The sequence below is a fragment of the Pollachius pollachius genome, assembly GCF_949987615.1.
Source record: "Pollachius pollachius genome assembly, chromosome: 7".
In the NCBI taxonomy this organism is placed as follows: domain Eukaryota; kingdom Metazoa; phylum Chordata; class Actinopteri; order Gadiformes; family Gadidae; genus Pollachius; species Pollachius pollachius.
This window is the reverse complement of record NC_136940.1, coordinates 2,376,810-2,636,809: the sequence shown is the minus strand read 5'-3', so window position 1 is coordinate 2,636,809 and position 260,000 is coordinate 2,376,810. Positions and strand designations below refer to the sequence as shown.

The following is a 260,000-nucleotide window of genomic DNA, read 5'->3' as shown; positions in this document are numbered from 1 at the left end:
TCTACACTGGTATGGTCGGTTACACTTTTTGCCATGCACTCTAACTCTCTAATTCTAACTGTCCGGGTGTCCGTGTGGACAGGCATTTGCATTCATATTTAAATCCCCGACATAGCCCATCATGTGGAGAATGTGGCGATAAAGGGATATAGTGCACCGCTCATCACGCACTGGGACGGGGGTTCATGCAGGCCTCACCCGAGAAACGAATGTTAATGAGTTCGTTCCAACAATGTCGAAACTTCTGATGAGTTAGCCTATACACCCCATAGGCCTGTTTTATGACCCAGGGCGAGGCATTAACAATGCGTAAATGTGTATTGTAAAAGTAATCAAAAAGAAATCCCAAAGAACCCCTCGTTCACTTGTTTTTACTGTGTTCACGTTTATACCTTCGGGTTTCCCCCCCCCCCCAAACCCGCACCAGTGAACGATGTGGGAATCCAGCCGGGCGAGCAACAGTCCAGCTGGGGTTTCATTCGGCCTTTTGTTGCGCACAAAATAGGCCTTTGTGTCGGCCCTCCAGCGGCCGAGGAGCAAGGGCACTTATAGGCGAGGTCCCCAGAGACACGAACGCCGACAGATTAGTAACCAGGGAAACAAGCGGATCATTCTAGTAAGGGTATTTCATCCGAGGAGAGTAACCCCAGAATCCCATCACAGACGCTCGAGTGCTACAGAAAGACACACAGACACACAGACACACAGTCAGACCCATACTTGGCATTCAAGTGGAAGGAAACCTTGTTGTTTTTGCTGTTGGTCTTTTTTATCTCAACAGACTCACACACACACGGACACACAGGCACTCGAGTGCTATACACAGACAGACAGACAGACAGACAGACACTCTGTATTCAAGTGGAAGGATACCTTGTGTTTTTACTGTTGATCTTTTTCGTCTCAACAGACAGTGTTACAGACAGAAAGAAACGCACACACAGACACACAGGCACACAGGCACCCGAGTGCTCTCAAGACAGACAGACAGACAGACAGAAAGACACTCGGTATTCAAGTGGAAGGAAACCTTGTTATTTGCTGTTGATCTCTTTCATCTCAACTGAATTCCGTCCGTCTGGCTTGCGGTGAAAGTTGTGTTTCTTTCTCCCGAGTGGAGAGAAACAGTGGGGCGAGCTGCTGGCCCCCAGACCCTTTCTGTCAGCGCAGACAAAGTGCTTTTGGGGCCTTATAAAGACTCGGAGACCCGGTGTCAGCTGCACTCAACGGCAACATACCAGGCTAAATGCACAGAGCGCGCCCTGCACTTCCTCCAGATTGTGCTTGGCGAGACTTATTGATTCCCGGCCCGCTAATCAGTTTCTGCCCGATACTTCTCTCTGTGTCATGCTCCGAGCGGTCGATAAATCCTCTCGCTGCTCTGCCGTCGGCCGCTGGCTCTATGGGTCCCTGTGTCTTAATATACAGGGAGGGTATCAGGGGTCTATTTACAGGGTTTATTAGACACACACACACACACACACACACACACACACACAGGAGCACTCACGGAAACCCGCACAAACAGAAGCACACACGCACGCCCAGTGCCCTTCCCCACACACAATTAAAAAAATAGTTCGTAAAACTGCATGGAATCGCACACACACAAAAGCACACTAACACACAGAAGCACACACACACACACACAGAAGCAAACACACACAGAAGCAAACACACACAGAAGCACGCACACACAGAAGCTCACACACACACACACACACACACACACACACACAGGAGGACGCACAAAAAGAACATGCACACACAGAAGCACACATACACACATAGAAGCACACACAAACCAAAGCACACACACACAAACACAAACACACACACACACACACACACACAGAAGCATACACACACAGAAAAGCATGCACAAACAGAAGCACACACACACACACACGCACACAGAAGCACACACAGCTAAGGGAGAGGAGGACAGAGGTCCGGTGTAAAGATACCAATTGGAGACGGCCCCTGGAATGTGGACCGTGAACGCAAGAAGCCAATAATACGCTGGTGAGAAGGGTGGTGCTGGGGCCACTGGAGATTGGCCCACTTCCTGGTCGTCCATTTAGGGGCATTTTGGTTAGATTGATCGATGGGTTGATTGATTATTACAGTGTTCATTTAGTTGCTCGGTCGTGGCCGTGGATTCGTGGATCCTCTTTTTGACAGAGAATCATTTTCTTCGACTCTCGTCTCACATGAAAGACAGCGAGTGTGTTTAGAGAGAGAGAGAGAGAGAGAGAGAGAGAGAGGGGGAGTGAGAGAGAGAGAGAGAGGGGTAGAGAGGGGGAGAGAGAGAGAGAGGGGGAGAGAGGGGGAGAGAGAGAGAGAGAGGGGGAGAGAGGGGGAGAGAGAGAGAGAGAGGGGGAGTGAGAGAGGGGGAGAGAGAGAGAGAGAGGGGGAGAGAGGGGGAGAGAGGGGGAGAGAGAGAGAGAGAGGGGGAGTGAGAGAGAGAGAGAGAGGGGGAGAGAGGGGGAGAGAGAGAGAGAGAGGGGGAGAGAGGGGGAGAGAGGGAGCGTTACTCCGGGCTGTTCTGTGACACAGATCCCAACGCCATCGTCTCAGCCAGACGAAGAAAGTGAACCGGGAGCGTGAAGGAGTTCTTTTCTCCCTCCTCCTCCTCCGATCGGCCTGGCTGCCCCTGAACCACACACAGGGGGGCAATCACCAAACGCTCCGATCGGATCTCACTCCCTTATCTCCTCCTCCCGATCCGTCAGCCCGCGGCCCTCACATCAAACAGTCCGCCACCTCCTCTAACCCATGGCAGTCCGCGTCCCGTGCCGCCACCGCCCCCGCGTCGAATCGGGGAGATGGAGGGGGGTGGCTCGGGCGCGGGGCTGGTCCAGGGGTGTAGCGATAAGGGGGTGGCAGCCCCGCTGCAATCTCAGCTGCACAGCTGAGCGCGTTGCCGGGGGCGACGTCTGAGAAGGAGATAACTCCAGCGACGGTGAGGAGCGACAGGGAGGAACACGCACACGTGGCCGGAGCGTCCGCCATGAGGCACGGAGACTTCTAGGTTCCTCTGATGGGGTCCTTGAAGAGATGGAGACGGTACTGCAAGGGGGAGACATCTAGGTTCCTCTGAGACATGTAGGTTCCTCTGAGCCGTCTAGGTTCCTCTGAGACATGTAGGTTCCTCTGAGCCGTCTAGGTTCCTCTGAGACATGTAGGTTCCTCTGAGACATGTAGGTTCCTCTAAGCCGTCTAGGTTCCTCTGAGCCGTCTAGGTTCCTCTGAGCCATCTAGGTTCCTCTGAGACATGTAGGTTCCTCTGAGACATGTAGGTTCCTCTGAGCCGTCTAGGTTCCTCTGAGACATGTAGGTTCCTCTGAGACATGTAGGTTCCTCTGAGCCGTCTAGGTTCCTCTGAGACATGTAGGTTCCTCTGAGACATGTAGGTTCCTCTGAGCCGTCTAGGTTCCTCTGAGACATGTAGGTTCCTCTGAGCCGTCTAGGTTCCTCTGAGCCGTCTAGGTTCCTCTGAGACATGTAGGTTCCTCTGAGCCGTCTAGGTTCCTCTGAGCCGTCTAGGTTCCTCTGAGACATGTAGGTTCCTCTGAGCCGTCTAGGTTCCTCTGAGCCATCTAGGTTCCTCTGAGACATGTAGGTTCTTCTGAGCCGTCTAGGTTCCTCTGAGCCGTCTAGGTTCCTCTGAGCCATCTAGGTTCCTCTGAGACATGTAGGTTCCTCTGAGCCGTCTAGGTTCCTCTGAGCCATCTAGGTTCCTCTGAGACATGTAGGTTCCTCTGAGCCGTCTAGGTTCCTCTGAGCCGTCTAGGTTCCTCTGAGACATGTAGGTTCCTCTGAGCCGTCTAGGTTCCTCTGAGACATGTAGGTTCCTCTGAGACATGTAGGTTCCTCTGAGACATGTAGGTTCCTCTGAGACATGTAGGTTCCTCTGAGACATGTAGGTTCCTCTGAGCCGTCTAGGTTCCTCTGAGCCGTCTAGGTTCCTCTGAGCCATCTAGGTTCCTCTGAGACATGTAGGTTCTTCTGAGCCGTCTAGGTTCCTCTGAGCCGTCTAGGTTCCTCTGAGCCATCTAGGTTCCTCTGAGACATGTAGGTTCCTCTGAGACATGTAGGTTCCTCTGAGCCGTCTAGGTTCCTCTGAGACATGTAGGTTCCTCTGAGACATGTAGGGTTCTCTGAGCCGTCTAGGTTCCTCTGAGACATGTAGGTTCCTCTGAGACATGTAGGTTCCTCTGAGCCGTCTAGGTTCCTCTGAGACATGTAGGTTCCTCTGAGCCGTCTAGGTTCCTCTGAGCCATCTAGGTTCCTCTGAGACATGTAGGTTCCTCTGAGCCGTCTAGGTTCCTCTGAGCCATCTAGGTTCCTCTGAGACATGTAGGTTCCTCTGAGCCGTCTAGGTTCCTCTGAGCCGTTTAGGTTCCTCTGAGACATGTAGGTTCCTCTGAGACATGTAGGTTCCTCTGAGCCGTCTAGGTTCCTCTGAGACATGTAGGTTCCTCTGAGACATGTAGGTTCCTCTGAGCCGTCTAGGTTCCTCTGAGACATGTAGGTTCCTCTGAGACATGTAGGTTCCTCTGAGCCGTCTAGGTTCCTCTGAGACATGTAGGTTCCTCTGAGCCGTCTAGGTTCCTCTGAGCCATCTAGGTTCCTCTGAGACATGTAGGTTCCTCTGAGCCGTCTAGGTTCCTCTGAGCCATCTAGGTTCCTCTGAGACATGTAGGTTCCTCTGAGCCGTCTAGGTTCCTCTGAGACATGTAGATTCCTCTGAGTTCTGTCCTCACAGGAGGAGATGTGAGGACAGAACTCTGTCCTCCTGTGAGGACAGAACCCAGAGCAACCTCGAGGAACCGATCTTAGCTCTGTCCTTGCAGGACGTGATGGAGAGTGTCCTGCAAGGGGGGGGCGACAGGGGGCTCTGCTTGCTGTGAGGTTCCTTCCAGTCCCCTGTGTGGTGACAGGGCCAGTTTTTAAACACTAGGACCTGAGCCATATTTGGTCAGAAGTAGTTAATGTTTGTTTATATTTGAGGGGCTTGTCTACCTCCGGAATAGAGCCCCCCCCCCTCTCTCTCTCTCTCCCTCTCTCTCCCGCTCTTCAAACTGAAGGCATGTTATTAGAAAGAGATTACTTCATGTCACCTTCTCCCTGGCTGGAGATGGTTTGGATCATTTTCTACTCCACTGGAGAGGAAATGTTCTTGGCACAATATGCAATCTTTCTGCGACTCACAAAATAAACACTTTAATTTATATTCAAAGAAAAGACGGAGCAGCTCCAGAAGGTCTCGGGTGTGGCGGGGACAGGAAGCGGATCATACCGACGGCCGGGGTTGTTCACCTCCCGCCCTCTGCAGTGCTGGCGCGACGCCAAAAGGACTTAGTTGTTTCGCTCTTTTGATAGCAATAATTGTTTTCTATTGGCCTCGCTGTTAATTACGCCGGCCTGTTTAATCAGAAGCCTCATCATAACATCCTTAGTGTGTTTACAGTCAGGCCTCCTGTTTACACCAGCGTACAGTCCAGTCACCCCGGCCTCCCTCTTATCCCTCAGCAGCTACTGGTTCCTCTCTCAGCCAGACCCAATTACACTCTCCTCTCATGCTTTGTTGAAGTTTCCAGCCGGTTTCCTAAACACGGGCTCCGGGCCCTTTGTTGACCCAGGAGCAGACGTTTTTTATCTGTTGACATTTTGTGGTATTCTCCTCACCTCTGCTCTCGCCTCGTGGTTTACCCTGTTGGCATTCCAAAGTGGATGAAGATAGACTGATGTAGAGAGAGAGAGAGGGAGACACACACACACACACACACACACACACACACACACACACACACACACACACACACACACACACACACGCACACAGTGAGAGAGATCTGTTTTCAGTCCTGGTTGAGTGTTCTCTCAATGAAATGCTGACAATGCTGCTGATTTGGCAAGGGCCGAAAGAATGGGATAACCATTTTCTGAGTCACCTAAGAATCACTCTGCCTCACTCTGTGTGTCTGCATGCGTTTATCAACGTGTGCGTATGTGTGTGTGTGTGTGTGTGTGTGTGCGTGCATGTGTGTGTGGGTACAGTCAGGTGCGTGTGTGAGTGAGTGGGTCTTTGCGTCGGTGTATGCATGCGTGCACCCTGCGGTAAAACCACTCTGCCCATGTGCTGTGCTGTGCTGTAGCGGGGCTCGTGAGGGGCTTGTGAGGGGCTTGTGAGGGGCTTGTGAGGGGCTTGTGAGGGGCTTGTGTGGGGCTCGTGAGGGGCTTGTGTGGGGCTTGTGAGGGGCTTGTGAGGGGCTTGTGAGGGGCTTGTGAGGGGCTTGTGTGGGGCTTGTGTGGGGCTTGTGTGGGGCTTGTGAGGGGCTTGTGAGGGGCTCGTGAGGGGCTCGTGAGGGGCTTGTGAGGGGCTCGTGAGGGGCTTGTGAGGGGCTTGTGAGGGGCTTGTGAGGGGCTTGTGTGGGGCTCGTGAGGGGCTTGTGAGGGGCTTGTGAGGGGCTTGTGAGGGGCTTGTGAGGGGCTTGTGAGGGGCTTGTGTGGGGCTTGTGTGGGGCTTGTGTGGGGCTTGTGAGGGGCTTGTGAGGGGCTCGTGAGGGGCTTGTGAGGGGCTTGTGAGGGGCTCGTGAGGGGCTTGTGAGGGGCTTATGAGGGGCTTGTGAGGGGCTTGTGAGGGGCTTGTGAGGGGCTTGTGAGGGGCTTGTGCAGAACGCTGTGCTGTGCCATAGGAGTGTTATTGAATACGTGTTTCACATTCTTCCTCCATTCAGCATCAATCCCCAGTGGCTCTCACAGACCCCCCCCCTGACAGCCCCCCTCCTCATTTCCACCACATCCTGCTTTTCAAAATAAAATAAAATAACATATGGACCGCCACAGTTTTCTTATTATCATATGACGATAACATTCTTCCAGAATGCAGTAGAACAGTACTTCGTGAGCCAGTGTGTGTGTGTGTGTGTGTGTGTTTGTGTGTGTGTGTGTGTGTGTGGAGCACGGCTGTGCGACTTTTGGTATGGCTGTGTTACAGCGACGCACCGAAATGAATTACGACCTCCCCGACCCCCCTCACCTTCTCCATCACTCAAAACGTATCCCTCACCTTTAGAACTTCAATCTCGCATTCGTTACTCGACTCTATAACCTCTCCTTATCTATGGCTTCCTCTCTCTCTCTCTCTCTCTCCTCTCTCTCTCGCTTCCTCTCGCTCTCTCTAGCTCTCTCTCTCTCTCTCCTCTCTCCTCTCTCTCTCACTTCCTCTCTCTCTCTCTCTCCTCTCTCTCTCCTCTCTCCTCTCTCTCTCACTTCCTCTCTCTCTCTCTCTCTCTCCTCTCTCTCTCGCTTCCTCTCTCTCTCTCCCTCTCTCACTTCCTCTCTCTCTCTCTCTCTCTCCTCTCTCTCCTCCCTCTCTCTCCTCTCTCTCTCTCTCGCTTTCTCTCTCTCTCTCCCCTCTCTCCCCCTCTCTCTCTCTCTTTCTCCCCCTCTCTCTCCCCCCCTCTCTCTCCCCCTCCCTCTCTCTCTCTTTCTCCCCCTCTCTCTCCCCCTCCCTCTCTCCCCCCCCCTCTCCCCCTCTCTCTGCCCCCCCTCTCTCTCTTTCTCCCCCTCTCTCCCCCCCTTTCTCTCCCCCTCCCTCTCTCTCTCTTTCTCCCCGTCTCTCTCTGCCCCCCCTCTCTCTCCCCCTCCCTCTCTCTCCTCTCCCTCTCTCTCTGCCCCCCCTCCCTCTCTCTCTCTCTCCCTCCCCCTCTCTCTCCCCCCCCTCTCTCTCCCCCTCCCCCTCCCTCTCTCTCTCTCCTCCTCTCTCTCTCCCCCTCCCCCTCCCTATCTCTCTCCCCCTCTCTCTCCCCCTCTCTCTCTCTCTCCCTCTCTCTCTCCCCCCCTCTCTCTCTCTCTCTCTCTCTCTCCTCCCTCTCTCTGCCCCCCCTCTCTCTCTTTCTCCCCCTCTCTCTGCCCCCCCCTCTCTCTCTCTCCCTCTGTCTCTCCCCCCCTCTCTCTCTCCCCCTCCCCCTCCCTCTCTCTCTCTCCCCCTCTCTCTCCCCCCCTCTCTCTCTCTCACCCTCTCTCTCTCCCCTCCCTCTCTCTCCCCCTCCCCCTCCGTCTCTCTCTCTCCCCCTCTCTCTCCCCCCCCTCTCTCTCCCCCTCCCTCTCTCTCTGTCTCCCTCTCTCTCTGCCCCCCCTCTCCCTCTGTGTTCCTCTGGGCCGCGAACAAGGCAGTAAACAAACACTCAGCCACCATGTCCCGGTGTAAGCCGCGGCCGCTCCTACCTCCGTGTGAAGTGCCGCCCGGGCCTTATCCGTCCAACGCCTTATCCTCCCCTTCTCTCTGGTCCCAGACTGGCAGATCGCCACCGTGGCCCTTCTGCTGGGCGGGGCCGCCCTGATCCTGCTCTCCTTCGTGTTGGCCCTGGTCTCTCTCTGCCTCGGCTCCGACAGCCGCTGCTACAAGCCTGTGGCCATCATGCTGTTTGCGGCAGGTACCCAGAACACATGCACACACATGTACGGGCCGACGAGCACACGGACACGCGCAGAAACACGCACGCATGCGGACACAGACACGCGCACACTTACAAGGACACATGCGCGCACACAGACACACTCACTCACACATGCACACGTGTGGATTTGTCAACTCGTACTGAAAGACCCTTGCGCGTTGTGTGTTGATTCGCCTACTGGTACCGCTTTGCTGCAGGTACCGGAACATGCACATACAGGCACATGCACGAACACATACACACGCACTAACACATGCACGAGTATTTGTCTACTGGTACCTAAAGACACACATGCACATGTGCTGATGTGTCTGTCTGCTTAAAAACACAATACAGTGAGGAAGGTTGAAATCTCCCCCCCGACGTCTCCCTGCCTCTCTCCCCCTGACAGCCTGTCTCCCTGCCTCTCTCCCCCTGACAGCCTGTCTCCCTGCCTCTCTCTCCCCCACTGACTGCCTGTCTCCCTGCCTCTCTCCCCCTAACAGCCTGTCTCCCTGCCTCTCTCTCCCCCACTGACTGCCCGTCTCCCTGCCTCTCTCTCCCCCTGACAGCCTGTCTCCCTGCCTCTCTCCCCCTGACAGCCTGTCTCCCTGCCTCTCTCCCACTGACAGCCTGTCTCCCTGCCTCTCTCTCCCCCACTGACTGCCCGTCTCCCTGCCTCTCTCTCCCCCTGACAGCCTGTCTCCCTGCCTCTCTCTCCCCCACTGACTGCCTCTCTCCTTGCCTCTCTCTCCCCCACTGACTGCCTGTCTCCCTGCCTCTCTCCCCCTAACAGCCTGTCTCCCTGCCTCTCTCTCCCCCACTGACAGCCTGTCTCCCTGCCGCTCTCTCCCCCTAACAGCCTGTCTCCCTGCCTCTCTCCCCCTGACAGCCTGTCTCCCTGCCTCTCTCCCCCTGACAGCCTGTCTCCCTGCCTCTCTCTCCCCCTGACAGCCTGTCTCCCTGCCTCTCTCTCCCCCTGACAGCCTGTCTCCCTGCCTCTCTCCCCCTAACAGCCTGTCTCCCTGCCTCTCTCCCCCTGACAGCCTGTCTCCCTGCCTCTCTCCCCCTGACAGCCTGTCTCCCTGCCTCTCTCCCACTGACAGCCTGTCTCCCTGCCTCTCTCTCCCCCACTGACTGCCCGTCTCCCTGCCTCTCTCTCCCCCTGACAGCCTGTCTCCCTGCCTCTCTCTCCCCCACTGACTGCCTCTCTCCTTGCCTCTCTCTCCCCCACTGACTGCCTGTCTCCCTGCCTCTCTCCCCCTAACAGCCTGTCTCCCTGCCTCTCTCTCCCCCACTGACTGCCTCTCTCCTTGCCTCTCTCTCCCCGACTGACTGCCTGTCTCCCTGCCTCTCTCCCCCTAACAGCCTGTCTCCCTGCCTCTCTCTCCCCCACTGACAGCCTGTCTCCCTGCCTCTCTCTCCCCCTGACAGCCTGTCTCCCTGCCTCTCTCCCCCTGACAGCCTGTCTCCCTGCCTCTCTCCCCCTAACAGCCTGTCTCCCTGCCTCTCTCTCCCCCACTGACAGCCTGTCTCCCTGCCTCTCTCTCCCCCTGACAGCCTGTCTCCCTGCCTCTCTCCCCCTGACAGCCTGTCTCCCTGCCTCTCTCCCCCTGACAGCCTGTCTCCCTGCCTCTCTCCCCCTAACAGCCTGTCTCCCTGCCTCTCTCTCCCCCACTGACTGCATGTCTCCCTGCCTCTCTCCCCCTAACAGCCTGTCTCCCTGCCTCTCTCTCCCCCACTGACTGCCTCTCTCCTTGCCTCTCTCTCCCCGACTGACTGCCTGTCTCCCTGCCTCTCTCCCCCTAACAGCCTGTCTCCCTGCCTCTCTCCCCCTGACAGCCTGTCTCCCTGCCTCTCTCTCCCCCACTGACAGCCTGTCTCCCTGCCTCTCTCTCCCCCTGACAGCCTGTCTCCCTGCCTCTCTCCCCCTAACAGCCTGTCTCCCTGCCTCTCTCTCCCCCTGACAGCCTGTCTCCCTGCCTCTCTCCCCCTGACAGCCTGTCTCCCTGCCTCTCTCCCCCTGACAGCCTGTCTCCCTGCCTCTCTCCCCCTAACAGCCTGTCTCCCTGCCTCTCTCTCCCCCACTGACTGCCTGTCTCCCTGCCTCTCTCCCCCTAACAGCCTGTCTCCCTGCCTCTCTCTCCCCCACTGACTGCCTCTCTCCTTGCCTCTCTCTCCCCGACTGACTGCCTGTCTCCCTGCCTCTCTCCCCCTAACAGCCTGTCTCCCTGCCTCTCTCTCACCCACTGACAGCCTGTCTCCCTGCCTCTCTCTCCCCCTGACAGCCTGTCTCCCTGCCTCTCTCCCCCTGACAGCCTGTCTCCCTGCCTCTCTCCCCCTAACAGCCTGTCTCCCTGCCTCTCTCTCCCCCACTGACAGCCTGTCTCCCTGCCTCTCTCTCCCCCTGACAGCCTGTCTCCCTGCCTCTCTCCCCCTAACAGCCTGTCTCCCTGCCTCTCTCCCCCTGACAGCCTGTCTCCCTGCCTCTCTCCCCCTGACAGCCTGTCTCCCTGCCTCTCTCCCCCTAACAGCCTGTCTCCCTGCCTCTCTCTGCCCCTGACAGCCTGTCTCCCTGCCTCTCTCTCCCCCACTGACTGCCTGTCTCTCTCTCTCTCCCCCCCCCCATGCAGTGGTTCTCCAGGTGTGCAGCCTGGTGCTCTTCCCCATCAAGTTCATCGAGACGGGGAGCCTGCGGGTGTACCACGAGTTCAACTGGGGCTACGGCCTGGCCTGGGGCTCCACCATCTTCTCCTTCGGGGGCGGCGTCCTGTACTGCCTCAACCCCAAGAACTACGAGGACTACTACTAACGGAGCTCCCGGGAGACCTGACAGGAGGGGTCCTAGGGTCCCGGGGGGTCCCGCCCGCGACCCCCCGGGACTCCCCCCCCCCCACGTCGGCAGGCTCATGTCCTCTTTTGTACCCCAGGTCCGAGGTGTGACCGACAGAACGCGGTGCGGCGGCGGGTCTGAAGAGGACCAAGCGGAGCTCCCTTCCTCCCCCGCTGTCTCTAGTCTCACATCGTGTCAAACACGGCCGCATTCCAACAGTCTCACACCTAAACTAGAAGGTTGAAAACGTCCCACCCGACACGGCGTGGGCTCCAGGAACCCATCCCACTAACTGGATTCAGGCCCCCCCCTTTCTGGAAAGGAATTACCGCGTCACCGAGCGCGGTCGGTAAGCCAAAACCAATTTGAAGAGCGAGCGAGCAGAGTGGCGGCAGTTCCTATTTCGTGGGCAGACAGCGGCCCACAAAGACGGGGGCGGGGGGGAGCTGACCGGACGAGTGGAGATGTCCAGGGAGGAAGAGCTCCTATTCAATATGATATCCTGAGGATGGCGATGACTCCACCTAATGGATTCCTCCGTCGATCTCCCCAACAGGACCAGATGTCGAGCACACTCTCATGATAGTTGTATTTGTTTTGATTTTATTGCATTGTACCGGTTGAATGTTACAGCGCATGTTTCTAACCATGAAGAGTGATTGATATACACACAAAGAACGGATCACCACATCAACACGCTGATTCAGCCATCAGTGGTCGCTTATTTATTATAATAATGGCAAGAGCACACGTCCCAGAGTTCAGAGGATGGACACCAACACACTTTGAAAAATCAACGCCATCACCTCCGTCAGAACAAACATGTACATCAAATCCAGTGTGGGCGCCGACATGGCCGAAGACGTCTGGTGGCTAACGCTAACTGGGCTAGCTCTTAAGAGTGAAGCGGCTGTACGATATGTAAGGGTTCACAGTTAGTGCAGTGCAGGGTTTTCAAAGGGCTGTTTGTTCCAAATAGACTAGCAGAGAGGGAGGGTGGGGGGGGTGAATGACCGTGGTGCGAGAGATTCTGTGTGTATGTGTGCGCGCGCGTGTTCGTGTGTAGGAATTTGTGCAAGAGTGTGTTTGTGCAAGTGTGTGTGTGTGTGTGCAATTGAGTGTGGGTTTATGTGCGCAAGTGTGCGTGTGTGTGTGCGCATGTGTGTGTCCTCCCACACCCACCGCCCCATGTGACACCCTTTATCTCTGCTGTCTGTGGGAACACGGCGGACATGTTGAATATACTCCGGGCCTTCAGACCGGGTTGTTTACGCGCTGTAGGAGTTTACTCTCTGCCCAAGGTTGTGGGGCGTGTTGCAGTGCAGTGGAGCGGGATCCGGGCAGCGAGCGAGGCAACGGAAACACGACGTTGTGAAGAGTGCGTTCAAGTGGGTCAAACCCAGAACAAAACCAGTGGACACCAGTGATACTTACCAAGGTCTAGACATTTCCCAACCCCGCACGCACACACACAGACACACACAGATACACACTAAACTGGGTTGAGTGTGGATGAGTTTGTTGAGTTTGAACATAATTCTACTTTTTGTTCCTGATACTTGTTTTGGCAAAATAAACGTTAAAAGAACACAAAATAACAAACGCAAGTGTCCGTGCGTGATCTGGGTGGGGGGGCAACGTGTCATCCATCCTTCATTATATAAAAATATCCAGATACCAGCTGTGCATTTTCAAGTCCCATAGAATCAGCTCCTTTATTAAGTACAGCAACTTGAGGCATTTGCACAGGAAAAAATCCACATCGTTTGAACCACAGAATACAGTGTGGCTGAAATATGCATAAAAGTACCAGGAATATATATATATGTATATATATATATATACATATATATATTCATGATAGTCCCTCCTTAGTGTTCTTCATTGGATGAAAGAGAGCTCTTAAGACAGAGCCAGATACAGTGTACAGTCTACAAGTTAAGTCAGACCCAAGGAACCATTGCATCCATTGTCCCACGCGGCCAAGGAACTGGTGGGGGGGGGGGGGGGGAATGCATCCACCTGTAAGTGCGCGGAGCAGAGGAGTAAACAAACAGGGCTGCTCCTCGGAATGTTTGTTGGGTGACCCTTCACCCCGACCCCGCCCCCTCGACCTCTTAGCTCCTCCTCCCTGACCGCCTCCAGGCCCCGCCCACCTCCATATCGCCCCCTCCCACACTCCGCCTGGGGGAAGTGTCCTCGCCCTCCGAGTCACGGTGAGGGGGGGGTTCAAAGGGTGAGGGGGGCTGCTCTACAACGGGGGAGACGAGGGGGGGGGGGGGGGGGAATGTCCCCAGCAGGTAGCGAGGAGGGGGGGGGGGGGGGGGGGGGGGGGGGCCTTCTATATAGACCCTCAGTGGATTAAGACACAGAGAGGCTGCTTACAGCAGGTGGAGCTCATACTATTCACGGTTTCGGCGCAGCGGGGGGGGGGGGAATGGTGGGAAGTGGGGGGGGAGCAAGCAGGGCAGGGCAGAGCAACGATCGCCGAGCAGAGGAGCGAGGAGTCCGGAGCGCGGCGCTCAGTTGTAGCGCGGCATCTCACACTGCTCGCAGCGGTTGAGGGCCGGGTGGTTCAGGAAGGTGCAGCTCTCACAGTTCCACTGGGCGCCCTCGAAGTCCTCGTCCCTCTGGGGCCCCGGCGTCGGCTTGGGGGCCTTCTCTCCTGCTGGAGGGAGGAGGGGGGGGGGGGAGGAGGAAGAGGAGGAGGAGAAAAGACAGAAGCATTGGAGTGATTTTCCCTCTGCGGCTTCATGCAGCTTAGACAAACAGCCGCTCTAATGTCCCGCTCCTCGTCTTCATGAAGCGTGGTTTTCCCTCCCAGGGCGTGAGGTATGCATTCAGGCATCAAACGCTCAGGCCAGAACGCCGACCGACACTCGCGACCTGCGAATAGCTCTGGCGGTCGGCCGTTGTCCGTGCCAACGCCTTTTGTATAGGCTACAGGGTTTCCCCGGCGTGCGTCCAGCAGGGGCACAGCGCCCCCGCTGGTTCACTGGCACCACTGCACTCAGCGATGCAGGGGAAAAAATACCAATATTTACAATAACCTCGCTATTCTGAGGTAGCCAGTTGATGAATGGTCTCTATTCGGGAGAGCCATGTTTTTGGGTTGTCAATAAATGAGTACAGAGTAAGGTCTGTGTCGATCTGGTTAATGTTAGTGTACCCAATAATATACTACAATTTTATTTTTGTAGAATAAGAAATCAGGCTTGGGGCATCACCATGGTATGTCTCACACACACGTCCTAGGAGAGACGCTGGGCTAGATCACACGGCAGAACCAGCCACAGTTCTACAGCTCTACTCTCTACAGCTCAGCTCTCTACTCTCTACAGCTCTACTCTCTACCGCTCAGCTCTACTCTCTACAGCTCAGCTCTCTACCGCTCAGCTCTCTACGGCTCAGCTCTCTACTCTCTACAGCTCAGCTCTCTACCGCTCTACTCTACCGCTCAGCTCTCTACCGCTCAGTTCTTGGATCGTCTTCTACTTCTACACTGAATTCCCTGCTGAGCCGTTACAGCGTATCCAGCTCACCCGATTTTCTAACACCTCAGAGACATTAAATCAAGGTACATAGCAGACAAGATGGAGGCAAACCTTTCTTCCCCGGCTTGGGCGGCACCGCGGGGCCCGGCTGAATGCTGTCGTAGAAGTTTGTGATGACCTTCGGGTCAAACTTCCCTATTCAAGGAAACGGGGAGGAAAGCAGATCTGTGGTTCAGACAAGCCCCATGGGTAATGTTGTGCAACATGAGGCCTGTGTGTGTGTGTGTGTGTACCTAGAGTCCGAAGTTGATCCGTCTCCTTCAAGGTGCAGTCGATGTCAATCTTCAGCTTTCGGTTTACATTCAGCAGTCGCTTCATCTCGTCAGGCTGCGGGCACAACAAACACACAATCCACTTCGTCACGACACAATCCACTTCATCACGACACAACTAACACACAATCCACTTCATCACGACACATCCCTGTTCTGATATGTAACTTGAGGCTGATAAAAAAATATATATATATATATATGACATGCAGTAAGTATACCATTAGTAACACTTCATATTGTAAATCATTTTCACTTTAAGTAACATTAGACATCAACCGTTTATTTTTCCAACATGCAAATTAAGAACCGGAATAAATGAAGGACGTATTCATTGTGAATATGCACGTCTCTGTATTAAGCGCAGACAGGTAGCCCGGCACAGCGGCCGGAGGATGGAGGCTGACACTAATGTTTTCCTACACCGGCCCCCCGCTAGGCCAGACCCCTCCCACGCTGAGGAACCCAGCGCAGAGAGGGCTCCAGGAAAGAGTGATGAGGGTGTTTGTGTACTGCGTGCATGTCCGGCGTGTTCTTCAGTCTGGTGTGTGTGTGTGTGTGTGTGTGTGCGTGCGTGTGTTCTAGACGGTGTGTGTGCGTCAGTCTCGTGTGCGTGTCCCACCCCGGGGATGAGGTTGGAGGAGTTGACGCGTCTGAAGCGCCGCTGCAGCGCGTCGTACTCCATGTTGTTGACGTCGCTCTTCAGCTGGTCCAGCTTGCCTCGCTCCAGCAGAAGCTCCTTCAACAGCCGCTCCATACGTGCACGCTGGTGCAGCAGCAGGGCTGAACACACCAACACACACACACACACAGACCCACAAACACAAATTAACACATATGCACACAAATATAGACACACAAACGTATGAACAAACACACACACGTATGAACAAACACACACACGTGCAGACGTATGAACAAACACACACACGCGCACACATATGAACAAACACACACACACAAACACAAACGAACACACACACATACGTATGAACAAACACACACACGTGCAGACGTATGAAAAAATACACACACGCGCACACATATGAACAAACACACACACACAAATATAGACACACAAACACAAACGAACACACACACATACGTATGAACAAACACACACACGTGCAGACGTATGAACAAACACACACACGCGCACACATATGAACAAACACACACACACAAACACAAACGAACACACACACATACGTATGAACAAACACACACACGTGCAGACGTATGAACAAATACACACACGCGCACACATATGAACAAACACACAGAAAAACACACACGTTAAACCAATATCTCCCTAATGTAACAGCTAGCAGTAATGGTAGTTTTTACATGAATAAAAAACACTAAAGGAAACAGGAGGAAGGACTATTTTGTTCCTTCATAATTGCTAAAAAATATACACTTGATTAAAGACTACAAATAACCTTTTGAAATGTGTTACAAAGTGCTTTGCTTCCCCAATAAAGACAGACCCAGTATAAACAGACAGACTGTACCAACATACATTTGATGCAAACACAAAAAGATATTGTAAAGCTATTGCCCCTCTAAACAAACACACACCCCGTAGGAAAATCTGTTCTCTAATTGTAAGTGCCTACGCAATCCTGTAATTAGCACAACAAAATCAACATGGCTGCAATTACATTTCCAATCGGCCTTCCATCTGTCAACACGGGCCCACGCCCAGCCTGAACCTGAATGACTCACAGCAGGAAGTGGGATCTCTGCCTCCGCACAGCCATCCACCAACCAGGGGAAACAAAATGGCCACTCAAACATAAACACCCCTACGCCAGCTGACTTAAGACCAGCACTGTGGTGTCAGCGAATACACAGGAAGTAAGAGACCACTAGAGTTGTTCTGATACCGATACCAGTATCGGAAATTGCTCTGATAGTTCCTAAAACAGTTTCGGGTACCGACGAGCATGCAAGTCTATGCGCCGATGATTACGATTATAGATTAGGACTGCAAATGATCTAGTTCTGAAAAAACGCATCGTGGACAGTGAGTGAACCGACTGTACATTGCCGTCACCGCAAGAGAACCCTTCGATAAGAACTGGGGCCGTCAGTAGTAACAACGCTAGACGCCGCATCGGAATACGCCCGGTATCGGCCGACACTCAAGTTCAGGAGTCGGGAAGGAGGAGCGCCCTCTGAGCGACGCAAACCTCCGCGATAGTAAAGACAAAGCCTCCACCTTGCGTGTAGGCGTAGTCGTCGGAGCCTGAGCTGGAGCGGCGGGGCATGTGCTGCGACTGGCTGGCCACGTTGCCTGGCAGCGCCGAGATGGGCAGGATGGGCGCGGGGGCTCCGCTGTGCCCGCCCTGGTCCACCAGGTTCAGCAGAGACTCCGCCCCCACCACCGGCGGGGAGCCGGCCTGCGGCCGGTGGCCCCCCGGGGACACCTTGATCTTGAAGGTGTACCCGGCCTGGGCGGGCTGGGGCGAGGAGGCCGGCCGGGGCCTGGGGGGGCCCTGGTGCTGCAGGTACAGCCCCGGGTGGAAGGAGGCGGGGGGGGGCCCCCCCAGGCCGACGCCCCTGGACGGCGAGCCGGGCGAGGGGCTGGACGCCACGTACACCGAGCCCTGGCCGTGCACCGGGGAGTTGCTCCGGGGCCGCGGGCCCTCCAGGGTGATCTCGATCTGGTTCTTCAGCGAGCTCTTGGGGGGGGCGGGCCGGTAGATGGGGGGGGCCTGCTGCTGGTGGTGGTGGTAGGGCATGTTGGGCGAGCTGATGGGGAGGAACACGTACTGCTGGGGCGGGGGCTGGTGCTGGGGCGAGCTGTAGGGGGAGCCGTACGCGGGCGTGCCGTACGGCGACTGCTGGTGGCGGTAGCCCTGCGGCGGGCCGGACGAGGGCCAGGGCGCGGGCTGCGGGCTCTGGGAGGGCGAGGGCCGGATGTACAGCGTGCTGCTGCCGCTGCTGTTGGGGTAGTGTCCCGGAGGGATGTGCAGCGCCTGCGGCGCGCTGGGCAAGTTCTGCGACAGCGTGACCGTCAGCGGGTTGACGGTGTAGCGCTGGACGGGCGAGAAGGTGGGCGACATGCCCTGCACGCCGGGGGCCGGCGGGGGCGTGGGCGTGTTGGCCGGGCGGCCCGGGTCGCTCATCATGAAGGGGTTGTACGCCTGGGAGGGCGCCATGGAAGCCGGCGCCGAGAGGGGCTCGGGGAAGTTGGGCCGCTGGGGCTCGATGTGGCCGTCGCTGGAGCTGTGCACCAGCGAGCGACCCGCCCCCCCCCCCGTTGGCCTTGCCCCCCGTGTCGGGGTAGCCCAGGCTGATGTGCAGCATGTGGTTCCGGTTCATGCGCGCCTCCTCTGGGCTGTGGTGAAACTCGCCATAGAGGTATCTGTTACTCTCCTGAGCCAGCAGGTGGTAGCAGAGGTCCGGGTTGTTGTTGTTCTGAAGAAGACAGCGGCAGAGGACATGGGCTCCGTCAGTGTTGACCCAGCAGGACAGGGCGATACAGACATGGCAGAGTGTGCTAATGTTTACCGACGGTATTATCCGTCCAGCAAATGCCGAGCAGGTGCTTTGATTTGCCGCAGCACACGTACAACGCCACAGATGAACATTGCCCAGAACCCCAATCACGTTTATCCCTACAGCCTGGGTTTAGCCACAATGCTAGACTCTAGTTGACCTCATCACTCTCACACAAACACGGTTAATAGCATCTTAAACCACCGGCAGGCATTGACTCAACAGTATCCCTTCCACATTGTGTAAGGAAGGTGTACCTGCAGAAGGCACTGGGAGACGACTCCCTCGGGGATCTCTGGGAAGCGCTGCTTGAGGTCCTGCAGGACGTGGTAGTCGAGCTGAACGCCTCCCTGCGCCATCCTGGGCCCGCACGGAGAGTCAACGAGCCCACCACTGCGAATGCTCCGACAACCGTCCGCCTCTCAGCCCCTTCAGAGAGAAACACACACACACACACACACACACACACTTCAAAACGAGTCCCCAACGAGAATTAACGCACAATGGCTATTACCATCGGGCAGATTACAGCAGTCACCCACTTATCGGTGGCTCTATTTAGCTTTGGATAACAGGTGTGTTTATCACACCAACGTGTGTGTTAGCCTTCACACAGATCAACAATACAACCGAGAGGAGGCCGAAGGCAATCAGAGAGCAGACGCACGTCCTCCGCCTGGAGACGGAGGAGGATGACGCTTCCGGTCTGGTCCAAAGCGACAGATGTGGCCCCCTGCGGAGCGGTCGCTGTCACGTCTGTTGCTTTGCCCCAGACCTCCGCACCGTGCGCCGTGCTCTGCGCTGCGGCTCCAGCCGTGCCGCCGCACCGGGTAGCGTCCCCCTCACGCCGCCGCTATCAGGCTACCCGCAGCCGCGTCTCCCTCTTCCTGTCAGGCGCCGCTCCTGGTGGACCGAGAGGGGGAAGGACGGGACTCACCGCAGCCACGGTCCACCCTCTCTGCGGGGCATCCCGCTATAAACGAGGCCGATTAAACTTAAGGTGTACTTAATCCTGCCCCCTGATGCCCTGTTATCTCCGCTAATGCTAAGGAACGCTAACCCCACTGGCTGCTCAGCTGTCATAGCTCCGGAGTTGATGGATTAGCCGAGCTGGCTTTTAGCCTCAGATAGACCGCAGAGACCCTCCATCAACTCACCATAGGTACAGCCTCCGCCGGATGTCTTCCACCATGCCAGTTCGGAGGACCACTGCGCTTGTTTGTTTGGTTAGACGGCCTTAATGGTGCTATTCTTGATCAATAACAATGGTCGTTTCGCATTCCTGGAGCAGGCCCGTGAGCTGAGCTGCAGCGCGTCGGTAGTATCGCGAGAGTTGTCACGTTTGGGTTCCGCTCAAGGAAGTAGGAGCTGGACCCTGGACGCGGGCAGTGCTGCGCGTGCGTACACGTCGTGCGCCCACATCCATACATATTTAGCATTATTAAAACTAAAAGGGGACACAGAAGTGTCCCCTTCGACTGTTTAACATTTGTCTTTATGCACAAAAATAGAGGGGAAAATGCATAAAGACACAAAGACATCCATTGGATGTTAAGAAACCAGTACATACATGTACATCTATTACATTTAATTACAAAAACAAAAGGGAATATATTTTATATTAGTATAAAATTATATTCAATTATATTCAAAAGTTCATAATTCATATAAAACAAAAATGATAAAATCACGCAGCAAGACAGAAAAAATTAATATAAATGATCACTAGGGGGCGGTCAAATTAATTCAGCTCAAACAGACACAAATATTCTTTAAATTGAAATCTTTGTTCAAACAGGTAAATCTCAATACCCCCCAAAAAAATAAACCCAAGGCTATTTGAAGGTATACAACTAGCTCTTTTTAATAGCGTCCTGGCTACTGATGGCTGAAGATACTTGTAAACAGGAATTGTACCTGAAAGGGGGATGCGAGCGGATAATGCCCTTCACAACAGCTGCTGTGATTAGCAGTCTGGGAGGCTTTCAGGTGTGGCGCAGTGCCCCCTGCCGGGTAAGTGGGGTATAAAGAGTACAAGCAGAGTTCTTCACTGTTCTTTATTTGTTCTACATTACTCATGAAGGGCAACAACAACAATTATTTATATAGTGAGAAAGAAAGGGGGCAAGGGACTAACTATAGGGAGAGAGAGAGAGACAGAGAGAGAGAGAGAGAGAGAGAGAGAGAGAGAGAGAGAGAGAGAGAGAGAGAGAGAGAGAGGGGGGTGGGGGGGAGAGACTGTAGTGTGTGAGAGAGAGAGAGAGTGAGAGTGAGAGAGAGAGAGAGAGAGAGAGAGAGAGAGAGAGAGAGAGAGAGGGGGGTGGGGGGGGGAGAGACTGTAGTGTGTGAGAGAGAGAGAGTGAGAGGGAGGGGTTGTGAGGAGGGGAGGGGGTAAAGAGAGGCAGATAAAGGGAAATATATTTGAGGTATTGTAGTAGTGTAGCTTGGCACAACAAAGGCTGCCCCCCCCCCCCCCCCCATAGACACTGCAGTGTCAGGGGCCGCGGGGCAGCAGCTGGGTCCTTGGGGGGGCGGGGGTGGCACGGTCTGAGTCAGGCTGGATGTCCCCCCAGCCCTGATTGGTCTCCACAGCTGTGGGGGCTATTTAAGGCAGTCCTGTTGTTGTTCCTCCTGGGTGTGTGTGGGATCCCGAACACAGGAACCATGGGGGCACCCCCCCCCCCCCCCCCCCCACACACACACACACACACACACACACACACACACACACACACACACACAGATTAATCTGGGGAAGTGAGAAAAGTCATGCAAAGTTGGTGTTCTCTTGATCACACTAATGCATGTCATGCGTGAGTCCTTCTCTGGCACTTCCTCGTCTCCAGTTTGTTTGGTATGTAACTGTGCAATGGTAGGGACTTTAAGGGTGACGGTATGCCAACAGGTGTGAGTGTGCTTAGCCATTACAAGCTACTTGAAAATCAGCCTTTCCCTGTATTTTAGTGACATCACAAGTGGGCGTGTCCAACTCGATGTACGCTGGATAGATCAAACTACCAGCCTACCCAGTTGACTGTAGCAAATGTTGCTTACCCTATCCATCATACATCTAGGTGTATTTGCATACTGCTTGTAATGGCTAATCACACTCACACCTGGTGGCATAATATCACCTCTTTAATTGTGCCCTTCTTAGATGTTAAGTGACCCCCCCCCCCCAGGATTTATAACAGTACATCACCAAGCAGTGTCTGAAACCAGGTTCACATTACAGTTCTGTATGTATTGGAACGAGGCCCAGCCCTGTTGGGGTGGGTTCCAATGTCTGCCCTGCTTCCTACAGCTTCACCGTCACCCTAAGATGTCTGGTTCTTCACAGGGTTAACCGTCGTTGATAGCGCGTCTTACATGATGTCAAAGCGGATGTTAAGGCACACTTATAAATATGGTTTTATGACGTTACATTTAATAATTTAGCAGATGCCTTTATGATCCAAAGCCCTGGTTCGGAGGTTTAAAAAAAAAAAAGTAAGAGTGAAGCTCCGGTGTTGATGAGGTGGAACACGGTTCTGTCTCTCCAGGATAAGGACAGCAGCTGTGCTGGGAGCGATCACAGCAGACAAACGCTTCTGATCGGGGTGTCTATTTGCATGCGTCACTTAAAGCCACAACTTCCTAATTTAAAGAAGCGGTCATGAGGAATGTTTGGATGAAGACTTGCATGGTTATTTTGTTTATGGATCTATGAATGTAGAACCATTATCCTATAGAGTAATTAGGGCTTTTGTTTTCAATGACATACCAGCCATGTTGGTTGAGATGTTCATCAGGTTGCTCTAGATATGAGATATGAATGCTTTTGATAACATTTTGCACTTTTAAGCTATTTATAGTAATGTGGATTAAACAAAGAGCAAATTATTTCACTTTCCATTGGCAAATGAAATGGTTGCCATGGCTAAGTCCCATTCCAAAACAGTAGACCCCATCTCTCCAGAGACGTGTGCAGGCCTACGTGATGTAAAATCACGTAGGCATTTGATTCACACATTTGTTGTAAACACCTGAACAATGTCTACACAGAGTGGCTTCAGAATCATCTCAATGACCAGCTTCACGTGCGGCTGAGAGCTGTGGCTTTGGAAAAAAAAAAGAGTCGAAAAAGACTGGAAGCTGCAGCAGACGTGTGATGGGGAAACGTCCAGAAACGGCAACAGCTGAACCTGCGCCTGGCGCGCGCGGAATGCGGCACTTTAATAGGACCCCTGCTCGAGGACGTAACCTCACCCACTCCGCCCCGCACCGCCGCACCAGAGGGGACACGCTGCCCGAACCGTCGAGGACCCTGGATTATTTTATTTTGTGCGTTTCAGTGTCGAACGGGATTTAATGAGAATAAGGAGATCACCTTCCTACTAAAGAGGTAGGTTTATTTGAGTCACAGGTATGTCAGTCACACTTTATGGAAAACAATCGCAGCCTCTGAGAAAATGAAGTCTACTGCTATTATCCGGGATTATTATACTTTTTTTTTATCCCCATACATGTAATTTCTATGTCAATCTCCCTCATTTGGTTCCATAAAGAGCAAAATCCGGGCCAAATCTTCATCATTGGATTTATATGATTCAAGAGTTAAATGTGTGTTTGCCAGATCGAGATTTTGATTTTGTTATTCTGATTTCCATATCATAGTTTTTGCCATTTTAAGATCTGATTTTGTCCCAAAGCAGATACACCATAACTTTCTAAAGGATTATAACCTTATTCATAGGTCTATACCCTAGAATGAGCTACATGGTGATATATATATATACTGGGCTGGTTTGAATTGAGGTCTGTCGCAGTTCAACACTATGAGTAAACCAGTGCTCCCATTGTACCCACTGGCGTCGGGCCTTTCTCATGCCCATTCTACCCAGCCTGACATTGAACGCAGTCGTCCGCGGCATTGTAAGACTCTGACAATTAGTTCATTGAAAGTCTCCTGCCTGGGCCTGAGTCCCATAATGAACAGAGTGATGAACAGTCCACTGTTTATTGCTGGGTGAACAGGCCGCCCCAGAAGCCTAATCTAGGGGTCTGGGTACTGGCTCTCTGGGCGATACGGGGGTGCCGGCTACAGCCCAGGCCCCCGGCGTATCACCTATCAGAAATAGCCGTGATCACATGTCCGGCCCACAGAAGTGGGCTATATTTAGAGGGCAACAGACCCCCTCGGCCATGCCTTGAAACAGCAAATGAAGCCCTGCTTTTCAGCCTCTAATGCCGTTGAGGGGTTAGGATTTGACCAGACGTCATTGGTAGACGTGTAAGAGAGTTCTAGCAAAGTGCACAAAGTAGTGTGTGCCTCTAATACAAAAGAAGATTGATGTGAGGTATGATTTCATTACTTTTCTTCGTTTAATACAACTCTTTTTTTTCTTCTAATCCATGCTGCCCATTGGTCAGTCTATTAATATCAGACTAATGACTTACTAACAGTGAGATCATACAGAGTATGACAGGGGATTAAGAATCGCGGTTCTGTTTCACTCAGCAGGTCGACATTTGACACAAGCGTCAATCTTCAGCACTTGGGCGCCGTGGCACCGAGATGACGGAGGTGGTCACACAGGTCATGGCCGAGGTTGCCCATGACAACCTGGCGGACAAGTACCAAGAGGAGGATGTGAAGGACGCAGCCCATGAGGAGGAGGACGCCGTGACAACCCAGGACGACAAGGAAGACGAGGCAGCCAATCAGGAAGAGGCGGAGGACGAGATGGACAAGGACGAGAAGGTATCTCAGGACAAAGAGGATGAGACGGGGGAGGAGCCGGAGGGTGAGAAGACTCCGGACGTTAACGGCGTAGAACAAGATGGAGGCGAGGATAAGGAAGAGGAGGGTGAGACGAAGGTCAACGGCGAGGACCAGGAGAAGGCCAAGGAGGAGGAGGAGGAAGGGGATGAAGATCACACGGAGAACACAAACATGTCTGACGTGGTGCTGAGACGAGAGGTGAGAACGATGTCTCCAATCGGGACAGCGGCGTGTTGCGATGCTCTCTGGGATGGTGGCTTTCTAGGCAAGCTTCTTATCAATATTCATATTTCATGTGAGTGAGAGACAGATGGGAGCATCATGTATACTAACCGTAGAAATCCTATTTTATAACACATTTAAGACATATAATTAACATGTTATCTGTACTATATGTTTCGTATTTATTGTGGACTAGCTGTAGAAGTCAGATAATATAATACTTAATACATATAAAACATGTCATATGTACTTGTATGTTTCATAATACAGTCCCTCCAGAAAATTTGGCGTTCTTTTGTGATTGCTGCGGCCAAAAATCCTTGATTATGCGGCACGTTTTCTTAAAAAATGCGATGAAATATGCGGCATATTTATGCAATTTTATGCAATGAAATTGCGGGAACTTGCGAAAAATTTAGCTTTTCGATGACGTTCACATCGCGTAATTACGTCACTTCATAACGTTCCCATGGCAACGGGGAAATGGCTGCTTTTGTGTGAAGTAAACGCAACATTTTTCAACTTTCTGCTAAGATATATGTGACTTTTTTGCAACGAAAATGCGGGGATTAGCGAAAATTGGCAATTTATGCGGTGAAAGTGCGGCATATTTGAAAAAATGCGGCCCCGGCATGAATATGCGGACTTTGGCTGATTATGCGTTGAATTATGCGATCGCATAATCGCGTTTTTCTGGTGGGACTGATAATAAATAATAAATACAAAACATAAAATTGATAACCATGAATTATAGTCAAATAGCATCGAAGGTAATAATTTCAGCAGATTATTTCTAACAACCTCCCCAGTCTTCGTGAGCAGAGCTCCTCTTCCAACCTGTACCTCCACTTAACCCCGTGCTCCCACCACGTCCCCCATCGGTCTAGCGCCCCAAACCCACCGACCTTTGACCCCTCTGTATCCCCCCTCAGAAGCTGCTGCGGTCCCGTCGGCCCGTGGCCCGCAGCTACGTGCCCAAGGACACGGACAAGGGGGACGTGAAGAACAAGTTCGAGGCCATGCAGAAGGCCCGCGAGGAGCGGAGCCGGCTGAGGAACACAGAGGAGCAGAAGAAGAGGAAGGAGCAGTACATCAAGGAGCGGGAGTACGGCCGCCGCAAGCAGCAGGTCAAAGAGCGATAACCCCACTAACCCCGCCCCCCGGGCCGCCGGCCGCATGGCATGACCAATCAGGAGCCAGGTGACGGCGTGTCGAGGGTTAGCCCTCGTTTAGTGTTGTCGTTTTGTTTTGGTTGTCGGTTGTTTGTTGTTAGGGTTATTAATCTCTAGTGTTTATAGTTTTTTTTGGTTGTCAATTAATTACTCTTCTTATTAATGTGATTAGGATTATTAATCACACTATTATTCTCTAGTGTTATTCCTTATTTCTTTCGGTTGTCGATTATTATTATCATTATTGATATTATTCATAGGATTATTAATCTCAGGATTGTGCAACAAATGTAAAAAAAAACAACTAGTCTTTGCAAAAAACGAATTACTACGACGTAGAGCCTTCACGTCGTAGAGCCAGCCTCTCTACTCAGACTTCTGACTCACTACAATAACAACCTGGTCCCTCCCTCAACTGTCCCGGGTGTTGGCGCCCACCTAACCCGGGTGGTACGCTGTGTTGTGAGTGGATAACGCTGTCTCGCTCCTCCCTCCTTCCCTCGCCAACATGCATAGTGCCAGGGCCAGGAACACCTCCGACTGATCCCCCCCCCCGTGCCACTCACCGCCCACCAATCACAGGCCTACCTGCCGGTCACGTGACGCGGCTATTAGCAGCAGGGATTAGCCCTGTCCCCGCTGCCTCCAGCATGGCCCTCTAAAGTGTAATAACAGATGATCCCGGCTCAAGCGTAGTCTCACCGCACACTCTCCTGTCCCGTCCGCCGCCACAGATAAAGGAGCTACTGGCGTCCAGTGATGAGGAGGAGGAGGTGAAGCCCGCCAAGGTAGAGAAGTCCTACGTGCCGAAGATCACAGGTGAGACGCGTTGAGGAGCGCACACACCTTAGATGGTGTTTCACGTGTGAGCCGCCCGGAGAGGACAGGATTACCAACAGCACACTGACCTCCTCTGCTCTGCCATGCCCCTCTACGCCGCCGCCGCCGCCGCCACCTCAGGTAGCGTCAAGGGGAAGTTCGCCGAGATGGAGAACAAGAGACAGGAAGGGGGGAGGAAGAAGATGGAGGAAGAGAGGAAGAGGAGAGCGACCCAGGACATCATGGAGAAAGCCAAGATTCAGAAGGAGCTGGCCAAGAAGGCGGCGGAGGTTTGTAGCGCTGCAGGGGTCTGCATGCTATGATGGAGGGGGGCGGAGGATCAGGGCGAACGGGGGTAGTATATATCATGATGGCTAAGCCGCGGTCCACCTGGCGGCGTCCATGTATCCGTAATCATTAAGGTAATCCTCAGCTGCCACTTGAAAGAGTTATTCTGAGTGCTGGTCTTTGAGAGCCAAAGCAAGGGCTGCAATGTTTTACGTTTGCCTTGGAAACACGGACATAATACTCGTTTGATAGATCCAGGATCGGGAGATGTTTGTTTCCAGATGCTTCTACCAGATGGAGGATTGTGATAAATGACCTGCTACTTCCTTAGCTGTTATTCTGCTTCTAGTCTTTAAGTCGTTTTCTTCAAATAATACACATGATGAATGTAAGGATTTACCTGTCGCATACAAACACGTTTAATTTATAGAACCTCAAACTCCTGAATGTGCGCTGCTTGGTTCCATCTCTTAGGTGCTTGAATCCTTGTTTATAGTCGCTCAAAGGTTTTGTGAATGAAGCCGTCTAGTGTCCATTGTGAGTTATACCTCCATTACCTTTTGGCTCAATGTCTGAACTTAAGACCTGAACAGATCTTAAAGTTGGCTGGGAGGAAACGCCGTTGTAATAGACCGTACGCGGGGAATGCACAGACGAGCTGAACTGGGTCAACACCAGTACAGTAGGCTTCTGCCTGAACCACAAGGCCTCTGCCAGGTGTAGACAGCCATGTGACTGGCAACTGTTTCCCACACCAGTCCGAGACTGAATTAGCCGCTGCCCTCCTCCACACTGGGACCAAATTAGAACTCTGCTATCTGGACAGACGCTAGCAGACATACCTACTGCAGTTGGTCACCTTTATGTTGTTGGGGGCCTCTCGCCCCTCGATGATACACCTTTATCTCCTGTGGTTATTGAGCCCGAGCAACCTACTTTTATTGAGGTCCCCCCAATATGCCTCTCTCAACAGAACGTAATGTAGGCGGTTCAAACCACAACAAATATTTCGCAAACATTTTGTGCCAATATCTTTCAAACTGAATTTGAAGCAGAGTTTGAAGGATATCTTACAAACACATTTTGAAAGATATTGGTACAAAATGTTTAACCCATTCAGACCGGATCACGCATCTGTGTGTGTTTACCTTTAAGACCGGATTGCGCATCAATGCGTGTTTACCATTAAGCAATGATTCTTTCCCCAGACCATTTACAAACTTAAACATTTTTGTACCAATATCTTTCAAAGAAAAAGAGTCAGATTTGTTTGACTCTTTCAAACTTCCCGTTTGATACTCACTATATATTTGACATACGCCCTGCATATATGCATCTTAATTATCCGTGTTCCCTTTGTCCCCCAGGAGGGAGACGACAGCATCCTGGTGCGGGTGGTCCCGGCCAAGGCTTGCCGCCCCCCTGGCCGGATCAAGATGAACTTCGAGGACATCGAGAAGAACCGCGAGGAGGACCTGAGGAAGAGGGCGGAGGAGGAGAAGAAGAGGCTGTACGATGAGAACCGCCGGTCCTTCAGGGAGGCCAAGAGGAGCTCGCTCGCTCCGGCGGTGGGTGGGACTGGGGCGCTCTTATTGTGTAGGATTCACAGCTCATTGCACCGCCACGTGCCACATCGGGCGGCATGCGGCTCAGGAGGTGGAGAGGGTTGGCTGGCTACCGGGAGGTTGCTAGTTCGAACCTGGTTGTACAGCGCTTTGAGCGGCCACTGGTTAAAAAAGCGCTGTATAAATGCAGTCCACCTAGCATGAAGGACAAAAGGAAAAGCACAAGATGGTACTTCAGCAGGGTCTAGGGTAGATAACAGTCGAGATATCAATATAATATTTTGAGAAGAAAAAAATCAAATAAAAAGACATAAAGAAAAGAATAGCCCCCAAAATGGGTCCTAATTACAAAAACAACAACATATTTCTCATAACCCTGTAAAATAGCATTATTATGCTAATCGAACCGACACGACCGATATATTTCCCCTATTTCTCTACGTATCCATGTCCTTTATCAAATATGCATTTCTTGATACTTATATTCAGACCCCGTTGGAACCCATTCATCACCCATTCACCCTGTTTGTCGTCCCCGCCATGCGCCCCTCGAGAGAGCCTCTGAGTCTCGCCTCCAGGACTCAGTGTTCCCCCCTCCCCCCCCCAGGAGGAGGAGCTGCGGCCGGCAGAGCGTGAGCCGGTGACCCCGGGGAAGCTCAAGCTGTCCTTCGAGGAGCTGGAGAAGGAGCGGCAGGAGCAGAGGAGGAGGCAGGCGGAGGAGGGCGCCAAACGCCGCCTCCTGGACGAGAAGAAGGCCTTCGAGGAGGCCAAGCTGGAGATGGTGAGGCCCCCTCGTTAAATGACCCCTCGTTAAAAGTCTGATTGTTAAAGTCCCCTCGCTAAAAGTCTGATTGTTAAAAGTCCCCTCGTTAAAAGTCTGATTGTTAAAGTCCCCTCGTTAAAAGTGTGATTGTTAAAAGTCCCCTCGTTAAAAGTTTGATTGTTAAAGTCCCCACGATAAAAGTCTGATTGTTAAAGTCCCCACGATAAAAGTCTGATTGTTAAAGTCCCCTCGTTAAAAGTCTGATTGTTAAAGTCCCCTCGTTAAAAGTCTGATTGTTAAAAGTCCCCTCGTTAAAAGTTTGATTGTTAAAAGTCCCCTCGTTAAAAGTGTGATTGTTAAAAGTCCCCTCGTTAAAAGTTTGATTGTTAAAGTCCCCACGATAAAAGTCTGATTGTTAAAGTCCCCACGATAAAAGTCTGATTGTTAAAGTCCCCTCGTTAAAAGTCTGATTGTTAAAGTCCCCTCGTTAAAAGTCTGATTGTTAATGTCCCCTCATTAAAAGTATGATTGTTAAAGTGCCCTCGTTAAAAGTCTGATTGTTAAAAGTCCCATTGTTTTAAATTCCCATTGTTAACAGTCTCCTCGTTAAAATCCCCCTCGTTAATAGCCTCCTCGTTAATAGCCCCCTCATTATAAGCCCCATCGTTAAAAGACTCGTTAAGGGGTCGCTTTGTTGCAAATGTTTTGCAAAGCAAAATTGGACCTACCTTATTTGACAGATCCCTTTTTATTGCATGCATGTCACTGTGATAGTCAGCATAAACAACACATCTGCAGTGTAGTCAGTATGTTTATACTACATGATGGCAAGACATATGACTATTTCTGATATCTGTAGAGACGCATTTGTGTGTTACAAACTCTGTATTTATTTATGTATTTACTTTCCAAACACAGCAACGATGTTCACACACAGGGCTGAAACAGATGAATCACATCTGGTGAAATGTGAATCGAACCCCAATTCAAAAAAACACCTTATTTTTCATAATTTAAAAAAGGTTAACAGCGGATTTCCTCTGAGTTAGGAGTCTTGGGAAAGCGCTTGTCTTGCTCTCATCCATTATCGTTATTATCCTCACGGGATGCAGCCCTGAGTTGTGAACCGTCCGGTGTTAGTCTCCGCGGGTTCGGCTCGCTGAGAGATCTCGTCTTCTCCCACCTCTCCCCTCAGGGCGAGGAGGAGGTGGAGGACGACGCCTCCGGGGCGGCGGGGGATAAGGAGGAGTCACGGCCGGGGCGGCTCAGGCTGAGCTTCGAGGAGCTGGAGCGACAGCGGGTGGAGGGGGAGAGGAAGAAGGCGGAGGGCGAGGCGAAGAAGAGGATGGAGGAGGAGAGGAGAGCCTTCGCCGAGGCCAGGAAGAGCATGGTAACCACGGGCGTCCACCACGTGAAGGATTAGCGCCGCAAACACACGCCACACCCCCTAAAACAAAAAAACAAATCCATCCGCAGCGCCAGTCTGCGGCAGGGCCCGGCTCTGCGCAAGATAACATTCATAAATCACAAACAAAAGATAAAGCTAATTTAATTATAAATCTACAACTTGCATATATACATTCATAAATCCTCCTAAAAAAGGAAAAACGGGAACCTATCCCAGCGATCCAAACATAACATGCGCTGAATCCACAACACGAGGATGCGGTCGTCATGCCAACCCGCTCCAGAAGTGCTGCAGCTCCAGGTTTGAGGGGTCCAAAGCGACGCTCCACAGAGAGCATCTGTGGCTGCTCTGTGGTTCAGAGAGGTGTGTGTGTGTGTGTGTGTGTGTGTGTGTGTCTCTCTCTCCAAGAAGATCATCATATATAGTCAACAGCTCTTATTAAAGAGTCTGATCGCTGTTCCCACAGCGATCAGACTCTATAATAAGAGCTGTTGACTATATATGATGCAGTGATTTATTTTGTTGGTATTGCTGTGATGATTGTGTCCTTTCAGTGTCTATGTGGTGCAGAACTATTTATTTGTAGCTGTAGTCGTGTATGTTGTACTGTGCCCTGTCTTGAAGTATCTACTGTCCTGTTGATGTAAGTTGTTGTGTGTAGTGGCTTGGTGGCAAAATAATGTCCCCCTTGGGGATTACTAAAATGCAATCAATCAATTAATCAATCAATCCCCAGCTGGTGGACGATGACGACGAGGTGCTGATGGCGCTGCTGAACCTGGAGGGCAGCGAGCCCGGGAAGATCTGCGTGAGCTTCGAGGAGAAGGAGCGCCAGAGACGGGAGGGGGAGCAGAAGAAGGCTGAGGAGGAGGCCAAGAAAAGGCTGGAGGAGGAGAAGCGGCTCTTCGCCGAGGCCCGCAAGAACATGGTAGGGTCCTGCGGCACGGAGCGAACCGACGGCTGGCCAACGGTGCTGTTGGTACAGGGGCGTGGCACCGGCATGGCGGTAAACACCACTCTGGCTGTCCTCATCCTGTCGCCTCACCCGCTTCACCCGCTGGTCATTTCAGAGCCCATGGGGTTTTAGAACAGGAAAAGAGAATTTGAAAAAACGCTTTTTTTGTGGGTAACATTTCACAATAAGGGTACGTTAATTGACCACAAATTAACATTAGTTATTGTTTACGATCTAATTGGAATTTATTTGGGTTTTTAATGCATTTTATATTCTTATGATGGCTCAAATTGCTATGCCCTCTTCTAAATGATTTCTTCAAGAGCACTGGGCTGGATCAGGATATGTCTGCCTATGGAGACGACAATGTAAGATACTCTCAATGCAAAGTAACTAACTCCCTGGTAATAATAATCTTCCGTATGCTGCTTTTATGACTTTAAGATTCATCCATGAATTACATCGGCCATTTTGCTTGCATTTCACACTTTGCATGCTCAGCGATAGCTGCTTCAACCACTTTTTTAATAACTAATGTTGATCAATATAAATGCATTTAGGTGATTATGTGACGATTCAATGTGTGTGTCTTCAACTGATTTGCTTTGAAATAACTTTTAGAAAACATATCGATAAAATAATTGTAGAAATTGGGAAGTTAAATCAATACAAAACAGTTGCTATAAATATAAGCCCTTAGAGACTGCAACTGTGATTAAGGGATGTACAATTTTGATTTAACTGCATTTAATTAAATGTAACTATTTTAACTTAATTTAACCTAATTGAACTTAAATTAACTTAATTTTATTTATTGAACTTAAATGTATTTAATTTAACCTTATTTAACTTAATTTTATTTTATTTTGTATTTTCTAATTACCATCACACCCCGGGTTGATTGACAACCTGGGTTGATTGACACCCCGTGTCTGCGTGCCGCGTCAGGATGAGGGCGAGCCGGACGGCATGGTGCGGAGCGAGTCGCAGGAGGCTCTGCAGCCGGGGAAACTGGAGATCAACTTCGAGGCCCGGCTCAAGCTGAAGCAGGAGGCGGAGCGGGAACGCAAGGTGGAGGAGCGAAAAAAGAAGATGGAGCAGGAGAAGCAGGAGTACGAACAGCTCCGACAGGAGATGGGCGTGGTGAGAAATCTAAAGTCGCGATCTTCTGAATCGGCGGTTCTCAAACCTTTTCTACTGGTTCAGTGGTTCTCAAATGGGGTTACGCTTACCCCTAGGGGCGCTTTGGGGTACTGCAGGGGCGCACTCAAAACATTAACTAACCCTGGTGTACATTTCAACCAGTTGTCCGTTTTCTCGATTTTCTATTCTAGCTTTCAGAATTGAAACTTGCTCGGGGTGAAAAATAAACGATGGTCGGCTTTTTTTCTTTTTCTTTAGTAATTTTCTGAGTACCCCCCGCAGTACTCCCCAAAGTACCCCTAGAGGTACGCGTACCCCCATTTGAGAACCAAACGATACGTCTGTGTTCTTGAGTAACCTGAACCGTGTAGAAACACATCAGGGTTCCCCTGCAACTGTCTCCTCAGTGTGTGTGTGTGTGTGTGTGTGTGTGTGTGGGGGGGGGGGGGGCACGGAGCTCCTTACTAACGAAGCCTTCTCGCTCGCTCTTCCCCAGGACGAGGTGAACGAGAGCTCCGACGCGATGAGCAAGGAGTACGAGGAGCTGGTCAAACTCAAGAGGACCGGCTCCATCCAGGCCAAGAACCTCAAGTCCAGGTTTGAGAAGATCAAGCAGCACACCGACGAGGAGATCCAGAAGAAGATCGAGGAGGAGCGCGCTCGGAGGAAGGCGGTGGACGAGGAGATCAAGGAGAGGGAGACCGAAAGGTTCCAGGAGGTGAGGAGGCATCTATCGGAAATACGTCTCTCAGAAACAGAAACAGCAATACCTATAAATAAAAACACTAAAAGAGATTTACTGCCTACTTACTGAAACACATGTTTATATCTAGGGCTGCACATGATTTATCCCTTTCCTTTGGTTTTGGAAGATACAATGTCTGAACACAACGTCGTACACAATCTTTTCAAATTCCCGTGGTGCAAAAAACGGCCACGAGCCTTAAGAGCTTACGAATTCAAATTCCGAATTCTGACGACCGATAAATCAGCGTCGGTGCGGTCATGACCTGACGTTCGTTTTTTATCCAAGGGAGAAGAGGAGGTGGACGTGAACGCAGCGAAGGCCGACGAGTCCCCGTTCAAGCAGAAGGTGGACATGCGCGCCCGCTTCCAGCAGATGGCCAAGGCCCGGGAGGAAGAGGAGAAGAGGAGGGTGGAGGAGCAGAAGCTGCAGAGGATGCAGTTTGAGCAGCAGGAGATCGACGCCGCGCTGCAGAAGGTAAAGCCCTCACTGCGGCTCTTGATCCCCGTCAAGCTTGGGTAACAGCATCTGCTAATGCCCGAAATGGAAATGAGAAGAAAAAGAAAAATTCGACAATTAGACAACGCGAGAGAGGAATATAAAAACCCAGAAAGGACTCATAATAAAGAAACATTGTAAAATCATCTTCTATCATTCTAATCTAAACGACAAAACCAATATATTTCCCCCCATTTTTCACCCTTCTTGATGGGGGGGGGTTGCGCGTTTACTCATCTCAGAAAAGTTCTCAACCTCTCAATTTTGTATACCGAGGTTCCGGACCTCAGTGACCCCATCGCTAGCTTGGGGCGTGTTGCTGTCTCGGTTCCATCATGCCCCTCCCTTGTTCTTTTCTTATGTTCTTTATCCCTAGTTTTTTTCTTTATCATACTGTATAAATTGTTTATATATGTTCCTTGTCCTCTCTTTTTTAAGCACCAGGGGGAGCTCTCCCAAATCTCGCCGTACCTGTACCTGGTCATTGACCAATAAAGATCATTCATTCATTCGTTCAACCCTTCATTTCTGTTGGTGCAGAAGAAGGACGACGAGACGGAGGCAGAGGACGGCAGCATCCTCAACGGCTCGGCGGCCTACGAAGACGAGGAGGACCAGGAGCGCTCCGGGGCGCCCTGGTTCAAGAAGCCCCTGAAGAACCAGTCGGTGGTGGACTCGGAGCCGGTGCGCTTCACCGTCAAGATCACGGGCGAGCCCAAGCCGGAGGTGACCTGGTGGTTTGAGGGCGAGGCGCTGCAGGACTGCGAGGACTACCAGTACATCGAGCGGGGCGAGACCTTCTGCCTCTACCTGCCCGAGACCTTCCCGGAGGACGAGGGGGAGTACATGTGCAAGGCAGTGAACAGCCGTGGCACGGCCGCCAGCACCTGCATCCTCACGATAGAAAGTAAGAGCACGCTGGTGTGAGCGCACGCCCGCCTGCATGGCCTAGACCTTCCGTCCGCGTGACACTCCACTCCCCGTCTGCGTGGCGTCCACTTCCCGTCGGCGTGACAACTTCTTCCTGTCTGCATGACGTTACACTTCCTGTCTGCGTGACCTCGACGTTCTGTTCTGCGTGACGTCGACCTCCTGTTTGCATTGCCTCCATTTCCTGTCTGCATGATGTCCACTTCCTGTTTGCATGACATCAACTTCCGGTTTACATGGCCTCTACTTCCTGCCTGCATGACTAACAGTTCCGTTCTGCACAGCCTACACTTTGTTCCTTCATGACTTCCACTTCCTGCCTGCATGACCACACATCCGGTCGGCACAACCTGCACTTCCTGTGTGCACGACCTCCACTTCCTGTCTGCATGAGCAACACTTCATGTCTGCACAACTTCCACTTCCTGTCTGCAAAACCTCCACTTCCTGTCTGCATGCCCCTCCACTTCCAGCCTGCTCAGACCCAACATGCTTGGGGTTACATGGTGTCTCTGTACGGAGCGGCTCTTTGCTGCTCCTTCCGTCGAGGAGAAGGATAACTGAAGCTCTCTCTCTCTCTCCTGCAGCTGATGACTACTGATCCCGCCCCCCCGCCCTCCTCCCTCCCCGCTCCCCCAGTCGTCTGGAGAACTCTCCCCCGTTATCTCTCACCCCTTCCCTGACATTTCTGTCCCTCGCCGATGGGCCAAACAGCGGCAAGAGAAGCACCAATCAGCTTGGCATTCCTACGGGAGGGCCAAGGAATACACACACAGCGCGAGATGTGTTGTTTACGTTCTAGTTTGTCTGTGAGAAACTGCCCTAGAGTAGAACGACGCAAGTGCCAAACGAAATATTGATACGGTAGCGTGTTTTAAATGCGTACTTTGGTGTTTCTTGACCGACAACATGACAGCGAACTGATGGAGAATGATTGCATTCTGCGGTCTCGTTTGAATCATGCTGACAGTTTTTCGTGTGGAAAAACCTAAAAAAGTTTGTTTTTGGAATGTGTTTTAATATGTCCCAGTTTCAAAAGTATAAAAAAGTAAGTGATACGTTTAATTAAATTTCGGAGTACCCGAGGCCTAAGGTGTTCTGTATTCCTACTATCGTACATGTGTGTGAACGTAACGTTATATCGGCATACTTGTTGTAACAGTATAGAATAATGTTAACCATGACATCCATAGGCTGGCTGTGCAATTATTGTGAATAGATATTTTTTATTAGAATTATGATAACTGGAGAAACAATTCTAAATCTGTTGAGATTGAAAGCACAACCTTGAAACAAAACAAATTTTACAGAAATCGAATCTGTTGAAAAAATATGGACGCCCGTTTTCACCAAATCTTATCTTGAATATTTAAATCGTAACCCTTTTTTTTATTGTTGAATATAATGTGAGACTCTGACAGATCCTGATACAACTGTTTTTGGACTCTATGTTATTACTTTATCGTTGATTCTGGAGAAATATAAGCCTAGATTGATTATTTGTCAAATGTTATAAAAATGTTTTAATAAAATATACAAAAAAAATAACAATGACTTGATATTTCCAAAAAATGCTGAACTCGATTACAGCTGCTATATTAATAGAAGTCCAGTGAATAATAAAATAATGAGTAAATGTTATTCTCAAAACTATTTCACATTAATTCCCACATGTTTATAGATAAGTGACCCACCAGCGCCCCCGGGTGGCCCAAAGATGTCACGTCGCGCCGTAACCATGGCAGCACAGTCACAGGCGCGCCTCGACACATGCGCAGTCTCGCCTTTCCCACAGGAAAACAACCCTTTCCGAAACACGATGTATGAATGGAAATACTGTTCATACATCCAGCTCCTTTGCACCCACAAATACACAACATTACAGCTGTATCATCCAGCGGAGGTTTGAAGGAGTTTCTCCTGTAGCTAAACACAAACTGACCCCCGCTATCCCAATATGGTCGTGTCGGTGGAAGAAGTAGCCTCGTCCCTGGTGCGAGAGTTTCTAAGTCGCAAGGTAAGTGGTCGACGTATTTATTGATTTATTGATCGCTCAGTAATGATAGTTGTCATCTTTTGAAATGAATCCAAAGCCGTGGTGAGTAAGCAGAATTTAAGCTAGCGATAGCCTCCTGTGTGATAGAACCAACACTCTGGGGGCGGTCTTCTCTTCTTCTTCCAGGGTCTGAAGAGGACCATCGCCTGCATGGATGAGGAGTCTCCCCGCACGGCGGCCAGCATCAGCAACAGGTCCGACCTGAGACGGGTCCTCCAGGTGGAAGGCCTCTACAGTCACAACAAGGTGGGTCCCTCAGCCAGGGAGGGGGATAGCCACAAGGAGTCTCATCTCTCTCTCTCTCTCTCTCTCTCTCTCTCTCTCTCTCTCTCTCTCTCTCTCTCTCTCTCTCTCTCTCATATCTCTCTCTAATCTCTCTCTATTATCTATCATCTATCTATATATATAACTTTTAATTCAATCCCACCAGGCTCTGAATAGCCCCCTAAAAACCTTGCTGGAGATGATAGTGAAGTCTCACATCGAGGGACACACGGACGACCTTGTCTCTCTCCAGGGCGACCCTCTCCACACATCCCAAAGCAGGACCAACCTGAACACCCTCACTCATGCGGACAGAAGGAACCCACAGTACCACACAGGAGAGGTTCCCAAAACACACCTAAACCAACGGTATTCATCTTCGCTATTTACTCATTCTTCAACTGGCTATTACCGGATATTATACTTTAATATGCTAATCCTGCTTTATTAAATTAACTTAAAACGTTGCATCGATTGCACAGATCAATGAGACGGGACAACGGTTCTCTACGAGACACGCCGGTGCCTGGGAGCCGCTCCCCACGTCAAAGTTCCCCCCCAGACGAGGACTCGGATCCCCCTAAAGAGCAGCAGTCCGTGGCCTACCTCCGGGAAAGCGTCTCTTTTCCCCGGAGGGAGACGGCAGCCAATGAGAGCGCGTCAAAGAACAGAGCCAATCGCAGTCGACGCGGCGTTCTGGGAGGACCGATAGCAAACACGCCACAGGTAGATGGCCTGATGGCCTGACCTTCTCAAGTAAATGTAACGGACACGACCACACTCAGAGCCCCCCAGGACCGAGCTCCGGACCTGGGGAGACAGGGCCGTCTCAGTGGCCGCACCCTCCCTATGGAACTCCCTCCCCAACCTCGACCACAACCCGACAGGCTAACACACTCCCTTCATTTAAACAGGCCCTCAAAACCCACCTCGTTAAGACTGCTGTCCCCACATGACCTCCTTCCCTTCTCTCCCCTTCCTCCTTTCTAATCTTCTTAGTAATGTATGTTCTTATTGAATGATTTGATTATGTGTTCCCTCTGTGAAGCGTCGTTGAGTACTTTATAAATCGAGTGTGTTATTATTAGTGTCGTTATTAATAAATAGTTAGATGTGATGACCATTGTGCATTTCAAGGACCCACACAAGAGGAGGCCATCCAAAAGGGCGGGGCTGACTCCGTCGGGGGGGGGATGGGAGCCCGGACCGTCGGAGCATCCCGGGCTCTCTAAGGGGTCGGCTCGACACGCCGCAGCGGTCCGGGAGGCCAGACCCCAGGGGGTGTCCCCACCGGACGCGGGGGAGTCCAGTGCTGCAGCGCTCCTCAGAGACCAACAGCAGACATGGGGCCCCGCCGAGGGCCGGAGACAGGACGGCGTGAAGAGCAGAAGGTAAGGGGTCCGGGGGGGGTTTGCAGTCATTCAGCGGACCCTTTGATCCGAAGACGCTTATGGGGGAAGCTGAGAACCATCAAATCACAGCATGCAAGCTCATGGCAGACTTTTTCCTCAATAAGTTTACGTATTGCAGAGCTTTCCCTGCATAAGTTGAATCATTGAAGACTTTTTCCTACATGCTCAATTGTTTTTCTGGGTCTTTTTATTTTGTTGTTTCTTTCAGACCCATGTCGTCCACCGACCTGACTATGGATGGTTCACGATCATCTGAGATGGTCTTGGGTAATTTCCTAAACTCTTTCTTTTAAACCTTGACGTGATGTGTGTTGAAAGTCCAGCCTCGTTCTCGGACTGTATTCAAGTCGGCTCCTCCGGTTCAAATGCCTGTCTCCTAGATGACTTTGACTACGATGAGGACTTCCAGGACGTGTCCCGGGTGTCTCTGTCCCAGATGGACCTGTCCCAGGCGTCCCTGCAGCCTAGTAGCCACAAGAGCAGCCTCATGGACATCCACACCGCCACGGTACCACAACCACCACCTCAGCTCCTTACACACGGCTCATCTCCAAACATTAACATTTTACATTCCGGGCATTCAGCAGACGCTTTCATCCATAGTGACTTACAATAAGTACATTTCTCAGAAGAAAGAGAAACGACACTGTATGGCTGTCGGTCCAGTAAGGATGTTCATATGACGAAGTGCCAAGCTCTAACCATCGCTAGGTTAACCCATTCCTGGTGCACAACAAAGAGAGCTAGGATAAGATGTTATACGATGCTAAGAGCTATCTTTACGTGCAAGGACAGACAACATACAACAAGGGGGTACGTTAAGTGTCGGGACGCAACGTACCCCCTTGTTAATGGTCGTAATTAACGCATTGTCTGTTAATTACGACCATTAACGTACCCCACTTAATGGTCGTAATTAACAGACAATAATTACGACCATTAACATACAACAACAAGCACATACAACATAGGAAGACGAAATCCAACGAATCAAATGAAATGTATTTATAGAGCGGACTTGCTGACCCCTGACTACTTCTCTCTGGGTGAACGGAGCGCCATCTCCATAAGGGATGTTGTTGTCCTTGTGTGGCTTCCAGGCGCTGAAAGAGGTTCTTCTTGGCTCGAGCTCGCGCTGCTTCAGCCCCGAGTGGAGGAACCAAGGCTTCGGCTTCTCCGAAACCCCTGACCTCAGATACGGGATAGTTCAGAGAAAGGTGAGCGGAGGACGTCCCTGACCGGCGAGGTGTCGGTGGAGTGATGCCCAAGTTAAATCATCCCACATGCTGGCTGATAGGATCGCACGCACGCCCCAGTGGCTCGGCGCGATTCCTCGGATTCCGCGTTCCTGCAGGTGCCTGCCGGTGGGTGACTGTGTTTGCTGGGTGTGTGCAGGGAGGGCCTTGTGGCGTTCTGGCATCCGTCCAGGCCTGCGTCCTGCAGAAGCTGCTGTTTGAGGATCCGAACCCGGCCAGTGAAGAGCTGGGGTACGTAGTTTGATACAGACCTCCTGAAAACACCTTCCACCTTTCGCTCTCGACATTTGAACCCCTCTGCTATACCGTTTACCTTGTATTGCCGTGCATCTTATTGTACATATCTTTGTTATAAACGGTGAATGGGTTAACCTAACAACAGTTAGTGCTTGGCCCTTGGTTCTATGAACATCCTCACTGTACCGACAGCGGTAAATTGTTGTTTCTCTTTCTTCTGACAAATGTACTTTTTGTACATCTTTGGATAAGCGTCTGCTAAATGCCCTAAGTGTAAATGTAATGCCTAAGTGTTGGACAAACTGTATTCAAAGTTATCAGTGATTATCCGTTCAAACCTCTTAGCCAATGAAAAGGACCTGTTGTGCGTTACGGTCCATGTTGTGTTGTGTGTTGTGTGTTTCCCAGCCGGCTGAGGCCCTCCGACGCCGTGCGACGCCGCTGCCTGGTGTTAGCTGTCTCCGAGATGCTGTGGAGGGCCGGGGAACACAAGACCGCCACGCTGGCCATGTGAGTCATCTCCAGCTCTGAGAATCTCTCTCTGTGCCCTTTGACCCGACTCAACACTTTCACAGACGGTTGAGTTACTGGAAGTTTTTAGAAGTCCAGCTGGTAATGGTTTGGGTTCTGGGTCGAGGTGACCTCAACTATAAAGACATATCCCTTTCTATTAGAGAAAAAAATATGAATACGATAAATGCTTCCTTCATTGTATTCATGTGAAAAGGCAAAACTTTATTATAGCTTTGTGAGAGGGGTCATATTTTCAGCACTTTTAGAGTTCGTTAGGTTCGTCGAAGCGGATCGTTCTGAAGCCACGGACACAAATGTTCGGCATTAACATTAGTCAACATCATTCATGCGTCAACAATATTCGAATTTTGGTGTGCCTCGCCTCTCCCCAACAGAACCTCAGGAAGAAGTCACTTTGTTCCATCGGGCCACTACAAATCCGAAGGATTACTTGAAAAGGTAACGGCAGGCTCATGTAATATACGCACGTGTTTATATATTTGGACGCCAAATGTAAATGATTACAGTATGTTAAATATCTTCATAGTGGTGCCCATTGTCATAGTAAAACGTGAAACGTTGCTGAGAGAATAAATGATGTCTGAGCCTGTAATGTTCTCGTTCTTAGGTCCTTATCCGAGCTATCTTTGTTGTATACGGTGAACGGGTTAACCTAACATCAGTTAATGCTTGGCACTTGGTTCAACAAGCATACAGCTTACCCCTCTTGCCCACTGCATCCGTCAGCGGACGGATCCCATTGACTTTGAACGGGGCGGAGCCGCATTGCATTGTGGATCCGTCCGTCCCGTTGGATCCGTCGGCTCCGTCAAGAAAGTTGAAAAATGTTCCAACTTTTCAGGCGGCGGCGGATCCGTCGTCCAATCATTTCGCGTATGCTCGGGCTTGGCTGACGTATGCCTCTGCAAAGGCTACTCCCCCGTCCGTCAGCCACGCCCTCCGTCATCCGTGGACGGACGGTGCAGTGGGCAGACGGCGTTACTGTACCGACAGCGATATGTTGTTGTTTCGGCGGCATGTGGCTCAGGAGGTAGAGCGGGTTGGCTGCTAACCGGCGTTACCGGCCAACCGAGTGTCGTGGTGTCCCTGAGCAAGGCACCTCACCCTGACTGCTCCCGACGAGCCGGCTGTCGCCCTGCGTGGCCGACACCGCCGGCGCTGGGTGAACGTGTGCACGAACGGGTGAATGTTTGGCGATATTGTAAAGCACGTTGAGTGGCCACTGGTTAGAAAAGCGTGGTATAAATGCATTTACCATTCCGTTTTTCTTTCTTAATTTAATAATTGACCTCCAAGTCTCTTCGGATAAAAGCGTCTGCTGAATGCCCTAAGTGTAACGTTAATGTGAATGCAGTGTACGCCTCTACCGCTCTTCTCCAGGTGACCTGCCTCACCGCTGATAACCTCAACGCCCTGCAGTGGCTGCTGGAGCAGCACATCCACCAGGTCTCCCTCCCCTCCGCACCCCCACTCTCACCCATCGCCGCCGTCTCCCCTCTCAGCCTTGACCAATAACAGATGCTCCCTTATCTCTCAGTTGGAGTCTGGTTCCCTCGGGTGCCTCCTGCTCTGTGTCTCCGCAGTGCTCTCCCGATCGATCGCAAAGTACGTTTCCCCAAAGATCGGTTTGCCGTCACGTTCGCTGCACCACATCGTAGAGAGAGCAGAAGCCCGCAACCCACAGCGTGTTAATTGATGCGTTTTTGTGTTTGTGCTCAGGGTACGAGAAGATATGGACGTGTCCAGCAACACGCTGATAGGAGCGCACGGATACTGCACACAGGTGGGCTAATGGTGCACACCTGGTCCACATGTTACCACACACCTAATCAAGATAGACGACACACAGCTCAATTCAATTAAATTAGCCTTTAATCACAGCTATAGTCTCAAAGGGTTTAACAGGCCATGTGTTTATGACATACATACATACATACATGCATTCAAACATGCATGCTTGCATGCAGGCAGGCAGACAGACAGACAGACAGACAGACAGACAGACAGACAGACAGACAGACAGACAGGCAGGCAGGCATTTTAAATGGGTGATGGTTCACTGACTGTACATTCGGTGAAAGAAGCGGACGAATCAGGACGCAGATAAGGCCCACCCCGGCTCCCCCCCTCTGACGCTGTGTCTCCCACCCCTGCGGGCAGGAGCTGGTGAACCTGTTGCTGTGCGGCCAGGCCGCGTCCAACGTGTTCGACGGCCAGGTGCAGCTGGACTCCACCCTGCTGAAGGGGGTCACCCGGCGATGCAACATCGGCCTGCTGTCCCTGTTCGAGCACCACAACATCTGTCAGGTGGGCTGAAAGCGTCTGCGTCCTTCTTCATCACCCCTTCCTCATCATCACAGTGTTTCCTCATCGCCTGTTTCACAACCACAGTGTGTCTTCATCACCTGCCTCATCGCCTGTTTCACAACCACAGTGTGTCTTCATCACCTTCTTCTTCATCACATGTTTCATAACCACAGTGTGTCTTCATCACCTTCTTCTTCATCACCTGTTTCATAACCACAGTGTGTCTTCATCACCTTCTTCTTCATCACCTGTTTCATAACCACAGTGTGTCTTCATCACCTTCTTCTTCATCACCTGTTTCATAACCATAGTGTGTCTTCATCACCTTCTTCATCATCACAGTGTTTCTTCATCGCCTGTTTCACAACCACAGTGTGTCTTCATCACCTTCTTCATCATCTTCTTCATCGTCAGAGGTTGTCTTCGGACGGTTTCACTTTGTTTTAATCTGTTTTCTGACATCAGATGTAAGAATAAAAAGGGTTATTGTAACTGACATAGCACAGACATTGTAATTGTAAAATAAACCACATTAAATCAATCCATCCCACAATGCATCACTGAAGTATTCTACAGACGACTCAATGCTTCTAACTAGCGTCTACCCCCCCCCCCCCCCCCCCCCCAGGTGGGTAGCCACCTGAAGACCCCCCTGTTCCCCATCTGGGTGGTGTGCAGCGAGAGCCACTTCAGCACCCTGTTCGGCCTGCAGAGGGAGCTAGCGACCAATCAGGACGGCCGCAGCCACGGCCCAAGGGAGTTTGACCTCTACTATTACGACGGGCTGGCCAATCAGCAGCAGGAGATCCGCCTCTCCGTGTGTGAGTGCCCGCGCCACCACGCTTCAACGCCGCCCGCGCTTTCTCGGTGTCGACTCGGGTACTTGGGGGGGGTTATTCTTCCCCAACACTTCACCAGGGCTCGCTCTCTGCCGGAGCGCCAGGGAGCGGTCTGCGTTGTGTCAGGGCGGGGGGCTTCATGGCGCTGGTATCTCGGCGTCCGTCCTTCTGATTAAGTGCCTTCACTTTCTTTTAGCGGTGGGCTTGGCAGCGGCATTCCAGGAGGATAATGACCCGGAGCTCACTCCTCCGCTGGAGCAGTGCATCCGAACCAAGTGAGTTGTTTTCTCTGGCCCGCAACGCAAAACACCGAAGTTCGCACACACGCACTCGAGTTCACACACGTACGCAGATGGGAACGCCCGGAAGCATGCAGACACACCCACGCACGCACATGCACACACACACATGCACACGCACACACACGCTCACGCACACACGCACGTGCTCGCACGCAAAGAGAACACAAACACAAACACACTGACAGTCGCACGCCCCTGGCCATGTCGCTCGCTCTCTCGCTCGCCCGTCTGGGTTCTGGTTCTCTTCTTGTTTTCGTGTCTGCATCTGGTTGAACCTCATGAACCTTTGAGGATGAGTGAATAGGATGCAAGGATTCCTTGTAATGTTGTTGCTGCATGCGGGGCTGGTGTAATGGTTGCTGCTCTTTACAGGGTGATTTAGTGGGTAAATCATTGCCTTATCTCGGACCACTCACCGGGGATTTGCATGGTTGCTCATCACGTAGCGTCCATGAGAACCTGCGATAAACAAACGCAGTGACAGCAGGAGGATGGATGGGCGCCGATAGATCACGGGCTTGGCTCGCGCCGCTCGACACTTCATAAAATAATTTGTGAGTGTACGGAGAGTTTTGTCAGGAGAGCGAGGATAACGGAACGTGCTTCTCAGACACAAATATGTGTTTTACATCCAATGAGCACAAACGCCATCTGGATCCCCAGCCCGAGCCAAGGATCACTCAGAGATAAGAGGAGAAAACATTCTGGGTTTTTTGACGTGTTGAACTCGTGGTTGTGGGTAGTCAAGAAATCAAGGAATCGAGGCCGGAGTGACATGACGCAACGCCCCAACTGCGGATCTGTGTTTTCTGTGTTTGTGTTTTCCAGGTGGAAGGATGCCATTGTGCGTTGGAACGACACAGAACCTATTCTCTAGGAGGCGGCAGAAGAAGAGCGGGAAAAGATTATGCAAACAGCGTTTTTCAGAGACAAGCCCCATTTCTCAACATTATATTCTGCCAATCAAAGTTCAATTTAACGATACAATAAAATGTTATTGATAGATTCGCTAAAGCTACAACTAAAGGACTCAAGCTGTTAGTCGTGACGCACAAATATATTTTATGGCCATGATGGAGAGATCTTACAACATAATAACTATCTATAAAATATTATGAAGTATAATTTAAAGTATGATATATCAAATGTAAGACTATGATGGGACTATAATGAGGTCATGTTGGTCGTGTTGGAAAAGAATCATAAATATATTTTAACCAATTATATTTATGGATGCGTTAGCTTAGCGAGATTTATATTACACCCATGATGTCATAAAAGGTGCAGATGATTACAAATTCATATTTAATGGCTCTCTGTTTGACAGATATTTTTCGATGCTATACAAACTGCTGCGCTTTATGTTTAGTGATTCTTACTCCAGTTTAAAAAGGAGCTCTGTTATAGACATGATTTATGGATATGGGACTGAAAGAGACACTACGTGTGTGTTTAGACTGCTTTGTTTCCACTGCCTTGGAGCCTTTTATTTCTAACTAATCATTTGATCTCGATCTGATTAATCAAACAATTTAGAACGTCCAACTCCAATAAAGATAATAACGTGGCTTCTCTTGTCTGCTTCAACAGTGAATTATTCCATTTTGGGATTTCTTTGATAGTTGAGCAGGAGGACATTTGTCCATTAAGATATGATAATGTTAATCTTATTTTTTCATTAAGATATGATAAAGTTAGTGTAGGCCATGTGGAGAAACCAGCCCTTCTTGGACCCCCCACGTGTCTAGCTGGCCCGGTTAGCTTTAAGGCACGTTCACGGTCCTGGTGATAACGAGACGCCTCGTCAGTGATGACGCTCACGCGTGTTCCCGACAGCGAATGTTCATGTGCGCTGCTGTGGGAATCTAATAGTTCTTCACAGCAGGTTTTTTAATCTGATAAAAAACAGTCAGAACTAAACAGAACTTAGTAGGATCAGATCCAAGTTCTAACACCTTTATTTCCTTGTAGCCTATCACCTACTATATTTTGCTTATATTTATGAGTAGCACATTGTATTGCCACTGTATGGAAGGCAACACTTGCATTTATGTAGAGCTGGTTTACCAGTAAACAACGTTTAAAACAGCAAAGTCAACAGAAGGTTACAACATCAACCAATAGTGAAGTATGGGATATAATGGTTGATTCTTTAATATTGAGTACAACTTTCCTGTTCTGCCATGTTCATGCATGCGTCACCAACTTGGCAGCTCTTTTATCCAAAACTGGCCCCAGTTGCCAGATTAGAATCATAAGAGCGTCATGAGGTGTCGTCCACGAGAACTTTCCGACGTCGCGAAAATGTTTTCCCCATTATTCCCAGTGATGTGAACGCCACATTAGCATCAGGTGCTGGCCTTGTGGAATCCGCGCATGCGCAGTGAGTGCACGGGCAGAGTTCCTGAAAGTAGCTGGTAAGTACACGCACACACACACACACACACACACACACACACACACACACACACACACAATTGCATTCGTGCCGAATAGAAGGCTTATTTTACTTATTTATCAGGCTATTTCCTTATTGATTGCTGTCAGAATGTCCAGATAATTTCAATAAATATGACCTTAAATGCCTCGAAAATAAATTGCCATCCTAAGCGTTGATTATCCGCAGTTTCATCCCATATATCTTCATGTTTTCCTTTTCCAATAAACCTTACACAAAATCCCATCCGAACTCGAATGATCTTACTTTGAGTCATAAAAAAAAAAATATATATATATATATATATAATATATAGGTTTTTTTATTGGTTTCTGAAACGGTGCATTTTTATCTCAGTCTTATTGGATTACCTCTGTCTGCGTAACTAAACGTACATTCGCATTTAGCACCATTAAAACCAACAGTCACGGCTGCTAATAGTTTAAACGTGTACGGCCCCACCTCCATCCAACACGGGGGTGAAAAATAAACGTAAGACTGCCTCGCGGTGATCACCACTCTTACGTGTCTGTGACGTCAGAGCGGACGGCGGGGGGTGGGACGCGCAGACCGGGTGGGAGGCGAGGGGCAATGCCAAGCCCCCCAGCACCGCGGGATCAAAGTGACTCTGGCTGGCACCATGAGAAACTTCTTCCTCCTCCCAGTGCCTTCTGACAACCCTCTCACAGTATGTGAGAGGGTTGTGTGCTGGGGGGTGGCGGAGCAGGTGACTGCAGATGTTTGAATCGTTGATTACCACAGCTTCCTTCCCCCATGTCCCTAAACCTACCTGTAGGTCTCCATGATGTCTCACTGTTGCGTAATGGCGCGTGTTTGAAGCCTGTGGGCAGCTTTTGGGTGGAAGCATCTGCCGAAGATGCAGGTAGTAAATATGAGACACTGCTTCCACTATGACCCATGAAGGAAGCACTGTCTCAGATTTACTACAGTCTACTAGGCTACTACTGCTACTAATACTACTACTATTTCAGTCTACTACTCTGCTTCCTTCATGGGTCATAGATAGTGGAAGTATTGAGTCACACCTGGAGGCTAGGTGGGCCAGAAGCAGACAGTAGTAGACTCTACAGCAGGGGTCAGCAACCTTTTCAACATGCAGGGCCAGTTTGACATTTACTCGTTAATTAGTGTGCCTTAAGCAACAATATATTAAAAATTAAGCTCAATTATGACACAGCGACCAAAAACATTTCCAGAAGACCTGGAATTGTATTATTTCCATATAGTCCCCAATCATGCATCAACATTTTAAAGGTTTTTTTGGTTGTTATATTTGCAACATGGGCTTACAAATTATTATTACATATGTCCCATCTTAAAACACCATTTTCAGAAACTCATTCAAAAACATATTTGCACTGTGAGAAATGTAAAAAACGAGAATATATGAGAATGTTGGAACCATCCACATCAATATCTTTAAGACATTACAGCTTTGCAAAACCATGTGAAGGCGATGCATACAGGCCACTTGTAACAATATTTTTAATATTATCTTCTCTATTACTCACAACATAGGTTTAAAAACTATTAATTGATCCCATTTCAGAACACTGCTTTCTGTAACTAATTTAAACATATTTGCACTGGGAAGAAATGCCCCAAACCGAATAAAGTGCAAAAAACTTTTAATAATAACAATAAAATAAAAATGAAGAATGCCAAGGATTATGCTGCCCCGTGCCAGTGGTGGCTGACCCCTGCTCTATAGGTAAAGGCGCTACAGTTAGACGACGGCAGCTGTCTACGTAACTGTTTTCCTCATTTTGCTCCACTTTGCTTTGGTTTCGCTTTCGAACCCGAGAGCAGGCGGATTGATTCCACCACATCTGTCGACCGTCTCAGAGGAAATCATACTGATGTGTCTGTCAACGGTGACTCACAGCGGTGATTTATGCGTTCTGTAATAACTCTGAATTAATCACACGAGGAATGATATGCCGTAATTCTGCAGCCATCAAAGCGACACCACTGCCGTCGCCTATAAATAAAGATGGACGCGCTTACAGGAGGCGGAAGGCAACAGCGTCGAATCCGATTGGCTCAGCAGGTGAGGGCTACGTCACGACGGCTGTCGTTTGCTCCCGGGCCTCACAGCGTGCGGAATCCGAGGAAAATTGTGTGACATTTATTTGTCGTGTTATTATTTTGTTTTTTGGGACGTTTTCTCGGGGGCCAATCTGATACCGTCCAGAACATCAACTGGAATGCCGGAGTCTGCGTGGCCTCAGGTCTGCTCTCCCCGTCACAAGACGGGGAGACGCGTCTCTGATGTCGACCTAATATTAGAATTACATATTTTATTATTTCCTCTGGGGCCATTTTCCAAATCCTCAACTATTTGGGCTAACTACCATGTGGGGGGCTGGCTGTGTTTGGAGAAGGGGGGGGGGGAGAGTTCAAGTCTCTGCATCTCAGCGGTCTCTGCCTCTCTGTGGTCTCAATCTCACTCAGTGGCCCCTGCCTCTTTGGCCTCAGCCTCTCTCTGTGGCCTCTGCCTCTTTGACCCCTGCCTCTTTAGCCCCTGCCTCTTTGGCCCCTGCCTCTTTTGGCTCAGCCTCTCTTTGGCCCCTGCCTCTTTTGGCTCTGCCTCTCTCTGTTGTCTCTGCCTCTTTGGCCTCTGCCTTTCTTTGGCCCCTGCCTCTTTAGCCTCTGCCTCTCTCTGTGGCCTCTGCCTCTTTGGCCCCTGCCTCTCTCTGTGGCCTCTGCCTCTTTGACCCCTGCCTCTTTGGGCTCAGCCTCTCTTTGGCCCCTGCCTCTTTGGGCTCAGCCTCTTTTTGGCCTCTGCCTCTTTTGCCACAGCCTCTCTTTGGCCTCTGCCTCTCTGTGGCCTCAGCCTCTCAGCAGCCTCTCTCAGTGGCCTCTGCCTCTCTACGGCCTCAGCCTCTCTCAGTGGCCTCTGCCTCTCTGTGGCCTCAGCCTCTCTTTGGCCTCAGCCTCTGGACCAGCCGGATGCGACCTGTCACGGAGGAAGTGTCCGGGCTTTGTCTTAATCCATCTCCATGGCCTCTCCCGGCGGGGCCGAGGCGTGGTGCCCAGGGCCGGGGATCCGGTGGTCCCAGGTAATTGTGTTAGACTCCGCCCACACACACGGAGTCCCGGGGTGCGGCTGCTGTCTCTTCCCCTGATCTGCGCGGTTCGTCTTCAGAGAAGTGATATCCTCCTCGGATTAGGGGGTGGTGTCCCCGGTCTAGGCCAGCCGGCGAGGGGCAGAGGACCCCCCTCCCCCCATCGGTCCCTCGTGAGAAGCGCTTCATATTTATAGCCCTCTAATCCCTTTACGGCGCCGCCCCGAAACGTGCCAGCCTCGTTGATGTCATTAATGATCCGCGGTCGTTACCAGACCATCACGCCAGGCAACATCTCTCCCAGTCAACCTATTTATCATCTCTTTGGTTATAAAGATATACACCAGTGCATCTTTGTCTAGTTATAAATATATACATTTAGAGATGTTTTTCTTTGTACTTCTCGTTCCGTGGTTACCGAGGGGATTCCTGGAAGCAGGAAGGTGAGCTCGCAGTAATCGGAACCATATATTCCGATGCAGGCCGAGACTTTTTGATTTGTTCGTTGCTCTTTGTTTCTTCCGGGGATGCTCTGCTCCTATTTCTAATTTATGGAGGGGGGCGCCCGGAATGAGTCCTGGAGGGGGTTAGGCTCTGGAGCGTGCACACACATGCACACAGTCACACGCACGTGCACGCGTATGCCGCACGCACACACAAGCACACACTTAAACAGACACACACATACACACAGAGACACAGAAACACACACACGCACACACACACGCGCATGCAGTCACACACATGCACAAGCCCACAGAGGCATACACACACACAAACGCGCGCACACACAAGCACACGCTCACACAGACATACACACTCCCACAGATGATAGATATACACATGATGCAACATGGAAGACTTGTCGGTACTTCTTGAAAAAACATTTACAAGTTGTTGAAATGTGACTGCCAATTCTTCACTTTTACTAGATATGTTAACGTGCAATGTCCTGTTAAAAGTATTCTTAGAAGCCCATATAGTGTGTGTGTGTGTGTGTGTGTGAGTGTGTGATGTATATATTAAAATCTCAACATGTTTGTGTGTGTGTGTGTGTGTAGGTGTAGGTCTGTGTGTGTGTAGGTGTGTGTGTATGTGTGTGTGTGTGTGTGTGGAAGTCTATGACTGTGTGTGATGTAGGCTACATCTATTCAAACATCATCTGTGTATGTGTGTGTGTGTGTGTGTGTGTGTGTGTGTGCGTGTGTGTGTGTGTGTGTGTGTGCGTGTGTGTGTGTGTGTGTGTGTGTGTGTGTGCGTTTTCCAACCTTAAAGACTAGATTTGGCATCGTTCTTTAAACTCCATTGGTCCGGTGTAATGATATTTCTGCGGCTCCATATGCTGGGATGGGGAACTATCTTATGTGTTCCTTGGCTTCCTTCCTACCACAGCTCAGCTTGTATCAGCGTCCATATTTGTTTAGCCTTCCGCTACATAGACATAGTCAATTAAAGTAACTAATGTCTCGGGTGCATGTGTTAGTGTAAACCAATATGAGATAATACACAACATGATCACAATGTGGATTACGGCTCGCTTCCTCTTAGAAGTCCTGCCGTTGTCTCTCAGCAAATATAATCGGGCACAATAAATAGACACTGACCGAGCACATTCCAAGCTAATAAGAAAGCAGAGATATAGTCTATTGGTTTCTGATGTTAGCGAACGAATCCAAGAAAACAATAACGTGATTAATTTAGGAAACTCGCGGAGGCCTCTTTTTGACGGGAAGTGAGCTGTTTGTGTACATTGTCCCGTGATTCAGATTCAGTTAATTGCGTATATGAAGTCTCTGAAAACGACCTGCATTGCGACAATCCTTCAAAAGCAGCCTCATAACAAACTATTCCAAAAACATTCTTTAACACATTCCACAGGCCAGAGTTGGAAGAGGAAAATATAGAACTGCTACGCATTTAAATGGCAATAATCATTATTTGGATGAGTAGATAAATAGAGCAGTGGTTCTAATCAACATAAGAATATTAAATGCCCGGGGCTTTGGCCTCAGAACAACGGAGCCATCCAAAGTCCAGCCTTTTGAGCGCTGCGTTGCCTGCGAAGCTGTTTCCCAACAGCCTGCGAGCGCTCTGAACTCTGTGCGCGGTCGTCCTCCAGAGACCGACACCAGAGCACAAATCTTTGGACGGCGTTGCTGGACCAAAGGCTGGACTTATGAAGTCCAGACCGGATCTGTTGCTCAGTCTCCGAACAGGGAGCCCCCCTCATTAGGGAGGGAGTCAGAGAACCATACGTTTTGGTAGATCATCACTCGGAACAATCAGGAGATGTGAATTATCCTAAAGCCCCGAGAGACGTATAGACGTTGTGCTATTTGAAACGGCACCTTGCGTAATATTTTTTTAAATTCATTTTATAGTCAAGGGCAATTTTCTTATTATTGTTATTATTATGTATCGGTTTTTTTTCCTGTCACCCGATTCCCTGCGCTGTGTTTGTGAATTGTGTTTGCAGCTATCATGAGCCAATCCATCTTCCATAGTCTTCTATCTCGCCCCGCAATCCGCCTTCGCGTCAGTCACGTTACAATAATTGCAGAAATTGCATGTGCTTCAATATTCTTTATTTTACGGCGGCAGTGGATAGCCGCCATTTTAACTCATTCAATATGTTCTCATTGTCAATGTCAGGAATCATTCAAGTGCCAAATCAAACGTTACACGGGCGATGGCGACCTCACAGGGTGGGGGCGTGTCACAACGTCACACACAGTCACGGGGGGGGGGGGGGGGGGGGGGGGGGGGTGTAACACCGCAGTAGGAATTACACGTACCAAAAAAACAAGAGTAACACATCGGAATAAACTCATTACATTTCGGAATGATTGTAAATAATTATATACATACCGTATAAATAAATAGGTATATTTAATAATATATTGTCTCTTGAGAATTACATGGTTCATATACAAGATACATAACAAAAAACAAATCTATCCAAAATTAACAAACAATGTCATCATTCGTTCATTATCCACGAGAACAAAAATAGAAATACTATAAAATTAAACGTAGTTCATATGAAGCTGCTATGAAATAAAACATAGTTCATATGACTGGTGGATTCGAAGGCACTTCCTCGGCAACCCAGTATCCCTCTATCATAAACGATGGACCTGTATCAGAAACAAAAGAATACCGCGCTTTAGTGGTTTTTGGTTCAAATGAAGTCCTAAAAAGAAGTGTGTGTGTGTTCGTCTGTGTGTTTCGATCCGTGTATGTGTGACTAGAGCAACTCTTATCACTGGCTGCGTCACATGACAATCCCTTGCTATAACAGGGAGGACTCCAGCGTAGAACGCGGTCTTCTATGGCTGACTATTGGCCCTGGTTCAAATGAAGTCCTAAAGAGAAGACATTTGTACACCAGGCACCCCCATGGCTCTGTGTGTAGCTTCTGAGATTGACACAGAAGAGATGGACATGGTCTGAAATTACTAGCCCTTTTTAACATTAACAATGGCTCATTTAGAAATAATCAGCATGACTCAAATAATGAATCACTTAATTCCTTCCTGCGCCCACTACGGCCCATGATTCAGGAAATGATCGCATCATCTGATTCACTTGCGCCACTGAATAATTGCGTAACCCTAACCCTAACCCTAACCCTTTCCAAATAAAGGAATATTCCTCCAGCGCATAAGCGGTCACTTTCTCTGCCACTTCCTCCCTCTGTGACAATCCATCAACCGCTAATTGAGTCCATTCTCTGGGCGCCGCGGCCCTCGTAGGGAGGGAGTCTCTGACGCCAGACGCGTCATCCAGGATCACGTGAACAAAGAGCAATTAACCCCAATGCCAGTGTGGTCCAGCGACTCCTCTCCACACTCTTCCTGTCTCTGAGCCCTCACAGGCTCTGCCCCTGGAGGGTATGCTGTGAACTGAGCGTACGTAAGTGTCTTCATCGCTCTGGACTTTGTGTCCCTAAGGACGGGGATAATCTGGAGGCTACGCCTGAGTCCGACGTGTTGGTCTTTATCCAATATCTGAGATTTGTGTATTATTTTAGATCTATTACCCTTCACAAAGAGGGCTGTTCCTGGTGTTTCAGCCATAGGCCAGCTATGACGTGGCTTTCTCACGTCTGACATGCTCACTTCAGACTAAGCTGCTGATAAAAGAACCCGATTTAATGGGCCCATCAATGTGTTGGCACCTTCTGTACTCGGACAACCGGCCATGAGAAAATTACAATCTGGCAGTGACCAGCCTGGTTTCCACCACCATGTGTGTGTGTGTGTGTGTGTGTGTGTGTGTGTGTGTGTGTGTGTGTGTGTGTGTGTGTGTGTGTGTAGAGCAGCCCTTGAATCACTGGCTGCGTTACATGACATCCCTGGCTGTAACGTGGGGATTTCAATTTAGCAATGTAGAACGCTGTCTTCTATGGCAAACATGTTCACACTTTATTTACACTCAACTGACCTATGACCTTCAGTGATCTGTATAATTATTTTTACTGATTTACTTAAGGCTGATATGTGAACACATGTTTCGTATTATTAGTACAATTATTATGGGATGGGTTTTTCCTCTTTCGTATTTGTCGGCATCGGACTTAAAAGCAACATAACAAAGCTTTGATGCCGAACCCAGATCCAAATGCAATATGTTGCAGCAAAAAATAAATGCCTCGAAATGTAAGTGTTGTGAAGCTGGGAACAAGTTGTCCGGGGTCCAGCAGGGGTATCAGTGTCTGGCTGTCGAACGCCGTACTTACATGCAATGTCTATGATTGCGTGCACAGTGGGCTCATTGCTAGTCGCGTTAGCAATCTTGCACATCTTTTGTAGTCTGAAAGATAAGACAAAAACACTATTATTGGCACCTGGTTATGGTATGTCATTGCATCACAATTTAAAGCAAAACTGAGCATTTTTGCAGAAACAGCTGGATGTTTACAATATATGCATGAGGCCTCATGTTCTTTGTCGGGGGGGAGTATATTTGTGTGAAGTAGAAAGTAAACAATCGATACGTGATCGCGTGCACAACCGTGAAATCCAAAGGGGTTGGGGTCTTGACCCAAGGAGAAATGATTGTTCCTCAAAATTACCCCTCCCGATTGTTCCATTCCAACAAAAGAGCGAGCACGAATCGGATGTTAATTTGGACTCATCATCTGGCCCTGGCAGGCAGAGTGACAGTCGGACCCCGGAGACCAGTGGAGGAGATAAAGAAACAGGGGTCGGCACACGTTCCTCTCTGATCTCTCTGCTGGCGTCGGACCCAGCAGAACGGCCTCCTACCGATGTTGTGAGATGAGGTGTGACTTAACGTAGCCTCTCGGCTGCAGACATATTTTGTCTTTGCCTGATTTCACAACAGAGTGAAGCCAATGTAAGGAGTACCGTGTGTGATATGATTCCCCGTGTGCACAACAGCTTTCCCTGATCTCTTCAATGTGCAAAACATTGGAAAAATAAGTCTGTTTGAAATCGTATTTGAATGGGTTTTCCAATTAGGCATGCCTTGTTAAAAAAGGCACCCTTTATGTGTTGAATAAAAGCTATATGGGTCAATTGTTTATGGTCAGTATGATCTGGTGAATTCTACTAATCACCTCAAACAGTCTCTATGTCGTAAGCTCTTTGAGTGAACAGATTTTTCATCGGACAATGAAGAAGAAAGTCTTTACAACATGTGCGTGTATAGTTCAGGTTGTTGTGTGAACCTCGGTTTGGGAAACCCTGTCTGAGACACTGAGAGGTGAAGGTCCGACAGAGCTTGGACGGTTTATCACTCAGTGTAAGGCACCCTAAACTGTGGGGCAACCTAACCTGTGAGGGGCAAATTAAGGTCAAACCCGAATTTGACACGGTCCCCAGGAAGGGACTCCAACTCCTTTGGCTCTGCAGAAGAAATGGACGAAATGGACCCAGTCCAATAGTTCTGGTCTATTTCTCATTGTCTCTGATCCAGTTCATTGAAGCAAGCCTGTTTTGTAGTGTGCTCCTCTTTTATGGCATCCCCTACCCGGGAGGTCGTAAATATACTGCTTGTAAATCCCTTTGAGACTTAAGGGCTGTGAGATCAAATGAACTAGGCTTTTGAATTGACATGCTTGATCATTGAATATTATCAATGAAAACATTTGAAAAGCAAACCAATTCAGTGTTGGCCATGTTTTTAAATGTACACGTGCAAAATACGTTAAGTTATGGAATTTTGAAAAACCAAATCATATCGAATCCCAAATAACATGGAGTGAGGAAAGAAAGGTAGAGGCAGGTTGAACTTCAACAGTGTCAAATGTCATTACACCCGTGGATGAGCCGGGTAGGGCCAGCATATACACTCAAGGGCAAAGAGGGCCGATACAACACACTCCTCATATCAATCCCCCTCTCATCCTCAGTCACACAAACAGCTCTCCACAGACCAACACACAGACACTCTCCACAGACCAACACACAGACACTCTCCACAGACCAACACACGGACGCTCTCAACAGACCAACACACAGACACTCTCCACAGACCAACACACGCACACTCTCCACAGACCAACACACGGACGCTCTCCACAGACCAACACACGGACACTCTCCACAGACCAACACACGGACACTCTCCACAGACCAACACACGCACACTCTCCACAGACCAACACACGGACGCTCTCCACAGACCAACACATGGACACTCTCCACAGACCAACACACGGACACTCTCCACAGACCAACACACAGACTCTCCAGTCCACAGACGAACACAACAACAGCGTTCAGGGTGTGAGACACGACAGTCGGAAGGTATACTTACATGCTGGTCTCGAACAGTCCCGCGTATTGTGATAAAGTCTATGAAAATTTGTTCTGCATTCCGATGAGAACTTGACCGGTCCTGCTTAAAAGAAAAGTTCTCATCAGGCAACACAACAGATGACTGATATTTATTTTTGTAAACAGGCTGCAATTGTTTTCCTATGAACCCGCCCCTCCCACCCTGGTTGACCCCCGGGTGTATCGGTGCTAGCGGGGTCAAGCGGCCGGTGTCAGCCGGCCAGTATAAGTTCCGGCCTTGCTGCCGCAAAGAGGGATTTGGCGCTATGGCGATCGCCTCTTAAACAGTGTGGCCCTAAAGAGACAGTTGCTAGATTTTCACACCAATAGTGTAGTCTGCTTGTCCTGGGCCCTGAGACGAATAATCAGCTTAGCCTCCGGGGCCAGGCTCTCCGCCGGGCCTGACCATGTGCCCCACTCCCCTGCTCGCTAAAGCCCGTGGGCCGCGACATGGGAACTCCCGGGCGCTGCAGCCATCGTGGGTGCCTGCTTCTCTCTTTATAGTTTAAGCCCTGCCTTGACATCTGACCCTTACAGTAGACTACTTTCCAAAAAGGGGTGAATACTTTGTGGGGGGGGTCAGGGAAATTAAGGGATTATTACAGCTAGCTCTCCTTGCCACACTACTTTAACATGTTTGATGAACTAAGCCGGGGCTAAGGGTTAATATTGCAATAAGATGAAACAACAGTGGCACTCATGATGGTTGTTTTTTGTGGTTTTCTTACCTGTGAAATGCTGAATGAATTTGTCCTTCAGATTTAACTCTCTAGGTGCTATTTCTGCAAGACAAAACAAAAGCAAGGCCGCTTTTTAAATCGATTCGCACTTTGAGCTAAATATAAAACCCCATCTCAAACTATTATACAAGGAAAACGTTACAGCGGGGTCCACCACTTTACTACGGCAGAAGCTAAATTCTAAATCATTCCCTGTGATGGGCCAACACGTAGCCACAACACGCTTACAGTTTAAATAACACCCATCACACGTTCATTGTCTGAATGAAGGGAACGTGGAGGTATGTGAACTCTCTTGGGGAGGCTAACAGGCTAAAGAGATTATTCTTGGCGGTTGTAATGCCGATCAATGTCATCAGAATAAGTCCATGGCATCAGTTAACAAGCTAGCATGACACAGGCCCTCAGATATGGGTGGAGGAGTCTCCGCCGACGCACACATGCACTTTCTCACCGCCACAGGAAGAATGTTCCAGTCCAGACGTACCGTTTATTGCATGTTGTAAGACGATTACCACAGAGATTTAGAGGAATATTACGTCTGCAAAACCTTGTGCTAGTTAGGACCATTGTTGGTGTGGTCTCAGAGCGAAGTGAGTGATGGGGTAATTTAATACGGCCACATGTTTCACCGCCGGACATGAACAGTTTGGTGCGATTGGTCGAGATCAGTCAGTGTAATCGTTCTCACGTGAAACACAACAAAATAGTATATTTTTTGCTAATGATCAGGGGAGGCCAACATTTTACAACGCAGAATGTGATGGAGAGAGAGAGAGAGAGAGAGAGAGAAAGAGAGAGAGAGAGAGAAGACTTTGAAGTGGCCGGCTCGCAGGGCGCATCAGAAGGGCCCGTGGAGGCCCGGGAAAACGGGGGGTCCGCCTGGTGTTGCACGCGGACCGTCTCCCCATCGCTACATGAAGCGTGCCATCGGGGAGAGCCGATCAGACACCGCATGCCAAGAGCACTGCATTTCATGCCCTCAAAAGGGGAATTCCCTTTAGCCACTGGTCTGAGATGGAGGCTGATTCAAGCTGCCTGACCGACACCCTGAGGCAGAAGGTGGTGTTGACTTGACGTAAGATGACAGATGAGAATGTGTACGATAATGGGATGTGTTACTGATATACCACCACCAGCCAACAAGGTGCCATTTCCACAGTTTGATGGTTCCACCCTACAGTACAGTGAAGGGGTAGATGACTTGAAGAAGGAGGTCAGATGAGAATGTGTACAATAATGTTATATGTTACTGATTTAGCGACCGTTCAAAATGGTGCCACTTCCACCGTTTGGGGGTTCCACCTTACATTACAGGGGCCTTGTTACAGTGAACTCAAGTACGTACTGTGCGATATATACATAACCACCTGTGTCAGCCTGTTCTTAATATTTTATAATGCATGTAACTGGTTAGGGTTAAGGGTCAAATAATTGGCCAGGCAGTTCAATAACCACAGGAAGTAACGATGATACATGTATTTCTAACAGGTGTTTATATTGAGTACTGTATTGCAATTAATTAGGCTTATCCTACAATGATATCATTCTAAAAGGAAGCACAAAGGGCCTTCAGAAAGAATGTGAAGGATGTTAGACGATTAGGCTCCAGCAGGTTGCATGTGTTTCATGAGGCATTGAAGAGACACATTTACAGTAATCCCGCTCTCTCCACCGGCGGAGACTTCAAACGCACACGAAGGCAGTAACAGTAACCTCCTCGGGAAACCAGCAGAGCTCCACGTCTTGTACTGGAGAGATTCTGCCCTAATCTCTGCTTAAGTCAAATAGCTGGGATCCAATAAATTGGTGCAAATTGGAATTACCTCTGATTCATTAAATTAATGCCGAGGGTTTATTGCCTGACTTCAACCCCTCTGGTTCATAAACACTTATAGTGGGGCGGCAGAAGCAACAGAAGAGAATATCATTTTTCAAACGTGACGACCACTTCGACCGATCTCCACACTGTCTCACTGTGTGCAACGTTTCCTTAGCCCGGTGCACCACCCCATGACAGATGTCTCCTCGCTGTGAAAATTAGGATTACGTTTTCATCATCATGTGTTCCTGATAATAAGTCTCATCAGCTTACCTACGGGTCTGCTGTGATCCAGTCTAGAGACATACAAAGGCTTTTCGCGAGAGGAGGGCAACTTTAAGTCCTGCGTTGCTGCGGTGAACAGTCCGCTGTTGTGCCGCCGGGAGACCTGCTTGTCCCGCTGCTGGCTGTCCCCCATGACCTGCAGGATAAGGTCCAACAGTGTGGCCCGGTCGCTAGAGCGGGCCTCCCGGCTGTCCGTGCACTGGTCCGAGGTGATGAGGAGAACGACGATGGCCAGCAGGATGTGGCATTTCTTCTCCACCTGCATGGCTCCACTCTCTGTGGACAACAGAGAGGCGAGAAGTTCAACCAAGAAGCTGCAATAAAAAGCCTTTTCTTATTGAAGTAGTCCGATGTGTTTGTTTGTGGGATATTTGAGGAAGTGATTGCCGTTAGTGGAGTCAATAAAAGCAAAACTCTGTTGGCTAATTAAGTATAGTGGGGGATGAATGTTTTAGTTCCAGGTCCGACAGGTGTGCGTGTGCGTGTGTGTGTGCGGGCGTGTGTTTGTGTTTGTGTGTGAGTGTGCGTGTATGTGCGCGCATCATATGTAGGACCTAAAGAGAAGTGGAGCCTCAGTAGAATTTGCATGGCAGCAAATTGCAGAAAATGAAAATATGACTTTCCAACTATCCACGGTCTAAACTTACAAGTTAAGGAGCGAACGACACTTTCTTCTTTTGCAGGAATTCGTCTTGTTTTTCCCTGTTGCAAAAATATCCCCAGGCTTTCCTCTTTTCTCCGGTTCCAGACTATAAAAAGAACAAACAGCAGTTCTCGATCACGACCGTCTTGAAGTCATGCGTCCCGCTTTATACGATGAGAGAGCTTCTTGAATGGAATATAATCGATTTTGAGTGGGTGGTATGGCAATGTTGACATCTTGGGTTCAATCCCTCCGTGTGGTGGTCGCTCAAGGTGCCATGCGCCCCTCCTCGACGCGACCCCGACCTGGTCCGACGCCCTCCAAGTCCCAGGGTGAATTAGGCAGGAATATTAAAACTACGAAACCGAAATAAGACATAGGCTAAGGGGTGTAAAAAAAAACACAAAAAAATACGAAAAGAAAAGTAGGTAGTTTCCAAAGTTGCGGCTGGTTGAGGTGACTGGATGGAGGTGCACGCACGCCTGACCCTACACCGGCTTATGGTGGACCTGTCAGCCAGGCCTATTTAAAACGTCAATGCCTGGCTGGAGCACAGAGAGAGACCGCCTTGCTCCATCGCACTTACACCAGAATCGAACTGTGAATTTTATGAGCGGAATACTCATGCAGATTAACACCGACGGCGCACCACGACGTCAAAGTTAGTTGGCTTGGATTGTTTCCTGCCACAAAAGTTACAGCCCAGGGCCTGCCGCTCTTTTCCTCGAGTGCATGGTTATGATCGTCATTTTTTGAAGATGATAACCGTCTAGGTTTTATATAGGCTGCACGCTGTGAGTTTGAACAACTCTCTCAGTGGATTAATGATGACGGCTGCGGACTAGAGGTTTGGCGTCACCTAGTGACGGACCACGGTGCTGCATTGGAAAAATATTTCGTTTTAGATTTCTTGTTTTATACGTTTCACGAAATCCCTTAGAATAGACTTGTTTTTTAACTATTTAATAATTACAATTTTAGCTTTCAGCTTAATAACAACAACTCAGTCAAACGTAGAGGATATATGCATATAAGGAGCGACGTCAGCTATATCCGGTTCGTGGTTGCCATAGAGACAGACCAAGCGATGGCTTCCCACTCGGATCGTGGACCAAACTGACCCTGAGATCCAATGTGAAACCGTGGTGAAAACACACTGAAACGCTGTCATCGCAGAGACATGTCACACAGGTAACGTTACGGCACACTTTGGCATAATACCAAACTGATAGCTCAATGCTAGCGGCTAACTGCATGAAACCTGCACAACTTTGACTGACTTTTACTCAGTCCCATTCGGGCTCATCCATGCATTGCATGTTATTTGAGTGTAAGTCCACGCCCTGTTACACTATGAAAAGTAAATAGTATCGCAAAAACATGTTTTTTTTACACAAGTTTTTACAAAAAGACTATTACTTTAATGACAGTGATGCAGACTATTATGTTTAAGATCACAGAAGAGAAATAGACGTTTAAAACACACACGATTTCAGGTTCCCTGGCATTAAAGAGACGAAGAAAGGGGTTGCAAAAGGGAAACAACATTTAGTTAATTCGTGATTCTCTTAACCATAACAATTAAGTCACCCCCCCCCCCCCCCCCCCCATGTGTCATAATCGTATCAACGCACAACCATCTGCCCTACTGTATGTTGCACTAAGGAGATTTGAACCCGAGCCACTAACCCCCCCCACCTCTCCTGCCCCGCCCACAGTACCTACAACAAGCTGTGGGCCGACGCCCAGGTAGAGCTCAGCAGCCTGCTGGCGGAGGAGCTCCCGCCACAGCCCGCCCGCCCGGAGAAGGACCGGGTGGTGTTCTTCCAGCGGCTCATCACGCTGTACGTGCGCTACGTCCGTGTGCTCCGGCACCTGGGCGAGGCGTACGACCAGGTGCTGCAGCCCCAGAAGCGGAGGCTGATCCGGGGGGTGCTCGACGGGGTGATGGGGCGCCTGGTGGAGCTGAAGAACGACATGGTGGAGAAAGAGTTCTCCGAGTACCACTACATGGACGACGTGCTGCAGGACCTCAAGCTCACGCCGGTGAGCGGAGCCGTTTGATTGGCCGCCACATCAGGAGACGGTTAATTGGACTAGAATGTATTCGGTTCTGTGACTCAGTCCTATTAGCCAACTGTATGTCCACACGTGTTCATAACAAGAGGTTTACTTGAAGATATTGTTCTCTTATCGTGAGTTAAATTGCCCGGAACCTTGGCTTGCATTGTTTGGTTTCTGTCCGTTTCTGTGTGGTAACAATTTGGCTCCTGGGATTAATTAAGTGTTATCCTATCCTTCATAGGATAACATAGGATATGGTTCTCCCAAGTGCTGATAGTGGGTTCTGAGTGGGAGAGCAGGCATTTTGTTCCTCGTGTGTGCGTGTGTGCGTGTGTGCGTGCGTGCGTGCGTGCGTGCGTGCGTGCGTGTCGGTGCAGCCCTGCGGGCCAACAGAGCAGATCTGTCCTCTGACGGTGATCTCATGATGACTCCTCTGCAGGCCGACATCGAGATCCCCATCCCGAGGTTCTTCCTCAGCGAGCGAGCCAAGGAGCTGGAGGAGCGACGCAAGATGCTGTCAGACATCACGAGCACCATGGAGGTCCCGGAGAACAACAGAGTGAGGAAGCGACTCGGCCAGGGGCCCGCTCAGGAATGCAGGCACTTTATCTTCCATTGAATTTGTAATTCGTTCATTTCCTCACACTCGGCCATTGACTAATGCTGAATCGATCGTTCAATTATATTTTATGAGGCAACTTTCCCTGAGAAGTTTTTAGGGTGAATGTAACTTCATTAAGTATCGTTGTAAGTTGATATTATATTAATATCTATCTATCTATCTATCTATCTATCTATCTATCTATCTATCGAGAGAGAGAGAGAGAGAGAGAGAGAGAGAGAGATTATATATAATTAGTATGGTTATATACCATATAATCATGAATCATCATCTTCCTCCTCCTCTTCATCATCATCACTACCACCACCACCACCACCACCACCACCACCCTCGTCCTCCTCCCAAGGACCCCCTCTCCCAGGCCATGAGCGTGGAGGAGGCCACCAGGACCCTGCAGGTGGCAGAGCGGGCACGGCAGGGCAGGCTCCGGGCCCGCTTCATGAGGGACATCCAGAGGGACAAGAGGAGGCAGAGCGTGGCCCCGGGCCAGAGGGCCGACGACCCCAACGCCGCCGCCCTCTGCATCCAGAAGGTGCCGTACCATCCATCCATCCATCTACGCATTCATCAGACATGCAAACGGCACCCTTTTTGGCGCCCTTTTTTATCATAGATTTTGGGGACCTGTGTGGTTCGTGCAGATCCGAGGAGTTTTTTTTTTGGTGCGCGTCGATCGGTGAGCGCGTGCAGGTGTCAATAATCCGTAATCTGACTGAGAGTGTAGGACTCCATATGGCACACAAGTGGCGGCATGTGGCTCAGGAGGTAGAGCGGGTTGGCTGGTAACCGGAAGGTTGCCGGTTCGTTCCCCGGCTCCTCCTAGTGTCAAGGTGTCCCCGAGCGAGACGCCTCACCCTGACCGCTCCCGAAGATGATGCCTGTGTGATGTTTGAACTTGTTACAGATGTGGAGAGGGCACATACAGAGAGAGAGGACCAAGATAATGCGGGAGCAGGAGCTAATCTTTCTGGGAATGGTAAGTCAACAAGTCAGGGACCGTTTAGGACGAGCAATACTCAACACTGAGCAGAGCTCCCAGTCAAACAGTCAGGGAATACACGTCCTTGCACTTAAAAAATAGTAACCAGCATTGTGTAGCATCTTATCCCAGCTATCTTTGTTCCGTACGGGGACTGGGTTAACCTAGCGATTGTTCGTGCTTGGCAGTTGTTTCTATGGATGGACATCCTTACTGCACCGACAGCGATATATTGTTGTTTCTCTTTCTTCGGACAACTGTACTTTACTACGCTTTTGATAAAAGCGTCTGCCTAATGCCCTGGATGTAATGTAAGTATAATGTGATGCGGCCCGTCTAACCGGCCCTGGTTCCCCGTGCCTCTGGAGGTCATGGAGCCAGGCCGGTGGAGGCCGGGCGCTGCGATCGCCGCTGCCCAGAGGAACGAAGCCAGCAGGCGGGGGAAACAGGAGGAGCACGAGAGGGACTACCAAGACTCCATCGTCACGGTCACAGACGAACTGCGAGAGGCAGAGGGGCCCGACATGAAGGAGAAGAACAAGACGCAGATCCGCCAGTGGTTCTTCGAGTGCCGGTACGATCAGTCAGTGCATCGCAGAGTGACGGGAGACGCTGCCGAGGCGATCGGTGTCAATGTTTCGTTCTGACCTCGTCTCGTTCCAGCGACGCAACCGGGTCTTTCCCAGACTACCCAGACGAGGAGGAGGGAGGCTCCACTCTGATCTTCGCTGAGAAGACGCCTCAACAGGTGAGATTGTCCGTTCCATCCCGGTCCCATAGAGAGATGATAACAAATAGGATAACGACTTTATTCAGGGGAGATGATTCGCCTTTTGTTTCAGCTACTGGAGGAAATTGCTGCGAAGGAAGAGGAGGAGGTCAACAAGAAGCCAAAGGAAAAGGATGAGAGCGAGGAGAAGACAAAGAAGGACAAGGGAAAGGGGGAGGAGGAGGTACTTTTCACATTTCACAGGTTGAGAGGAATGGTCTCACACCAAGGCCTTAACTTCTGAGGAACTGTGCCAACTGGGCACTTTTTAATTTAATTGCATTGATTAAATTAATTTGTAATGCATGTTTTTCTTTGTTCCAAGATACTAACAGATGGTACATGACTTCATCTTGTGCCTATCTTGGAACACTCTGCCACACAGTTGGGCTTGCCCTTAAGCATGTATTAGGCAAAGTAGTTTTCCTTGAATTGACCTCGATTCCTGGTATAATGTCTGCAGCTCATTTCCTAAACACACATGAGACTTTTCAAACATGTCCTCAATGGGGTTGGAAATCGGAACGTACATTAAATAACGTGAATTCTGTGCAACATTAACTAAAGGTTCGATAAATTGGTGCATACTTTTGATGTAAATAAATGTATATCAAGCCACCATATATTACCCTTTACATATAATATGAGATTATGTGAAAGTAGCACTGAGATTTGTTTGTGACAAACTGCGACATCATTGAGGCAGTGCATCCCGTGGTTGGTGTCGTATTGAGACTCTTTTGAGAGCTTGCACTACTTTCATTCCAAAGAAAAAATGGCTTCTGGGAAATCAAACATGTGGTCACAAGCTGGGATAATTTATCATTTGTCAACTGCCACTGATCTGTTAACCCTGTCTATTATGTGTATTATGATGTTTTACTCAATATTATGATTTGTTTTATTTTTTAATTTATTTAGGGACCATCTTGCAGTCAGTGACTAAGGATGGAAATTAGCCCACGGCAATTTTTTTTTTTTTATTAATTTTCATCAATATATTTGTAAAAATAAAAGAAATCTCAAATTCTTCTTATAGCTGAGACTCAAGAAACAAGGCCCCTGTTAGAACATGTAGAGAACTCCTGGAGTGATCACAGTGACCCTGAACCTTGGTTCATTCTCAGGAGGGACAACTTAGATGAAGGAGAGAAGGCAGAGATGTTGATATGATGTAAAGGAGATCTCGTCTTCCCCCAGGAGGAAGAGGCCGGTCTGAAGATGTTACCCTCTGCATTCCTCAACGACCTAGCAGTGAGCACCAAGATCTACGGAGGTACGCTCTTCTTCTGCCTTCAACCAAACCTAACGGTGTTACACTGCGCTGACCTCAAGCTAGAAGTCACAAACCAATAAACTGGATTGATTAATCAAAAGCGTACTAAAACAAATGTCATTATGATATATTGACATTAAAATCAGGGCATTCAGCAGGTGCTTTTATCCAAAGCGACTTACAATAAATACATTTGTCAGAAGAAAAATAAACAATATATCGCTATCGGTACATTAGGGATCGCTAGGTTAACCCATTCCCAGTATATAACAAAGATAGCTAGGATAGGAGGCTACACGATGCTAAGTACTTTTTTTAAGTGCCAGGACGTAAAACACACATTAAGTGCCAGGAAGTACAAACATACAGTAAGTGCTGCACATTAAGTGCCAGGACATACAACATACAATATGTGTGTACATTAAGTGCAAGGATGAGGAACATACAATAAGTGCGTAAGAGGGTGTTCTTGGGAGAGTTAGGGAAGAGATGGGGCAGTCTGGGGTAAGGGGGATAGACATCCTGCTAGTCAGGTTTCTAGCTCTAATTAACCCTCACGTTTTCACAAGTGCCGCTACACGGTACAGCCGTTCACAACAAATGACATGTAATCAGAGGGCGACCTGACGGCAGTATTTGTTGTATGGCAGACGTTTGGCGGAACCGCAGGGAGTCTGAGAACTTCACTCAGAGACACGAGGTGGAGCTGATCAAAGAGGACAAGAGGCCCCTGATCGAGGCGGAGATCCGCCTGCAGGTAAGAGAACACACGGGCCGCGAATAACAGTGTTGATGGTATGGCATCGTACATGGACGTAACCTTCCTTTCTACCGGTCTCAGGTGGACGAGCTGATGAGGCAGGAGCTCGCGAGCTGGAAGCTCACGGTGGACAAAGACAAGGGGGGCAAGACCAAGGCCAGCGTCAAAGTAAGGAACGACAAGCGTTGTGTTCTATCATGCTGCGGGAGGGGGTTTGTAATTGGTATGATTTGGTCTCCAGAAAAAGAAGGCATCAAAGAGCGGGAAGAAGAAAAAGAAGGAGAGAGATCTGACGTCCGACAGGTGAGGCGTGGCGAATCCGATGGGGGCTCCTCTTCGTCTGTGGTCGGCCGTCTCCTTCCTGGGTTTTTATAGCATTTTTATAGCGCTCCAAAGCCGCTATAAATCCTCTTCCTCACATGTGTTAGGACCTTTGAGTCTCTGCATCGGGAGCTGGTGGAACAAGGCTTGCTGAGACAGGCGGATGATGTGAGGCTGCAGGATTTCCAAGGTAATTTCATTAGTGTTCCAGCTGCTTCGGCTAAGTGTCAAAAACCAATTATCTTCCACCTACATCGGTGCCGACCAAAAATCTGCAAACATTGGAGGAAGCTGTGTTTGTTTGTTTGTTTATTACTGCCATCCTTCATTCTAGGGTGATTTAAGATAAATCAATTTCACTTTGATTGAAATGCTCTCTGAGTTATAGGCTGGAGCAACAAGTGTTGTGCTTGTTTGCCCCCCTCCCCCCCCCCAACCCCAGGCGACTACAGCTACCTCGGAACCACTCTACGGCAGAACGACATCGAGCCTATGCCTTCGCTCTCGGATGTGCGTCAAGTCCTGGCGCTGTATGGGGTGTTGCCCCTAGGTGAGGGGTCGGCCGGGGGCCCCCCGGGCATGGGAGAGAGGACCGCAGGGCTTCTCCGAGCGAGGATCTCGGTGGGGGGCCAGCCTGCCCGCCACTGAGTCTGTAACTGTGAGGTCATGTGACCGTGTCTCCTGAGAAATAAAAAAACAGGGTCGTGTATCGCGATTTTGGCGCCTAATGCCTCCGCGATGTTTGGCCCGTATGCTCATTTACGTCAGAGGTACCAGACAGCCCGGTGAGGAAAAAAACACAGGCATCGCTTCGTAACTGCCCAGGAAACAAGGAAGTTCTGAACGATGATTCAAAGCCTCTGTGTCTAAACGGTTTGCTTGCGATACAAAGGACTCCTTGTTCTTTAAATGTGTCAGAAAGTGCTGGGGGGGGTGTGTGTCTGTAATCAAGGTCCTGATCTCAGCTGCGTGGCAGTCAGCCTCCTGATGCCCGCTGAGTCTGGGAGGGCCACAGCGCCCTGTTTTCGGAAAACAATACCGCCGCACGCATGCATCCCGATTTTCCGAACCGTAACTTTCGCTGCGGCCTACTCTTAGGTTTTACGAGTGAAGAGATCAACTTGTGAAGAGGTAAACATTGGCATCACTTCCTCACGGACTCCAAAACAATGGAGGCGGTTTTACCACAATGTGCTCTCAACTATAATTCAAAGCCTCTGCGTCTAAATTAATTGCTTGCAAAATAAAAGATGCCTTGTTTTCTAAATCAGTCAAAAAGTTTGAGGTTTTACTAAAGCTTTAATCGGCATTACTTTGATTTCTCACGGACGGTTTCTCAACCATCACATGACCACAGTGCCTAAGGAATATTGTACTGAATATATTGTATTGAATATATTGTATTGAATATTGTAATATTGTACAATTTCCTTACGGTTTCACAAAAGCATTGGGCGGTACATTCAAGTATTTCGGCTGTGGGCATAGATGCATAATGAGATGCGGCCTATATCACGGAACGTCTTATTTGTGGTATTTTGAAACATACAACCCCATTTGACTGCTCCTGCGGTGTATAGAAAATGCAGCTTTGTTTTTAAAAAAATTACTTCAACGTCCTCAACGTTATTTTTAAGTCGGCTAGCATCGACCGTAGCCCGGGGCTAATAAGCGAACGTTCTGAAAGCCCTAGATTTATGCGCTATGTAGGGTTGGCATGAGACTCAGGAGGTAGAGCGGGTTGGCTGGTGACCGGAAGGTTGCTAGTTAGATCCCCGGCTGCACCTAGCTGAGTGTCGGAAGTGTCCCTGAGCGAGACCCCTTACCCTGAGTGCTCCTGACGAGGCTGTCGCCCTGCGTGGCTTACTCCGCCGTCGGTCTGTGTATGTGTCCATGAATGGGTGAATGTTAGGCAGTATTGTAGAGTGCTTTGAGTGGCCACTGGGTAGAAAAGCACTGTTTAAAATCGCAGTCCGTCCATGTTCTGCGTCCTGTGGACAGGTTCTCAGGTCGTCCACGAGAAGTCCCCACTGATAAAGGCAATCCTGCTGGTCGGGCCGGCGGGTGTGGGTAAGAAGATGTTGGTTCACGCCATCTGCCAGGAGGCCGGGGCCACGCTGTTTGACCTGTCCCCGCTCAACACTGCCGAGAAGTACCCGGGCAAGAGCGGTCTGGCCCTGATGATCCACATGGTCTTCAAGGTAATGGTGGTATGGCTGTGATGCTCCACACGGTCTTCAAGGTATTGCACCAGGTTCCACCCTGAAGAGCCTGGATGCTCTGCCTGGTATTCAAAGTAATGCACCAGATCTGGGCTTGATGCTCCACCTGGTCTTCAAGGTAATGCACCAGCTTTCACCGAAAAGACCTCAACTGAGATGTAAACATGATCTTCTCGCTCAACCGCTGCCAAATATTGCACAGCGCTGTTGGAGAAGCACAAAAAAAGAGACTGAATCACTTTATCTGGTCTGAAAACAGTAGAACAGTAGAGCTCTCTCCAAATGACCGTTATTCACTACAGATGGAATTGTAGAGCTCTCTCAACATGACCTTTATTCACTACAGGTGGCCAGATTGATGCAGCCTTCGGTTATATGGATCGGAGATGCAGAGAAGATGTTCTACAAGAAAGTCCCAAAGGAGGAGAAGGAGGTATCCAGGAGCCATCTTATAGCAGAGCACCTTGCCATGCCCTGCCTTTTAACCAATTTAATTGAGGTCATTCGTACCACCTTCTCTCTCTCTGGTGCTCCCAGTTAGATCCGAAGCGGCTGAAGAAAGACCTCCCGAAGGCTCTGAAATCCATCAGTGGAGAAGACCGCATCGTTGTCATCGGAACAACAAGGGACCCTGTGAGCGCAGACATCAAGACGTTGTGCAAAGTGTACAACAAAATCATCCTGATTCCCCGACCGGACTACAGCGCAAGATACGGTACGAAGACACACCGGCGTCCACCGCTTACCCGGGCGACGAAATGTGGCTCAGGAAGTAGAGCTGGTTGGCTGCTAACCGGAAGGTTGCTGGTTCGATCCCCGGCTCCTCCTAGCTGAGTGTTGAGGTGTCCCTGAGCAAGGCACCTCACCCTGACTGCTCCTGACGAGCTTGCTGTCGCTTTGCATGGTGGCCATTGGTGTATGAATGGGTGAATGTATGCAATATTGTAAAGAGCTTTGAGTGGACACTGGTTAGAAAAGCACTGTATAAATGCAGTCCATTTAACATTTATCGACATGACCTGTGACCCCTTGGCAGTGCTGTGGAAACAGCTGATCAGAAAGCGGGGCGGGGAGTTGACCCCGGCGCTGGACCTCAGCTCCCTGGCCAAGATCTCGGACGGCTACACCCCGGGTCACATGGTGCAGGTGATCGGCAGCGTGCTGACAGAACGCCGCCTCCTCCAGCAGGCCGCCCGACCCCTGACTGCCGCCGAGTTCGTCCCGCCGCTGGCCAAGTTCGACCCGGTGTTCCAGGACGAGGAGGAGGCCCTCAAAGTGAGATCAAGTCTCGGGGACTTATTACGTTTGGGTTACTGTGTTTGGATTGCAGTCGGGTCTTTTGTTGGTGGTTGGGTGAGAATGAACCTGTTGGTTCCTCGAACTGGTGTGAAGCTGTTTCTGATGTGGTGTTGGTTCCTACAGCGGTGGATCTGTTTCTGATGTTGTGTTGGTTTCAGAAACTGGTGTGAACCTGCTTGTGGTGTGTTGGTGTCCTAGCACCGGTGTGAAGCTGTTTCTGATGTGGTGTTGGTTCCAGAAACTGGTGTGAAGCTGTTTTGGATATGTTGAATCCTCGAACTGGTGTGAAAATATTTCTGATGTTGTGTTAGTTCTTAGAAATGGATTAAAAGCAGTTTCTGACTTTGTGTTGGTTCATAGAACTGGATTCAAAGCTGTTTCTGATGTTGTGTTGGTTCCAGGAACTGGATTCAAAGGGGTTTCTGATGTTGTGTTGGTTCCTAGAACTGTTGTGAAGCTGTTTCTGATGTTGTGTTAGTTCTTAGAACTGGATTAAAAGCGTTTTCTAATGTTGTGTTGGTTCCTAGAACTGTTGTGAAGCTGTTTCTGATGTTGTGTTGGTTCCTAGAACTGGATCCAAAGCTGTTTCTCATGTTGTGTTGGTTCCTAGAACTGGATCCAAAGCTGTTTCTCATGTTGTGTTGGTTCCTAGAACTGGATCCAAAGCTGTTTCTCATGTTGTGTTGGTTCCTAGAACTGGATCCAAAGCTGTTTCTCATGTTGTGTTGGTTCCTAGAACTGGATCCAAAGCTGTTTCTCATGTTGTGTTGGTTCCTAGAACTGGTATGCAAAGACTCCACTGGGGAAGCAGCGCCTGAAGGCCGCCACAGGAAAGGAGGAAGAGGAGGCACCGAATAAGAAGGACGGCAAGAAGAAGGCAAAGAAATAAGAAGTACTCGAAATAAAAGGTCAAGTACATGCTTTTGATTTCTGGAAGAACCCATAAAAATCAATTAGCAAAAATTTCAGTTTTTTATTGTTGTTTTTGTTGTTGTTTGTTTGTTTGGCGTGTAACCGCAGTAAATTAGATTAGCAGTGAGCTTTGATGAGGGGCTTTCAGACCACTGGAGAGCATGACTTTCGAGGAGATGAAATCAACAGCAGGTTAAACCACAGGGCAGTAAACTGCTTGCTAGGACTGTGTCTGCTTCAGGTGAAAACATTCCCAGCCTTGCAATTAAAGCTCCAGTCAGAATGCCACCACGTTCCCACCTCAGCCGGGAAAGTGTCTATGCAAAAATACTGACCATCACAGTCTCATGACCATCGAGTGAATCTAAACGGTTCTGAAATATGACATCATTTGACATCATTGAATTCCCCCGATCAGACAATCGGCGGGGCAGGTTCGACATGGAGTTGTCACAACAACTCTGATCTGAGTTTAGGTTTGAGGTGTTTGGAACCTCCGCCAAAAACGTGCGATGCTCCTCAGGGCAAAAGCAGGGAGTAAAACGCCTCTCCCCCCGCTGAAAACCATCAGACCAGCTGCTGAGATGGGCTCTGTCCGACGGGGGCCTAGCGCGGTATTTGGAGCATTCCCAGTACAGATAACAACACTGTGATGACGGACACTCCCAACAGCGCCTCCCGAAAAGTACCACAGCTCAACAAGTGTTTTCTCTTCCTTCAGCCTTTCTTGGTGCGTAATCTCCGCATCGAGCGCTGAAGTCTAAAGTGGTTAGCGGAGGGTTTGATTTTAATCGCGTCTGCTCCGTCCACCCCAGCCAAACCCGGGGTAGACGCCCTGTGCTGGCAGGCGGGCGGGCTGTGTTGGCCGGGCTCCACTGCCCTGGCGGTGACCCCCCCCCTTTGTTCCCCGTAATCCGCTGACCAGCCACTTTGTGTAGAAGGCACGCAGGTGCGACCGCACCAGTGTGTCGAGCTGGGGCTTCTCAGGTGAACTGCTCCTGGGTCATGGGAGGAAACATGACCCCCGGATGGGGCCTCCAGGAGACGGACCCCAGAAGGCTTGGAGCCGGGGAGAGTTCAGCTGTCGAATGGGACGTTCTGAGGTCTCATCATGTCCTCGCATTGCCACTGTTCCATTTAGCGCGGCGCTAATTATAGCCTCCTTACACCGCTGAGAGCACACACCATCGCCTCGCTCTCTCCCCTAACCTACCACTGCTTCTTGAGATCTCCCTTTGATCTTCTGACCGTTCGTCTTCTGGAGTTCTGCTGAATTAACTCCTGGGACCCGCGGCTTCCAATGAGAAGGAAGGAAACAATTTAAAAGCCATTCGATTCTGCTTCTTCAGATGAAATATACATTTCCCGTGGTGTGCACGCACTCCAAAACCTCGACCTTGAGACGTTCTTTCATATCTGTGAAGTGATTCAATCAATATAGTGGAATGAAGGGGAAAACACAACCCCTTCTTCAAAAAAACACGTTAGACCTCTGCACGACACAGAGAGCGCTTCGGTTCTGGACGACAGAACTATTCCGGTCTCAGATGTTATGAGTTATTTTCCCGCGAGGGTGACATGGCATCGAGATTATCTGGTCGCTAGAGTTTCACCGGGCTTAGCCAGGCTCAGCGGCACATGGGCCTGTCCGTCAAGCCCCGAGCCAGACAATGCTGCCGGGGCAGTGGATGGTGGGGGGGGGGGGCTTTGTCCATCCTCGTGGACCAGACCAGGGGAAGCCCCTACAAAACGGATCCAACAACAACAGCAACTTGGTGGAACATCTGCACTATCTCAACGTTTTCCCTCGTGACGTGGGGGTGGAAGTGGGGGCGTGGCATCACAAGTGGGCGGTACCCTCCCCCCTTTTATGCAGATTCAACACAAACCACAGCTGGTCTTCCAGTGTTTGTGCTGATGGTTTCCATCGCGTGAAACCACAGAACCCCCACCTATTTTACATGTATTTTACATAATTTGTTCAGAGAGCGGACGAAGGGGCCAGACCCCATGTTCTTCTGCCCCAGAGAGGGGCTGTATCAACAGCCTCAGCGCTGTGAGTTCCAGCCCCTCATCGAGCCGGCCAGATGGAGCGCCGTTCTCTGCAGAAGAACATGTGTGCGAGCGTCGCCGAGGAGGAAGCGAAGTGCAATTTGCAGCGGATGATGTATGTACAAGGGGCTCCGCGGTGATGGGTCCCACATGCTTAATCTCTGATGACCTTTCAACCGTAGCGTTGGTCGGGAACTCTCCGAGGAGAGTTGGGGTGTTTTATGGTTCCGATCCAACGCTGAGCATGAAGACCAGATGAGCAGCCGTGGGACCACAGCCAGCGCTGCAACATGGAGGATGTCTGAAGAGTCTGCCCCATGGCAGCTCTCAGCACCGTTGTATTTAAACTGTTAATTAATGGTAGCTGGTGTTCATTACTGCAATAACGAATGTTAAATAATGGTTAATTAATTTAAAGTGTTACCGTTAAACCCACCTCACAGTGGGTAGCACATGTGTAGACCATCTTTCTGCAAAATATAAACAACACAAAAACAATCAAGAAACATTCGTACACATCTGCTGAAGATGAATGTTGAGCGTCCATTTTTTGACCACAACATTTTAAGGTAATTGACCGTCGGACAAAACACTAGCCAACGCAAAGTACGACAACACAAAGCCAAGATGGGGTGGGAACTCACAAGGGACTCACACTTAGACTCTACACTATATATATATATATATATATATATGCCATTTTGTGGACACTATTATCCGATGTGACTTGCAGTACTGCGTGGTGCGTATATAGTTAGCAGCGGTGTGAAGTTAAGCTCTTAACCCTGGCTGTTGATACCCTGCTCTGCCAGAGCAGCTTCACAGGACGGACCCAGTAACCCTTAATGAAGTAGAAACCCTGATCGAACCATAAGTATTATTTTGCTGTGTGCGGATGGCCAGGCGGACGATGGGAGACGTCTGTGTCGGGCCGGGGTGTTGAAGAGCATCATGACACAAGGCTATTTTGGAGGCTCGGCTTTGAGGACAGATATGTCAGCTGTTTGCCAGCGGGCTTCACAAACGCAAAGGGGGGAAAGAAAAAAAGAGAGCGCAACAGGCTGCATCGGTGTTGGGGGGAACTAGAACACCAACAACGACCAGCCTATGTTCTTTTATTTCAGAGAAACTTAAAACTTTGACAACTCGGTCCAGGATACAAGGTGATGCACGGATAGGGGTTTGGAGATGGGGTCAACCTGGGGGGATTACTGATTTGTTCGTTTCTGCCGGTATTAACTCTGAGAGTGAGTTTATTGAAGACCGCACAAGGGAATACCAGGAGACTTTAACTCCCTGAAGACAACATCTGCTCCAGGTCAAGGTTGGTTCATTACAGCTGAGGATTGAGACTCGGTGAAAATAGTATTTGGATTATGTATTTAAGTTTTGCTCAAATACCTAAAATTGTATTAATATTAACTTAGTATTTTTGTATTTCAAAGCTTTTCAGGTCCAATTTATAATAGGCTACAGTTATCAAGATAAAGATTTGATTCGAGCCGTTAAGATATGTTTTAGGTCTTAAATGTTTTGCATTATTCTTTTTTTGCAAAGATATTTGTTAAAAAATATAAAACATGTATAAATAAAAAACCTATATATATTTCGAATGACATATTTGAAAATCCAACTCTGGATCTCCCTTGTTAGGCTACTAGTGTGTGAATAAAGTGTTTTGCTGAATGACGCAAGGTGAAAGGTCACACTACGGATGAAGTTACGATCATAGTTTTCCCTCAAAGCTCCTGGGAGACATGAAGTCCGCTCATAGCCAAAGCCATCCTCTCTGGACCCGCCCCCCTTAAATATCACCGATACAATCACCCAACAGTCAATAACCCCTTCATCATCATCATCATCATCATCATCATCATCCTCTGCTTGCCCTACTGTCTCAGTGGTGGGGCTGTTCAGAGGAGGTGGGGGCGTGAACATAGCTGACTCTGAGTGCTATTTATATATGGCATAAAGGGTTGCTGAGATCAACTCTTCATTACGATTAACATACGTGACGGGACTTCTGTCATATCTGAGTGATGCCACGTGTTCTCCATCTTGATGGGTCCAAATATTCCTGGTGTCCGAGTCGCCATTTTAAGATGGCAGGGCGGGATTGAAGAAGGCTGCACACACACACACACACACACACACACACACACACACACACACACACACACACACACACACACACACACACACACACACACACACACACACAAACACACACAAACACAAACACACAAACAACCCTGACAACGAGCCCTCCCCCCCCCCACATTCAAGTCTAAATTTGATTAACGGGATAAAATGAACAGCTAACGGCTAAGAGTTAGCATTCCAGAAACATTGTCTTAAGGCCATTGCTGCACACCGCAGCAGAAGCTTGTATCTGATGCAACGTAGAAAGTTTAAGTATTTGTGTAGAATAAAACTAATTCAGATACACAACTTGGTCTTTTTCATACTACAGGCCTACGTTCAAACCTAATTTATTTTCAGCCAGTGGAAGAAGAAAGAGCATCCGCTCACCTTCAACATGGCCGACAACATACCTGGAGGGATAGTAGCAGCGGCCAGTGAGTTCACAACAATAACTTCTAGGAACTACCTAGGACTAACTGCTACATGGTGTGAGCATGGGCCTGTGGTTAGCATTAGGCTGTGGTTAGCATAAGACCATGGTCACCATTAGGCTCAAGTTAGCATAACACTGTGGTTGCCATTAGGCTGTAGTGAGAATAAGACAGTGGTTAGCATTAGGCTGTGATTGTAGCATTGTACTATGATTATCGTTAGCCTGTGGTTAGCATTAGGCTGTGGTTAGCATAAGACCATGGTCACCATTAGGCTCAAGTTAGCATAACACTGTGGTTGCCATTAGGCTGTAGTGAGAATAGGACAATGGTTAGCATTAGGCTGTGATTGTAGCATTGTACTGTGATTATCGTTAGCCTGTGGTTAGTATTAGACAGTGGTTAGTATTAGGCTGTGATTGTAGCATTGTATTGTGATTATCGTTAGCCTGTGGTTAGCATTAGACAGTGGTTAGTATTAGGCTTGCATTGTAGCATTGTATTGTGATTAGCATTAGGCTGTGGCTAGCATTAAGCAGTGGTTAGCATTAGGCTGTGATTGTAACATTGTATTGTGATTGGCATTAGGCTGTGGTTAGCATTAGCCTGGGGTTAGCATTAGCATGTAGTTAGCATTGGACAGTGGTTAGCATGTGGTTAGCATTAGCCTGTGGTTAGCATTGGACAGTGGTTAGCTGTGATCGTAGCATTGTACGGTGGACAGCACTGGACTGACGCTCCCTCGTGGACGGCCGGTCAGAGAACCGGCTTCAGGTGGTGAAGGCCCTGGAGGACACGGCGGTGTGCGAGTGCGAGAGCCTCACCCTGGAGGTGGTGCTGAACCTGGCCTACGTCCAGGGCGCCTGGGCCCGCGACGGCCTGCGCCTCAAGGCCAAGCCCACCTGCCGCATCAGCGCCCAGGGCAAGAAGCACACGCTCACCCTGACCCGCGTGGGGCTGGCCGACGCCGGGACCGTCTCCTTCAGCGCCCTCGACGTGGAGACCAGCTGCAGGCTCACCGTCACAGGTGGGGGTTCCAAGGTCAACAGGTGGGGGGTTAGATGGTGAACAGGCGGGGGGATGGGTTGAGGGTCAAAGGTCGACAGGTGGGGGGGTTGAGGGTCAAAGGTCGGCAGTTGGGGGGGTTCAGGGTCAACAGGTGGGGGGGTTGAGGGTGAAAGGTCAACAGTTGGGCTGGTTTGATGGGTCAAAGGTCAACAGGTGGGGGGATGTGATGGTCTACAGGATGGGGAGGGTTGAAGGGTCAACAGAAAGGGGGGGGGGGTTACTGGGTCAGAGGTCAACAGTTGTGGACCAATGAGAGGGCTGAGCTGTAAAGACCTGCGGTTCTTCTAGACTGTAGAACAGCATCACATGGGACCTGGGGAGCAGTTAGAGATGCATATGGGATTTATGGATTCAGAGTGAGAAGGCAGATGGAATCAAAGGTTACACTAATACATCATATTCATTGAGGTTCCTCATCAACCACTTTTCAAGACCAGGTTCCAGATTGGTTCACAGAGGACAAGCCTCTCCTCTTCTTCTCATATCCATTTCATTTTTGCTATCATCAATCATCCGATTTTGTGCCGTTGTGAATGGTCTGTTTCTGCTCCTTGTGTGTGTTCCTATGAAGCTGTGTGTGTCTCTGAATAATCCCACCATTGATAAACTCCTAACATGTTTTGAATCATGTTGTTTGTATCCGTGTGACTAACACAGCCTCAGTACAGTAACATGTGTTGGAATCCTGTTGTGTTTGTCTGAATCACGAAACAAAGCTTATTCACCGTGACGTTTTGAATCCTTTTGTTTTCATTTGTGTGACGAAGCTTCAATAGATGAATGTGTGTTTGTATCATGTTGTGTGTTTCTGAGTCGTAACATGTGTTTGAATTATTTGGTTTGTATTTGTGTGACTAAACTAAGCTTCAGTATAGTAATGTATGTTTGTCTTAAGGTGTGTGTGTGTGTGTGTGTGTGTGTGTGTGTGTGTGTGTGTGTGTGTGTGTGTGTCAGAATCACTAAACAAAGATTCAGTACAATAATGTGTGTCTGGGTCATGTATGTATCTTCAGTACAGTAACATGTGTTTGTGTTAAGGTGTCTCGGTATCTGTATGATGATCCTAAGCTCCACTCCAGTAATGTGTGTCTGTATGTTGTGTGTATCTTCACTACAGTAATGTGTGTCTGTATCATGTTGTGTGTATCTTCCCTCCAGTAATGTGTGTCTGTATCATGTTGTGTGTATCTTCACTCCAGTAATCTGTTTCTGTACCATGTAGTGTGTCTGTATCATGTTGTGTGTCTGTATCATGTTGTGTGCATCTTCACTCCAGTAATGTGTTTCTGTATCATGTTGTGTGTCTGTATCATGTTCTGTGTCTGTATCATGTTGTGTGTCTGTATCATGTTGTGTGTCTGTATCATGTTGTTTGTCTGTATCATGTTGTGTGTATCCTCACTCTAGTAATGTGTGTCTGTATCATGTTGTGTGTCTGTATCATGTTGTGTGTCTGTATCATGTTGTTTGTCTGTATCATGTTGTGTGTATCCTCACTCTAGTAATGTGTGTCTGTATCATGTTGTGTGTCTGTATCATGTTGTGCGTCTGTATCATGTTGTGCGTCTGTATCATGTTGTGTGCTTCTTCACTCCTGTAATGTGTTTCTGTATCATGTTGTGTGTCTGTATCGTGTTGTGTGCATCTTCACTCCAGTAATGTGTTTCTGTATCATGTTGTGCGTCCCTGTATGATGACCCTAAGCTCCGCCCCCTCTCCTCTTCCTCAGCCAGGGACATCTTCATCGTGACGGAGCTGCAGGACGTGCGCGCCACGGAGCGGCAGGCGGTCAGCTTCCTGTGTGAGGTGAACCAGGAGGACCTGGAGGGCCGCTGGTACCGCGACGACGCCCGGGTCCGGCCAGGGGACCACGTCCGGATCCGGCACCAGGGTGGGCAGGGGCCGGCCGGCTGGGGGTCTGGGGTCACCTGGGCTCCTCTTCATCATGTTCCTAGTGGATTATCAGCGGATATTCAACTATTATCCAACTGAAGTATCGACTATTATCCAACTGAGTTATCAACTATTATTCAACTGATTTATCGACTATTGTTCAACTGAATTATCGACGATTATTCAATTGAATTATCGACTATTATTCAACTGAATTATTGATTATTATTCAACTGAATTATCGATTATTATTCAACTGAATTATCAACTATTATTCAACTGAATTATCGACTATTGTTCAACTGAAGTATCGACTAATATCCAACTGAAGTATCGACTATTATTCAACTGAATTATTGACTATTATTCAACTGAGTTATCGACTATTGTTAGACTGAGTTATCGACTATTGTTCAACTGAATTATCGACGATTATTCAATTGAATTATCGACTATTATTCAACTGAATTATTGATTATTATTCAACTGAATTATCGATTATTATTCAACTGAATTATCAACTATTATTCAACTGAATTATCGACTATTGTTCAACTGAATTATCAACTATTATTCAACTGAATTATCCACTATTATTCAACTGAGTTATCAACGATTATTCAATTGAATATTGGCTGATATTCAAGTAGCTTGATATCAGTAATGCTAACATTAATTAAAAATGAGAAATAAAGTTATATTTTCTCTAATGAAGAGACACATATCGTTAGCCTCATAGCAAAATTGCATGACTCATATTTTAAGGTTCATCTTGTATTTAGCCTAATTCCGTAAGCAGTAGAGTTAGGTTAGATAACACGATTTGGCTTACGCATATGTGGTGCTTGTTCATGTCACCAGAATCAGCAATCTAACCTCCAGAAATGGTGTCTTTGCAGGTAAAACTCACATCCTCAGCTTCAAGTCCGTCAGGCCGGAACATGCCGGAGAGATCAGATTTACTGCCGAGCGAGTGTCCTCTTATGCAACTCTTGCAGTTAAAGGTGAGAGAACTGACCTTTTTAGGTTTAACTCACCAGGAATGTCAAACACCATCGCAATACGTGGGAACCTCATCAGATATGAGGCAAAAACACATAATACACCATTTTAGGTCTATTCCAATAAATTGGATTAAAGGCTCATCACACGTTAGTAAGCGATTCGATAGAGCTTCGTAAATCCTTCCCTCCAATAGACCAAACGCACATTTTTGGAATCCAGAAAACAACCAAAGCAAACTGGAATCATGAAATGATCTCAAGAACCAAGTGACAGTCGACCAAAACACTAACTCATCCATCCCCCCCCCCCCTCCTTAAGGTGTGATCTCCTCTCTCTCACTGCAGAGCTGCCGGTGCAGATAGCCCGTCCTCTGAGGGTGAAGGTGGCCATGTACCGACACCGCGGCCTCCTGGAGTGCCAGGTGTCTCGGCCCAACGCCCAGGTCCGCTGGTTCAAGAGCGGCCGCGAGCTGGCCACGGGTCAGAAGTACCAGCTCATCAGCCAGGACGTCTACCGCCAGTTGACCATCGATGACATCTGCTCCTCGGACGAGGACACCTACACCTGCGACGCCGGCGACGACAAGACCTCCTGTCAGCTGCTGGTGGAGGGTGAGAGGTTCCCCTCGTGTTATGGTCAATGTTCTCTCCCGGGAAAGACTCAAGACTCACGTGTTCAGAGTTCACCTAGACCAGGGGTCTCAAACTCAACTTACCTGGGGGCCGCTGATGGTAGAGTCTGGGTCAGGCTGGGCCGCATCAAGTATTCAACAAAAAAAAGGAGCACAACTGAACCAATCTAAGTTAATGATCGGGCTATGATTAGATCACATTGGCTATGTAATCGCTGACAACAGAGGACATTTCATAGTGGTTGGTGGAAACCGGGACATTTTAGCGTCCTTTGGCTTTTGTCGGGACTCAGGACACGCAACTCAAAATTGGGACTGTCCCGGCAAAACCGGGACATCTTGTCACCCTATCACAAGTGATAAAAAAGCGTGGCAAGCCACTCAGCAAAAATGTGCGTTTGACAACAACTCGTGCTCCGCACTAACCTTTGATGTCAAGTAGGGGGACACAAAATATCATCCCGCGGGCCTCAATTGGCCCCCGGGCCGCGAGTTTGAGACCCCTGACCTAGACTCTGCATAGCCTCCCCCCCACCTCCCCATGCCCCTATTACTCACTTATTGTATGCTGTACGTCCTTGCACTTAAAAATTGTACTTAGCATTGTGTAGCCTCTTATCCTAGCTCTCAGTGTTGTATACTTACTGTACCAACAGCGATATATTGTGTCTCCTTCTTCTGACATATGGACTTATTGTAAGTCTGGACTTATTTGACTCGAACCACAATGTCTACACTTTAGTTTTAGACTTAAATTCATCCCCAAAAAGTTGGGTGAAAGCTTCGCCGCAGCCCTGTCCCGCTTCGTGACGTGGCTCTGGGCTGTGTGTGCGCAGAGCAGGCCATCAAGATCGTGCGCGGGATGTCCTCGGCTGAGGTCACGGAGCCGGAACCGGCGCTGTTCCAGGTGGAGACCAGCCTGCGGTCGGGAAGGCCCCCGCGCTGGACCCTGAGCGGGGAGGTCCTGGCCCCCAGCCCGGGGGTGAGGATGGACCGGGACGGCACCGTCCACAGCCTCTGCTTCACCGCCACCGACAGCTCCATGTCCGGACCCGTGGTGTTCGCCGCGGGCAAGAGCCACTGCAGCGGCAAGCTCACCGTCAAAGGTGAGGACGCACTGATGGATGGAGGATGGATGGAGGGAGGATGGATGGATGGTGGGAGGGAGGGAGGGAGGGAGGATGGATGGATGATGGATGGATGGATGGTGGGAGGGAGGAAGGGAGGGAGGGAGGGAGGGAGGATGGATGGATGGATGGTGGGAGGGAGGAAGGGAGGGAGGGAGGGATGGATGGATGATGGATGGATGGATGGTGGGAGGGAGGAAGGGAGGGAGGGAGGGATGGATGGATGATGGATGGATGGATGGTGGGAGGGAGGAAGGGAGGGAGGGAGGGATGGATGGATGATGGATGGATGGATGGTGGGATGGAGGGAGGGAGGGAGGATGGATGGATGGTGGGAGGGAGGGAGGGAGGGAGGATGGATGGATGATGGATGGATGAATGGTGGGAGGGAGGAAGGGAGGGAGGGAGGGATGGATGGATGATGGATGGATGGATGGTGGGAGGGAGGAAGGGAGGGAGGGAGGGATGGATGGATGATGGATGGATGGATGGTGGGATGGAGGAAGGGAGGGAGGGATGGATGGATGATGGAAGGATGAATGGTGGGAGGGAGGAAGGGCAGGAGGATGGATGGATGAATGGTGAGAGGGAGGAAGGGAGGTAGGATGGATGGATGAACGAATGGAGGGATGAATGGATGGATGAATGGTGGGAGGGAGGGATGGATGGATGGATGGATGGATGGATGGATGATGGATGAATGAATGGAGGGAGGATGGAGGGAGGGAGGGGGGGAGGGTTGGATGGATGGGTGCATGATGGATGGAGGGAATGGTAGGTGATGGATGGATGATGGATGGATGATGGGTGATGGATGGATGATGGATGGATGCATGGATGTACACTTTGTGGTCCTGTCCTTCGTTGAGCAAGGCATTACCACTGCCAGGGTTAAGGGTTGGATTCTCAGTGGTACCCCCCCCACTGAGAATGTTTGCTTCGGGTAAAAGCATCCACCAAATGACATATACTGTACCACAAGTAAAATTGACAAAATATTCAATTTAAATAAAAATATTAATATGCATATATATTTTTAATAATTAATTAATAAATATGAATAATATATAAGTAATTCATTATTGTATATTTTTTATTAATAACTAACAATTAATTTATAATTAATAATATATATTTTTTAATAATATATTCATATATATTATATATGAATAATATATAAATAATACATATTTAACAATATAAAATGTTAGTAATACAAATAATTGAAATTTCTAGAGTGTACAACATCCTTAAATAACCGCTATATCGCCTGCACCCCCCCTTAGAGCGCCCCCTCCAGGTGCTCCGCCACCTGGAGGACGTGGAGGTGAAGGAGAACGCGGCGGTGACCCTGAGCTGCTCCTTCGGCCCCTCGCCGCGCGCCGTCCGCTGGTTCCGGGGCCGCACGGCCCTCAAGAGCTCCACCAAGTACAGCATGAGGCGGGAGGGGCCCCGGGCGGAGCTGACCATCCACGGCCTGCTGGGGATGGACGGGGGGCCGTACCACTGCATGGCCGGGGGGTCCCAGAGCACCGCGACCGTCAAGGTCGAAGGTGGGGCGTACAGATGTTCGATACCGTTTGTTTCCCTCCCGATGCCGATTCCTGAACTTGAGTATCGCCCGATACCGAGTTTATACCGATACAGTATTTTACATTGTAACTAGAAATAGCACTTGTTCCTATTGAAGGGTTCTCTTACGATCACGGAATAGTATACTCAGTTCACATATGGGCGATTTCTTTTTTTTCTGAACCCTATCATTTACATTTATTGACCTATAATTATAATAATACATTTGGATTGTTATAGTTAAGCGTGAGCATCCATGTTTTTCCGACTTGGTAGCTGGAACGTACGAAGGTCAGAATTGACGCTTTTCACATTCCGACTTTCCACCTCCGACGACTGCAGCATAATACTGCATGTGTTTGTGATCTTCTTTTCCTCGTTAAATGAGCTAGTCATGTCATGGTATCGGATCGGCACTTAGACTTAAGCACTCGCCGATAACCGAAGCAGTATGGGAGGAGTTTCCCTAGAAACTCTAGTGAGCCAGTAAGGGGAGAGACATAGTATTGACCCCAGGAATTTAATAAAAGATCACACATTAGCAAGTAGAGGGGACATTTGAGGTGTCGTAAATGAGTCACTGATTCAGGATCTCACTTGCAGTCGGTTGATTCCGCTATTCGTCCACAGTATCCGTTCTCTTATCCGTCGTCCACCTTCCCGTTCCCAGTGCGCCGGCTGCAGATGGTGAAGAGCCTGGAGCCGGTGGAGGTGGAGGAGGACGGCAGCGCCGTCTTCTCCTGCGAGCTGAACTACGTGGTGGCCAACGTGGAGTGGCTGCTGAACAGCTGCCGGCTCTACTGCAACGCCGTGTACCGCATCCAGAACATGGGCACCATGCACCGCCTCACCGTCCAGAGGCTCCGCCCCCAAGAGAGCAGGGTGACCTTCAAGGCCGGGCCCATCTCCGAGACCACCGCGCTCAGGGTCAAAGGTCGGCGAGCCCCACACGACCTTGGAACACACGATTGCCAAACGTCGAACCGGTTTCTCGCTTCATGCTGCCACGTGGTGATGCGTCATTGGTCCTCTATTGTGTGTGTTCAGTGGAGGCGCAAGTGCTGGGCTAGCAGGCGGATTAAGCGCCCCCTGAAATAGGCTGAGCCCCCCCCCAAGCCCCACCTCCCAAAAAAACGTTTATTTTGTGGTGAAAAATATATGTAAAAAAATAAATAAAAACAATAATGTGGCAGCAGCCCGGGAATGACCATAATGAACTATTAAATCATATTTGTCAATTGCGTAAGTGATGATGACCGTTGCTGCTTGTAGCGTGATTCGACAGGTTGATTCTTACCATATCAGAGTGTGTAGTATTATTTGTCATTCTTTTTTGCGTCAAAATGTATCAGCACCTGCTTTAAACAACATAGCCTCCCGCGTGCCTCCCGCAATCATAAATCTTTGGGCGGCACTCCTGCAGTGAGGTCGACTCGTTTTCAAGCCGCTAAACCAGACGGTGACGTTGGCCGTGCTCCGCTGTCCCCTCAGAGCGACCGGCGGTGTTCCTGCGGTCCCTGGAGGACGTGGTGGGGGAGGAGCAGGGCCAGGTGTGCCTGCAGTGCGAGGCCTCCAAGGAGACGGTGAGCCCGGTGTGGATGAAGGACGGCGTGGTGCTGGCCCCCGGCGACCGGGTGGTGCTGCAGCACGCCGGCCGGGCCATGAGCCTCAACCTCCTCAGCCTCTGTAAGGACGACGCCGGACACTACACCTGTGACCTGGGAACCAGCCAGACCCGGGCTAAGGTAACTGTGCATGGTGAGTATCAGCACATCATCATCATCATCATTCCTCTTCGTCCCCTGTGGGACATGATAATAATAATAGATGGGTTTTTTACAGCGCTTTTCTTAGTACTCGACGTTTTCCAAAAAAGAATGCATACAGACAGTACAGACACTCGTACAAAAGGCAAATATACAACACCACAACACTAGACAACACATTAAGAGAGAGAGAGAGGGTGGGAGATGGCGGAGGATGATTTGTCCGATGTTGTAGGTGGTCCTGAAAAGATGGGGGTATCAGAGTTTCGGATGGCCATAAGGCTTCAATGAGCACTCTCTGTTGCATTCGGTTCAAAGTCTCAAAGTTTTGCTGAAAGTCGCTATGGAATTTAAAGCAATGAACAAAAGTGATGAGGCAGAATTCAAGCATCTCCGCTACCTTTTAAGTGTTGCTTTGATGCATGTCTTTCAGCAGTGTATTCTATCAAAAAATAATACCTTGTAATAAGTTTCACACAATTGAGACACTAGCGCTTCTCTGGAGATGCAGTCTTCAGCTGTCCTGCTGTTTTTCCAGACCTTCTCATCACCATTGTCCAACGGTTGAAGACTGCCTCTGTCCTGGAAGGGGAGAACTGCACTTTCGAGTGTCTTCTGTCCCACGACCTCATGGAAGAGCCCACCTGGACTATCAACGGCCAGCTGGTGGTCAGCGACTCTCGGCTTCAGGTGATCCAGAACGGCCGCCTGTACAAACTGGCCATCAAAGAGGCCAACCTGCTCGATGCTGGAGACGTGGTCTTCACCGTCAAAGACCTCAGCTGTAGGACCATGCTCTTCGTCAGAGGTAAGCACTCAGGTCGAAGAGGTGTTTGAAGTGTTATTGTGATTATTTTCTTGATATGGTAAATGGACTGCATTTATATAGCGCTTTTCTAACCAGTGGCCACTCAAAGCGCTTAACGATATTGCGTAACATTCACCCATTCATGCGCACATTCACACACCGACGGCGGAGTCAGCCACGCAAGGCGACAGCCAGCTCGTCGGGAGCAGTCAGGGTGAGGCGTCTCGCTCGGGGACACCTCCACACTCTGCTGGGAGGAGCCGGGGATCGAACTAGCAACCTTCCGGTTACCAGCCAACCCGCTCCACCTCCTTAGCCACATGCCAGCCCCATATGTCCCTGACATGTTTCTAGTTCCGATTGCTGCGAACCCTGGTGACGGTGCAGTCCCGTTGCAGAGAAGGCGGTGCACGTGTTCCGGGAGATGCAGAGCGTGAAGGTGGTGCCGGGCGACGACGCGGTGCTGAGCTGTGAGATCACCAAGCCCGAGGCCACCATCCGCTGGCTGAAGAACGGCCACCCCGTCCGCCCTGGCTCCAAGTACGTGGTCAGCGTGGAGAAGACCCTGGTGAGCCTGGTGATCCGCAGCGCCACCGTCAGGGACACTGGGGAGTACTGCTGCGAGGCGGACGGCATCGCCACGCGCGCCAAGCTGGAGGTCCGAGGTGAGCGACAAGGGGACCCCCCTCGCCGTCTGAAGTGAACTCCAGTCTCTTTGGTTTCCTTTCAGACGATCTTTGGAAGAGTGTGGAAGAGTGTGTTTGTTTTACGTCGATTGTCTGATCTTCTCGGTAAACAGTAGCTGGAAAGTGTAGGGTTATGGAGTTTGACTCGTATGCCGAAACGTTCTGGGTTCAAGTCTCGAGGTCCTCGGCCTTCCCTAACCTTTTCCTTAATGACAAGTATCCATGTCACCTGTCAGCTGCTTTGGATAAAAGTGACTGCTAAATGAATTCAATTCAATTCAATTAATTTCAATTTTATTTGTATAACCCTTAATCCCGGTACAGTCTCAAAGGGCTCAGCAGGCCATATATTTATGATACTCTCACTCAAAAGGGAAAGAATTGTGTTCACAGCCACTCAAGCACATCACAGTCTCTAGAGTCCCCTGAACCCCAGACTGAACCCCGTCCTCTGCCCGGTCCAGAGCTGCAGCACACCTTCTCCCAGGAGCTGCGGGACGCGCGGGGCGAGGAGAAGGGCAAGGTGACCCTGGAGTGCGAGACGCGGCGCCCGGCCCAGCGCGTGGCCTGGCTGAAGGGCCTGACGGAGCTGCGCTCGGGCAGGAAGTACGCCATGAGGCAGAGCGGCGTGCTGCTGTCGCTCACCATCTGCTGCCTGGAGACCAACGACACGGACCACTACACCTGCGACGTGGGCACCATGAAGAGCCACGCCCAGCTCACCGTGACCAGTGAGGCCCGCCCACCATAGCTTAAGTGTTGTTTATTTAACGAGGCTCAAATTTAGTTGAGGCACAGTGGGGGGGGGGGGGTTTTAGGGTCAACAGGTGGGCTGTTTGATGGGTCAAAGGTCAACAGGTGGGGCTGGTTTTATGGGTCAAAGGAAAATAGGTGGGGGGGGTTGATGGGTCAAAGGTCAACAAGTGGGGGGGTTTCCGGGTTAACAGAAGGGGGGGGGTTACATATTCTTTAATATTCAGTTAGTTAGTTAGCTATTTAGTTAATTCATTTTAAAATCAAACATTACAACGTTAAACCTCACTTTGGGTAATGTTGATGGTATTTGACTTCCTGTCCCGGCTGAAATGGTTTGAACCCTGATTGTCCCTAGTCTGCCTGTGTGCTTCATGACAAGACACAATGCACTGACATTAGCCATACCCAGAAGCCTTGGATGAGGGGGCCCAGCAGTTCTTCCCCCTGACCCCGGCGTTCATCCCATCCTGTCAAAGGTCAGCGGGTGCTGATCCTGGACGAGCTGGAGGACCTGGAGTGCCTGGAGGGCGACACCGTCACCTTCCGCTGCCGCATCTGCCCCGGCGACCTGCCGTCGGTGAAGTGGTACCTGGACGAGACCCTGCTGTACACCAACGTGCTCAACGAGATCCAGGCTGTGCAGGGGGGGCTCCACGTGCTGACCTTCAGACAGCTGGCCCGCAAGGACAGTGGCACCATCTCCTTCGAGGCCGGGGACAAGAGGTCCTACGCGTCGCTGCTCGTCAGAGGTCAGTGGGCCGAGACCCGGCCGGAAGGAACCCGGGTTCGATCCCCCGATGTCCGCAGCTTACCTGCAGGCGTCCGATGGCACTTCACAATATTATAAGACTCACTTGTTCAGAGTTCATTTAGACTCTGCAAAGCCTCCCCCCACCCCGATCCACCATTCTTACGCACTTATTGTTTGTTGTACTTCCTTGCACTTAAAAATAGTACTTAGCATTGTGTAGCGTCTTACCCTAGCTATCTTTGTTGTATACTGGGAATGGGTTAACTTAGTGATAGTTAGGGCTTGGCACTTGGTTCTATGAATATCGTTACTTTGCCGACTGAGATATCTTGCTGTTTCTCCTTCTTCTGACAAATGTACTTATTGTAAGTCACTTTGGATAAAAGCGTCTGCCAAATGCCCTAAATGTAACTGTAAATAGCAAGATGCGTAAACCCTTACCTGCTTCAGAATGACCATGATGGATAAAGAATCTGCAAAAATAAATGGTCCACATCGGTCCGCTGCTGTTTGACGAGCCGTGGCCAGTACATGGGCTTCCATCGCTGATCCGCGGTCGGTTTGACTCACGTCTTCACCAGAGCGACGCCCGACCATCATCAAGTCCCTGGAGGACTGCGAGGCGGTGGAGGGCGGCGGCCTGACGCTGTGCTGCGTCACCTCCAAGCCGTGTCACATCCTGTGGTACAAGGACGGCTGCCAGATGTGGAACTCCACGCGCTACTCCGCGGTGCGCTCGGGCTGCGAGGCGCGGATGACCATCCGGGAGGTCGGCGGCGGCGACGGAGGCGTCTACGAGTGCAGCGCCGGAGCCGTCACCACCCGGGCGGTCGTCAGGGTCAAAGGTGGATGAGCACTGAAATTGATCATTGATTATTGGTTGTTGAAGCGCAGTTATTAGCTACCATTACCGTGCACGGTGGCAGTGTCGAGGGCCTAAGGGGAAGGAACATATTGGGTTCTGTCGATGCTCACTTTTGGATTTATTCTGTACAAATATGTCCATTGTGTTATTAGCAAAGTTAAAGGCATGATGCTTTCAGATTTCAAAAAACTGTGCGCTGTCCTGGCTGTACCACTGAGCGACTTGACCTAGCATAGCTAGGCTGACTGGAGGGCCTGAGTGGGAGGGGTTTAGAGGGAGTGGGAGGGGTTTAGAGGGAGTGGGAGGGGTTTAGAGGGAGTGGGAGGGGTTTAGAGGGAGTGGGAGGGGTTTAGAGGGAGTGGGAGGGGTTTAGAGGGAGTAGGAGGGGTTTAGAGGGAGTGGGAGGGGTTTAGAGGGAGTGGGAGGGGTTTAGAGGGAGTGGGAGGGGTTTAGAGGGAGTGGGAGGGGTTCAGATGGAGTGGGAGGGGTTTAGAGGGAGTGGGAGGGGTTTTGGGAGTGTCTATAGTTAGATTCTTGTAAAAAGAGAAAGAGGTAGGGCTGGCCAGCATCTTTTATTTGTAGAATATATCACTTATAGAATCTGAAAATTACTATCATCAGTATTGACCTCAGATATGTCCAGGTTATTTTAAGCTATGAGCTTGTTAAAATCTTACAAAAATTGCAAGTTTGAGAAAAAAGTCAAAATCTAACAAAAGCGAAACAATGAAAGAACGAAAAACAAAAATACTAACTGAAAGTTAAAGTAAAATGGTGACATGTTTAACAATTAACATTTACCTTCAGAGATCCAAAATGGCCGACGCCCTTCCCTAGTTCCGTCTCCCTTCCTGTCGCCCTCCAGCCATCCCTGCAGAGTTCACCCAGCCGCTCCAGGACCTGGAGGCACAGGAGGGCGAGGCCGTGACCCTGAGCTGTGAGTACTCCCTGCCCGGGGTCCCGTACCACTGGAGGCGGGGCCAGGAGAACCTCCGCGCCGGTGACAAGTACGCCATGAGGCACAAGAAGACGGCCATCTTCCTGACCATCGCGGCCCTAAGACCCCAGGACTCGGGGGTCTACAGCTGCCTCTGCAGAGAGCACCTCACCAGCGCCAGCCTCAGAGTCATCGGTGAGGACAGCCTGGTGTGCAAAGAGTTCAGTCACTACGCTGAGGGGGAATAATCACCCACAGGCGTGCTCCACACTGAACGTTAAATCCTAATTAGATCATTCGTGATTAATTCATGATGTTTTTTAAATGGCGATGAGATAATTCTAGTTAATGACTTTGTGGAGGTTTCTTTGTGGATAAACGTGTCTGCTAATTAATGAAGTGGTAAATAGTTTAATATAGTGAGGGTGTCACAAAGAGAACCCTTATCTGCTCCTTTATGTTTCCCTATGAGTTCACTTTCACTCAGAGCTTCAGATAACAGGCGCCTGCAGCTAAACGACTGACACGGTGCATCGTGAACGGGTTCCGAACAGATTCTCAACGGATTCTGAAAATGGGTTCTTAAATGGATCCCATTTTCTTAAATGTGTTTCGAACGGGTTCAGAACGAGTTCCGAGCAGGTTTCTAAACTGGTTATGAGCGAGTTTTTGAACTGGTTCTGAAGGGTTCTGAACGGGTTCTGAACCAGCTCTCAACTGGTTCCCGAAACATGTTCCGAACGGGTTCCGAACCCGTTCAGACCAGTTTCCCAACAGTTCCCCGACGGGTTCTGAACGGCTCCTGAACGGCCCCGTTCCCCTCTGCCTCCTGTCCTCCCCCCCCCTAGCCATCCCCATCTCGTTCACACAGCCCCTGAAGCCCGTGCAGGCGGACGAGGGCGTCAGCGTGACTCTGCGCTGCGAGCTGTCCAAGGCCGGCGTGGCGGCCGAGTGGATGAAAGGGGATGATCTGCTGAGGAATGGGATTAGGCACCAGATCAGGCGCAGGGACACGGGCCAGGAGCTGCTGCTCTGGAGGCCGCTGCCGCGGGATAGCGGCGTGTACAGCTGTGTGTGCGCCGATCAGAAGACGTCCGCTACGGTGACCATCATCGGTGAGGAGGAGGAGGAGGAGCAGGAGGAGAAGTGATGCTGATTGGTCTTAATGGGGGACGGTTGGGGTCATAATGCATGAGAGCGGATGCACACTCCAAAATGCATGCGTTATGGTTCTAAGGTATGCTATACTATAACAAGCACAGTGCTGTACCATCGCATGTATCTCAGTGGTGTGGGTCTGCCCTGATCTGAACTATCATGTAAGGTGCAGGGTCTTGTGGCTAGGTGGAGCAACTCCCAGATAAAACGTTCTGGGTTTGAGGAATCCCTGAGCTGGATACCAGTACTTACCTGCTTATTCATGAATGATAAACACAATACTGTAGACCGTAACTCTTTTGTCGATTTTGGAGACAAAAAGTTGAAATTACTATGCTGTTCTCAACAGCTTGGTTCATCAAGTTGACTAATTGCTCCAAGTAATCCTTCAAGGAATACGCCAGGCATTGCAGTTAGCAGAAATGAATTGAAGCAAAGGTAAAATGGCGATGGCAAAAGAAGAGAACCGAACGAGGACGGAGAAGGAATAGAAAAACGTCAAATCCGACTTTTCAACGTGTTCGAACCCGTCGTGGTGACCTTGGCCGTGTGGTTCCTCAGCGCTGCCCCTGACCTTCAAGCAGAAGCTGAGGAACGTCATGATGGAGGAGGGCGGCACCGCCACCTTCCGCTGCGAGCTCTCCAAGGCCGGCCCCGCCGTGGAGTGGCGACGGGAGGGCGACCAGGGGGTCCTCGAGCACGGGGACAAGTTCCACGTCAGGCGCCGGGACGTGCACGCCGAGCTGAAGGTCCTGGACGTCACGCCGGCGGACAGCGACGTCTACACCTGCGTCTGCGGGGACATGGAGTCTACCGCCACGCTGACCGTCAACGGTAGGAGGCCGCTGCCGCCGCCGGGTTCGTGGAGCTCAGCAGTGGATGAACTCAACAGTGCTACGCTGCAGAGTGGAGCGTTCTTAATGGGGTTAGATGTTGTTATGGATAGGATCTATAACTAATCAATCGAAAGACTCAAAGGGACAAGTCACAGTCCACACAGGGAAATCTTAAGAGTTTAAATTAAAAAAGTTTACGTGGTTTAAAATAATAAACAAAACCAATGTGTTTATCCGGCAAAATGGGTACTGCATATTCATGTTTGCATTGAGAACACTCATTAGTACATAAAACACTAATATGCCAAAGGGCTAAAGAATACAGTTGTTATAATAGAGGGAGTCCAAATTGCCTGAGCCAGATTTGTACATTTTGTCTCCAACATGCTGTCCCCGTCTCTGGGTTGCCCTCATCACAATAACCCTATGAGCCCACCCCCTCCCTCGTCCCCCAGCGCTGCCCGTGTCCTTCAGACAGAAGCTGCAGAGCGTGCGTGTGGAGGAGGGGCAGAACGCCACCCTGCAGTGCGAGACCTCCCGGCCGGGGCTGCCGGTAGAGTGGAGCCAGGGGGGCTTCCTGCTGCAGCACGGGGAGAAGTTCCTGATCAAGCAGAGGGGGGCGCTGCAGGAGCTGATCCTGAGGGACGCGGTCCCCGAGGACAGCGGCGTCTACACGTGCGTGTGCCGGGAGATGAGGACCAAGGCCACGGTGAAGGTCGTCGGTAGGTCGGGCTGATGGAGGGAGAGAGGCTTGAACGAAGACAGAGCACCTGTTGCATCCTCAGACATGTTTGTTTTGTTCATTTTCATGGGGATGGTTCTCATATCATGCCAACAGGTGTGAGCGTGGTTAGGCATCACAAGCTGGACTCTGCCTTTACCTGTGTCCTAGGGACATCACCAGTGGGCGTGTCCAACTAGATGTATGCTGGACAGATCAGTTTACAAGCCTACCCAGTGGGCTGTGACAAATGTTGCTCATCTATCCGTCACAAATCTACGTGGACAGAATACTATCCACACTCATATCTGGTGGCATAATATCACCCCTTTAAATGAGTTAATACGCAAAGGGTGGGATAGAGGTGGGGGTGTTTGACTTCCAGGCTTAAACGTCAATGCCACCAGGTGTGGTGTGATTAACCGCTACAAGCCGTTTTGGAAATCGCCCCCTTATGACATCACAGGTGGGCATGTCCACCTAGATTTGTGACGGATAGATGAGCAACGTTTGCTACAGTCCACTGGGTAGGCTGGTAGATCTATCCAGCACACGTCTAGGTGGACACGCCCACCTGTGATGTCATAAGGGGCAGTTTTCCAAAACGGCATGTCAGGCTAATCACAATCACACCTGGTGGCATGCCGTCGGACCTTTAAAGGTCTGGGTTTGAACCTCAAAGTCTTCCCGTAGGCGTCATGGAACAAGCCGGCAGCCGAACCCACATCTGCTCCTTGCACACGTGTGCGTTCATTAGTTTACATGTATTTTTCGCGCGGGCGATTTTTTGTGTTCTTGACATTGTCTCGTGACCCCTCGGGCCCCAGCGGTGGCGGCGACGTTCCGGGCGCGCCTGCGGGGCCAGGAGGGGGAGGAGGGCGGCAGCGCCACGCTGCGCTGCGAGCTCTCCAAGAAGGGCGTGGCCGTGGAGTGGCGGCGGGGCGACCAGGTGCTCACGGAGGAGATGTCCCGGGGCAAGTACCGGATGAGCCAGGAGGGGCGCGCCGCCCAGCTGACCGTCCTGCAGCTCCACCTTGGGGACACAGGGCCCTACAGCTGCTCCATCGGGGAGGAGAGGACCAGCGCGCAACTCACCGTCAAACGTACGCCTCAGGTCGCCTGGCTGGGCGCTGCTCCAGTCATCTCTTTGTTTTTCTTGGGGGGGCCGTAGAGCAGAGATCCCTTAAGATGAGACGCACGTCGTTTACTGTTTGATCTTTGCGGGTATTAGACTCCGAGGAAAGCCATGGGGAAAGCTGAGCTGAACTTTGGTTTTGTCCGAGGTCTGTTGATGTGCCAACGGGTCCTGGAGCAGCAAGTCTCCTAATGAAATAGTGATGAAGACACGTTTGATACATCATTACCGTAACCCAATGTTTTCATGTATATTAGTTTACATGTATATAAGTGTATTACATAACATTTATCCATTGTTAGAAAAAATGTAGAAATTCCTGAATCAATTGAACATCCTGGAATTAGGATGTTTAAATCCCTGAACAAAGGCACCTGGACCAAATCACACACATTCAAACCCAAATCAAACCCAAATCAAACTTAAATTAAACCCAAATCAGAACCAAATTAACCCAAGTCAAACCCAGGTCAATCTTTAATCCAACACAAATCAAATACAAATAAAACACAAATCAAACCCTTATCAAACCCAAATCAACCCCAAATCAACCCCAAACCAACCCCAAACCCGTCCATCCTGCCCCTCTCATTCCTGAGCCGCTAAGTGCCCCTCACCCCTCGTGCTCCTTCCCCCCCCCCCCAGCTCTCCCGGTGACCTTCAAGCGGGCGCTCCAGCCGGTGGCGGTGAGGGAGGGGGGCCGGGCCGTGCTCTGCTGTGAGCTGTCCCGGCCCGGGGCCCCCGTGGACTGGACGAAGGGCCGGACGGTCCTCAGACCGGGGGACAAGTACGAGATGAGGCAGGAGGGCCCCTACACCAAGCTGGTCATCCTCAGCGCAGAGGAGAGCGACGCGGGCAAGTACACCTGTAAGAGCCAGGACGAGCAGTCCACCGCCCAGCTCACCGTCACAGGTAAGGCAGGAGGGGGGGACGACATGGGGGGTGGGAAGTCTCCGTCTAACTGTGTTTGCAACTTAACTCAGACTAACCCTAAAGAGTTTATTGTTAAAAAAAAGGTACAAATAGTGTAAAAGAAAAGTTCGGAAATTCACATTTACATTTTTACCTTTATATTTAGGGCATTTAGCAGATGCCTTTATCCAAAGCGACTTACAATAAGTACATTTGTCAGAAGAAAGAGAAACAACGATATATCGCTTTCGGTACAGTAAGGATGTCCATAGAACCAAGGGCCAAGCTCTTAGCAATAGTCAGGTTAACCCGTTCCCCGTGTACAACAAAGAGGTAGAGGTGTAGTCTCTGCAGAGAGACCACTCAGCACGACAGGCATTCAAAGTTGTTGGCGCTGTACTCAACAGTGGTCACACTTAAGTGTTAAAGCAGGGAAAGGCCCTTGAGGGCCCAGCTGCAGATAGGAATACCACCAGTTCTCTCGGCGTCTCCGGATGCAGCTTGTGGTACAGCTGTGAGTCAGACGTGGCTGTCTCTCAGTCTCTCTATCCCCAGGGGCGATCAGCACGGTACAAACACTGAAATGGTTACTATAGATAATGAGGGAGGTCACAGTGGCAAGACACAGTGTCTTAGTGTCTTGAGAACAACATGTCTTTTAAAATGTCCACATCTCAACAGGGCATTTCCATTACATTTGTAATGATCATGTCACTGATGCATCAGATAAGAGAAGATGAGTTGTACTTCGTTTATTCCAGACAGGAGATTTGGGATATACGTTACTATTACGTATTGTAACATTTAAAAGGTTGTGCATAAGTAGATGTGAAAATGTAATGTGTGTTGGACTCTGTTATTGAATATGGTGCAGTTTGACCTACTCACGCTTTTTGGTGAATTGATTTTTCCTGGATTTTCTGATTTCAACAGAGTCAGCGCAACGCAGACGCAGGAGAAGTCAGCTCAAACAGAGTAAACAGTAAAAACTATTTAAAACAGTAGACCTAACAGAGGATCATACTGGTTCATACTGGTTCATGCCTTCCTCACTAAACCATGCCATGGAGATATGGTTGATCATTCCCTTCACACCCGCTAGAGGAATGAATGTCACAATACATTTGTTTTCCGTTCCCATTACATTCCAGTCAATGAAGAATTCCCCTTCATCACAACTCTTCTCCAGCTCATGGTCTCTGTCATTATCATCGTAGACATCTAGATTCAGGTCAAAGGAGTTCCGCATATTCATGTTCGCACTTAGGTCACTCATTAGTGCATTTATGTGTTTTCACCCCTTGTTTACAGGTCTAGTAAGTGTATATATCATATGTAATCCTGAATGCCTTTTGTAAACTGACTGAAGCTGTAATGTTGTTCATCTGATGATACTATATTTTGAACAACCGTAGCAGCCATTGATTTATAACACCAACAGACACTAACCACCACTCTATCATTTGATCAGAGTCTCTTTTGTATTTTTTGTACAAACGTGTCGCCATGTTGTTTGTTTTCCCTCACATTACCACGATCATCAGAGTGCTCCTCTCCACCCAACCACATCCCCTGTTGTCCATCTGAGGGACCAGAAAACACTCGTAATTCATATGTTCAGTCTGGTCTCGTCCATAACCCCTCCGTGTTGGGTCTCCCGGCCAGGTCTTCCCCCGTGTTTCCAGCGGCCCCTGGTGGACGTGGAGGGAACTGAGGGCGCCAGCGTCGTGTTCCACTGTGAGCTCACCAAACCGGCCGCCGCGGTGGAGTGGAGGAGGGAGGAGGAGCCGCTTTGGGAGGGAGGGAAGTACCAGATGAGGATGAAGGAGCTGCAGGTGGAGCTGAAGATCGTGGAGCTGGCTCCGGAGGACGGCGGGGAGTACTCGTGTGTCTGCGGGGAGCACAGCACCACGGCCCGGTTGGGGGTGAACGGTGAGTGGGACAGCAGACCTCATCATGGTAGGTTTAGAGGTACCTGGTCCTTGTGAAGCTAGGGTTAAAGGTAGATGATGGAGTCGAGTCAATGAAACATGGGACCAAGAAACACAATTCTGGACAGAATGTAAGGATTAGCATGTCAACGTCATTATCTTGTAAGTAAATTATGTTTGATAAAGATTTAAAATAAAAAAAATACACACAAAATCCAAAAAGAATGATGCAATTTATATTAAATATACAATATCATATTAAATATAATGAATTGAAAAATGTCTAAAAGTATGATTTGATAATAATAAGAATTGTATAAAAATGTATTTAAAATACAACATCGTACGTTATATAATATATAGAAAAAATGTAAAATTATGTTAAATAATAGGTTTTCAAGTGAAAAGTTCCTCCCAAAAACAATCTTCCTAGAAACTATAAAAATAACACAACGCCCCGTCCATCTCCAGAGCCCCCCCTCACCTTCGTCCAGGAGCTGCGGGGGGTCCACGCGGAGGAGGGCGGGCCCCTGACCCTGCAGTGCGAGCTGTCCCGGGCCCCCGGGGCCCCGGTCCAGTGGCTGCAGGGGGACGGGCCCCTGAGCAGCGGGGACCGGTACCAGCTGAGGAGCAGCGGGCCGCTCCAGCAGCTGCTGATCAGGCGGAGCCGGCCCGAGGACAGCGGGGCCTACGCCTGTGTGTGTGGGGGGCTGAGGACCGCCGCCACCCTGGACGTCACCGGTGAGCGATGGGGGGGGCGCTGCGTTTACCGGTTCACTGCGTTTACCGGTTCACTGCGTTTAGTGGTTCACTGCGTTTACCTGTTCACTGCGTTTACCGGTTCACTGCGTTTACCGGTTCACTGCGTTTACCGGTTCACTGCGTTTACCTGTTCACTGCGTTTACCGGTTCAAAGCGTTTACCGGTTCAAAGCGTTTACCGGTTCACTGCGTTTACCGGTTCACTGCGTTTACCGGTTCACTGCGTTTACCGGTTCAAAGCGTTTACCGGTTCAAAGCGTTTACCGGTTCACTGCGTTTACCGGTTCACTGCGTTTACCGGTTCAAAGCGTTTACCGGTTCACTGCGTTTACCGGTTCACTGCGTTTACCGGTTCAAAGCGTTTACCGGTTCACTGCGTTTACCGGTTCACTGCGTTTACCGGTTCAAAGCGTTTACCGGTTCAAAGCGTTTACCGGTTCTCTGCGTTTACCGGTTCACAAAAAAATACATTTACAAAAAATATATATTAATTTGTTGAATGAATCTAATTAAATTCAATAGAATTTATTATTCAAAATGAATTCCATCAGTGTGTCCACTTTCGTACAAACGTTCCTAAATTCTGCTTTCTGTGAAACATGGAAAGTAGAATGTTTTTCCGTTGAAGAAGAATGTTTGTACGAAAGTTGAATGTTGACACACTGACTAAATGCATTTTGAACATTCTCAAATCCATTGATTGAAGGAAAATGTATTATTATATTGAAGTTCTTGTTTATTCAAGAACAAAAGACCCAACTCAATTTTTAAATATGTAAAAAAACATAATTTATAATACTAATAATCCTAAAACAACGCGTACTAGTCCACTTTTTACTTCTACTTGCTACCACTACTACTAATACTACTACTACTAATAATGATTAAATACTTAAATATTACAATAACATTGGTAATGTCACCAATATAAATAATGAGTAGTCATATCCCCACGTGCGTTTCCTGATGTTAATGAGCGTGGTCGCATGAGCCAAACCCGCCTTACGGGTCGTCATGGTAACAAACCGCCCCCCCCCCCCCCGTCCCCAGCGGTCCCGGTGAGCTTCCGGCTGAAGCTGAAGAGCCAGGAGGCGGTGGAGGGGGGCAGCGTGAGCCTGCGCTGCGAGCTGTCCAAGGCGGGCGTGGCGGTGGAGTGGCGGCGGAACGCCAAGCTGCTGAAGGAGGGACGGCGCTACCAGCTGAGGGCCGAGGGCCGGCTGGCCGTGCTGGTGGTCCGCCAGGTGGCGCTGGAGGACGCAGGGGAGTACAGCTGCACCGCGGGGGACGCCGTCACCTCGGCCGACCTCACCGTCAGAGGTAGGGGGCCCCCTGGAGGGATTTAGTACGGTCTGGTGGGGTTTAGTACGGTCTGGTGGGGTTCAGTTCGGTCTGGTGGGGTTTAGTTCAGTCTGGTGGGGTTCAGTACGGTCTGGTGGGGTTTAGTACGGTCAGGTGGGGATTAGTTCAGTCAGTTGGGGTTTAGTTCAGTCTGGTGGGGTTTAGTACAGCCTTGTGGGGTTTAGTTCAGTCTGGTGGGGTTTAGTTCAGTCTGGTGGGGTTTAGTTCAGTCTGGTGGGGTTCAGTACAGTCTGGTGGGGTTTAGTTCAGTCTGGTGGGGTTCAGTACAGTCTGGTGGGGTTCAGTACGGTCTGGTGGGGTTCAGTACGGTCTGGTGGGGTTCAGTACGGTCTGGTGGGGTTCAGTACGGTCTGGTGGGGTTCAGTATGGTCTGGTGGGGTTCAGTACGGTCTGGTGGGGTTCAGTACGGTCTGGTGAGGTTCAGTATGGTCTGGTGGGGTTCAGTACGGTCTGGTGGGGTTCAGTATGGTCTGGTGGGGTTTAGTTCAGTCTGGTGGGGTTCAGTACGGTCTGGTGGGGTTCAGTACGGTCCGAGGGAGGGGGTGGGGTTTGGATAAGATAAGATAAGAAAAGCCTTTAATGTCTCTTAGGTAGAGAAATTTGTTTTGGGCAATTTAGTATGTTCTGGTGGGGTTAGTACAGTCTGGTGGGGTTTAGTATGTTCTGGTGGGGTTTAGTACAGTCAGGTGGGGATTAGTTCAGTCAGGTGGGGTTTAGTTCAGTCTGGTGGGGTTTAGTACGTTCTGGTGGGGTTTAGTACAGTCAGGTGGGGATTAGTTCAGTCAGTTGGGGTTTAGTTCAGTCTGGTGGGGTTTAGTACAGCCTTGTGGGGTTTAGTTCAGTCTGGTGGGGTTTAGTTCAGTCTGGTGGGGTTTAGTTCAGTCTGGTGGGGTTCAGTACGGTCTGGTGGGGTTCAGTACGGTCTGGTGGGGTTCAGTACGGTCTGGTGGGGTTTAGTACAGCCTTGTGGGGTTTAGTTTAGTCTGGTGGGGTTTAGTTCAGTCTGGTGGGGTTTAGTTCAGTCTGGTGGGGTTTAGTTCAGTCTGGTGGGGTTTAGTACAGTCTGGTGGGGTTTAGTACGGTCTGGTGGGGTTTAGTACAGCCTTGTGGGGTTTAGTTTAGTCTGGTGGGGTTTAGTTCAGTCTGGTGGGGTTTAGTTCAGTCTGGTGGGGTTTAGTTCAGTCTGGTGGGGTTTAGTACAGTCTGGTGGGGTTTAGTACGGTCTGGTGGGGTTTAGTATAGCTTGGCGGTAGTTAGTACCCCTGCCTCAGCTGACCTCATAGCAAAAGAAGGGGTCCTTCTGGTGGGGGATACGTACGGTTCGTTAGTCCACGGTTCGTTAGTAGGTGAGAATGAAAGAGTCTCCATATGGATATTAAGGTTACTGTTAGTTTGTTGGTTTAGTTGTTAGTTGACTTGTTGACTCAATTGTTGGTTCACTTGTTCACTGGTCAGTTCACTTGCTAGTCTGCAAATATATCCATGTTCCAAACACAAAGGTCTTACAGCTGTGACCAAAATGCACAGAGACAGATGTATCTGACCTGTACTCCCGGGACGTCCCATAGCCCTCCCTGTCACCTTCACCAAGGAGCTCCAGCCGGTGGCAGTGAGGGAGGGGGGCCGGGCCGTGCTCTGCTGTGAGCTGTCCCGGCCCGGGGCCCCCGTGGACTGGACGAAGGGCCGGACGGTCCTCAGACCGGGGGACAAGTACGAGATGAGGCAGGAGGGCCCCTACACCAAGCTGGTCATCCTCAGCGCAGAGGAGAGCGACGCGGGCAAGTACACCTGTAAGAGCCAGGACGAGCAGTCCACCGCCCAGCTCACCGTCACAGGTAAGGTAACGCCGGGACGAGGGGATCGCCCATGTTTAAAATGTTTTGTAAAGGTAAAAGGAAAACCTCTTAAAGTTGCCTCGGAATCGAACATCTTGATTTTTTTATTCTTTTGAATTGACCCCAAAAATATTTTTTCATTACTATAAAAAAAAAAAAGTTTTTATATAATAATTGTTAAGTGATAAAATACTCAGAATGAATAAATTAACTATGCATAATTGATTTAATAATAAGAGCATTCTAGACGTCGAGGTAATTTAAATCCACGTCGTATCTACTGCATCATAACGTCTGAAAGGTCTCACCTTACATCATCATAACATCTTAAGTCATCGTCCTCAACATCTGCACCGTACATGACCTGGTTTCGGTGCTTCATCCCGTGGAGATGTTCCTCAGCGTTGTCCCGCCCTGCCCCCCCCCCAGCTCCTCCCATCACCTTCAAGGTGAAGCTGAGGAACCAGCAGGTGGAGGAGGAGAACAGCGTCGTCCTGAGCTGCGAGCTCTCCAAGCCGGGCCTGGCGGCCGAGTGGAGGAGGGGCCTGGAGGTCCTGAAGAGCGGCCCGAGGCACCAGATCAGACGGCGGGAGGGCGTGATGGAGCTGACGGTCAGGAACGCCCTGCTGGAGGACAGCGGCGTGTACAGCTGCGTCTACGGCGACGCCCTGACCACGGCCAACCTCACCGTCACCCGTAAGGAGATCGCTGCTTCCGTGGCAAAGTCACTTTTACAGGTCACTGCATACTTGTATGCATTTGACAAATAAAACTACACCTCTGTATGATTCACTGGGTATCTAAGCCATATGCCTGACATTTTATAACATTAATCAGTTAATCTGAAGTATTCCACTGCTGGACTTTTTTCTTCAGGCCGGATACCGTTATATCTGTGTATTTAGGTAATTTTGAAGATTAAAAAAACAGACAAAGAGTTTTTAAAAAAAATACATGGCCTGTTAAGCCTTTTGAGACTGTGCCTGTGATTAAGGGCTGTACAAATCAAATCGAATTGAATTGATTATAATCCACTAACATAATTGAACGAATGAATGAATGCTAAAGTCCTCCTCCATCCCTCCCCCCTCCCTCCCTCCCCCCTCTCCCTCCCTCCCTCCCCTCCCCCCTCCCCCTCCCTCCCTCCCCTCCCTCCCTCCCCTCCCTCCCCTCCCTCCCTCCCTCCCCCCTCCCTCCTTCCCCTCCCCCCCCCAGCGATCCCCATCACGTTCAAGACGGGGCTGAAGAACCAGGAGGCGCGCGAGGGCGGCGACGTGGCCCTGCGGTGCGAGCTCTCCAAGGCGGGCGTCCCGGTGGAGTGGTGGAAAGGGGAGGACCAGCTAGAACCCGGCGGACGCTACCAGATGCTGCTCAGCGGCACCTCGGCAGAGCTGCACATCAGGAACATCCAGCCCGAGGACGTGGGCGAGTACAGCTGCATTCTGGGAGAGCAGAGGACCACGGCCGAGGTCAACGTCAGAGGTAGGGGGTCTCCGTACGGGCCTGGGGGCTGGTGGTTGGAGGCTGGAGTCTTGTTGTCTTGTTGTCTGGAGTCTTGTTGTCTTGTTGTTTGGAGTCTTGTTGTCTTGTTGTCTGGAGTCTTGCTGTCTTATTGTCTGGAGTCTTGTTGTCTGGAGACTTGTTGTCTTGTTGTCATGTTGTCTGGAGTCTTGTTGTCTGGAGTCTTGTTGTCTGGAGGCTTGTTGTCTTGTTTTCTTATTGTCTGGAGTCTTGTTGTCTGGAGTCTTGTTGTCTGGAGTCTTGTTGTCTTGTTGTATGGAATCCTGTTGTCTTGTTGTCTGGAGTCTTGTTGTCTTGTTGTCTGGAGTCTTGTTGTCTTATTGTCTTGAGGCTTGTTGTCATGTTGTCTGGAATCTTGTTGTCTGGAGTCTTGTTGTCTTGTTGTCTGGAGTCTTGTTGTCTTATTGTATGGAATCCTGTTGTTTTGTTGTCTGGAGTCTTGTTGTCTGGAGTCTTGTTGTCTTGTTGTCTGGAATCTTGTTGTCTTATTGTCTTGAGGCTTGTTGTCATGTTGTCTGGAGTCTTGTTGTCTGGAGTCTTGTTGTCTTATTGTCTTGAGGCTTGTTGTCATGTTGTCTGGAGTCTTTGTTGTTGTCACGAACCGTCATTGGGGTTGTTTTTAATATCCTAAAAATTCAGCAAAAATACCTTGTCGTCAATCCTACGTTTGCTTTGCACACATTATCAGATACACTACAAAATGTACTTAATCCCAGAATTCTGATTTTAATCTCAGAATTCAGAATTTAAAATTAGAATTCAGAATTTAAACTTAGAACTCAAAATAAATTTCCATGTGGCCCTAATCCTCTTCCGTATAGCCCTCGTTTTGTGCGTTATCGTACAAAACATTCAAAAAAATTGAATGACGTGACAAATTCAAGGCCCCAGCTTTGCGATCTACCTGTGTCTTCCGATGTGTGAAAACCCCAAAGTGGCGTCAGAAACATCTCCACCCCTTCCTCCCTCCAGCCGCGGCGTCGGTGTACATCGAGAAGGAGCTGGAGAGCCGGGTGGAGGTGACAGAGGGCAAGACGGCCGTGCTCTGCTGCGAGATCTCCAGCGCCAACGTCCCGGTCACCTGGAAGAAGAACGACACCGCGGTGGTGCCGGGGGGCCGCTGCGTCATCAGGAAGGAGGGCTTCATCCACACCCTGGAGATCCAGGGTGTGAGTCGAGAGGACGCCGGGGAGTACTGCTGCATCACCCGGGGCAAGAAGACCGCCGCCCGGCTCATCGTCAGGGGTAGGTGGAGCCAGAGCCAGCCCCTGAGGTCACTGAGGTCCGGACCTCGGCCATTTCTGAAGAGATAATAGAAAATTCTGACCTAAATACAACTGTAAATCAGAGGTTCTCTCCGGTCCCCGAGATGAGTGGAATTAAATTCAGGGAAGACTAATTTCTCCCCACAAAAGAAGCCCAACGCCAGGGGAAGGTCAGAGCATGCAGAGGTGAATTCCATAAATTCTTCCTGACACTGATGACGTATTGGTGTTTTACTTTTTGCTCGCTTTCTTTTTCACGGATTCTCCATTCTCCTGGTCGTCAGATTTACGTTTCAACCACTTGTCCATTTTCTCAAATTTATTTTGTGTAGCTTTCACAATTGACTTTACTATTCTATTTTTTAATACATTTTCAGGAGTACCCCCCGCAGTACTCCAAAGTGCCCCTAGGGGTGCACATACCCCCATGTGAGACCCACTGACCCAGACCGTTCTCCCTCCACCAGAGCGTGTGCGGATCGTCTCGGGGCTGCAGGACCGGACGGTGACGGCGGGCGAGGACGCGGCCTTCGTGTGCGAGCTGAGCCACGCCGACGTGAGCGAGGGCGAGTGGTGGCTCTGCTCCAGCCCGCTGCAGAGGAACGAGATGAACCAGATGACCTTCCGGGGGCGCCAGCAGCGCCTGGTGCTCACCATGACCACGCCCGACGAGACCGGGGAGGTGGCCTTTGTGATCGGCGAGGAGAGAACCTCAGCCAAGCTCTTAGTGGTTCCCAGGGTCAAAGGTAGAGATTTTCCGATACCATTTTTTCCTTTCCCGATACCGATTCCGATTAGGGGCCGATACCGAGTATATACCGATACCGCATCTAGCATTGTAAATACTAATAGCACTTGTTCTTATTGAAGGGTTCTCTTACGTTGACAGCAATGTATAGTCGGTTCACTTACTGTCGACAATTTATTCTTTTGTCATGTGATGGTATCGAATCGGTGTATAGACTTGCGTACTCACCGATACCCAATACTGCATTTTAGGCAGTATCGGGGAATTTCTGATACTTGTATCATATCGGAACAATTCTAGACGATGGTAAACAAAGGGATGTGTGAGTGAAAAGGGATTCCTGCCTTTATGATTGGACGACCCAACTAAACGATGCACGCTAACAAATCCAATATTGTCTTTGCAAAATGTAGTTTTGTTGAAGGAGCGGCCTAAGGATGTTGTGATCATGGAGGGGCGAACCGCCACCCTCTCCTGCACCACCTCGGATGACACCAACCCGGTCACCTGGAGAAGAAACAGCGCACCCCTAAACCACGGCACTAAATACGAGATCCGTAAGGAGGGCCATCTGAACCTGCTGCTCATCCACGACGCGGAGCTCCTGGACACAGGCACATACACCTGTGACACTGGCGATGTGAAGGGCAATGCCATGCTCACTGTACAAGGTAAAACCTATCCAAATGAGGATCTATACCATGTTTGCCCACTTTTTGTAAAAATGGTATTTTTTTACCCATGTCCTGCACGATAAATCAATGATTTTGTATCTTTTGAAGTTAGTTAGTGAGTTTGAGTTCATTGAGGTATGTATTTTTGTATTGGGATGTTCATTCTCTTGTGACCCAAACACCTCTTATTACAAGTCTTAACTGGGCATCCAACTCTCTCTTCCAGAACTGCCTCCGTTCTTCCAGGAAGGGCTACATGATGTAGAGGCTGAGGAGGAAGGAACTACCTCTCTGTCCTGTGAGCTGTCTAAGCCTCCTCAGCCTGGAGTGTTGGTGCAGTGGAGGAAGAACAGGCTGCCAATGAGAGCCAACAGGAAGTATGAGATGAAACAAGATGGCTGCCTGCTCCAGCTCCTCATCAAAGACCTCAAACCAGAGGACACAGGCAGCTACTCCTGTCAAGTTGGAGAGGTCGAGAGCTCTGCTAGTTTGGCAGTCAGAGGTGAGAACACATTGTATTGGTTTATAATCACCCCAATCTAACACGGTGCATTTGTATATCTTACAACGGTTACATTTCAAACTGAGGTAACTGTGTAATGGTGTACACAATCATTCATCCTAGTACATGGTCACATATCTGTCAAAAGCTGGATATTCACTTGGGGCATCAAGTTCTGTGGCATGTACTGTCTTCCCAGTACCCCAAACATATCTATCCTCTGCCCTATCCTGTTCACTTTTTATATTCATCCCTGCTCTTGTAATCAGCCGGTAAGGAACATCATTAATTTGCTACGCTGATGACATCCAGGTTTTTAATAAGGTGTTCAAAGTGTTGGCGAACTCCTTGGACCTTGTCAATGCCCTCATCCTAGACATTGAAATACAGAAAGGACAACACAAAGATTTTGCCTCAAAGAAATATTTCTATAATAGCAACATATCTCAATGCTCCATATCGACCCCTTCTCCAGAACTCCCTCCAACTATCAACAAGGAGCTACAGAGTGTGGAGGCTGAGGAGGGAGAGGCTGCCTCTCTGGCCTGTGAGCTTTCTAAGCCTCCTCAGCCTGGAGTGTTGGTGCAGTGGAGGAAGAACAGGCTGCCACTGAGAGCCAACAGGAAGTATGAGATGAAACAAGATGGCTGCCTGCTCCAGCTCCTCATCAAGGACCTGAAACCAGAGGACAGTGGCAGCTACTCCTGTCTAGTAGGAGGAGCAGAGAGCTCTGCTGGTCTGGCTGTGAAAGGTGAGTTCATATTGCAGTGATTCAAATGTTATCTTAAAGACCATTACTCCAATTCAAAATAGTGAATTTGTACAACGTACATGCCATGGCATAACTCCTTCCTTAGTGCATTAGTCAATGGGATTTGAAACAAGTTTTGGTTGAATAAGCTTCTTGGTCCCGAGGAAATAGTGATACTCAATATCATTAGGAGCCGAGCCATCTTCAGTTTTCAGCTGAGCATGCCGCAGAGTCCCAATTTAATTGTGAGACTAAGATCATTGGGATGACATCAATCCATTGGCCGCAAGAAATAGGAATCTTGATTTGTGTCATCAGCTAGCAAGGAATATCATTCAATCACTATGCTGATGACATCCAGTTGTACAATGGTGTCCAATGTATGGGCTAACACCTTGTCGATGAGCCAGCAGTAAGATTGTATCGTGAAAAGGTTCTTCCAAACATAAATACGAATGCAATGTTCCATATCTTCTCTCCTCCAGAACTCCCTCCTTACTTTGAGGAGGAGATACAGGATGTGGAGGCTGAGGAGGAAGGAACTACCTCTCTGTCCTGTGAGCTTTCTAAGCCTCCTCAGCCTGGAGTGTTGGTGCAGTGGAGGAAGAACAGGCTGCCACTGAGAGCCAACAGGAAGTATGAGATGAAACAAGATGGCTGCCTGCTCCAGCTCCTCATCAAGGACCTCAAAGCAGAGGACAGTGGCAGCTACTCCTGTCTAGTAGGAGGAGCAGAGAGCTCTGCTAGTCTGGCTGTCACTGGTGAGTTCATACCCTCCTTGATCATTAGACATTTTTAAATTCTATCACTCAGAATCAAGGTGGCATTTTTGCATGCAATGACGAGTTCCCATCCCAGTCTTTTGTAGTTAAAATGCTTTAAACATTGTAAAACTAGTGGTCTGTAGTTATTTGCAACATTTTAATATTTTAAAGTAAATTGTACTTATGCAAAATTCAGTTTGTAGCAGACAATTAATCTGCTGCACTGTCACATTTTTGACCATAAACATGGCATTTAAACCAGTCCTTAGATGTGCACTGTCTCTTCAGGTTTGTAAAAAGATATATTAGGCTCTTTTCAGTTCACCTGATTGATGCTCATCTTTGGTGATGTCATCAGCTGGACAGGAATATAGTTCATCTCTATGCTGATGATACCTAGCTGTACCAAGGTGTCCAAGATATTGGATATCTTATTGGCAATGGCGTGGAGTGAGTCGTACATGTAAAGATATCTGACAGATTGGCCTGCCCTATGAATGTGCTGAGAAGATCTTTGCCTAGCATCAAAATGTATGTAGATTAACCATATCCATCTCTCCTCCAGAACTCCCTCCGTCTTTCAAGAAGGAGCTACAGAATGTGGAGGCTGAGGAGGGAGAGGCTGCCTCTCTGGCCTGTGAGCTTTCTAAGCCTCCTCAGCCTGGAGTGTTGGTGCAGTGGAGGAAGAACAGGCTGCCACTGAGAGCCAACAGGAAGTATGAGATGAAACAAGATGGCTGCCTGCTCCAGCTCCTCATCAAGGACCTCAAAGCAGAGGACAGTGGCAGCTACTCCTGTCTAGTAGGAGGAGCAGAGAGCTCTGCTGGTCTGACTGTGACCGGTGAGGTTATATACTGTACTGGTTGATATCTAATGTTAAGGCTATAACTCCAATGTCAGATGGTAGTGAAAATATTGGAAAAGTGCAGTATTTTATTACAAAGTTGAATTTTGCCAAATTAAGTGAGGCTCTTCTGAATTACTCCGTACTGCTTAATGGTCACATATTGGAGCAAAACATCTTGACATATTCTGGAGCATCATGTTCTCAGACATAACCTTCCTTATCAGAAACAGAGGAGAATCTGTTCTTCCCCTTATCTTGTTCACTTTGTATGTGCTCTCTATGTTGGTCTTCAGTGTTGATAGAATGTCATTCATTTGTTACGCTGATGATTTGTTACGCCAATAATGTAGTTACATTATTGGAAAAGTATTTTAGTACAAAGTTGAACTTTGTTAAATGCAGTGAGTCTCTCCTGAATTACTTCCTACGTCTTCATGGTTACATTTTGGACCCAAAGAGATTGACATAATCTGGAGCATCATGTTCTCCGAAGTGAACTTCCTACTCTTTAATTGAGGATAATCCGTTCTCTCCGCCTCATATTGTTCTCTCTGTAATGCTCTCTTGGTTAGTTGTAATTTGGAATCGAATGTAATTAATTAGTCACGCTGATGACACTCAGATGTACCAAGTAATGTTGGCTAAATAAAAGTCAATGGGCTCCAATAAGTAACAATAATCTGTAGATTGTATGCAACAAATACACCAGCTATACACCAGCTGTACCAAGGTGTCCAAGATATTGGATATCTTATTGGCAATGGCGCGGAGTGAGTCGTACATGTAAAGATATCTGACAGATTGGCCTGCCCTATGAATGTGCTGAGAAGATCTTTGCCTAGCATCAAAATATATGTAGATTAACCATATACATCTCTCCTGCAGAACTCCTTCCGTCTTTCAAGAAGGAGCTACAGAATGTGGAGGCTGAGGAGGGAGAGGCTGCCTCTCTGGCCTGTGAGCTTTCTAAGCCTCCTCAGCCTGGAGTGTTGGTGCAGTGGAGGAAGAACAGGCTGCCACTGAGAGCCAACAGGAAGTATGAGATGAAACAAGATGGCTGCCTGCTCCAGCTCCTCATCAAGGACCTCAAAGCAGAGGACAGTGGCAGCTACTCCTGTCTTGTAGGAGGAGCAGAGAGCTCTGCTGGTCTGACTGTGACCGGTGAGTTAATATACTGTACTGGTTGATATGTTAAAGGATATTACTCCAATGTCAGATGGTAGTTACACTATTCGAAAAGTCCAGTATTTTAGTACAACGTTTTACTATACTGAATACAGAGTCAGTCTCTTCTGAATTACCCCTTCGTGCTTCATTGTCACATTTTGGACCCAAAGTAAGAAAAATAAAAAGTAGGTGCCGCAAACTCTGAGTTCCAATGTTAAGAATGTTTAATATATGATAACATTTCGGCCTACAAAGGCCTTCATCAGATCACATAGGACCCATATTGGACCCAAACATCTTGACATCATTTTGAGCATCATGTTATCAGGCATGAACTGCCTCCACAGAAACTGAGGAGAATATGTTCTCTACGCATCATCTTGTTCTCTCTGTAATGTTCTCCTGGTTCATCATCAGTTGAGATCGAACGTCATTCATTAGTTACGCTGATGACACTCAACTGTACCACTCAGCTGTACCAAGTCATTTGTTGGCTGAAGAATTCTAAATGGGCTGCAACCAGTCAGAAAATTACAACATATGCAAAAAAGTGACCAGCTCTTTGAGTTTTCCCAAAATATATATTTTCTTAAAATCAATCATTTCTCAATGCTTAATTTCCATCTCTTCTCCAGAACTTCTTCCATCGTTTAAGAAGGAGCTAAAGAGTGTGGAGGCTGAGGAGGAAGGAACTACCTCTCTGTCCTGTGAGCTTTCTAAGCCTCCTCAGACTGGAGTGTTGGTGCAGTGGAGGAAGAACAGGCTGCCACTGAGAGCCAACAGGAAGTATGAGATGAAACAAGATGGCTGCCTGCTCCAGCTCTTCATTAAGGACCTCAAAGCAGAGGACAGTGGCAGCTACTCCTGTGTAGTAGGAGGAGCAGAGAGCTCTGCTAGTCTGACTGTCACAGGTGGGTTCATAACCTTCTTGATCTTTAGGCATTTTAAAGACTCTCACTCAGATACAAGGTGTTGTTTTTGCATGTTATGATATGTTCATATCCCAGACTTTGTAGTCAAAGGTCTTTTAAAAGCGCACTGTTTATTGGTTTGTAGTAATTATTGAAATATTTAAATATGTTAAAGAAAAGTGTACTTATGCTAAATTCACAAATTGCTGCATACAATTCAGCCGCTGCATGGTCTCATATTTGACCATAAACTTGGCATTTCCTGGGTGATCCAGTTGTTAGAGTTGCATTGTCTTTTCAGGGTAGTAAAAATCTATATTTGTGGCTCTATTTAGTTGAGCTGGTTGATGCTCATCTTTGGTGATGTCATCAGCTGGTCAGGAATATAGTTCATCTCTATGCTGATGATACCTAGCTGTACAAAGGTGTCCAAGATATTGGATATCTTATTGGCAATGGCGTGGAGTGAGTCGTACATGTAAAGATATCTGACAGATTGGCCTGCCCTATGAATGTGCTGAGAAGATCTTTGCCTAGCATCAAAATATATGTAGATTAACCATATCCATCTCTCCCCCAGAACTCCCTCCGTCTTTCAAGAAGGAGCTACAGAATGTGGAGGCTGAGGAGGGAGAGGCTACCTCTCTGGCCTGTGAGCTTTCTAAGCCTCCTCAGCCTGGAGTGATGGTGCAGTGGAGGAAGAACAGGCTGCCACTGAGAGCCAACAGGAAGTATGAGATGAAACAAGATGGCTGCCTGCTCCAGCTCCTCATCAAGGACCTCAAAGCAGAGGACAGTGGCAGCTACTCCTGTCTAGTAGGAGGAGCAGAGAGCTCTGCTAGTCTGGCTGTGACAGGTGAGTTCATAACCTTCTTGATCTTTAGGCATTTTAAAGACTCTCACTCAGATACAAGGTGTTGTTTTTGCATGTTATGATATGTTCATATCCCAGACTTTGTAGTCAAAGGTCTTTTCAAAGCGCACTGTTTATTGGTTTGTAGTAATTATTGAAATATTTAAATATGTCAAAGAAAAGTGTACTTATGCTAAATTCACAAATTGCTGCTTACAATTCAGCCGCTGCATGGTCTCATATTTGACCATAAACATGGCATTTCCTGAGGGATCCAGTTCTTAGAGGTGCACTGTCTCTTTAGGGTTGTAAAAATCTATATTTGTGGCTCTATTCAGTTGAGCTGGTTGATGCTCATCTTTGGTGATGTCATCAGCTGGTCAGGAATATAGTTCATCTCTATGCTGATGATACTTAGCTGTACCAAGGTGTCCAAGATATTGGATATCTTATTGGCAATGGCGCGGAGTGAGTCGTACATGTAAAGATATCTGACAGATTGGCCTGCCCTATGAATGTGCTGAGAAGATCTTTGCCTAGCATCAAAATATATGTAGATTAACCATATACATCTCTCCTGCAGAACTCCTTCCGTCTTTCAAGAAGGAGCTACAGAATGTGGAGGCTGAGGAGGGAGAGGCTACCTCTCTGTCCTGTGAGCTTTGTAAGCCTCCTCAGACTGGAGTGTTGGTGCAGTGGAGGAAGAACAGGCTGCCACTGAGAGCCAACAGGAAGTATGAGATGAAACAAGATGGCTGCCTGCTCCAGCTCCTCATCAAGGACCTCAAAGCAGAGGACAGTGGCAGCTACTCCTGTGTAGTAGGAGGAGCAGAGAGCTCTGCTAGTCTGACTGTCACAGGTGGGTTCATAACCTTCTTGATCTTTAGGCATTTTAAAGACTCTCACTCAGATACAAGGTGTTGTTTTTGCATGTTATGACATGTTCATATCCCAGACTTTGTAGTCAAAGGTCTTTTAAAAGCGCACTGTTTATTGGTTTGTAGTAATCATTGAAATATTTAAATATGTTAAAGAAAAGTGTACTTATGCTAAATTCACAAATTGCTGCATACAATTCAGCCGCTGCATGGTCTCATATTTGACCATAAACATGGCATTTCCTGGGTGATCCAGTTGTTAGAGGTGCATTGTCTTTTCAGGGTTGTAAAAATATATATTTGTGGCTCTATTTAGTTGAGCTGGTTGATGCTCATCTTTGGTGATGTCATCAGCTGGTCAGGAATATAGTTCATCTCTATGCTGATGATACCTAGCTGTACCAAGGTGTCCAAGATATTGGATATCTTATTGGCAATGGCGTGGAGTGAGTCATACATGTAAAGATATCTGACAGATTGGCCTGCCCTATGAATGTGCTGAGAAGATCTTTGCCTAGCATAAAAATATATGTAGATTAACCATATACATCTCTCCTCCAGAACTCCCTCCGTCTTTCAAGAAGGAGCTACAGAATGTGGAGGCTGAGGAGGGAGAGGCTGCCTCTCTGGCCTGTGAGCTTTCTAAGCCTCCTCAGCCTGGAGTGTTGGTGCAGTGGAGGAAGAACAGGCTGCCACTGAGAGCCAACAGGAAGTATGAGATGAAACAAGATGGCTGCCTGCTCCAGCTCCTCATCAAGGACCTCAAAGCAGAGGACAGTGGCAGCTACTCCTGTCTAGTAGGAGGAGCAGAGAGCTCTGCTGGTCTGACTGTGACCGGTGAGTTAATATACTGTACTGGTTGATATGTTAAAGGATATTACTCCAATGTCAGATGGTAGTTACACTATTCGAAAAGTCCAGTATTTTAGTACAAAGTTTTACTATACTGAATACAGAGTCAGTCTCTTCTGAATTACCCCTTCGTGCTTCATTGTCACATTTTGGACCCAAAGTAAGAAAAATAAAAAGTAGGTGCCGCAAACTCTGAGTTCCAATGTTAAGAATGTTTAATATATGATAAAGTTTCAACCTACAAAGGCCTTCATCAGATCACATAGGACCCATATTGGACCCAAACATCTTGACATCATTTTGAGAATCATGTTATCAGGCATGAACTGCCTCCACAGAAACTGAGGAGAATATGTTCTCTATGCATCATCTTGTTCTCTCTGTAATGTTCTCCTGGTTCATCATCAGTTGAGATCGAACGTCATTCATTAGTTACGCTGATGACACTCAACTGTACCACTCAGCTGTACCAAGTCATTTGTTGGCTGAAGAATTCTAAATGGGCTGCAACCAGTCAGAAAATTACAACATATGCAAAAAAGTGGCCAGGTCTTTGAGTTTGCCCAAAATATATATTTTCTTAAAATCAATCATTTCTCAATGCTTAATTTCCATCTCTTCTCCAGAACTTCTTCCATCGTTTAAGAAGGAGCTAAAGAGTGTGGAGGCTGAGGAGGAAGGAACTACCTCTCTGTCCTGTGAGCTTTCTAAGCCTCCTCAGACTGGAGTGATGGTGCAGTGGAGGAAGAACAGGCTGCCACTGAGAGCCAACAGGAAGTATGAGATGAAACAAGATGGCTGCCTGCTCCAGCTCCTCATCAAGGACCTCAAAGCAGAGGACAGTGGCAGCTACTCCTGTCTAGTAGGAGGAGCAGAGAGCTCTGCTGGTCTGACTGTGACCGGTGAGGTTATATACTGTACTGGTTGATATCTAATGTTAAGGCTATAACTCCAATGTCATATGGTAGTGAAAATATTGGAAAAGTGCAGTATTTTATTACAAAGTTGAATTTTGCCAAATGAAGTGAGGCTCTTCTGAATTACTCCGTACTGCTTAATGGTCACATATTGGAGCAAAACATCTTGACATATTCTGGAGCATCATGTTCTCAGACATAACCTTCCTTCTCAGAAACCGAGGAGAATCTGTTCTTCCCCTTATCTTGTTCACTTTGTATGTGCTCTCTATGTTGGTCTTCAGTGTTGATAGAATGTCATTCATTTGTTACGCTGATGATACTCAACTATACTAGTCAACTGTACCAATTAATTGGTCAGCTGAAGAATTATAAACGGGCTGCAACCAGTCAGAAAATTACAACATATGTAAAAAAATTGGCCAGATCTAGGAATTTGCCCAAAATATATAGTGTCCGAAAATCAAACATTTTTCAATGCTCCATCTCCGTTTCTCCTCCAGAACTCCCTCCATCTTTCAAGAAGGAGCTACAGAATCTGGAGGCTGAGGAGGGAGAGACTACCTCTCTGGCCTGTGAGCTTTCTAAGCCTCCTCAGCCTGGAGTGTTGGTACAGTGGAGGAAGAACAGGCTGCCACTGAGAGCCAACAGGAAGTATGAGATGAAACAAGATGGCTGCCTGCTCCAGCTCCTCATCAAGGACCTCAAAGCAGAGGACAGTGGCAGCTACTCCTGTCTAGTAGGAGGAGCAGAGAGCTCTGCTAGTCTGGCTGTCACTGGTGAGTTCATATACTGTACTTAACAGTAACATCTTATGTTATAACTCCAATGTCAGAGTGTAGTTACATTATTGGAAAAGTATTTTAGTACAAAGTTGAACTTTGTTAAATGCAGTGAGTCTCTCCTGAATTACTTCCTACGTCTTCATGGTTACATTTTGGACCCAAAGAGATTGACATAATCTGGAGCATCATGTTCTCCGAAGTGAACTTCCTACTCTTTAATTGAGGATAATCCGTTCTCTCCGCCTCATATTGTTCTCTCTGTAATGCTCTCTTGGTTAGTTGTAATTTGGAATCGAATGTAATTAATTAGTCACGCTGATGACACTCAGATGTACCAAGTAATGTTGGCTAAATAAAAGTCAATGGGCTCCAATAAGTAACAATAATCTGTAGATTGTATGCAACAAATACACCAGCTCTATGTTTATGCCTGAAATATACATTTTCCGAAAATCAAATGTATAGCAATGCTCCAAATCCACCTCTTCTCCAGAACTCCTTCCATCCTTCAAGAAGGAGCTACAGAATGTGGAGGCTGAGGAGGGAGAGGCTGCCTCTCTGTCCTGTGAGCTTTCTAAGCCTCCTCAGCCTGGAGTGTTGGTGCAGTGGAGGAAGAACAGGCTGCCACTGAGAGCCAACAGGAAGTATGAGATGAAACAAGATGGCTGCCTGCTCCAGCTCCTCATCAAGGACCTCAAAGCAGAGGACAGTGGCAGCTACTCCTGTCTAGTAGGAGGAGCAGAGAGCTTTGCTAGTCTGGCTGTCACAGGTGAGTTCATAACCTTCTTGATCTTTAGGCATTTTAAAGACTCTCACTCAGATACAAGGTGTTGTTTTTGCATGTTATGACATGTTCATATCCCAGACTTTGTAGTCAAAGGTCTTATAAAAGCGTACTGTTTATTGGTTTGTAGTAATTATTGAAATATTTAAATATGTCAAAGAAAAGTGTACTTATGCTAAATTCACAAATTGCTGCTTACAATTCAGCCGCTGCATGGTCTCATATTTGACCATAAACATGGCATTTCCTGAGGGATCCAGTTCTTAGAGGTGCACTGTCTCTTTAGGGTTGTAAAAATCTATATTTGTGGCTCTATTTAGTTGAGCTGGTTGATGCTCATCTTTGGTGATGTCATCAGCTGGTCAGGAATATAGTTCATCTCTATGCTGATGATACTTAGCTGTACCAAGGTGTCCAAGATATTGGATATCTTATTGGCAATGGCGTGGAGTGAGTCGTACATGTAAAGATATATGACAGATTGGCCTGCCCTATGAATGTGCTGAGAAGATCTTTGCCTAGCATCAAAATATATGTAGATTAACCATATCCATCTCTCCTCCAGAACTCCCTCCGTCTTTCAAGAAGGAGCTACAGAATGTGGAGGCTGAGGAGGGAGAGACTACCTCTCTGTCCTGTGAGCTTTCTAAGCCTCCTCAGCCTGGAGTGTTGGTGCAGTGGAGGAAGAACAGGCTGCCACTGAGAGCCAACAGGAAGTATGAGATGAAACAAGATGGCTGCCTGCTCCAGCTCCTCATCAAGGACCTCAAAGCAGAGGACAGTGGCAGCTACTCCTGTCTAGTAGGAGGAGCAGAGAGCTCTGCTAGTCTGGCTGTGACAGGTGAGTTCATAACCTTCTTGATCTTTAGGCATTTTAAGACTCTTACTCAGATAAAGGGTGGTGTTCTTGCATGTTATGACATGATCACATCCCAGACTTTTAGTCAAAGAGCTGTTAACAATGCACTGTTTATTGGTCTGTAGTAAGTATTAAAATATTAAAATATTTCAATGAAAAGTGTACTTATGCTAAATTCACAAATTGCTGCATACAATTCAGCTGCTGCATGGTCTCATATTTGACCATAAACATGGCATTTCCTGGGTGATCCAGTTGTTAGAGGTGCATTGTCTTTTCAGGGTTGTAAAAATCTATATTTGTGGCTCTATTCAGTTGAGCTGGTTGATGCTCATCTTTGGTGATGTCATCAGCTGGTCAGGAATATAGTTCATCTCTATGCTGATGATACTTAGCTGTACCAAGGTGTCCAAGATATTGGATATCTTATTGGCAATGGCGCGGAGTGAGTCGTACATGTAAAGGTATCTGACAGATTGGCCTGCCCTATGAATGTGCTGAGAAGATCTTTGCCTAGCATCAAAATATATGTAGATTAACCATATACATCTCTCCTGCAGAACTCCTTCCGTCTTTCAAGAAGGAGCTACAGAATGTGGAGGCTGAGGAGGGAGAGGCTGCCTCTCTGGCCTGTGAGCTTTCTAAGCCTCCTCAGCCTGGAGTGTTGGTGCAGTGGAGGAAGAACAGGCTGCCACTGAGAGCCAACAGGAAGTATGAGATGAAACAAGATGGCTGCCTGCTCCAGCTCCTCATCAAGGACCTCAAAGCAGAGGACAGTGGCAGCTACTCCTGTCTTGTAGGAGGAGCAGAGAGCTCTGCTGGTCTGACTGTGACCGGTGAGTTAATATACTGTACTGGTTGATATGTTAAAGGATATTACTCCAATGTCAGATGGTAGTTACACTATTCGAAAAGTCCAGTATTTTAGTACAACGTTTTACTATACTGAATACAGAGTCAGTCTCTTCTGAATTACCCCTTCGTGCTTCATTGTCACATTTTGGACCCAAAGTAAGAAAAATAAAAAGTAGGTGCCGCAAACTCTGAGTTCCAATGTTAAGAATGTTTAATATATGATAACATTTCGGCCTACAAAGGCCTTCATCAGATCACATAGGACCCATATTGGACCCAAACATCTTGACATCATTTTGAGCATCATGTTATCAGGCATGAACTGCCTCCACAGAAACTGAGGAGAATATGTTCTCTACGCATCATCTTGTTCTCTCTGTAATGTTCTCCTGGTTCATCATCAGTTGAGATCGAACGTCATTCATTAGTTACGCTGATGACACTCAACTGTACCACTCAGCTGTACCAAGTCATTTGTTGGCTGAAGAATTCTAAATGGGCTGCAACCAGTCAGAAAATTACAACATATGCAAAAAAGTGACCAGCTCTTTGAGTTTTCCCAAAATATATATTTTCTTAAAATCAATCATTTCTCAATGCTTAATTTCCATCTCTTCTCCAGAACTTCTTCCATCGTTTAAGAAGGAGCTAAAGAGTGTGGAGGCTGAGGAGGAAGGAACTACCTCTCTGTCCTGTGAGCTTTCTAAGCCTCCTCAGCCTGGAGTGTTGGTGCAGTGGAGGAAGAACAGGCTGCCACTGAGAGCCAACAGGAAGTATGAGATGAAACAAGATGGCTGCCTGCTCCAGCTCCTCATCAAGGACCTCAAAGCAGAGGACAGTGGCAGCTACTCCTGTGTAGTAGGAGGAGCAGAGAGCTCTGCTGGTCTGACTGTGACCGGTGAGGTTATATACTGTACTGGTTGATATCTAATGTTAAGGCTATAATTCCAATGTCATATGGTAGTGAAAATATTGGAAAAGTGCAGTATTTTATTACAAAGTTGAATTTTGCCAAATTAAGTGAGGCTCTCCTGAATTACTCCGTACTGCTTAATGGTCACATATTGGAGCAAAACATCTTGACATATTCTGGAGCATCATGTTCTCAGACATAATCTTCCTTCTCAGAAACCGAGGAGAATCTGTTCTTCCCCTTATCTTGTTCACTTTGTATGTGCTCTCTATGTTGGTCTTCAGTGTTGATAGAATGTCATTCATTTGTTACGCTGATGATACTCAACTATACTAGTCAACTGTACCAATTAATTGGTCAGCTGAAGAATTATAAACGGGCTGCAACCAGTCAGAAAATTACAACATATGTAAAAAAATTTGCCAGATCTAGGAATTTGCCCAAAATATATAGTGTCCGAAAATCAAACATTTCTCAATGCTCCATCTCCGTTTCTCCTCCAGAACTCCCTCCATCTTTCAAGAAGGAGCTACAGAATCTGGAGGCTGAGGAGGGAGAGGCTACCTCTCTGGCCTGTGAGCTTTCTAAGCCTCCTCAGCCTGGAGTGTTGGTGCAGTGGAGGAAGAACAGGCTGCCACTGAGAGCAAACAGGAAGTATGAGATGAAACAAGATGGCTGCCTGCTCCAGCTCCTCATCAAGGACCTCAAAGCAGAGGACAGTGGCAGCTACTCCTGTCTAGTAGGAGGAGCAGAGAGCTCTGCTAGTCTGGCTGTCACTGGTGAGTTCATATACTGTACTTAACAGTAACATCTTATGTTATAACTCCAATGTCAGAGTGTAGTTACATTATTGGAAAAGTATTTTAGTACAAAGTTGAACTTTGTTAAATGCAGTGAGTCTCTCCTGAATTACTTCCTACGTCTTCATGGTTACATTTTGGACCCAAAGAGATTGACATAATCTGGAGCATCATGTTCTCCGAAGTGAACTTCCTACTCTTTAATTGAGGATAATCCGTTCTCTCCGCCTCATATTGTTCTCTCTGTAATGCTCTCTTGGTTAGTTGTAATTTGGAATCGAATGTAATTAATTAGTCACGCTGATGACACTCAGATGTACCAAGTAATGTTGGCTAAATAAAAGTCAATGGGCTCCAATAAGTAACAATAATCTGTAGATTGTATGCAACAAATACACCAGCTCTATGTTTATGCCCGAAATATACATTTTCCAAAAATCAAATGTATAGCAATGCTCCAAATCCACCTCTTCTCCAGAACTCCTTCCATCCTTCAAGAAGGAGCTACAGAATGTGGAGGCTGAGGAGGGAGAGGCTGCCTCTCTGTCCTGTGAGCTTTCTAAGCCTCCTCAGACTGGAGTGTTGGTGCAGTGGAGGAAGAACAGGCTGCCACTGAGAGCCAACAGGAAGTATGAGATGAAACAAGATGGCTGCCTGCTCCAGCTCCTCATCAAGGACCTCAAAGCAGAGGACAGTGGCAGCTACTCCTGTCTAGTAGGAGGAGCAGAGAGCTTTGCTAGTCTGGCTGTCACAGGTGAGTTCATAACCTTCTTGATCTTTAGGCATTTTAAAGACTCTCACTCAGATACAAGGTGTTGTTTTTGCATGTTATGACATGTTCATATCCCAGACTTTGTAGTCAAAGGTCTTATAAAAGCGTACTGTTTATTGGTTTGTAGTAATTATTGAAATATTTAAATATGTCAAAGAAAAGTGTTCTTATGCTAAATTCACAAATTGCTGCTTACAATTCAGCCGCTGCATGGTTTCATATTTGACCATAAACATGGCATTTCCTGAGGGATCCAGTTCTTAGAGGTGCACTGTCTCTTTAGGGTTGTAAAAATCTATATTTGTGGCTCTATTTAGTTGAGCTGGTTGATGCTCATCTTTGGTGATGTCATCAGCTGGTCAGGAATATAGTTCATCTCTATGCTGATGATACCTAGCTGTATAAAGGTGTCCAAGATATTGGATATCTTATTGGCAATGGCGTGGAGTGAGTCGTACATGTAAAGATATCTGACAGATTGGCCTGCCCTATGAATGTGCTGGGAAGATCTTTGCCTAGCATCAAAATATATGTAGATTAACCATATCCATCTCTCCTCCAGAACTCCCTCCGTCTTTCAAGAAGGAGCTACAGAATGTGGAGGCTGAGGAGGGAGAGGCTACCTCTCTGGCCTGTGAGCTTTCTAAGCCTCCTCAGCCTGGAGTGATGGTGCAGTGGAGGAAGAACAGGCTGCCACTGAGAGCCAACAGGAAGTATGAGATGAAACAAGATGGCTGCCTGCTCCAGCTCCTCATCAAGGACCTCAAAGCAGAGGACAGTGGCAGCTACTCCTGTCTAGTAGGAGGAGCAGAGAGCTCTGCTAGTCTGGCTGTGACAGGTGAGTTCATAACCTTCTTGATCTTTAGGCATTTTAAAGACTCTCACTCAGATACAAGGTGTTGTTTTTGCATGTTATGATATGTTCATATCCCAGACTTTGTAGTCAAAGGTCTTTTCAAAGCGCACTGTTTATTGGTTTGTAGTAATTATTGAAATATTTAAATATGTCAAAGAAAAGTGTACTTATGCTAAATTCACAAATTGCTGCTTACAATTCAGCCGCTGCATGGTCTCATATTTGACCATAAACATGGCATTTCCTGAGGGATCCAGTTCTTAGAGGTGCACTGTCTCTTTAGGGTTGTAAAAATCTATATTTGTGGCTCTATTTAGTTGAGCTGGTTGATGCTCATCTTTGGTGATGTCATCAGCTGGTCAGGAATATAGTTCATCTCTATGCTGATGGTACCTAGCTGTACAAAGGTGTCCAAGATATTGGATATCTTATTGGCAATGGCGTAGAGTGAGTTGTACATGTAAAGATATCTGACAGATTGGCCTGCCCTATGAATGTGCTGAGAAGATCTTTGCCTAGCATCAAAATATATGTAGATTAACCATATCCATCTCTCCTCCAGAACTCCCTCCGTCTTTCAAGAAGGAGCTACAGAATGTGGAGGCTGAGGAGGGAGAGGCTGCCTCTCTGGCCTGTGAGCTTTCTAAGCCTCCTCAGCCTGGAGTGTTGGTGCAGTGGAGGAAGAACAGGCTGCCACTGAGAGCCAACAGGAAGTATGAGATGAAACAAGATGGCTGCCTGCTCCAGCTCCTCATCAAGGACCTCAAAGCAGAGGACAGTGGCAGCTACTCCTGTCTAGTAGGAGGAGCGGAGAGCTCTGCTAGTCTGGCTGTGACAGGTGAATTCATATTCTGCCTGTTGATATGTGATCTTAAAGTCCATGAAACCTAATTAAGATGGTCAATTTGTATATGCCATGACTTAACTAGATTTGTGAGTGCATAAGTGAAAAGGGATTTGTGAGCTATACTAAGTAGTGATAGTCAACATCAATAATTGCCAAGCCATCTGTGGATTTCAGGTTAGCTAGTGTGCGGATGGTCCTAAATAAATTGTGATATTATTTATAATAATATCAGCATCATCTGGTTGCTCAAGTGACCACCTTCTCCAACCCTCAGTTTGTGTCATCAGCTCGTAAGGAACATGATTACATTTCTATGTTGATGAAAACCAATTTTTATGATGGTGTCTAAAGGGTTGGCTAACGTCTTGTAAAGTGGCTGAAATGCCAAGTGCTATAGACACGTCAGAAGTTTGATTGACCCTTGAAGAGGGATTTGCCTTATTTCGAAAATAATAACATGTTCAATATCGATCTCTTCTCTAGAACTTCTTCCATCTTTCAAGATGGAGATACAGGATGCAGTGGCTAAGGAGGGAGAGACTGCCTCTCTGTCCTGTGAGCTTTCTAAGCCTCCTGAGCCTGAAGTGAGGGTGAGGTGGAGGAAGAACAGGCTGCCACTGAGAGCCAACAGGAAGTATGAGATGAAACAAGATGGCTGCCTGCTCCAGCTCCTCATCAAGGACCTCAAAGCAGAGGACAGTGGCAGCTACTCCTGTCTAGTAGGAGGAGCAGAGAGCTCTGCTAGTCTGGCTGTAACAGGTGAGTTTGTAAAACAAATCTCATTGTAATTATGTTTATATCTCTGCAAAGAAAGACTTACTAATGAAAAAATTTTCAAATGGTGTTTAGCGATTGATTTGGATCTCCCTAAGAAGACAGAGCCGGTCAAGATAAAGCCTACTTCGGAAGAGAGTGTTGTCGAGCACACTCCTCCAATTCCACCGGTCACGTCCATTACTAAAGATGTCATACCTGTGAGATTGTCCCAGAGCTGCGTTACTGACCAGGAATTGGAACTGGAACCAAAGGTGGCACCTAAGCTGGAACCTAAAGTGTCAAAGCCTGAGCAAAGGAAGAAGCAGGAAGACCAAGGAGACACATTGACATACATAGAACCTAACAAAGTCAGTGAGGAAGAGCCCAAAGCCAAGCAGCTAGATGGAACCCAAGAAAGAAACAATGACGTGAACAAGAGACGCATGTCAGGTTCTCAAGATACCAAGGTTGTGCGATTTGACATCACTGACCCAGAAGATGAACCGCAGCCAACGGTGGAGCCTCAGGTGCCGAAGCCAGTCCCAAGGAGGAAGAATGAGGTCCAAATAGACACGTTGCCATTAAAGCCTCTGAAAGAAGACAATGAGGAAGTGCATGAAGTGAAGCAGCTTGATGGTAAACAAGAAACAATCACGGAAGTCGACAAGAGACGTATGTCAGTCAGTAAAGACACCAAGGTGGTGAGATTTGACATTTCTGACCCAGGATGTGAGCTGGAGGAAAGGGTGGAACCTGAAGTCCCAAAGCCGGTCCCAAGGAGGAAGTATGAAAGAGACGCAGTGCCAATTATGTCTCTGAGTGAAGATGGCGAGAAGGGGCATGAAGTTAAGCAGCTTGAGGCGAAGAAAGAGCAAACCGTGAAGGTAGGAAAGAGACGTTCATCTTCAGCTTTGTCTCTAGAGAACAAGTCTAAGAAATCCTCAAATGAAGCACCGATGGTGAGACCTCTGCAGCCGGCCATGATGAATCAAAAGAAGGAGACAGAGACTGAGGAACAGAAAGAAAAACTACCATCAACACATTGGGAGAAACCGAGGGGTGGTGATCAGATGTCAACACCCACTCCACAGGAACAAAGTGAGATTAAAAAGGCTGAACAAATGCCTTTGGAACCACCACAGAAGTATGTCAAGAACAAACCCATGATACCTCAAATTGTGACATATACCTCAAAGGAGGATGACGCACAAAAGAGAGAGGAGGTGCCTTTGAGACCACCGGTAAGAACTAAAGGGAAACTTACTGCGTCAAGCAAAGCATCTGAGTCAGGCTTCAAGGAAATAGGTGAGAGGCAACCATCTAAGGATGATCCTGAACAAGACAAGGTTGTCGAAGATATTGTCCCACCACATGAAACCTCTTTGATGGAAGCCACTGTGAAGAAGTCACTGAAAGCTCTTGAAAAAATGCCCTCAGCAGATGCTATGGATGAAGTGACAGTAAAGACAAAAGAGAGGCCTATCGTGATAGAGTCCCTACCACCAAGGCCACCTGCGAGGACCAAAGGCAGGGCCAGGAGGGCATCGGGAAGCCAGTTCTCAAGAGACTCCGAGGCGAGTCAAGATGAAGAACAGGTCCTGGTCATTCCTGTGTTTAAGAAGGAAGTTCAGGCAGCTCTAGACTCGGTAAAACCTTTCGAGAAGAAATGTGAGGAGAATAATGATGGTGAGAGGGAACAACCTGTCACACGAGACATCGAGACCGAACAGGAAGCTGAACAACTAGTCAAGAGTAAAGAGAAGGAAGTGGAAATGAAACAGCCGTTGCTGCCAGTGGGGCCCCTAAAAGAAATTAAACAGCCAGTGGCAGCACTGGTGGGAACCCCAAGCAGTATGCCTAAACTGGAAGAAGGCAGAAAGCACGCGGTGGGACCGATGCGCTTGGAGAGTGAGACACCAGAGTCCCATGATAACATTCCTCTTCTCTTCATCATGGAAGACGACACCTTCTCCATAGCCGGATCGGAGAAAACAGTGGACTCCAGCAGCATCCAGCCTTTCGGCTTCACCGTTAACGCGCCAACTCAACCTGCTCCCATCCAGCTTTTACCTCAGGTGACCCAACCACCAGAGGCACCAACTGAAGCTCCAGAAGATATCATGGATATCATAGACAATGAACCCGAGATGCTGGAAGCTGCCGTCAAGATTCAGGCTGCGTTCAAAGGCTACAAGGCCCGTAAAGACATGCGTCCGGTTTTCAAGGAGGTGTTTGGGAACCAGGGCGTGGAACTCGGCGGTACGGCCCATTTGGAGTGTGTTGCGGAGGGGAAGCTCGAGGCTGTGCGCTGGCTTAAACACGGACAGCAGATAATCACCGACCAGCGGCACAGGATGAAGACTTCAGAAAACGGTGTCCTCGTATTGGAGGTCACCAACGTGAACCTCATGGACAGTGGCGTTTACACCTGTGAAGTCGTCAATAAGTTTGGTGTGATCTCCTATAGCGGTAACATAACAGCACAAGCGACCCCAGCCACCACCACCAAGCCTGTTCACCCTGCGCTCGCAGCCATAATGCCACTTCAACCGGTGCCCCAGAGGCCTCAAGCCCTGGCAAAGCCGATGCCCCAGGCTCCACCTCCAATCCAGGCTCTGCCTCCAGCCCAGACTCCAGTAGTTGCCCCGGTAGCCTTAGCCAACGAGCCGACCGGCTTTGTCGTTGAGAGTGAGGGCGTCTCTCTATGGCAGGCCTACAACCTGACTGAGCAGGACAGCCAGATGACTCTGCAGGAGAGGAGGCGAGCCTCGCTGATTCCTGCCAGTTCCAGTAAGTGAAACGGTAGCATGGTTCAGTTCGTGGTTCACTTGATACGTGCCTGGACACGGTCGTAACCCACTCCGTTGTGTTGCTATGCAGAGAGCGCCGTGGCCGTCCTAGGAAGGGGAGGGGCGGTATGTCTGACCTTGCGGTTGTTTGCTGTGGAGGGGAATGGTTTCAAAGTGTAACTGGTTATAACTCTCTGGCGTTAATGACACCATGACACTCCACGCTAAGCAATCGATCAATGCCAAACCTAGGGAACCGCACGGTGTCCAACCGCGTCTTAAGTGAATGCCCCTACAGCGTGTCAGCACGACCAGGGGGCATCTAGTCTGGCTGAGGCGCTCCTGGCTGTCATTATCGTTAATACCTTTCTTGTTCTTTAGAAATCAGAGGTTAAATAGCAATCCAATGTGCCCAGTGTACACATATTTCAATCACCTTGTAAACTGTGAATCTTCTACACTGACCCGGTCTCCCTCAGTGTCCAGCCCCTCCGACTACGACACCGCTCCAGACTACATGGAAGCTCTCGAGACCGCTCCTGAACCCAGGTCAGATATGGTGGCTGCAAGCCCGATTTCAAATGATACCATTGCCCTGTAGCAACTGAACCAACCTCAGATTATTCTCACAGCGAGGATTCCAAAGAGGAACAGATGGCTGTGATGGAGGATAGAGAACCGACAACTGAGACACAACCACAAATGAAACTCCTGAAGGTCAAAGGTCAGCAAGGCCAATTCTGAACAAATCAGCATCGAGAACAAACCTTGAAGCACGGCTTATGACTTCTTTCTGTGTATTTTTGTCCAGGTGAATTTGAGAGCGTATCAAGGACACCCTCTCCAAAGCATCACCGTGCCCACACACCTTTAGCTGCTGCCGGCTCAGGGTCAGAGTCCGAGGGAGATGAAGATAGAAGAGAGGTTTACATTTTTCTTCGTATAAAATGTTCTATTTCTATGACACACTTACATTCACATACAGAATGTCTGCATACAAACATCCGTGGTAATGCCTGGTGTTTGCTCGTTCCTTTATTCAACCAGACCTTTGACATCTACGTGGCCCGAGCCGACTGCAGCCCCAGCGGTGGAAACAAGGAAGCTTTTATTCTGAAGGAGGGCCAGTTTGTAGAGGTCCTGGATTGTGTCCATCCGGACAAGTGGTTGGTTCGCACGAAGCCCACCAAAAACAATCCCGTACGGCAGGGATGGGTCTGCCCAGCCTATCTGGAAAAGAAGAGAAGCGTAGGAAACACTTTGTATTTCTCTTTATGCATTTTCCAGGCTATGCAACAGATAATAATTCTCTGCTGATTACCTCCATAAATAAAATTGTAACATTTGCTTGTATAATTCCCAGAATGATGATAGGATAACCATAGAAATGTTCTGAACACAACAACAACACGACTATAAACCCTGAAATGCGTTTTTGGATATTCCCTTAAAACAAAACCACATTATTGGGAGAGATTTTGGCTGAACACTAAATCTCCACTTGGCCCAGGAGACGTTCTCACTGCGGAGAGCTCCTCAGGAGGATCTGGACGGGATCGGGTCGACCGGAGAGGAGTACAGGAGGACACTGAGGTCAGTCAAGTCTGCAACATCTACGTAACACCAGGGAAGCAGAACCTGCATCTAAAGTGATATCTATGTGCCTGATACAAGCTGACGCTAATGCATACATTTAGGGGATTTTGAGCTTTTTTGCTCTGTTTTACTTTGCCTACCGATTGTGGGAGACAACCACTCAGGGAGACAGTCTGGAGCAGTCAGGGTGGGGCGTCTTGCTCAGGGACACCTCGACACTCAGCTAGGGGGAGCCGGGGATCGAACTAGCAACCTTCCGGTTACCAGTCAACCCGCTCTACCTCCTGAGCCACTACCCCCTGAGCTGTTGCCGGGCCCCAGTACATCACACCACGGGGGAAAGGGCTGAAACCTGATTATCACAGTAGGGAAGGTAAAGGTGGTATTAGTCTGTAGAGTAGTACATAACACTGGTGATAACAACAGGACCTCTGCTTCAGCCAACTGATCCAGGGCCTGGTGGATGGGGAGGAGGAGTTTGTGAAGGAGATGAAGGAGTTTGCTTCTCTTCACCTGGAGACCGGCCCCCATGTCCCGCCCAGCGCCCTCACCCAGAGAGAGACCGTCTTCAGGAACATCAGCGACATCATCCTCCTCCACGAGAGGTGAGGCACACCTTATTGTCTGACACGTTCTAATAAGCTATGCAATGTCTTTTCTTTGTTTATATCATTTCTGACCTTTGAAGAAATCTCCCTGATTCTTTGTGGCACTCGTTTGTAGCACTGCAGGCTTTCCATGTCACTTTTAAGATCCTTTGGATAAAATGTCAACTGTATGTATTTTAGCGTTTTACAATATCCACATTCACCCATTCATGCACACGTTCACACACCGACGGAGGTGTCAACCATGCGAGGCGACTGCCAGCTCGTCAGGAGCAGTCAGGGTGAGGCGTCTCGCTCAGGGACACCTCGACACTAAGCTAGGAGGAGCCGGGGATCGGACCAGCAACATTCCGGTTACCGCCAACCCGCTCTACCTCCTGAGCCACATGCTTTGCCTCCCGTGCTGATGTAGGACTTGACCCTTAACCTCTTCCCTCCAGGTCCATGCTGCCCAGACTGAGCGACTGCGCCACAGATGACGACGTGGCCATGCATCTGCTGAGGCAGGCGGAGGACTTTGAGAAGTACGTCCACTACATGGTGGGCCAAACCCAGGCAGAGGCATCTGTCACTGAGAAGGCTGTCCAGCAGTATCTAAACACAAGGGTAACATCCCCCTCCCCCAAATCCATGTCTCATGTTGTATACCGATGCATAGGAAACCAAGTGTTTCAGGGTTAATGTTGTAGAGTGGGATACTTACATCTGACCACTAGGGGCAGTAGTGCTATTGCTGCGTACAGTAACCTAACGCTAGCTATCCTGAGTTAGCCAGTTCATGTATGGTCGATATGCAGGAGAGCCACGTTTTCGGGTTGTCAATAAATAATGTGTGAAAACTGTCTGTCTAGTTAATGTTAGTTTACCCAATATACTACAGTTAAATAGGTGGTTTTTGAAAGGTGATATCCCGGTGAAGATGTTTCATGTAGCCTCCTGTTTTCTACACACTAGGATCCATCAGAGCCGGGGAACCCTGAGACCACAGCCATGGAGGTCCTCACGTTCCTCCAGAGACCCGTGGAACGCATCCAGACCTACCAGGCCCTGCTGAAGGTATCAGTCAGGCTCCGCTCTCCAGCTGCCTCAAAGATGGCAGGGTTAGGCTTAAGAGCATGAAGGATGAACCTCTACCTCTGAATGGTTCAGTGCTTTAACCCTGTAGCTCACATCAGTACCCTCCTCTGATGACATGTTTGTTTGGTTTGTGTTTTTATTTGTTTGTTGTGTTTGTTGTGTTGTGTTTGTTTGCTCTATTTGTTTGTTGGGTTTGTTGTATTTGTTTGCTGTTTGTGTTTGCTCTATTTATTTGCTCTATTTGTTTGTTGTGTTTGTTGTATTTATTTGTTGTGTTTTTTGGTTGTATTTATTAAATATTTGTTGTTGTATTTCTTCGCTCTATTTGTTTGTTGTGTTTATTATATTCGTTTGTTGTGTGTTTGGTCTATTGATTTGCTGTGTTTGTGTGTTGTATTTGTTTGCTGTGTTTGTGTGATTGTTGTGTCTGTTGTATTAGTTGGTTTATTTTTTGTATTTATTTGCTGTTTGTGTGTTGTATTTGTCAGTTGCATTTGTTTGTTGTGTTTATTGTATTTATTTGCTGTGTTTGTGTGTGGTACTTATTTACTGTGTTTGTTGTGTCTGTTGTATTTGTTGGTTTATCTGTTGTATTTATTTGCTGTGTTTGCTGTGTCTGTTGTATTTGTTGGTTTATTTGTTGTATTTATTTGCTGTGTTGGTGTGTTTGCTGTGTCTGTTGTATTAGTTGGTTTATTTGTTGCATTTATTTGCTGTGTTTGTGTGTCGTATTTATTTGCTGTGTCTGTGTGTTTGTTGTGTCTGTTGTATTAGTTGGTTTATTTGTTGTATTTATTTGCTGTGATGGTGTGTTTCCAGGAGCTGATCCGAAACAAGGCCCAGAGCGGTCAGACCTGCTGCGTTCTGGAGGACGCCTTCTCCATGGTGTCCCGTCTGCCCGGGCGCTCAGAGAAGCTGCGTCTGGTCTCCCTGATAGAGAACTACCCCGCCCCGCTGTCTGCCCTGGGGGAGCCTGTACGCCAGGTAACACACCGGGGACCTGCCTTTACATCCACGGCATTCAGCAGACGCTTTTATCCAAAGAGACTTACAATCTGTACATTTGTCAGGAGAAAGAGAAACAACAATATAACGCTGTCGGTACAGTAAGGCTGTTCGTAGGAACAAGTGCCAAGCGCTAACAATCACTAGGTTAACCAATTCCCCGTACACAACAAGGATAGCTAGGATAAGATGCTACATAACGCTAACTACTATCTACAATCTAATTGCAAGGACGTACAACATACAATAAGTGTGTAGACCACGGCTGCCAGGAATGCCCTGAATTTCTTTTCCCTCTTGTTTTCCTTTTCTTATCTAATAATGAGGGAGCGCATTCGCCCCGACAGTCTCTCCGTCCTGTCTCCCCACACTGTCTTTTTATGTTTATTGGACGGGATGTAACTGGTAATTTCGTTGCTCTGTACTTGTGACATGCATGCATGACGTGCAATGACAATAAAGTCTCTACTACTACTACTGCTAACCTTATCCTAACCATTACCTCAGCAACGTTTGTGACACCATCGCGTTCAGGACGCCTTCGATGTCCGCGCTTCACTGTGAACATACATTGCGCTCCTTCCCTTCTCAGGGGGTCTTGACAGTGTGGGAGGAATCGCCGGAGATGAAGACGGCCACCAGAGGGCAGCAGAGACAAGTGTTCCTCTTCAAGGACTGTGTGATCCTGTGTAAACTGAAGAGGGGCCCCGGGGCCAACACGGACGTCTACAGCTTCAAAAACAAAATGAAGGTGAGAAGAATGTGTATGCTTAACGCAGAGGAAAACTCTGATTAGCATCTGGATCATCACCACAAGGTCCTATGTCGGTTTTTATCAGACAAAGAACTATTGTTGGATATGAATATGTTTGGAAACCAATTATTCATTATTTTCTTTAAACACACACACATATATATACATATATATATATATATATATGTATATAAAAAGCATGCTTTATACAAAATAATGAATATACATACATAATGTAAATCATCCATTTCTAATTTTCTAATTATTTGAATACAGAACAATGGACAACGGAATAAAATCACAATTCAGCGTCCCTTTTTATAATATTCCCATAATGACATCATGACACTCAAGTCTTACCGACCGTCACTACACTGAGCGTACAGACCTTAAATCTCTCTCCCTCCCCTTCCTCCCCCCACCTCTCCCTCCCTCCTCCCTTCCCCTTCCTCCCCCCACCTCTCCCTCCCCCTTCCCCCCCCCACCCCCCCAGCTGAACGATCTGAAGGTGAAGGACAGTCCCGGGGGGGGAGGCGACGAGAGGAGCTGGGTGCTGGGCCACGAGCACCGGGGCTCGGTGAGGACCTACACCCTGCAGGGCCGCTCCGCCCTGGTCAAGCTCTCCTGGCTCCGGGACCTCAGGGAGCTCCAGCAGACCTCTGAGCTCACCTGCTGCAGTGAGTCACTCTCTAATCAGTCAGACCATAGCAAACGATCAGACCTCTGAGCTCACCTGCTGCAGTGAGTCCCTCTCTAATCAGTCAGACCAGAGAAAACGATCAGACCTCTGAGCTCACCTGCTGCAGTGAGTCCCTCCCTCCTCGGTCAGACCAGATCAAACGATCAGACCTCTGAGCTCACCTGCTGCAGTGAGTCCCTCTCTCTCAGACCGCTGATCAGAATGGATCAGACCACCAGGATGGTTCTGCTAGCACTGTTGGAGAGTTGTTGATCAGTCGCTGGTCTGTTTTTTTGGAAATGATCATATGCGTATGTTTTATTTTTTCATTTTTTATATTTAAATGTAACATTTCATATTTAAAGAAAATACAGCTTAATATTAAAATGTCCCTTTTTTCTAGGCTCTTTTAGTAAATGAATCTCCTGTAATTCTGCTGCTGTGAAACCCGAACATCTGGTCTTTGATTAATAATGCTTATCTCATCATATCCACGCAGAGGATCCTTCTGAAAATACAATTGGAAGGTTTTTCTATTCATGTACCCTGTGTGGTTCCACGGTGTGTGTCCCAGGCCCTCCGGTGTTTGAGGAGCAGCTGTCAGACGTCACCACCCGGCCGGGGCAGACCATCCAGCTGTCCTGCAGGGTGACTGGCTCCCCCACCCCGGTCGTCAGCTGGCTCAAAGGTACGGCACCCCAGCGGGGTCACAGGTCACAGCGCCACGGGACTCTGGAGACTGAGAAAATTGTCGTGTTCTTTCCGAAGACAACACAATATTAGGGTGTGGGGGATTGTTGTTTCATATCTGCAAAGTGGCCATCCAAAAGTACATTCAATCAATCAATCAATCAAACTTTATTTATACAGCGCCTTTCATGCAAAATGCAATGCAAGGTGCGTCGCAATGCAATGAAAATAAAGTAAAAATACATGAAATGGATTTAAGAGAGTGCTGATCTAAATAGGTATGTTTTAAGGTATATTTTAAAGATGTTTGAGGGCAATCTCATGCAGGACCAGATATCCCAAGAAACCTGTATCTGGGCTCACTTTTAAATCACTTACACACAGAGATATATTGTTGTTTCTCTTCTTCGGACAAATGTGCTCATTGTGAGTCTCTCTGGATAAAGGAGTCTGCTAAAGGCCCTGAAGGTAAATGTGGTTGGCTGCACCCCGCTGACCCTAACATGTGGGGGTGTGGTGTGTCCCCAGACGGGCTCCACCTGGACGTGGACCTGCGCCACATCCTGACGGCCCGGCGGTCGGGGTCCCACAGCCTGGTGCTGGACGGCCTGGCCCCGGGGGACGGGGGCCAGTACCTCTGCTACGCCCTCAGCCCGGTGGGCAGCGCCAGCACCCTGGCCCGCGTCACCGTGGAGGGTGAGGGCGCGTTCCTCCGTTCACACCGATGTTCACTTTGATTTAGCACGAATCTGCATCTCGTCATCATACCCATTATTTACATTGCTAATTAGGTTTGAAAGAGCTCTTGGAAAAAATATGTGAAGAATATATCACCACCTGAGTTGAGGTTGCGAGTTCGGTCTCCTAGCTGAGTGTCGAGGTGTCCCTGAGCAAGGCACCTCACCCTGAGCGCTCCCGACGAGCCGGCTGTCGCCCTGCGGGGTCGACTCCGCCGTCGGCGATGTGTGCATGAATGGGTGTACGTTGCTTTGGATAAAAGTGTCTGCGAAATGCCCCAAATGTAATGTAAGTGTAAATATATATATATGAATGATGGTCAAAATGTGAAAGCCACATGTAATCCATGTGGACGACGTAGGGTAATGACTGCAGCCTGTTCTATAGTCACACGGTGACACACCCCTCCTCCCCCCAGCTCCTCCCAGGTTCCTCAGCCGACTGGAGAGCATGTGTCTGATGGAGGAGGAGGACCTCCAGTTCATCTGCTCCACCCTCTCCACCCCGCTGCCCAGAGTCAGGTACAGCCCCACCCCCCCCCCCCCAACCCTTATCAAAAAGACAGTTGTTGCCGTGGACTCGACTAACCCCTGAGTTATCCACTGTGTCGCCAGGTGGGGTAAAGATGGCGTAGAGCTGACCGACCAGAGTAAGTACCGGATCTCCAACGACGCCCGCAGCGGGATCCTGACCCTGACCATCGTCAGCCCCACCGAGGCAGACGTCGGCCTCTACGAGTGCGAGGTACGAGACGCAAGTCAAGAGATGCATCAGAATAAGGCATCTCTTGACTTGCATATTCTGAATATTCTGAATATACTCTTGAATATTCTGCTCTAGCTCTCGAACCCGATGGGCTGCGCCAAGTGCAAGGCCGGACTTTGCCCCGCCTACGTGCCGTCGATTGACAGCGAGATCGTCGAACCGCAGGACTTGTCTCCCAAAGGTAGGACGGTCCCAGACGAGCCAGGTAAACACGCATCACAGGGGCCCGGGGCCCCCGAGAGAGTTTCATTAGCGTTGTTTCTTAGTTATAAACACCCTGGTGTTACAAGGAAACACTGAGAATACTTTTATTGGGACCAGGACATAGACATTAAACACTTTAAATTCAGACGCCCTCCCCTACACTACCAAACACAGCTCCCATGCCCCCAAACTCCCCTCACTCCTTCAGCCTCCTCCATCTCCCAGCCTCTGAACACCGTCGTCGACCCCATCACAGATCACTCTCTCGCTCTCTCACTCACTCACTCACTCACTCACTCTCTTACTTACACCCCATGTCACAGTTATTATGAAGGCAGGGTGTAGGTTACATCCCATTCCATTTCCCCTGACCCCAACCTCAACACCTCCACCCAAACCTCCTCCATCACCTCCGACACCACCGCTCCACCAAAAGCCATACCTACGTCACTGTTCCCCCTGAGCACCCACCATCAGAAGACATTGATACAGTCATGTATTGGATGTTTTTGTGTGCCTGTTTTCATCATCTGTTCTTCCATTTCCAGAAGCCCCATGACTGACATTTCCTTCATTGTTCTCTCATCTTTGTGGTTCAAAAGAACCCTTTGCTATCATCCCACGATAATAGCATCGAAAGGAATATAATCCAGTATAATCCTGCGAGGTTTGTATAACAGATCCTTTGCTCATAGTCGGTGAATTAGCACCACAGGAACCTTTGTTTTGTCTCATTTCCTTCTGGTCGTCCGTCAACCATTTTATTCATCCATGTTCACTGTCATCCTCCTCCTTCATGAGACGGACAGCAGGAGGCCTCTCATGTAAGTCCTCATCTAAGTGCATGAAACAACATCTCAACATCTTCCTGCTCCCGATGCATGCCGATCTAATTCTCCATTCTCCCACCTGGAGACGGGCATGTGCTGTTAGGTCCTTCTAGAGCCACCTGAGGAATGGTATGGTCCATATCCCGTTGATATGGTGGGTTAACAGGGCTTTGACCCTGGTTCATGTGAGGTAAGAAGTTAAACCTGCCATCTCTCTCAATCTCTGTGAAGGTGAAGGTACTGTACCACTCTCAAAAATCCTCTCCTCGCCATATGAGTATAATTGCGTTTTTATAAATATGACCCCAAAGTTAAGTCAACCGGAAGATCTTCCATGGTTTACTATTCCCGCTCCACCTCCACATGTTGAGAGGTGCTAAGGTGGAGGGTTGGGTTCCCCCAGACGCTGACTCAGAAGGCTGGTCCACCGTCCTGGTGAAGAAGTGGCTGCAGACGGACTTCAGTCCCACCTCCATCGTGAGGAGTCTCTTCGGCCCAGGGAGCTCGGAGGAGTGAGTACAGCTTCATCCATCACCTCCTCTCCCCGGGCCTCCTCTTAATACTGAGTCGCTGATGCACTCTCTCCGCAGTGCTGAAGGCATCCCAGAAGTGGGCGAAGCTACCCCCCCACCCACAGAGACCCCCACACACGAGCCCCTTTACTACCCCGAGGGAGAGGAGGAGGAGCTCTTCATCTCAGAGCCCATGCAGGAGATCCAGGATGGTACTTTGGTCCCTAACTCAACCAGCAACACACCCGACCCATTCAACCCTTATCCTACTGGAGTCCATTTCTTCTTTTCTTTTCCAGCTCCTCCCTTCGTTCAGGTTCCCCCTGAGAGCCTGTGCGTGGAGCCCGGCCAATCAGCTGTCTTCACTGCCATCATCACAGGAAGACCCGCCCCCCACATACAGTGGTACAAGGTCGGCACTAACACAAATATTAAACCCTTATTGTATGTTGTACGTCCTGGCACTTTAAAATAGTACTTAGCATCGTGTAGAATATTACCCTAGCTATCTTTGTTGTGTACGGGGAATGGGTTAACCTAGAGATTGTTAGTGCTTGGCACTTGTTCCTAGGAACATCCTTACTGTACCGACAGTGATATATATTGGTTTATCTCTTTCTTCTGACAAATGTACTTACTGTAAGTCGCTTTGGATGAAAGCGTCTGCTAAACGCCCTCAATGTTAAATGTATGACACACTGTGATTGGAGGATGAGGAGGAGCTCTCAGCCAATGAGAACGTGGAGATGAGGCAGCAGGGGGCACGCTGCTCGGTGACGGTGGTCCGTCCTGAGGGCGAGGACAGCGGCCTGTACACCTGCCTGGCCTACAACGACTCGGGACACACCTCCTGCCAGGCCCAGCTCACCGTGGAGGAAGGTGAGGCGCCGCCCCGGGCAGCGCTGTGCTCAACCTGAAGCTCTGACACTGTGGAGCAAGGGATGGAGTTACAGGGAGGGGAGGGGAGGAGGGAGGGAGGGGGAGGGAAAGAGGGGAGGGATGGAGGGAGGGAGGGGGGGGAGGGATGGAGGGAAGGGAGGGGAGGGAGGGGAGAGGGATGGAGGAGTGGAGGGGGGGAGGGGAGGAGGGAGGGAGGGGGAGGGAAGGGAGGGGAGGGATGGAGGGAGGGAAGGGAGGAAGGGGAGAGGGAGGGAGGGGGGGGAGGGAGGGGGGCAGTGGAGGGAGGTTGGGGGGAGGGAGAGAGGGAGGGGAGGGAGAGAGGGAGGGAGGGGGGCAGTGGAGGGAGGGGAGGGATGGGGGAAGGGGAGAAGGGAAGGGAGGGAGGGAGGAGGGAGGGGGGCAATGGAGGGAGGGGAGGGAGGGAGGGAGGGAGGAAGGTAGGGATGGGGGAAAGGGGAGTGAGGGGAGGGAGGGAAGGATGGATGGGGGGGGAGGGAGGAGAGAGAGAGAGAGATGAATGGAACCACAAAAAGACAAGCACATTAATTGATCAACCAGTTGTGTTGCAGACATTTGTCTTCTGCAACACAACCCCATTATGTTTGATCAATGCAATGCTCTGCGATTATCACGAGGGAAACTGGAGATGGTGTCAGAGCTCAGGACGACCTCATGGCTGACCGTACGTCTTCCCCTTAGGACCGCTGGAGGTGGAGGAGAGGGAGGTGGAGCTGGGCAGGAGGAGGAAGCTCTTCTCCGTCTACGACATCCACGAGGAAGTGGGAAGGTGAACCGGCTGCTCGTTTCCCACCGCCACGATGCTCTCGGTTGTCGTTCAACACCGGGCTGTCCCAGCAGCGACCTCCACGACCCCTCAGCCATCCTGTCTCCTCTGCTCTCCAGGGGGGCGTTCGGCGTGGTGAAGCGCGTGGTCCACAGGAGGACCGGAGAGGGCTTCGCGGCCAAGTTCCTGCCCCTGAGGAACAGCACCCGAACCAGGGCCTTCCAGGAGAGGGACCTGCTGTCCCGCCTGGCCCACCCCAGGGTGGCCTGCCTGCTGGACTTCTTCTGCACCAAACGCACCCTGGTTCTGGTCATCGAGGTGTATCCTGAGACACTGAGCAGGATCAGAAGCATTTACTCTTTAACACTCTCTGTTCCCGAACTTCTACTCTTAGGCGGGACTTCAGATCCCTTTACCATCAGTTCCTTTACACTACTTTTAAGACATTATCACTAAGCTTAAGAAAGATGAATTTAAATAGATCGACCATCAATTAATGAGCGTTCAGTCCCTAACCACATTACAGCTGCTGTCCTTATGGACTTCTGGACTATCTGCTGCTCAAGGCATCAGTCACAGAGAGAGAGGTAGGCAGACATGTGTGTCACATATCATCCTTTACCTGATCCGCTTTGTATGACGACATTGAAACGTCACCGATGCCGTTTGGTTTCCTCAGGTTCAGTCGTACCTCCAGCAGATCCTGGAGGGTGTCGCTCACATCCACAGCATGAACATTCTGCACCTGGACCTCAAGGTGAGCCAGACGTCTGGAGATCATCTAGGTCCTCCATGGCCTCATGGTCAGACATCACCGCTCCATACCTCCTCATTGTCTCTTGGAGGAGATATGGAGCATAACGGTGATGTCTGGCTCCTCTGTGATCTCATGGTCAGACTGCACCACCATATCTCCTCACTATCCTCTGTGCCTGTTCCCAGCCCGATAACATCCTGATGGTGTACCCGCCGCGAGACGAGATCAAGATCTGCGACTTCGGCTTCAGCCAGGAGATGGACGCGTCCCGACACCAGTACAGCAAGTTCGGGACGCCAGAGTTCGTGGCCCCGGAGATCGTCCACCAGGAGCCCGTCACCGGGGCAACGGACGTGTGGTGGGTCTGACCGATGATCTAGAGGTGATCCACGAGGTCACGCGTTAGATGCAGATCTGGATGAGATGGTGTCTCCGTGTACTTAGACGGATGAGATATCAGCGCATAGGCAGATGCAAACAGGGGTGTTGGGGGTAGCCAGCAGCACTCAGCAACAAAACAGTGCCCAGGATTCACACATTCACACACCGATGGCGGTATCAGCCATGCAAGCTCATCCGGAGCAGTTAGGGTGAGGTGTCTTGCTCAGGGACACTTCGACACTCGGGGCCGGGGATCGAACTGGCAACCTTCCGGTTACCAGCCAACCCGCTCCACCTCCTGAGCCACATGTTGACTCCACGTCTTCTGCTTTGTCCTCATTCTGCGCTAACCCTCTGTCGTGTTCCCTCTGCCAGGTCCCTGGGTGTGATCGCCTTCCTCTGGTACGTACGTCTCGAACCGTGGCGAGGCCTCGTAGCGCTTCAGCCCCTCAGTGGTAGTACAGGATTGGTCCACGTGCTGACGGGGGGGTCCTGACGTGTCGTTGACAGCCTGACGTGCCGCTGCCCCTTCGCCGGGGAGACGGACCGTGCCACACTGCTCCGGGTGGGGGAGGGCACCCTGAACTGGGGGACCCCCGACCTGACCGGCCGCAGCCCCGAGGCCCAGGACTTCCTGCGCCTGGTCCTCCAACCGGAGCCTGAGTACCTGAGCTTCTTATCGGTCCACCCACGACACCCTGAGACACCTGTAGCTCACACACCCAGACCAATACACTCAATTCAATTCATCATTTGTATAGCCTTTAATCACCACTACGGTCTCAAAGGGCTAAACAGGCCAAACATTTATGACACCCCCCTGACCCAAGCCCCAACATCAGATATCATGTTATAAAGGAACACGACTAAGTCCCCTAATGAGACATTTACATTCACATTTAGGGCAAGTAGACCGTTGCCATACAGCAAAACATATTTGTTGTTGTAAATATGTTTTCTAAAACGATGAATATAAAAGTATGAATTGTTTCTGGTGTGATCCTTCTCCTTTTAGGAGGAGACCCACTGCCCCTGAGTGCTTGAGCCATGAGTGGTTCCTGGTGAGTGTAACGCCTGGCTGTTCGTAGGCATAGTGAGTCTTAGTCATGCCAGAGCTCAGAGCCACCCGCTGTCATGAACCTGTTTCAGGATGAGCACGCAGTCGAGGACACGGACGACATCAACACCAGGAGCTTAAAGGCCTTTGTCTCCAGGAGGAAATGGCAGGTAGGTCGTCGGCTGCTGCAGCTTCAACACTCTGGACAATAAGCTGCTCCCACATTTTGGACAGAAGTGAATGAATACCTGTAAACTAAATCATAGTATTTCAGTAAGAACAATAAAAATGTTCAATTAAAAAAATGGATTTATAAATATAGAATTGTAATTTAGAAATTTTAGATGAAAAAAAAGGTAGCTATTAATACGTTTAAGAAAATAAATATATTTATAATATATATATGAAATATGTATATTTTTGTACATTTGATATTTCTCTGTCTCCGACCCTCTGTGTGCCCAGCGCTCGCTGACCTGCATCGGCTCCGTGCTGACGCTGAGGCCCCTCCCGGAGCTGCTGGGGGCCCCTCTCAGGGACACGGTCGCCACGGTCCCCCGGGAGCCCCAAGACCACAGCAGCTCCTCGCCCAGCAGCGGCTCCTCCTCCGAGTACGACGAGGCCGACTCCTGGGACTTCTTCCGGCACGCCAGCCCCACCGAGGAAGAGGAGGAGGAGGACGACGAAGAGGAGGAGGAGGAGGGCTACGACCCGCCGGCGGAGCGGGCCCGCATCCCGCCGCCCTTCATCGCGCGGCGCTTCGGTTCCGAGGACGACGAGGACGAGGACGAGGACGAGGAGGAGGAGGAGACGCTCGGCGACGGAGAGGACGACGAAGAGGACGGGGAGCTGGCTCGGAGCGTGCTGGCCCGGAGCGTCAGCAAGCAGTCGGTGGGCTCCTCGGAGCTGTCCTGCCAGCGGACCCCCCAGAGGGAGCGGCGGCACAGCCGGGACAGCAGCCCGTCCCTGTACCTCTCCGAGGGCGAGGAGGGCTCGGGCAGCGACGGCAGCCGCGTCCCGCGGGGCAGTGTGGTCCGCAGCACCTTCCACAGCTCCTCCCAGCAGCCTTCGCCCCTCTCGGCCCGCCACATGACCCTCCGGGACCGCTTCCAGGCCAAGAAGCAGGAGCGCGGCCGCAGGCCCCTGCGCCGCAGCCACTCGGGCCGGCTCAGCGAGCCGCTCATCGAGTACGTGGAGGACGAGGCGGAGGCCGGGCGCGGCCCGCGCCGCGCCCCGGCCCACGTGCCGCCCGTGCGGAAGGCGTGCTCCTTCGACAGCGGCGTCAGCCTGTCCCGAGCCAACCTGGCCCCCCACCGGAGGAGCCGCTCGCTGGACGAGTGCTCCCGCCGCTCGCCCGCCTCGCCCCAGCGGAGCCCGGGGCCGGCCGAGGAGGAGGAGGGCGGCCGGAGCGTGAAGGAGGAGTTCACGGACGACGAGGGGGGGCAGAGGAAGCTGCCGGCCCCGCCGGTCGCCTGCCGGACGTCCAGAAGGAGAGGCTCCGTGGCTCCGGTCCAGGGGAACCTCCTGCTAGGGGGAGCGCTGGTCGGCTCCAGGCTCCAGGCGGGGGAGAGGAGCCCTCTGATGGGGGAGAGGAGGCCTCTGATGGGGGAGAGGAGGCCTCTGATGGGGGAGAAGAGCCCAATGATGGGAGAGAGGAGCCCTCTGATGGGGGAGAAGAGCCCAATGATGGGAGAGAGGAGCCCAATGATGGGAGAGAGGGGGCCTTTGATGCATCGGGAGCCCCTGGAGTTGGGGAACCTGACGGGGTCCCACAGTCCCCTGGCCGAGCCCCTCACCCGGGAGCACGGGGACCCCGGGTCCTCCAGCAGACCAGGCCCCGCCCTCTCTGCAGCCCTGTTCCGGCCCGGCCAGCGGTACGGTGCTCCGTGCTCACTCCGGTTCTCCGAGGTGGACGCCAAGCCGAAGGGCGCGGCTCCCCTGCCGCCGCCCCGGACCCGCTCCCACCAGGACCTGGCAGCCGGCAGCCGGGGCAGCATCCAGCGGGCGGGGGCCACCTCTGGGGTTCAGCCCAGCCCCAGCCCCAGCCTGACGTCCCTCCAGTCCCCGGAGAGACCCCCCAGGTCCAAGGACAAGAAGGGCAGCCAGGGGCTCCAGAGGCACGCCTCGGCCCCGGCCCTGGAGATCAAGATCCCCCCGGGGAGGTCCCCCAAGCTGGGCCTGATGAAGATCTTCCGCCGGCAGTCCTGGACGGGCCACTCCTACGCCCCGCTGGAGAGCCCCGGGCTGGGCCCCACCCTGGGGGAGATCATGGCCCCGGACACCCCCACCATGACCCTGAGGAAGAAGATGAGGGCGTCGGCCTCCAGCCTCACCAAGCTGTTCAAATCATCCAGCAAGGAGGACCTCACCAAGGGAGGTGAGGTGAACCACTGAGGGAGGGGGGGTGAACCACTGAGGGAGGGGGGGTGAACCACTGAGGGAGGGGGGGTGAACTAGTGAAGGGAGGGGAGGTGAACTAGTGAAGGGAGGGGAGGTGAACTAGTGAAGGGAGGGGAGGTGAACTAGTGAAGGGAGGGGAGGTGAACTAGTGAAGGGAGGGGAGGTGAACTAGTGAAAGGAGGTGAACTAGTGAAGGGAGGGGGGGTGAACTAGTGAAAGGAGGTGAACTAGTGAAGGGAGGGGAGGTGAACTAGTGAAGGGAGGGGGGGTGAACTAGTGAAGGGAGGGGAGGTGAACTAGTGAAGGGAGGTGAACTAGTGAAGGGAGGCGAACTAGTGAAGGGAGGGGAGGTGAACTAGTGAAGGGAGGGGAGCTGGTGGAAGATGAACGGTCGTCCCCTCCTTCCATAAGAGCAGACACCTGTTGGTCAGAAAGAAAGGACAATTGGAAAACAATACAAATCCCATATCCCATATTTTATCACATACTACTGCACCACAATTTGTGGCTGGACTTTACTTCATAAGGATGTTGTCTTACAACCTTACTATTAGGTTAGGTATATGTTGTGTTTTAACGTTTCTGTCCGTCATGTCTTTGTGTAAAAGGGCCGATCGTGAAAGGATCTCCCACCCCTCCCAAAAAAGGCAGCCCCTCCGGATCCGAGAGCCCTAAGAACAAAGTGTCCCAGCTGCTGTCCTCCTTCAAGATACCGGCTTTCAGGAAGACCAAAGGTAGTGGTCCCCTTCCGTTACACCTGGCCCCAGACCAGTCCTGCCCCGTCCCCTCGCTAACGCTGCCCCCTCCCTCCAGAGCCACCGCCTCGGCCCAGCAGGCCGGACGTGGTCCAGCTGGACGGGGGCGGAGTGCTCCTGGTGTGGAAGCAGGTCCAGACCCCCCCCCCGGCGGTCTACTGCGTACAGTACTGCACGGACGGTGGGTGGCAAGGAGTAAAACATCGCCAAAGACTGATCTTTTTAAAAAAAAATTATGAATGGTTGCTCATGAGTAGTTGTTACTTTCCTTGCTAAGTCGCTAATATGTGGACAGGTTTTAATTTTACTTAAAAAATCTTTTATAGTTGAACTGGGCTGGTTTTCCCGGGAAGAAGGAAGGAATTGACGTCCAAGAACTAATAATAGCATAAATGTCTCTCCTTCCATAACTCTTTAATTTGTATGTTTATTTTATAATTGCTATGATTATAACAAACTTCACTTTATGATTGTAAGTGTCTCGAAAGCATGAATGCGTGAGCTCTAGCTGCTTGCAGATCACTTAGCGGCCAGTAACGAGAAGGAATTTCTGATTCTTACACGAAGTATAAAAAATACCACAAAAACATTCATCGCCACCAAAATCGACATGAATGCCCATCAAGTGTTTTCCAGGTCATAGATCCACCTTCCTGTCTCGCTTTTCACCTCAAACACGCCCCCGCCTCACTGCTGAAGCGGGGGCCTGATCCGATGATGTGAGTGTGTGACTCCCACCTGCGTGTCTGCTCAGGGGCCCAGTGGCGGTCCCTCTCGGAGGGGGTGACGGAGAACGTCCTGGTGGTGAAGGACCTGCCCCGGGGGGCCTCCTACGTCTTCAGGGTGGGCGTCGTCAGCCAGCGGGGGGCCGGCACCTTCAGCGACCCCTCGCACCCCGTCGTCATGGCAACGCACCCCGAAGGCAAGGGCGCGGACCCGTCGCCCTGACCTCTCGCTGGTTTAGGAAATGATCCATCAATCAATGCATCTGCACGCAAACAATAACAACAGATAACATTATTATATTCTTTTGTATAATTTTTATTTTCAAATGAAAGTTGATAAAGTACAGATAATTCAGTAATATAAGGGACTGTATAGTGATACGGCCCCATACATTAATGTATTATCTAAACTTCAACTTTAGGAACTTTCATTAAATAATTTTAATAAAATATTACAGAAAATGCTAACTCTGGCCTCCTCCCCAGAGGTCCAGCTCCCGCTCATCCAGACGGACTCCCCAGAGACGAGGGCCGTAGGGGGGGAACGGCCCTCACACAAGACCTACAGCTTCCTCTCTGAGATCAACAGGTAGGGTCCTCACATGCCATACACTGTGGGAACCAACTGGAATAGTGTGGTTGGTGGTGTTTAACCGGTGGACATGGTCCAGTACGAATTAAGAACAGGTAGTAGTTACAAATAGAATCTCTCAGTAACGAGTTCTCCAACTTTGTCCCTCTCTCCCACCTGCTGTCTCTGCCCCTCTCTCCCTCTCTCTCCCTCCCCCTCTCCCCCTCTCTCTCCCTCTCCCCCTCCTTCCTCCCCTCTCTCCCCCTCCTCCTCCTCCTCCCCCCCTTCCCTCCCTCCCCCTCCCTCACCCCAGGGGTCGATTCAGCGTCATCACCCAGTGCCGTGACGACCAGAGCGGGCGCGTGTGCGCGGCCAAGCTGACGCCCTACGGCCCGGAGCAGCGGCAGGGCGTGCTGAGGGAGTACCTGATCCTGAGGCGGCTCCACCACCGCCACCTGGTGCAGCTGCACACCGCCTACATCACCCCCGCCTACCTGCTGCTGGTGTTGGAGCTGTGCCCCGGCAGGGAGCTGCTGCCCAGCCTGGCCCAGAGGTGAGCCCCCCCCCCGATGGAGGTAACGCGTCCGGTGTCAAGAAAGACCTTTTATTATTATTTTTATTTTTTATAATAAATAAATAAACACATCCCTGTTCATGAGTAGACTTTTTAAGTACAACCTTTTTTTTGTTTTTGTTTTAAATTAAATGACATTAAATGAATAAATTACTTGAATAAGGATTGTAAATGGTAAGTGTGGTAGATGTACAGTATCTTCTAGTGAATGTTGTGTTTCATTACACAGCATCATGTCGCACTGTGAACATCTTGTAAGAGTCAAAGGGCCATGAAAGTACCGACAACACAGATGTACAACCTGCCTAAATCAGTGTCCTTTGTGTTCATCTTTATGAGGAGGCGTAAAACGCGAAACATAACATTAAAAATATTCAATGCGTTGACGGACCTCCCTTCGCAGGGACCAGTACTCTGAGAAGCACGTGGCCGAGTTGCTGGTTCAGATCCTGGGCGCGGTGGACTACCTGCACGGCCGCTGGGTTGTCCACCTGGACCTGAAGTCGGACAACATGCTGGTGAACGAGCAGAACCAGCTGAAGATCGTGGACCTGGGCTCCGCTCAGCCCTTCACCCCCGGACAGCCCGTCCACATAGAGCACTTCCAGGGGCTGGCCGAAAACAAAGGTACGTACTCAAGGACATACTGACATGTTTATGAATATTATTTTAGATAATATTATATACAGTATATATGTTTTCCATGAAGTATAAACGTTTATGAAAAAAATCACAATTTGGAATTCAAATTTGGAAACATAAACTGACACACTAATGGACTAATCCCGTCTTTCTGGCCGTCATGGCCTTCAACAGAATGCAGCAGCAAAGGTACGCGCTGACGATGGATGGATGGAAGGAACTAGCTCACCCTAACCAACCCCGCCACATACTCTCAGCTGCTTGTCTCTCATCAATCATTCACCATTCTCATCATCGTTGTTTCAATTAATTTTTCTGTATCAACAGAAAAATGTCATGTCGTGTTTATGAAGATGCGTTATGTCTGTCTGTCAGTTTACATTGTGCTTCCAAAAGCTCCCGAGATTCTGGAAGGCAACGGGGTCGGACCGGAGACGGACATCTGGGCCATCGGCGTCCTGGCCTTCATCATGTGAGGACAGAATCAGCTCGCTCTCTCTCCCTTTTCTCTCACTCTTTCTTTCTTTCTTTCTTTCTTTCTTTCTTTCTTTCTTTCTTTCTTTCTTTCTTTCGCACTCGCTCTCTCTATCGCTCTCGCTCTCTCTACATCCCTACCTCTAAAGCTTTCTCTCCACATCTCTCTCTCTCTCTCTCCCCCCAACCCATAATGAGCGCTCCTTCCTCCTCCTCGTCCTTCCTCCTCCTCGTAGGTTCAGCGCCGACGCTCCGTTCCACTCGGAGCTGGGCTGGGAGCAGGATAGGAACATCCGGAAGGGGAAGATCCAGTTCAGCCGCTGCTACCCGGGCCTGTCCGAGGGGGCCATCAGCTTCATGAAGACCAGCCTGAACCCCAAAGCCTGGTGAGCACCCCGCTGGTCGTGATATGAATGATCATGAAGTCTGCGTCCCTAACCGACACCAAGTTAAACCCATAGAGCTGCCACGGTACGTTTACGACAGAGAACCCGATAAAACCGCCACACGATGCTTATGACCGAGAACCGCTAAATGTTTGTGACGAGAACCCGATTAGACCACAACATTACGTTTACGACAGAGAACCGACATGACGTTTTTGATCCAGAACATAATAGAACCGCCACACGATGTTTACGACCGACAACCCGATAGAACCGCTATGCAATGTTTACGAAAGTGAACCAGACAGAACCAATACATTATGTTTACGACCGAGAACCCGATAAAACCACAACATTACGTTTACGACAGAGAACCCTGACATGACGTTTTCGACCCAGAACACGATAGAACCGCCACACAGCACCGAGGCATGTCGAGAATTGAACTGATCCCAATAAAAGACGTTAACGACGAGAGCTGCTGAGCCCCAGAGGACGACCTCCCCTCACCCCTGACCCCTGTCCCCCTGACCTCTGACCGCCTGACCCCTGACGCCTGACCCCCGACCCCTGACCCCTGAACCCCGGCCCCTGACGCCTGACCCCCTGACCCCTGATCCCCGACCCCTGACCCCTGAACCCCTGACCCCTGACCCCCTGACCCCCTGACGCCTGACCCCCTGACCCCTGACCCCCGACCCCTGACCCCTGAACCCCGGCCCCTGACGCCTGACCCCCTGACCCCTGACGCCTGACCCCCTGACCCCTGACCCCCTGACCCCTGACCCCTGACCTCTGTGCAGGGGGAGACCCACGGCGGCAGAGTCCCTGCAGACCCCCTGGGTGCGGGGCCACCGGGCCCCCTCCCAGCAGGAGGGTTCCCTGGTCAGCTTCTCCACGGACAAGCTGAAGGCCTACCTCAGGGAGCGGCAGGCCAAGAGGGACCAGGTGCAGACCAAGCTCCCAGGACCCTTCTTCACGCGATGAAGACGAGGCTCCGCTCACAGCATGCTCTCTGAGCCCCAGAGACCTTTGGCGGGGGGGGGTGGTCTCTGGAGGTGGAGGTGGTCTCTGGAGGTGTTCTTTGGTGTTCTCCTCGTGGTTTTCTGGATACCCTGCCACCATTTTGACACGTTCACTTATTGTGAGTTTATTTTGAATCTATGTTGCGTCTTAAGATGTTTCAACGTATACATGTTTACGATTGGCGGTTTATGTTTATTGACATTTATCAGTGTGTAGTTCTTGCTTTGGCAGATTTATTCAGATCAGGGATACATATTTGGGGAATAAATTATTGGCTCATGCTGTGAGTGCATATTGAGACACAATATGGGTTTGTTTTAAGTGTACTTATACATTTATTCATTTATAAAGTGTTTGGGGGGTGAGCCCTGATGCAGGGTTCTCCGTTGTTCCTGTGGTTTGTAAAGTGATTAAAGACGGATTGCACGCCGCAACGTGCCTGTGAACTCTACCTGTGAAACCACTTCAGGGCTCTTAATGAAACAAAAGTGATCGATGAGCGTCTCCTTGTCTTTTCTTCATCCACTCCATGCAAACACAGTCTTGGCACATGTAGGGACGTATTTTAAGTGGCGCAAACACAATGATAACGTGTAAGGCTAATAATGTTAAAATTGGTTTTAGGCTTTACTATTAGTGTTGGGTTTTGGGGTTTTCTCTTTACTTTTAGGGTTATAGTTAGTTTTTTTACATATGTGTGCGCGTAGTCTCGAAGTGACAAAACAACGGGAGAACTTCACTAGTTAACTAGTAAGTTCACTAGTAAGTAACTAATTAACAAGGAACCAACCGGGAGACCCTCAGAATACGGGAGTGTTTTCTTCCCGTGTGAGACTAACTGTTATGATGGGTTATATACTAACACACACACACGCTCCAGCCGGCGTCCATTAAAGCTGCTACTGTGTTGATGTCCACCAGGGGGTGGTGTTGTGACACAAACCCCGCCACACACACACAAACGCACACACACACAAACAAATAAAACGTTTTGTGTGTGTGACGACCGCTTTTTATCGGTCGTCGTTAAATAAACGTAAGGGGTAACACTGTTGTTTTTTTATTGGTCGTTGTCAAATGAAACGAAAAATAAAATACATGTTTCATATGTATTGACTTCAGTGCCCTGGTGGTGAAGTGGTGAGAGAGTTGATTAACACTCTGTTGACCCAGGATCGAGTCCACATATAAACACCCTGCCACCGCGGCTGGTGGTAGAGGTGGTCACTCACCTACATGTTTAGCTTCATTACAATCTATTTATTCTACAAATTGTAAGGTTAAGTATAACTTCCGAGGTTAAATTCTGTGTCCTGGTGGTGCCGTGGTATATTATAGGGTGATAGATTAAGACTCTGCAGACTCGGGTTTGAGTCCCCACTCACTCAGCCACCAGGAAAGGTTCTCCTCAAACACCAGCAGAACCCAACCGCCTTCCCCCTTCAAAGGTTTTCCCTTATGTTGGCTCGGATAACAAGCGACAATCCTTATGTTATATTTGACAGTGACCAATAAAAAACGAGTGTTACCCCTTCTGTATTATTTTATGATGTGCGATAAAAAGCGACAGTGTTACCCCTTATGTTAAATTCGACGACGAGCGATAAAAAACGACAGTTTTACCCCTTACCATTTATAAAACGATGACCGATAAAAAGCGACAGTTTTACCCCTTATGTTTTATTTGACAACGACCGATAAAAAGCGACAGTGTTACCCCTTATGTTTTATTTGACAACGACCGATAAAAAGCGACAGTGTTACCCCTTATGTCTTTTTTCATGTCGTGCGATAAAAAACAACAGTGTTACCCCTTATGTTTTATTTGACAACGACCGATAAAAAGGGACAGTGTTACCCCTTATGTTTTATTTGACAACGACCGATAAAAAACGACAGCGTTACCCCTTATGTTTTATTTGACAACGACCGATAAAAAACGACAGCGTTACCCCTTATGTTTTATTTGACAACGACCGATAAAAAACGACAGCCTTACCCCTTATGTTATATTTGACAACGACCGATAAAAAGCGACAGTGTTTCCCCTTATGTTTTATTTGACAACGACCGATAAAAAGCGACAGTGTTACCCCTTATGTCTTTTTTCATGTCGTGCGATAAAAAACAACAGTGTTACCCCTTATGTTTTATTTGACAACGACCGATAAAAAGCGACAGTGTTACCCCTTATGTTTTATTTGACAACGACCGATAAAAAACGACAGCGTTACCCCTTATGTTTTATTTGACAACGACCGATAAAAAACGACAGCGTTACCCCTTATGTTTTATTTGACAACGACCGATAAAAAACGACAGCGTTACCCCTTATGTTTTATTTGACAACGACCGATAAAAAGCGACAGCGTTACCCCTTATGTTATATTTGACAATGACCGATAAAAAGCAACAGTGTTACCCCTTATGTCTTTTTTCATGTCGTGCGATAAAAAGCGACAGTGTTTCCCCTTATGTTTTATTTGACAACGACCGATAAAAAACGACAGTGTTACCCTTTATGTTTTATTTGCCAACGACCGATAAAAAAACGACAGCGTTACCCCTTATGTTTTATTTGACAACGACCGATAAAAAACGACAGTGTTACCCCTTATGTTTTATTTGCCAACGACCGATAAAAAGTGACAGTGTTACCCCTTCTGTATTTTTTCATGATGTGCGATAAAAAGCTACAGTGTTACCCCTTATGTTATATTCGACGACGAGCGATAAAAAACGACAGTTTTACCCCTTACGTTTTATAAAACGATGACCGATAAAAAGCGACAGTTTTACCCCTTATGTTTTATTTGACAATGACCGATAAAAAGCGACAGTGTTACCCCTTATGTTTAATTTGACAACGACCGATAAAAAGCGACAGTGTTACCCCTTATGTTTTGTCCGACGACGACCGATAAAAAGCGACAGTGTTACCCCTTATGTTTAATTTGCTAACGACCGATAAAAAGCGACAGTGTTACCCCTTATGTCTTTTTTCATGTTGTGCGATAAAAAGCGACAGTGTTACCCCTTATGTTTTGTCCGACGACAACCGATAAAAAATGACAGTGTTACCCCTTATGTCTTTTTTCATGACAAGCAATAAAAAACGACAGTGTTACCCCTTATGTCTTTTTTCATGACAAGCAATAAAAAACGACAGTGTTACCCCTTATGTCTTTTTTCATGTCGTGCGATAAAAAGCAACAGTGTTACCCCTTATGTTTTATTTAACAACAACCGATAAAAAACGACAGTGTTACCCCTTATGTTTTATTTGACAACGACCGATAAAAAACTACAGCGTTACCCCTTGTTTTATTTGCCAACGACCGATAAAAAGTGACAGTGTTACCCCTTCTGTATTTTTTCATGATGTGCGATAAAAAGCAACAGTGTTACCCCTTATGTTATATTCGACGACGAGCGATAAAAAACGACAGTTTTACCCCTTACGTTTTATAAAACGATGACCGATAAAAAGCGACAGTTTTAACCCTTGTGTTTTATTTGACAACGACCGATAAAAAGCGACAGTGTTACCCCTTATGTTTTGTCCGACGACGACCGATAAAAAGCGACAGTGTTACCCCTTGTGTTTTATTTGCTAACGACCGATAAAAAGCGACAGTGTTACCCCTTATATTTTGTCCGACGACGACCGATAAAAAGCAAGTGTTACCCCTAATGTTATATTTGACAACGACCGATAAAAAGCGACAGTGTTACCCCTTATGTCTTTTTTCATGTCGTGCGATAAAAAGCAACAGTGTTACCCCTTATGTCTTTTTTCATGTCGTGCGATAAAAAGCGACAGTGTTACCCCTTATGTTTTGTCTGACAACGACCGATAAAAAACGACAGTGTTACCCCTTATGTCTTTTTTTTTATGACAAGCAATAAAAAACGACAGCGTTACCCCTTATGTCTTTTTTCATGTCGTGCGATAAAAAGCAACAGTGTTACCCATTATGTTTTATTTAACAACGACCGATAAAAACGACAGCGTTACCCCTTGTTTTATTTGACAACGACCGATAAAAAACAACAGTGTTGCCCCTTATGTTTTATTTGACAACGACCGATAAAAAAACGACACTGTTACCCCTTATGTTTTATTTAACAACGACCGATAAAAAGCGACAGTGTTACCCCTTATGTCTTTTTTCATGTCGTGCGATAAAAAGCAACAGTGTTACCCATTATGTTTTATTTGACAACGACCGATAAAAAACGACAGTGTTACCCCTTATGTTTTATTTGCCAACGACCAATAAAAAAACGTCAGTGTTACCCCTTATGTTTTATTTAACAACGACCGATAAAAAACGACAGTGTTACCCCTTATGTCTTTTTTCATGTCGTGCGATAAAAAGCGACAGTGTTAACCCTTATGTTTTGTCCGACGACGACCGATAAAAAGCGACAGTGTTACCCCTAATGTTATATTTGACAACGACCGATAAAAAGCGACAGTGTTACCCCTTATATTTTGTCCGACGACGACCGATAAAAAGCAAGTGTTACCCCTAATGTTATATTTGACAACGACCGATAAAAAGCGACAGTGTTACCCCTTATGTCTTTTTTCATGTCGTGCGATAAAAAGCAACAGTGTTACCCCTTATGTCTTTTTTCATGTCGTGTGATAAAAAGCGACAGTGTTACCCCTTATGTTTAATTTGACAACGACCGATAAAAAGCGACAGTGTTACCCCTTATGTTTTGTCCGACGACGACCGATAAAAAGCGACAGTGTTACCCCTTATGTTTAATTTGCTAACGACCGATAAAAAGCGACAGTGTTACCCCTTATGTCTTTTTTCATGTTGTGCGATAAAAAGCGACAGTGTTACCCCTTATGTTTTGTCCGACGACAACCGATAAAAAATGACAGTGTTACCCCTTATGTCTTTTTTCATGACAAGCAATAAAAAACGACAGTGTTACCCCTTATGTCTTTTTTCATGTCGTGCGATAAAAAGCAACAGTGTTACCCCTTATGTTTTATTTAACAACAACCGATAAAAAACGACAGTGTTACCCCTTATGTTTTATTTGACAACGACCAATAAAAAACTACAGCGTTACCCCTTGTTTTATTTGCCAACGACCGATAAAAAGTGACAGTGTTACCCCTTCTGTATTTTTTCATGATGTGCGATAAAAAGCAACAGTGTTACCCCTTATGTTATATTCGACGACGAGCGATAAAAAACGACAGTTTTACCCCTTACGTTTTATAAAACGATGACCGATAAAAAGCGACAGTTTTAACCCTTGTGTTTTATTTGACAACGACCGATAAAAAGCGACAGTGTTACCCCTTATGTTTTGTCCGACGACGACCGATAAAAAGCGACAGTGTTACCCCTTGTGTTTTATTTGCTAACGACCGATAAAAAGCGACAGTGTTACCCCTTATATTTTGTCCGACGACGACCGATAAAAAGCAAGTGTTACCCCTAATGTTATATTTGACAACGACCGATAAAAAGCGACAGTGTTACCCCTTATGTCTTTTTTCATGTCGTGCGATAAAAAGCAACAGTGTTACCCCTTATGTCTTTTTTCATGTCGTGCGATAAAAAGCGACAGTGTTACCCCTTATGTTTTGTCTGACAACGACCGATAAAAAACGACAGTGTTACCCCTTATGTCTTTTTTTTTATGACAAGCAATAAAAAACGACAGCGTTACCCCTTATGTCTTTTTTCATGTCGTGCGATAAAAAGCAACAGTGTTACCCATTATGTTTTATTTAACAACGACCGATAAAAAACGACAGCGTTACCCCTTGTTTTATTTGACAACGACCGATAAAAAACAACAGTGTTGCCCCTTATGTTTTATTTGACAACGACCGATAAAAAAACGACACTGTTACCCCTTATGTTTTATTTAACAACGACCGATAAAAAGCGACAGTGTTACCCCTTATGTCTTTTTTCATGTCGTGCGATAAAAAGCAACAGTGTTACCCATTATGTTTTATTTGACAACGACCGATAAAAAACGACAGTGTTACCCCTTATGTTTTATTTGCCAACGACCAATAAAAAAACGTCAGTGTTACCCCTTATGTTTTATTTAACAACGACCGATAAAAAACGACAGTGTTACCCCTTATGTCTTTTTTCATGTCGTGCGATAAAAAGCGACAGTGTTAACCCTTATGTTTTGTCCGACGACGACCGATAAAAAGCGACAGTGTTACCCCTAATGTTATATTTGACAACGACCGATAAAAAGCGACAGTGTTACCCCTTATATTTTGTCCGACGACGACCGATAAAAAGCAAGTGTTACCCCTAATGTTATATTTGACAACGACCGATAAAAAGCGACAGTGTTACCCCTTATGTCCTTTTTCATGTCGTGCGATAAAAAGCAACAGTGTTACCCCTTATGTCTTTTTTCATGTCGTGTGATAAAAAGCGACAGTGTTACCCTTTGTGTTTTGTCCGACGACGACCGATAAAAAACGACAGTGTTACCCCTTATGTCTTTTTTCATGACAAGCAATAAAAAATGACAGTGTTACCCCTTATGTTTTATTTAACAACGACCGATAAAAAACGACAGTGTTACCCCTTATGTTTTATTTGACAACGACCGATAAAAAGCGACAGTGTTACCCCTTATGTTTTTTTTGACAACGACCGATAAAAAGCGACAGTGTTACCCCTTATGTTTTATTTGACAACGACCGATAAAAAGCGACAGTGTTACCCCTTATGTTTTATTTGACAACGACCGATAAAAAACGACAGTGTTACCCCTTATGTTTAATTTGACAACGACCGATAAAAAAACGACAGTGTTACCCCTTATGTCTTTTTTCATGACAAGCAATAAAAAACGACAGTGTTACCCCTTATGTCTTTTTTCATGTTGTGCGATAAAAAGCAACAGTGTTACCCATTATGTTTTATTTGACAACGACCAATAAAAAACGACAGTGTTACCCCTTATGTTTTATTTGCCAACGACCGATAAAAAAACGACAGTGTTACCCCTTATGTCTTTTTTCATGTCGTGCGATAAAAAGCAACAGTGTTACCCATTATGTTTTATTTGACAACGACCGATAAAAAACGACAGTGTTACCCCTTATGTTTTATTTGCCAACGACCAATAAAAAAACGTCAGTGTTACCCCTTATGTTTTATTTAACAACGACCGATAAAAAACGACAGTGTTACCCCTTATGTCTTTTTTCATGTCGTGCGATAAAAAGCGACAGTGTTAACCCTTATGTTTTGTCCGACGACGACCGATAAAAAGCGACAGTGTTACCCCTAATGTTATATTTGACAACGACCGATAAAAAGCGACAGTGTTACCCCTTATATTTTGTCCGACGACGACCGATAAAAAGCAAGTGTTACCCCTAATGTTATATTTGACAACGACCGATAAAAAGCGACAGTGTTACCCCTTATGTCTTTTTTCATGTCGTGCGATAAAAAGCAACAGTGTTACCCCTTATGTCTTTTTTCATGTCGTGTGATAAAAAGCGACAGTGTTACCCCTTATGTTTAATTTGACAACGACCGATAAAAAGCGACAGTGTTACCCCTTATGTTTTGTCCGACGACGACCGATAAAAAGCGACAGTGTTACCCCTTATGTTTAATTTGCTAACGACCGATAAAAAGCGACAGTGTTACCCCTTATGTCTTTTTTCATGTTGTGCGATAAAAAGCGACAGTGTTACCCCTTATGTTTTGTCCGACGACAACCGATAAAAAATGACAGTGTTACCCCTTATGTCTTTTTTCATGACAAGCAATAAAAAACGACAGTGTTACCCCTTATGTCTTTTTTCATGTCGTGCGATAAAAAGCAACAGTGTTACCCCTTATGTTTTATTTAACAACAACCGATAAAAAACGACAGTGTTACCCCTTATGTTTTATTTGACAACGACCAATAAAAAACTACAGCGTTACCCCTTGTTTTATTTGCCAACGACCGATAAAAAGTGACAGTGTTACCCCTTCTGTATTTTTTCATGATGTGCGATAAAAAGCAACAGTGTTACCCCTTATGTTATATTCGACGACGAGCGATAAAAAACGACAGTTTTACCCCTTACGTTTTATAAAACGATGACCGATAAAAAGCGACAGTTTTAACCCTTGTGTTTTATTTGACAACGACCGATAAAAAGCGACAGTGTTACCCCTTATGTTTTGTCCGACGACGACCGATAAAAAGCGACAGTGTTACCCCTTGTGTTTTATTTGCTAACGACCGATAAAAAGCGACAGTGTTACCCCTTATATTTTGTCCGACGACGACCGATAAAAAGCAAGTGTTACCCCTAATGTTATATTTGACAACGACCGATAAAAAGCGACAGTGTTACCCCTTATGTCTTTTTTCATGTCGTGCGATAAAAAGCAACAGTGTTACCCCTTATGTCTTTTTTCATGTCGTGCGATAAAAAGCGACAGTGTTACCCCTTATGTTTTGTCTGACAACGACCGATAAAAAACGACAGTGTTACCCCTTATGTCTTTTTTTTTATGACAAGCAATAAAAAACGACAGCGTTACCCCTTATGTCTTTTTTCATGTCGTGCGATAAAAAGCAACAGTGTTACCCATTATGTTTTATTTAACAACGACCGATAAAAAACGACAGCGTTACCCCTTGTTTTATTTGACAACGACCGATAAAAAACAACAGTGTTGCCCCTTATGTTTTATTTGACAACGACCGATAAAAAAACGACACTGTTACCCCTTATGTTTTATTTAACAACGACCGATAAAAAGCGACAGTGTTACCCCTTATGTCTTTTTTCATGTCGTGCGATAAAAAGCAACAGTGTTACCCATTATGTTTTATTTGACAACGACCGATAAAAAACGACAGTGTTACCCCTTATGTTTTATTTGCCAACGACCAATAAAAAAACGTCAGTGTTACCCCTTATGTTTTATTTAACAACGACCGATAAAAAACGACAGTGTTACCCCTTATGTCTTTTTTCATGTCGTGCGATAAAAAGCGACAGTGTTAACCCTTATGTTTTGTCCGACGACGACCGATAAAAAGCGACAGTGTTACCCCTAATGTTATATTTGACAACGACCGATAAAAAGCGACAGTGTTACCCCTTATATTTTGTCCGACGACGACCGATAAAAAGCAAGTGTTACCCCTAATGTTATATTTGACAACGACCGATAAAAAGCGACAGTGTTACCCCTTATGTCCTTTTTCATGTCGTGCGATAAAAAGCAACAGTGTTACCCCTTATGTCTTTTTTCATGTCGTGTGATAAAAAGCGACAGTGTTACCCTTTGTGTTTTGTCCGACGACGACCGATAAAAAACGACAGTGTTACCCCTTATGTCTTTTTTCATGACAAGCAATAAAAAATGACAGTGTTACCCCTTATGTTTTATTTAACAACGACCGATAAAAAACGACAGTGTTACCCCTTATGTTTTATTTGACAACGACCGATAAAAAGCGACAGTGTTACCCCTTATGTTTTTTTTGACAACGACCGATAAAAAGCGACAGTGTTACCCCTTATGTTTTATTTGACAACGACCGATAAAAAGCGACAGTGTTACCCCTTATGTTTTATTTGACAACGACCGATAAAAAGCGACAGTGTTACCCCTTATGTTTTATTTGACAACGACCGATAAAAAACGACAGTGTTACCCCTTATGTTTAATTTGACAACGACCGATAAAAAAACGACAGTGTTACCCCTTATGTCTTTTTTCATGACAAGCAATAAAAAACGACAGTGTTACCCCTTATGTCTTTTTTCATGTTGTGCGATAAAAAGCAACAGTGTTACCCATTATGTTTTATTTGACAACGACCAATAAAAAACGACAGTGTTACCCCTTATGTTTTATTTGCCAACGACCGATAAAAAAACGACAGTGTTACCCCTTATGTTTTATTTGACAACGACCGATAAAAAACGACAGTGTTACCCCTTATGTCTTTTTTCATGTCGTGCGATAAAAAGCGACAGTGTTACCCCTTATGTTTTGTCTGACGACGACCGAAAAAAAGCAAGTGTTACCCCTAATGTTATATATTTGACAACGACCGATAAAAAGCGACAGTGTTACCCCTTATGTCTTTTTTCATGTCGTGCGATAAAAAGCAACAGTGTTACCCCTTATGTCTTTTTTCATGTCGTGCGATAAAAAGCGACAGTGTTAACCCTTATGTTTTGTCCGACGACGACCGATAAAAAACGACAGTGTTACCCCTTATGTTTTATTTGACAACGACCGATAAAAAACGACAGTGTTACCCCTTACGTTTTAGTCAACGATGACCGATAAGAAGCGACAGTGTTATTAAGTATAACTTCCGAGGTTATTAATTACTGTGTCCTGGTGGTGCCGTGGTATATTATAGGGTGATAATAAAGCGACAGTGTTAGCGACAGTGTTACCCCTTATGTTTTTTTTGCTGACGGCCGATAAAAAATGAGTGTTACCCGTTACGTTTTATTTGACGACGACCAAAGATATTGTGAAAAGTGAATTCTAGATGAATGAAAACAATGAAACAATATTCATAAACATGAACTGCATTTAGTATGTATATTTATTTTGGATTTATATCACAAAAGCCCACTTGCAACATATTTACAATATATTGTACAAAAATATGAAATGGCAGATGCTTTCTACGGCTTTAACAATGCTACTTGGCACATCATGCTGGTAAAGGGTACATATGCATAACTGTCGATTAATACAAACATTAGTTCCGATGGTACCGCTATATTCACATCCATATGGCATTGGGCTTATCAAGTATTTTCTTTAGGTTTGTTCAAGAAAATAGCTATACAAATGTATATACATGATATCAAATGTTTTGGCTAACTATCAAACATAAACCTTTACCAAAACTATGCGGTCCTCAAAAACGTGCTTAACCGCGAACGACGCCAGGCACCTTTTGATCGATGGAAACACAGACATCAGTTCAGTACACCTGCAACACTGACAAGAAGGATATAGGAGGAAGGTTGGATCCTGAACCAGAATACTTGGGAATCCCACACACACACGTAGCACGTCGCTCTTAGCACGTAGCCGTGACAGAAACAAACAGAAGCGGGCGCTAGGCTAACAGCAGAGGCGTGAGCTCCAGGAGGAGCACTGGGGACCAGGTCATCATAACACTTTGGTGAGAAGAAGACTCTTGAAATGTTTACAGTCCGACCTCCGGGCGGCCGGAGGGTGAACCCTTTACCCTGGGAAGGCTCTAACAGAGACTACAAAACCCCACCACCCAGAAGCCCCTCGCACGCAGGATCCACGCGCGGTCCTGCTTTACATTGGAAAGGATTATGACCATATCTGACGTATATAAAAAAACAAAGACGACAACAAAAAATACGATATAAAAAACCTTTTTGCGGCATTCCCTAAGTGCTCTCCCTTAAGCAAATGCACGCGGGACCCGAAGGCGCGCCTGTCCAGACGACCCCCCGAGCCCCCACACTCAAGACCTTAAGTGCACTTTTGATCTGTACCTCTTTTTAAAACAAAGTATCCGGCTCTCCGCGGCGCAACGGCGAAAAAACGCCGGAGATTTCAATTGAAATGTTTCAGCGGGTTGAACTGGGGGGGGGGGGGGGGGGGGTGTCGGGAGGGGTGTCAGCGGGGGGTGGGGTCAAGGGTCAGGCGTATGTAAACAAATGGTCCGCTCATTCCCCCTCCTCCTTGATGCGTTGCTGCTTGTTGCGGCGGGAGTCGAGGTCGAAGGAGAAGTCGGACCATTCGTCGCGGGGCGGGAAGGAGATGGTCTGGCGCAGCGTGAAGCGCACGGCGTCGATGACGCGCTCGCCGCGCGCCTCAGAGGAGCCCAGGCTGACCGTAGACGCCCCGGTGGCGCTCCGCAGGATGTGGGGCGGCGGGGAGAAGTCCATGTTCTGCCGGTGTTCCATGATGCCCTTCCAGATGAGGTGCTGGTAGTCTGGGGGGATCTTCAGCCTGGAGAGGTCCTGGGGGGACACGCCACGGACACCATTAGCAATCGATTGGTCGGGCGATCAATATACACTCTGTGCGTCCTAGAGGAGACACGGGTGGACACCGTTAGCAATCGATTGATCTGCCGATCGGCTGATCAATATGCACTCTGTGCGTCCTAAAGGAGACACGAGTGGACACCGTTAGCAATCGATTGATCTGCCGATCGGCTGATCAATATGCACTCTGTGCGTCCTAAAGGAGACACGAGTGGACACCGTTAGCAATCGATTGATCTGCCGATCGGCTGATCAATATGCACTCTGTGCGTCCTAAAGGAGACACGGGTGGACACCGTTAGCAATCGATTGATCTGCCCAAACGCATAGGATCACAGTCATTGATCTGTTGATCGGGCGATCAATATTCCTCTTATCTATCGATCATTGATTCATAAATACACGCTAAAAGACGTGCCAGCGGACAGTTGGCAATCTATTGATCAGGCGAAAAATCTAAATACATTCAATCCATCTATCAATAAATCAACCAATATTTCCAATCGATTTATCAGTGCCCCAACCAAGTCAGTCAATCTGACTACATACAAATGATATTGATATAAATACATACATACAGTGCAACTGTATACACACACACACACACACACACACACACGCAGAGACACCCCCACCCACACGGCAGGCTAAGGCTCACCTCCATGTTGTAGTTCTCAATCTGGTAGATGTTGGTCAGGCCCTGAGCTGAGAAGTAGTCCAGGCAGCCTGAACAGCCCAGACGCAGGAGGAAGCTGGAGAGAGAGAGAGAGAGAGAGAGAGAGAGAGAGAGAGAAGGAGAGGGGAGAGAGAGAGAGGGGAGAGAGAGAGAGGAGGAGAGAGAAGGAGAGAGAGAGAGGAGAAAGGGAGAGAGAGTGAGACAGGTAAGTCCCGATATCAGCTGTCTTGGTACAGAACAGGCCGTGCTATTTTCTGATGTTAGTACCCCAGGCACATGTGACAAATAAACCACGTTCACTTTAGATAGTACGCACACATTCGCTCCATGCTGAAACACACCAGGCAGGCACAACTATGTCCTTATACCAACACATTTAGAGGTCACTCTACCACTCACAACATGCATGTCATAATGTCGGAGCGCACAGTGCCACCAGCACGGCCGAGCCAGTGGGAGAGGGCTCCTCTTTGAACAGGACACACCCGATCCGTCTGTCCGTGACGCTGTAACCCCCCCGCCCCCTCGCGGGCCCTGAGAGCGCGGGTACCTGGCGATGCTGCTGTCCATGGGGTACGGTGGGGGGGGGGTGCAGTGGGAGGACGGGACCATGGGCAGCTGGGGCTGCAGGCCGTGGGAGGGGCTGAGCGAGCTCAGGTCCCCGCTCATGGGCAGGTGGGTGCCCATCATGGGCGTCACTATGGAAACACAAGCAGCCCCCCCCGTCAGTGTCTCCGTCTAGGTATTATGGGATGTGAGCAGGTTGGGGCGGGGGGGGGGGGTGGGGACACAGGGAGCCTGATGGGGGGGGCGCAGGGCACAGCAGTGGCTAGGGGCGGTCCAAAGGTTGCGACAAGAGCGCAGGGAGACGGGGTGGGGGCGGGGCCTGGCAGTGTGGTGGGCCGTCCTGGGCGGGCAGTAGGAGGAGCTTGTCCTCCGGGGGGTCCCCCGCCCCCCACCTTATAGCACCCCCCCCCGTCCCTCGACGAGGTGGTGGAGGAGGAGAGAGACGGGTAGCACAGGAGAGAGGGACGGGTGGTGTAGGAGAGAGAGACGGGTGGTGTAGAAGGAGAGAGACGGGTGGTGTAGGAGGAGAGACGGGTGGTGTAGGAGGAGAGACGGGTGGTGTAGGAGGAGAGACGGGTGGTGTAGGAGGAGAGAGACGGGTGGTGTAGGAGGAGAGAGAGACGGGTGGTGTAGGAGGAGAGAGAGACGGGTGGTGTAGGAGGAGAGACGGGTGGTGTAGGAGGAGAGAGACGGGTGGTGTAGGAGGAGAGAGAGACGGGTGGTGTAGGAGGAGAGACGGGTGGTGTAGGAGGAGAGACGGGTGGTGTAGGAGGAGAGAGACGGGTGGTGTAGGAGGAGAGAGAGACGGGTGGTGTAGGAGGAGAGAGACGGGTGGTGTAGGAGGAGAGAGACGGGTGGTGTAGGAGAGAGACGGGTGGTGTAGGAGGAGAGACGGGTACTACAGGAGAGAGAGAGAGAGAGAGAGAGACGGGTGGTGTAGGAGAGAGAGACGGGTGGTGTAGGAGGAGAGAGACAGATAGCACAGGAGAGAGAGACAGGTGGTGGAGGAGAGAGAGACAGGTAGCACAGGAGAGAGAGACGGGTGGTGTACGAGGAGAGAGACGGGTACTACAGGAGAGAGAGAGAGATGGGTGGTGTAGGAGAGAGAGACGGGTACTACAGGAGAGAGAGAGAGAGAGAGAGACGGGTGGTGTAGGAGAGAGAGACGGGTGGTATAGGAGGAGAGAGACAGATAGCACAGGAGAGAGAGACAGGTGGTGGAGGAGAGAGAGACAGGTAGCACAGGAGAGAGAGACGGGTGGTGTAGGAGGAGAGAGACGGGTACTACAGGAGAGAGAGAGACGGGTGGTGTAGGAGAGAGAGACGGGTACTACAGGAGAGAGAGAGAGACGGGTGATGTAGGAGAGAGAGACGGGTACTACAGGAGAGAGAGAGACGGGTGGTGTAGGAGAGAGAGACGGGTGGTGTAGGAGAGAGAGACGGGTGGTGTAGGAGAGAGAGACGGGTGGTGTAGGAGAGAGAGACAGGTGGTGTAGTACTTACTGTCAGTGAGGCCGGAGCCCATTCCGGAGGGGGTGATGGTGTTGCGCTGCTGGGGGTTGATCAGCTGGCTGACGGAGGGCAGCTTGTTCACCTTCCCGTGGGGGGGGGATTGGGACCCGTACGACTGCTGGGGCGTCATGGAGGGCCTGGAGGGACGCATTTCCTGTTAGTCACTTCCTGTTAGTCACTTCCTGTGGATGACCGTCGTATAAACAGTGGCCTACGATGGTACTCAAACGAGTACCATGTGACCCTCACGTCATCCCCTGGACGTACCTGATCAGTCGATCAATACTATCGGTAGAACCAATCTCTTATAGTGATTAGAGAACAACTGGAGGTCTGGCGGTGTTGGCCAGAGAATAACAGCAATATTAATAATCCTGTACTAAATGGATAGGATCAAAGTTTAACATAATAATGTAGCGTACCACATCTGAGTTATTTGAAGATATTGATATGTCTCAAATTCATTAAAGATTTTTTATGTCCATAAATATAAATGAAAAGCTGTGAATATTCAATTCAGTGTACATTTCAGACAGGAAAGGGAAACTGAGAGCGGTAAAGCAGAAAAGAGAACATTTATTAATAACCAGACAATAGTGCAATACTGCAAACAAGCTAACACATGCCTCTGTTTCAAACAGAAGGTCTCTGAAAGATATTTACCCGACAGAAACTAAAACTCACAAACAAGAGAATTACAAAAACATCTTTATGTCCCGCAGGGACTTTATAAACCATGACCAGCATCGAGCAACGTTCGATAGAATCTGCATAATAAAGTCTCAATAAAGTCTTTCAAACAAACAACCCTGAAAAGGAAAACAGCAAACTAAGTCCAGCTGAGTCCAGCTCCACTCACAAGGCAACGGTGAAACGTGTTCCCCTGAATTACCACGGTAAAACTAAGATAGCACCACAGTAAAACTACGGCAGAACGACAGTAAAACTACAGTAGAGCTATGATAGAACTAGAGTGATACTACAGTAAAACTAGAATAGAACAGTAAAACTAAAGTAGAACTACAGTAGAAGCATAATTAAACTATACAGAAGAACTAAAGTAGAATTCGATTTGAAGTAGAATTAAATAAAGACTATCAATGAACTACAGTAGAACGACAGTAAAACTACAGCAGAACTACAATTAAACTGCAGTAGAACTAAAGTAGAAACTATATGGACGAGCTACGGTAAAACTACAATAGAAATACACTAGAATCACACTAAAAAGCAGTAATCAGGTTTGACTATAAAGAAGAACTACAGTCGAACTTCAGCTTGGTTCCAGACCTCCAGCACCAAAGAGGCGGAGGACATTTCAAAGGTTTCTTGTCACAGAGTAAACGGTTTGCTACATATGCTACATATGCTACATCCGCTACAAATGCTACGTGCTGGATGCAATGGCGTTAAGATGACACCAGGGAATTAAACAGAATGGCACAATGGAGATTTTGCCACGGTTTGCTACAATGAATAAAGGTTTCAAGATGTGCTCGTTGGAACAAAAACAATTACAATCAGATAATTAAACATGCAAAATCAGTCAAGCCTTGATAAAACGTTGTGGCCTTTTCTTTATCCTATTCTCTCCGCTGGCTCAGTCAGTGCATGGCGTCCACTGAGGGGACTTTTACTTTGAAAACCAGTCCCAGATCAAAGTGACCACTGTGAGGAGGAGGAGGAGGAGGAGAGACGAGGAGGTGTCGATGAGAGGAAGATCAGACTGGCGGGGGAGGAGGAGAGATGTAAGAGGATCAAGAGGAAGAGGAGGTGAAAGGGAGGAGGAGGAGGAGGAGGAAGAGTAGAAGCGATGAGGAGCTGAAGAGACGAGGAGGTGTCAGACCAGAAGAGGTCAGTGAGCCCCGAGGAGCCTGGAGGAGGAGAAACGGCGACGAGGAGTCCAGGAGGCGGGGCGAGGAAGAGGAGCAGACTGGAGGAGCAGAAGGAGGAGGAGGAGGAGGAGGAGGAATGTAGGGAGAGAGGTTCAGGAGGAGCTGCAGCGCCTCCTCTGTTCTCCTGCCGGCTGGAGGAGCTGGCTGCCCAGCCTGGCAGACAGCAGGCTGAGGAGAGGAGCAGGAGGAGGAGGGGTAAGGCCGCGCCCAGGGATTAGTTACCACGGCGATAGAGGGAAACAAAGGAGTGGTCACTCTGTGTTAGAGAGGCAAAGTCTTTAATCACACCGTTGTCATGGCGCACTCGTTATAATCATGATGATTGGGGAGTCTTGTCGTGCAGTTCTGTCTCTCTCCAACAGGTGTCCCTGTTTCACAAGTGCATGCGAGTCAGTCGTGCAGAAATGCAGGAATCACTCCCAATGATCAGTAATGTCTAGATAGACTTCCCATACTTAGAGGAGAGAAGTATGAGTATTAGTTTTAGTATTTAGAAGTTAAGTCAAGGCAAAAAAAAAGACACAAAGATGGAGAGAAAAAAAACGTTGAAGAAAGCAGAAAGGAAAAAGAATGAAGCTCTTTAGAATTGCAGAGGAATCTAAGCTGTGGTTTCACGCCCCCCAGTGCTTGTGTTTGGTAACTGCGGGTTTATATAACAAGGTATAAAAAGGTCACCCCCCTTTAATTCTTCCATTGGTTAAGAACCCCGTGGCTAGTTCCATTATGTACGGGTTTAACGTCAGGGTAGCGCCATACCAGCCGTAATTTAACTGATAGCGTAAGCAGTGATTAGAGCCTTTGACTATAATTAACCCATCGTCTGCCCTTTCCCCACCGCGCCGCTAACACGGGCGGGCCCGCGCTAACCAGGTGAGTCAATTTTAATCACGCTTGAGCCAATGGCTGAGGTTCAACCAAAAGGTTGTTTTTTTTTCCCCCCCTCGAATTATGCTGTTGTGCAAATTCTGGCAGAACACCCAAAGGCGTGAACCTGTCTCTATGGAAGCGTCTGCGGAACAAAGCGCAGCTCTGCAACATCATGTCACCGATTCATGCGTGTTGGCGGCTCTCCGGAGAGGGGAGGAGCTGTGAGGAGCCTCCGGGCCATGCTCCCTCTCCCTGCGCTCACACAGAACCACGGCCTCGCCTCGCTTCTCATGTCGCAGGAACAACACAACAACTCCGAGCCAGTCCCGCCTGCCAGTGGATCAAAGCCAGAGAGGCGCTGGAGCAACCCGACGAATAAGCATGCTAAGAACACACGCTAGCAACAAAAGGGCTGTAGGCACACGCTAACGACAAACGCTCAAAACGCACACTTCCAACGCACACGGCACACACACACGCTACAGACACTCCAAACACCACCAGGGGAGAAGGAACTGCAGGACAACAGGAACCAGAATCCCAGCTTGTTAGCGCGGCTGCACACTTGTTAAGGTTCAATTAGACAACAACATGCCGACAAGGGTAGAGTTCTGTACAGCAGTGAAACTGGGGTACTGAGGTACTAGGGAAGAACTTGTAATACAGAGGACTATGCTAGCACTGTGGTAGTGCTGGTGTGGTTCTACTCAGTACTCTGGTAGTACCTGAGTGGTTCTGCCGAGCGCTGTGGTAGTACTGGTGTAGTTCTGCTCAGCACTCTGGTAGAACGTGGTGTGTGGTTCTACTGTGTGGTAGTACCGGAGGGGTTCTACTCAGTGCTGCAGTAGAACGTGGTTGCGTGGTACTACTCTGTGTAAGTACTGGTGTGTGGTTCTACTCAGTACTCTGGTAGAACGTGGTTCTACTCTGTGGTAGTACCGGTGTGGTTCTTCTCAGTACTCTGGTAGAACGTGGTTCTACTCAGTACTCTGGTAGAACGTGGTGTGTGGTTCTACTCAGTACTCTGGTAGTACCGGAGTGGTACTCACTGTTTCTGCAGGAGGTTCTGCTGCTGCTGGCGGTACGATTCGATGGTGTGCTGGGGCAGGAACTGCATGAGCTCCAGAGACTCCTTGATCTTCACCAGGATCTCGTAGATCTCTCTGCCCTTGATCTGAGAGAGAGAGAGAGAGAGAGGGGGACAGGGCAGTCAGACCGGAGCTCGCTCGCCCAGGGAAAACTGGCTGGGATTCACCCAATCCGAGACGGACAGGTAGGAAGTGAGGAGGGAGACAGGAAGTGAGGAGAACGACAGGAAGTGAGGGACAGGAAGTGACAAAGAGGACATGAAGTGAGGAGGAAGACAGGAAGTGAGGGACAGGAAGTGAGGAAGAAGACTGGAAGTGAGGAGGAAGACGAAGTTTAGGGAGAAAGACGTAAGGATCTTCTTAAGAATTAAGAGGAAGTCAGGAATTGACCGGATGGACATGAAGTGCGGAGGACAACAGGAAGTGAGAGGAGGGGACTCACGGGCAAACAGAAGACCTCTTCGTCTGTGGACCGTCGTTTCTTCATGGACGACATCTGGAGGCCATGGGAGACCTGGCGGAAGGCTGAGGTACAGAGGACGGAGGTCAGAGGTCACGGACGCACGGCGTCGCATTGGCCTCAGCAACATGAAGCAAGATGGCCACCAAGCAGATAGAGAGGAAGGAGCGGGAAGGTGTGGCGGAAGGGTCCAGGTTTACAAAGTAAAAGTCCCCTTGTTGTCTCTCTCTGTGTATTGACCTCAGCTGATTTGAAAATCATTGGTTGGAGCTAATTAGCGTTAGCTAAGTAGCAAGTTGGCATTAGTTAACAACGTTGACTAACAAACCCTGGTGGAGACTTTTACTTTCTGAACCTGGAGTTTCCACCTCTGTAGAGCAATGCTGTTTGGCTCATCATGTCTGTAAGCATGCATTAGCGTGTGTGCGTGGTTAGCGTCTGTGGCTCGTGCGCAGTGTTGGCATGCATTCATTGTTAGCCTAGCATGTGTTAGTCAGCGTGTGTGCGTTAGCATGTGTGCAGCGTCGTGGGCACAACTAATCAGCATGTCAGCCCGTGGCTTCTTAGCCTTATCGCGCTAAGCGCCTATGTGAGCGTTAGCCTTCTTATTGCGTGGGTCGTCCTAAGCGTCTGTTAGCCTTCGTAGCGCCTGTTAAGAGCACTAAGAAGCGCTAAGAAGTGCTACGCGCCTGTGTGTGAGCTAGCCGCCGCCGGCAGCGGAGCAGTGAGGAAAGCGTGTTCCCGGCCCCTCCACCAAAGCCCCCAGCGCTACTTACGGCGTTTCGTACCGTCACTGCTCTTTGTGACGTCCGTCACCTGCTGCTTACGGATGCTATCCTCGTCCGCCTTGCGGTCGCGGCCCGGACACGCGCAGATCCTCGCCTCGAAGCACCGCCGGCCCAGCACCTGACCGCTGGGGGGGGGGCAGGAGGAGACCAGGGGGAGAGGGGGAGACCAGGGGGAGAGGGGGAGACCAGGGGGGGAGAGGGGGAGACCAGGGGGGAGGAGGGGGAGAGAGGGAGAGATAGACACTGTGGTTAGAGAGTGATCAAGTGGCAGCGATAGGACACAGATTAAGGAGAGTGAGGGCAAGAGAGAGAGAGAGGATGGGATGGAAAGAGAGAGAGAGAGAGACAGAGAGAGAGAGAGGATGGGATGGAGAGAGAGAGAGAGACAGAGAGAGAGAGAGAGGATGGGATGGAAAGAGAGAGAGAGAGACAGAGAGAGAGAGAGAGAGGATGGGATGGAGAGAGAGAGAGAGAGACAGAGAGAGAGAGAGAGGATGGGATGGAGAGAGAGAGAGACAGAGAGAGAGAGAGAGGATGGGATGGAGAGAGAGAGAGAGAGAGAGAGGATGGGATGGAGAGAGAGAGAGAGAGACAGAGAGAGAGAAAGAGGATGGGATGGAGCAAGAGAGAGAGAGAGAGAGAGAGAGAGAGAGAGAGAGAGAGAGAGAAATAGAGACAGAGGGACAGACAGACAGACAGACAGAGACAGACAGACAGACAGACAGACAGACGGAGCGAGAGAGAGAGCGATAGAGGGACTAAGCTGCAGTGGCTCCTCTTACTCTCTGGTCTCCAGGGTGACTATGATGAGGATGGGTCTTCGGTTCATCCCACCCACACAGCTGGAGTTGCACATGAAGTTGTACAGGATGGTGGTGAACTCGGTGCCCACCTGGAGACAAGATGGAGGCCCGGGGTTATGGGGGTGGAGGTGGGTGAACCACACCTACTAGCACTTGTAGCATCGTGTAGCATCTGATCCTAGCTATCTTTGTTGTGTACAGGGAATGGGTTAACCTAGTGATAGTTAGTGTTTGGTACTTGGTTCTATGAACATCCTTACTGTACCCACAGCGATCTATTGTTGCTTCTCTTTCTTCTGACAAATGTACTTATTGTAAGTCGCCTTAGATAAAAGCGTCTGCTAAACGCCCTCGATGTAAACGTAAACGTAGCACGTCCGAGTGTCGCTTCGCGGCATCGATCCCACGGCCTCTCGGGGTCTCACCTGCGGGGGTTCGTAGGGCACCAGGACGCTCTGGCGTCCCGTGATGGAGTCCTCCATGTACTGGGCGTGGCTGTTCCCCTCCACCCGGATCAGGTGGCTGGGCGGGGCTATCTGACCTGGGGGCACCAGGGGAGGGGGCAGGGGTTAGAACGGCCGCCGGTCCACAAGACGAGGAGAAGTTCTCCTGGGTGACGTGATTCTGAATCCACTCTGAGCCGCTTTGGGTTAAACTGGTGGCGGCTAAAAGACGATATATATATAGCCAATCGATTAAGAAACGTGTCGTCATGACTGCACGGAGTTAAATCTATTTTATTTAAAGTGAATCGACAGCATCAGTTCTAGCGGTTCCAACGTAGAGAAGGCGTGGGTGAGTCTGTGACGGCTCCGCCCCACGGCTGCTGCCCCCTAGGGCCTGGGGGGTGTTCGTTGTTCACACTTTATTTATATTTGCTTGCACATCTTTGCCCGTCACTTCTATAAACATCGTGCTGCATCTATGGTTACCGTCAACCAGTGTGCATCTGCACCTCAACCCCCTCGTTACGTCTCATCGTTCGAGACAACAACAGAACGGAGTCCGTTCGGGGGTTTTAACACACCCTCTATAATTGATCACACTTATTTGATTTGTTACTTATTTGTACATATTTTAATTTTTTACCCATCTATTTACTTTATATTGTATTGTTGCCACTATGTGGCTGCTCAGGTACCAAGCATAAGAATTTGACCCTTGCGTACTTTAATAATACAATAAGGGTGTAATAAAAGTCATCCTCATTGTGTCTCTCCTCTTACCGTCGTTGAACTCGCGGCTGAGCTCGTGGTTGGGGCAGCGCTTCACCACCTCCGTGACGTGCTCCGCCTTCTTGTAGACCGGCATGGCGCGGATCACTGCCCCCTGGGGGGGGTTGGTGAGCACCTTGATCTGGATCGGACAGGTCTTGGCGATCTGGCAGTACAGCTTCTTCAGTTCCGTCGAGTACTGCGGTGGGAGGAGGAGGAGGAGGGGGATACAGGTCAGTCCAGGAGTACTCACAGTGGTTACGACCCCTGTCTGAATCGGTATCAGAACCCTTGAGACAAGACTACAGGGAGACCACCGGTCCTTAAGGAGCAGGGACGGGTATCTGAGTCAAGGATGCCTGCCGGACGGTGTGGACAACGGGGATCGAACCCAGAACCTTTCAGCTGGGAGTCGAACCTCCTGACACACACTTAAGAACCATCCGGCCCCTATAGAGTACAACCGTGACGTACCACAACCCTTAATAACAGTTTGCTGGGTTTATATCAAATAAAAGCTCTCGAAGGATTGATGTTGAGCATGTGAACCGGGTCGGAGGAGGAGGAGGAGGGCGAATGGGAGGTGGAAACACCTGGAGAAGAGCTCTGGTATACCCCGAGGAGAAGGAGTTAAAAGACTGTGATTATGGCTTTAATGAATGCACACGCACACACACACACACACACCTACGTGTGTGTGTGTGTGTGTGTGTGTGTGTGTGTGTGTGTGCGTGTGCGTTGTTGGGAGCACTTCAATGGGTTTTCCTGGGGCCTGGAGGACTTCCGTGGAGGGTCGTAAAGGGAGGGCCGAGGGCCCCAGATGGAGCCGTTAAACTGGGCCTGGCTCGGAGCTCAGAGCAGCCGCTCTCTCACCCCCAGCCCACCCCGGATCAACCTTCACCGCCGTTCCGCGGACGCTGTCCTTCATCCACGAGGTCATTCCGGAGCGGGTCGCGGTTACGAGGAGGGTTGACTTAGTCTTGCTCATGGCTCAGGCTGTGTGGGCACCGCGGGGATTCGAACACACCTCTAACCGGCGGGGTTTCTCTCTCCCCCCCCCCCCCCCCCCCCCCCCGGTTCTGGCGCGCCAACTTTCAGGACAGAGGGAGGGGTTCTGGGTTCAGTCCAGCAGGTTCTCCAGAGAACGGTGTTTCCACTGGAGGGAAGGAGTGGTGAGCAGATATAAATCTAATCTAAATCAAAGCGAATGATGAGCAAACAGCAGAGGGAAAAGTTTCTTGGGTGGAGTCTTGGGTTTGGCAGTGGCTTGGAAGGTGTACGTAAAGGATGGCGCGTGTGTGTGTGTGTGTTTGTGTTGGAAGAGAAGAAAGGTATTCTGTCTACACGGACAAAAACCTCCCTTGGGCTGCAAGGACAATACCACATGCATTCCTCCTCAGCGCTGTCCCGGGGGGAGGGAGGGAGGGAGGGAGAGAGGGAGGGAGGGAGAGGGAGAGAGGGAGGGAGGGAGGGAGGGAGGGGGAGAGATACAGGGAGAGAGAGAGAGGGAGAGAGACAGATAGAGAGAGACAGAGATAGAGAGACAGAGATAGAGAGACAGAGCGAGATGTCTCTCTGTTCATCTGGGTCTGTTCTTCGTTTTGTTTCTTGATATGACACAAGTCTGGCTCCACTGCCTAGCGGCAGAACCTTTACTGGATCCAATCACAGCAAGCCCTTTTAGAACCTTGCGGTGCTCCGTTGAGTTCTAACCTCCTCAACCCCAACACGGTTCTAGAGCTGCTCATTTTGGGAACAGTGTATCGCGTCGAAATGTTAAGTTATTCAAAACCACAATTCCACGGCTAGCGTGCCTGTCTCGGGAGACCTCATTATAAATCGGTTATGTTAATATAAATTAACATTAGTATGTTAATTTACATTAACCGTCCATAAAGTTCATCAACATCATTTCCATTGCTCTTATTAAGTAGTAGTTTACAGATCAAAAAAAAAGTTTTCATTTTTGTTAGCTGGATTTCATTGTCATTCTGTCCTGGCTGTAATTTTAATTAACGTCAACACGTTAATTTACATTAACGATCACGTTCCACCAACAGTGCGAGGTTACCGGTAACGGCGAGACAATATTTTCAACGTCTTTACCAGAGACTCCTGCTCTCTTGTCCGGGGTCTTCCTCAGGCCTACACTGGAGGTCTTTAAAGGAGATCTTGATTTGAATTCCTTCAGATTCTAATCTCCCGCACAAAAGATCTCTCAGCCAATCGGCGGCCTGCAGCCCTCAGGGACAGCGGCTGGAGTTATGCTTCACGTCGGTTGGGATGACAGCTCCTCCCAACCTTTATCAAAACTAGAAACTCCACTGTCCAGAATGTTCATCCACATCATTTCCATTGCTTCTATTGAGTATTTTACGCATTTTTTTTATAGTTTTGTTTTTATTTGTGGACTGGATTTAATTCTACTACTTTCCTGGACTTTCTGGTGTGACACCGTACTTATCTGGAACTCACAAAGCACTATTTTATTTTAGCCAAATTGCAAACTTAACTGTCGAGTCATTATATATGAAGCTAGTTTGTTAAATATCACACTACAAAGGAGCGCTGAAGCCGGTTTAATTAATTTTAATGATATCCAGTCAAACCAGTCTCGGCTGGTTCAAACTGTTTGCACATTCATTCACACGATTTACGAGGGAAACAATCTTGATGAGTTTCTCTTCAGAAGAAGTGACACATATACAGTTTTAACTTTACATAATTTATAATCATACATTCAGATTATAATCCATAATGTGGAATCTTTTTGTACATGATTCAATTCACCTTGTATATGTGTATTTGACATACACACACCCCCCCCCCCCCACACACACACACCCACACACACACACACACACACACACACACACACACCCTGCTGGAGGACCCTGTGTTGTCACGGCGATCTGCTGTTCTTTGGTCAAAATCAAAGCAGCTTTCCCCAAACCGTGTTCTTTAAAAAAACAAAAACACAAAGATAAATGGGTGCAGTTATAGCTGTCACCCCCTCTCTCCCTCCCCCACACCTCCCCCCTCTCGCCCAAACATCCCTGTCAATCTGCTTAATGAGGTGGGGAACAAGTGGGGAGAGAGAGCGAGAGCGAGAGAGAGAGAGAGAGAGCGAGAGAGAGCGATAGAGGTAAGGCGGTATATCAGTAATGTTTAGATTATTAATCATGATTACACAGCGTTCTTGCAGGAATAAAAAAAGAGTTTAGTTGGGAGGAAATGAGGCCATGGGCGCATTCCCATTATCATTAAGAACTTAAAGCGCACAGGATTGAGTAATAGCACGCACACCCTGACCTGCAGTCAAACACACACACACCTGGCCGAGCCCACAGACGCAGACTAACACACACACAGTGTCAAACACACTCACACATAGACAGACAGACACACACACACACACACCTGGCCAAACACCACACAAACACGAAGATGAGACTCACACATGACACACACTCTGAGGTTAACCATCCCAGCCCTGCAGCTACAAACTTTGAGCGCACAAAAAAAATGCATTGGCTGCTGCTACCTTCGTTTGGAGCTACGTGTGTGTGTGTGTGTGTAGTGAGGGGTGGAGGGGACGCCTCACTGAGTCCTTCAGTAGATCAGGACGGGGCGTTCAGGTGTACGAGGTGTAATTAGCTGCCATTCACCTCCGCTCACAATGAGAGTCCAACACGGCCACACGCTCGTCCAGAGATGGATTACACTCCACAGGGAGGCAGGAACACTAAACAGCTTGGAAGTGTCTGGACACTGTTTTTAATGTTTTATTGTACTTATTTGTATTGTACTAATTGTACTTACTCAACCGTCCATAATGTTCATCAACATCATTTCCATGACTCCTATTTTGCAGATTTGTATATTCTTCTTTTAATTTGGGTTAACTGGATAACTTCTGTCCTGGATTTTTTTGGTGTGACACCACAGGGGTTACCAACTTAATGTGTTGGTTATGGCTCCATGATACCCACATAGTCACATTTGTGTACAACTCTTCATTCTAACTGTGTGAGTGCCACGAGAATGATTATCGTCTCCACAAGCACAGCCTCAAGGATTTCAGCTGGGACGGCCTCAGCCTCCTCGAAACAACCAGACTTTTACTTTGCGTTCTTTTTGACAACGTGTGGTAGACCCCGGCAGTCCCAAAAACACGAGATAAAGAAGCGCACCTAAGCACCTCCGTGATTTACACAACACACACGTCTACACCTGAACCTCTATCCTCACGCCCACAGAATGTCCTCACACGATCCCCCCAAACACACAGGGATACCTCCGGCCCCTGGACATGCGATCCCCACGCTGTCCCCCCCTCCCCTTCCTCCCGTCAGCGTGGAACCCAACAGGTAGGCTCGGTGTTCTCGGTAAACGTGCATGTTTAACGCGCACGCTCACTTTCCTTTTTTGCATATAAGCCCCGCTCGTCGGGACGGGCTGTGAGTGCGTCGGGGGGGCAGGCCTGGACAGGCCCGTTCTGGCTCCCCGGCTTCTTCTCCTGACAAGACGCTGCGGGCACATGCAGCACTCAAGCCCTGACAAACATCCAAGACATTAACCAAGCGAGGCTCGGCGCCTCCGGTCTTGTCCTCTTCATTCCTGACAAGTCGCGTCTTGCCCTGAGCTTCTCCCGAACCTGTTTAATTCAAACAATAATCTCCCTTCCTTCTCCTCCCTCCTCTCCCCGTGTTTCATTTTTCCACGGTGTGGGAGAGACAGGATACACACCTGTTTTCCCCGAGCAAGGGAACCGACCGAGATTTACAAATAAAATAAAAACCTGATTTCCGAGTGTGAGAGGATTGTTCGGCGCTTTTCCCACAAATAGGCTGCAGAGAATTTGTTTTGTCTCTGCGTTGTGCGCGGGAGGGGAGGAGGAAGGAGCACAGGTTGTTAACGACTGTCAGCTTTGCGGTTTGTTTGGAGACTTTACAAAGGGCCTGTTATTGTAGGGAGTAGCCGGCGGTAGCTGGGCCCTTTGTCCCACCTATTGGCATCAATAGGTGGAACTGTATTTCTGCACAACGAGGTGAAATCACTGCTGAGTACATAACATGAGCCTGCCTTTGGCTCGCTGATAGAAGGCGCTTCATGCAACAGTTAGTGAGCTTCGGGCGCATTGGGATCGCCACGTACATTCTGCGCCCTTGTTCATGTGCTTCATTAAAGAGAACAAAATTAAAGGTAGGGAGGCTTGTAGAGATGTTTACTCATAGTATGAACGTTTCATACAGCCATGGGATGGCTTTGATTTCTCCATTATTACATTTATGCCTTAAATAATCTTCATAGTCTTTACGATATTGTTCTTTTAATGAGAATGGTTCAAGTCAGTTGGAGTGAAGAGGTAAACACTGATCAGAAATGTTTGATCCCATTTTTCAACGCTTATCTTTCAACACCACTGTGCGTAAATCAGAGTCCTGTTTTCTGAGATTCCCTGGGATTCAACGGTGTGAGGCCACCAGCGTATTTTAGAAGTGTCAGAAACAGGCTTTTCCGGAAACTATTTTTGGTCTATGCTTATCATAAAAACATCTTCAGCCCGTCCTTTGTCCCCCCCTATCCCCTCTGGTACTTTATCTCCCCCCCCCGCCCAGAGGTCTGAGGGCTTGTATCTCAACGCAGGGCAAGTCCCGACACGCTCTCTGACACAAACAAGTCTCGGCTCCGTCTCGTGAGGCGTGGGACGGCCCGCAGATGTTCCAGAGGCAAGCTGCGTCTTGCTTCCTTTCCCTGTTAACACTCCTCTCTTTGAGCCTCTTTCAAGCATCCCCCCCTCCTCCTCCTTCCTCCTCCTCCTCCTCCACCTCCCTCCCATCCCTCCCTCCTGCGGGGCAACGCGAGATGCGCCTCCCCAGCTAAACCCTGGGAGAGGAGGGAGCGGTGAGCGTGCAGAGTTCAGAAAGGAGGCACGCCGTGTTGACTCAGGTATTATCTGCTGGTCCTCCATCCATTACAGTAATCCCCCCTGGCTGGGGACGGGGGTCCCCACGGGGGCATTCCTCTGGTCGACGGGGGGCCTGGTGGCGGATAATACGCCCGGCAAACACCCTTCAGACACTCTGTGCCCCCCCCCCCCCCCCCCCCCGGAGGCAGAGCACAATGGACGCCCGCTCGCCAACACCTCATTGGTTTAGCAGAGCAAAGAGACAAGATGGAGGCGGGCGAAGCAGAAGGGGAAGAATAGCTGAAGGGGGGTTCGTGTGCTCTGACTAAATAGTCCGAGAGTATTATGGTCTGTGAGGGGGAGAGCCATTCACTGACGTTAAATAAATAATCCACAGGATTAAGGCTGGGAGCCCTTCTGGGAAATGCTGATGGATGTGTGTGTGTGTGCGTTTGCTTACTGTTTTGTCTGCACGTGCTCATGTGTGTGTGCATGTGTGTGAGTTTCATGTGCAGAGTTGTGTGTGTGCATGCAAGTATGCGAGTGTGTGTGTTTGTTTGTCTGTGCGAGCATAAATTTGAGTCCGTGCACACACACTTGTGCATGTGAGTGAGTCTGTGTAAATGTGAGTAAGTGTGTGAGTGTGTGTCTTCAGTGCGTCACAGGTGTATGTGTGTGGGTGTGGGTTTGTGTTTGTGCATGTGAGCAAGTGTGTGCCTTCAGTGTGTCAAAGGTGTATATGTGTATGTGGGTTTGTGTGTCACAAGTGTGTGTGTGTGTGGGTGTGTGTGTGGGTTGGTGTGTCTGTGTGTGTGTGTGTGTGTGTGTGTGGGTTGGTGTGTCTGTGTCTGTGTGTGTGTGTGTGGGTGTGGGTTGGTGTGTGTCACGGACAGGTGAGGCAGGTAAGAGCCGAGGTGTGTGTCCAGGATTAGGCGTGTCTCTGGGCGAGCGGCCCTCAAAGGCTGCCTCCGCGGGGAGCTCAGAGCCGCTGAAGAACCAGCCGGGCTTCAAACAGAGGGCGAGCGTTAGCCGACTGCAGCTTGGGCGGGGGCCTCTTTGGCGGGCAGGCGGGCTAGCGCTGGGGCCTAGCACTGGGGCTCCTGGAGCTACTCTGCTGGGATTAAGGAGGCTTGGGCCTACCGATCCCCCTCAGATCAGGTGTTCATGGACAGCCTATCACCGGGCTCCGCTGGAAGCTCCCCCCCTCCCCCCGTTCCATCAAAGTGGACCAATCATCATTCAGATCTAAACCTTCACTCAACCTGCTTGTCTAATAAATAGGATGAATTTCCTCCCAGGACTTAATTAATAATAATGCCAAAATCATAGCGTATTGTCAGATTTCAAAAGCTTTGTTGTGATGACATATCTATACTAATTAAATCTATAATTTAAATGTATTCAACAATGACTCAGCGAAGCAGGGAGGATGAAAAGTCTTCCTCCTCCTTCAACCGTTTTCAGTAAAAAAAAAATACTAATTCGTCAGCAGAAAAAAACGACAACAATAAAAGCGAGACGTGGATAATCGTCCCGCTAAACTGCGAGACCGACCCGACTGGTGTTGCGTCATGTGTTTTGACTGAGTCCCCTTGCGTCTATTATGGGATGTGAGCACAGAGTCAGAGAGCCGGGGCGTGTGCCTCACGCCCTGCACTCTTACTTTGAAACAAACGCGCATTAGACACTTCAGAATGAGAGGGATGAGCTCTGCCTGTGGGAATTAGGTGAATGCCACAATCCCACACTTAGTGTGGCCAGGCAGGGAACCAGCCCTGTGAGGTACACCTGTGAGCTAATTAGGCATGGCTGACTATCGATGGGAACCTGAATAAACATGGTACATTTATATTTGACTGATAGGTGCAGAATTTAACACAGAAACTCAATTTGACTCTCTTGGCTCCAATGACATATAAATAAAATACATACAAATAAAAAATAAATACATTTTGAAACCCTGGCTGTGGACTCATTAGGGTGAGGGACTGAGTGGAATACGTTACTGAATCAGGACTAGGATGGACTGAAGAGGCGCGACTCCGCTTTCTGTATTTTCAACGGATTAGATGGTAAAATCTCAGAAATGAGTTAGAAATTATTATCACTCTGAGACTGACCTGCCGTTTAAACCGTCTCACCAGGGCAGTTTGTGTACCGGTTATATTTGGGGACCACGTGGTCGGAATACTTGCACGTCATTCGTTGCTCACCAAAGGGAGCAACAGTGTGTGTGTGTGTGTGTGTGTGTGTGTGTGTGTGTGTGCAGTACATTAGGCTTGTGTGTCTGCACAGAGACGCACAGACAGGCGAAGGCGGGTGGGGCCGTGGGACTCCAGGTGTGAATGCTGGCACTGTCGCCCTTAATGACAGAGCAGCAGATCTGGTTGTGTTGCTTTTCACATGGTGACACCTAGCTGCAGGGGCCCAAACCACACCTGGCCCTATCGAGGGGCCTAACGAGGAGCCCTAACGAGGGGGCCCTAACGAGCTGTCCTGACGAGCTGTCTTGACGAAGGGTCCTCACCTCTGTGATCAACACAGAGTTGTGGTGACCTCTGGCCCGGTCACCTGTGACTCTGGAAAGGTGTGTCTCGCTGACAGGTAGGGGTGACAGGTAGTCATCTGAACTTAGAAGCAGCTGGGGCGAAGTGTGACCAAGCATGTCTGGGAAATCACGTCAGTGGATGCGGTGGATGAGTAAACCTTTGTTATCGCAAGTATAGAAATTCAATTGGAATGTTTTTTGTTTTGAGTTTTTACGCACAACGATGAAAGCCATCCATGACCGTAAACGACGAGCTGACGATAATATTAATAACACTGACAACAGTACTGGCAGCAGTGGGCTGTCCTCCCTCCCTCTCTCTCTGTCAGAGCAGGAGGGAATGAGAGAGGAGATGCCCTCGGGACGTCCCACCTTCCTCGTCTAGTGACATCGTTCCCTGCCAGATGTGGTTGTGCAACGACTGCTCTCACACAGATCTCGCCCAACTCTGCCTGCAGCGAAGATCCAGTCAAGATAAGCGCTTCACGGATATCCAATTCATCTTCCTCACTGTTTGGGCTGAAGCACCACGAAACCAGAGGTCGCCTTTAATGCCCAACGTTTCACGTTTTTCTCGTTCTCGTTTTTCTAACGAGAAAGAGGGATAAACGATCATCGAGGATTCAGTGGAAGTATAACGCAATCTGACCTGGAGTGATAGACTCCCTTGTTCCAGTTTTTTTTTTAAGTACTGTCAGTTGATATGGGAGTGTAAATTAATACAGTGAGTTATGATAGTACGGTAAAATAAGCAATGCAGGGTTGGTGGGACAATCAAGGAGTTGAAAGGTTTTAATGCGTATAAACGTACATAAAAAATAGAAACTTACCTGAAACCAAACGCCCCCAGGTGAATAAGTCTGTCTGACTCACCCACCTCCACACTTCAGGTGATGCAATGTACGTGGTAGTTAAAATTATGAATAAGTGCAACAGGCATGGGGAGGTTGTTCATGTATTCCACGGTTTTCCCAGCATCGTTTGAAATGTTGCGTTTGTTTTACAAATCATGGAACTCAATTCTGCTTTACTTCTGCATTCATTCACCAAAACATCCCATGTGGGATGAATAAATTATTCACCTCCTCTCATCTCATGTCATGAACAGATCAAGTATTTGAAATGATAGTATTTATGTTACATTATTGGTTCTCCTGGTGTTATAGTTCACATCCACCCCCTGTGGTGGGTGCATGTGTGTATGGATTGATCCCCAACATTACTTCATCCTACGGAAAGCAATCAGTGTCCTTTTAAATCGGATGTGGTTATCAAAAATCTCATCATCCCCCCTCCCACATGGAACTGAGATCCAAGATGGCGGCCGGGCAGAGGGAGAGCGAGAGACAGAATGTTAGAGAAAGAGACAGAATATGAGAGAGACAGACAGAGACAGAGACAGAGAGAGAGAGAGAGATGGAGAGAGAGACAGAATGTGAGAGAGAGACAGACAGAGACAGAGAGAGAGAGAGAGATGGAGAGAGCGATAGAGAGAGGTGAACCGGTGTACCGGTGGTCTGAGCGTCGGGGTGTCTCTTACCGTCCAGGTGGCTGACTTGGCGGTGCTGGACTGCTGGAAGGAGACGTCAAAGGTGTGGGGTCCGGCGTAGTCTGTGTTGGAGGGGATGGCGGGGGAGGGGGAGAGCGCGTCGAAGGTGGAGCTGGGCTGGGAGTAGGGCGACGGCGCCGCCACGTTGTTCTGTGCGTGGTCGTTGTTGTAGGGGCTGGTCGACGTGGAGCCGCCGTTCTGGATGCTCTGGTCCATGCTGTTGAGCAGGCCCAGGTTGGTGTACTGCGACTGGGGAGGTGGGAGAGGGGGAGACGGGGGAGGAAGAGAGGTAAGTCCGGTGTCCTCACAGGATCTACAGAGGCTGCGGTCGGTGACATCATCCCGAGGTTGAGGGCGGTTCCGTTCATCAAGAGGACACGAGTACCCGCGAGGAACCCGAGTTGGTGTACAGATTGTTCCGGTTCAGTTGTATATGACGCACACGCGGAGGCAGACGGTGAATAATCGTTTAGTCAACGGGATCTAGAGCCCAAACAGGATGGGTTTAATGATCTTTAGATCTCTTGATCATTTATTTTAAGAAAAAAATGTAACGCGCTCGAGGTGAAAAAAAGAAGAATTGTAACAATAAAAATCATTAGATATTTTTTCGCCAAAGTCAATAATTGTTTTAGTTTATACTACATGTGAACACTCCAAAAATAAACAAGATAACACTTTTTGCCGGGATTTATTAGAGGTTTATTTGTTTTTATTACAGGTTTATTTGTTATTTGTTTATTTATTAGCGTGACGAGACACACGCTGGAAACAATATCCCGAGTTTGAGATCTCCATCATGGGATATTGCCCAATATCCCGAGATAGCGAACCAATCAAATTGCGCCATCTTAGGAGGTTCAGGTGTAGCATATACTAAAAACCATTAAACTCTGATAAAGCTACACTGGCGAATTGTACAATCCTTAACATCTAACAATTCCCAAATGATTCCCAAAAACCCCTGCACAGTGAACCCGTCTTCCCAAGCGGCCCTCCACTCCGCCCCCCCGATGTGAACCATCCAGACGGGATCACCAGGATGAGACGTCCAGGCTTCGGGACGCGCATGCCAGCGGGCCTCCGGCCAACGCCTCCCAACACGATGCCCCCCCAGACACCCCCATTCCATTCCCTTTATAAACGGCACATTCCTGTGCAAGGTGCCACATCTCTCTCTCCCCCTCCCTCTCTCCCTTTCGCTCCCCTTCCTCTCTTGGCCTCTCTCTCTCTCTCTCTCTCTCCCTCTCTCTCTCTCTATCCCTCTCTCTCTCTCTCTCTCTCCCTCTCTCTCCCTTTCCTCTCTCGCCCTCTCTCTCCCTCTCTCTCTTCTCTCGCCCTCCCTCTTCCTATCTCCCTCTTCCTCTCTCGCCCTCCCTCTCTCCTGTCTATTCCAGGCTTGGCCAGCCACAGCTGCCCCCCCCCACCCCTGCCCCTCCCCTTCACCAGGTGCTGGTGGACTGACCGCCGAGAGATGCACCGAGCATCAGGTTGTATGTTAGTGTGTGTGTGTCTGTGTGTGTGTGTGTGTGTGTGTGTGTGTGTGTCGGATGTGGGAATGACAATACAAAGTGGGGCGCTAATGGTGTTTCTGTTACAAAGAGAAAAGACCCCTAGACAGGTGCTCACAGACACACAGACACACACACACACACACATACACACACACACACACACACACACACCTGAGAGGTCATTCAAGTCAACTGCTCCATCCTCCTGGAACAGCCACAGGGTAGCTAGCGGTGTTGTGTTGCAGGGTGTGTGTGTGTGTGTTGCAGTGTGTGTTGCAGTGTGTGTGTGTGTGTGTGTGTGTGTGTGTGTGTGTGTGTGTGTGTGTGTGTGTGTGTGTGTGTGTGTGTGTGTGTGTGTGTGTGTGTGTTTAACCCTGCAAAACAATGGGAGAGCAGCTTAGCCGAGTTTGTCTGAAGCAGGGAGCAGACAAGTGTTTGGTGAGCAGAACACACACACTGACACACACACACACACACACCATTGCACAGACACACACACGCACACACACAGACGGATAGACACACACACACAAGCTCGATGCGGATTAGGCATTTTGAGACACACGCTCTCTGACAAAGGGCCGATGACATCACTAATCTAGAGCAGGCTTACGCTGGGAGGCCCGTGATGTGGTTTGTCTGATCGGGGAGAAGAGACCACCTCTAAAGATAATGAAATGATCCCAACACCAAACGCTGGCCCAATCCCCCCATCTGGGATTCATAGCACCCGATAAATACAGAAATAAAGGTCTTTCACAAACCGAGACAAATACAGAAATGATTGCATAGCTGCCATTTTGGAAGGACGTTGGGATGTTGTCATTTCTTCATGTGGATTCAGATATGTTTCTGACTTTGCCCCGAATACTTTCGAACCATAAAGTAACTTTTTAGACTCGTCCGTCGTAAAGTAATAATAAAAAACAATAAGCAACTGAAGAAGGCAACTGAAAACAACTTTAATAAGCAACTAAAAAGATTTCTGTCTCGGTTTTTCAGTTGCTTCGTTAAGTTTTTTTGTTTAGTCTAAAAAAGTCTAAAAATGACAAGAAATGGTTTCTGATGTTCTTTGAGAGGAACCAAGCTAAACCCTGAGTGGAACCAGGCTAAACCCTGAGTAGAACCAGGCTAAACCCTGAGTGGAACCAGGCTAAACCCTGAGTAGAACCAGGCTAAACCCTGAGTAGAACCAGGCTAAACCCTGAGTGGGACCTGGCTAAACCCTGACTGGGACCTGGCTAAACCCTGAGTGGAACCAGGCTAAACCCTGAGTGGAACCAGGCTAAACCCTGAGTAGAACCAGGCTAAACCCTGAGTGGGACCAGGCTAAACCCTGAGTAGAACCAGGCTAAACCCTGAGTAGAACCAGGCTAAACCCTGAGTGGGACCTGGCTAAACCCTGACTGGGACCTGGCTAAACCCTGAGTGGAACCAGGCTAAACCCTGAGTGGAACCAGGCTAAACCCTGAGTAGAACCAGGCTAAACCCTGAGTGGGACCAGGCTAAACCCTGAGTAGAACCAGGCTAAACCCTGAGTAGAACCAGGCTAAACCCTGAGTGGGACCAGGCTAAACCCTTAGTGGGACCTGGCTAAACCCTGAGTGGGACCTGGCTAAAGCCTGGCACTGGGTGCTTAAGAGGTTCTGAACGGGAGGATGCATTATTGCCTAATCCACAGGAAATGCTTCAGTTCCTGACGGTGACGTCATCAGCTGTCTAGCTGATGACGTCACAGTCTGGACTCACCTGAGCCTCCACGCCTCCTCGGCCAATCACTGCACACCCACACCTTCACCTCACCACCCGCCCACACCTTCACCCATTCACCCAACCACACGCACAAGTTTGCAATCAGATGTTCACCCAAACACACGCACGTGTTCACTCACATTCATCCAGACCAATCCGTAATTCACCCCGTTGTCACGGACTGTAAGGGGAGAGTTGTCTTGCTCAAGGACACCCAGACAGAGCAGGGAACCATCCGCCCCTCCCGGTGGCATGCTGCCCCACCCAGCAGGCCAGAGGTATGTCCCCATCTCCCATTGAACCCAGTACAGGAGGAGGCGGCGTGCCTGACATTCTGCCCTTATCCCTGCCCTGGCACCCCTCGCCACGTGGCCTGGCACCAACACACTGGGCCAGGGGCCAGGGGCCAGGGCCGGGGGCTAGGGGCTGGGGCCAGGGGCAGGGAAAGAGAGAGAGAGAGAGAGAGAGAGAGCGAGAGAGAGAGAGAGAGAGAGAGAGAGAGAGAGAGAGAGAGGTGACGGTTTGGTTGGTCCCTTTCCTTTAATCATATCTTATTCCCCCGCTATACAGCAGCCATTTAATAAGCACCCTGGCTGCTCCTAAACATTCCTGACGTTCCCAGTTCGGGACGTCAGGGAGATGAACAGAGGCGCTAAAGCCCCCGTGCTGACGTCCGGACAGCCTTCCATAGAGCTGCTGAAAGGCGGAAGGCTTCTCTTTTGTGTTCAGCCCGGAGCGTAATGCTGGGGCGAGCGTTTTGCCCGTAGAGATCCCAGAGCACGCAGGCACGGCGCTCCCAGATGTTCACCCGGTCACAACACAAACAGAAACAGGAGCGTGAGGGTTATTCACCGAGATGTAACCATGGTGACGCCGTAGCGACTCCTGTGCGGTTGTGTGGCGCGACGTACATTGACCTCCCCCTTGGTGGCGATTGGAAATGTCAAGGAAGTGTTTTTTTATTTACCGCTGTAAACAAAACACAAACACGTACGCTGAGTTCTGTCAAACTATTAAATGTCCAACTGGTTGTCTCAGCTTCAGACCTCATTGAGAAGACCATCAGTACCCTGTCCTCCACAAGCCCTACCCCCACCTCCTCCACCTCAACAAGCCCTACCTCCACCACCACCACCACCACCACAAGCCCTGCCTCCACCACCACCAAAACCAGCTCTCTCCTCCACCACCTCAACAAGCCCTACCTCCACCACCACCACCACCACAAGCCCTGCCTCCACCACCACCAAAACCAACTCTCTCCTCCACCACCTCAACAAGCCCTGCCTCCACCACCACCACCACCACAAGCCCTGCCTCCACCACCACCAAAACCAGCTCTCTCCTCCACCACCTCCTCCACCTCAACAAGCCCTACCTCCACCACCACCAAAACCAGCTCTCTCCTCCACCACCTCCTCCACCTCAACAAGCCCTACCTCCACCACCACCAAAACCAGCTCTCTCCTCCTCCACCTCAACAAGCCCTGCCTCCACCACCACCACCACCACAAACTCTCTCCTCCACCACCCCCGCCACTACCATGACCACCGCCACCCCTTTAATCTCCACCAGACCCCCCCCCCCCCCCCCCCCCCCCACACACACACACACACACACACACGTCCACCGGTATACGACAGGATCCTGAGCAGACCGGGCCCTTAGGGGAGGCCTAGCTGGCTGTCGGGGGGGGGGGGCTGTGATGAGTGACCAGAGGGGAGGGATGCATTAAAAGCTCTGCTTGAGGTGGGGTCGGGTTGGCTGGGTTGGGGGGTTGGGTGGTGGGTGGGGGTCTTGGAGCTGGATTTGAGATGGGTGCGGCTGGGGACGGGTGGGGGAGGAGGAGGGAGGGAGGGAGGGAGGGAGGGAGGGTGGGGGAACTTCATAGCTGCTGGGGTGGGCAGAGCAAGTGATTGTATCAACACCAACACAGCATTAAAACCAATTACGACGTGTGTGTTTGTGTGTGTGTGTGTTGGTGTGTGTTTGAAAATGTGTGTGTGTGTGTGTGTGTGTTGCTAGGTGTGTTAGTGTGTGAGCGTGTGGGTGTGTTGGTGTGTTTGCGTGTGTGTGGGCGCAAACACAACACAAACCCTCCACATTCTAATGACCATCAAGGCTCCCTGGTGACTGGGGGTGGGCTGCTGCTTCTGGTTTTGGGAGGGGGGGGGGGAACCTGATACCCCAGACACAGGGAGCGCTGAGGTGGACCCACCACTTAAACCACCACCACCGCCGCCGCCCACCCCACCACCCCTCTTCCCCCAGGTCCACTCACCACTCAACAACTTAAGAAGACGCGACCCGACACACCTGCTATCTGCAGCCTGCAATCTGAGCCGCGGCCTCGCGCCCCGGGTTTACGACCCGGCCGAGACCCCGCCTCGTGCCCAATAACAGACCGGCGCAGGTTACCATTAACATGGTAATACTGGGGCTGGATACGCACCATTACCATGCTAATGCCGGGGCTAGATACGCACCATTAACATGTTAATACCGCTGCTAAATAGACACTGATAGTGTCTAGTCAATGCGGCTTCTAAGTAAATTCCTTTACTCTGTTAATACTGCTACTTAATAAATGCTATTACCCTAGTCAATGCGGCTTCTAAATACATACTTTTACTCTGCTTATTCTGCTACTTAATAAATACTACTGCTGTGTTACAGCTACTTAATAAATACTATTAATCTGTTAATACTGCCACTGAATAAACACTGTCAATATGTTAATGCTGCACCTAAATAAATACTTCTAGGATTGGACTACCACACTACTTGATAAATAGTATTACTATGTTAATACTGCTTCTAAATAAATAGTAGCACTGCATACACTTGACACGTATCATATGAAATAACTATATTACATTACTTTTATAGATATTCTACTACTAAGTAAACCTTAACAATCGTATTCTGTGTCTGAAACCCATGCACGAGCTCACACAGCCAGCAGCAGCTGGGTTGTTATAACATCGGGGGCGGGGGGGAGACGACCCAGTCGTGTCTATGGAGGTGTGGACCAGAGGCCCAGAGGCCGGGCTGGCTGACCCCAGAGAGCTGCAGGCGACCGGGGGTGTCAGAGGACAAGCTCCCCCCCCCCCTGAAACAGTGATGGACAGGGGCAGCTAAGTGGAGGGAGTGGGTCCCACTAAAACAGCCCAACGGATTCCTCTCCTGTCGTCTTCCTCCTCTTCCTCCTCCTCTATGTCGTTAACGTTGCGCTCGTTGGCTTCCTGTTTTTTTATTTGCTGCTGCGATGACACGGCATTTAATGTTAAAGTGGACGGAGTACGGGTGTTTAGGCGTGGGCTAGTAATAGAAAATGGAGTTGGAAGCTTTGACATCAGATGACTGTGTCTAGTCAGACTCAGATCAAATCAGTGATCCTATGATGAGGGAGTTTCTGCTTTGTAGTTCTCCTCTGAGAATCCATTCCTTCCTCATTTAATGTGGAGCGTTTAATAAACCTGTGATATAAAAACGTGATATAATAAACATGAATACGAAACAGTTTGTTGCTGTTATTTGTTTTTTAAGTAAATTAAGAACCAATTTAGAGAAGCTGAAAAACTGAAATCTGAAAAAAAGTTTAATGTTTCCAAAGAGATACAGAGTGTTCTCCTAAACGGGCCAAAACATCACACCATCTCTCAAAGTGAAAGCCCAACATCTCAAATGTCATCAGAGCAAGATGACAAGACAAGACTCTAAGGTATAGTATTCTAATAAATCAAAACAGAAAGTCTAGAGTTAATTGGCCATAAGGTGTTGTTTTTAGTTCACGAGAATTCTAACCCAGATCAGATATGATCACCCTCCTTCTGTGTCTCATTTAGAGATTTAAAACAACCATCCATATATTGTTGTTTGTTTGTGCGTTTATGTGCGTTGACATCATGCGTCAGAACAATGTCTTGACCTTTGTGATTAGAGTGTAACCGCCGGCAACCATAAATCACAGCACAGGCCTACCAGATAGACGCCATTTTATAGAAAGCTGCTCTTAAAACACAGGTTCCAGCTGTTGACATTCCCCAGCTACCTGCATTCACACACACACACACACACACACACACACACACACACACACACAAAAGATGCACCCTCAAACACACACACATACACACAAGATGCACGCTCATACACACACACGCACACACCAAAGATGAACGCCCATACAGTGTGACTGGGCTGAAACAAAACAAGAATAAAAAACATTTCGGAGGCAAACCCCTGTACTCATTTTCACTCTTTTTCTCAGCCTCAAATTATTTGATCAAACAAAAGCGAATTACAAAAACTACCCATCATCATTTCAGTTTTCCATTTCAAACAAACAATTTGTTTTCCATTAAAAAAATAAAAAAATATATCAACGCCATTTGGTCGACGAATTCCATAATCCTCTTTCAACACCTCCACGGTCTACATCCTAACACTGGGAGCCCCCCCACCGTGTCTCAACCCAAACAAAACCGTCAACCACGGCCCAAGACACAACATCATCCACCAAACAAATCAAAGCTCCCCCAGACCAGCTGGCTTTCTTTGGTCCTCGCCTAAAGGGGCTCCCCTGGACCCAGTGCCCCCCGCTGGGGGAGGCCTTGGAGGAAAGTGCCCGGAGGCCGGAGGCCCGGCGGGGCTCGGCGGTCGCAGGCCTTACCTCGCTGTAGGCTGCGGTTGGGCCCGTCTCCAGGTACAACATGTTGGCGCTGAGGTTGAGCAGGGCGGCCGCTGTGTGCTCGACCGGCTCCAGGGTTCCTCAGCTCGTGAAGCTCACGCACCACCCAGGGACCAGGACTTCAGACTCACCGACCCGGGACGCGGACTAAGGACTCACGAGGAGCAGGGAACCAAGACTACAGACTCAGAAGGGGTCACACGGTTGGAAAGGAACCTCTAAGGGGGGACGTATGGGAATGTCATATATACCGGGGGACAGGGAGAAGGGGATGACCAGGTAGGGGGAGGAGCCTCGGAGAAGGCTTGTTCCACACACCTGAGAGTCCACACCCATCTCTCCGGAGAAGCTGTCTCCTTACCGCACCTCCCCCACTGCCACCTCCTCCTCCCTGTCCTATAAGCTCCTCAGAGGTGAGGCAGCCCGCGTATGCAATCATTCTTAAATCACGCCCTGCAACGCTAAATGGTGCAGTCATCTTTCGGTACCTTCCATGACAAATGCTTCAACGGAAAACCAGGAACATCACCTGGAAACCAATACGATTCCCCATAAAAATAGAGTGCAAGGGAATCTTGTCTCACCTCATTGCCTTAACCATACCCTGAAGATTCAACTACATGAATGGTTTCTCTCGTAAATGAAAAGAGCCGTCATTGAAACTCCATAAGAGTTGCATCTATATTCCCTGAAGTTCAGATGCATGATTAAGAGAGGAACTCTGCAGGTGACTTACCTGAGGAGCCTTTGCAAGCGTTCAAACAGTGGCTGCAGCCCCACTACTTAGCATAAGAATCGCTATCTAACAACTTACCTGCCCCCTCCCAGCCCCAGGCTCTCTCTTTTCGAATTCCCCCCAGACAGGCCGCCGTAGGGAGCTTGTATGTATCAGAGGGGCCTTGTCGCTCTGTTGTGGAAACACAAATTCTGTGTGTCGAAGTGCAGCAGGATGGCCGCTTCTACTGCTTCCACTGTAGTCAGTAGGGCTGAGAAGATACAGAGACTTCTGTCGGGGATCCCAAACTACAAACTATACACTCAACCTATCCCCCTCCAAGGCCTAGTTAACTTTATCAAAACCTGTTTGGCGATGTAAAAGAATACTGCAGTTTGTTTTTTCTATCCAAATAATTTAGAAAATTCAAAACGATCATTGCAAATTATTTTAGGTATGTTTCATGCCACTACTTACAAATCATTTTTATTTTGACATCTAAATTACAACATATACTGCCCTCCAACTTAAAGGTAGATGTTATTTAGAGATTGGATCTGCTAGGTGGGGCTCGGTGGTTAGATAGGGCCTGCTCAGGTCACATGACCTCTCAGCAGCACCTCAACAGCGTTGTCCATCAATATTGATTATTTCTTATTTTCAGATGTTTTTTCATCTAATTGGCATGTTTTTCAATCTTGATATTCTACTACTATCCTGTACTGTCCTTTCTGTGATCCGTTCAATCAAATCATTTTTTCTCCTATCTAAGTAGTTGAATCAATTAAAATAGATCTGCAGCAGGTTTTATTGCACAAAAAATGTTTTCTCCTGATGCAATGGGGTGTGAAGGTTGCTTAAATACGTTGTTGTTTTATCCTTGTCTTTGTGGAACATCAGGAGAATGTGGACAATGTGAAAAGAGTCCCAGTAAGGCAGAAATCCCATCTCACTCGGCCGTCACTAAAGTAAACGCTGGTGTCAACACAGGAGACTGGAGCCGGGATAGGCCTGGCAGACGACAGCGAAGAGGAGGAGGAGGGGGAGGTCTGAATGAGCACTGAGAGGTGTGCTACAACCACGGCCAAGCAGCCCCCCAGGCTAGAAAATACAGGCTAGCAGACCCGCAGGCTAGCTGCCATACAGGCTAGGAGCCCCACAGGCTAGCATCCCAACAGGCTAGCATCCCAACAGGTTAGCATCCCAACAGGCTAGCATCCCAACAGGCTAGCTGCCCGATCCGGCGGTCAGATAGGTCTGTAAGCTGTGACCAAGGCAGAACCCTGACCTCACGTCTCAGCAGAAATTCATGCATAAACTTATTTTATTATCTCTTCTGAAAGAGGCCACAGGTAGAGAGAGAGACTACAGGTAGAGAGAGAGACAGAAGACCATGAACAAAACCTTGATCAGAAAGACTTGATATGGTGCATGTGAATATGATAGGGCCTCATATTCGATATGAAGACGTCCGTGGATTCTTAGGAGCTATGTGTACTAAAATGGATCCGGAGACAGGGAGACTGTCGCCGTTCCTCAGAGTATGTGAATGTTGCTGAGATAGGGGGTGGAAGTGGGGGGGGGGGGCGTGTTTGAATGCTGTCACTGACCCAAGCAGAGCCCTGACCTGCAGCCACTGTCTCCAATGACCACCCCACCCTGCGGGCCCCCCAGGCTATAGGGGGCCTCGGGGGGCCGGCCCGCACACAAAAGCAAAGCAACATTTTAAAACGGCTCCTTCTGAAAGCTTCGCAGGGAGCCCAGACCTCTGTGAACACCTAGCCTAACCACTCAAAGGTGATAATTAGCAAAGCTAAACAAACTTCTAATTATGTTAAAACGACTGCGGCAGCTGGCTTGAAAGGAACTTAGGGCGCTGGGGGGTCATTTTATGGCCCGCGGTTTCAATAATGCTGTTGGTTTTAGTTTTCTGACCATTACCATCATCATCGATATTATGCGTGTTGTTATTGGCGGGTAAATAATCATAAAATATGCGAGGGGTAGGAGATACTGTGATTTAAGGCACTCCTGTCAAGTCCTGTACATTTATCTGAAGTTAAGGCTTACTCTGGTTATTAGGTTTGTATAAGTATGTTTGAATATTCATTTTGCATATTGCATTTCATCTTGTAAATATATATGGGAAAACGTTGGAGAGAAAATGAGAGACAGAGAGAAAGAGAGACAGACAGAGACAAAGACAGAGACAGAGAGAGAATACATGTAGAGAGAGAGACAACAGGTAGAGAAAGAAAGACAGCCAGAGAGAGACAAACAGGTAGAGATGGACAGACTGTCCGCCCACACCTGGAACAAGTGACTTCCTGCCATTGCAACAGAGTAGGAGGATGTGATGACACCTCCCATCTGCAAAGGAACTATCCCAGGTAAATGAAGATCTCTTTCCATTTGAATAGTTCTTCTTTAATATAAACTATTGTTTATTTGACCTATTGTCAATAGGTCACATATGTAAAGCATGAGTTAACTTCAGATTGATTGATTACATTTTGAAAAACTACAAATTAAATATTAAGTACAATTAAATGCGTAAAATAGGTAAGATTGCAACACAATTAGTCTTCCAGCCAGTTACTTAGTGACTGTGACCTGTTGTTCAGTTAATAAACAGTTAGTGTGTTGAGTTAGCAATAAAACCACTAAATTGAATACAATTTTAAACTATTTCCAAACGAGTGGAGTGAGCAGTGGTCAACACTTGATCTAACCAAGTATTCCTAATGAGGAGAATACACCTTTCAAGTGGGTTAAACAGCTATAGCTCACATTTAAACTATGGTTCTGTGATACACATATATAGATTCATATAGTCTGAATCAGATCTGGCTTGACTGCAAAAATAAGCGATTGATTAATGAAAGAAATAAAAACTCAACAACATAGACACCCCAGATTGTCCGCAGAGAGGAAAGCTTTACAGAGCCTTCTCAAGGAGCTGTGATGAGTTGACGAGTATTCTGTGGTTGGTGAAGCACCGATGAGTGGAGATCTTGGTCAATTATCCTTTCCTTCAATGGATTCATTTATTTTATGAGAACGAGGTTCCCCTATATGTTCATCTATATGACACCATCATGTTCACATTGTAAACATCACCAGCGGAAACTGAATTACTTTGTTTTGCCACTTTTGGTGAAATACGCTCAGAATCACAATGCAGAACCATAAATCCAAAACAGAGACCAACGAACTATAGGCCCACAGCTTACCTATGCCAGCGTTTCAACACTCTAAAGAATCCTGTTTTAGACTTATTTTAAAACGGCTCGTTCTCACATCATACAAAAAAATATTTTTGTATGTTGTACATCCTGGCACTTAAGCATGGCGTCGCATCTTATCCTTGTAATCTTTGTTGCATACGGGGAATGGGTTAACCTATTGATTGTTAGTGCTTGGTACTTGGTTCTATGAACATAATTACTGTACCGACAGTGATATATTGTTGTAATTTCTCTTTCTTCTGACAAATGTAATTATTGAAAGTCCCTTTAGATAAAATCGTCTAGTAAACGCCCTAAATGTAAACGTAAATGTGGATTGAGTCATCTTGATCTGAGTCAGCTATCTCTGCGATCGATTCATTATCCCCCAGGCGATGACTCTGTATCCAATTGTTTGTTACTGATGGACGGGCCACGCCTCGCTTCGACCACCTGAACGGAAACGGTTGCGTCAGACCATCGACTCCGGTGATGACAGCGCGGGCCGGGATGTTACCGAGAGCTTTAGCCGAGTTTATATCAGTGTGTATATTCACACAGCTTCAGGGACGCCCGCGGTGTGACGCTAAGACGCCAAACACAAACACGTAACTAGATCTCTGGAAAGTGGCTTCATCTCCTCTCTCTCTCTCCCCTCTCTCTCTCTCTCTGCCCCTGTCTGTGTGCTGAGAAAACAGTGCCTCTCAGCTGAAGTCTTATCAGAGCGTTTAATCTGCCGCTGGGTGGAATATAGCGGTTCTCCTGCCACTGTTTCTGCTGCATTCCTTCAAGGTATTCTACCCTGCGCTCGCCTCATCTCCTCCACCACCCCCTAACTCCTCACGCTCTCACTCTCTCTCTCTCTCTAACTCATCCCACTCCCTCTCCCTCCCTTCCCTCTCCCTCTGTCATCCCCACTCCCTCTCTCTCTCCTCTCTCTCCCTCTGTCATCCCCAATCCCTCTCTCTCTCCTCTCTCTCCCTCTGTCATCCCCAATCCCTCTCTCTCTCCTCTCTCTCCCTCTGTCATCCCCAATCCCTCTCTCTCTCCTCTCTGTTTCTGTCCTGCCCACTCCCTCTCTGTCTTTATTCTCTCACCTTTCCATCCCCACCTGTCTCTCTACCCTTCTCTCTTTCTGTCTGTCTCTCTTTCTACACCCCACCTCTTCTCTCTCTCCCTCCCTCTGCATCACTCCCGCCTGTGCGCTCACTCTTTCATCCCAACTTCTCTCTCTCTCTCTCTCTCTCTCTCTCTCTCTCTCTCTCTCTCTCTCTCTCTCTCTCTCTCTCTCTCTCTCTCTCTCTCTCTCTCTCTCTCTCTCTCTCTCTCTCTCTCTCTCTCTCTCCCCCTCATGTCTTTTCCATCCCCACCTCCCTCTCCCTCCCCCCCCCCCACCTCTCTCCCCCAGACGGGTGCTGATAGATGGGCACCTAGTGGGATAGGCAGGTGCTGGGGTTAAACCGGTGCCCTGCAGCTAGAGAAAGAAATAACATACAAGCGACAGAGGAATGTCAGATTCAACATGACCCCCCCCCCCCCCCCCCCCCCACAATACTAATATGTCCCCCGAGGGCCCCAGATACCAAGCCACTCTCTAACGACACAGCAGGGGCCACACCTTCAGCGAGGGGTGGAGGGTTGGAGGGGGCAGGGTGACGGAGTGGAGCATGGGGGTGGAGGTGAGAGGAAGGTGGAGGTAGAAAGGTGTGCCTGTCGGGGTGTGTCAGAGTGGGGTGGATGTGTGGAGTGGGGAGGGCGGAGGGGGTTGGAGTTGTGTGGGGGGGGTGGAGATCCGTGCAGGGTGGTGGTACGTGAGGGTGGAGGTGTGTGCAGGGTTGAGGTGTGTCGGGTGGAGGTTCTAAAGGGGTGGAGGTGTGGGAAGGGCTCAAGGCGCTTGCCTGGCACGTTGCCACGGCAGCGGGCGCGTGAGGGCCCCCACACGGACGCTGGCGTGCCAAACGTTTGTGGCCACGCCCCTTTCATTGGCGAGGAGAAGGTGAAGGTGGGGACGTTAATCACTGGGTGGGGACGTAGCACCCCCGGGGTGGTGGGTGTCGGCTGGGGGGGCGCCTCATCGCTCCCCACCTTAAACATCGCTTTTATTCGGGTTTTTTCCTCAGCTCCATGTTTCTTCTGCTCCGTGTTTTTTTTCACCCTGGCTGGACAACAGCATTCCTGAGCGGGGCGGCGAAGGTCTACTTAATCTCTCAGTAGGCTGACAGGGATGCATCCCCGCCCACAAACTATTACTCGCTTTACACACACACATAAACACACACACACACACGCACACACGCACGCGCACACACACAGACAAAGACATACACACAGCCACACTGACACACACACACACACACTCTGACACACGAACAAGCGCGTGAGTGCACACTGACGCGCACACACCCAGATAAACATACGCACACAAACATACGGACACGCACACACACGCACAGATAGACACACGGACACGAACACTGACACACACACACACACACACAAACAGACACACACACACACTGAAGGGTTCGGTGGAACTTAACCCACGTTCTGCGTTCTCACGCCTCTGCCTCTCTCTCTTCCCTGGCTTACAACGTGACAGTTCTGCTCAACAGATTCAGACTGTCCAGTGGAACCTTTCCAGCTGTAGAACCCTTCGTTGGTAGATGCCCCCAGGTTTGAGTGTATGCTTTAATTGCTCTAAGCCTAAAGTGCACTATGTAAATGTGAAGGGTTTTGTGGATGTTTTCCAGGTGTGATCTACTGAGAACGAGGAACGTCCTGTTGGAGGTTCTCTCCACCAGCTCCGGTTCCACGGATGAACTTTTGCCGCAGTGCAAGATAGACGGAACGGAAACAGACACCAAAAACCAAATTGTTTCTTGGCCCCACGAAGGGTCTGAATGACTTCAGTGATTTGTAAAGCAGCACATGTTTACCTTAACAGTTTGAGGGCGTTAGAAGGTTCAATGTTTAACGGGAGTGACTGTAAACATTTTTTCTATGACCAAATTTGGTTTTCATTTGGTCTTCTAATTCCGCCAATTTTCTCAGTGGAATCACATCATACACCATATACACAATGTTTCGCTTACTGACAGCTAACCTGATAACATGGTCTCATCACACTATAACACACACTCCAGACAGCACTTTACTATGGTGTAAAGTGCTGTCTCAAATACACCTGGACTTCAGACCAGAGCAGAGGAACCAGCACCGCTCCAGAATAAATCACTGAGCAGCAACACCCACACGTGCACAAATGCGTGTGTGTGCGTGCACGTTTGTGTGTGTGTGCACGTGTGTGTGTGTGCACGTGTGTGTGTGTGTGTGTGTGTGTGTGTGTGTGTGTGCGTGCGTGCAAGCATGTGTTTGTGCGTGCGTGTGCACGTGTGTGTGTGTGTGTGTGTGTGTGTGTGTGTGTGTACGTACAGACGGGTGGTCTGGGGGGCCGTGCATGGTGATGCAGTCCATGCTGATCTGGATGGTGTTGGACCCGGCGACGGCCGACGGACCATCAGAGAAGTTCAGCTCGATGGGCTGGACGTTGTGGAGGGAGGACCTAGAACGTTAGAGAACATTCAGAGAACGTTTAGAAAACCAGGTTACATGAGGATAACCTTAGAGTACCGGGTTACATTAAGAGAACCTAAGAGAACATTTAGAGTATGTTTAGAATACGTTAAAGAACATTCAAAGGATGTTTGGCGACTATTTTGGCTGAATCCACACATATCCTATATTTTTTGTGTAATTTAGAAAACACTTTTATCCAAGGCCACTTACGGCAAATTCAGATGCATGTCTTTAAGGAGCACGTAAGGGTTAGACAGTACAGAGACAGGTCATTAAGGAGCAGGTAGGGGTTAGAGAGTACAGAGACAGGTCATTAAGGAGCAGGTAGGGGTTAGAGAGTACAGAGACAGGTCATTAAGGAGCAGGTAGGGGTTAGACAGTACAGAGACAGGTCATTAAGGAGCAGGTAGGGGTTAGACAGTACAGAGACAGGTCATTAAGGAGCAGGTAGGGGTTAGACAGTACAGAGACAGGTCGTTAAGGAGCAGGTAGGGGTTAGACAGTACAGAGACAGGTCACTAAGGAGCAGGTAGGGGTTAGACAGTACAGAGACAGGTCATTAAGGGGCAGGTAGGGGTTAGACAGTACAGAGACAGGTCATTAAGGAGCAGGTAGGGGTTAGACAGTACAGAGACAGGTCACTAAGGAGCAGGTAGGGGTTAGACAGTACAGAGACAGGTCATTAAGGGGCAGGTAGGGGTTAGACAGTACAGAGACAGGTCATTAAGGAGCAGGTAGGGGTTAGACAGTAGAGAGACAGGTCATTAAGGAGCAGGTAGGGGTTAGACAGTACTCACTGGTCCAGCATGTCCAGCAGCTGGTTGAACACGTCCTGGCTGAGGCTGTCGGGCGTCTGGGTCAGCTGGTTCTGAGTCATGGACGAGATGAACGAGCTCTCGGCCCAGGAGAGCCGCGACGACGGGTCCCGCAGCCTGCAGAACCGGAGTTAGCGTTGACGTTAGCATAGCATGATATTAGCATTAGCATAACAAACATTGGCAAAACATATAATTAGAAATGTATCACAACTTTATTTATCCCAGGTATTGGCAGCGTTAATCGAAGTCATTAACATTTACATTAACTGACGTTCGAATAATATGACGTTGTAATAACATCACCCTAGAATAACACAGCATTAGCATAACGAACATTAGCTAAATATAGCATTAGAACTTTATTACAGCTTTATTAATCACATACATTGTTTCACTGAGTTGAACAATAATGAAAAATAAGGTTACATTAGAAGAATCACCTTAACATAATGTTACTCTCGTTAATCATTATCATAACATTAGCCTGACGTGTCACTAGCAAAAGAACATAGCATAGCATAAATTAGCATAAAGTATCCAACGGTTTTCCTTATTTTTAGCAATAAATAAATAATATAAGAGGCCACTCCTTAGGTTCAAATCAGGTTTGGAGAGCACATTGGCGGGGTTAATAGGTTTGGTTAAGTACTTAAAAGTAAATAGGCCTATGTCAACGAGCAGATGAATCGCTGGAATGGACACACACACACACACACACACACACACACACACACGTGCACACGCACGCGCGCACACACACACACACAATTCATCGCGAACGACTCCCATCAATTTGTAAAGGAGTCAAGCTGCTAAACGGGGAATATTTGTACTACACATAAAGGTGACTGTGTGTCCCATTCACACGGAGGCACCCGCGACCCGCTCCCGTGAAACCCTACTCCTGCCCACAGCGGAGCCTCCCATTGTTCCCAGTGAAGTGGCGCACGCGGCCGTCTCGGGAAGCGGAATTCCCCCTGCGGTCTGTGTGATAGCAGCACCGCCCGCCGCTGCCGCACCGCCGCCCGGTATGTGTGCAGCTGGACGGGAGGGGGCTCCAGGGGGCGGAGGGGGAGAGAGGAGGGCCAATAATGCGGAGCTGCTGGCACTATTTACGGCTCCGGAATTCCCCGACTCTCGGCGATGGGTGATATTAATACCTGGTCGACAAACACACGCGCGTTTCTGATGATGCAGATTATTAACGCACGGCGGCTTTTTAAAATAAGCCCACACATAAAACAGACTTTTTACCCTGGCGACTTTGTTTTCTTGTTTTTGTTGCTTTGTTGCGTTTCATGTAATCTTGAGAATTTGGTGTCAAATTAGTTAGAAATTAGAATCGTAAAAAAGTCCCGTTGCAATGTTTATAGCTTTATGTTATCAATGGTAATTTATGTATTATCTGCCTATTTTCCAACTTCTGAACGTAAAATGTCGGTTATGTGTTAAATTGCCGATGCCGCAGATGAATATCATTACACGAACCTCAATAAATGTGGGTGTTCTTTCTGTGTCCTAAGCACAGCATAAATCACGCTATTTAATCATTAGCGATATTATGGTGATCAAGTAACGCAACATTCAAGGTTCAGTTAGTAGTTATTAATACTAAATGTTTTTGTATCCAAAATAACTTTCTTCTTACATGACCGCTCGTTATATTGACTTATCTCTGTCACTCTCTCTCCACACACACACACACACACACACACACACACACACACACACACACACACACACACACACACACACACACACACACACACACACACACACACACACGCACACACACGCACACACACACACACACACACGCTGTTTAGGAAGCATTGAGGGGAGGAATGTAAACTTCACCGAGATCAGATTGAACGACCAGCCTTACAAAGTCTTAACATTAATCTCATTATTTAATACAAAAAAAGTAGGCCCAAACGTTATTTAAAGTTCCTCATCAGCTTTAATACCTCAGGTTTCATTTTAATTCCTATTATTCCCACACAAACATGGTCGTTCTTCCTCCTCATGGGGGATAATGTTAAACGTTGATCCAGGTCCCCTGCGGACCCCGGGGGGGCCCCTCTGGCTGGGGGCCCCTCCCGCTGACGTCCCCGCCGGGCCCCTAGAGCCGACCACCAGAGGAATGGTTCCCTCGTCCTCGCTCTGTTCTCCGGGTGTCCGGTTACCACCGCAGCTATTCACCTGGCCCCTGGCCCCTGGCTGAGCAGCAGCCACTTAAAGGGCCGCCCGGGCCCTGCGGCCGCCACGGGGTCGGAGGTCGGCGCTAAACAGGGGCCGGCCCTTTGTCTCCTGGCAGGTTGGGCACAGCCAGCGATGAAAATGCAATCAAAACAAACAGCCCAGCCAATCAGGGGCCCCGCTCCGGTTTCTTTATTAATCACCTGTTCAGAGAGCTAAGCCTGTAGCACTCTGTCTGTCCGTCTGTCTGTTTGTCTGTCTGTCTGTCTGTCTGTCTGTCTGTCTGTCTGTGTGTCTCTCTCTCTCTCTCTCTCTCTCTGTCTGTCTGTCTGTCTGTGTCTCTCTCTCTCTCTCTCTGTCTGTCTGTTTCTCTCTCTCTCTGTCTCTCTCTCCGTCTCTCTCTCTCTCTCTCTCTCTCTGACCTGTTCAAAGAACTAAGACTGTCTCTCTCCCCCTCTCTTTCTCTTTTTATTATCTCTCCCTCTATCGCACTCTCTTCCCTCCCTCTCTCTCTCGGACTCCCTCTATCTCCCCCTTCATCTCTCTCTATCCCTCGCTTTCGCCTGTTCAAAGGGTAAACTCTGTCACCCTCTCTCCGCTGTCTTGCTCTCCCTAGCCCTGTCTCTCTCTGTCCCTCCCCCCCTCTCTCTCTCTCTCTCCCACTCTCTCCCAGCCCACCCTCAATCTCTCATGCTCTATCTCCCTCTCTCTCCCACCTTACTGTCCCTCACCCTCTCACTCTCTCTCTCCCCCTCCCTCTTCTATCTCTCTTTCTCCCCTGTCTTGCCCTCTCTCACCCCGTTCCCATTCCTCTCCCCCCCCCACCCCTTGATCTCTTTCTCTCTCTCTCCCACTGCCTCTCCCCCTCTCCTCCCTATCCTCTCTATTCCTCCAGCTCCAGGGGGATTCATACCTCAAACCCCAGACTAGGAGACCTCCCCCCGAGGTCTGTATCCCCAACTACAGCTGACCTCCTCCTCCTCCTCCTCCTCCTCCTCAGTAATCCTTCCTGACGTAGCGCAGGGGAAGACCTGGTCTGCACTGCCGGATTGATATAATTATCTCCATCAAAGCCCAACACAGCACCCAGCAGGGATAGAGGAATGTTTCCAGATCCAATAAAGGGCACCACCTCCCATATCACATCCTGACACTTACACACTCTTTTTTTCTGAAGAAACCAAACCGACGACCGCTGTTGGAAACGCAACTCGCCCGGCGCGCAACAAACAAACAGCGTTGTCAAGGGAATAACACACCTGCAGTGTCTCCCCATATTAGGAGGTAAGCTCCCATCCCTGCCCTGCCTATGCATGTACTGGGCTTTAATGAGGCAGAGTCCAGTGCCGGCCAAACGGGTCGGGGGCCGGGTGGCACAGGCCCCCCCGTAATTCCGGTATCTCATTATGCAAATTATACAATAATGCAAAAAATGACATATAGATAGATAGATATATACCAAGCAAGACAAAGATGTAGAGAAATGGGTCGATAGATTGAGACCAAAAGAGATGGACAGATTTATATAAAGGGCCTACAGTTTGACTATGTTTCACAACAGCACTTTGTGACAGTAGACCTGGACTACATCAGAGCTATGCTAAGACAGTGCTACAGTTGGGCTACACTACACCAGAGCTACGCTAAAACAGTGCTACAGTAGGGCTACGCTACACCAGAGCTATGCTAAGGGAGTGCTACAGTAGGACTACGCTACACCAGAGCTACGCTAAGGGAATGCTTCAGTTGAGCCGCCCTACACTAAGAGAGGGCTACAATAGAGCCAGGTTATGCTTAGAGAGTGCTACAGTCGAGCTACACTATGCTAGGAAAGTGCTACAGAAAAGCTATGCTATGCTGTAAGAGTGCTCCAGCAATGCTGCCGTACACCAAAGCTTTGCTAAGAGAGTTACACAGTAGGGCGACACCACACCAGAGCTTTGCTAAGAGAGTGATACAGTACGGCGACACTACACCAGAGCTTTGCTAAGAGAGTGATACAGTACGGCGACACTACACCAGAGCTTTGCTAAGAGAGTGATACAGTAGGGTGACACCACACCAGAGCTTTGATAAGAGAGCGCGACAGTAGAGCTACGCTATGCTAAGAGTGCGCTACAGTAGCCTGAAGGAGCTGGCAGCGAGGGGGGCAGGGTGTCATGTGTCCGTCCGTCTGCCACTTTAGCCCTGAGCTTCGCCTCTCTTGTGGACATTGTTGCCATAGGATCGAGACACTTATAAATACCAGCCGCTCGGCAGCTGGGGGGCCAGACGCCCGCGCTCCCAGCCCCCTCAAGGGGCGAGTCAGTCGGTCCCCCGACCCCGACCACTGCCACCAACACCCACCACGTACAATACAGTCGTCAACGATTTGTCCCGCTCCTCAGCACTGTATCGTGTTGAGCAGGGGGATGTATGCCACGAATGTCAATAAAGTTCTGTTTGACACATGCCGAACATGTGACAGGAATGCACTTGCTAGCTTTCTGCGGTCACTCCTAGTTTTTTGGGATTGTACGCTTTGATCAGTTCTCAGCCCCACTTAGCTTTGGTTAAAACAGTCTGCAGTGTCAAGTGTGTTATGTAATGTAAAGGTGTTACGTTATATACTCCATAAGACACACACACACACACACTCACTGATTCTGACAAATGTACTTATTGTAAGTTGCTTTGGATAAAAGCGTCTGCTGAATGCCCTAAATGTAATTGCAAATGATTGAGCAAAATCACATTTGGAAGTGTTTTCATTTGACAGATCAGAGAGTGAACAAACTCTGTGTCAGTCACCAGAAATCAGTACGGAGTCTGGAGTTACTAAACTGGTTAATTAACTATTTTACTAGTTAATGAACCATTCAACTGCTTAGTCGCTGCGCGCAGTACTCACCGGTGGAAGGGGAAGTCAGGGCAGTATTGAACGGCGGTGAAGGGTGAACTCATGTCGCTGGTTGAGTTGGTCTCAGTCGGTCTCGGCTGTAATCTTCAAGTCTTATCAGCAGCGCACATAGACACAGTAAACACATCAACGGTAAAAAATAGAAGACTGTAAAAATAAAAAATGTGTTCAAATAAATAAATAAATAACAACAAATACACCGGTTGGATTAAAGTGCAGGAGAGTGAAGTGCAAGAGAGTGGACGAAGCTGTGGGGATGTTTTGAATATAGGTATTTTTACCAATAGGAGGGGCTTATGCCTGCCCACTGACCAATCCCCTGCCCCGGCTCTATCAGACACCGCTCACCCCTGGGTTGCCAGGATACAGCTATCAAACAAGGCCAGTTTGAACCCGCCCCCCTTCACCTCCTCCCTGAAGACGGATCGCCCTGCCCCAGCACCCTGGTGTGCCCTCCAGGGTGCTGGTGGGTTCAGTAGGACCGGGTCCTGGGGCATGACATCACCAGTGGACCGCTGACCAGCAGAGAGCACAGTGGCAGCCAACAGAATGCTGCCGCAGATATGTTTTGCTCGATTGCCGTGGCAGCTGTGGTGGACTTCCACACTGTGAGATTCAGAGAAGCACCCGGCCTGCCGTGAACTCAGAGCCTCCGGGGGTGGACAGTACAGAGACAGGTCATTAAGGGGCAGGTAGGGGTTAGACAGTGCAGAGACATGTCATTAGGGAGCAGGTAGGGGTTAGACAGTACAGAGACAGGTCATTAAGGAGCAGGTAGGGGTTAGACAGTACAGAGACATGTCATTAGGGAGCAGGTAGGGGTTAGACAGTACAGAGACAGGTCATTAAGGAGCAGGTAGGGGTTAGACAGTACAGAGACAGGTCATTAAGGAGCAGGTAGGGGTTAGACAGTACAGAGACAGGTCATTAAGGAGCAGGTAGGGGTTAGGCAGTACAGAGACAAGTCATTAAGGAGCAGGTAGGGGTTAGACAGTACAGAGACGGGTCATTAAGGAGCAGGTAGGGGTTAGACAGTACAGAGACGGGTCATTCACGAGCAGGTAGGGGTTATTGCTCCTTGCTCTCTAGAAGTGTACGCATGGACATTGGTAAGATCAAACCCAGACCCTGAGGCTTGGAGGCCAACAGCCTAGCCACTGCCACGCCCCCATCCCTCAGGGAATGCTGCAGAGGATGTTTGTGAACCTCAGATTTGCTATTGAATACGGCCAAGCCATTCAAGCCTGTGGTAAACATTGTGTGTGTGTGTGTGTGTGTGTGTGTGTGTGTGTGTGTGTGTGTGTGTGTGTGTGTGTGTGTGTGTGTGTGTGTGTGTGTGTGCGTGCGTGCGTGCGTGCGTGCGTGCGTGCGTGCGTGCGTGCGTGTGTGTGTGCGCGTGTGTGCATGCATGTTTATCTGTGGTCAGGTTTGGACCGGGAGATAAACAGAGGAGACAAAAGGGCAGAGATGAGGGCTTCGGCAGTGACAGTGGTCAGACAAGTGCTCCTAAGTACAAACGGAAGCAACTGCACATCCAAACACATAGCGGCGCCTAATCCCAGGCCCCGCCCCTCCGCCTGCAAATACTATGACACTGTAAACCACCGCGGGCTGCGGTCGGGGGAAATTAATAGCGGGTGAATCAGCACACTAAAAAAAAGGTGGGGTCACAGAGAGGGACAGGATAATAAATAGACGTAGAGTATCCAGGGAAACAAGACCCCAAGCTGAAACCTAGAAACCTGGAACCTCGTCCTCAAGATGCACTTCAGTCTCCTGGCGAGAACCAACCCTAGAACATAGCCTCTAGGCTACACCCTTAAAGAACCGTAGCCTCCAACATAGAACCGCAGGCTTCAAGATAGAACCCTAGTCTTCAAAAATAGAACCGTAGTCTTCAACATAGAACTTTAGCCTTCAGGATAGAACCCTAGCCTCCAAGATAGAACCTGAGCCTCCAACATAGAACCCTAGTCTCCAAAATGTACACTAGTCTCAGAGTATCAGGTCCATCTTAGAGACAGACTTCAGGTCTAAGTCTGACTCAATCCAAGCTCAATTACCCACAATGCACCTGCCCATGTTAAAACCACTCTCCCCGTCTACATCTTTAAAATGCCTCAGTGGTTCTGGGCAAGGCAACAAAGCCCCAGCGGTCCCTGCGGAGGTATTCCGTGTCTGGTTTAAAAAGATGTCTCTGTCAGTGTAAAGCTTCTCATATGAAGCCATCTCTCCTAGCAACACTGGGAAGACATCGCCGTCTCCGAGCAGAGTTAACTCGTTAAACGAAGTGTGTTCTTAGCGCCGGCGCCCGTTCACCACTGTGGTCGGGACTCCCCCCCCCCCCCCCCCTTATTATCACCGGCCCTCCTAAACCCCTCATCAACGGCTACGTTTGACGGACAGGCCTTAATGCGACGTTTGTCATAAAACTCACACACACTCCGCTTAGCCTGCACCCCGGCTGCCTCTCTCCACGGCTGCAGCAAGGACGTGCTCACCGCTCATCCCCGGCCGGGCCAGAACCCGATCTTCCCCGCGACACACGAGCCCATGACATCATTAATTGCTCTAAGACCCGGCGTGGCCGCGGTTTGCTGTCTCCCCACCCCCCACTCTATTACCTCATGCGAGATGCACGCCCGCGTTTACGAGTTGGCGGCTACGTCAGACGCATTTGTTTCCATCATCAGAAGGAGAGAGGGCATATCTGTCCCGCAACGCGTTTATTATTCTCTCCCCCCCCCCTCAGCCCTGATGAGAGAAACCATCGAGGCAAAGCCATGCTAAGCCCCCCTAAATCACAGATGGAGAGAGACATGGGAGAGGGGGGGAGGGAGTAGGTAGAGGGAGGGGGGAGAGAGAGGAAAAGAGTGAAACAGAGGGGTGAAAGAGAAAGAGGGAGAGGGGAGAGAGAGGAAAAGAGTGAAACAGAGGGGTGAAAGAGAAAGAGGGAGAGGGGAGAGAGATAGAGGAAGAGAGAGAGATAGGGGGAGAGGGAGAGAGAGGGTGGGTGGGGGAGAGAGAGATATAGAGCGAGAGGGGGGGGAGTGAGGGAGGAAGAGAGAAGGGAGAGAGAGAGAGAGTGAGGGAGAGGGGGAATGTCCTCACTGTGAGCCTCAAAACTGTGTCCATGTCTCCATAATTCATCTTCGATGCATTCATGTTCCTCGCTCCTGGCTGATTTCCAAGAACATGTTCAGGGTTCTCCTGGACTCCGCATAGCCTCACCCACTCACCCCCCACTCCTCCCTTTCTCTCCTAAAACACCCCTCTTATGAACTTATTGAATGTTGTACATCCTGGCACTTAATGTACGCACTTATTATATGTTGTGTGCCCTGGCACTTAGCATTGTGTAGCATCTTATCCTAGCTATCCTTGTTGTGTACGGGGAATGGGTTAACCTAGTGATTGTAAGTGCTTGGCACTTGGTTCTATGAACATACTTACTGTACGGAAAGCGATATATATATATATATAAATATATATATATATATATATATATATATATATATATATATATATATAGTTGTCTCTCTTTCTTCTGACAAATGTACTTACTGTGAGTCGTTTTGGATAAAAGCATTTGCTAAATAGCCTAAATGTAAAATATAAATGTAAGGAACTGCTGGTCTTCCCCTTGCCTCATGAGCAGAATGTTTGGCAGTGCCTGTGTTGACTTCTTATTCTTATCGTTATGGTCCCTAGTTCGGCCCCATGTGTTGGTTTCGTGTGGTTCTGCCCGTATTGCTGCCTCTGCCACAGAGATTATGTATTCACCGCATCTGTGTCCGTCCATCTATGCGCCGGTGTGTTTGTCAGTCTGTGTATCAGTCTGTCTTTGTTTCAGTCAGTCTGTGTCTGTCTGTCTTTGCTTCAGTCCGTCTGTGCGTCAGTCCATCTGTACATCCGTGTGTCTGTCTGTCTATATGTCTGTGTGTCTGTACTGGACTAATCTACTGATGTACTAATCTAGAGTCTGATTCGTCAGACTTCTCCCATCCTGACCCCTGGTTGAGCAGAGCTGGTCTGGTTCCGGGCCCTTAGCCACTGGGGCCCGTGTGGACCTACATAAAGAAGACTTAATGTACTGTATATAAAACATACAAACCCGTGTTAAATGTGTTAACATAAAGACCTAAGATAAAACAGCTTTACACAAAATGACATATGAAGTAACGTTACACTTTATCAGTAAATCCTTCAAAAATGTCATTATGGATTATTTAAATAGTAAGATAGTATAATATTATGATGTATTGCCAGGACCCTAACCGAGCCAGGAACAGTTGGCACAGCAGCTGTGGAAGAAGGCCCCTATATCACACACAAACACACACACACACACACACACACACACACACCCTCCACCAATCAGAGGCGCACTTCTGTGTGTGTGTGTAAGGCCAGTGTGTGTGCAAGTGTGAGTTTGTGCCAGTGTGTGTGTGTGTGTGTGTGAGTGAGTAATGTGGGGGAAATCCAGATGAGTCAAGACTACAAGTGTCCAGTGAGGGTCTGAAGTGTTAATTTATGACCTCAGCAACCAAACTGCCCAGCAACCCAGCATTGTTTACACACACACACACACACACACACACACACACACACACACACACACACGCGTGCGCACATGCAAACACACACACACACACACACACACACACACACATAAGCACGCACATGCAAGCACACACACACACAAATACAGTGTCTCTCTCACACACAAGTGTGCACACACACAAGCGTGCAAACACACGGATAGGCATACACACACACACACACACACACACACACACACACACACACACACAAGGATTGGTATACTTACACACACACGTTCATCCACACATGCTCCCAATCGGTGAAACAAACATACAGAAACACTCTCACACACCTTTACTTTTTTAAAGCTGTTGGTTTAAATTATCGATAATAATAAATGAATGCATTGAAAGAATCAATTAAAGTAAAGATTTCTAGATTTAGATTAAACATAGTTTGTTTTAGAGAGTACTCCAAAATAAAACGAGATTAAACAACAGGAACAAAATAAAACAAATTGTCGAACTAATACACTGCTTGATAAGTAAACAGTAAAAGCTGCAGACAGGTGTGTGATTACGTGTCAATTTAAGGACAAAACAATTCCCCGCTGCAGAAAGCGTTCCCGTCATCAGAGAAACGACCTTCACGTCGTTATTGTCAGTAGGCTAATTAATCAGCCAACGTTACATTACGTTAACATTAAAGCGCTGCAGCAGAGAGAAACAGGAGCGTCTGGGAGGACTCGAAGAACCTGTCCTTCCGCTACTTTGTCATTATTTTCGAGATATTACGCTCAAGAGAGACACTTATGGCGGTCTTCCCACGGTGTGATTCAGCCGCGTTTGTTCCCTTTGTCCCCGTGACTTACGCACTGCTCAGGGGAGTTTTGTCACCGCCATGGGAAAACTATCGTGGCCGCGAGCTAAAAGCCTAACGGCCCGGATGGGGCTGTGAGCGGCGGTGGGGACAGACGCACTGGGAACCAGTCCACTGCGAACCAGCCCACTGCGAACCAGTCGGAATACTGATGTCATGGGGCGGGGCTATCAACCAGAGCCAGAATCCACTAAATGATTTAATAATGTGAGTGGAGGAGAAGAAGGAGAATAAAGGGTGGTGTTGTTGTCACTAGCTTTTACCTTAATGGAAAGGTTGTTTTTTTTGTGGATGTGAACTTTGAAACCGATAATTATGCAGAGGCAGACACCTTGACAGAAGATGGAAATTGTCAGCTGGTGCATAAAAAACACTTGACATATGAGCAGGATATGGCTTACAATAACACACACACACCTGCAGAATGACACACATGCACGCACACACCTACACATAACACACACACACACATAAACACACACACCTGCACATAGCACACGCACACACAAACACAACTGCACAACATACAAATACAGACACCTGCACAATAACACATACAGAGTTGTACAATAATAAACACACACACAAAATTTTTTGTACAATAACAAACACACACAGACACACTTGCACAATAACACGTGCTGCCAAAATTGCACAATAATACATACCAACACAAACCTGCACAGCACACATACACACTGGCACACACATACATGCACACACAAACTTGCACAATAACACACGCACACAAACTTGCATAGAACAATAACACACACGCACTCCAAACCCTGCACACACACACACACACACACACACACACACAGACAAACACGCACTCCAAACCCTGCACGATAGCAGATAAATCACTGGATTAAAAGCTGCTGGGTTCAAACAGGAAGGACTGGACGGCTGGGTTTCCCTTCCTTTCTTCCCTCCCCTAACGCCCGCTGGACGCAGAGCGGAGACGTCTCTGTAAACACGGCCTAAGCTCATCAGGCAGAGCACCGCACTTCAGAGGGCCGAGGAGCATTGAAGCCACAGCCCCCATCAGTCAGGGCTAATCCGTCACTAACACTGCCTTAACCCAGCTTTGATGACAACAGTCAATTATGGGATGTTAAACATCTCCATAGCACGGGATTTTAGTACATGCTGGCATGTAGGGAAACGTGCATGTTGTCCGTCATCAACTCGTCCTATTCTATTTAAACATCCAACTACTCATCCATCCATCAAAACATCTTCTTGTCCATCTTTTTAGGCATCCATCCATCCATCTAATCATCCATTCTTTCATTTATCTACTCATCCATCAATATATTTACTCATCTATTAACACCATCTATTATAATTTCTTTAATCCATCTATCTATATTCATCCATCCATATATTCATCCATCCATTTTCTTAAACCATCTCGACATTGTTCCTTGTGTCATTGCCAGGTTGACTTCCCTTTTCTACCTTTTGGGGGCCACTGAGGTTGCATTTATACGTGTTTTTGTTTAACGACCCTCGCCTTGTCATGAGAATATCACCATACAGTAAGACCGTGTCATGTTGTGCAAACTCTACCCAAGGTATCCAACAATGGACCATCAGGTCCGACCGTAACAGCGGGTGGTAACCCACCAGGCGGAGGTCTGGGAGTGTTGCAAGACGACCGGCAACAGCGCAAACACAAACGACTCCGCTAAACACAAACCCCTGCTCCGTCTGTGGATTCACATAAAAGCGGAATTACCAAATAAATACACGGAGGATCAGATTATAATCCCGGTGATCCCGGCGATCCTCCCGCTCATCGCCAGACCCTCTGCGCCGTGCGCGGGCGGTGCTGAGGCGGTGGCGGGTGCGGGGTGGAGAAGGCGGAGGTGATGATTAGGGCCGAGGGAGGAGGCGCAGCAGGTGCTGCCTGCGCGCCCGGTGAGGTAACGCAATCTTTTGCGTCGGAGGAGCTCTCCGAAGTATCAGGCCGTGATGTAGAAGTCGCGGAGGCCGATGTTTAGGGGACCACACTCGCCTGTATCCCGGCAACAGAGTGACAACCGTGATTGGTGGGCGCTCCCGTCCTATGAGGGCGGGCGTCTGCTCCGCGCGCTTCGGGGCTTAAGGACACTTTACCCTTCGTCTCGGGGGCTGACACCCACGTCCGCCCGTAATCCGAGAGAGAGGTTGGACCGGCCTTTGTCACCGGAGACGCTTTAAAAATAAAACATGCTGTTGATATATATCGCTACGGCAATGAAAGCAAATGCCTCCTCCTCCTCCTCTTCCTCCTCCAAGCATCTCCGATGCATGGAGAGAGAGATGGACTCCATTAAAATGCCCCGAAGCAGACAAATCCGCGGCCAGGCCGGAGGGTTAGCCGGGGCTGAGGTGGCGAAGGATGAGCAGGTTCATTATCCGGATGAGACCGGAACAGGTGAACAGAGCCGAAATGAGAACACACGTCTGAACAAGACGTCGGTGAACCCGATGAACTGAACAGCTCCTTTGCTCGTCTGGAAACCCTGCGGAGGATCAGGCGGTGTTCAGGGACGTCACATTGCTGGTCAGAATCGGTGGATGGAACGTTTACATTTAGTCTCTTAGGCTTACGCCAAACTGACTTGAGGACGGAGAATTGAGACGGAGAACAACCGACACATGGAAAACTCTGCACCAACACATACAAAGAAAAACCTACACAAACACTGATAACGAACTACACAAACACATAAAAAGAACTACACGAAAAACACACAAAGAACAACATAAACAAATACAAAGAACTACCCAAACAAATACAAAGAACTACACACACACATACAAAGAACTACACAAAAACATACAAAAAACTACATGAAAACATACAAAGAACGACACAAACACGTACAAGGAACTACACAACCACATACAAAAAACAACGCAACCTAGTCTCGTTAAGACAACAACTGGACAGAGACAAGATTCCAAAGCTCGGCGTCCAACACGTAAAGAACAACATCGTCGTTAAAATAGAACAGACTCATCCCATTGGCCCGTCACATCCACATCACCAGGGCTCAGGGTTCAATTAAACGGAAGACTGGCGCCGTCTCGTTAAGCTAATCGGCGGTCTTAGGGAATCAGCGTTGCAGTGACGCCATGTGAAAGGTGATCCGGGGTTCGTGGGAGCGGCGCCCGGAGTCAGGTAGGGGAGCTTCCACCGCCGTAGCGTCAGGCCTGGAGCCGTGCCACACAGCAGCTGCTCCCAGCGCTGCGGACGTACGTAGCCGTCCCGTTAGCTGCCAGATAGGTGTGTGTGTATGTGTGAAACACGCATGCACACACATGGACATAGTTATGCATAAAACGCACACACACATGGACATACAATCACACACAAAAACAGACACACAGAAACACAGGACATACACACACACACACACATAAATACACACAGAAAATCAGCCACAGAAACGCACACACACATAGGCATACATACACACAAACGCACGCACAGACATACGTACACACACACACACGTACACACACATAGACATGCACACAAACAAAGACAGAAACACACACAAACGCACACATACACACACAAACACACACACACATTGACATACAAACACACACACAGAAACACACATATACTCACACACACTCAAACATTAACACACACACACACACACATTTACCAATACAAAACACATACAAATTACAAAACACACACCGGACCAATCTAAAACATACAAATCACAACAAACACACATTTTCACACGCAAACACACACACACACACACACACACACACACACACAAGGCAGTTGTCCATCTCTACACGGGGGCCGTTTAGGGGCCCAGGAAGCCAGGGGCCGACGGCTAGGCCCAGGGTCATATATGGAGCCGTGGCCCCCGGCATCACGTCACATCACACTGATAGACTGATGGACGTGGCCCGCTGCTGTTACATGAGACGCACGTCACTCTCACCCCTGTCCCAGATCCACAGCCACAACACACCGTCTTTAGGTACAAGACTAAAGTTATAATATGGTTTATTAACCCTGTCCCAGATCCACAGCCACAACACACCGTCTTTAGGTACAAGACTAAAGTTATAATATGGTTTATTAACCCTGTCCCAGATCCACAGCCACAACACACCGTCTTTAGGTACAAGACTAAGGTTATAATATGGTTTATTAACCCTGTCCCAGATCCACAGCCACAACACACCGTCTTTAGGTACAAGACTAAAGTTATAATATGGTTTATTAACCCTGTCCCAGATCCACAGCCACAACACACCGTCTTTAGGTACAAGACTTAAGTTATAATATGGTTTATTAACCCTGTCCCAGATCCACAGCCACAACACACCGTCTTTAGGTACAAGACTTAAGTTATAATATGGTTTATTAACCCTGTCCCAGATCCACAGCCACAACACACCGTCTTTAGGTACAAGACTAAAGTTATAATATGGTTTATTAACCCTGTCCCAGATCCACAGCCACAACACACCGTCTTTAGGTACAAACTAAAGTTATAATATGGTTTATTAACCCTGTCCCAGATCCACAGCCACAACACACCGTCTTTAGGTACAAGACTTAAGTTATAATATGGTTTATTAACCCTGTCCCAGATCCACAGCCACAACACACCGTCTTTAGGTACAAGACTTAAGTTATAATATGGTTTATTAACCCTGTCCCAGATCCACAGCCACAACACACCGTCTTTAGGTACAAGACTTAAGTTATAATATGGTTTATTAACCCTGTCCCAGATCCACAGCCACAACACACCGTCTTTAGGTACAAGACTTAAGTTATAATATGGTTAATTAACCCTGTCCCAGATCCACAGCCACAACACACCGTCTTTAGGTACAAGACTTAAGTTATAATATGGTTTATTAACCCTGTCCCAGATCCACAGCCACAACACACCGTCTTTAGGTACAAGACTTAAGTTATAATATGGTTTATTAACCCTGTCCCAGATCCACAGCCACAACACACCGTCTTTAGGTACAAGACTTAAGTTATAATATGGTTTATTAACCCTGTCCCAGATCCACAGCCACAACACACCGTCTTTAGGTACAAGACTTAAGTTATAATATGGTTAATTAACCCTGTCCCAGATCCACAGCCACAACACACCGTCTTTAGGTACAAGACTTAAGTTATAATATGGTTTATTAACCCTGTCCCAGATCCACAGCCACAACACACCGTCTTTAGGTACAAGACTTAAGTTATAATATGGTTTATTAACCCTGTCCCAGATCCAAAGCCACAACACACCGTCTTTAGGTACAAGACTTAAGTTATAATATGGTTTATTAACCCTGTCGTAGATCCACAGCCACAACACACCGTCTTTAGGCACAAGACTTAGGTAATAATTCGATTTTTTTATTATATTAATTTACCCCAAAACCAGTGGTTTGACCATGAAAAAAAATAGAAAACGGATGTAGAATTCAAACATTGTTTATTGAGATAATTTTATGTGTGAACGATTACATGTTTTAATGCAACTCCTTATCCAGAGTCCTAAAAGTCAAACAAACGCGATATGGCTTTGTCAATGTACCCTCGGTAAATCACTTTGGATAAAAGCATGTGCCAAGTGACTTCTTGTAACAAAGGTACACCAATTAGCTGGTTTAATGCTAATACACTGAATGGATTCGGCAGTTTGACAGGCTCAAACTCTGAGCACTTTCATAAGATAAACTGCCGGAATCACAATGAAACTGCAACGTTTAATGAAAAGGTTGAATGAAAGAGTTTATTGAAAGGGTTGAATGAAATTTCTGTCAGAAAGAAAAAAATCTCATATCCGGATTAAAGGTTACCGTGATAAACACATCTGTTAATATAACTTTGCCTTATCGGCTCCTTAAAATTTTATATAAACCCAGTAGGCATTGGGTTGAGTTCGGAAGCTGTTAACACCAGAAGGTTAATTAATTTCTCTGTGACAGTTATCAGCGTTCTGCAGTGTTTACCCGACCCACCAATCAGAGTTTGCCGTGACTTAGTGCAGTATTGTTTAGCTATACTTAGCCACGTGTGTAATGCATCATGTAATTAATACCAACACCTACACTAACCCTAATAATACTCCAGAGATCCACTCGCTGTGGGTGTTTTAATTCCAGTCGGTGACACATCTTGTTACCAGAGAAGTGCTGCAGCTGCCGTAGCAGACTCCTGATCCAACAAACACACTAACATCTCATCTCCCCGTGTGTGTACATCAATAACGATTCATCCATTACCAGCCACTAAACACTTGGGTCAACAAGAGACAGAGAGAACAACTCGGCCACACACACACACTGACATTCACAGACACACGCAAACACGCACACACAATGGGCAGGGAGTGAGTAGTCTTACAAATAAGGAATAAAAAAGGAGTCTGAAACAATAGCCTTGATCAGAAAAACACATCTGTTGTTGAGGCGCTGCAAGGCATGCTGGGTAAGTAGCTGGCCGGACAGGTTTGTGAGCCCAGAGGCCATGAAGAGTGTCCCAGAGATCCTTCTCATCGTCTCACTCCTCCTCTTGATACCTCCTTAAGGAGACACACCATGTTAACCCTCCGTCCCTCGCTGTCACACACACACACACACACACACACACACACACACACACAGGCACGCACACTCACACACACACACACACACAGGCACGCACACTAACACACACACACACACACACACACAGGCACACACACTCACACACAGGCACGCACACTCACGAACACACACACACACACACATGCACACTCACACTGACACACACACACACACACACACAGGCACACACACTCACACACACACACACAGGCACGCACACTCACACACACACACACACACAGGCACGCACACTCACAAACACACACACACACACATGCACACTCGCACACTTACACACACACACACAGGCATGCACACTCACACACAGGCATGCACACTCACTCACACACACACACACACACACACATCCATACACAGTAATGCATGCAAATGTGCACGCACACACACAGTCATCTTGCACACAAACACACACACAGTAATGCATGCACACACACACAAACACACACACACACATACATATAAGAACATACAGTCTGCATGCACACACACACACACACACACACACACACACACACACACACACCCTCCCAGCGGTAGATCTCTCCCCCTCTCTCTCTCACACGCTGCCCATGTGCCTCTGAGCCATGGCACACCCATTGGCGCCATTCCAGAATAATAAAAAATCAGAACAAAGCCCTTTTAAAACTGCAGCGTTAAATAAATGAATGCATTTACAATCCTTTGCAAACATTTCACCTGAAAAGGTGGCTTCTGGGAGTATGCATGGCTACCAACGGTGAGGGATGATATTATCAGACTTGCTCTACAGTCTTCATACAGTGAGGCATAGAAAACAGCAGCAGCAGAACAGCGGAAAAGTGATGATTGAGTCTGCTTACAGTCAGCTTTTCCATGTATCACACACACACACACACGCACACACACACACACACACACACACACACACACACACACACACACACACACACACACCCTTCGCTTTGGCAGCCACACCTTAGCCTTTTAACATTGATCTGCTTCAAAACTTAACCCCCTCAACACACAGTGACACACACATTTACAGATGAGCAGAAAAATGAATGTGTTATGCCAAATGTAGACACACACACACACACACACACACAAAAAGGCTACTGGTCAAGCTGTTCTGTATGTCTTTAAGAACCGTACTGGCATGGAACCAAAGGAAGTGCCGTGGCACCACAGGAAGTGGTGTTGAACCACAGGGAGAGCCAAGAGAGCCACACATGTGGCTAAGTAAAATGGTCTCATGTCTAGGTAGCCCAGCTTTCGCTAGCTCCTGGCTATCCCTGCGCCAGGTAGCCGCTGGGTGGCCCTCCACTCCCTAGCCCTCCCCCCGTTCTCTATTTAACAATTATTCGCCAAAGGCGAAGTGAATAGATATTCACGGAACCTGAGGTGAATAATTGTTTTAGTATATATACTACACGTGAACACTCCAAAAATAAACAAGATAACACTTTTTGGATTTATTTGTTTTTATTAGCGTGACGAGATGAATGTCACACGCACTAAACAATATCCCGAGATTGAGATCTCAATCATATAGATAGCGAGATAGGGAACCAATCAAATTGCGCCATTTTAGGAGGTTCACGTGTAGCATATACTAATGTCTAATTGTTCTCCTGGTAAAAATAGCCCTCCATCTGCTCACCGTCCTCTAGCTAGCCCTGATTAATCCAGCCATTGCGCTTGCCCCAAACTATATAGCCGCAAATGTGCTATAGCGCATAGCCGCTGCGTCCAAGTTAGCTTTGCACCTGCTAGCCCTCCACCCGCTAGCATCAAATCTGCAATACTATTAATAATAATAATATAAAAGGCGCCAAGATAAGAAGACAGCATAATTAGCCTAATTTACCAAATTAAGCTAGAAATTGAGCGTGCCCTAAACTATATAGCCACAAATGTGCTATAGAGCATAGCCGCTCTGTTCAAGCTAGCCCAACACCCGCTAGCATCAAATCTGCAATACTATTAATAATAATAATATAAAAGGCGCCAAGATAAGAAGACAGCATAATTAGCCTAATTTACCAAATTAAGCTAGAAATTGAGCGTGCCCTAAACTATATAGCCACAAATGTGCTATAGAGCATAGCCGCTCTGTTCAAGCTAGCCCAACACCCGCTAGCATCAAATCTGCAATAATAATAATAATATTTAGGTGCTAAGATAAGATAAGAAGACAGCGTAGGTATTTTTATTTATCACCAAGTGGAATGAGCTGGGCAGCGGCGGGCGATGTCAGCTGGGATTCCTCGGTCAGTGGCCGCTGAGGGCCAACGCCGTCCCCCGTCCTCTATAAATCACCCCCCCCCCCCCCCCCCGTCCCCACCGAGCCCCACCGAGCGGATTCTGCATCACGCCCTCCTGTGATCTGGGTGTTGAGAAAATATTTACCGAGCATGTAAAGTCGTACCGCGGCGCAGCGGGCAAAAGGTTAGCGGTGTCGGACATCTGGTGAAACCGTAGCTAACAGCTGTCACCGAGCGACACTTGCTGACAAATGCATCTCCTCCACCACCACCTCCACCACCACCACCTCCACCACCACCTCCACCACGACATGCCAGCCATGTGAAGGAGCCGGGAGGTTGCTGGGGCCCATGATGCCTGGATAGTAGGGGTCCCCATGGGTGGCTGGGTGGAGGGAAGAGGGGTCAGCGAGGGCAGAAGCCAGGGTGATCAGTTGGTATCACCCTCTCACGTTCTCCATTCCTCTCTCTCTCTCTCTCTCTGAGTCGCACTATCTCTGTTTCTCTATTCCCCCATCTATCTCAGTGTCTCCGTCACTCACTCACTCTCCCTCTCCTGGTCAGGCTCTCTCTCTCTCTCTCGCTCTCGTTGCCAAAGCACATGCAATACAAAGGTCGAAAGGTGATGCAAGTCGGTTAAAATACAAGAACATAACAAAATAAGACACTCGACTAAGACTGTATAGAATTACAGAAAAGTGAAACATTGTAATTACGGTTGTCAATTATAGAGACGAGTGTGACATTCTCTCTCTCCCCCATCTGTCCCTCCCCCCCATAACTCCCCCGTCTCCCCCGGTCGTGCTAGGGGACAGTAACAAGGAGAGGGCCCTCAGACTGACATCTTAACCTCATAAACTGCTCCACTTGAGGCAGAGCGAGGGGCCCCTGGGCGAGATGCCCCCCCCCCCCGGGGCCCGCCTCATTAACATTCTTAGAGGATAATTCTGCTGTTATGACTTTCAGGTCATAAGTCCTCCAGCTCCTGATGTGACGGGGGTTTATTTGTTCTAGAAACTACAGATATATTTCTATATCTATGGACATCTATCTGAAGATATAGAAATATAGAGTGATATTATCTATATTGATATACAATATATATATATATATATATATATATACAAATGTATATATATGGCTAAAGATAAATATATAGGGAGATTTTAGGTATCTATCTATCTATATCTATATAGATATATATACAAACATACTTCCTATAAAATGTATGCATGGCATGATTATTCTTATTAAACTTGATTATTGTATGATATATTTTATTATTATTAATAATTAATAATACTGATGGTCACAATTCATTTTTGACCAATTCATCCTTGTTTTAAAGTATGTTTAAATATGTGAAATACTTTCATTAATTTGAAGGAAATAATTAATACAATATCTTATCATTTCAGAGTTCGTTTAAGAACTGCAAAGGTGTTAAACATTTTGAGAGACGCAATTGATAACAATAAATATAGATCTACCAAAGGTGATTCCGAGAGTGTTGATAAATGATGTATGGGTGTATCATAGGTAAACAGCATTAAAGCCACCTCAAAGGCCAAGAGTGAAAAGAAATGCTGTAGTAGACTGCTAATAAGAAAACCTCATTAGGGCCACAGATGAACATCGCCCCCTACTGGCAACCATCTGAAAGAGAAATCACTCAAGAAGAAATATCTTTGGCCTTAATTCAATTTTACCGTCTCTGCACCAAAAGTCCCAATTGCGCAAGTGATAACAAATTATCATGAGGTGCTATTTGGAAATCGACCCCATAGCTGGCGGTTTCTCAGGTATGAGATGTTGGGTAATACCTGGAAGCTGTCATTAGCATCAATAGCCGTCACGCTGTGCGGTACGTGATTCACAGAGATGTGGGTTGCTTTATTGCTGATGTTCTCTGTGTGGGTTTTTGACTCATACACATACTGTTGTGTGGGTTATGTGCAGTGTGCTTGTGTCTATGTGTGTGTGTTCAGGTGGTTTTGTATGTATGTTTCAGCGTGTATTATTTCAAGTTGAGGACCTTAACAAACTGCCAGAGCCGCTGAGGAGCAGTCCAGCAACCGCAAGGCAGAAAGACTGTGGCTACAAGTTTTTTTTTTTCGATTTCTGCCTTCAACAGAAGAGAGCCTGATTAAAACGGTCCAACTGTAATCTGTTAGCATCAAAGCTTATATAGGTAGCCTTTAAAAGGCATCGCGAGATCAGAGGTAAAACAATTATTAAAAGACTCATTTAAGTTTTAATGAGCCAAGACCAGTGTTATTTTAAATTAGTTAACCTTTAGTAATAACTTTTTATAACAAAATAATTAAATTAACATGAGGATTATAATTTTCTCCTCCCAAGGCGGCGAAATTAGCTTGATAAATCTAAACGGTCAGCGAGAAATTCAGTTCCGTGCTGCTCCGTCCTCATTAAAATATCAAAGCAGTAATTTTGTTCCTTCCTTAAGGTTGAATTCGCTGGCCCTACTTGGGTTACGCAACAACAACACATTTCGTGTATGTTTCTCATTGTATTCAGGGTGTGTTGGGCGCTCCGACATTCCGGCCGTTCGGGAGGGGACAGTGCCAGCTTCCCATTCCCGGGTAGGTTCAGCACACGGCCCCAGACACAACACGGACAGCTGGCGGAGAAACGCACGAGGCCCGCGGATAAATACAAACAGTGTTTCTATGGCCGTTATGTGAGAGGGGTCAAGACGTCCAGTAGCTGTACCCGCGTGCGTGTCAGAGTGTGTGCGTGTGCGTCTGTGTGTGTGTGTGTGTGTATAAAACAATGTTGCATAGGTCTAGTGTGGGTGCAAAAAGGTCCACACAAGCACTGTACGTGCAAACACAGACAGCACACACACACACACACTTTTCATCCCGCGTGAACTCCTTCACACATGGCCCAAAAAAAGTCAAGCAAGGGAGGCGGGAAAAAGCAGTGTGAAAGAATTTTTAACGGTCCCTTCTAGACCTCAGAGACCGCTAGCAACCGACATACCATCGACAGGTGGGGCTTGTTTACCAGACAAACAAGCCGGGACATCCCCGAGGTCGCTTCTTCAACAACACAAACTAAATGTTTTCCTAAGATAAGGACGCCTGGACTCTGAAAAGTAGCATTGGATACCGAGACCGGACCTTCCATCCCGGGAATGCTGCGGTATTCCGGAGGGCCGAGAGGATGACATGCCAAGCCGTGGATTTTTCAAGAGACTGGCAGAATTTGTCTAATGTTACTCCCTCTCGGAACGCCAGGCAGGCGGGGCTACGGCCCGGGCCATCCGGGGTCGCAGGCCTCCACCGAGGGGGATTTTTGTTTTTAAGCCCTCTCTGTTTTCCCAATCAAATTCCCCCCTCGGGGCTCCGGGGAATGTTGCCTCACACCCCGGCCGAGCTGACGAGGTCTGCTTGGGAGCCGTCCAGATGTCGTCAGACAGGATGGGTAAGGTCGCATAGCGCCCTCTTTCAAGCTCTTAAAACTTCATACCTTTGGCTGATTTTATGATGAATTCATGATTAAATATACATAATCCTAAATGAACAATAATTATTCACGCACATCATCACTAGCGTTTAAAGTGGCATAGACATGGACCTAGATTTGAACAACACACTTGGGTTATTTAATAATAATAATAATAATAATAATATCAATAATAATAATAAATTTTATTTGTAGAGCAAAATCGAAAATCTTAAAGTGCTTTAAAAGAAGTATAAAAGAGAAAAAAGGGTTGTTAAAACATATAATACATGTGGTTAAAGAGAAATCAGCAAAAGGCTTTTCTAATTATTATTATTTTTTATTATTTGTTTGAAAATAATTAGATACAACTTTATTAATTTTTCTAACACTAATTTTTTTTTAAATTTTTTTAACACTGTTCACGCGTTAGCATTTCTTCAACTGCTTCCCCTCGGATCCTTTTCAGTGTGTATTATTTCAAGTTGAGGACCCTTACAAACAACTTCCAGAGCCGCTGAGCAGCAGTCCAGCAACCGCAAGGCAGAAAGACTGAAGTTTGATTTCTGCCTTCAACAGAAGAGAGCCTTATTCCAAGTGTCCAACTGAAATCTGTTAGCATCAAAGCTAATATAGGTAGCCTTTAAAAGGCATCGGGATTACAGGGTTAAAACAATTATTAAAAGACCAATTTAAGGTTTAATGAGCCAAGAGCATAGTTATTTTTGGTAAGTTACCTTTAATAATGACTTTTTATATACTACTGCTTCCCCTCGGATCACCGCAGAGTACCCGGAGTAACCCGACGTTACCCGGGGTGACGGCTCACCTCTGCACACGGGAACGAAGGTGAACTACCTCCGGGTCACGGTCCTCCTATCCGTAGTTTTCATCCATCTTGTAGCGCCCTACTCACCGTCACTGCAACCCCACTGGGAAAGATGACGATGGCAAGCTGTTTCGCTTTTTTGGTAAGGGGGAAACTTAAATTAATAAAGAATGAAAGAATGAATGGTTCATTATTTAGAACAGTGCTGTTTCGTTCATCCCCCCCCATCGAAAACAATTAGTTTAGGGTCATTGAAACCGTCTTTTTTTTGTTTCAATGTTTGTTTCGAAGTTTAACGCCCACTAGTTAAACATGATCAAAAATCTGCTGTTTGGCTTCACCGAAATCCTTCAACAAAGGAAGTACATTAATTTATCTCACGTGTAGTGCCATGACCTTGAAGGAGTGTCAATACCTGCCAAAAAAAGCCTTCAACTACTTTACTGTAAATATATATATATATATATATATATATATATATATATATTTTACCATGTTAATAATCATCAACCATTTGGTTACAAGATTGAAAGTATGATAAGGAGACGTACAATACTTAAAAACATTATATATGAAACAAAACAGTTGCACATAATCCATAGCCTACAATAAGTGTCCGCTTTAAGACATCACAGTCCCCCATTTTTTCGCAAACACACACTCCCACGCCGACACGGAAGCAATTTAAACAAAATTTGAATAGCTAGAAATGTAGGTAACACTTTGTTCTTATTTCACTTCAAGTTGATCCTGTTCTTTCCAACCGGAATAGCTGCAGGAATACCGAGCGTTGCTACAAGGAAACTCACAGACACAAAGACACAACCACGTACATAATCACCTTAACCCTTAAGTCACTGAGCAGACTCTTATCAAAAGGTGACTACCACTGAGTTTGGATAAAGGTCATTAGGGAGCAGGTAGGGGTTCGGGGCATCCGTCTCTACAGACTGTACATTGGGGGATTGAACCCAGACACATTCAGCTTGGAGTCAAACAACCCAACAATTACACAATCCTGAGCCCCATAGACGACAGCTGATGGACAAGCACAAAGGACACCGCCGTACGTTGAAACGGTTGGATGAGTTCTCAGAGCTTTACCTCCTCCCCAGCCCCCACCAACATCTCCTCCTCCACCACCACCACCCCAACTCCTCCTCCACATCGCTGGGAAGCAGAAGTGTCGTGTCCGCTTGTTTCATTTGATTCTCTCAGGTGTGAATAGGTTTCCTATTAAAGTAGTGTTTCTCTGAAGCCCCGTTGTGTAACTTCTACTGCGGTGACAAACACTCAGTAGTCATCCGTCCTGCCAGGAAGATCAACAGACTGAAGCTGAGGAGTGCAAAGGAGGTTAACCGTTGATTCAAAGGGTTTTCCAATCAAATTAATTCAACAGGATGATGAAGTTAAAGGACTGACATGTTTATTATTATGGTAGGCAGCCAAGTTTAAGGCAAAGATGTTGCATGGAAATGTTCAGCCAACAGTGCAGGGGGATACCAGGGAAGACTTTGTAGCTGGGGCTAGATATGCACTGTGTACTGTTAATACACTTATTTAGACAAATCTACTGAAATAATATTCATTTAACGATGCAGATTGACGGGGACAAAGATAGCCATCCTTCAGAAGAAATAAATAACAAAACCTCACATAACAAGGGTTTACATTCCTTTTTTGCAACGTGGAGAACCAACTGAAAATGACCTCAAAACGATTTAAACAATGCAAAACAAATGAACAAAGTGACTGATATGGACACAGTACATGTGAACACCACAGAGAAGTCGAACAGTGGGAGTTTATTTATTGAACAGTAACTTTGTGTTCCTTCATTGACGGGGAGGACGGACAGGAGGTTGAAAGGGAGAGAGAGAGGATATGATACATGAGGCTGGAATGAAGACAGTTGGTCTCTCATCTCCCATCCCCCAAATAAAGAAATGGCGGGGATGGTTTCTCAACATCGGCCTCCTCCCATCAGCTCGCCGACTCAACAACTCTTACTTAAATCCCACCACCCCACCTGTAGGTGAAATCGCCTGTAGTGATTTCAATCTTGACTCCAAACAGTGTACATAATGGCACGCTCTATGAATCAATCGAAATAACGGCAAAGCCACTCAGCTCTTCTTTATATAAATACATTTCAGACACAGCCACTAAAGACAGGAGAGGCTCGACAAACCTAAGCGATAGTAAACTTCAATGACAGTGCGACCACAATGACACCAAACTGCACGAAAACAAAAGCGAGAGAAAAGCGAAAAGAAGGTACGTCAGGAAGGGACGTTTTGCGGGTGCTCATAAGCCAATGTGTCCACGAGCAAGGCAGTAGCCTAGTTTGTTCTGGTTGCCGACCATGGCCATGAGGCCCACGTAGGCCTCGATGAGGAGGGGCTGGTTGAGGAGCAGGACCCCGTTGGCCTTCCCAGGAACCGGCCTCTCCAAGAGGGCCTTCTCCGCCCCCGCCTTCAGCCGCACACGGAAGTCCTGGACCTGTTCAGGGACCAGGCGGAAGTACTACATGTTGATGCTGATACTCTGAGGTCGTGTTATCTGTACTACGTGTTGATACTGATACTTTGAGGGCATTTTATCAGTACTACTTGTTGATACTAATACTTTGAGGACATTTTACTGTACTAGTACTGATTGTGGTTGGTATGATTAGACTTAAGACTTTGCAATGAAAACATCCCAAAATTTTTATTTTTTGTGGAAATCCATATGAGGGAAAGCAGGCAGGTAGCCAGGCAGACCATAGTGACTGACAGCCGGGCAGAAAGACTGACCGGTAGTCAGGTACTGGACAGACTGACTGACAGATCTGAGGAAGTCCTGTAGGTTAGTTCTTCTGCACTAACTGTACGTTCAGACCAAAAGCTGTAAAGCGTTTTGGGCGATAAACGCCCATTCACTTTCTATTAGACATGAGCGATAAAGCGATAGGAGCGATAAAACGCTTGAGCGATAGCTTTAAAGCTGTAAAGCTGTAAATGAGAGTTGAAAACAGCTCAACACTACGCAAATGAGCTAGTAGCGTTTCGCGCTGTAAATGACCGCCAGCCAATCGGAATGTAGATGTCTCCCTCCGGCGTGGGTCCCAGTAAACATACGCGCAAGAGCGATATGAGCTGTAAATATTTTTGACAGCATTGCGTTTTGAGCTATTCTGCGATTTTGCATCTTTTACAGCTTTTGGTGTGAACGTACATTAAGACCGTGTGCGTGCCTGAGTGCGTTTAAACGGGGTGGGGGCCCATGCAAGGCACACTTCTCGTCCTGGGGCCGGAGGTCCATGACACCGATTGTGTCACATTCCCAAGCATGTGGTTCTGCTCGGCTGCACACCCACTCTGTCATTAGGCCATCGGACACGCTACGCATCGCCGACCCACCAGGAATTTGTGTCACATTGCAGGGGGTTTCACAAGCGCTCTGATTTAAGGGCTTCTCGCGTGAGTGTGAAAGACGGGGCGCCACCGTTTGCAGACGATATGATGGTTAGCGGGGTAATATTATTTAATTTATACAAAGATCATACACACCCTCAAGCTTATCGTAAAAAAGTGTTGCCTGTGTGCTTTCTTTTCATCGTGAATCATTTTTTTCATAGCAGGCCAAGATAGGCTTGCGAAAACTGAAGACTGTCCAGAGAGAATGTGTATTTTGAATATTCAACGCAAATTTAAAGACTCTTGTTCAGTTAGAAAATGCTTCAATAAATAAATTAAAGTAATTTCAGAATAAAATCATTTTAATTCAAGATTATTAGATTAAAGTGCTTCAAATCGGTGGCCTCCTCATGAATAAGCCTACAGCACATAGTAAATATTCTGCACCAATTGCACCCAAAACCACCACAGGAAGCATGATTCAGTAATACAATTTTCAGCTTTTTTCGAAGCGTAAAATAGTGTTGCGAAGGAGAGTTTGCAGATGAGGGGGAATATGATAAATGTCTGTCTCTGTGTGCATTTTGAGCTTTCTTTGATAAAATCATTTTTGGAGACATTTGTTTTAGAGGTTGATTCCCTGTTTGATAACTTAAAGTGGGCTATCACTGTTTTGGAGATTTTTTTTGGAAAACAAATCTTGGGTCGTATGTGGACAGTCCAATTCAGTTGCATTGTTCTTGTTATTGACGTGGGAATCAAATCGCAACGAACAATGTTATTCAATGGAAAAGGACCTTAAGGGTTATACAAATAAAAATAACTGGACATAAACGTCATAAATGTCAGGGTTCCCCCAAAACAGCCTCATCCTGCTGCCATCAGCATCGTGCCAAATGCCGTTATCTGGGCTCAACAGGGCACGTCCATCAAAGTCAACACAACCAATTGATAAAAAAACGACCTCATCATTTATGAGCAGGTGAGAAGATACTCGCCTCCCAGAATGGAAGCCCGAAGAGCGCTGGGAAGCTCATTAAACTAACGGCGTCGGTGGAGGCCTTTGGACCGCCTCCTTGCGCGAGGGGGATGCGTCAGCGTGGGTGCAGGACTTACGTCGCAGAGTGCGGAGAACTTTTCGTTGGTGGCCCTCACGGGGTGGTCGGTGAAGGTCATGTAGGGGTAGTCGATGGTGAAGGGGTTCCACCGGGAGGCGAAGGACGGCTCCCGCAGGCGGTCCCAGTACACGCGCACCCCCTCGCCCTCTCTCCTGGAAACACCCGCCGCAGGGTTAACAACACCCGTCTCAGTCATTGAATCGTCGTTTTTTTTAGTAGAACCATAAATAATATGACTTTTTAGCTTATGAAATAGCCGTTGTGACCAGAAGCGCCAACTGTACCCCAACAACACCTGCGGCCCTCCCAAATGTCTCAGCCGTCACAATGAATGCAAAAAACGAGTCAGACAGACACACCCACACACACACACACACACACACACACACACACACACACACACACACACACACACACACACACACACACACACACATACACACACACACACACACACACACACACCTCTCTACATTTCAGAGTAAATAGGTTTAATGAGCGTGCCCTGGGGACATATCTTTCCACGGCCAGGCAGACCTCAGAAGAACACACTCCTTAAACCCATCAGCTCCGGAGCTTGAAGTAATGTTGGCTCGGGTTGCTGGCTCTGCTAAGACCTTTACCTTTTTTACAATGACACCTTAAGATCATACAGGGCGTCGCAAGATCCTTATAACAATGATAATATAGGGCCCCACAAACCTGTTTTCACAGGAACAAATCAAACCAAAGGTCATCACCAAATGGGTGCCTGAGAGGTCCTGCCTCGGGCAAAAACAGAAGTCTACCTTTCAATCTTAAATAATTTATTTATATGGTTACGCACTTTCTAGAATCTTATTTAGTAACCTCTCAATTAGGGCGGGAAGTTAAAGATCTACATCTGAAGGCAAACACTGCACGTGAAAAGAAGGCGTAACTTATATAACATATCTTGATGGATGTGTAACTTATTCCTCTAGAATAACAATAGAAAGGTGTTACCACCTTGATGGTTTCTTGGTAATACATCGGCGTGCTCCATACTGTATGAAGTGGTGAGGGCCTCACCCTCACATGACAGCTCGCTACTGGTTTACGGTCCAACTGCCTGCCTGTTCTTCCGCAGAATAACCACACAATTAAAATAACAGTGCTTGTTTGGTTTGGCGCCACGAATTCACAAGAACTGACTGGAATAATAACCCATGTGATGCAGACAATAAAATGACAGATTTCTCAATCCTTTTCCAACCCTCCTCCACCTCCTCCTTCTTCCCCCCCCAGACCTTGCGCAACAGCACATCCTTCCCAGCAGAATCGAATGCCGGGGGGGGGGGGAGGGGGGGGGGGGGGGGGGGGTGTCCAATAACAACAACCACCCCATGCCCTGTTTACATAAGGCTTCTGATGAACTTCATACGCTGGGTGATAAGAGAGAGGCTGGGATATATGAGAGAGAGAGGGAGAGGAGAGAGGGCGAGAGAGACAGGGGGGGGGTACGGGGGGGGGGGGGGGGGGACTTCCGTGTGGGCACAAAAGCCAAAGCCCAGCCTCAAAAGAGTGATTATGTTCCCCCAAAAGGAGTTGACAATATGGGGCGGTGGTGCTGGGGGAGATTGATTTGTATGCATTTCCTTTTGTCGGAGAGCAGCACTAGCACGGTATAAATGGGGATATTAAAAAAAGGAAAGCTCGAGAGAATTCCTCAGGTAAGCCGGGAGTGGGAGCGGACCAGCCCGGACAGGCAGCGAGGGCAGGGCCGGGTGAGGCCGCCAGGGGCCCTAGAAGGCTCCGTGGTGGTGGAGGTGGTGGTGGTGGTGTGTCAATGCTAGTGTTGAGGGGTTTGGACTTTCACTAGCTGCCTGCCTCTCTCTCCATCTCTCTCTCTCCCTCTCCCTCTCTCTCTCTCTCTCTCTCCTTCTCGCTCCCTCTCCCCGTCTCTCTCTCTCTCTCCCTCTCTCTCTCTCTCTCTCCTTCTCGCTCCCTCTCCCCGTCTCTCTCTCTCTCTCTCTCCCTCTCTCTCTCTCTCTCCCTCCCTCTCCCTCACTCTCCCTCCCTCTCCCCGTCTCTCTCTCTCACCTCCTCAGCAGCAACAGGAGAAAGTGGAGTGACCGAAGTAGAACCTCCATTTTGTCTTTCAACGATCCAACACTAACGTGTTTAAAGCACCTGTAGACAACCTACATAAGTACCGTAAAAAGAAGTACCCCATACCTTTAAACTAGTAGAGAAATAACTCTCTTCTCCCCCCACCTCCCCCAAAAAAAAACAAAGAGTAGAAAGGGGCTTAACTCTAGCATAATACAACTGCCTTCACCTGGCCAGCGGAGTTAATCTCAAACTATTAGCCCGGACAGTGTTCCTTTTCACAATAAAAGCACACATGCGTTCCAGAATGGCGATGTGTGTTTTGCAAAGCTTTACGGCAAGCGCCGGAACATTCCCCTGAGGGTTCTGCTTTCAGGGGACCGGCACTCATAAGTCAACATGCTGGGTAAATATGGGGGCACGGCTTCGGGTTGTCATGGCGAGTGGCCCACATTGTCTCCAGGCCAACCATACACTGAGTCCTCACGTTGCACCACAACACAGAGACGCGCACACACACACACACACACACACACACACACACACACACACACACACACACACACACACACACACACACACACACACACACACACACACACACACACACACACACACACATTCCGTCAACACAGCAATCGGCGTGCTACTCAACACCCTCGGTTTACGTCCAACACGGTTACCATGGTAACCGCAATGGGCGACGTCGAAGGGAAGATTTGTAAAGTAAAACTTGAGTGGTGTACATTTATTCTGAAATAACGTGTGAGGTTGATGGAAATAGGTTGCGGTCAAATAAACTGTTGCCATTGTTTGTAAACAAGGCGACTTTTCCTACAAAATAACATAATTAGCATGGTTACTCATGGCCCAATGCTTGACTGTCACAGACTTGTATTAAAGTAATTATAACCTACGATTTTACTTTGATGTCTGGAGCAAATAAAAACAAATCCTCAAACCCTAAAACCTTTTGAAATCCACAATTTTCTTTGTGTCCATTATGTGAACCAATATTTCCTACGACAACGTTACACAAACAACCTCAGAGAGAAGGGCAGATAGGATGGATTGATTCCCATTCAAACTTAAAGTCATACATTAAAGTCATGCATTAAAAATACACATTAAATCTTCCAAACTTCTATCCTTTATGTCAGACTGAGCAGTGATAATTATCCCTGATAAGCAACCGTTGGGGTTACATCGCCACCTGCTGGTCTTATGCATGTATTGCATCTACTGGTGCTCACCTAGAATACCAGACATGTTTAAGTTTATCTGCATTTGAACAGTCTGAAAAGGTTCACAAGCTGATCCTAGATAACACATTCAACCTAATCCCTAAAAATGTGAAGGAAACCCCCCTAAGTACCCATAATGTCCATACAATAGCATACATTAGTAGTGGATAATGCTAGCCTTTGACTTGCATAGTGAAAGTTAAGAATCCAAATAAAGTTTGAGATAAAAAAAAATATGAGTAGAAATTCTTAGTAAACAAAAGATTTTAAGTGCCAAAGATAAAACAGAAATCTCCTACATCACCAATTAGATATAAAATACATAATATTCCATTAAAAAAAAAGACCACTGTAATAGGGTCAAACCCCATCTGTCATATAGACATTTTTACAGAGCATTCAGCAAAGAACTGCTGATGGAGTCTCTCCTCTAAATCTCCAACACCTTTCTACAAATAAAGTCCATCTATCTATCAGGAACAGAGATTCAAATATATCAGTAATTGTAAGCTTTATTCAATTTTAATTTAGAGATTAAAATATACAATAACAGTAAAACAACAATCGTCATCTCCAGCTGAAAGACCTGAGGAAACATCATGTCCCCAGGAGGCTGATAATGAAAAACAGTTGGTATGACAACACAGTCCACCGCCTGAGGCAAGAACAGACGCAACTTAAGGGAATAGAGGCTATAATACAGATGGACGGTTTTGTTGTGAGTGCAAACTCCACCTTTGACCAAATAAGTAATGCATCCACCCCACCCCCCAACACGGTATTCAGGTGACTGATGTTTTATCCAATAAAATGTTTTTGTATCAAACAAAAACTTGTTTCCGGTGCAAATCATTTTCAGTTCTCCTTTCTCTAGAATTGTGAGTCATAAGTTACATGTCTGGGCATACACACACCTGTGGTCCAACCACCCCCCCAAATACAATCAAAGTGCAGTTCCCTCAGCCGTCCAAGCATAGATTACTGGCACTAGAGAAGGTCCAGCGCCAAATACATGAAACCAAAGGCAAAACTACCTCTGATTCCGAAGGTATAAAAAGCTTAGGAGGAGAGTGTCATTCTTGTTTTGCGCCACCGGAGGTCAATGTCTACTGGTGGAACAGGAAGCTGAGCTGAGAGATTTACACTATGAATATGTAAACATTGCCACATCTGACTTTAGCTTGAGAAGACTGCTTCCAACTACAAAAGCTGTTTATTAGCCACATGATATCATTCACCACCTGTATTGTTATTCTCTGTTACATAAGAATCTGTGTGTCAGTGAAACTAGGAGTGGAATAATTGCTTAACAGAGGGAGCAAGGAAATGTAGATCTGCTGTGCAAAGTGTGTCAACTTTATCCAATTCTACTGTTTCAAATGCCTGAACAGCCAGTCAATTAGATGTTGAATCTTCTGCTTTACTGTAGCATCTGGAATTAAAATATTTTTTAAGAGCCAGTGAACCCACTGTTTCAGATGGAATTCAAACACTTTGATGTTTCATAGTATTTGTTTTGGGTGGAGAGTTTCAGGAAGGAGGGGGCCGTGTTATCCCCATGGTTAAGACCCACCACGCCCACTTAGTGATACTTTTTGAGTAACAGACTGTCGTTGTGTATGTTGTTTGTTGTTGTACGTTGTGAGCCTCCAAGCGTATCCTGAAGAAGATATCTGAGCTCAGCTCTGCATTGTGTTTCCTTGGCAACATCACTCATTTAGTTCCAATAACAGTCGAGAAACCCGTTATGAAGTTCATCCTTCATTTTCTTTATATCCTTTTTGTATCATTTTCTTTAAACATAAATGATTTTCTTTCATTGGCGTGCCATATTGCCCGTACACAGGAAAAGCAGGGTCCTGGTTTCAACAGTGCTTCTCTGTATGAATAAGGCTGCAGATTATAATTAGTTCCTCTCTACCATGTAAGCAAGAGCTGACAGAAGGGGGACACGCCCTCTATTCTCCAGACAGACACAAAACAGGAAGTGTTTAACAACCTGAACAGGAACGGTCCCCACCACAGATACCATCCCCTCCACAATACCTCTGTGTTTGAAGGTGTACTGTGTTTGAAGGTGTACTGTGTTCTGGGTGGGGAGGGTTTGCTGCCAGGTGCATAAGAAGGAGTGACTGAACCTTTGAGCTTAGCTATGCAAACATAGAGCTCCTGTACCTACACCTACGCACACCTACACACACACACACACACCTACACACACACACGGTGACACGCAAACTCGTGGTTTCCAGTGGCACAGATGGACAGATTCCTTGCGATATTATGAGAGCCTTTCAACTAAATGTTGGTCAATAGCATGATGTGCATGCAAGAATGTAAACAAAAGGATGAAAAGGTGTTATGACTAAGAATCCGAAGTGAATAAACTTGACCACAATATTTTAAATACATAATTCAATTCAAGTGTTGCATTAAAATAAAACTCACGCAAATTAAACCAAACCCCTTTCAAGGCTTTAAATTTGACATTGGGGAACTTACAACTTTATAAGAGTATGAATACCTCAAGGCGGGACGCTGTAACATTGTTCATAACATTACAACAACTATAACATTATTCATAGTATTAATTTTATTGTATAATTCTATTGACATGTTAGAATATTATTTGAATACATAATAGTTAGCTGTGCTTGGTGAACTCACGTGAGGAGTGAGTGCTTGGGGAAGCTGAAGTCTCCATGGGAGATCCGGTCTATGCAGTTCAGAGGGATCCGGTGGACCCTCTCACAGTTCAGCATCACAAAGTCGTACTTGCAGACCAGGAGGGTTCTGTCGGCCAGGACCACCACGCGCTCCCGTTCGTTGTTCCAGTGGTCTACCCTGAGCCAAGAACACACACACACACACACACACACACAACCAAGAACAGAAGATCAGAAGACCAGAACATCAGAAGACCAGAACGTCACAGGAGCAGAACCTCAGAGAACAATTACATCATGAGACCGGAAGACCAGAACATCAGAAGACCAGAACGTCACAGGAGCAGAACCTCAGAGAACAATTACATCATGAGACCGGAAGACCAGAAGACCAGAACGTCACAGGAGCAAACCAGCTCAACTATTTTTGCATATAAATACGTTACAAGTTATACAAGATATTTTAAGTAATAATTGATAGACATGCAGGGAGCATAGAGTAACTCTTGAAATGGGGAACAAAGTTTAAATGGGATGGCTGTTTGTTGGCCGGTATAAAGAGTGAAGTGCCGTACTGGACACTCAGTAGCAGCACCATAAACAACAAAAGACTGAAACCTAGTTTTAACTTTTAGGTAAAGTATCAATCAAGTTTGCCTAAACGACCTCACTCCTCACCCTCAGCCTTCCTCAAACCTGTCTTTTTTTTTTAACCCAGACTTGATTCCAAAGCTACTGAATAGTCACAGCCCTATATCCCTCTCTTTCTAACTGCTTGGCCCACGACGATGGGAGGGTACCGATTCCCAGTTTGTTGACATGCAACAGGTTAGTCTGCCGAACAGGCAGCTGCCGGATCAAACCAATGATACTCCATGGGCCTCTACACCATCACTGACCTCTCCAGCTGGGATTCACAGCCCACTAGCATCGCCACAGGTCTCTCTTTCAGGTATATCTGGACCCTAAGAAGACTAGTCTGCCACTTCTGCGTCAACTAATGGGGATCAACAACTAAACAATAAACAATCTGGTGACCATAATGACGTGAAGATGAAGACTCCCATACATGTGAACCTCCAACACGATCCTCATAAATTAAGTGGAGAACGTTGCAGTACAGACACCCTGGTCCCATCGCCCTGCTTTTACATCCCCGGAGGAGAGGGACACGTAACCCATGGCAACCGCAGCCTCCGCGCACTGGGCTGGTTGAACTCCCGACCTATGGGGGTTCTTAATCAACCCGGGAGTAGAAGCCAGGCTTTCGTTTGGTGGTTGGTGGGAGGTCGGGGTCTGCCACTCACTCTGCCATGAGCCACAAGCCCTGGACGGCGCCATCTTGTTCTTTGTCCACCAGGGCCGTGATGTCCTCAACGGCCTGGGACAGGGTGCCGGGCTGGGGCACAGCCAACAGGAAACAGAACCGTTTAGAGGGCTTTTCACAATAAAACCTATTTTAGCAGACACCGAAATACACACCCCTGCAGTTCATTTAAAAAAAAAATTGATTGTTGCCCATTTGATTTTGACTCGTCAAATAACAATACAGAGTTCAATTAGATAAAAGTAATATCAAATAAAAGTGAATGATGTGTTAAGGCCTAAGCTATATTAACTTTTCATTTCATATCGACACTTTATTCTTCATAACAACACACTCGATGTTCTCACCCTCAACACAAAGAACCTCTTCATCTTGAACAGGTCCACGGCGGACGCCCAGCGGTTCCCAGTAGCCTGGGCCTGGGACGGCGGGGCGCTGTTGGGAGGAGCTTCCTCGTCCTCCGGGCTCCCCATGGAGGGCGAGCCGGGCTGGTAACCTTCATCCACCGATGGGGATTCAGGCGAGTTCGGATCTCGCAGGTGAAGGATGGAGACTCCTTCCTCCTTATTGGATCCCAGAGCCAAGGTTGAGACTCCTTCTTCCTTGACGTCTCCCAGTTGAAGGCTGGAGACCCCTTCCTTCTCATTGGGTCCCAGGCCTACGGTGGAGACCAATTCCTCCTTGTCGTCTCCCAGGTCCACGGTGGAGACCCCCTCATCCTCGACGTTCATCATGGCTAGTTATGGTTAGGCTGCGCAACAGATTTGGTTGGGGAGAGGAATTCGCGGGATTAAAGTACTCTTCTCGCGCTCAGTCTCGTATACTGCTTCGCTAACATTTAGAAAATAAAATGTAAAGTCAGTTTATCGAAATCCTGAAAATACTTTTCCCACTGTTACTGCACTAAATTTTACATTCTGACCAAAAAGTAAAATAACTGTTGAAGAAACGCGGAAGGGTAGACGTTAAAATCCCCTCCGTCCTTGGAACAGCTAACCCACCTACGACCCGAATAAAGCCCGTTTATCGTCATGCTGTCTCTGAGGCTTACCTTTCTAAGCAGTTTTATTGATCTTCCGCAGACTAAACGCACCGCCGAGACACAGGGAACAGGTGCTCTCTTCCGGGTTCCAGACAGCGGTGGACGGGGCGGGGACGGCCTGTTGTTCACTTTCGTTTCACCCAGGCTCTGGTGTCTGTTTTCATCACTTTCCTCACACAGCCCACGTGATTCCGGATGACCAGGCTGGTCAGCCTGTGTCTGGACGTTGAACGAGATGGAGTGGCCGGCTGCCTCCGCCCAGTGACGCTTCATGTGTTTCTGGGTCGATGTCTAACGTTACATTACACTTGGATTTACTTGCTACATTTATTTCCTCAGCTATTTCTTGAGCCACTTTAGAGTGAAGCCCTACTAATTTATTGTGAAGCCCCAAGATCTATATTTGCAGGTTTTATATTGTTTTTACTTGAATGTATTCGTTTGTCTGACTAGCTGGCTGTGTCTAGATCTGTAAACGGTTATCTTTCTGTTAACAGAACCCCCCCCCCCCCCCCCTCCCCCCCCCTGGAAGAGTAGGCTACTCCAAAAGTACTGATATGGTCCTTTCTGGTCAGGTAGGGAATAGTATTGAATTCAGTCTTCGATTTTGCTTAATTTCATTCGATGCTCATGTTCGAATAAAAAACCCTAACCATTTTATTGTAAAAACACTTGTGTTTTATTATATTCACTTTTTGTTCTGAGATTTGCTGCTATTACACCTCAAATTTGATCTGATATCAAATGCCAACATTGAATAAAATGAAATGCTAACTTGAATGTCACAATGGTCGGTTCTCGGTTGTATTTTAAGCATTTCTCCAGCGCTATAAACCACACTTTGTTTTACAAGCTTAAATTCACAGTTTAATAAACAATGGTGAAAACACACACACACACACACACATACACAAACAGACACACACAGACGTTTGTCAAAGGCGGTATTTTCCGGGATTGTTTTTAAGATTAGGTTCCTCCTAAAATACCAAATCAGCCCATCAGCGCTCTAACAAAGTGAAATGTCGACGCAGATTCCCCGTCACTCCGGAAAATGAAGACGGAAATATCGCCTTTGCAAGTCTCCCACCGTTACTCTAATTCCTCCTGACAGCGTGTAGTGTTCTCGACGCCTTAACACACACGTCTGTCAAGCAGCCATTCTTGGGCCTTGCTAGAAGTTTAAAAGCCATTCATTTGTAATCTGGGCCCATCCGAATAAGGTTGACAGCTTTCGAAAGATTTTCCTTCAGCGCGTATGCTAGGCTATAAGCTACTCCCACGTACCGACGCGCTGCTTTTAGCTAAATGCACAGGATTCAATAATGGGATTTCCATGACTCCGCTAAGCCATATTTAGATGTAACACAATGAAACCTTTAAGAATGATTGTATTCGCCTTTTACTGTACAAGTGTTTTGCTGAATTTGTCTTGTGTGATTAGAAACCTAAAACCGAAATCAACCAATCACTTTTCTGATCTGAGTTTCTTTGCCGCCATTGTGATATTTTGAACATCATCCGAAGTTTAATTCACCATTAAACGTGTTGCGCAAACACAACTTAAAAAATCTCCTGTGGCCTCATACATAGGCCTACAAGTATTAATTAAAGTATAGTTAACTCAAGTATCATCTCCTTTTTCTGTATCTAGGCCGAGTAATCATCTGCTCATAACCGCTGAAGTTAGGATTAATGAGTTAACCGGCACTGATTAGAGTAACGCTGAGAGGTTTCTGAAGTGGGGATCCGGCCCTTCCTCACAAGGGAAGCAGCTCAGCTTCTAGTCCAATCACTGGTCATCTCCCGCCTCGACTACTGCAACTCGCTCCTGGCTGGACTCCCTGCCTCTGCGATTAAACCCTTGCAGCGCATCCAGAATGCGGCAGCGCGCCTCGTGTTCAACCTACCAAAGTTCTCACATGTAACCCCCCTCTTCCGAGACCTCCACTGGCTCCCTGTAATAGCTCACATCAGATTCAAGATGATGGTACTGGCATACAAGGCAGTTGATGGAACTGCCCCTGCCTACCTCCAAGCATTAGTAAAGCCACACACCCCAGCTCGATCCCTCCGCTCAACTACCTCAGCTGGACGTCTGGTACCGCCATCGCTAAGAGAAAGCAAAGGTCGATCAGCGAAGTCACAACTTTTCTCTGTTTTGGGACCTCAGTGGTGGAACGAGCTCCCTACCGATGTCAGGATTGCAGAGTCGCTCACCAGCTTCCGCAAAAGACTCAAAACTCACCTGTTCAGAGTTCACCTCGACTCTGCATAGAAACCAATGCACAGCCGCCATTGAATGTTGTACGTCCTGACACTTGTACATTGCACTTATTCAAGGTACTTAATTGTGTAGCATCTACAGTAGCTGCTATCATTGCTTTACACGGGGAATGGGTTAGCCTAGCGATTGTAATACTTGCACTTGGTTCTATGAACATCTTTACTGTACCGACAGCGATATATTGTTTCACTTCTTATGACAAATGTACTTATTGTACCAAATGCACTTATTGTAAGTCGCTTTGGATAAAAGCGTCTGCTAAATGCCCTTAATGTAAATGTTAATGTAAAGTGGGGGATTTAATCGTTCAATAACACAAGAACTACTCATGTGTGATGTGTGAAGTCCATTCATGGCTGAAGCCACGCACCTCTGATCGCTAAGACCCTGATACAGATGTTTGGTTCGACCTCTGATTTATGTTCGGGTGGAAAAAATGTACACGAATAGACTCAAGAATTACTTGTTCAGAGTTCACCTAGACTCTGAATAGCCTCCCCTCTTACGCAATTATTGCACGTTGTACGTTCTGGCACTTCATGTACGCACCTACTTATAGAACTTGGCATTGTATAGCATCTTCTCCTAGCTATCCTTGTTGTATACGGGGAATGGGTTAACCTAGAGATTGTTAATGCTTGGCACTTGGTTCTATGAACATCCTTACTGTACCGACAGCAATATATATTGGTTTATCTCTTTCTTCTGACAAATGTACTTATTGTAAGTCGCTTTGGATAAAAGCGTCTGCTAAACGCCCTAAATGTAAATGTTTCTTCGAAGCAGAGCAGCGTGTGTGGACCGACGGCCGGTCTGGTTTTATCCATGTGTTGCGTTCAGTAATCCGAGGTATCGCCCACTTGACACATCTACAGGCGGTCGTGTTTCTCACCTTTCTGGCCACCTGGGTGAGAGCCTTCATGAAGCAGGTCTCCCCGGCCCCTGGATGGCACACTCGGTGCTCACATGATCTGGGCGCTCTGCACAGTTGGGGGCCGTGAGGGCCAGGGGCTGTGAGGGCCCAGTCATACCTGAGGCCCCCAAGTGTTGAGGCATAGGCTGATGCTTCTGAAGGACCAGTGTGTTGAGTGGACACTGACGGAGATCACACAATGTCACGTGATCAGGACGGGCTCCAGGCCAGAACGGAGGGTCATCCGATGCGGTCCTGGAGGAAAGGTGGAACCGGCAAGACAGGCCGATGGAACAGCCGCCACCTCTTCAGCGGGGGAGACGCAGATTCAACCGTCCCGCATGCGAGCGCTTTGCTAGTGACTGACGCCGTGGGCCGGCGTCAAAGCCAGAGGCAAAAGGGGGGGCCAGCTTGTGAATAAACAGGAATAACCTGCATTGTGATGCTTATGGTTGCTCTGCAGTCTTCCCGGTTGTATTTTCTTCAGCACCATAACCGTTTCTGTCGCTCGTCCAATTGAGATGCTCTCAGCGTCACTCGGAAGTGCCGTTGGATAACGCGACTAAATGTAAATGTTGAATATCGAATTGAAATGCAGCGACCCTGGCAGTGTCTCCCTAGGAGCAGAGGGTTGGGGGGAGGGAGGGAGGGAGGGAGGGAGGGGGGGGGGGTGGGCGGGGAGAGCCCCCCAGGCTCCGGACTGTCAGTGTTGAAGCAACAGAGGAGAGCTCTCTGTTGAGGGTGAGGAAGAGAGGGTGAGATGGAGGGGTGAGGTAGAGGGGTGAGGTGGGGGGGGGTGAGGTAGAGGGGTGAGGTGGGGGGGGGGTGAGGTAGAGGGGTGAGATAGAGGGGTGAGGTGGAGGGGTGAGGTAGAGGGGTGAGGTGGAGGGGTGAGGTAGAGGGGTGAGGTGGGGGGGGGTGAGGTAGAGGGGTGAGGTGGGGGGGGGGTGAGGTAGAGGGGTGAGATGGAGGGGTGAGGTGGAGGGGTGAGGTAGAGGGGTGAGATGGAGGGGTGAGGAAGAGGGAGGAGGTAGAGAGAGTGGGGTGGAGGGGAGAGGAGATCCTCCTTTGCTTGACCTCAGCGATAGAAGGAATTTGACCTTTGACCCGTCAGGAACTTCTGAGAGGACATGCATAGGTCCTATTCAATTTTGGTTTATATTTATCTAATAAGACAAAGATCGGTGATAGCTTCTTAAACATCCTGACTTATCACGTATTATTGATTGATTTATTCGTTATATCCGAGCGCGATACCCCGAGTGGCCACTACGCGGCAGTGTTGCATCGCTGATGACCAAACCGCTCGGCGGTGGAAACAAAAAAGACGTCCCTGTGTATCAAACAGCACATTTAACACGCACGGCAGTCACGGTCCGACAACCGCGACTCCATTCTCAACCAACATGAAAACATCCTCATCTTCATCATCAGCATCATCGAAACGTGAATCATCCGGAAGCTGCACTCCATCCTGTCATCTTGTATCAGACCTTAATGCGTTTATGTCGACGCTATATATAAATATATATATTGAAGTATATATGTTGACCGCTCTCTGCCTCGGCATCCTATTGTTAGGATGTCGTTTCTGTCCAGTTCCATCCTAGACCGAACGCTCCACTCTGACAGCTGTTGAGGGACTCGCACCATCACGAGAACAAAAGTCTCCTCACTGCCGTCTGTCTGTTGACCCCGAGTGCCTCCGAGCAAGGCAGTCGGGATTCTTCCCCGGGGCTTTTCACGGTCCACTAAGCAGCGATGAAAACATCATGAGACAGCTTCTAGAAACCTCCAGCGGACCGTCACCGGGAGCAGCTCAGGTGAGATTAATACGGCAGATGAGCGAGAATGTAAACGCGGTGTATTTCCTGAAAGCATCAGACTCCGGTTTCACATCACGGCCTATGGGTCACGCCAGGACACACCGACCCTCCGGCCTCTCTCTCTCTCTCTCTCTCTCTCTCTCTCTCTCTCTCTCTCTCTCTCTCTCTCTCTCTCTCTCTCTCTCTCTCTCTCTCCACTATGACTGTATTTTGGTGAGTTTGTGTGTGTGTTCCCAAAGGGCCAGTTACTCCATACTCTATGAACACACACAAAAGAAGAGCGCATCAGAACACACTCCACTGAACGGTTAAACACATTTGTTCGGCACGACTGGCCTTTTTTCCGCTTTCAGCTTGACCCGAACCGAATGATAAACTCTGTCGAGGAGGCTTGTGTAAGACGCCAGCATCTGACGTCACATCTGCTTTTCTGCTTACACTCGCGTTACCTCAGTGCAACACAACTGCTACAAGTCAACATACATGACCCCGACCGCATCCCGTTATGGTGAAAACACGCGAGACTGCGCTCCGTCCATTGAGAAACCACGCGAGCTTTGGCTGTGTCCACCACAGAGACGGTGTGGACTCAGAGAAGAGGCCTGATTCCCCCTAGGCTCCATTACATGGAAAACATCAATTAACGGCGAAACCCAAGTCTGTTCTCCCACCAGAAGAATGAAAACTATGTTGGTCAGAACAATTTTGGCTTTTCTTTTTCTCCCTGCATTCCTTCAATCTCACCGCTCATGTTTAATAACGCTGTCAGGCCTACTTATATCTTATCCTTCAATTTGTTTCTATTTTGGTTCTAACAATGGCCGCCGATGCTAACGAGTTAAGCATCTTTAAGTAACTTTAGTGTTCATGTGCGTAACTCCAGAACAACATGCAACTTCTCCTTCTCATCACTTAAACAACCTCTTCCTCATGTCTTCACCGACCGCTAAACCTGTCCTCCTTTAGAAACCAGTTCTCTGTGAAATGAAAGAGAGAGAGAGAGAGACGAGAGAGAGACGAGAGAGAGACGAGTTAGGATAGAGAGATAGGATGGGAGAGAGAGAGAGGATGTTGGGGGAGAGCGAGGGAGAAAGAGAGGACGTTTGGAGAGAGAGAGAAAGAAGAGAGAGGCATTGAGTTAGACTGAAGACATGGGAGAGCGAGGAGAGAGCGAGGGAGGCGTCGGGATAGCGCGCAGAGAGAGAGAGAGAGAGAGAGAGAGAGAGAACAGAGGCAGCCAGCAGATTACACGGCGGCGGCGGCGCCACGTGAACACGAGGACGCGAGCCGATGACGATGATGAAAGGGGGGCCGCCTTTAGAACAGAAGACCCTCGCGCAGCCTTCACCCCCCCGGCTCTTCAAAGCACCTCCCTCTCTCCACTTCACACACCCAGCAGCCCCCTGCAGGAAGGAAAAGTTTTGCCGCCTGCAAATCGAACACCTTGATTCTCCCCGGGCGCGGCATGGCGTGCGTCGGGGGGGCCGTGTGATGTGTGCGTGTCTCCGGGGCGTCGGTTGAAACGCCGCCAGTCAGACACACACACGCGGCGCCCCGCCAAACAGGAAGAGAGACGCGCGGGGTTTAAAAAGAGAGACCCAGATCCATACCTTTAAAATAAACATCGGAACGAGCGTTGTTTATGGACCACTTTGAATCAAACGCTGCCGCGTGTGTAGGAATCACCCACTCCCTCCCCATCCCTCGTCTCTCTCGGGAGCTAATATATACACACACGCACGCAGACACACACACACACACACACACAAACACACGAATAAACTCAACTCCACACATTACTCTCTCGCTGGCTCGCAAATACACAGACACACACGGGCACACACACAATTATCATGGCCTAAAAGTTTACATCTTTCAGAAGAAGCATGGAGGCGTCTGAAACAAACAGGGAGAAAGAGAGAGAGAGAGAGAGAGAGACAGAGAGAGACAAAGAGAGAGTGATTTACAGAGAGAGAGAGAAAGACACAGAGAGAGAGAGAGCGAGAGAGAGAAAGACACAGAGAGAGACAGAAAAAGCGAAGAGAGATACAGACAGACAGACAGACAGACAGACAGATAGAGAGACAGATCAAAAGAGACAAAGAGAGAGACAAAGATTGAGAGAGAGGGAGTCATCAACATAGAGAGAGACAGAGAGAGAGAGACACAGACTTAGAGAGAGGGAGTCATCAACATAGAGATAGACAGAGAGGGTTGGCAGCCTGACTTGGAACCGGGCCAGAGATCCTCTAGTCCGGGCCCCAGGGCCAGCTGTGGTGAGGAGACAGTGGCCCCTAGGGGCCCCAAACCTGCTCTCCCGGTCAGACCGGCGGTTCCGGACCAGCGTTCCTCAGACCAGGTGTGCTGAGGGAATGAGATCCCCATGGGATTCTCTCTTCCCAATGAGGATGATTCTCGCTGCATTCCAATAAAAATGATTGACCAATAAGGCAATAGAATGTTCGATGACACTTTTTTGACTGTCGGCGGTTTTATTAGGACTATGACACGACCACTTAAGTTTACAATAATCAGGATGTTATATATAAATTCGCTTATTAGACATTTTTCCCATTTCCACAAATGTTCCGCTGTTTGACAGGACTGCTTACATGCATAATAATTAAGATATGATATATAATTATATAGAATTAAGTCCTAGTCCTGACTTACTTGAGGGTGGCGTGCTTCTGATTCCTGGATGGGACGACAGATAATGCCAGCGTCCACAGATACGTTAGGAACCTCTTCTTAGCAGACCCCATTACAGTCCTGACATGAGCCTCTGCCACGATGGGTCAATCTATTTCCATGAAGGCAAATTCATTTAAACTACGAGGTACCGGACGTCCGTCGAACTGAAGATTTGCACCGTCCCTGGAAGGGCCAATTACATAACATAGCCTGTCATACATGTTATAATACCATGTATCACCTCATAGCATATTCCATATCATACCTAATATTAAATATAATATCGGTTATTTTCTTTTCTTCTTTTCTTTCGTTTCCTTGGCTTTGTTGACTTTGTTAATGTCTGTCCTTTGTACTACTGCTCTGTACTTGTTATTCAGCTGTGACACCCACATATTCTGTATTAAGAACCAAACAACATCTCTCTTATCTTGCAGGCTGGTGCAGTAGTCAGGGGGACTCCCAGCTGAAAGGTTGTGGGTTCAAACCCCCAAGCGTTAGCCTTAACCCCTATGAGCAAATCTAAACCGAATGCAAGCACCTGGTAAATTACTCAATAGATCTTTTATCGCCTATAACATCTCACCCAAACTGTGCTCCTATTGGTTGAAATACGAGCCCACTCAGACCAATAGCAAAACCGCAGTGCAGAAGTTAAGGTGATCAGGGTTCAACTTGATCTCAGGACGTCATGTTGGGCAGATGTACGATAGGAGCCAACGCAGGGTCACCCCACACAGGCCGACACACTACAGCGACTCCCATGATGCACTGGGGTTTAGGGTATTTCCTCTTCTGAGGCGGCGCATGTTAAGGCTGAAGGGTTAGGGTTCGGGAGAGAGCAACACATGACGGGAACCATCTCCTGTGTGCGCGGGTTCACACCAGGCCCCGTCGGTGTCGCGTGTCAGGAGAGGCAGGAGAGGGTTCCCGTGGCAACGGGGAAACCGTTTAGCGGCAGCTAAACGGGCCGTGTGAACCGCCACCTACACAGCAGCCCTTAAAGCCAGCCTTTCATCCATCCGTCAACACGCTCATTTCCTGCACTGAGCGAGCGGCAGCGTGTGTGCGTTTGTGTGCGCTTGTGCAATTGTGTGTTAACGCCTAAATAGGTCACGCCTGGCGGTGCGAGTGATGACAAGGATGTAAACACAAGTCAACAACAACAGGGGAACAATGGGACTCCATTAGAAGACTTCTTCTGCTGTCTCTATCTGTCGCCGCGCCGACTGAGGTGCTGAACTACAGCCTGTTCGGGTTCTACTGGGCGGGATTCCTTAAGAACACGATGGTACTTCTGTCCGTATGTCTGTCGATATGCATCTTTCGATCTATCAATCAATCTTTCTGTCTGTCTATCCGTCTGCCCGGGCATCAATCTGTGTCCATCAAGTACCTGTCTGTCTTTCTGTTTGTCGATATGTAGCTATCGATCTATCAATCAATCTGTCTATCCATCCATCCATCCGACTGTCTTGCACCCCACGACCGGCAGAATCCCGTCCCCACATTAAGACCCCCTCCTCCACCACCACCTCCTCAGGTCCCTAGTAGTTAGAACCTCTTGAAGGTAGAACCCCTTTGAGATGTTCGGTCTCTCTCTCTATCTTCAGATGTCATTATGAAGCACAAGACGGTAACAGTCTTTCTATTAACCAGAGCCTCTCTGGCCTGGGTCCATATGGGTTGTGTTTTTACTCCAATGTTGATGCTCAGCATTGATTGTTCTGGTGCGAGTTGCCTTGGAGGAAAGCCTCGGCCGAGTGACTGCATATTAATATATCCCCCCCCCCTTCCTCTATTGATTTGTGTGTGTGTCTAACCCTCTCTCTGTCTGTCTCGCTCCATCCTACCCTCTGTCTCTCCATCCACCTCCTCCGGGTCCAGCCTTCCTCCTACATTACAGCAGAACCTTTGTGGCGAGATGCCACAGAGCCTGGGCTGAGACCCAGAAGATGCAACTGGAGTCGGGGTCACGGAGATCATTCACAGAAGAAGAGAAACTTATTTGCGCGACTGGGTGAAGCGTTCAGAAGGGGATGTTTATAATACCTGTAAACAGATGGGGAGGAACCGTCCTCCTGCATGAGGTTCATGACAAGCAGGCTGGGTGACGTGAGCACGGAGAGGAGGTGGTGGGGAAGGAGGAGATAGAGGAGAAGGAGGAGATGGGAGGAGGACATAGAGGACGTGAAGAAGGTGGAGGTGGTGGAGGAGGAGGAGACGGAGCATGCCCAGATGATGTTTTTCGCGGTGTTGACTCCATGTCAGGTCCCGGGCTGCAGAGCGCGGGCCAAGGACACATTGTTCCCTGGACACGGCCAACTGTGTATACAAAAGCCTCTCTCTGCTCAACACAGTACTTGGTAACCTATCCGGCCACACACACCAACACACACACACACTTGTATAAACAGACACGCACGCAACTGCACGCATGCAAGCACACACAGAAACACTCAGACTTGTACACGCACACCGACAGAGAGAGCGCCATACACACACACAGAAACACACGCGCGTGCACACAGACACACGCGCAACTGCACGCATGCAAGCACACACAGAAACACTCGTACCTATCCACACACACCAACAGAGAGAGGGATACACACACTCAATCTAGCGATGTCGCCAATCAAATCTGGCGCTCAGTTCTTCTCGGCAGGTGTCAGTAGCATGCTAACAGATCGCTCCAGTGACGGCGGATAGAGTAGCTCGACGGCTCGCCCCGACAGCTGCTGCCAGCGGGCGGTGTCCTGGGGGTCCGGTCCTGCCGTTTGGCGCCGCGGCAGCTAGGGACTCCTGGAGCTCTTCAGCAGATGTTCGCTCGCGTCCCGAACCCCCAGATCAACAACTGTGTCTGGGAGCAGTTACAGAGCACACGTGCGCATGCACCAGCACACACCGGGCACACGCGCACACACACACACACACTCACAGCTGTCTTCACGGTCTCCTCCGTGATCACCATGACGACCCGGTAGTAGGGGGGGTGAGCAGACACCTCCAGCCCAGTAGCCCTGAATCCCATCACCGTAGCAGAACTCTCTCCCAACACCCTCACCGTCATCGATCACGTTCAAACAGAAACTAATGAGGCTTTAGGATTCTCAATACTGTAGACATCATCAGGCCGAGACGCCCTCTCATCCCTACCTGCTCCTTAATAAGCTGTCTCTGTACTGCCTAACCCCTACCTGCTCCTTAATGAGCTGGATCTGAATCCACGGTGAGTCACTTTGGATAGAGGCGTCTGCTAATGACTTAATAGCACACAGGCATCGTGAGCGATGGAGCTGAACTCTCAGAGATATAAACATCGGAGGTCCAAACTATCCTCTCCGCGGGGGCGGAGGTCATAGAAGATCCACAACGAGCGTTGGAGACGTTTTGTAGCGGAGCGGTGGGAAGGGATGACTCACTGAGAGGTCAGCCGCGGTCACAGCCTTCCTTCGAGAGCTGCATATTGTTTTCATTTGAGCTAACCTTTAAACCGCCGCCAGAACTCTCTCACAAAGAATGTCTGCTTTTCAGGGTGTCCAGTGAGCCAGTAATATCTCAAAAGAACCCGTGATTTGATCTTGATTGAGCAGGTGAAGACCTCGTTTTCACTGCTCGCGAGGAGGTTGAGACATGTGAAGTCGGTTGCAGACGCTGGGCTCCAGGGCCGTACTTACACTATATATCCAGGGGGCCGCATCACCCCCAAACTTAAAAAATGCCCCAAATCTCCCATCCAATATATTGTTATAAAACATTAAAAGAATGGAATAACATAAAACATGTAGATGACATGGTCATACTAGTTAAGCAGTGGATCAGTGATGATTTGTTTTACTGTTGGCTTGACTGGTGAGGGTTTGGGTTATCTTCTTACATGACTGCTAAGCTCTTTAGTCTTAGTTTTGTTTTGCTAGGACAGTTTATAAATAAAGACAATTTGTCTGTGAGGAGACGTGCAATAGACGTAACGGACAACAAATCTAGATACAATAGATTAGTAGAAGAAAAAAAGGAGAAGAGAACACGAGAGCAGAACAAAGACGCCTGCCGCCCACCAAGTTCACAGTTTACTTGTAGATATTTCAATAAAACCAAAATGTGACATACCTTCATGTAACAATGACGGGATTTAAGTTTATATCATTACGGTTAGACTCCATTAAAACTTTATTTCTGGCGTTTCATAACATCAGGTCAAATAACAACAGCAATGTAATACAATACACTTTTAGACATTATTGTAAAAATCTAAAAAAGGATCATCCCACCTGTTAAATCATTTTTACATATTTTAGAATTGCATAAACAATTTTTCAACTAAATGAATATGGATCTGGCGGGTGCAGAACCAACGCACACCGCCTTGCTCTGCCTGTTATCTATTCACAGAGGCAGGGTAGTCAGGCCGTCTGAATCCCCTCACAGCGCTACCAGAGAGCTGTCAGCTGCAGACAAACACATTATTATTTTCATCACCGATGCACATCCGTGCCTCGCTGAATCCAGCCGCCGTCATCTCACTCTCAGCGTTTTAATTCTTAATGGTTTCTTCAAATGCAAACTTTTGTCGCCCTCCCTCGCACGCAGAGTGTCCCTGAGAAGGCGAGGCGACACTTTTAACGAGACTGCGGCCTTGCTTTCTTCGTCTCGCTAGCAGTGGCTACAAGCGTGGTTAGCGTGTTTAGCGCTGCCGAAATGTTCTTTGTAGCATGCGACCGTGAGCTACATCTGTAAGCGACGCTGACCGCTGAATCATTTACCAGGAAGATGGCATGCATACAACACAGACACGGGATGAGGAGAGAGAGCCGTCGAGCCAACACCAAAACCGGAGACATCTTCCCGGTGTTTGAGAGGGAGCACAGAAAGGTGGAACGCTGATGTATTCAAAAGTCATCCGAAGAATGATGTTGAGAATTTCAATCAAAGTCAGGTTTGAACTGTATACGTAAACAGTTATCAGAACGGTCGATTCCGAGGTCTGGAAACAACTGTTGGTAGCTAAGATTTTGTCAATTATTGCTTATACGCTCAAATACAAACATTCTTGTTTTGTGTGTTTTATATAGAATATAAACATGACAGCACATGCTATAATGCTGCTGAAGAAATTATTTCTAAAGGAATGATTGTTTCATTAGTAGGAAATGTTTCATTTCATTCAGGTAGGAATTATTTTCTGTATCAATGATAAAATATAAAATATACATTTACAACTTATTCTATTTTAATAATTTTCATGGTTGGTTGGCTGATGTGAACTAGCGAGCGGGAACCATATGAAGTTAACGGGAATATGTTGCAACAAAAACAAACAAAACTGATGTTTAATGATGGCAGTGCCAGGGATTACATAATGATAGTTTTAAAATCAATTAGTGAACATCTGGGCCAAATTAGTGTTCCCAGCTACTGGTATTTGATGCAACATTGACAATGGAAGGCTACATGCTATTTTAAGTATTGTGTGTGTGTGTGTGTGTGTGTGTGTGTGTGTGTGTGTGTGTGTGTGTGTGTGTGTGTGTGTGAGTGTGAGTGTGTGTGTGTGTGTGTGGGCTACATGCTATCTTGAGTGTTGTGTGTGAGTGTGTGCTTCATATTGTTGTGTTTGAAGGAGTCTCTTATTTAGTGTTTCAATATACGTACACATGCAATGGTTTTGTGTGCCAGAGAGGTCACTTATGAACCTCAGCTGCAGTCCTGAGCCGGCGACGATAAGATTGATCACGTAGGTCACAATTCTTTCAACTTGTTACAATCATCCACATCTCAGATTCCCATTATTTCAATTTGTCACATTACAAAGGAAAACGGCGGCGATTCAGGTGGCGGTAGAGTACATAGCAACGCAACGCTATATTGAGTGCTCTGTAATTACTAAGTAAAGGCCGTCAGAGATTTCAGGGTTGCCTGGGAACTGCTGGAAGAGAAACCAAAGCCTAAAGACGGACCTTTGAGCAAACAGCATTTCCCTTTTTTTTAAAGATCTATTTTTGCATTTTTATGCTTTATGGTAGAGTGAGATAGACAGGAACGTAGAGCGGGGGATAGAGGGGAGGAGATTCAGCAAATGACCATTGGCAGGAATCGAAACCCGGTTCGCTGCGATCAGGACCGAGCCTTAATGGTACACCCCTGCAAACCGTGATTTAAATCACCACATGTCCATGTCACAGGTCGGCCAGAACACTTTACAAATATGGAGAGCTCTACGGATTCAGATTGAATGCCAGCATTTTGTTTTCGGTCCTTTTATTTGTTGTGGAAAAACAATGATTAATAATTGATCGAGAGCAGTTCAAAGAAACTAGATTCAATAAAGTGAGATGCTGCTGTTGGGACTGAAGCAACACCCGCTCACATCTGACTGTACTCATGCTGTCGATTGGCAGAGGAAAGCCAAAGTTGTGCACGGTGTTGATGTACGAAAGCTGCGTTCAAGCCACCGAACACTTTGAAGTGCAGATCAATCACTCGTTGAACAAGATCCCAACATGAGATAACGTCTAACTCTTTTCAAACGCCACCTTCGTCAACACACCAGAAATAAAAACACCCTTTCAAACAAACAGCAAGCGAGACAAAATGGGACGGGAAAAATGGAAACTACATTGGGAGTGTATCCCTCCGCCCCAACGTGACACATCTCTCCGTTATCTAGGACCTCAAGGGCGAGAGAAACAGGCAGAATTTGATTTGATGTTGTGATTGCCGTTAATGGTAAAATACTTTCCTCCGCTTCCTCTGTGCCATTATTACCTCGTAATGTTCTCCTCCGATAATAGACATGAGAAGGGACGAGGTCAACGCCAAGAGCCTGGCCTGCAGGGCAGTCTCCTCCTGAAGGCTACAGCGGAACAAATCACCCTTTCATTACAGTCTGCTGCTGTCAGTATTGACCGATCCAATCAATATGTTTTGTTTTGTTTGATATATATTTATAATCCGAATGGAGCGATGTTTCGAGGTTTGAGCCGTGAGTATTTCTTAAATATAATCTTTGTTTACTGGTTATTTAGGATAGAGGTTGGGAAAATGGAGATGACGTATCTGTTCTGAAGACTGACCTGGCCCAGAGAGTAGCACGGCAGGGGGTAAAGGTCACAGCAGGGGGTAAAGGTCACACTAGGAGGTAAAGGTCAGAGCATTGGGTGAAGTTCACAGTCAGAAGCTCTGTGCTGTTCTGAAGAGTACCCTCAAACCAGACTAACTAACAGTCAGTCCTTGGTAAATGTCACAGAGTCGATGTGCGATCAGTTCCACCCCCAAGAAAAGCGGCTTGCCTTTGTCGAAGAGTGTTGGGGTCAAAGGTCGTCTGGGATATGAGTCCACCACACTCTACTCTTTTTTTCCCGTCGGAGAACGAGACGGAGCCAACGGACTCCGGCATTGTCCGAGTGCCGTCAGCGCGGCTGAAAGGTTCTATGCCTCTCAGATCGGTTTGAAAGTCAGGCGAAATCTTTCACGGTGCCTTCGAAGGTAATCAGAAACAATGGTATTGTGTTTCTACGCGAGTTTATAGAAGGAGTTTCTGCAACTGTGAAATGCTATCAAGGTCCCAGCACTTCACAAACCACCCGCATAAATAAGAGCGGAAAATGGGTGGCTGCACTCCAACACTGAAAGGGGTTTCATTTATGTGTTTCTCTCTCTTTCTATGACTCGGTCTTTGGTCCACAAGTTCGTTCACTTGGACAAATTTCTGAATAGACACTGATGTAGTTTAACACAACACATCAACCTGAACCCCCTACCCCGTGTCAATGTGAATAGTGACTCCCAGCCAAAGTATTCTGGGTTCAAAGATCTCGTTACCTCAAACTGCTCCTTAGCCACCTGTCTAACCCCTACATGTTCCTTAATGACCTGTCTCTGTACTGTCTAACCCCTACCTGTTCCTTAATGACCTGTCTCTGTACTGTCTAACCCCTTCCTGCTCCTTAATGACCTGTCTCTGTACTGTCTAACACCAACCTGCTCCTTAATGACCTGTCTCTGTACTGTCTAACCCCTACCTGCTCCTTAATGACCTGTCTCTTTACTGTCTATTGTAGAATGTATGTGTGTGTTTGCTAACCCCTACCTGCTCCTTAATGACCTGTCTCTGTACTGTCTAACCCCTACCTGCTCTTTAATGACCTGTCTCTGCACTGTCTAACCCCTACCTGCTCCTTAATGACCAGTCTCTGTACTGTCTAACCCCTGCTCCTTAATGACCTGTCTCTGTACTGTCTAACCCCTACCTGCTCCTTAATGACCTGTCTCTGTACTGTCTAACCCCTACCTGCTCCTTAATGACCTGTCTCTGTACTGTCTAACCCCTACCTGCTCCTTATCTACGCTAGTAGCTGGCTTTGGTGGCAAAGAACTGTTTGGATGCCTAAATATCTGCCAGTATTGATGGATAATGTTATTATTGTGAATATAATAAGCCCCACTGAGCTGCTTTTGGATTTGATTTGGCTTCTCGACTAAAACGCCCTGTGGGGGAGATTCCACCGTTCTGCATCGGAATCTAATCCTCACAGGGTTTGGTTTGGGATCGGATTAGCCAAGGTTCTCCTCTCTCTCTCTTACGGCTGATTAAGAGCGTTAGAGGAGACCGGGTACCGACCTGAGCCAGGTAAGGCCTTCTGTCAATCCAAACGCATATCAGGCGAAAGGGGGCCGGAGCATGGATGCAGCTGCTTGAGAAGTAGCTCAGGCCCCAGGCGCGGTGGCGGCGGTACGAGAGGTCAGGAAACGCAGCGAGGTGCTTGGATCCAAAACGGACTTGGCCATATTAGGGGTTCCTGGCGCTGGATCTGTGTTGGGGGAGGAAGGGAGGGGGAGAGGGGGGGGAGGAGGAGTTGGACGGGACTGGAGCGTCTTTGAGCAAAATACTGATGGGGAGGAGGGTGGAGGGGGGGGGATGACAAGTCTGATGTGAATAATTTATCACCGATGTTTCCTCTCCCTTTGTTCCCCCGCCAAAGGATCTGTGGTTTTTAGCTTTAATAGCGTTTGTGGCGAGACTTATTATGTGTGATCAAATAATTCTCAAGTCTGGGGATTTAGGAGAGAACTATTCTTTCCTTCTTTTAATGTAAGTTATCCAGGGCACATGGGCGCGCCCTACTTTCCTACAGTCTTCACCCGCGCATTTTAATATTACAAATACTCTGCCGTGTCCCGGGTATTTCAATGACTAGGGCCCGCGCGAGGCCTCTTAATTATTTATAGTTTTACTTTATTTAACGTTTACTTTGGCGGGGGGATTCCTGGCTGAGCGGCGGGATGTGATGTGAGCTTTTATTCTCTGTCGGAGAGACGCTCCTGAACGGCTTCACAGCGTTCCTTGAAAGAGTTTCCTGTGGAGTGGACAGGAGGCCTGTCATTCACGCCCCTGACGTCTTCATTGGACAGGAGGCCCGCCAATCACTCCCCTGATGCCCTCATTGGACAGGAGGCCGGCCCATCACTCCCCTCATGTCTTCATTGGACAGTAGTTCTGCCAATCACTCCCCTCATGTCTTCATTGGACAGGAGGCCCGCCAATCACTCGCCTGATGTCTTCATTGGACTGAAGGCCCGCCAATCACTCAGCTCATGTCTTCATTGGACAGGAGGCCTGCCAATCACTCCCCTGATGTCTTCTCATGGTGGTACTGTGGTACTCAGTACCACCATGTTACCACAGTACAACAGTACTGCACTGTGGTACCTGTAGTAGTACTGTGGTACTGAGTATAGTACTGTGGAGTACAGTACTGTATCACAGTACTGTACTCCACAGTACTGTACTCAGTACCACAGCACTGAAAACCCCCTGCTACTTCACTACCACACGCTGGGCTGCGGCGTTCAGTCCTCCTGATTGGTGGTTGATATGACAACAGAAAGTACAAATCACATCATGGCATTAATGTGCGGATTGGGAAACCTGATTGAAAATAAATCTCCTTCAAAGGGTAATCAACCATCGTTATATCTACCATCTACCTACACATCCCCCCAGCTATCCACCTAGATCGTACGAAAGGCCTGTTTCACAGACAAGCCTTTCAGCATAGGAACGTAGATTCTTAAATATACATCGGTCCACCTAACGCAGAATTAGTGAGTGTTCTTGACTTCAGTGTGATATGCATACCACACTGAAGTCAAGAACACTTACTCATATATATGCATACCACACTGAAGTCAAGGACACTTACTCATTCTGCTTTAGATCCACCTATATATATGTAGGTGGATCTAAAGCAGAATGAGTAAGTGTTCTTGTCTCAGTGTGAGAATGGGGGTTCACCCAGGAGGACAAGGGTTTCTTCCTAAACCCTCCGACACATCTCCCGCTCCTGCCGGGGGTCAGGGGGTCAGCGCTCCGGCGCGTTCTGAACCATGAGAACTGCGTTACCTCGCCTTGCATCCTGCAGACGCTCACCTACGCTAAGTCGCGTCAGTCAGAGGGGTTTAGGGGGATCGGGCGGCCCGCACCGCGCTGCATGTAAAGCAGGAGAGAGAGAAGAGGAGAGGGGAGGAGGGGGAGAGAGGAGAGGGGAGGAGGGGGAGAGAGGAGAGGGGAGGAGGGGGAGAGAGGAGAGGGGAGGAGGGGGAGAGAGGAGAGGGGAGGAGGGGGAGAGAGGGAGGGGAGGAGGGGGAGAGAGGAGAGGGGAGGAGGGGGAGAGAGGAGAGGGGAGGAAGGGGGGAGGCGGAGGGGGTTTGAGAGGGGAGAGGAGGAGGGGGAGAGAGGGAGGGGAGGAGGGGGAGAGAGGGGAGGAGGGGGGGAGGCGGAGGGGGAGAGAGGGGAGAGGAGGAGGGGGAGAGAGGGAGGGGAGGAGGGGGAGAGGGGAGGAGGGGGACAGAGGAGAGGGGAGGAGGGGGAGAGGAGGAGGGGGAGAGAGGAGAGGGAAGGAGGGGGAGAGAGGGGAGAGGAGAGAGGGGAGAGGGAGAGAGGGGAGGAGGGGGAGAGGAGAGGAAGAGGAGGAGAGGCCTGAGAGGAGGGTGAGGAAAAGGAGGTGAAGAGAGTGAGACCTGAGTGGAGGAAAAGAAGGAAGAGGACGGGTAGAAAAGAGACCTCAGAGGAGGAGTAGGAGAAGGAGAGAGGCCTGAGAGGAGGTGGAGAAAGACCTGAGAAGAGGAGAAGGAGGAGGGGAAAAGACCCGACAGGAGGTAGAGGAGGAGGAAGAGGTGGAGGAGGAAGAGGAGGAGGAGGGAGGGGGGGTTCCCTGTTGGAGGAGGGATATGCTGACACTATCATGGGATATTCTCCAGTACATACTACAAGGTCATCCCCAATGTACCTGTCAACAACCACATACACACTTACTTGTACTGTAACGACATATACAGCAACACACACAAACACAACCACACACACCACAGAGGATCATTTCCTAACCCCTCATAGCCCCCCACTGAGTGCTCAAACCCAGGACCTCTCGCCCACGGGGAGTATCCACCTCTCCTGGGTTCTTCAGAGACCACAGAACGCTCCCGTGGTCTTCACCCACTTCTTCCAAAATCCTTATCGCTCCTCTGCATCGCTCAATAACGCTCATAAAATAACACTTGAGCCCTGGGTACTTCTGTCTCGATTTTCTGTTAAAGAGCTCCACAACCTGTGTCGCTACGGAGAAGCATAGCGACATCTCTAGCTACTCGTAGCTCCTAGGCTAATAAAAACACAGCCCGATGATTGAAAACTCAAAGTCTCAGCCATTAACCTTTACGCAGACACCCTTTTCTTTTTCTTTAAGCTAAGCCCACCTCAAAAAAAGAGAAAACCATAAATGGAATATTGCATAAGCCGCGGCTAAGCCCGCGGTGGAGGTGGAGGCGCGTCTGGTGAGAGAACGGCGTAATGGCGGAGCAGTCAGCGCCGCGGCAGCCGCGAACGCCGAGGAAATTAACGTGAGCTGGGGATCGTAATGGATTAAACCCCACTCTGCCACTCAGCCTACCCGCGCAGTCAGCGGCCCATCGCCGGGCTACGTCAGAGCGCGCACCCAGCTAATTCGGACGGCTGAATTGTGTAACTTTAACAGCAGTCCAACGGGAGGGTACTCTTGCTCGTTCTCGTTCGGACGTTGAACTGAGCGGCGGCGTGAGCCTGACTCATTCGGATGTCATTACTGTGGAGGTAGGCTAATTTTCCAATCAAAACGATGGTGGAGGAACCGAAGACATAAATGTGCAATGACTCTGGTGGAAAAGGTGTGTTTTATATTTATGAACGCATCATGAAATATACAGTCTGTTTATCGGACCCAGTGCCGGAGCTCCTCTTCTGAAGAGACTCCTAACGTACTTTATGTACTCTGAACGCTGGTCTCATTAATAAATCCCACCGCAAACATCTCATGATGAAAACAAACAAGTGAACCTTTTATTTCACACAGCATTCAGAGATACTCTGGCTGGGGACCGGGGTGTATTTATTAAAGGATATTTCCAGGGAACTGGGAGAAAATTTGTTTTTGGTTCAAGCAGATTTTGATTGCAGAAAATAGAAGTAGGCCTACCTCATGCTGCCGCCTGTCGAAGGGCCGTAACAGGGCAGTGATTGTTTAACATAAGATCCACCCACTGGAACTTGGCGATGTCATCATTAAACAACTTTAATTGGTTTATTTTCAGTTATTTTCAAATTGTCTTGGCTTTGTGAGTTGGTACGGAGCTAGAGGTCTACATAATGTACTGGTTACGGTCCTCCACTTCCACCTAAAAGGTTCTGCGTTCAATGCCCAATGTACACAGTCTGCCTCGAGCAAGATGACCCCTAACCCCTACCTGCTCCTTAACGACCTGTCTCTGTACTGTCTAACCCCTACCTGCTCCTTAATGACCTGTCTCTGTACTGTCTAACCCCTACCTGCTCCTTAATGACCTGTCTCTGTACTGTCTAACCCCTACCTGCTCCTTAATGACCTGTCTCCGTACCGTCTAACCCCTACCTGCTCCTTAATGACCTGTCTCTGTACTGTCTAACCCCTACCTGCTCCTTAATGACCTGTCTGTACTGTCTAACCCCTACCTGCTCCTTAATGACCTGTCTCTGTACTGTCTAACCCCTACCTGCTCCTTAATGACCTGTCTCTGTACTGTCTAACCCCTACCTGCTCCTTAATGACCTGTCTCTGTACTGTCTAACCCCTACCTGCTCCTTAATGACCTGTCTCCGTACCGTCTAACCCCTACCTGCTCCTTAATGACCTGTCTCTGTACCGTCTAACCCCTACCTGCTCCTTAATGACCTGTCTGTACTGTCTAACCCCTACCTGCTCCTTAACGACCTGTCTCTGTACTGTCTAACCCCTACCTGCTCCTTAATGACCTGTCTCTGTACTGTCTAACCCCTACCTGCTCCTTAATGACCTGTCTCTGTACTGTCTAACCCCTACCTGCTCCTTAATGACCTGTCTCTGTACTGTCTAACCCCTACCTGCTCCTTAATGACCTGTCTCTGTACCGTCTAACCCCTACCTGCTCCTTAATGACCTGTCTCTGTACTGTCTAACCCCTACCTGCTCCTTAATGACCTGTCTCTGTACTGTCTAACCCCTACCTGCTCCTTAATGACCTGTCTCTGTACTGTCTAACCCCTACCTGCTCCTTAATGACCTGTCTCTGTACTGTCTAACCCCTACCTGCTCCTTAATGACCTGTCTCTGTACTGTCTAACCCCTACCTGCTTCCTAACGACCTGTACCTGAACTCACTGTAACTCACTTTGGATAAAGTGAGTTACTTACAAAAAAGACAAAAAGTACAAAATTGTACTAAAAAATTTAACAACGATCACCACTCACCACATTGTTCTCATTTATTCGATACGTAAATGCCTCCAGAGTACAGAGCTAGGGCTGTTGTGCCCTGTGTGTGCTGTACGCACACTGCCTCTGTTTCCCCTGTAGTTTGGAACCACCGGGCTAATCGGAGCAGCCGTAGCACGGCCCAACGGCACGCGGGAAGGTTGACTGTCGTGTGAACTCTGAGAACAACTTCTCCCCCCCCCTCCTCTCCTCTCCTCCCCTCTCCTCCCCTCTCCTCTCCTCCCCTCTCCTCTCCTCTCTCCTCTCTCCCCTCTCGCGGCAATCCTGATGCACAGTTACATCACCGGCTCACAGCTCACTCAAGGACGCATGGAGCGAGAAAAGAAAGAAAGGAAAAAAAAAAAAGAATCAATGTTCCTGATGCCCGGGCGCGCTGGGGAATCGACTCTAAAGCTGAAACCCTGCGCTCACAGCCCCGCCGGCCCCGTGCCTTTTGTTGTAGAGTTATGTAAATCTGACCCTACGACAGATTCATTTAAAATGGAGCGCACCAGATTATGCACGATAGCGTCCTGTTGGGCTCCCTCACGCTCCCCTGCTCCCGGCTAAATAATTCAGGCCGTAATTCTGCGTATTAAAACAAGACGTTCAGAAATGCCAAACGAGCCCCCGCAGGCCTTGTGCTGGAGCTGTTGCGCAGAAGAAGAAATTGGGAGGTACATCATGTTGGCTGTAGGGCCCATCACTCATCCGTTTGTTGGTAAACAAACAGATTACTGTCCCTGTTGGTAAACAACAGATTACCATCCCTCGCCCCCCCCCCCCCTTGTTCTCTCTCATTCCTATCTCTCCATCTATCTCCCACTCCATTTCTCTGTCTCTATCTATGTATCTCTCTCCATCTATCTTTCTCTCTTTCTTTCGCTCGGTTTTTCACTTAGATACGCATCGCTGCTCGCTCACATATTCTCCCTCGCACACTCTCTCCATCTCTCTCTTCTTTACACACACACGCACACGCACACGCACACACACACACACACACACACACGCACAGTCCCTCGGCAGATTTACAGTAGGACGGCTGGGGTTAGTGAGTTCCAGCCCTAAGCAGAGCGGTGTTGCTTTACTGCTCCAGTAAATAAGCTTCAATTAGTCGCTTCTGATCAGGCCCAGCGGTGGAGGCTGATACACAATAAATACACCTTTAACGGCCTGATACACGGTTGAATAATCCTTAGATAGGCATAAATTGACTTTTTCTTTGCATATATATATATACTGTATATATCAAGTCTAGTGCTCTATATATATATACATATAATAAAATAGTCAGGGCCTAATTATTATTTTAATTATAGGCCTATTTATTATCTATTTGTACTATTATATCATCTATATTTTCTAGTGAGAGGGATAGCGTATAATGGTCAGGGTCAGCCCCAACCTGCTCCTTAATGTGTGTCTGTGTCCTCCTCCCCCGAGTACTGGGCGAGGAGCGTCCCCTAAACGCCCGACCGGCCGAACCGTAACTCAGCCGCACCACAACTGTCACCGCGGCGCCGCGCAGGACAGACGGCCTCACAACGGTTTGATCGGAGTGTTTGTTTGTTCCACGGGCTTGTTGCTCCTCCCGGTTTTCCATTTTGGATTGCCGTTCCAATTTAGCCGTCCGTCCGCAGGGAATTAGAAAGTCTGTTGAGTTACGGCCGTGCGCCGACGCACGAGTAAAAATGACGAATGGAAAAGATTAAATCAAGCTGCTGTAGCACGGCGACTTCCAGGGACGCTCTAAATTATTGTAACTGCTCCACCGCGCCAAGCCCAGAGGCCAGCACCAGGCCAGCGGTAGCCCAGCGCGACTGGAGCTAGCCCAGCACTTGGCCAAAGCTAGGCCAATGTTAGCCCCAGCACTTTGCCAAAGCCAGGCTCATGTTAGCCCAGCGCTAATCAAGAGCTAGACCAGTGTTGGGCCAAATCTAGGCTAATAGCCCAGTGCCCGTCCAGAGCTAGCAAAAGGCATTGCCAACGCGGGGCAACTTTTAGCCCAGTGCTTATGAAGAGTTCGACCAGTGTAAGGCCAAAGTGAGCCTAGTGCTAGTCTTGAGATACAGTGCTAGGCTAAAGCCCGGTGGAGGTGTGATGTGGGTGGTGGATATTGGGTGGAGAAGGCTGAAAAGAGGAAGTGAGGTGGGGAGGAGAGAGGATGCATGGTGGGGCTCATCTGGCATTGGAAAGTCTCACTCACTCACTCACTCACTCAGTCACTCCAATGAACAGCCCAGCAAAACCAGTGGTTGGTAAGATCCATAGTAACATGACAAACAAATGGGAGACAACAGACATCGACCACAGATGAATCATGAAATGTGTTTTTATATAGGTGAAGCTTGGAGGTTTTTGGAACAGATTCACATTTAAAAAAAATAAAAGCAAAACGTAGACTTAGCCGTCTGCGGGAACACTGATGTATGCAGGAATAACATTAGGCCACTTACAAAAACAGTTTCTTAATTCAACAGGGCCCTTTAAAGATTTAACACACTTCAAGCCAACCTCTATATGAATTGGTGTTCATAAGCCATTTGCTCGACAGTTTGACATTTGAAAGTCCTTTAAGTGACGTGTTACACTCACATTTTAAACGTCTCGAGAGTATAGTGTTTATGCTTCGCATTAAAACTTGATGTCCGAGTTTTGTTTGAAATGCATAGAAACAGAGATGCTGTGCATACTACATGAGCGGGGATGTGTTAATACGTTTTCTGACCTTCTAAAACTGACTTTTTGGATTATTTCCAATTATAAAGCAGTTACACACTTCAACTCTGACAAATGTTGCTTAAAATTGGAATGTTTGAACTCAAATTTTAGATAGTAGTATAATATACATTTCCTTGATATTTTTTAAATAGTAGAAAATGTGTTCATGTAAATGTCCGCCATAGTGCAATTTCGTAAGGGACAGCTTTCAATTTTCTTCTGCGACATACACAGGTCTTAGAATAAACTGGCTTCGCTTATCCTTGATATTAGCCAAATATGGCATCAGCAACGTTAGCATAACGTGACACAGAGTAAGCCACGTGTTAGCACACAGTGGATAAGAATCAGAACAAGACGTGGTTAGAAGGTATGGTTCTGAATAATGGATGCATATTGTGGCCTTTTTAAAAAATACCGCCATTTAAAATTTAAATGCGCATTACTGTACACAAACATTACGCTTTCTTAAGCATTTGAGAAACCTGCTAGCACTCCCTGGAAGGAGCCATCTCTCTCGGTGGTTATTCGTTCTTCCCAATGGGTTTTGGGAATGCTTGTGTTTTCCGGAGTTTAATGGGTTGTACTGTGGACAAGGGAAGCTCTTGCAGACTGAACCAGGATAATGAGCTAAACACATAAACATGTTGCAGCCATCTTTAAGGTGTTCTTTGAGGACTTCAAATGGGACACGTCTGCAGAGACACGTGGAGAAAGAGACGTGTGGCCCCAGCTTAAGTCAGGTGAGTGATTGCACATTTTGTGGTTAAGTTTGCACCATTGTCTGGAATTAGTTTGATTATATTAGACTATAGATTATAAAAAGAGGGACAGCGTTAAGCTTTGAGTGTGTTTTGGGCTTATTTTTTCATTGCTTTGGAAGAATAAACCGTAGAAAGTAATGTAGCGCACAATGATGACAATTATTGAATAAATTAAAAAACGTCACCACACTTTAGGTTACTTTTAAAAGTCAAAGAGCTGATTTAAATGGCTTATTAAAAACTGTGCTCCAGTCTTGGACTTTTAACCGAGTAAACACTCCCCAATACAAACCAACATATATCCTCTTCACTCCAAAAGGCATTGAAATTAATACACATTTTCAAGAATGATTGTACGTTATGCACACAAATTGTACCCAACCACTGCAATATGTGGTTATGTCTATATAATATATCTATGTAATGAATCGCAGAATACTGTACCTTTTATTCATCCAAATTCCACCCTATCTCATTGGTCCATCAAATTTAACGAGGTCACCAACAGTATTATATTTTAATATCATTTACCAGCTTTACAAGATAAGGTTATGGTCGCCAAACAAACACAATGTCACGTTGGTCTTTAAAAAATTAATCTGTGATTTGTAATAAAAAATGTAAAACTATAATGTAATTCAAAAATTAGATTGGCCCGAAAAATGTAATTGGTCCTTGATTCTAATATCCCAAAATATACAAAAAAAAAACGTTAATACTTGGGAAACCCATTCCCTTATTTGTCAATCATCCTTTCTAAGGAGCAGACACTAACTATATCAAAGATAAAGTGTCAACAGCTCAGATTGATCCCGACACGCGACTCCATCGATCAGGCCCGCACCAACCGACGTGACAGTTGGTCCGACTCGCAGGGCGTAAGGACACTTATGAATTTTGTTCTGTACAGTTTAAATATTTCCTTATGCATGAACATTCCGCATATTACAATAAAGTGTCAACACATTTTAATCTTACATAATTGCATAGCCAAACTCTAACCGGTGACGCAGAGAGAGGGAATGCTTGTAGTCGAGACGAGAGATTATCTAATCTACACAATGCTCACAGAAATATTAAAAACAGATAAAATACAGGAGGGAAATGAAAAATAAAAAGGACCAAACACATTTTATCAAAGCAAAATTACCTGAACAAAAGAAAATCAAAAAACATTTTCACCCTTTCTTTCTCTATATAACGATGTAGCTACCCTCACCAAATATCTCTCTGATATTTCCTCAGATAAAACGTGAAAGAGACTCTAGAGTTTTGTTTCTCGACACCGAAAATACTTTTGAGTTCTAATGAAAACTCCTATGGCAGGATTAGGTCAAGGTACTGTATCATATAACCGGTACTAAATCACTTACCAGTTCACAGAGCCAATGGTAACCCATTCTAGGGGGTTCCACCAGTACTGGCTCGGATCTTAACCACCTCAACACTCCAAAGCCGTCCCCAGCCATCGATTGGCTGACACCGATTCCAATGACCAACCACGAGCCTGGATCTCCTATAGTAAGTGATGCCGGGGATTTGTGACATCACGAAGGTGGACACTCACAGTTTGAACGGAAGGACGTGATAGGCACACAGGGCAGCCCTACGGGCGTATGTACAACAGGACAGAGAGAAGATTCTGAGGACCTCCAAGCACAGGAACGGTTGGAAGAAAGCATGCGCGCGAGTGTGTGTGGGCGAGAGAGACAGAGAGAGAGAGAGGGAGAGAGAGAGAGAGGTAAAGAGAGAGAGAGAGAGAGAGAGGGAGAGAGAGAGGGAGAGAGAGAGGTAGAGATGTAGAGAGAGAGAGAGAGAGAGAGAGAGAGAGAGAGAGAGAGAGAGAGAGAGAGAGAGAGAGAGAGAGAGAGGTAGAGATGTAGAGAGAGACAGAGAGAGAGAGCGAAGCACATAATAAACACACCACCTCACTACCTAACGGAGGAGGACCTATAGGAGGGCGGGGTCAGAGGTCAGAGGTCAGGCTCAGAGGTCGGTGGTGGCCCGGGCAGTCAGGGCCTGGATGCGGTTGGAGTTGCAGGTCTTGCAGAGGACGTGGCCATCCAGAGGGTAACAGCCCTGGGACTCCCCCTCGGAGAGGAGCCCCCCGCAGTCCTGGGGCGCACACACACACACACACACACACACAGATAGACACACACACACACACACACACACACAGGCACAGGCAGACGCACGCACACACACACACACACACACAGGCACAGGCAGACGCACGCACACACACACACAAACACACACACAAGCAGACGCATGCACACAAACACACACAGATAGACACACACACACACAGACGCATGCACACACACAGACAGACAGACAGACAGACAGAAAGACACAGGCACAGGCAGAAGCACACACACACACACACACACACACACACACACACACACACACACACACACACACACACACACACACACACACACACATTAAAGCCAATTCCGTTTGTTGCAGTACGTTCGTGGTGTTCAGCCTGGAGGCGTCTCAGAGCGGGACGGCCTATCCACATGTTAGACAGGAGGTCAGCCTCCTAACAGGTTGGTAAACACTGCATCAATAAGGTCAGGACAGGGGGATCCGGCCCCAGGCTCTGGGTGCTTTGTAAAGCCCGGAGCGCCTGGTGCCTGGGTGGACCTGGAGGCCCCAGGCTCTGGGTGCTTTGTAAAGCCCGGAGCGCCTGGTGCCTGGGTGGACCTGGAGGCCCCAGGCTCTGGGTGCTTTGTAAAGCCCGGAGCGCCTGGTGCCTGGGTGGACCTGGAGGCCCCAGGCTCTGGGTGCTTTGTAAAGCCCGGAGCGTCTGGTGCCTGGGTGGACCTGGAGGCCCCAGGCTCTGGGTGCTTTGTAAAGCCCGGAGAGCCTGGTGCCTGGGTGGACCTGGAGGCCCCAGGCTCTGGGTGCTTTGTAAAGCCCGGAGCGCCTGGTGCCTGGGTGGACCTGAAGTGTGGGGGCCCCTACCTCACAGCGGTAGCACTGGACATGGAAGTCCCGATCCAGAGCCACGATCCGGACCGTCTCTTCCTGACCGGGTGCCGGCATGATGGCCTCAGAACACACGCAGCAGCGCGGAGCGAACTTCCTGCAGACACACACACACACACATGGTTAGATAGATAGACAACACACACACACACACACACACTTGGTTAGATATATACACAACACACACACACACACACACGGTTAGATATATACACAACACACACACAGTTATATACATACACAACACACACACACGGTTAGATAACTACTCAACACACACACCTCCCTTGTAGTGTGTAATGTATGATATTACGTGGTTCCCAGTTGAGATATACATACATTTAAAAAAAAAAAAAATAGAATAGATTCATAATTCTATGTCATTAAATCAACACATATCCAGCAAGGAGCGCTAAAGTCACACGACTGAGTCCCTCCACCACACATGAACGCTTGTTCACAAACTCTCAGTTCCACTACTCTGAAACCCCCGTATGTGAGTGGTGGCCTAGCTAACACCAGACAGGAAGTCCCTCTACACGTCCCTCTAGCAACCGCCCCAAACAGGAAGAGCCCCGGTATCAGGTCCGCTGCGGCAGCATGCTAACCAGGAAGTACGACAGACTGCGGCTTGGACTGCCGGCCGCTACGCTACCAATGACACCACAACTTTCCTCGAGACAATGAGCTGCCTTGTTCAACCAGCAGGTCAGCTGGGACTCACCTGACGGCCCACAAGACCATAGGGTCTGGTTTCGGTTTTACTTCCTGTTTCTCTCTACTCTCACAGTCGCTGGAGGGTTTAAGCACAACAATGCGGTTTACAGATGTCCCCCAGAATCAACATCTCCTCTAGCTAGCTGGTTAGCAGTGGGCTGTTTGTGCGGACCTTCCCCTTTAGATGATTCTACTGGATGAGTTTCCACCCTCAGTCAACAGCTGATTGTGAACATTTTGGGATTGGTAGATGAAGAGGTACCTATGGTCCTAGATGCATTGTATTTGGTTTTAATGTACACATTCTCGGTATAAGGTATATCTGTGTGTTTACTTGTGGAAGTCCTCGATGCAGTGTATGTGGTTGGCGGCGTCCACGGTGAAGGGCACCCCATCCAGGCTGCGGTGGCAGACCACGCAGGTGAAGCACAGCGGGTGGTACGCCTTCCCCGTGGCCCGCAGGATGCGCTCCATGATGGGCTTACTGCAGATGGTGCAGGACTCCAGCGTGTTCTGGAGGCACGCACACACACACACACACACACAGGCGCACACACACGTACACACAGGCACACACACACACACACATACGTACACACAAGCGGACGCACACACACATACACAGGCACACATACACATACACATACACACAGACACAAACACAGACACACACACACACACACACAAAAACAAAGAAAGCAAGGGTACCGGTTAATAAATCGTACATAACACACGTTTCATTATTGGTCCAAACATGAACATACTAAAGCAGGTGATCAGGATCATTTCATATTCAACACACAATAACACAACATTAATGATGGCATTCCGTGTGTGTCTGTGTGTATACACTTGTCCCTCTGTGTATATAGACACTATAGCCTCTGAGTCTGGGGCCGCAGCGTCGCTGGAGGGAGAATCTGATTAACCCTCAATCACGCACCGTCATTATTCACTCGCCCTCACACACTCTACACTCACTCACACACTAACCCTATCACACTCACACACACACACACTAACCCTAGCACAGTCACACACACACACTCACACTTGAGCAAGCGCACACAGTCGCAGACACACACACATACACACACACACACACAGACACGTACAGGCCGTAAACACGTCCACTTTGTGATGACTGCGGCGGTTCTTTAGCCAGACGGGCAGCGGTCCCGTTGGGGGTCGGAGGAGAACATCTCTCTTGTTAATATCTCTGGGAGACGCCGCTCCATCATCTCCATATTTCATAAATAATGATTGACCCTCAGGAAGGGGGGGGGACCAGGCAATTTACAGGCGGGGTTGTAGATCACAGAGCGGTCGACGGGCGGGGGGAGGGGGATCCCACCAGAGACCCCCCAGGACCAAACCCAGACCTGGACCTTAGACCAGGACAGTACGCTGCCTGATACTAGAACTGGATTCTAGATCCTAATTCTAACCTTCAAGAATGTTTTTCTGAAACCTGTTCCAGATCCTGATTCTAGCCTTCATTTCTAGAATGTGATTCTGAAGCCTGATCTAGATCTTCATTCTAGAACCTGATACTAGATCCTGATACTAGACATTGACAGTAGGTACTTGATACTGGGGCAGAGGTTTCTGTTAGAGTCTGGCTT

The 260,000-nt window shown here is 48.4% G+C and overlaps 10 protein-coding genes across 17 annotated transcripts in view; 5 read left to right on the top strand and 5 right to left on the bottom strand.

Annotated features, from left to right (window-relative positions):
* tmem47 (transmembrane protein 47) overlaps positions 1-13,269 on the top strand; it is a 13,759-nt gene extending 490 nt beyond the window's left edge. Inside the window, exons 2-3 of the mRNA XM_079739611.1 lie at positions 8,307-8,447; positions 11,084-13,269. Of these exons, the coding sequence (XP_079595737.1) occupies positions 8,307-8,447; positions 11,084-11,262 (320 nt within the window). The 3' untranslated portion in view covers positions 11,263-13,269. The remainder of the gene's footprint in view (positions 1-8,306; positions 8,448-11,083) is intronic.
* Positions 13,270-13,443: 174 nt separating this feature from the next.
* tab3 (TGF-beta activated kinase 1 (MAP3K7) binding protein 3) lies at positions 13,444-19,923 on the bottom strand. Its single transcript, XM_079739610.1, is given in 8 exon segments — positions 13,444-13,951; positions 14,889-14,972; positions 15,071-15,164; positions 15,732-15,892; positions 17,334-18,370; positions 18,372-18,535; positions 18,874-19,045; positions 19,774-19,923. Coding segments are annotated over 7 exon segments (1,788 nt in total). The 5' UTR covers positions 18,976-19,045; positions 19,774-19,923; the 3' UTR covers positions 13,444-13,805.
* Positions 19,924-24,173: 4,250 nt separating this feature from the next.
* nexn (nexilin (F actin binding protein)) lies at positions 24,174-34,885 on the top strand (the record flags this gene model as incomplete). Its single annotated transcript, XM_079740613.1, has 13 exons — positions 24,174-24,578; positions 25,535-25,729; positions 26,509-26,593; positions 26,735-26,883; positions 28,249-28,449; positions 29,054-29,227; positions 30,405-30,599; positions 31,354-31,545; positions 31,896-31,940; positions 32,521-32,715; positions 33,212-33,433; positions 33,749-33,937; positions 34,499-34,885. The coding sequence occupies 13 exons, from the start codon at positions 24,174-24,176 to the stop codon at positions 34,883-34,885; spliced, it is 2,634 nt and encodes an 877-aa protein (XP_079596739.1).
* A 1,816-nt stretch (positions 34,886-36,701) lies between these two features.
* mindy4 (MINDY lysine 48 deubiquitinase 4) lies at positions 36,702-45,664 on the top strand. The gene is given in 18 exon segments (XM_079740450.1): positions 36,702-36,905; positions 37,071-37,190; positions 37,375-37,577; positions 37,691-37,934; positions 38,346-38,599; positions 38,829-38,887; positions 39,001-39,128; positions 39,721-39,837; positions 40,016-40,107; positions 40,522-40,623; positions 41,022-41,085; positions 42,028-42,095; positions 42,097-42,252; positions 42,367-42,430; positions 42,808-42,954; positions 43,583-43,775; positions 43,990-44,068; positions 44,924-45,664. Coding segments are annotated over 18 exon segments (2,199 nt in total). The 5' UTR covers positions 36,702-36,845; the 3' UTR covers positions 44,973-45,664.
* Positions 45,665-54,371: 8,707 nt separating this feature from the next.
* Positions 54,372-59,539, bottom strand: alkal1 (ALK and LTK ligand 1; the record flags this gene model as incomplete). The annotated part of the gene is made up of 4 exons (XM_079739413.1): positions 54,372-54,436; positions 56,408-56,491; positions 57,156-57,209; positions 59,263-59,539. The coding sequence occupies 4 exons, from the start codon at positions 59,537-59,539 to the stop codon at positions 54,372-54,374; spliced, it is 480 nt and encodes a 159-aa protein (XP_079595539.1).
* Positions 59,540-61,004: 1,465 nt separating this feature from the next.
* On the top strand, positions 61,005-71,118 carry LOC307077817 (dynein regulatory complex protein 11; the record flags this gene model as incomplete). The annotated part of the gene is made up of 19 exons (XM_079739292.1): positions 61,005-61,023; positions 61,599-61,963; positions 62,421-62,540; positions 62,950-63,135; positions 63,508-63,579; positions 63,951-64,156; positions 64,246-64,330; positions 64,425-64,535; positions 65,552-65,627; positions 66,278-66,384; positions 66,469-66,555; positions 66,629-66,690; positions 66,816-66,898; positions 67,151-67,258; positions 68,710-68,909; positions 69,277-69,363; positions 69,468-69,645; positions 69,967-70,205; positions 71,008-71,118. The coding sequence occupies 19 exons, from the start codon at positions 61,005-61,007 to the stop codon at positions 71,116-71,118; spliced, it is 2,502 nt and encodes an 833-aa protein (XP_079595418.1).
* A 4,614-nt stretch (positions 71,119-75,732) lies between these two features.
* On the top strand, positions 75,733-144,799 carry obscna (obscurin, cytoskeletal calmodulin and titin-interacting RhoGEF a; the record flags this gene model as incomplete). The annotated part of the gene is made up of 89 exons (XM_079739291.1): positions 75,733-75,772; positions 76,530-76,796; positions 78,567-78,728; positions 79,630-79,734; positions 80,080-80,346; positions 81,203-81,472; positions 82,780-83,046; positions 83,736-83,999; positions 84,557-84,823; positions 85,370-85,639; positions 86,038-86,304; positions 86,790-87,056; positions 87,558-87,830; positions 88,414-88,677; positions 89,563-89,829; positions 90,483-90,749; positions 91,354-91,626; positions 92,084-92,350; positions 93,177-93,452; positions 94,130-94,396; positions 96,062-96,328; positions 96,799-97,068; positions 98,139-98,405; positions 100,016-100,282; positions 100,712-100,978; positions 101,498-101,764; positions 102,776-103,048; positions 103,536-103,814; positions 104,230-104,487; positions 104,717-104,992; positions 105,468-105,743; positions 106,229-106,504; positions 107,073-107,348; positions 108,240-108,515; positions 109,157-109,432; positions 110,013-110,288; positions 110,869-111,144; positions 111,725-112,000; positions 112,642-112,917; positions 113,436-113,711; positions 114,211-114,486; positions 115,067-115,342; positions 115,921-116,196; positions 116,838-117,113; positions 117,632-117,907; positions 118,407-118,682; positions 119,263-119,538; positions 120,119-120,394; positions 120,887-121,162; positions 123,119-123,949; positions 124,428-124,497; positions 124,581-124,672; positions 124,760-124,872; positions 124,996-125,196; positions 125,459-125,541; positions 125,985-126,149; positions 126,593-126,758; positions 127,107-127,208; positions 128,049-128,213; positions 128,827-128,985; positions 129,482-129,665; positions 130,242-130,355; positions 130,886-131,053; positions 131,514-131,616; positions 131,710-131,839; positions 131,936-132,041; positions 133,298-133,406; positions 133,485-133,618; positions 133,706-133,818; positions 134,117-134,285; positions 135,006-135,093; positions 135,210-135,410; positions 135,617-135,677; positions 135,770-135,847; positions 136,033-136,205; positions 136,604-136,630; positions 136,739-136,891; positions 137,244-137,289; positions 137,378-137,455; positions 137,751-139,662; positions 140,294-140,419; positions 140,499-140,621; positions 141,195-141,362; positions 141,652-141,754; positions 142,050-142,289; positions 142,714-142,937; positions 143,328-143,424; positions 143,663-143,812; positions 144,616-144,799. The coding sequence occupies 89 exons, from the start codon at positions 75,733-75,735 to the stop codon at positions 144,797-144,799; spliced, it is 20,511 nt and encodes a 6,836-aa protein (XP_079595417.1).
* Positions 144,800-155,428: 10,629 nt separating this feature from the next.
* On the bottom strand, positions 155,429-184,967 carry tp63 (tumor protein p63). 8 transcript variants are annotated; one of them, XM_079740237.1, is made up of 12 exons: positions 184,705-184,967; positions 176,754-177,011; positions 166,767-166,953; positions 165,966-166,081; positions 165,520-165,629; positions 164,726-164,862; positions 163,932-164,014; positions 163,451-163,575; positions 159,631-159,776; positions 158,111-158,258; positions 157,543-157,636; positions 155,429-156,857 (listed from the first exon to the last, which is right to left on the bottom strand). In XM_079740237.1, the coding sequence occupies exons 1-12, from the start codon at positions 184,744-184,746 to the stop codon at positions 156,561-156,563; spliced, it is 1,743 nt and encodes a 580-aa protein (XP_079596363.1). In that variant the 5' UTR covers positions 184,747-184,967; the 3' UTR covers positions 155,429-156,560. The 8 variants fall into 8 exon arrangements, with proteins under 8 accessions (XP_079596363.1, XP_079596364.1, XP_079596365.1 ...); XM_079740238.1 differs by having other exon boundaries at positions 164,738-164,862; positions 184,705-184,966; XM_079740239.1 differs by having other exon boundaries at positions 156,560-156,846.
* Positions 184,968-218,570: 33,603 nt separating this feature from the next.
* Positions 218,571-229,799, bottom strand: tprg1 (tumor protein p63 regulated 1). The gene is made up of 6 exons (XM_079740655.1): positions 229,658-229,799; positions 228,954-229,357; positions 228,587-228,678; positions 227,281-227,457; positions 221,298-221,451; positions 218,571-219,282 (listed from the first exon to the last, which is right to left on the bottom strand). Exons 2-6 carry the CDS (start codon positions 229,338-229,340, stop codon positions 219,088-219,090), a joined length of 1,005 nt encoding a protein of 334 aa, XP_079596781.1. The 5' UTR covers positions 229,341-229,357; positions 229,658-229,799; the 3' UTR covers positions 218,571-219,087.
* A 23,687-nt stretch (positions 229,800-253,486) lies between these two features.
* Positions 253,487-260,000, bottom strand: part of lpp (LIM domain containing preferred translocation partner in lipoma) — an 82,051-nt gene continuing 75,537 nt past the window's right edge. Inside the window, exons 8-10 of the mRNA XM_079739290.1 lie at positions 258,710-258,888; positions 257,635-257,755; positions 253,487-256,770 (exon numbers count right to left, since the gene is read on the bottom strand). Coding sequence (XP_079595416.1) covers positions 256,642-256,770; positions 257,635-257,755; positions 258,710-258,888 — 429 coding nt within the window. The 3' untranslated portion in view covers positions 253,487-256,641. The remainder of the gene's footprint in view (positions 256,771-257,634; positions 257,756-258,709; positions 258,889-260,000) is intronic.

Coding starts and splice junctions, on each gene's coding strand:
- tp63 (XM_079740237.1), bottom strand. CDS start 184,746: ATGTTGTACCTGGAGACGGGCCCAACCGCAGCCTACAGCGAG. Junction 158,259..159,630: donor GGGCTCCGGCCTCACTGACA/GTAAGTACTACA, acceptor GTGTTTCCATAG/TGACGCCCATGATGGGCACC. Junction 157,637..158,110: donor ATGGACAGCAGCATCGCCAG/GTACCCGCGCTC, acceptor CTCTCTCTCCAG/CTTCCTCCTGCGTCTGGGCT.
- tprg1 (XM_079740655.1), bottom strand. CDS start 229,340: ATGATGAACGTCGAGGATGAGGGGGTCTCCACCGTGGACCTGGGAGAC. Junction 228,679..228,953: donor AGAGGTTCTTTGTGTTGAGG/GTGAGAACATCG, acceptor GCTGTGCCCCAG/CCCGGCACCCTGTCCCAGGC. Junction 227,458..228,586: donor GGCTTGTGGCTCATGGCAGA/GTGAGTGGCAGA, acceptor TTCTTGGCTCAG/GGTAGACCACTGGAACAACG.